Source organism: Vigna umbellata, chromosome 4, assembly GCF_029865625.1.
Source record: "Vigna umbellata cultivar VRB3 chromosome 4, Vumbellata_1.0, whole genome shotgun sequence".
Classification (NCBI taxonomy): Eukaryota; Viridiplantae; Streptophyta; class Magnoliopsida; order Fabales; family Fabaceae; genus Vigna; species Vigna umbellata.
This window is the reverse complement of record NC_142168.1, coordinates 10417449-10703489: the sequence shown is the minus strand read 5'-3', so window position 1 is coordinate 10703489 and position 286041 is coordinate 10417449. Positions and strand designations below refer to the sequence as shown.

Genomic DNA, 286041 nt, shown 5'->3' with positions numbered 1-286041 from the left:
CGAGCGTTCCAAGGAGAAACTATTCTTACATCTATTGAATATTAAATTTGGTAAAGTATGACTGTGGATAAGTTAAGACACTCGCTGTCCATCCTGATGTTCCGTGAGTACTCATTCTCATGTAGAGGGAGTATGTCATGTGTGGGAACGGCAGGAGGTCCTTAGTCCATAAGTTAACATGGGTGACGTAAGAACGGACTAACCTCGAGTGGCAGCTGTTTGGTGTATCCCAGTTACTACATCACTCGGGTGCAAGGACGCTTGTAACTACACAGATTCATACAGTCCGGACGGTCGTCTTATATATATATATATATATATATATACATATAGAATTTGGATGATGTTATATGTTAAATTCTGTGCTTGTGTGAAATGAAATGTTTATTGTATGTTTGATGTATAAATTAAAGTACCTAAGCTTACCCTTTCGTTTTTCCTTGTGTTGTCTGTTGTCTCTGTACGTTCGTCCTGTATTGCAATGATCATCCATGTGGATGTGAGCAGAGGGTGAGGCAACCTTAGAAGATGTGATCGAAGAAGAAAATTTAGTCGAAGTTGAAGTGAAAGCGGAGCAGTAGGACGTCCGTCTTTCCTTTTTGTATTAGGCGATCGTGTTTGATTTTGGACGTTCGGTTATTAAGTTTTGTAAAACCGTTCGTCCTAACCTCTTGTAATCATGTACTTAAGCCGTTCGGCTTTTGATTCGTGTTTAATGTAAAGACTGTTTATTTTACTGTTAATTGTAATTAATTCTGAATTATGGTAATTACTGTATTTTGGGATGTTACGTTAGCTAACTATATATATATATAATTATCTATTTTCTTTTATATTTACAAAATTTTCTTGTCATTATCTTGATTGCATTTATTTTAGTCATGTTCATATCAATTTTAGTAAATAAAATATATTTCGAGTCCTACATGTTTTTAATATAATAATAATCTAATGGAAAAAACGTCACGACCAATATCAACACCTTATTTTTGAAAATTCTCCTACTAGTAAATAAATAAAACAAAAATAATCAAATATATCGTTTATATAATCACAATTGTTTCGGTTAAAAGAGGTTGAGAATAGATCGTCTTACCTTAAACAGCTTCATTTTTCGATTGTCTAAGTTTCTTCAAAAAATTAATCTGTTGACCTATATAATATATTATATAAAAGAGAATATAACGTTCAAGTCAAATATATTTTTCAATAAAATCTAAATTATATCACTCTCTTTTACTTGGTCTCATTTGAAAATTAAAAGGTTGTTTTTTTTTATAGATCCCATGCCTGTTCCTGCCAAAGGCCTCCCTGTTCGTCTTTATCCTCACCAACCTTAAATTCAAGGACTTATATTTCTATATTCTTCAACCAATCTCAATCCTTGTGCCCAAGTTATGTCCTAAAGTATGAATAATGTCTCTTCTTATAAATACGTTGTGTTTATGGGACTTAAAAATAATCTCTCTTTCTTTCCATTCTTTTATATATATTACTATCACAAATATCCCTCTACATTGAAAAAAATTTAGATTATAAATGCTTTTTGAGAACCTTGATTTTCGCTACAATTATACACTTATTTCTTTATTTCTATTTATCTCCTTTTATTACATTACATAATCTATACACATCAATCATTTTTCACTACATAATTTTTTTATTTACCAATAAATTATTATTTGGTAGTAAGGAATCTATTAATAAACTCAAATTTATTGAAAAAACATTTCACAATTTCACAATTTAATTTATAAATTAGTATTCTTCGAGGTTGGAGATTGGAATCCATTGGTTTTCGTTTGGAATCCTCTAGTTTAGGATTGATAGAGTTCAATATTAGAGTGGGTTTTAGCAAGGTTTATTATATGATGTTGTCGTGAAATTAGAGTTCAACCATACATTTCGTGCAGAAAGTTTCGGTGTGGTTGTTTCATTTCCAAATTTGAATTGTTACCATTTCTCTCTGATTCAAGAGTGAAGAATGACATGTTATTATCTCTCCGATGATTTGAAGCTTTATAGGGTTCGTTGGCTCTTTTCTTTAAAAGGGGTGGGTGCCTGAAAAGAAAAATCATCACATCGTAGTCCCAAAATGGAAGACTGATAGAGACTTTTTATATTACCGATCGTCCTTAACGCTCGTCATCACTGATCGGCTCTACTCTCGGACGATCGGTTTGATAGTAATCCTTTTCATTACCGATCGTCCTTACCGATCGTCACCACTGATTGGTAAGGACTCTCGGACGATCGACTGTACCGTTCGTCAGGTTCTGTTAACTTCTCGCTACTGTTCCTGTTGTCTTCTCACTACCGATCGTCTCTACTCTCAGACGATCGGTCGTACCGATCGACAGGTTCTGTTGTCTTCTCACTACCGATCGTTTTCACTCTAGGACGATCGGTCTAGGAAGCTGCTCGGTCTGCGTTTTACTTTTCTTAGTTGTTTCTTTATTTTTTTGTATAAATACTTTGTTTTGTTGTATGTTGTGTAACTTTTTAATACAATTCATTTTCAGTTTGTTTTTCTCTTTCTCGTTTCTCTCATCTCTTACAAAGACATTTGAATTACAAAAATGGTCGCTTGTCATTAGTCATATCAGATTGAGTAGGTGTTATTTATGATTCTGCTAGACACCATGGGAGGAAACTACTAACCACTGATAATGGCGGAAGTGATGTTGTTAGTGACACAGTGGTTGTTAGTCAAGATGGAAATGTTGTCGTTGTTTTGTAAAACTGCAATGTCTATCCAAATTTGAATTTAGTTAATAAAATGATTTATTTCTAATCAATGCAATGTGTATATAATTCTAATTCAATTATTAATATCAATTGATGTTTTTAATCAATGCAAATTATTTCTAATATCAATTTGATTGGCTATAAGTGGAAAACTGATATTGTCTTTTTATTTTAACCTAGATGAACTGTTATAATTATAATTTAACATTGTATCCGGCTGTAATTTATATGTCAATTTTTCTTATTAGTATTTGATATGAATGTATTTTTCGATATGATTTTGAAGCATGTAAAAATATAGTTAAATTTGAGAACTTTAAATTTGTTATTCCGTAAATCAAAATTACAAAGCATAGCATTTACAGGAACACTCAACAATGTTAGATCTAGCCACTAAACTACTACCACCACCATTTTCACCCACCAATTCATCCATTTCCTCCTCTGATCTTGACACCGAGGTAATAATTTTACCCTCAACAAAATCAAACTCAACTCTCATAATTTCTAAAGTTTCGTTATTTCCACCTATTGATTTCATTTTATTTCTGGGTTTTCCATTTTCATAGTCTACGGGATCCTGCTTCCATGACAGGAGCACACACTGGGCACTTTTATGGGTATCAGCTTCCCGGTTATTACCTTCAGAGCCTCTGACAGCCATCCACATTCAACCATCTTCGTACCACTGTCGTGGGTGGCCTCAGACGACTGTAGAGTCTAAGAAGAAGAAGGTCATCGTGGCTGCGGAGCGCCGGCGAAAGTGGTGGTGCCTGTGCAGGGATGGTGTCTCAAACTCCAACACGAACACTGTTTTTCCCAATTTGGATTTCATTAATCCTAATTTTGTCACGTTTTGATTTTAGATTTGAGAATTTTTTTAATGTTTTAATCAAACATTTTTCATTTAATATGCAAATATCATGTCTATAAATGATTGCAGCACACGCCCACAAGTCAATTGAAAGTTAGTTCGTTAATCCAATTTGAGTCAATTGCTTTAATTTATAACTTTTAAAGACTTCGATAAAAAATAAGAAATAAATTTATTTGAGAAAATCCAACAAAAATAACAACTACGATTTTTTTATTAATTAAAATCATTTATAATTATTAATATTTTTAAATGTATTTAAAAGAATGTGAATTATACGTAATTGATTTGATTAATTCTAATTGTTTTATTTCATTTCGGATATTAAACTTAATTTGAAAACAACAAAATTTTATATAATAGTTATTACATAACAACAAAATTTTAAATAATAGTTATTACATTTACTATAAAGGTGCAAATGTCTATGCATGGTCTTTTCATTGCTGAAATTTGTCCAGGCTATAGTGTCATTTAATTGCATGCTCCAATATCTTGATGGAAATGCATGGTCCTCTAATCAAGAATTACATGTGCAGATTGAGATTCCTAACTAGAATGACACACATATATATATATAGGAAGTCTTTGTGTTGTCTTCAAATTGCAACACCAAAAATTTCATACTTCTTTACAACTTCTCGTTGCAATTGTAAGTATCTTTCACAAACTCTCGTCAACTTCCTCTCTCAAACACAAATTCATAATGACATCCTAGAACTTAGAAGCATCGTCATCATCAGATAAGCTGAATTTCTAGGATGTGATTAGGAATTTGGGTTTGATATTAGATAATGTTGATGAATGTAGTTCAGATGATGAGTTGGATAACTTTCACGATGAACACAATGATGACCAACACATCACACAGTCATCTCAACATGTCATTGCAGAGCTGTAGGAGTGTGTACAATTCTAATCCAATGAGGAGACAATTTTTACAATTAAACAATATCACATCAACAACGGATATAAATTTAGCGTTGTTAAATCAAAGCCTAAAATATACGTTGTACGTTGTCTCGAATATCATAATGGTTGCCAATGGCGTTTGCGAGTAGGCTATAGTAAAATCTGTCAACATTAGAAAATCAAGAAGATTGACAGACCACATACGTGTTTCTCAATCATACTCTCTCAAGATGATACAAATCTTGATAGTAATCACATTGTCGGCATTGTATCAAATTTTGTGAGGACAAACTCTTCCATTCCTATCAAGAGTTTGATTCTAGACATTAAAAATCGGTTTGGATATTCTATGTCATACAGAAAAGCTTGGATGGCCAAACAAAAGGCTCTTGTTATGGAGTTTGGTGACTGGGAATATTCTTATAACCATCTCTCCATATGGTTACATGTCGTCAAAGATGCAAATCCTGGTACAATTTTTCAATGCACTGGTTCTCCAGTGGAGATTGATGGAGAACCTGACAGTGATTGCTATGTTACTGAAAGAGTTTTCTGGTCTTTCGATCCTTGCATAGAAGGATTCAAATATTGTAAACCCATTTCCAAGTAGATGGAACATTTCTAACGGGCAAATATTATAAAACTTTGCTCACTACGATCGCTCAAGATGGCAACAGAAATCTTTTTTCATTGCATTTTCCATTGTACAAGGTGACACAAAGGAGACATTGATATGGTTCTTTCAACTACTTCGGAAACATGTTACCCCTCAATAAAATATTTGCATCATCACTGATAGAGGGAAGGGTATCCTATCAGCCTTAAGATCAGAAGAAGTTAGTTAGGAAGAGGATGGTTTGAACTCTGTTTATTACATATGTCTTCTAACCTCCAACTTCAACAACAAATTCAAGATTTAGGAACTGAAACGACAAAAGTGTTCAAATTTTAATTTTATTACATGCTTAAAGCTTACGAGGTAAAGCAACCCACTGTGACAAAAAAACTTACTACAATTAGAGACCAATTCCCCCAACAAGTAGCTTGGATAGATAAAATTCCATTAAAAATGGGTCTCGGGCTTTTGATGGAGGCACAAGGTATGAACATATGACCACTAATCTTGTTGAGTACACGAAATCCGTTCTAAAGGGAGCATGTTCATTACCAATTTGTGCTCTAATCAAAACAACATTTGAGAGGACACAATCATGGTTTGTTGAACGATGCTTAAAAGCACAGTACATGCTACAAGCAGCCCACCAATATCCAGAAGAAATCACTGACATTATTAACAAAAATCAACAACAATTTGCATTTTGTCATATTCATCGGTACGATCTTGAAAATTCAGAATTTGATGTTAAGAAAATTTCAACACCCTACCAATATTGCCCACATCCAATTTCGTTTAATGTCAGGCTAAATAATGGTGGTATGACTGTGGTCACTTCCAAGCTATTCGTCTCTCATGTCATCATGTCATTACAGTTTGTGCATATTCCCATATATCACTAACCCAATATATTGATCCAGTATACACTCTTAACAATATTTACAAAGCATACGAAGTACAATTTCACCCCATCCGAAATGAAGATTATTGGTCTGCGTATACTAGTCCAAACTTCATACAAGACCCTTAAATGTGACGCAAGGCATCCGAAATACCAACTACCAATAGAATCCGTAACGAGATGAATAAATCCACCTCTGATCAACAAAAAAAAATGCTCTTACTGATGCAAAAAGATCATCATAAGAGAACATGCCCATATCATCAATAGTTTTTTGTTCAATCTTACCTTTTTGTAATCCCTTCATTAATTGATAAAATAGTATCATTATAGTTTATAAAATTTCTTTTAAGGATTTAATTTGTTTTTACACTAAATTAATGATCATTTAAATTTGTTTTCTCTCTAAAACAATCATGTAATCAACATTGTCAAACATATGGTAAATATGCCAATGTAATCAACAAACATAATTTACATTAATGGTGAAGAACCAAAAAAACTTTTTGTTTTAACACCAAAATCCTTTGTAATCGATTACCAGTGAGTTTTTTCTTATACAAGGTGAAGTAGTGCATCTCCTACACGACTTCAGTGTAATCGATTACCCGACCATAAAAATCGTTTTTGGAGTGCACGACTTCATCTCTAACCACTGTGTGAAGGTGAAGTCGTGCATAGAGACACGACTTCTTCATTTGAAGTCATTTGAGCCCCACGACTTGCCAAAAATCGTAATTTTTAAAATTTTTATCTACTTACATAAAATGTTTATCATTTTTGTCCAACGTGATGAACAGTTGGCAAGTGTACCAATCGTTATTGTAGTAAAAAAATATTGTCCTCTCGGATTGAATGAGTTGAGTACTATATTACTAATTCACGTAATTTTGAGCAACAAAAATATCAAATTAAATGATGAACATAAACAAGTGATGGGAATTCAAATAATATAAACAATGTTAGAGAATTGATTTCATGTTTTCATACAAATTCCTCCCCTTTCCAATTGATGTGGGAATTGTAATTATCCACTTGAGTTTATTAAGAGCTTGTTTACCCCTAATTCCTTAGATAGGTAAACTTATCTATTGAAGTCGAATCCCCAATCCCTTAGGTCAGTTACAAAATTCAGTAAAATCATGAAGAACAATTATTATCCCAATTGCAAACTAATTAGTTGTGCCCAATTTTCCAATTGTGAAACTGCTCATAGAATAAACATTAGAACATAAATAAAACACTAAGATAATTAAAATTAACAAAACATCAATTGAAAAAGTTCAGAAATTATAATCAAAAGTATTACATCAATACTCTAACAAAAGGAAATTAGTTTTGCATAATGTAAAATTTCCAAAAGAAAACCAAAAGAAGAAGAATAAGAAGTGTAGCAGCTCCCTAGTGCGTTGATGTACGCCTCCCCTCTCTCCAAAATCACCTCCCAAAATCTTTATCTCAATTTTCCACTCATTCCCTTTTTAGGAGAGTGGTTACTCCCTCTAAGTAATTGTCTTTCATTTCTCTATTTCTTTAATCTCTTTAAATCCACATAATAGGAAAGGTTAGTAACTGAAAATTTTCACGGCTCATGGAAAAATCCACAATATGCTTGTGTTCTTCTCTGGTTTCAATTTTGCACTTCCTGAAGTAAATTCACAAGTTGTGGTAAAAGCCACAACTCAGTTATGGAACTCACTGTTTTGCTTTCTATTTCTCTTAGATAAATCCACGGGTTGTGGAAACTTTCACGATTTCGCTCTTCATTTATGATGCCAAAAGCAATAACAACTTGGTTTCGTATGGTGCTCTGCAAAATATTTAAGTCAATGCAAGATAATCAACTACACAGATGTCTACCAAATTATAATTATAAATCATGTATCGCATAACAAAACTATTCAAATGCATATCATATCTACACTCGCTTGCACTTATTAATTTCAGGCACTTATAACCAAACACGATACCAACACAAACCTCAGAAGAGGAAAACCATGGAGCAGTACTATCTCTCCCTTCTGCTCCTGTTTGTGTCTCTCATATCTCTCTCCTTTTTCTTCCTTTTCTACACGCACAATGCTAAGTCCTCCGTCCACGCCGAAAATAGGGACCTACCGAGACATTAAACCTTTTATAAAATATCTATCGTTATTTTTCGTTTATGTACTCGTTTTCCACGAGGCAGAAGTATCCTACAGGGGCTTCTCAGAAAATTTCTAATAACCGAAATTACTGCGTCATGAAAATCCAGTCCAAACGTATGCATGAAAAATGAGCTACCTAAATTTTTCCAACGCCTATTTATTGCGTGCATCAGAAACATCGTTTAGTAAAGAAAGTAAAACCATGGAACAGTTCTATCTCTCCCTTCTGCTCCTGTTTGTGTCTATCATCCCTCTCTCATTTCTCTTCCTTTTCTACAGGCATAATGCTCAGTCCTCCGTCCCTAACTTGCCACCGGGAAATATGGGGTTTCCGGTGGTCGGCGAGAGCATTGAGTTTCTATCATTATGGTGGAAAGGGAATCCAGAGAAGTTCATATACGAACGCATGGCAAAGTACTCTTCCAAAGTGTTCAAGACCTCTATCTTTGGCGAGAATACAGTCATGGTCTGTGGAGCCGCATGCAACAAGTTCTTGTTCTCTAACGAAAACAAACTGGTCATGTCTTGGTGGCCAGACAACGTCAACAAGATATTCCCAGCGGCGCTGGAAAACTCTAAGCTGGAAGCCAAGAAACTGAGGAACATACTCCCTCAGTTCCTCAGCGCCCAAGCCCTCCAACGTTACATTAGCGTCATGGACACCGTTGCCCAAAGACACTTTGCTTTGGATTGGGAGAACAACACCTGTGTTACCGTGTTCCCCTTGGCCAAAAGGTCATTATTCATTGCTAACATTTTTCTTTCTCGAGACACTGATGGAGTTGGCTAGTTCGATAAGTTCCATTTTCAGTGAACTTGTTAACTTAGGAAACGTAGATGGTTTCCTTACTTGCATGCGACGAGCTTTACATAATTCAAAACTTAGATAACAAGACAAAATGGACTAAGGTTTCATTCTAATTAACAACAAAGAATTGCAAATGAAGTTGACTGAAAACCTAGTAATTAAAATAATATTATAAACGGAACCTCGGATCTTAGATCGTTTATTTGACGTTGTTTTTTTTCATCTGGTGTTTTGTTTACCTTTTCGTGTTGACCAACATATCACAGGTATACCTTCTGGGTGGCTTGCCGTCTGTTCGTGAACGTTGAAGATCCTATCCATGTGACAAAATTGTTGGAGTCTTTCAGTAGAATAGCCCCAGGAATCATGTCGGTGCCCATTGACTTGCCTGGAACTCCGTTCAACAAAGCCATCAAGGCCTCCGAGTTCGTTAGGGAGAAGCTATTGAAGATCATCATACAGAGGAGAAAGGACCTGGCTAATGGAACAGCCTCACTAAATCAAGACATTTTGTCACACATGTTATCATCATGCGATGAGAATGGACAATATTTGAATGACCAATTTATTGCTAACAAGATCCTTGGCCTGTTGGTAGGAGGCCACGACACTGCAAGTTCTGTGTGCACTTTTGTCGTCAAATACCTTGCTGAGCTCCCTCCCAATATTTATGAAAATGTCTATCAGGGTATATCACTTTCTTACTTGGTCTCATTTGAAAATTAAAAGGTTGTCTTTTTTACAAAGTTCTAACCATAAACTATCATAGATATAAATATTATTATTTTCTTAAAAGTTATATATAGAAGTATGATTTTTAGTATTAGCGATGTAAAGAATACATTCCTAATATTAAAGTCTTGCATGATGATCTGTTTCATTTGTCTCGTAATTTGGTCAGAACAAATGGAGATAGCAAAAGGGAAAGCTGCGGGAGAATTGTTGAATTGGGATGACATCCAGAAGATGAAATATTCGTGGAATGTTGCTTGTGAAGTAATGAGACTGGCGCCTCCACTCCAGGGTGCTTTCAGGGAAGCCATGGATGACTTTGTGTTAAATGGATTCTCAATTCCAAAAGGCTGGAAGGTATTTGTAGAACTCTGGCATAAACTACAATTAGTGCATAAAAGTATGGTCCTATAAATAGAAGAGTAAAGATTTAATTTCGAGTGTTTTGTTGGTGATGCAGTTGTATTGGACAGCAAGTTCAACACACAAGAATCCAGAGTGCTTCGCAGAACCAGAGAAGTTTGATCCGAGTAGATTTGAAGGAACAGGACCAGCTCCTTATACTTATGTACCATTTGGAGGAGGGCCAAGGATGTGCCCTGGAAAAGAGTATGCTCGAATGGAAATATTGGTGTTCATGCACAACTTGGTCAAAAGGTTCAAATGGGAAGCCATTTATCCTCATGAGAAAATTTTTATTGATCCCATGCCCGTTCCTGCAAAAGGCCTTCCTGTTCGTCTTTATCCTCACCAACCTTGAATTCAAGGACATCTATTTCTATATTTTTCAACCAATCTCAATCCTTGTGCCCCAAGTTATACCTAAAGTATGAATAATGTCTCTATCTTATAAATACGTTGTGTTTATGGGACTTAAAAATATCCTTCTACACTGTAAACAAATTTAAATTATAAATGCATTTTCAGAACCTTGATTTGGCTACACCTATTATACACTCTTTTTTTTATTTCTTTTTATCTCCTTTTATTACTTTACATAATGTATATATCAATCATTTTTCACTACATATTTTTTTTAATTACCAATAAATTATTATTTGATAGTAACGATTCTATTAATAAACTCAAATTTATCGAAAAAACTTTTCACAATTTCAAAATTTAATGAAATTAATATTTTGGTTGATAATAATTTAAAATAAAATAATTCGCCAATAAATTATAATTAGTATTACCGATGAATATTTTTAATAATTTATAATTATAATTATTGATAATAAAAATTATTAACAAATTTTTTTATTAAATTATAATTATATTATCAATAAATACTTTTTGTTAATAATTATTCATAAAATTATTGATGGTATTATTTTTATAAATTTGTCATAAATATGCTCAACAAATTTCTCAATCAGATAGAGAATTTTTTAATACTAAGGAGAAATTGATGAAAAGAATAGGAGAAGAAGAGCTCCTGAGTCACTGCTTTACCAAATTCATCTTTAAAGACAAATACAAAATAAGATATTTCGTTCTAGTAATATAATGACAATGACAGTGACAAAGTCGTGGTGACAGAGAAAGAAGTTGATGACACTGCTTCCAAAGGGAACATGACAAATAAAATATAAAATAAACCTAAAAATCAAATATGTGAAATAGATCAAACAACTTAAAGAAATTTAGATTAAAATGTATAACTTATTCTTATTACATTATTATTATTATTATTATTATTATTATTATTATTATTATTATTATTATTATTATTGTTATTGCTTCTTCGTCGATTTTCTTAACGAATCTATTAATAAAATCAAATTTAATGATGAATATTTTGACAATTTCACAATTTAATTTATAGATTAATACACTCATTAATAAAATCTATTAAAAATATTCGTCAATAAATTATAATTAGTATTATTGAAGTATATTGTTTTAGATAATTTATAATTACAAAACCACTAACAAATTTTGTTGTTAAATTATAATTATATTACCAATAAATATTTTTGTTAATAATTATTTATATAATTATCGATGATAATTTTTTTAGAAATTTGTCACAAATTTGGTTGACAAGTTTCTCATTCAGACAGAAGGATTTTTTAATATTAAAGAGAAATTGATGAAAAGAATAGGAAAAGAAGGGGACTTAGTCACTGTTTTACTACATGTTGGCTATCTGAGTCCAAGTCTTATATTGGATAAAAATGAAAAAGCAGAGCATCTTATAAGGATGAAAGATCCATTAATCCATTATCTTGATGTTTTGGATAAAAAGTGGTGTCAATCCCTTATATAGTTGGTTCATGTTATTGATAGAGACTGAGTGGATGAATTTTGGAGTTGTAAAAGTTTGTGTAGAATTTAATTAATAAAAAAATATTTTAATTAATAAAAATTTAAGATTATCAAAATGTATTTAGTGATGAAATTAATATAATTAAAATGGTATTTATTAATAACATATTCATTGATTATTGCTTGTTAATAATCACGGAAATAGATTGTGTTTCTAGGATAATTATGGGAACTAAAAGCAAATTAGTTGGATGCAACTGATGAAATTAATCATTGCACTCCTGTCACCTCGAATTGCATATACAATCATAATCAAATTATCAGCGCCATTAATCCCATTAATTGCATTCAACTAATTTGCTCACTAATCCTTGTGTCATTATTTGCTCTAGAATAATTTAGTTTTATTAATAAAAAATAATGACATGTTTCCCTGCAAATAATCTATTGACTTTTTCTAGTTTTCTTATTACAAAATAATTATATTTATTTCTCTTTTATAAAACATTTAATAAAATGTATTTTATATACTATCTTTTTTATCATCTGTTAATTTAAAAGCTATAATGTACGGATATGTACAGGACACGATACGTATTCAATATCTTGATATATTTATTTTAAAAATAAAAAAATATAATAAATTGTATGTGTATATTAAAAAATATATAATAATTTTTAAAATAAATATATAATTGATATTATGTAAATATAAATTAAAATCATATATATTAAATGTCATTAGTATAAAAAAATTATACATTATTTTTATCATAAAAGTATTATTCTTTTATATATTAAATACTTTATTAATTAGTATTAGTAAAATATCTTAAAATATTAAACATAAATATGTGTCGAACACAAACAAGTGACTCAAATTAAAATAAAGGTGCATCATAATTTAAGAGTAAATGAAAATTTGGAATTATTTTTTATATCATTACTTTTCTTTTGTATATAATAAAAGAATGATAATTCGAGATATAATTATTATCTCTTTTCTGTCACATTTTTAATATATATATATATATATATATATATATATATATATATATATATGTATATATATGTATATACATATGGATATACATATGTATATACATATATGTATATACATGTATATATATGTATATACATGTATATATATATATTTTGTTATAGTTAGTTTTTAGAACATTTGGTTGTGACACTCATGAAGCAAAGGTCTATTCGTAATAGTAAAAAATTAAAATTATTTCAAAAAAATAAAGTTATTAAAAATAATATTTTATAAAAATAAAAATTACACATCAATATTGAATTCTAATAGAAATATTTTTTAATATTAAAATATATAGATATGTATAATTTGGAATTACAAAAATATTAAATATACTCAATAAAATTTTATAAAAAGGAAATTAACTGTTTATATAAAAAAGAGAACACAATTTACAAGTTAAAAAATGTTAATATATACTATACTAAATTGAAATGTGAGACTAAAAAAATAGATATTAATAATAAGATACCTTTTTGTTTTATATTTAATTTGAAGAATTGTAATATAATTTCAAAGTATTTGCTAACCTAAATTTTAAGAGTAAAGAAAATGTCGGAGCAGTCTATGGAGTCAATTCGTGTAACCATAAATTAAAAAAAAAATGTTACTGTCTATGTAAGTTTAAGAAATAGAGAAATAAATTTGATTCTTTCCGATTCTGAAATATGTTTCAAATTTCAAGATTTTTTGTCATGACAATTTATAATAACCAAAGTCAATTACCTCCGCTTACAATTTTCACTTGTCGTAAAAAAAAACAATAAAGAATTGAAAATATTTATTTGGATGAAAATGTAATTTATATAACATTAAAATATGATATAGAAAAAATATTTGAAAATATGTAAAACTAAAGATATATAATATATGATAACACATTTAACATCCAAAAATATAGTATAAAACTATATAAAAGAGTCATCACAATTTTGACATGGTACAACAGTTAAAACTATAATATAAAGTTTAATTTACATTTATCCAAAGCAACTATAAATTTCAACTTTATGTAGAAACTAGTCAAACCAAAAGTATATATACCTAACTAGCTAAAGAACTACATGTTTGTTGGTTCCTCCTCTAAGGTCTGTTTCACAGACATCTCTTCGTCCTCTGCTCACACCCACCAAATGATCATAGCCAAGAAAATAGTACAAGAACATATAATTGAAACAACACAAAAGAAAGGTAAGCTAGATAAACAAGAAAGATTCATATTTATACAATTATTTAACACTTCAACCCTAATTCAAGAAAATATAATGCGCACCAATCATTCCATACATCTCATACTCAACATGACTCATCCGGATTAGGTATGAATGTCGAACTATTGGTAGTCTGTGCACTTGTATGGTTCTGCTGGCACTCTCCAACACCATACAAGGTTAGTCCATTCCAGTTGTCTAGACTAAATTCAAAGCATATAGACAAGAATCTCTTGCTACTCTCACCAAATGCATCATTCCTCTCTATTTGAGAATAAATTATCAGTGTCAGAATAGACTACCATTTCGAAGCTCCATACATTCATACAACAACAACCTTATCAAACAAAGTACTACCATAAATCTCACCTTGAGTCATGGAGTTAAGTTCACTAATCATAATTCATGTGTAAGGACATATCAATTCACAAGAATTCTTCATACATCATTCTCAACTAAATAAAAAATTCCACTTGCATCACTTAGAAAATCAAAGAAGAAAAAAATAACATCCCCACCAGGACAAGTCGCTCAGCGAATCCCCTCGCTGATCAACCCCAAGATTTTCTCGCTCAGCACCCCTACTCGCTATGCGAATAAAACTCCCAATGGTATCAGACCCCAACCTCTCGCTCAGGGACTCAACTCGTTGTGCGAATAAAATGACAGTGGTCCAAACTCCCAACTCTCTCGCTCAACGACTTCATTTGTTGGTCGAGACCTGAGACAGTGGTTCAGGCTCTCCAGACACTCGCTTAGCGACCCATCTAGACCTCACTCTCTCGCTCAGCGACTCGCTCACTGTGCGAATATCAGAACAGTGTGTCAGACTCTATAGCCACTCGCTGAGCGACTCCTCTCACTCAGCGAGTCTGCATAATTCTACAGCACAAATCTGTAGAATTACCCAACCTACACCAAAATTACCAATTCCAAATATTTTCTCCAACTTCTAATCCTCATAGATTGTGTTATAGACTTAATTAAACTTGGTCTAGTGTTTCTAAACCTTACTAACATCAATCTAAAGTGTTTCCTAAACACATTCCACTCCAAAATCTACAAAAATTCAACTTATGAACCCCATTTGCATTCTACCACTTTTGTCACTATTTGGAGCAACTTAGGGACTCAAGCAAGTCTCATTTGACTTACCAAAGCTATCATAACATACCAGAAGAACATATAACCCCTAATTCACGTTTTTACTACTCAACTTCCTCAAAACTAGTCTTAAAACATGACAAAGTGCCTCTACTCATAAGCCATCAGCCTTATTACTGATTTCACTTATTTCATGCATTCAATTACAATCAACACATCATTCCACACAGTTGATCATCATAATTCATCTATTTCACATTCAAAATAATCAAATTGCACATTTTCTATCTACCCAAAAAAAATCATGAATTCAGCTCAACTAATTCAAGAATCTCATACTACCAAACATACACAAGTAATTACTAATTAAAAGCAAATTCTAGCTTTCCTTACCTCAACCAAAATTTGCACAGCTCACAGAAATCCCGATATTTTGCTTGCACTGCAAGAAAATTCTATAAACACCTACAAACACCAATTGGTGATAGGAAACAACTCTTAGAACCTAAATTAAACTAAGAATTTAAAAGAGGAACTCTTGATCCATGCAAATAGAATTTCTTCACAGGATCAAAACCCCTAAACACCAAAGAAATGGGGATTTACCACTTACCTGCTCGATTCTAAAATTGATCGGTTAGATTAATAGTTCCTGACCCAAGGATCGCCTAGACACCTCTTGATCGTCGAACAGAGGATCCAAGCGTGAGAAAAGTTAGAGAGATGTGAGAGAGAAAAGAGAATAATGTTTTAGAGAGATAGAAGTATCTTAAATAATGAACCGAACTTTAGAAAATTCTATTCATACTATAAAATTATTTTATAATAAAATATTCGGTCTCATTATTTTAATACACTTATCTACTTTAACTCTCTATTTTCAAGGTTCTTACAACACATATCAGTATAATTATTATTTTATTTGTAATGTATTTATTATTTATCTTTTCTGAAATTTAAATTTACAATTACTTATTAAATGGAATACAAATTCATAATTTGATAAATATTTACAAATTATTCATAAGTATTAGTTGTACAATAGTAAATTCAAATAAAATATTGCAAATTTTATTACATATTATAATAAAATTTATTAATTATCTTTTGTATTATTTTTAATAATTAAATTCATTTTAAAAGTTAAATTATATATTATAAATAATATATAATAATATTTTTATACAAAATCTTATTAAATCTATTTTGAACTTAAAATTTATTCTATATCAAACAATTGTAAGAAACATTTAATAATATATCGATCGAACAAATATAAACAAAATTCATTTAGCACTTTTACTTAATATTATAAAATATATTTGTTGCTATAAATATTTATATATTAAATAATATTTTTATTCTTTTATAATTTTTTATTTATTATTATTATAATTTAAAAGACAATATATCAATTTTACAGAATTTATTTTTATTATTTAAAATAATGCCCGTGCGTTCCACGGGTGCACGACAATTGTGGGATACATAAATATACTTCATTAACTAATCCATCCCGTGGCCCTGGATCGTTGTCCTGTTTCTGATGGGTTGACCCAGTAAATAATTCCACTTTACAATGAAGATTGTTGTACTAGGTGTCAGTCTCTGACTCCTATGTCTCTCTCTCTTCACATACTTTAAAAGAAAATAAAAAAAAAGTTTAAAGTTTTACTAAAAAATATTTTATTTACTTTTTAAACATAATTTTAATGTCAATGTTCCTAATTTTATTATTTTAATTTAATTAATTTTCATTTCTTAAATGAAATAATTTTACTTATTTTCAAATTAAAATCAAATTTAATTTTATATAAATATTATACTATATTTTTATTACAATTTAAATTATTATTAAATATTTTAACAAGGTTAAAGTTATTTAAAGTTATATTTTACATTAAATTTTCTTTAAAATTATTTTAAAGATGTTAATATAAATTTATATTTTTATATAAATTTACTTCTAACTAATTTGTATCAATTTTTTTATTTAAACATCATGATATAAAATAGATGAAAAACATTAAAGTATAAAAAGTAGTTCTTATGAAAATTCTTTTATTTCAATTATTTCCGTGAAGATATAAGCGTTTAAAAATTTTATAAAAAAAGCATTTTTATTTAAGAGATAAAGAAAAAACTGAAAACCGAAACACTACCCTTTGATTTTGAAAACAAAAATATTTTTCAATCAAATATAAAATTAAGATATTTCTCTTGTAAAGTCGAGGTTATCGGTGAAAAAACATAAGTGAATTAATCCAATTGATAATAATAATGTTTTAACTTAAATTATTATTATTAATATATTTTAATAAACACAAATTTTTTATATTTATTTGATATTATTTTTTTTTATTTTTATTTTTTTTAAAGATTAAAAAATTCACTTTTTGATACTCCTTTTATTTTTATAAAGGTTTAATGTCTCGGTAGGTCCCTATTTTCGTTCAGAATCTCAAATAGGTCCCAAACTTATTCGGCGTCTCAATTGCATCCTTATTTTTGTAAAATTGAATCAAAGAAAGGCTTGCCGCCGTTAAATTGATCAAACGCCGTTAAGGAAAGTATTATGTGGCATGCTGACTGTGTAGTTTTAATTTACGTGGCATTAAAAACGTGTGTCAATTATATATTTTTAATTTTTGAATAAAAAAATTAAATGTACACAGTGGAAATATAATTTAAGCAAGGGCAAAGTTGGAAAATCAAAGTGCTGAAAGCCTATTCTCCTGTGCAATTCCAAAATCGAAATCAAATTGGGGAAGGTGAGTTTCAGGGTTCTGGACGTTTGTTTCTTTTGCTTGAATCAAGAATTTCAGCGTTGGAAGCGCTTTCTTTTTCTATTCTTTTGCTTTAACCGCAACGTAGAGAGATTTCTTCCTTTCTCTTACTCCGGGGTATGGCTGGGTATCGCAGGAACGAGAGATGACTCCGGCAGTGATGACGCGACGACGGTGTGGAGATGGCGCGACCAAGCGGCTTTTGTGGTGGTTTGCGACAGCGCGTTGGACATTCTTCTTCTTTTTCCCTTTCCCTCTTTTCTTGCGCTGATTCGCGTCGTAAGGGAGGGAGTTTCTTCCGTTTTCTTTTTCTGGTTTAGTTCTGGTTGCAGGGAGGAGGATGCGAAACCGGCGGATCACACGCAACGTTCATCACTCGCGACGGCGATGCCTCTACGGTTACGAGGGTTTCTGTGTTTCGTGGCAAGGGTTTTCATTTGGGGTTTTTGAGTTCTCTGTTCTCGCGTGTGGCCCGCGAATTGGGGGTGGTGGTTTTTTATTCCCTTTCTGCAAATTGTAAAATGATTTGGAATAAAACTGTTGCAATTTTGGGGTTAGGTTATGAAATTGGATTTGGAAATTTCTTTGAAGGGCTTGAATTGGGGAATTATTGGGTTTCTTTTTCTCTTCCACGAACCCTAATTTGGAGTCCAATTTTTTTCCCCAATCTGATTTCGATTTCTTAGTTGCAGGGCTGCACATAATTTTTTTTCCCAGTTTGTCCTTAATTTACATGATTTAACATATGTGCAATCCATTTTTTAATAAGAAAATCAATTCAGACTCGTTTTTAATGTCACGTGTGATTAGTCAGTACAGTCATCATGCCACCAAACCCAAACTTAAACGGCCGTTTGTTCAATTTGACGACAGACCTCCAATTGCTACAATTTTACACAAAAAAAAAAACCAATTGAGACGTCGAAAAGAAAAGGAACCTATTTGAGATTCACGCCGAAAATAGGGACCTACCGAGACATTAAACCTTTTATAAAATATCTATCGTTATTTTTCGTTTATGTACTCGTTTTCCACGAGGCAGAAGTATCCTACAGGGGCTTCTCAGAAAATTTCTAATAACCGAAATTACTGCGTCATGAAAATCCAGTCCAAACGTATGCATGAAAAATGAGCTACCTAAATTTTTCCAACGCCTATTTATTGCGTGCATCAGAAACATCGTTTAGTAAAGAAAGTAAAACCATGGAACAGTTCTATCTCTCCCTTCTGCTCCTGTTTGTGTCTATCATCCCTCTCTCATTTCTCTTCCTTTTCTACAGGCATAATGCTCAGTCCCTCGTCCCCAACTTGCCACCGGGAAATATGGGGTTTCCGGTGGTCGGCGAGAGCATTGAGTTTCTATCATTATGGTGGAAAGGGAATCCAGAGAAGTTCATATACGAACGCATGGCAAAGTACTCTTCCAAAGTGTTCAAGACCTCTATCTTTGGCGAGAATACAGTCATGGTCTGTGGAGCCGCATGCAACAAGTTCTTGTTCTCTAACGAAAACAAACTGGTCATGTCTTGGTGGCCAGACAACGTCAACAAGATATTCCCAGCGGCGCTGGAAAACTCTAAGCTGGAAGCCAAGAAACTGAGGAACATACTCCCTCAGTTCCTCAGCGCCCAAGCCCTCCAACGTTACATTAGCGTCATGGACACCGTTGCCCAAAGACACTTTGCTTTGGATTGGGAGAACAACACCTGTGTTACCGTGTTCCCCTTGGCCAAAAGGTCATTATTCATTGCTAACATTTTTCTTTCTCGAGACACTGATGGAGTTGGCTAGTTCGATAAGTTCCATTTTCAGTGAACTTGTTAACTTAGGAAACGTAGATGGTTTCCTTACTTGCATGCGACGAGCTTTACATAATTCAAAACTTAGATAACAAGACAAAATGGACTAAGGTTTCATTCTAATTAACAACAAAGAATTGCAAATGAAGTTGACTGAAAACCTAGTAATTAAAATAATATTATAAACGGAACCTCGGATCTTAGATCGTTTATTTGACGTTGTTTTTTTTCATCTGGTGTTTTGTTTACCTTTTCGTGTTGACCAACATATCACAGGTATACCTTCTGGGTGGCTTGCCGTCTGTTCGTGAACGTTGAAGATCCTATCCATGTGACAAAATTGTTGGAGTCTTTCAGTAGAATAGCCCCAGGAATCATGTCGGTGCCCATTGACTTGCCTGGAACTCCGTTCAACAAAGCCATCAAGGCCTCCGAGTTCGTTAGGGAGAAGCTATTGAAGATCATCATACAGAGGAGAAAGGACCTGGCTAATGGAACAGCCTCACTAAATCAAGACATTTTGTCACACATGTTATCATCATGCGATGAGAATGGACAATATTTGAATGACCAATTTATTGCTAACAAGATCCTTGGCCTGTTGGTAGGAGGCCACGACACTGCAAGTTCTGTGTGCACTTTTGTCGTCAAATACCTTGCTGAGCTCCCTCCCAATATTTATGAAAATGTCTATCAGGGTATATCACTTTCTTACTTGGTCTCATTTGAAAATTAAAAGGTTGTCTTTTTTACAAAGTTCTAACCATAAACTATCATAGATATAAATATTATTATTTTCTTAAAAGTTATATATAGAAGTATGATTTTTAGTATTAGCGATGTAAAGAATACATTCCTAATATTAAAGTCTTGCATGATGATCTGTTTCATTTGTCTCGTAATTTGGTCAGAACAAATGGAGATAGCAAAAGGGAAAGCTGCGGGAGAATTGTTGAATTGGGATGACATCCAGAAGATGAAATATTCGTGGAATGTTGCTTGTGAAGTAATGAGACTGGCGCCTCCACTCCAGGGTGCTTTCAGGGAAGCCATGGATGACTTTGTGTTAAATGGATTCTCAATTCCAAAAGGCTGGAAGGTATTTGTAGAACTCTGGCATAAACTACAATTAGTGCATAAAAGTATGGTCCTATAAATAGAAGAGTAAAGATTTAATTTCGAGTGTTTTGTTGGTGATGCAGTTGTATTGGACAGCAAGTTCAACACACAAGAATCCAGAGTGCTTCGCAGAACCAGAGAAGTTTGATCCGAGTAGATTTGAAGGAACAGGACCAGCTCCTTATACTTATGTACCATTTGGAGGAGGGCCAAGGATGTGCCCTGGAAAAGAGTATGCTCGAATGGAAATATTGGTGTTCATGCACAACTTGGTCAAAAGGTTCAAATGGGAAGCCATTTATCCTCATGAGAAAATTTTTATTGATCCCATGCCCGTTCCTGCAAAAGGCCTTCCTGTTCGTCTTTATCCTCACCAACCTTGAATTCAAGGACATCTATTTCTATATTTTTCAACCAATCTCAATCCTTGTAAGTTATAACGTATGAATAATGTCTCTTCTTATATATACATATACGATGTGATATGTTATAGGCTTTTATGTCCGACCTAAGTTGATGTAATGTTCGGAGAAGTAATTTTATTTATGCTAAAATATCATACTTAAATTTACGTCTCACGCATATATAACTGACGTAAACTTACGTCTGATGTATATATTGCCGACGTAATGATTTAGCTTATTTTTCTTTATTTTAAGTCAAAATTTATGTCCTATGAATGTTTAATGCAAGCCAAATGAATATATATACAAAAAAAAATTATAGAACACAAACAAATGAATAATCTAAAAGTTGTATACATATCTAAGGTGTGAAAGCATGAATAATTTGTTAAAAAGTGGACTTTAAGCTTAACTCAACCTCACAAAATCGACTTGTAAGATGAGGTTTGTACCCACTTATATACTATAAATTAGTTTTATTTCTAGTCGATTTGGGACTTTCAAAATACAAGAAAACACCACTAAAACTTTCAAAATTTTTTAAGCAGTACGAGTATCTTAAATAAATCTCTAAAGTATAGAAAAATGGTAAAAAGTACTACAAAAATAAAAACATATATAAATGATAGAACTTTTTAAATTTCAGACCTTCAATCCCCATCAGGTATTACCCATTGTATTCCTCGTTCATTTTCAATAACTTTTCTTTTTGGAATATCTCCATATGATGCTCATAAACAAAAATTCTGACTATTTAAAGTTTTTAACCACTAAATCTTAACAACTCTAAATCTATGATTAATATGTGAGATGCAACACTTTACATTTGAATAAAACATAATAAAACTTATCACAAAAAATAAATTTTGTCAAAAATAATTTTCTACCTAATTTTAGTGAGTTTTACGTGATAATGATCATATTGCTAATTAGGGGTGGGCAAACTGCACTATTTGCACTGCACTATAAATCCATTACAATTAACTATAAAATAGTTTAAAAAAACTGAACTGAACTAAAAAATAGTTCAAAAATACTGAAATAAACTATTTTTTAGTTCAGTTAACTACAATAAAGATCAATAAACTGTTTTGTAAAAACAGTTCAGAATTAAAGCTAAATGATACAGAATTAAAGCCATCATAAATCATTGTCAAAGATTTATTAGATGTAAAAAGGAAACAAGCATAATCCGTAATTCAAAACAAACAGCTTGAGTAACAAACTCCACGACTGAATTAATGAGTCAACACAGTAATAGTATACGAGTCAAAGTACACAGAAAAAAAGAAGAACCAAGACCTAATTGCTACCTCTGGCCACCACTGCCTTGACCCCCTCGACGGCGACGACCATTGCGCCGGCGACCTCTGCCACCACCTTGACCACCGCCCATGCCTCTTCCCTCTGCAGCAACATTGTCGCTGTCAGGATGTCCTGGAGTAACAAGATGAGGAGATCCAACGGGAAGTCGAGTCTCAAGGGGAAGTTCAATCGCTAAAGTGTTAAGTCCCGTTTCTTGAATTGTCATCAACGATTCAAGATCAGAAACCGTGGCATCTTCACGTGCATGAATGATCGCTCGCAAAGATTCATACTTTTCCGGTGTTCCCATCCCATCACAAAAGAACACATGAATTCAGATAAAGATGATAACAGCCAAATGCGCACCATTTGATCTTGAACAACCCACTGCCGATACTCCTTTCCGTGCATGAATTAAAGCAATTATTGTGGAAAGGGGAGAGAGATAGAAAAGCAAGGCAAGGTCACGTTTCAGAAATAATTGAAAAGGAGAGAGGAATACAGTTCTCCTATAGTTAACTGAACTAAAAATGTGATCAGTTCAGTTTTAAAAATTAAACTATAAAACAGTATATTTAAGTTTTTAGTAAAAATGGATTAGTATTTTTTAGTATTATACAGTACAGTTAATTATAGTTAAGTACATATTAATTTATTTTGTCCAACCCTGTTGCTAATACACAAACCAATTAGAAAAGAGTGATGATGAGAAAAACCAACCTCAATTCCAAAATATTATGAGGGAAAGAAGTTTTCTAGTGAACCACACACAATAATTGTAGAAAATGCAACCTTTAGCATCAAAAGAACGCTACCACGCACATCCTCACCGACGTCGTGGGTTCTCTTCACAAGGTGAAGAAAGTAAAATAAAATTGAGTGTTAGAGTTTTCTTAAACAATTTACATCCAAGCATAAAAATTGATTTTTACGTCTTATCTTTATAGGTAAGACATAAATTTATTAATTAAAAAAATGGTATCGTACATTTTTTGTTTGATTTATATAGGTCATATATAAATGGAATGATATAATAAGCATATATCAAGAAAAGACAAAAGTTAATTTTAGCATAAAAAAAAAAATTAAACCGACAAAAATGCAAAAACCTAGGACATCTTTCTCTAAAACTTAAAAAAAGAAAATAATAATTAAGTTTCTTATAATTGTAGTTGGAGAGACTTTTTAATGATCTTTCTAAAAGTTATTGTCATTATGTTTGATTACGACAATGACTACTTTCAGAATCCATAGAAATCCTGTTTGTATTGAGTTATCATGTCATTTTCACCTTTTCTTTTGTAATTCTCTTCTCTTTGTACTGCCTTCGTATATATCCTACGTATCTCGTTGCGCATTCAAACTGTCCATTTCGTATCTTTATGTTTGTTCATTCCAAACTGTCAAACATCAAATTTGTTTTATTAAAAGCATCAGCCTCTAATAGAATGAACACTATTTGTTTAATAAAAATTTCATTAAAACAAATGCAGTAGTTGAACTTACAACAAGTTTACATAAAACGAGTTACAAACAACTTTTTGCGTTGAAAAATTAAAACTTGATTTCAGCGTAATAAAATGTATCCGTTAGAATCCAATTTCACCTATGAAACGTTCACCATGTACAAGGTTTAATCTTTTTCGACATCCCTATTTATGTACGAATGTCTCAATTGGGTCCTCATTTTTTAAAGTGTATCAAAATGGTCCCTAATTTTGAAAATTGATATCAATTAAGTCCTTTCCGTTAAGTTGGCTGGACGGCGTTAAAAAAATTGATGAGTGGATGCTGAGATGACGAACGAACGCTCGTCCACCAGCGAACGAACGCTCGTCCACCAGAGAACGAACGCTCGTCGACCTCTTACTGCTGGACGACCGTTCGTTCCACACTGGACGACCGTTCGTTCGGTGGTCGACGAGCGTTCGTTCGCTGATGGACGAGCGTTCGTTCGTTGGTGGACGAGCGTTCGTTCGTTGGTGGACGAGCGTTCGTTCGTCATCTCAGCATCCACTCATCAATTTTTTTAACGTCGTCCAGCCAACTTAACGGAAAGGACTCAATTGATATCAATTTTCAAAATTAAGGACCATTTTGATACACTTTAGAAAACGAGGACCCAATTGAGACATTCGTACATAAATAGGGATGTCGAAAAGGATTAAACCTATAAATAAGTATTAAAATGGTTGTTCTTAATATAAACATGTGCAGAGTCGAATTTCACCTATGAAACAGTATATACCTCCATAGTGTTCGCTTGAAAGGAAAATATTGTAGAAATGTATTTGCACATATGGATTGGACAATAAAATTATGTTCGCGTGGATTCGGAAGGGAGGAAAGACGATGATTGGTGAGATTAGATAGATTTTCATTTCTAGCAAAAGTGCTCGAATTTGAGGATATTGAAGTGCAAAATTCAATTTTGACCTCTAACAAAAGAAAAAGGGCATGAGAATCTCTGCATATGTGGACATGTAATTGATTCCAAAACAAAGGGAATCAATACTACTTATATGAAAGGATCTTCAACTTGAGGTTGAAGTTAAAGAGAAAAGGACGAACCCAAGACCTTGGTGAACCAGAAAGCCATAAAAATGAGAGGAAGAAGATGAACCACCAAGCTTGTAACTAATTCCAGGGTACAACTCAACTAAGTGGAATCGATTCTACAATGCTATAGATGGAGAGCATAATCGTTTGTAAGTGTAACCGATTCCAACTATTTGAAATGGAATACATGGTCTTATAACAGTTCCATGATTTTTGGAATCGTTTACATGGTCTTACCAATTCCACGATTTTTGGAATCGAGTACATGGTCTCCCTTCATCTCTATATAAGCATATTTTCTCCTTAATTACTAGTGTGTCTTGCATATTGTAATGCTCCCTACTCAATATTTTACGCGGTTGGACAAAGTAACTAGCTAAAACTCCAAATATTTTACATTAGTCATTAGGACGGGCGATGGTCGTCGGTAAGTCCTTCGAGTTTATGAAATCAGAAACTGATTTTCTTTCTCCCTCATTTTCGTTTTTCACAAATCCCCCCAACCTCTCAACCTCCCCCAATCCGAAACCCCCCATCACCCACCAGTTATGTGCGCTCACTACCGTCGTTGACCCCAACCGTTGTCAAGATGTCAACCGTCTCCCCTATTTTTGTTGGTCGTTCTCCCTTGCATGGTGCGGCGGTGCAACGTGCACGGCACTGATGGCGGAAGCGGTAACGAGACGCTGGTGACTAGTGGTGGTGGCGCGATGCTGGTGACGCAACTTTAGTGACTGGTGGCACGACGCTGGTGGCTAGTGGCACGTCACGGTGGCTACTTGGTGGTTCATCTTCTTCCTCTCATTAGATTCGCAAGGATTAATTTTGAAAAAAAAAATCATAATTATATACAATTTTTATATAGTATTAAGTATTGAATCCCTTAATATATAAATCAATACACTTGCCCTAAGCTTCTAGATTGATCATGATTTGTGCTTAAACTGACCTAATTATTTATCATAAGTTTCTTTAATATGGGTTTCTTTTTTGCTTTTCACTATCTATATGTGTAGTATATACATCATTTATTTTGCAATTGCAAGTAACAAATGGAAGGTGTCATACTACAAGTTTCTAAACTTAAATACCTTAGACCAGTATTACAAAATGATGAGGAGATTAATGAAGACATTACATATCAGATAAGTGTACTGAATTGCCCTATAGAAGTTCAATATTTTTATACTGAGATGTAAGAATTTGTAGTGTTGTGATAGAAGTATTATAGGGAAAAAACTATTTAGCAATAACATTTGATAAATGTCTTTCTTCATTAGAAATATTAATGGTTACTTTGACTTAATATATATTGTTTATTGTTGTACATAAATCAATGTCTAAGTGTGTATAATTGTGCAAAAAAAACTAATTTTGTCAATATTTATTATCGCATTACATACGGATTTATTTGTAAGTAATTACATACGGTCATAGGTAATTGTATACGGATTTATCTCTATATAACTATTTACAGTATTCATATATGATTACTTACGGATTTATTCGTACATAATTACTTATAGATTTATCTGGGTATTGATCAAAGTAACGTTATCTATGAAAAAATTCGTAAGTAACGTTATCTACAACCATTTTATCTACGAATTTTTGTTCATATGTAATCCATAAGTAACATTATATTACCTATAAATTTTAAAGCTTAGTTAGAAATTTTTTTTGTAAGAAATAACATTTTCTAGCTATAGGAAATAGTCTTTTTTGCTATCACTCAAAAACTTATTCGTGTATCACACTTGTTAGCTCTCTTTTTTAAGTACTTTCTTGCCTTTTTCACTCAAATCTTCTTTAGCCCTTGACAAAGAGTGACAAATCAATGTAAAAAACATTACAATATTTAAATTTTGAATAAGGGGTCAAAGGTAAAAACAAAACTCTACACATAAGTTTAAGGAATTTTAAAAAACACAAAATAATAAAATTAGAAAATAATATGATTACCAAAAAAGAGTTAATTGAAAGACATGGTGACTCTAATAAAAAAACTAATTTATCAATAAACTACAAACAAAAAAATGTAGAAAAAATTTGTGTGGAACTCTTCAATTTTAATTTTTTTGCCCCTTGGATCTTTACTTTTTATTTTTCTTTTCTTTCAATATATATTTGCTATTTTTTACTTGGATACACTTTTTTTTTCAATTTTGCAGTTCAACACACAAACAAAGAAAACTAAATAGATTTTCCTTCAAATACCAACATTCATGCAAAATCAAAGTAAAGCGTTAATTGGAATTATAATTAACATAAAAAAATAGATAATTTTCACATATCAAATGTAGAAATGCACAATTATGAACGAAAAACACAAAAAAAAAATAAAAACTCAAAGGAATGGATAAAACTTCATGGGTTTTATTCCTTACAAAAAATTTAAGAATAATGAACCAAATAAAATTCCAAACAAAGCACAAACACACACATTCAAAAAAATTAGGTTTTCTTTATATGATAGAAAAATTAAGACAAAAAAGAAAATTAAAATCAAAACCTTGTTCTAGATATCAAATGATACCATCTGGATACTAAATGATACTATTTGGATATAATATAATACAGTCGGGATACCATATCATACGCTTTGGTGTCAGATAATACAATCATATCCAACAAAGAATGTGATCGCTTCTGAATTTCAATTCTCAAGAGACACAAACAAAATAATCAAAGAATAATGTGAAACAAGATAGAGATGGAGAGACCACAATCTAGCAAATTGATAAGTCATAAAAGATTCACCATACAAATTACCATCTTTGATAAGAATTAGAGTTGAAAACGCCACAATATAACATATTGATAAGTCGAGGAAAATTCGCCACAAATGATTCAATCTTTTATAAGAACAATAGTTATAATCCAAGAACCAAGAGAATAATTTCTCAATTAAAAACCAATTTTTGTATAGTGATCATCCAAGGTGTTTACATATGTATTTGGTATTATATATGTATTCAAATGTTTAAGTCATCTAAAAAACCTTAAAAAAAAGCTCAAAGACCTCAGACCTAAAAATAGCTTCAAATTTTAAAAACAAAAACAAATTGTTCATCGAGTAAAACATTTTTCTCACCCAACGACTACTCGACATTCTCATCCAACAAAACAAAATAGGCAATTTGACCAGCAAGCTTTCAAAATTAAAATAAATTACAAATGCGGTAAATACTTAAAATTTATTTTATAATTATGTTTCATTATCTTCGTGTCTTCTAAATTCCAATCTTCATAAACTATATTGGACATGAACTATATATTGGATTGAAAGATAGTCATTTATCAAGAATAAGAACATAACTTTAGCCTTTTTGTTTGAAACATTTTGTAAGCATTAATTGTCAATGTTTTGAAAGGACTGACAATACTTATAAAAATCCTCATCGACCCTACGAGTGTTACACTAACTCATTTCTATATTAGTTTCTCTTTTCTTATAAAATTGAACTGTAACATAGTTTAGTCTAGTTATATTTAAATGGTTTTTAATAATTTAATTTAATTCAATTAACCATTTATAGTAGTTTTTTAACAGTCCTATCATACAACAGTTTAAAACAAAATATTTATAGTTATATCATAAATTTTTATATTATTTTTATTGATGAATAGAAATGATTTTGTCGTTATATCTTTTTTATTCAAAATAAAATGTCACATGTAAATAGTTATTATTAATTTTTGTTAATTTAAAAATTTTACTTTTACAAATTTTCAAGTAATTATGACATATCAATGTATAATGTAGTTATGATAATAATTTAAATTTTGATTAAACCATAACTAAATTATTCATCTACATGTTTATTAAGTTGAACTATTTGTAACATAACAAAGATTGTTAAACTAATTTATTTTGAAACTAAAAATTAGAAAAATATTACATTTTAAAACTGAAAACTCACTTTTCAAAAACTAAAAACCAGTTATAGGTTTAAAAACTTTAAAACTTAAAGTGATTCCTAATTTTTTGTTGCAAGCACTTGGAGTTGATTAAAAACCAAAATTGTTTGAGAGTTACTCCCTCCACCACCACCAACCGCTCCCTGCACCTTCCCATACCTTATTTGCCCTTCTATAAAACGGATGTCAACATTCCTTTCACCTTCAACGGATGTTGACATCCGTAACATCTATTTACATATTTTATAGTTTAGTTTATTATTTTTATTTAAAAAAAAAAAACTTCAACGGATGTGGCCACATCCGTTAACGGATGTGTCACATCCATTTAATAGATTTTTAAAAAGTTTTTTATTTATTATTTAAATAATAATATATAAATTAAATAATATAATTATTTTATTAAATAAAATAAAATTAATTTATAAATAATTAAATAATAATTTTTAAAAAATTAAATAATATTTATATATTAATTTAAAATATAAAAAATTAAAAAACTAAAAACTAAAATAAAAAAAAGGCAACGGATACGGATGTGGCACATCCGTTTTAATATATTTATAAAAGAAATTTAATTATTATTTAAATAATAATACATAAATTAAAATTAATAATAATTATTTTATTAAATAAAATAAAATTAATTTATAAATAATTAAATAATAATTTTAAAATAATTAAATTATATTTATATATTAATTTAAAACAAAAGAAAATAAAAAAACTAAACTAAAAAACAAAAAAAGCATGTCGCCACATCCGTTTTAATATATTATAATAAATTTTTTAATTATTATTTAAATAATAATACATAAATTAAAATTAATAATAATTATTTTATTAAATAAAATAAAATTAATTTATAAATAATTAAGTAATAATTTTAAAATAATTAAATGATATTTATATATTAACTTAAAACAAAAAAAATAAAAAAACTAAAAACTAAAAAACAAAAAAAGACAACGGATGTGGCATGTTCGTGGAAGAATTTTTTTTTCAACGAATGTTGACATCCGTTGAAGAGAAGAGGTGGGGTGTAGGATATTTTAAAATATAAAGGATAGTTTTGGAATTTTAAAAAAATGTAGTGGTGCAGGAAGCAAAGTGGGGTGGTGTAGGGAGTAACCCTCAAATTGTTTTTTCGTCCTTTAATCAATGTTTGGGCTAAGCCCAGTTTGAATGGATCAGGAGAATTTGGGCCTAACCCTCTATCATTTTCACACTTTCTCAAGTTCTCTATTTTTTTTCTTCTAACCTCTCGCTTTCCACTCCCCTCACCCTCTCTTCTCTTCGCTTTCCTTCTACCTTCGGGATCAGATCTATTTCCCTCACCACTCCTCCTCTGCGGTGCGCCACGCGCCACTATCTCTCTAACCTAACGCCGGTAACCCCCTCTTCTCGGTGTCATGCTTCTGTATTTGATGTTCAATTTTTAGGTTTTTCATCATCGTTTGCATGATTCTGCATTATTCTAATAGTTTCGTTATCAATCGGTTTTTCTTCATTTTTCCTTCTAGCTTGACAACTCATTGCTGGATGCATGCTTTGTAGAGTGACAGGGTTCTGTTATTTCGAATTTGTTAATTTTAACTATTTTATTTTATTTTTCATACGTGCGGTGTTAAACGATGTTATTGCAACTTTATTTCATTTTTTGGTTTATGACGAAGGAACCAAAATAAATAGGCAGTTCAGCACGTTTCATTTGTTACTAAGGCATTTCCCAACCTGTTTGGTCACTTCTAGTTATGTAGTTTTGTCCTTAGCTTCATTGTCTCCCTTCTTCCTGCACAATCATTGGTTTCATCTCTCTTAACAAAAATTTGGGGCTCTTCACATTTATGTTAGTTTCAGTTTGGGTTTTCTCTGTGTCATTCTCTTTCGTGACTTTGTCGTGATCATGAATCATGTCATGATGTTCATGCACCTTCCCCCACCCTGGCCCATCTCTTGTTATTGATGGTGTTGGTTGAAGTTATTGATATGGAGTGTAAAATGCTTTATCTTTCTTTGGTTCTTGTAAAACTAAGATATAGAAATGATTTATTTTTACATAACTATATCAAATGATTTTGAGGCAAGGTTATTGTTGTTGCATGTTGATGGATTTGAGTTTTAGGGTGTCTACTGGTGTGATCTGCTGATTATTTGTAAAGTGTTAAAGTGAAACATCAGCAACGAAAGTAAACTTTGCTACATTACCAAGTACGAAATGATCGAAGATACGTTCTGAGTAAATTGATGGTTCAGATGCTACTTGTTGCCATTTCACTCCTTTAAATGTATTGTTCAACAAGCTAGTCTCAAAGATATGAAATAGTAACCAAACTCATCCTTTTATTCTCTTTAGTTTTTCACGAGAATGAAGATGATGTTTTAGTTCTTTGAGACACAAATATGGCTGCAAAAGTCTGTGGACTAATGTAGTCCTTAGCAGCTTTTTGCCTGTATGATCAATTTAGAATTTTAATCTAAATTTACTTCACTCTGATTTTTGGTTGCAGATTATTTTTCGAAGATTAAGTAGCCGTCTTTTATTAGAATTTTATGATGGATGTTGCAAGGGCGGTGTAATTATTGTTTATCCTCTTGTATGCTTAAGCTAAAAGTTATGTATCTATTTCCTTGTTCATTTTATTCTTTCATTAACGTGAAGTTTGTGAGGATGGGGATAGCCAAAACATGAACATCTTTTTGTAATGCTGTTTGAGTCCTTAAATTTCCAATATACAGATTTTTCATCAAATATGGTGAAATGAGATTGTCAAACACTGTCGAGTTTGAAAATCCTATAACTTGCCTCATTATACTCAATTTTTTAAAAACTGTCACATGGTTTGTGTTTAAGTCGGGGACTTACGTTGTAGATTAGATGAACCAACTTCAAACAGTTCATAATTTCTTCTTTCTAATCTGGCAGACTCTTCCTTCGAAATTCTGAAAGAAAGAGGGCGATTCTTTTATGGATTGAATAATGTTTACTATGATTTTTGGTGCAGTGTGATGAAATGGAGCATGTTTAAAAATTGAAAATTTTAAATTTAAGTTGCATTAATGAAGAATTGTATCAACTATGTGTAGACATCACTGTTTTGGTGGAGGTTTGGTCCTTGCCACACCGTAATTTCCTTTTCAATGTTTAAGAATTTATCAAATGAATAATTTTCTGTTTATAGTAACTCTATTTGGAAGGCAACATGAATATTTTATGCATTTCAATGTGCTGTCAATCATTAATTATTACATTTTTTATTTGATGTGGGAATTATATGTTGAGTCTTGCTCTTGAAAGGCCTTGGATAATTTATTCTTCATATGTTCGCTTCCATTTTCTTGTAATCCTAGTGGTATTTACGTTTTGGTTTTTTTATTGCAGTGTATGATCAACAATGGCATCTGAAGAAGTTCTGAAGGTTGTTTTCCCTTTCCTGGAGGGTGTTGATCTTGCTTCTTGCATGGCTGTTTGTAAGCTGTGGAAAGACATAGCTAGAGATGATTTCTTTTGGAAATGTCTGTGTGCCAAGAGATGGCCTTCAATCTGCAAGCGACCTAATCCTTCTACTTTAACCTACTACAACTTGTACAGAACCTTTTATAAACGTCTGCATCGAAGAATTCTTCTCCCTCCAAGAATCTCATTTGATGATTTGGATTTTTTCATTGACATTTGGGCTGAAAACATATTAATCTTCTCAGAAGTGGTGCCTGGTTCTGTCCTTCAAGCAGGTTTTAGAATTCCTGCATCTGGGGTTTGTGAAATGCTCAAATATCACCTGGAAGGTTCGGAATACAAGATGACTTTTCCTGTGGAACCCAGGTTTACTATCCCTTCTGGACAAAATCAGAATGTTAGTGTCTCTGTCATGGTTGGGAAGAAGGATTCAAATAAGTTTGCTCGCATAATAAATAAATCCATGTTTGATTATATTGATCGCTCATCATATAGAGCGTTGGCTTTTGATTACCTAGACATAGCCCCTGACTACCCTTTTTTGACTGGCATCCGTGCGTGGATATCTTTGCTATTCATGGAAGATAAAAAAGAAGATCTTATGGATGTATTTGGGATCCAGATGGATTTCTGTGATGTTGCAAATTCCAAGGAAGAAGTCTTGTGGCTGTTGGACATGCTTGACTGGAAGTAAAAGAGAGATCTCCCATTGTTACAACAAAAATAATTGGACATTGTGATCTGATGTTAACTTGTTAGTTTATATGGGGGTGGTGCATTGCAAAGTTTATGTTAATGTCTTGAGTGTTTGGACTGTGTAAATACTCCGCAATCCTTTGTTATCAATAAATGTGTTTATTAAGCTCCTACTCTAACACGTGATAATGTTCTTTTTGTCAGCCCAACCTAGATTGGGTTACCTTTGATTGTGGCGGAGTGAAGAACAATTTCTGTACTAGTTTGGAGAAGTGTTGTCTTCTATAGTAAGTTGCATCATTATCTCTATCTTTTGTGCTTGTTTTAAAATGTTACGTTTCTATTCTATGATACTTGATGTGATTCATGGAGAGGTATAACTATTTATATAAATAGACGTCGTCTTGCAATTAAGTGTAGTGGTTACTTAACTGAGAAGGGTTGTTAAGTAAGTATTTACTGTTGATATGGAGAAACTTTTGATTTGAGGGAGAGGAACTTATTCTTAGTGAATTTGTTTGTAGATTTACTACAATGGATGAATTTTTAGTGTGATGGTTAAAGATACATGTTTCTTTTTCAACGAGGCATCCTGGAGATTTTAAAAAGTTGAATCTAAGTTTGACGTTTTCATTACTGAAAAGCATAAGAGAACGTTGTTAGAGAAAACTCAATGTACTTTGAACTCTAGTAAAAAAATGTTTCAGCAAGTTTAAAAAAAAGATTGTAGTATGACTATGAATGGAGTTTGAGAATTTCTACAATGCAAATTCCTTAGTCAATAACTTATATCTGAAATAGAGCACTCATACTAGATAAGTAATGAAAAAGTAATCAGACAAATCATATATGAGGATAATCATTGTTGTTATTCTCATTACCAAAATTGCATCACTATTTAAAGCAAATCTTGATGTATGGAATAGAGAACTCTCTTACCAAAAATAGGGTACAATATCTAAGAATGAGAACAAGAATAGGAAGAGATCTAAGTCTAGACAAAGTAATGGTGGAAGTAATGTTTTTAACATTATAAGTTATATTTTAAAAGGAATTATAGAAAGAAGGATACGTTGTAAAAGGAATGGTGGAGACAATAATAGGCAGAAGAAGGCTAATTACTTTGATAAATTGTGTGGGTCTGATTAAGTAACTTTAATCAAAGACGATTTTGAATCATCAATAATCTTAATGATGTCTAACATTGTTAATGTTACAGAGAAGATTATAAATTATAAATATTCATTCTCATGATATTTGACCGATTCCAAAATTTAGAAAAGTTCAATCCTTCTCATTAATGGAGAATATTACAAGGTACATTAGTTGTCCTGTGTCATAAAAGAGGTAGGTTAGGTTACAATCAACTAGTAATATTCTGTTCCACTCTTAAAGAAAAAAAAATTACGTCCTAAATATCAGCTATATTTTTTATCTAATAGTAAGTTCTCAATCTAATAATTGATATCAACAAGTACACTCTTAAATAATAAAAAAAAAAGTTACTTCATGAATATCAGTCATAAGGGTTCTCGTAGTGGTAACTGTTACCATAGTCGATATTGCAAGTTCAATTTCATCTTATAACTTATGGTATGCATTTAACTTTTTTGTAATTTTCAGAAGGGTCTAACTTACCAGAACATAAAGGTGTTGTGGCTTCCACAAATTTGTTAGAATTCAGTAGATGAATATAATGATAATTAAATAAGGATGTTTGCAATTTATTTTATAACGTTTGTCATTTAATTCTAATAAATAAAAAAACATAAAATTAAATAAGTTGAAGAAAGAGAACAGATGAAATATAGAGGAGTCTGATGTATACTACTACAGAAAAAGAAAATCAAACATATACTTATTCTTTTTACTCATATCTCTTTTGTTCTGTTCCAATTTTAAGTAAAAGAAGATAACTCTTTCACACTTCTTTGATATATTGATTTCATAATATAGTATTTCTAATACCTAAGTATTTACTGTTTCACGTGCAATTTTATTTTTCAATATGCAAATAATGAATGTTTAAAATATAAGAATTTGAATAGTTATATATTAATTTTTTTATGTTATTATACTCACTAAAGTTCTTAATGGAAATTATTTTTGAGAATATATAAGTTTTGAATATATTATTTTAGTTTTTCGAATTCCTTTCTTTATGTGTTTCTTATGTTGTTGTTTTTTTTTTTTTTTTTAGTAGTATTTTTCTAATTCCAATTATTATTTTAGGAATAAATATATTTTTGTCCTTAGATTATAAGTAAAAGTAGAATTAGTGTAAAACTTTCATTTCTGTTTGGTCTTTAACTTTGAAAAACAATTGACCTATGACCAATTAACACGTTTCTTAATATGTGTTGTCCACATTTTAATTAAATTATGCTTTGCTCAGTTTTAATTCTAATTTAATTTTACTTTATAGAAACTAGGAAATGCAATGAATTATTTAACTTCATTAAAAATATTAATAAGATTTTCCATTTCATTCTGTTTAATTTACATTATAATAAAGGTATATATAAAGTAATTTTAAATTTACGATTAATATATACGTAAAGTAATTAAAAATTTAGTTAATAATAAGAATATAAATGTCAAGGAAAATATTGAATCCTACTGGTGATTGTAAAATAGCAATTAGATTAAAGCAAAATATATATTTTAAAAATTTGGACACTTAAAAAGCAACAAATTACTTTTATTCATTCTCAATTATATTGTAATTAATAAGTTGAAATGTCAATAAATTTATTTTCTTTTTAATTAATATAATTTATTATATTTTAATTAATATTATTAATTTTCTTTTTATGTAACATCTCATTAATAATATAAAATTACTAAAAAAATATTATAAAATTAATGAAACAGATAGCTAGAAAAAATGAATTTCTAAAAGAAAGGAATTTCTATATAGAATAATCACTAGGAATCTACGAACTACTTCATCTTTGTTTTCATCATAGATGTATCACCACCTAACTCTTCGTCTGGTCACACCGTGAAATGATCATAGCAAGAGAAAAAAAAAACATAAAAAACACAAAAACACAGGATAAGCTTGCATACAAAAAAGTTATCCTAAAACAATTAAATCATGTTGAATACAACATGAATAATACAATGAATCATATACATGAACACAGACGGTTGACACCAAATTCAATTATCCGAATACATGTCCTTAACATCAAAATCCACTTGAGACGTTCCCTTGTGGTGGTCCTTATCATAGCCAAAAGGGTTATCATTAGAGTCGTAAAAATTGATTAAGACCCATGAGTCAACATGGCCTACCATGAGTTTGAATCAAGTTAGATTAAAAAAATTGTAAATTTCGTCACGGGCCAAAAATAAACTTGGTCCACTAAGAACACGGCTCACCTAGGTTGAACAGGTGATAAGCCAGGTTGGATCACCAACTCACCCATAAATTCTAAATATTATATTATATTAAAAAAATTGAAAATCCCAAATACTTTCATATTTCTAAATGTATTTGGATTGTATTGTATTTTTGTGATTTTAGATTGTATTTGGAGTTTAACATCATTTTATTTGGATTGAACTTTATTTAGATTTTAATAAAAAAAATTTGTAACTTTTTTGGGATTGAAGAAAAAAAAAATTATAATTAAGTGAGTCAATACATTTAACCCACCAAACTATAGTGAGTTAGGCCGAGTTTGAATTTTTTGAACTCGCTAATAAGTTATTCGGGTTGGGTTGGCTCACTAAGTGACCAATCCCGTGGTGGGCCAAGCCGAATGGCCGATTTTGACAGCTCTAGTTATCACCTTATCACACACGAGGTTAATCCCCTTCGCGCTAGGACCAAAAAAGTCAATTCACTAGGACCTTCTGCAACTCTCAGCACATAACTCATTCTACTTTATTTGAGTGTAAATGGTTATTAGAGTATCAGGATATCTCAATACTAAATATGATACATCAATGCATACACTAAAGTTACTACCACAAAGAATTTCTTCTCGAAATTCCTTAAACATCTTCGTCATCATACATTCTCACAACATTTTCATCTCAATTAAACACAATCAAAATCATCAACATGCATAAGGTCCATCACAGACATATCTCAAACAACCAAACGAGAAAAAAGAGCCAACATACAAACTGACACTCAATGACATTTTTGGCACTTAACGACATTCTTCTTGCAAAAAGTTGCGCTCAGCGGAACTTTCCGGCGCTCAGTGTCTTGAAGCTAAAATTCTCCAAACCTGTAATACATAGATGACGCTCAATGGTGTCCAACGGTTACTCAGTACCAAAACATGACACTCAGCAATACAAAGTAGCGCTCAACGACCTAGAGCTAAAATGCTCCTAGACCTACACAACGAGGTTGGCGCTCAGCGTTAGCCTACTACTACTAAACGTTGTACCAGATATCAGTAGATTAAATTTTGTAAGTCGGGAGAAATGAGACTTGTTCAATTGATCAATTTGGTATTTCCCTCTTAGTCTTTGCTAAAAAAACAATTTTTAAAAGTTAGAGCTCATATTAATTTGTTCAATTGAATCAACACAAACACTCACGCAGAAATAATCATCCAAATCATACAAATCAAACCAGTAATACACACCAAATCAAATTCATCAAAAACGGTTAATTTTCATTCCCAATATGCAATAAAGCAACAACATGCAAAACATTTAATTGATAAATCTCACACAACACAGATCAAGATCAGATTCTCTTACCTAGTAGAAACAACCCGAAAGCTTAAGACATCAAACACACCTCCAACTCACATGATGCTCTATCTATACATAGAAACATCATAAGTATAATAAAATCATACCATTATAATCACTTATCAACAGAGACTCATAAAAAAGCTTAAAACCTCACATGCAAGCCAAGACAAGGATTATTCATACAAAAAAAATGAGCAAAACTCGACTTACACAACTAAGAAAACTATGTAAGATGAAAACTATTACTTTAATTGTTTCTGATCGTTAAATTTGCTTTTTATTAAAAATGTTTGTTTAATAAAATAAGTAAGGTTATGTTTAGTAAAATTAACCTATAAGCTAAGTTATTGGAATATAAGTGCGTGGTAAACTAGTTAGTAAATATAAAATGACATAAAAGAATATAAATACGAAACTTTTATTATATAAATTAAATTGGTATATTTTTATACAAAAAATGTATTATTAATTTTAATTATTTTTAAATAATTATATTTTTATTTATCTTTGCACAACTTGTATTTTTTATTTTTTATTTTTTAAGTTTTATAGAGTGTTTTTATTTGAACTAGTGTTCAATCTATATAAATTTATGTAATGAGAATTAATTTTTCTTTTTAATTTTTTAATTTAAACTATTGTTATGTTGAATTTGAGTTTTACAATTTTTATTGTGTGTAATTCTCACATAATTATATATTGAAACATTAGTTATTTAAATTTTTAATTTAAATCTTTTCTAATTAAAACTACATACAAATTATAACCAATCCAATAAACATTAAAAATTAGATAAAAATTAATTATTTTTATAAAATTGGTGTAGTTATGGGTAGAGAGAAATTAAAAATAAATAAATAAACGTAATAAAATATATAATATTGTAGTGGAAGAAAAAATAAATAAATTATAAACAACAAGTTAAAATCTTACCAAATCTTAGATCAAATTATTAGCTTATAACTAATCAAATATAAACTACTAATTAATTTATTAATGTTATCAAACATAAAATTAAAAATAATGAGGATAATGGTTAAAAAATAATAACAATATATACAAGAATTGTATATGGTAGCTAATGTCTTAGTTATAAGGTTACCAGTTGAAAGATGAATAAATATATAAAATATTGTTAGAGTTGTATATGAAAGATACAACTTGTAATATTTTAAGAAATGGTATTTTACTCTTCAATTTTTACATTTTATAGATATAAAAGTTATTTTTTTAATGACCAAAAAACATCTTTAAGATATGTTGTTAACTGGTGTCAGTAATGTAAAAAAAAAACATTTTTCTTTTAAGGTAATTATATATTTTTAATTCAAGAACCAATGTTTTTTCGGTTGGATTTGTATTAAACAATAGTTAGCATTTTCTAAAATAATTATAATTAAGTGAATGAGACATTAATATTTTAACGCCTATTAATAAAAACATCCACTTCGAAATCAAATATATAAATAGTTTAACAGTACTATATTTTTAATTTTTAACTTAAAATAGTAATTAAAATATATATTATTAAAATGAAGTGAGAGTTTATTTTTGAAACATGTGAAAGTACACTTTTACAATGGAAACATCACAGTCTAAAAAGTGAGCAGGATGCAATGTGACGAAATCGAAGAACTACAAGAACAAATACATCTAAAAATTAGTGTGGGCCTCGTAGCTCTGTCCAAATTGCCAACCGGAAGGTGCGACCTCGTCGAACTCCACCACTTTTCCATCACTGGTAGTCACCTTAAAGGACAAAGATCGCCCCACCAAGTTCTCTCCGGTCAACCAATTCTGTCCCCAAACCCTAGACATGGATTTCCACTCACCATTCGATCCTTTGATGCTAACCTCGGAAACATCACCGGCATTGCCAACGTTGTACACCAAAACCAGAAGCCAATAAGGGTTCCCTGCTGTTTGGAATTTCACACCCCCACTTTTTCTGCATGCCACTCTACGATACTTCACTGGGATTATCCCAGCTCTGTACGCGGCAATGCTGGTGAACATTTTCATCGACAAGTCGAAGTGTTCCTGTGGAGGATTGCACCAGTGGTCTAAATTCGGTGGCGAGTAATTCGGCGGACAGAAATTTGTTGCAGTAACTTTGATCGAACCTGCATTCGGAATGCACCATTTAGGGTCGTCCACGCACTTTATCTCAAAACATGCACCACAGCTCAGGCCATTGTTGAACAGTGCTGTGCTTAAGGCGGCGGTTTCAAGCCCGTAACCTTGCTGGAACAGATCGCCATAACCACAAGCTCCCTCTGCATTTCATGCACCATTCAAATCAGTAAATAAAACCAATTTCTGCATGATTAACAGTGCTGTTTTGTTTTGTGGAATCCACGTTAATGTATGTGAAATATGTGACTAAAGGGAATTTCTGGTTTGGTTTTCACTTTCTTAGACTGTTTTGTCTTTATCTGATCTGTCATACGTGGCATTAAGCTTATGAGAGAAAACAAAGAGGAGCCAGAATATTTTCTTTTTAATGTCATTTATTCTTTTTGTATGTCACTGAATCAAAAGGGTCGTTAAAGTATATTTCTGTAGCAGAATGAATATGCAAATCAGGAAGAAAAGACAAATTTAAATTATTGAAGGAAAATAATTAATATATACATTCAATGCAGTACTGACAAAAATTGTAATTAATAATTAATGGTAAAGAAAAGTATCTCAAATTACCTTTTTGTCTCATTCAAAGACACAATTTGCTGATAAACTTTGTATAATCTTTTTCTATTTTTATTCTAATTTTAGGTAAGTTATCTGCTATACCTTTTTTAGTTTTCCTGTTTTAATCTATATTTATCTGCAGTTATAATTATTCTCTTCTGAAATCATAATGAGTTTGTTTTCTTTCTATATATATTATATAAAGAAAATAATTAAAAAGATTATCTTATATATGTTAAGTTTAAAAAATAACATATAAAGAAAACACATTTCATTAAAACCTACCGTTAAAGATAAAGAGGCGGAGCATATTACAAGGTAAAAAGAGTTTAATTGAGATAATAATGTTAATTCGAAACTACCAATAAAAAAACGTAGGTAATATAAACAATAATTAATTATATCATAAATATTTTATTAATATTCATACGTTGAATTGCAATAAATTAATAATAAATTATTAAAAAAACGTTAAAATGATAAAGTAGAATTATTATTTTAACTCTTGTTTTCTTTCTTTCCTTTCGTTTTGTAACTCCTAACATATCAAATATGCATTAATTATTTAAACTCTCGAGATAATTAAGGAATAAATGATTTTAAATAATAATTAATGCACTTCTTCAACTCCTCTATCTCAGAAAGCATTGATAGATGAAAACTGAATAGTTTACAAAGGAAAAAAATTAATCAAATTAAAAAAAAAAAGTAGACAGACTGAGAATTTGTCGATGATGAATAATGAAAATGAGGATGATAGAGTGATTTGACGTAAAAAGTTGCAGAGAAGAGTTTTACTTACGCATGGTTTCTCCACCTTGCATGTCACCGTAGAAAGTTGCATGGGCACTATGCCATGCACTGGCATATGAGAAAGCTGGTACAGAGAGAGCCATTAAAAGGACCAAAGGAACCAAACAGTTAGAGAAAGCCATCGCCATGAGAGTTTCAGAAGAAGAAAGGAAAGGAAGAAGATGAAGTGGAAGCTTAAGTTTGATGAATGCAAACAGTGGTATTTATAGATGAGAGAAGTGTTACATGGTAATGCAGGAAATGAAAACAATTTAAGAAAATAAAATTTAATTCTGCATATATGGTCAAAGTGACTTTAATACATATAAAATAACTCATATTTTGTTGCTATAAATAAATTATTCATAAATGGATGTTTTAAAGATAATAATAAATATAAATACGCGTTTACATATATAGATCAATGAATCATGATTATAAAGATTATTTCCTTGTTTCAATACTCTTTTAGATTGATATATATGCTTTGGAATCATTAAATTCTTGCATAATTGCTATTAATTAGTGTAAATGTATTTTTTTCTTTAAATTAAATACATTGCGAAAACTTTGTAATGGTTCAACTAAACAGAACCAAATTCTCAACTGGAAATTCACTTTTTATACCCAAAAAATTTTAAGTTTATAATTATTTTTGTATTTATCTCTTTCTTCAAATTTTAGCATTAATTATTTTCTTTTTTATATTCAAGTTTAAATCTTTCCAAATCTGAGTGCTGCTAATTGCTCATGCTTGATTTACCATGGTTATCTAAGGCTTTTTGTAATAAAAAATCAAAAATATTTTTTATTTACTTTTACATTTGGTATAATTTTGAGTGATTTATCATATCACTTTTAATTTTTTATTTCAATCAACAATTATGTATCATTATATTTTCTCCATATGTTTTTATCTATATCAATTAAATCAATTAGAGTATAATTATATATATATATATATATATATATATATGTATGCTGCTTGTTAGGCCTCGTTAAATGTACCAAAACCCCACCTCTTTAATCCCATTAAATGCACCCCAAAACCCTGCTCAGATGCATTAAAAACGCACTCAACTCTGACGCACTAACGCCAGGTGTCAATAATGGAAGATTCGGAAGTGAGTTAGTGGAGTGCAGGTGTCACCAGGAGAGTGCACGACCGTTTGGATGTGGGGTAAACGAAAAATGAATTTTTCTGAAAACCCTGCCCATTCTCTTCCGCACGCACCTTCTCCTTCCAAACTCTGACTTTCCATTTCTCCTTCTTCTCTCTAGAAATTTCCCTTCTCTCTACTGTAACTCACTCTTCTCTGCTCCGATCACCGTTCAAGCACCGTAGGAGCATTCTCGGCATCCCAAGCTTCCTCTTAAACCGAACAAGTTTCAAGTTTGAGCTGGTAAGTTTCTTCCCTTAGTCGTTCGTTCTTGGGTTACATGCAAAACTAAGTTCTGGTTGCATGCAGGGATATAGTCTAAGTTATTCTTGATTTTTTTTATGTGGTTAGATTTAGTTGCAAGAGTTAAGTGATCTTTGAGGGTAGAATGTAGACGGGCGAACTCAAAATCTTACGTTTAGGACGTTCACTCATTGGTCCAGGTAAGGGAAGCTTATTCAATTTAATTCGTATGTTTGTATTGTGCTGTATGGACGTTCTATAAGTTGTATGAAGCATGAATTTGTGATATTTGATTTTTGGTATATGGTTACGATTATGAGCTGATGTATGAGAATTATGAAATGTACTATGATATGAGTATTTGAAAATATGAAATTGTATGCTGAGAAATGAGTTTAATGTAAATGAAACTTTGAATATAAATTCCCTATGTTAATGAACGTTCGTCATTGAACGGTCCTTGACCGTTCGGTGATTACTAGTAAACTTCTTTGAAATTGAATTCTTTCATTTGGGAAGAATTTTAGTTGAGGACGAACGTCCTTGGATAATAGTTCTACGTTTGAGCGTTCGGCCAAGCGTAGATGGTCTGAGTGTTATGTGAGGAATTGAGAAACTTGTAAACATATATCTGGACACTTAGTCATTCTTAAACCTCTTTTCACCATCCCGTATTATATTTATTAATATTAATATTTCTATCACGAGTTCAAATCAGTGATGGGTTTCGACCCAAAGCGTTCATTATGAGTGACGCTCGGTCTTATACCGAACGCTCGTACTCGTCTTTAATTATTAAACTTGTGGAAATAGCGTTCGTCCAAATTCAGTAAATCCTTTTACTGTGTTCGGTCATTGACTGGCAGTCGGTTTCTGTAATTGAATTATTCTAAGTATGGTTCTTTAATCGTCTTGAAGGGCCTATATCCATTGGATCCGGCCTAGAACCTCTTTACTTAAAATATTCTCTGAGTATTGATCTGAACTTACGATAGTCAGTTCATTCAACTGATTCAAGTGGTAAATGACGTTCGTCATATACGGTGTTATTGTAGTCGGTTTTATTCTGTTCTGGAACGGGGGATTTCGCAGTCTCGTTCCTCACATTCTTCCTCGTTATGAAGAGGGCTGAACGTTCGTTATTTTATGCACTTGAAATGGATGACGAAAATGATATTAAATTGAAAGATTATAAATGATGAACAATATATGAGATGAATAAACGGTTGTGGATTTTGAACGAGCGTTCCAGGGAGGAACGACTCTTCGATGAAAGTTGGAATTTGTAAAGTATGAATGTGGACAAAGCTCAGTTGGCGATTCATCCTGTTGTTCCGTGAGTGCTTGTCGTCAAGTAGAAGGGAGTATGTCATGTGTGGGAACGGCAGGAGGTCCTAGTCCTTAGAGGTACTTTGGATGGAACGGACTAACCACGGGTGGCAGCTGATGAGAAATTCCAGTTACTACACCACCTGGGTGCACGAACGTCGTAGCTACACGGAATTCATACAGTCCGGACAGTCAGTCTAGTATCAGGAATTGATTGAATTGTATATTGGAATATATTTGATATGTTTGATATGTTGAGAAATGCATGTTATTACTTGAATTAAATTAAATAAGCTTACCCTGCGTTTTTCATTGTGTTGTCCTGTATCTGTACGTCCGTCTTGTCTTTGTAATGATCATCCGTGTGGATGTGAGCAGATGGTGATGCATTACTGGAGGAGACGCTGGAAGAAGGAATTTTGGAGGAAGAGAACCTCGTTGATGTAGAAGTGAAGGCCGAACAGTAGTCCGTTCGGTTAATTGTTTAGTTTAGTTATTTTAGCGAGTTGTCTTAGAACGACCACTTTCCCTTTTTTCTTGATTTAACCGTTCGGTATTTTTGCTTTGTAAACCGTTCGGTCAGGTTAGCTTATTGTACATCTCGTTATTTTGTAACTCGCTTCTTGTAAGGTCATTCGGCCACGAGCGTACTTTAACCTTAGTGTAAGACTGAATTGATATGTTAATTAATGTGATTATTCTATTTGTATGGTTTATTAGTGTATTTATGGGATGTTACACTGTCTTAAAATTTTAAAAAATTACAGATAAAAACACATTTTTGTTTGAAAAATCAAACAATTAGAAAGAGTAATATAACTATTCCCCCGTTACATTTTGAGTTAATTATTTCTAATATATATAAACTAATATTTCTCATACCAATACCCTTCCAAGTAAAACTAAGTTCAACTTTTTTTTTTATATATAAAAATCTTGTGTTCAGTTTTTTGTGCTTAAGAGAAGAATATCATTCATGTGATTAGCTTAATCTTTTAATTTTTTTTATTTTTGTATTTTATTTAATACATGTTGAACACAAATACATCTTGTATTTGAAAATAGTAAAGACAAACAGTTTTTTATGTATGTTATATAAATTTTATAAAAGATGCATAAATATAATAAATGAACCCATTAAACTCAAAAACTTTTATTTACTTAGTTTATTAATATTTTATGTTTATTAACATATATGCATCATTATCTTTGCTTAAATATCAATAGTAAATTAAACACTACCTACAAATTATTATATATATTTAAGTACTATTAAATAAATAAATAATTACCCACCGATTCGCACCCACGGGTAAATTAAAAAAAAAACCTTGTATTGTAGAAAAACTATTTCACGTCGAATTTAAATATTTTTAAAGTAAAATTAAAATATAGAAAAAAGTATTTAATTTTTTGCATCTATTTTTATTTAAGATTTAAATTTATATATAAAATAAATGAATGAAACAGTGGTAAATAAATTAATGCATGACTTCAGATACTTAATAGTCTATTGCGAAACCACTGAAAATAAAATCGATTACATTTCCAAATACCTAAAATGAAAAAAAACGAAAAATAGAATATTTTATAGAGGGTATAGACTGTAACGCTTATTTAATATATATAATAAAACTCATTGGAACTTGTGGTTTTTCAAAACTATATACACAAGCAGTTATACACCAAGCACCATTATGGTAATTTTTCATATATTTTTTTATTCAGGCAATTTGTTCGGTTTATGTCTTAAGTTATGTAATTATATTACAGTAAAACAAAAATATCTCTCATATTTCTTTTTTATAATAAATTTTATTTTATATTATGATATTTAGAGTTATAATATTTTTAGAAGCTCCTCATAATACAATAAATAAATGTTTCGCGGGGTCCTAGAGAATTATCATTTAAAATTTTATATTTATTCTTTAGGTAAATACACAGCCATGGTACAGGCTTTGTACCAAATTTTTTTATTCAGATAAATTAATATATAATTTAAATTAGTTTTCTTAAATTTAAAATACTTTTAATATATTTTTATATATTTAACATTTTTAATAAAATTTATATATCTATATAAAGATTTTTACATTCTAAAATATTTATTAAAGATTCGTCCTTATCTCATATATATATATTTTAACTGGTATATTTTAACAATCTGTACTGAGTTTTAGTAGACAAAAATACCTTACATATTATGGATTCTAAGTTTTAAGGGTATTTTTAATAATTTTTATTTTCAAAACTAAAAAAAAAAACTCTCAAACCCTTGTTCACCTCCCTCATTCCTCTCAATCCTTTCTCTTTCATCTCTCTCACTCCAACATTTTTTTTGTCATCCTATGACAGCCCAACTGAAAAAAGTCAGAAACATTGGCGGTTAAACAATCTTCCAATTTTCACAAGCATGAATTGGTAATTAACTTGGAAAAAATCAGAAATAATTGTTGTTAAACAATTTCTTACAAAAAATGATTTTATAATGAGTTTTCATTTTATAATTTTTGTATTATCTAATTTTCACAAGCATAATGACATCAAAGGAATTAGTAATTGGCCTGGAAAAAATCAGAAACACTCGTTGTTAAACAATTTCTTACAAAAAGATTTTATAATAAGTTTTCATTTTATAATTTTTGTCTTATATAATTTTATCTAATTTTCACAAGCATAATGACATCCAAAGGAATTGGTAATTGGCCTGGAGGATTTTTGTTTAGAGATGATGATTCAACATATGCAGATGATGAAATTAGATAGGTTAGTAAAGATGGTGAAATTGAAGAGATCTTGAATGAACATTTGCTTGAAGGTGCGTATGTCAATGAATCAACTCTTTACAGAGGCAAATTGTTTAACGACAGGTGTTTCTGATTTTTTCAATTGAGGGTACAGTAGGAATGATTTTTTCAATTGGGGGTACAATAGGAATGACACAGAAAATGTTGGAGTGAGAGAGATGAAAGAGAAAGGGTTGAGAAGAATGAGAGAGGTGACTAAGGGTTTCGGGGGTTTCTTTTTTTTCAGTTTTGAGAATGAAAATTATTAACTTAGAATCCATGATATACGAGGGTATTTTACTAAAACCCGGTACACATTGCTAAAATGTACCAACTGAAAAACAGACGTACGCGCGTTAGCAAACCCCATATATATATATATATATATATATATATATATATATATATATATATATATATATATATATATATATATATATATATAGATTATTCAAAATTGTATATCAAATTTTTTCTCTTTTTATATATATAGATTATTCAAAATTGTATATCAAATTTTTTCTCTTTTAAAATTATTTCAAGCTTTTCATTCTTTTAAAATGTTTAATTAAGATCCATTAGAAATGTTACAAGGCATTAACATATACATTTGTTCTTATATCTTCTTTTAATTATTTGTTTAAAATGATTGAAATAATTATTATTAGGCTTAAATGCTTATTTCGTCCTCATATTAAGAGGTGAATTTTTGTTTAATATCCGATTTTAAAAATGAAGACATTCGGTCCCTGTGTTATGAAAAATGTATGAATAAGGTCATGTCCGTTAAGTTGACAGCAACGGCGTTAAGTCCATGCTGATGGGGCCGTACTTTTTCTCTTTTCTCTTCTGCTGCCCAACTTTTTCTCTCTCTCTTGTTCAGCTTTTTCTTTGATGATTTGTTGAACTTGTTCTTTCTTTGTGGACGTTATTCTTATATTTTTCATAACATAGAGACCTAATGTCTTCATTTTTAAAACCGGGTACTAAACAGAAATTCACCTCTTAACATGAGGACGAAGTAAGTATTTAAGCCTTATTATTATTACAGTTATTTAGATGAAAAATAGGTTTCAGGATTTAATTCTTATTTTTTTGTGTTAATTTTTAAATTAACGAGTTAGCATGTATAACTATAAACAAATCTAATAAACATAGGAGTAATACCCTTTTTGGTTTTTTTGTGCTGAAAATTTTCAATATTCAAACTAGGGAAGATCATATAATTTCATTTATGGAAGTTGATGGCAATACTCTAGTTAGGACAAGCCAAATCTAGAAGTAACCAAGCCAAAAAGACCAAGGAGCTCAAAGTTTCATGTTTGCGAAATGTAATGGATGAAGGTAGAAGGTTCACGATTTTGGTGTATTGAATGGTGAATGATGAATTAGAGTTTTTTAAGAAAGGTTGGACCAACTTTTGAAGGAAGGTGGCTAGAGGACCACTTGGGTTGCTCTAGCCTAGGATGACCTTAGAAGAGGTTGTGTACACAAAATGTCAGCATAACTTTACTCTATTTCCAAAGGTGATTACATGATGGAGAGCACCTCTATTTATAGGCTAAGTGGTCTTAAAATGGGCAGAAACTAGGACTTAAAAGAGTCACCTTGGTTGGCATGGAGAGCAAGGAGAAATCTTCTCCAATAAAAGGGATACAAGTGACAAACATCCTCTCAAATGAGAAAGTGACATGTGGTCATTACCTATGGAAAAACGCTTCACTCCTAGAGTGACACATGGTCATTAACTAAGAGGAAAAGTCTCCAATGGGAAGCCTCCATATGCCTTGGACGAAATTTGCTCCCTGGTCCTCCAAGCTTAGCCAAAATGTTGACTCTTTGGTCAACACCCCCATTTTGGACGTCCAAACATCTTCCATAGATGTCTCCAACTCTTCATGAATGTGTTAGGCCATGACTAGGGGACATGCCATCAGAAGTAATATGGCAAGTTACATATGCAAATTAATTTAAGATGAATAGTGATGCTAGGAATTGTTTAAGTTTGGCTTCATGTACTAGTATTTTTAGAAGAATATGTGAGTAGTTTTTCAGCTTTTTGAAGGATACAAACTTCTATTTATGCTGAATTTATGAGGGGTCATCTATGCATTGGAGCATGCTTAGAGTGAGGGCTTTCAAAGACTTTGGTGGTTGGAGAGTGATTCTTTTGGTCTTTTGGATCAATAAGTGGTTTTGTGGTGTCTTATAAGAAAATGGTGTCAATACTTAAATTTTTTTAATTGTATGCAGTTTAATGTTTCTCATGTTTTTCGTTAAAAAAATAATTGTGCATATAATTTAGCTAATTTAACTTTAATTTCATAATATGTATAATTTATTTATGTTTCGTAAAGTATAATTTTGTCATGAATTTAACGGTATCTTTTCATGCTTTGTATTTTTTATTTTTTTTAATAAATTTGTATATAATAACAAATAATTAATAATTTTTCGGATATCAAAATAGCATAAATGTGAAAGTTCATAGAGATATCTAACCTAATCTTATTTGTAAAAGTGTCACAATACTATAAAAGTAGTAATAATATGTACATATAAATAGATCATGATATCATAAAGATGTGTAACATACAACATAATTTATGCATCTCGTTACTCTAATAATATATATGCATTTTCATTACTCGTGCATATAATTTTCTGTCACACATTACATTAACGATTATTCTCAACTTAAGTAATCTTACTTTCTTAAATAGAAGGAGATTCCATGATTTAAGTGATATTATATCACTTAAGCGATACTAAATAAAATAAATAAATAAAAAGAAAGAAAGAAAGACAAGAGATATAATTAATATGGTATCTCGTGTCCAAGCAATTCATTGCTTAAGTAACCAAACCATATTAAGAATAAAAAGTCTTGATTTTATCTTTTCATCTAATAATGCTATTTATTGTATAACCTAACAAGTTCTCTAAACACCAAACATGTTGCCTTCTCTATGTTTGAGCAACATTGTCATGTAATCAATATTATATGTTTACTTGATCTCACATATTCCAGAATCTCATGTACCACTAACACACTCCAACACTTTAATAACCCATTATCGTTTTAACACTATTTGTTTTATAAAAAAATTTGTCTTGATAAAATCTCGAGTTATAACTTGAACAATATATTATAATGCTTAAATACCTTATTGGTATTTGAGAAGCACTTAATAAAGTAACTCAATTTAAATATAAATATCACTTAACACATTTAGATGTAAATGTCACTTAACACATTTAAAAGTCAACGTTACACCAAGTCTTCAAGTTTTTTTCAATAAGATATTCTTGTAACCCAGCAACCACATGCATGAAACTTTTACACTACAAACACCAAAACTGTTTAGAACTACGAACTCAAATATTTCTTCTGTCTTAAATGTTTTGATTTAAGGAATCAGTTGAGATAATTTTAAAAAAAATTACATAATGAGATGAATTTTCAGAGATTTTGGGTAACTATAAGAATTTTTAAATATTTGTATAAAAGAGTGTTAAGATTAAGATTTTATAGATTTATAAAATGTTTCAAATATAGGATTGAGTATCTTTATAACACACTTGTTCACACTTTTCTCCAAATCAGCTTAGATAATTCTAACACTCTTAATCAAAATATTTCTCTGTTCACACTCCAGACCATTTGGACGTACCTGTTAAAGGCACTCTAACGCTGAAAGTAGTGATTAATATGATCGGAGGTCATAGTAAAATCTTAAATTCGTAATAAATGGAATCACCTACATTTTTACCTTTGACCTATATTTATAAGTTTCGATATAAGTTTGCGATTAGTGCAATCATGGTCCATTTACGACTAAATAATTCTTATCACTTGATGTGATGTTTAGGAGTTTCTATTGCTGAGACCATTCTGTCTTTTTGTCTTCCATTTCTATGGTCTGCGATTAATTAGTATTTAACGAATGATACCTAACAACGTTGACTCCAGTCAATTAAGGTATGTCGTCCCCTCTCGTAGTTATATCCGGTCGGTCACTCTATGAATCCGTATAGTCAGACAATACACTAAACTAGCATATTTTAAAAAGGATAAGGTGTATTATAATGCAAACATTTAAATTTCACATGTTTCATTTTATATCCATTCATTTCTCAATATTTTTCAAATTAAATATTTATCACCATTGACTCTCGTATGAGAGAGTGGTGTTTTATGAAAGTGTGGTGTTTTGAATATGCTTAGATTCTTTACATGTCTCACTCACACAGTGTCACAAATGGAAAACTAAGTTCTCCTCGTATAATAAAGAAATTATTTTTTACTATCTGGTTTTATTTTTTTGACATCCCAATTAAGATATAAGAACATAATTTTTTAAATTTAACATTTGTTGTCTTATCTCATAAAATAAGTCAGTAAAATGCAAGTCATGACTTTTAAAGTTTAATTAAAATATATGTACTCTATTAAAAAAGTGTCATTATTCAATATGGGTCAAATTATACCTTTTACAATAACTGTTTTAAGGTCAATATTTTAATTAATTAACAATGTGCAATAGTGAAAATTCCTCTTTTATTTATATTTTTTAAATCATGGCATTGTTCAATTTTTGTTATTTTTTTTTAAATCAAGATCAGCAAAAAAAAAAATATGATTATGGTTTTTATTTTTTTAATATTCATGCTCAATTGTCATAAGTGCATTTTGTAACGTTGTTGTCAGCAACTGTTAAAACTTTAATACCTACAAAAAAAATGAAAATGCTTTATTACTCAAATTTAAAAATATTTTACATGTGTGAAATATGTTTATTTTCTTTTATCGATTTTAGAAAAAATCTTTTCTCATTTTACTTTTTCTAAAATATATTAGGTATAATCACAGTAATTACTATACATATTAGTAATGTGTTTCATTATCCTTGTAGTTGCTAAGAAAAATGACAATGATCAAACTCATAGATCTTAGTTATGACGGGCCGATTCATGTCTTTGGCATGACTTGCAAAGTGGACATATCATGTGGACATATTTATGCATTTTTCGTTTTTTTACACCCCATTATATTTTTCAAACTGCATTCTAGAACCTTCTCTTCGTTTTTTTCCCCTATATCTCTGTAATTATTAACTGCACTTTAAAACACACAAGTTTTGATATTTTTTTTCAAACATTTTGTTCTGAAAAATCTGTTCAAGAAATTATGTTCTGAAATTCTAGAAAGCATTCTCTGGAAGATTTTCAGAGCAGGAAATATGAAAATCACATTTATGAAGGGTAAATAGATCATTTTCAAAATAATGGGGTGTGGGAAGAAATTATGGAAGTGCAAAAAGAAAAAACCACATTCCCAAAAATCCATGATATACAACTTGGGTTTGTAAAGGTAAATGTTTGGGCTTTGGTCTAATGATTAGTTCATGGGCACTTCTTCTTATACCTCATCGTTTCTTTCTACATCTTCTTCTTGTAATAGTTAACCATAAATCACTATGATTAAGTGTATTGTGTGATACTATGATGGTCAAATAAGAATGGCCCGAGTCCATATCAACATAGTAGTCCGACATTTATTTGGTCAGAGAAAAGTCTTATATTAGTATGGTTGAGAGGTACTCATATATAATACAGAAAGTATATAATATTTTAAAATTTCAAAATAAATAAAGAAAAATACTAATAAAATTGGTAATTAGGACGTCATATTAAGGTAGTATCATAACAACATTTGCAAGACCTATGAAATGTGTTTATCATCAGATTTTTTGTTCAAAAGTACTAACTTATATAGTTCGATATGGCAAACAATAAGAGGAATAATGAATTGACGGAAGTAATGCAAACTATTAAGGGCATAACTATTGTTCTATTAAGGAATCAATGACCTCAAGGAATCACTGAGGTATAAGGTTTAGCTAAATTTAGGAGAAACAAACCTCCACAGTTTTCTAAAGGACATGACCAAGAAAAAGTTAAATTATGGAATAGAGAAAATATTTTGAGTTACGAACTATGATAACAAACAAAAGGTGAATTTTTTTATGTTTATGTGAATAGGAGAAGCTAAATACTAATGGGATAGAAGACTACTCGAAGGAGGAAGAATAATCATTACCTGGGAAGTATTCATAATAAATTGTTTAGAAAAATATTTTTTAAATGATGTGAAGAGACCAAAAGAAATAAAGTTTATGCAATTGAAACAAGGAAGTATAACAATAGAAGAATATGCTTCCAAGTTTGAAGAATTAGTAAAATACTCTCCTTTCTTGTGTCACCTAGAGAAGGAGGTGATACATTGTATAAAGTTTGAAAATAAACTTGGGATTGAATTGGTCCCTAAACAAATGAAAAGAGAGATAATAAAAGAAAACATTATACTCCAAGAAAATCCCAACCCGATCAATCTTCTTTGAGAATTCTAGTAGACATATGAATCATCATATCATATGTTTTAAGTGTGAACAACATCATTATACTTAAAATTAACATATTAAAGAACATATTGATTTTAAGTTTGAAAAATCTGATTTGTGTACACATTAACGTTGTGTTCACTTCAGTGGATGTCACTGTTCAAGTGAAAATGCGAGGAATGATTTGCGATTAAAGAACATATTTAATTTTTTTACATTTTAAAATTTAATTTTAATAATTTTTTTTAATTTTTTTCTTTTTATAAATATTTTTACAATTAAATATGACATTAACAATTATTCTTTTATATTACTTTTATAACTAGAGACATTTTGGTAATCTTCAATTTTTATCATTTAAACAATTTTTTATCTGTCACATCATTCAAATCATACACTAATTTTCACAAACTTTACTTCCAAATTCATTTTCGATTACCTCGAAATTCACTCAAATAAACAACAAAAGATTCACCCTCAAATCCTCTCAAATCCATTCAGTCACTCCCCCACAAATCCTCTCCTCCAAAGTGAAGACACCCTAAGAGTCACATTTCAATCATCTTACACCTAAGAAAAGACCTACCACAATAGAAAGAATCTACACCAAGATTATGGTAAAATTGCTTAAAACCATGACTTGATTAAAAGTAAAACTTTAAATATATTGTATGACTTAAGTGTTATTATTCATTTATTCATATTAATTATCCTCAACACTTTGATTTGTCAATCTTTTTTTCTAAACACTTGATTGTAATTATCAATAAAGTTTATTTAAATTATTATATACTCATTAAAAATAGATTTTTTTTAATTTAGTTTGTTTATCATTATCTTAATTAGACGTAATATTAGGGATGTGCCTATAGTTCTTTTGAATTGTACATAAAATTCAGTAATATTTTGATATATTTTTTGTTATCAGAAAAAGAAAGTTGATTTGGAAAATAATGGTTCAAAATTTTCCTCATAAAATTTGTTATTACAGAACAATTTAAAATATATTTTATTTTCTTAAAACATAAAATCTAAATCTTTTTAAAAAACTTTAGATTTATTTTCCAAAAAGCACGTTTTTGGTGTGACAATGTTGGTGAAATTGGCATATAGTCTGGTAGGACAAGGTAAGGAATATAATAATAAAAAAATCTGATTATATTATTTTGCTACATTCTCTTAATTGGCAGACACGTGATCATCAAAAGAATTTAATTTTTTATAATTCAATATAAAAATTTGTTAATTTTTTGCTGTTTTATGTGTCTTCAATAGCACTCTATATATTTATTTATTTACTAACTTCTGAAGCAAAGCCCATACTTAGTTTTGAAGCTTGCTCCATCTGCTTCCATGAAAAAGCAGTATAATTATAGTGATTTGGTCAATTCATAAGTGCACCTAATCACTCTTAATGATCATATTATGAAAAACCTTGTTTCTAATAATAATGAAAATATTACACAGGACTTAAGAAAATAACTTGTTTCATAAATAAAAGAAAATAAAACTAATCCTTATTATATTCAAAACACAGTGGACAAATTTCACCCTTAGAAACAAGGAATAAAATTTCAATTATAAAATTAGACTCATGAATGTGACTCTTTAGATTTTTTGCTTCAATCAATTTTCAATTTATGCCTTATTTTGTAAGAAAATGTACTTGTACTTTATATTGTTAAATTAGACGTGAGAGAAAAGTTAGACGTTGTGGAATTTCTGGTAGATTACGTTAAAAGTAGGCAGAAAGACAAAATTAAGGGCATTGAAGAATTAATTGATTTAAACAATTCACCACTAAATCAATTAGATTATGGAAAATAAAATATTGAATTTTGACACACAATGCATGGCTTCATTTCATGTCAATTTGAATGGCAAACATATCAATTTTTATTTTAAAAATTATATTAACTTGTGATTCATAATCTTTTGCTGATTTTTTTTACAATAATATTTAATCTTTTTTCTGATTATTTGTTTAACGAGTCTTGTCTTAAATATGAAAATTAGGCTGTAGAAGAATTCAGTATTACTTAGTCAAAGACTAATGAATCCTTGAAAATCATCAATTCAAGCAAACTTAGACAATAATTAAATTATAAACACCCTTATATTTTTTTTATCCTTCAAAGTCAATCCAAATTAAATTGTAAACATCCTTTTATTTTTATTTTTGACGATTATTAGTAATACCTTTTACCTAAAGTTCTTATAATCAAATATATTCCAACGTCTTTACTTCAATCGCACATTATTTACGTCTAATGCATATTCTTTAATTCCCTTGCACGTGGTACAACTAATATGGGATTTCTTAATTAACAACTTAAACAATCAATTAAAGTTAGTTGCAAATCTAAGTTTGAACAAAAAAGACGAAAACAAAGGAAAATGTAATGAAGAGAATATGTTGTTATTATTATTGATTATAGTGTTAATTATATTTTAATGAAAGTATATTTAAGTTGGAGGATGTTGTTGTGAGAATGCTCAGCTTGAAGTTGACTCGCTCCCAGAAAAATGAAAGGAAGCAAAACGCGTGGAACGCGCGAATAAGCTGTAAACCCATCTTTGCCAGTTGCGTTAGAATCAAAACCATCAACTCATGCCCATTTCTGTAAAATCACTTCAATTTCCACTTTTAACCCTTTCCATAACACAAATTCAAATATATATCTAGGGGTATAATAGAAAACTACACTCATTTTATAATAATCAAATAGTGATAGATAATATGAATGAAAAATTTGTGATTATCACACCATCCTTCAGTAAATTCTTTAATATATATATATATATATATATATATATATATATATATATATATATATAATAAAGTTGATGAATATTTTTAGTTAAACACGATAATATAAAAATAATTAACGCTAGTATATGTTTATCTTTTTTTTTTAAAACAAGTAGATTCATATTTGCTTCAAGATGCAAATTCAATTCATTCATGTGAGTGGTTTTATTTTTATATTATCTTATAAATAATAATGAAAACAAGGAATTATTTTTTAATAAATAAAATGATATATATATATATATATATATATATATATATATATATATATATATATATATATATATATATATATGATATTCAATTTGAAAAGAATAGAAAGATTTTTTACACCGACTGCAATGGTGTCCGTTTTGGTAATAACATGTTTGGCTGGTGGATTTTCGTTGCGTATATATAACCTTGGTCACGCTCGTTCTCAGCATAACATAATTTTCTTCTTTCTCTCTCCCTTAGTCAAAGGGATTCATCTTTCTTTTTCCGGAGGAGGTATGTTTCCGACACTCTCATTTTCTGTTTTTACTGCCTCTCATGTGAAATATTATGCTCTGTTTGTTTGATCAAACATTCGAGGTTTGAAAATTATGCTATGTTTGTGTGTGATCGTGCTGTTTTGCTTGTTTGCTGATATATTTTTTTATCTGTGATTGCTGGGTTTTGCTCTGGCTTGTGTGAAAGTGAGACAGATCTGTGGCAGTTTTCGCTTTCTTTTGTTGCTGTGTTGTTAAATTTCGATGCTTTAGTGGATTTTGTCGGTGGGTTTTGTTGTCACCTTGTTTTGAAGCAAAATTGACTGTGGATCTGCTGGGATTGGTGGCATTTGGCTATGAAACCACGTGCATTTAGTTCATGCTTCTGCTCTTGGTGCTAGATCTGCTTTGATATTACTGGTTGTCTAGTAGTCATACTGAAGATTGTCATCAAATCACATGTGTTTGCATGTGTGTTCTAGATCTGGTTTCATATAAGCTCGCATATTGGTTCCTACTTCATCGTTGGGTCATGTTCATCTGTTGACTTTCGACTCTTTTAATCAGATTTCTTGTTTTCTGATATGGAATTTTTACATGGTATTGATTCCAAGATGCTGGGTAGGAACTGTTCGAAAATAGAAACATGCAATTCTGTTGGCCATGATTGGCCAGGTCTTAGATCCTAAAGTCTAGGTAGAACAAAAGGATGATGCTTGATATGACTTCTCAAAAGTAAGAAACCTGGTAGATGTGGTGACCTGTTTCCTTTTTTTCCTAGATGATAATAGTTGCAATTTGCAGAATCTGATAGTGTATATCATAATGTTTTAATACTATTATGTAAAGTGATAGTTGTATAAGGCATGTAAGTGACTTATGTTGCAAGCTTGTGTTCTAACTCTGACCTGTTTAAAATCTGATTTCGATTGGTTATTTAGAAAAGCAAAATGGTGAAGATTTGCTGCATTGGCGCTGGTTATGTGGGGGGTCCTACAATGGCAGTTATTGCACTTAAGTGCCCATCCATTGAAGTGGCTGTTGTGGATATCTCTAAATCCCGCATTGCTGCCTGGAACAGTGACCAGCTTCCTATCTATGAACCTGGTCTTGATGGTGTTGTGAATCAATGCCGTGGCAAGAACCTCTTCTTTAGCACTGATGTTGAAAAGCATGTCTTCGAGGCTGACATAGTTTTTGTCTCTGTCAACACCCCAACTAAAACTCAGGGTCTTGGAGCTGGCAAAGCAGCAGATTTGACATATTGGGAGAGCGCAGCTCGCATGATTGCTGATGTCTCAAAGTCTGACAAGATTGTGGTAGAGAAATCCACAGTCCCAGTCAAAACTGCTGAGGCCATAGAGAAGATTCTAACCCACAACAGCAAGGGAATCAAATTCCAGATTCTATCAAACCCAGAATTCCTTGCTGAGGGAACTGCAATCCAGGATCTCTTTAAACCAGACCGTGTTCTTATTGGAGGCAGGGAGACCCCAGAGGGCCAAAAAGCTATTCAAGCTTTGAAGGATGTTTATTCTCAATGGGTTCCCGAAGAAAGAATACTCACCACAAATCTCTGGTCAGCAGAACTGTCTAAGCTTGCTGCCAATGCTTTCTTGGCCCAAAGGATTTCATCTGTTAATGCCATGTCAGCACTCTGTGAGGCTACGGGGGCAAATGTTCAACAGGTGTCCTATTCTGTTGGTACGGACTCAAGGATTGGACCCAAGTTCCTCAATGCTAGTGTTGGTTTTGGTGGATCATGCTTCCAGAAGGATATCTTGAACCTTGTTTACATCTGTGAGTGCAATGGCCTTCCAGAGGTGGCAGAGTATTGGAAACAAGTTATCAAGATCAATGACTATCAGAAGAGTCGGTTTGTGAACCGTGTAGTTTCATCAATGTTCAACACTGTTTCAAACAAAAAGATTGCTATTCTTGGATTTGCCTTCAAGAAAGACACTGGTGATACGAGGGAGACCCCTGCCATTGATGTATGCCAGGGACTACTTGGCGATAAGGCCAACCTGAGCATATATGATCCACAAGTAACTGAGGACCAAATCCAGAGGGATCTATCAATGAACAAGTTTGATTGGGATCATCCGATCCACCTGCAGCCCACAAGTCCCACTACTGTGAAGAAAGTCAGTGTGGTTTGGGATGCCTATGAAGCAACAAAGGATGCCCATGGTCTCTGCATTCTAACCGAGTGGGATGAGTTCAAGACTCTTGATTACCAGAAGATATTTGACAACATGCAAAAACCAGCATTTGTTTTTGATGGCAGAAACGTTGTGGATGCTGATAAGCTACGTGAGATTGGCTTCATAGTTTACTCAATTGGTAAGCCACTGGATCCATGGCTCAAAGACATGCCTGCTGTGGCATAAGATAGATCATTAATCAAGTATACTGCAATATCAGTCAAGTATTGAGGCAGTCAGTTTGATTCTTTATTATTTTTTAGTTTTTCTTTTCTTCCTTATCTTTCTCATAATAGTTGACATAAATGAGGTAAAAATTGTGGGGAAGTGGGAGGTTTTATGTTCTTCCTTGTTGCTTTACTCCAGTCTGTTATGAATGTACCAGAGAAACTTATTTTGTTTGATTAATCTTCTTTTAATATCACATAGTGAAAATTTATGTAATATTGAGAGTAATATTTGAGGTGGCAAGAAGGGCCTACAAGAAAAATTAGAGTGTATCAAAATTCATATAAATTTTAATGGTTGACGTTTCAATATACTTTAACTAAAATAATAATCAATGTACCTCTTATTCTGTATTCTAAAGAAAAATTTACTTTGAGAAAGTTACAATATTAAAAGGATCTTGTAGATGCCTTTTTATGCACGACATTTGAAGCACCGCTCTTAGACTCAAAGGTGTTTTTTTTTTCTTTTCTTTTTGTACGAGAAGAAATTTTATGGAATTAATGTTAGGCGAATTTATTCTTGCAAGTGTTATAAAATTCTTGCAAGTGTAATAAAGGATTAATCAAGGTGGTCATTCTTAGGGATTGATCATGAATAATAGAATAATAAATTTTCATTTGAAGCTTTTGTTAGTTTGAGAATTTTGTAGGTAGAATTTTCTATATTTACTTCATTAAGCAAGCAAACTAAATGAAAATTTGGAGTCTTGTTAATCTGTGCCTTAAAAATTTACATTATAGGTAAGAAATCAATAAATAGAAAGCTTGTATTAAAAAACTGGTAAATAGAAATGTTTTAGTAAAGATTGTAAGAGATGTAGCCATATTAAAAGATTTGAGGAAATGTACAAGCATTTATCTTGTTAATTATAACTTTGTCGTTGAAATGTTAAAACTAATATTACTAAATTATAATTGAGTATCAAACAAATTATAAAGGTTAAATCAATTCTAAGTCTTTTTTTAACATAATTGATTTTTAAAATATTTAACATAATTGATTTTTAAAATATAAAATAACCAAATTGAACTACTTTTAAAATATAAAATAACTATCTATGATTAAAAAAAATATTTACAAAATAAATAAAAATTATGGATAAACTTAAAAGAAAATGTATAGGAACAAAAATTATTTTTTATATAGAAGTATAAATAATTACTAAAAAAATAAATATTATTTTATAATTTAACAAAATTTTTGCAATAGTAAAACAAAAGTGTTAAAGACTATTAGTTTTATTATTTGATATTTATTTTTTTACATACGACCGTTCTGTTTATTAATTAAATTATTTTATTTTCTAATTTCATAATTATTTTATAAAAATATATTTTATACAATTTAATAATATTTTTATTTTAGTAATAATTCGAATAATTAATGTTTATCTGTTATTATTATTATAAGGTAAATATGGAGATACATGCGTGTAAATAAAAAAGAAAATTGTTATTATCTTTTTGTATTTGTTAATTTTGGGTATCTTATTAAAAAAGAACAAATAATTTTCAGAAACTTTGTAGACAAGTAGTTTTGTTTGAATTAGTGTAATCATATAGCATCTTCTCTTTCTTTTTCATCTTCTTCATCATCTTCAATTCAATTCTTCATGCTACTCAAACTCATTTAGTCATGGAGTACGGCAATTGGGCTGAATCGCTGCAAACAGAAACCCCACTCCTCTCTTTCCCCCAACCTTCCTCATCATCTTATGCTCCTGCACCATCTCAGACCACCCATTATCCCTCTTACCCTCAAAACCCTAACCCCTCTTCTTCTCTTCCCCTCAAACCTCCTGGGGTTGATTCCCTTCCGCCCTCCAACCCTATTATGTATTCGAATCATGAATCTGTTCCCATTCCCAGTTTGATCTATCCCCAGACCCATGTTGGGACTGGTTCTGATTCTGGGTACTATGTAAACCAGAACTGGGCTGCCAGAGAAGCTGTTAGGCAATTTGGTTCTGACCCAACTGTCTATGCGCCTGTAAGTGTCTGTTTCTTTCTCAGTTTTTGGCTAAAGTTTTGATTTTTTTAAGGGAAAAAGGCGGATTTGGATAATGTGTATGCATGAGTTTGATTCCTTTTATACTTGTGACTGGTTTATAATGACTGATTTGAATAATTTTATACTGTTTTGTGGTTGCATGTGTAGAGAGTAGAGCATAGAGCTATGTTTATAATGTTGGTCAACAATTATTGGTCTCTTTTAAACAGGGTTTTAAGTTGCAGTCTAGGTCCTAGTTTTGTTGAGATCCTTGATACTGTAGGAAATTGTGGTCAAATACGGACTACTGTCGAGGACGCCCCTGTATCCTTGTGTTGTGTTCAAATTGTTCTGACACAGTTTTTAAATCTTTGCTTGTGTACATTTCAATTACTTTCATGAAGTAGTTGAAAATTAAAATCGAAGTGAACATGTTCTTGTCCAGTGGCAGCTAGTTGAAGTGTTATAGGAAATTGATTTGTTGATAGTGATGATTGGATAACTATGCTTGTAGTGTCTACCAATGATGTATGACTGTTTTGTTTTTTATTTTGTTTCGATATAGGGAGGTAAAATCCATGTAGAAATCAGTGGATACCATGTTTGGACGCTTAGACATGCTCATTATATCTTTCATATTTTCATTCATTGACATTAGAATTTCATGTATTATTAGAATTTACGCTATTGGCTATAGCTAAATTGCAGATTATACAATGGTTTTGTATTTCAGTATTGAAATGACTCTGGACATATAGGGCCATGGATGGGTATGAGAGGAGTTAACATATTAGTCAATACTGTTTTACATAAACCTATTCTTCTGACCCATTATGTTCCTCTTGCTAATCTAAATACACATCCTCTATATCTGGGTAATGAAAGTTTTATGACTGCGACACTGTGTTATCTGATTGTTTGGGTTTCACATGAATCAATTTGACATTGTTTGTTATCTCGATATCAACTATCTTTCTGTCGTAGTTATCTGAAGTTAAGAATGTAACCAGAGGAATGTAAACATTTATTCTATTATATATTTCTGAAATAGAGTGGATTATGATTTTGAATTTATTTAAGTTGTCTATAGATTTCAAGTTACTATGAATTTTGTTTGGCAGCCATTGCCTTTGTGTCATTGACCGTGTTATTTTTGGTCTTCCATAAAAAATTGACCTAAACAATCTAAAAGGCAGAGAAAGTGAAAATGAAAGTGAACAAGTTTTACCTACTAATAGGATTGGAGTGGTAGCTCATGACATTGATTAAGTCATTCAGCCTATACTTTATGTTAGAAGTTCATTGTGTATTATCTTTTATAAATTACAGTCTCTGTAATTTTCTCTACATTCATAGTATTTGAAATCTGTTTTATAAAGAAGTGCTTAACAACCAACATGTTGGTTCGAGTAGAACTAAGTTTATAGAGACCTTAGTGGAGTAAAATGTATCTGGGAGGAGAGACCCGGCTAAGATGATCGGTTAGATTTTCATGAAATTAGTCAGGTTTTTGTGGGGAAGATTAGTCATTGTCAAATACGCTGCACAAATCACATGGTGACCCAAAAAGGCATACGCTGTGTTAAAAGAAAAATTCATTGAGTGACTCTGGGTTTTGATTGTATTGTTGTTTTTAAGATTGCTTGATTAAGGATTGGAATAGTATATTGAAGTTCGTTTGTTGGCTGTATGCAAGTCTGAGTTCTCCATTCATTTTTTTAAATTCCACTGTTATTATCTAGATTTGGAAATAAAAACATAAATACATGCAACCGTGCAGGGTATCTCTATACCATCCAATGGCTCAGAACAATCGGCTATGTGGTGGGCAAATACTGCAGCTCAACTTCATGGCAATGGAATACTGAATAAAAAACAAAAGAAAGCTAAAACTAAGGTTGTGCAACCTGCATATTGTGAAGTTTGCAAGATAGAATGCACTGGCAAGGAAGTGCTGGACCAACATAAATTAGGAAAGAAGCACAAAAGGAACTTGGAAAAACTAAGAGAGTCATTGAAATCAACCCAAGTTCAACCATCTGGGTCATCTAATCCCGTAATAGGACCCCAATTACCAGACAACAAGAGCAAATCAACCACCAGTGGGAACAAGATTAAGAGAAAAAAAGCTGAAACCCTTGAAGACTTGGAGAAAAAGAAAAAGAAGGTTCTTGATGGTGGGGCAGCAGCTGAAGCAGTTAAGATATGTGCTATATGTAACGTGGTGTGTAATAGTGAGACAGTCTATAATTTTCATCTTACCGGACAAAAGCATGCTGCTATGCTGAAGAAAGCATATGATCATACACAGTCCTATGCCAGTTGAAATCTCCCCTTATATTTAGGAACATAGCTTGTTTTGGCACCTTCATTCTGCATTGGAATAGAGTATCCAATTCTCAATTTTTAGTTTAGATATGAACTTGGGTGAGTATATACACTTTTAGATTGTTTTAGCAGATGAAAACTCGAGATGTATCATACCTTCGTCTCAGCAAGAACATATAATCTTGCATGCTCAAAGGTATTTTTTTAATGGATATTGTGATCTAAATTAGTAGCCTTTATCATATAAACTAGGCGAGACAAACAAACTCTTAGCAAAGGCTTTCCAATTTACTCTATGTAATCAAATTATTATTATTAGTCTAAATTTATGAATTACATTTAAAGTAAAAAGAAAAACTAATTTATAATTTTTTAGAGGAAATAATGTGGTGCCTACAAACTTTGCCACCATCTTAATAATACTTCTACATACCCCAAGCTCCTTTTTTTTGGGTCTTTTTTATGTTTTTAAGAATTATGTTTTCACAATATATAGGAACTTTCTATCATTACCGACACATTTTCTGATTCTCTATACATACACTCAGCTATTTCAAAAATAAGTTGAAGCTATGGTATTTATCAAAACTATACCTGAGTAAACTCACATTTAACTGTTAACCATCATAGTAAGTATGCAATTTTAGTTTAACTTATATTTTTTCCTAGTTAAAAATATTTGACAATTTTTAAATTAATTAACTAGTTTATATATTTAATATTTTTTACGTTCAGAGTTATATTAAATTATATTTTTTACATATGTAGATAGGTTATTTTGCCTTAGTAAGAATATAAAAGAAATTGATTATCTTTTTCTGTTATTTTATATTTTTCTCTTCTCTTTTTTTTTTCTTATTGAAGATAGTTTCATTTAACAAACTCTAATAGAAAATACAACTAACAACGTTTTTCAACGAGAATACAGTAGAGATTGGATATTTGGCTTAACTTTATTCAGTAATTAAGTTTCATTTTGCAAATCATCTAGTAATTATGTTTTACTATATTAATTCTTGTATTTTTTTTCCAACAATGACTCGTGTATGCACTTTAAATACAAAGGTTATTAAATTCTTAACGAATTGGAAATAAGTGAATATCGATAATAAAGTTATTATTGTTTAAGTTATCAAATGTAACACATCTAATCATTTATGATCAGATAGGGTTCAAATATTTACCAATAATTGCTTCTTTTTTTTACAAACTTCATTTTCAAATATATTTTGCATTTGTGTCTTTAAGAAAAAGTTATTAAATTAAATTTTCAGTTAGACAAAAATGTATGACTGATTTACCAATAGTGAAAATTCAAATGCAGAGATATTTTAACTTATAATTTTACGAATGTAATTTTCATTACACACGAAATATTTTTATTGGTGTGTCTATTCAATGTTGGAATAGAACCCTTTAGTAATGTTGGTATTTCAATTTCCAGAATTGGATTAACGGCTACAATAAAACTTAGAAAACAGTAGCTGGTACATTAAAATTGAAATTAGTACCATTGGCGTGAGTTCATGAGATTTATTTAGTATTTAAAATTTGTTATTGAATAACAAATTTTTTCATAAAAACAAAATCTCTTAAATTTTTTTTATAAAAACAAAATCTCTGAAAAAAAAATTAATTTTCAATTGAATAAACCTCTAACTATCTAACTGTACTAAATTGAGTCTTTATATTGATAAACCTATCTTCTTTTTTGGTGTTAGGTTTTGTTTTTTGGTGTTTTCTTTTTTTCAAATAGACATTAAGCCTGTATTAATAACTTCAATATATAAAAATAAAAATAGTTTTAAAACTACTTTCTTAATAATACATTGCTTAACCTCATATGAAAGGTACAATCAAAATGTCAACCAAATGCAAAAGGTAATTTATGTAATCAATTATTTCACCCAACAATGCTCTAATTGTTTTGTAGTTATAGAATTAGGAAAAGAAAGTTCACATGTGATAGAGTTGGTGTAGAGTAATATCTTGAGAGAAAAAGCTAATATCAGTGGAGGTGCAAAACAGAGAATGGAGAAACGATTATTTCTCATTAACGTAAAAACCAGTATATATACAGAGTAGTATAACTGTCATTTTGACAGTTACAGCAGTTACGTAGTTTAGGTTTACATTTTAACATTCCCCTTTAAAGCTAAACTACTAAAAGATCTAACTCCAAGTGAATCTCTCAGCCTCTCAAACCTGTTCTGACGCAGGGCTTTAGTGAAGATATCTGCTGTTTGTTCGTCAGTGCTGCAATATACCAATTCCAGTTTTCCTTTACTGACTTGATCTCTGAGATAATGAAACTTGGTCTCTATGTGCTTGCTTCTACCGTGTGAGATTGGATTCTTAGATAAGTTGATAGCAGATTTGTTGTCTATCATTAAGCGTGTTGGTTTGCGGTGCTCAATTCTTAACTCTTGTAGAATGGCTTCCAACCATGCACACTGGCAAGCAGTTTCAGCCGCAGATATGTATTCTGCTTCACAGGATGATAGCGCTACAACGTTCTGTTTCTTTGAACACCATGATATGGAAGCTCCCATTAGTTTAAACACATACCCAAAAGTGCTCTTTCTATCCACTTGATCGCCACTCCAGTCTGCATCACACCATGCTTCTAAAATATCATTCGTGCAGTCAACTTTCCTGGAAAAATAGAGACCATAATCTGTTGTTCCTTTCAAATAACGTAGAATGTGCTTGGCAGCCGTGAGATGAGAGTGTCTAGGATCGTGCATGTATCTGCTGAGGAGTCCGACTCCGAAACTGATATCTGGTCTGCTGTTGCATATGTACCGGAGGGTTCCTACTATTTGCTTGAACAATGTTGCATCAACTTTGGCTTCTTCTTGTTGACCAGAGAGTTTCAAATTTACCATGACAGGGATGGATGTGCAGTTACAGTTCTTCAAGTTAAATCTTTCCAGGGTCTCTAAAATGTACTTCTGTTGATGCATGAACATTCCATCTCTTGTTTGCATGAATTCCAGTCCGAGGAAGTAGCCTAAGGTGCCAAGATCTGTCATTTCGAATTCAGTCTTCATTTTTGCTTTGAATTCTTCAATCTCCTGTGTGGAGTTTCCTGTAACCAACAAGTCGTCCACGTACAAGCACACTACGAGGGTACCTAGCTGCTCAACAAATTTTATGTAAATTCCATATTCAACAGTACATTTTTTAAAGCCATACCTGATAAGCAGCGCATCAATGTGTTTGTTCCAAGCTCGTGGTGCTTGGCGAAGACCATATAGTGCTTTGTTCAGTCTGTACACTTTCAGCTCTTGTTCCCTTTTGACAAAGCCAGGTGGTTGATTTACGTACACTTCTTCTTCGAGAGGGCCATTCAGGAAAGCAGATTTGACATCCATTTGGTGAATGGTCCAACCATTGAAGTTGGCTATTGCAACAATGAGCCTCACAGTTTCTAATCTTGCAACAGGGGCATAGACATCAGTGAAATCTATCCCAGGTTTCTGCAGGAAACCTTTTGCAACCAACCTAGCTTTTAACTTTGCAATACTTCCATCCGGTTTGTATTTAGTTTTAAACACCCATTTTACCTCTATGGCTCTCTTGTGTTCAGGCAATTCAACCAACTCCCACGTTCTGTTTTTCTCAATAGCTGATAATTCTTCCAACATAGCTTCCCTCCATTGTTTAATCTCAATGGCTTGTTCCCATGTGAGTGTTTCTGCACCTGCCAATAAAGAACAATGGACTAAATCACCTGTATCTGTAACATCACTGTCATTAAACAGTTCATGATCTGCGAGTCTTGTGGAGGGGAATCGCGTTCTCTGTGATCTTCTGATCTCAGCAGTTTCATTAGTATCTGGCTGTTTGATCTCCTTGGTTCTATCTTCCTCGAGCCAGGTAGTCATCTCAGCACTAGATTGTTCCATATGATTATTCCTTGCATCATACCATCTTGGCACAGCTAACTCATCTACTATCACATCCCTGCTAATTGCGATTTGTTTCTTTACTGGATCATATAACCTGTATGCTCCAGTTGGATGATATCCAACGAGGATAAAGGCTTCACTTCTGTCGTCCAGCTTCTTTCTTTTCTCTTCTGGGATGTGTTTATAGCAAACTGAACCAAAAATTTTCAGGTGTTTCACATCAGGTTTCCTCCCTGACCAGGCCTCTTCTGGTGTGCATGTTGGTAGTGCCTTGGTGGGACTCCTATTCAGCAGGTAGGTAGCAGTCGAGACAGCTTCTCCCCATAGGTAGTTTGGTAGATTTTTCCCTTTGATCATACATCTGGTCATGTCCAAGAGCATGCGGTTTCTTCTTTCTGCTAATCCGTTGTGCTGAGGTGTGTAAGGTGCTGTAACCTCATGTACAATTCCTTTGTCATTGCAAAACTTGTTCATTTCTCCAGAGTTGAACTCGCCTCCACCATCAGTTCTGAGGATTCTAACTTGCTGACCCGATTGTCTCTCAGCCATGGAACAAAATTTAACAAAGTGTGTGTAAGTTTCTTTCTTTTCTCTTAGCAAGTATATCCAAATTTTTCTGGAAAATTCGTCTACAAAGAGTAAGAAATACTTGTTACCTCCTAGAGATGGTACGTCAAAAGGGCCACATACATCTGCATGTACCACACTCAACAGCTGTTTTGCTCTCTTGGGTGCGTAACTCTTGAACGATTTTCTTATTTGTTTTCCAGTAACACAACCTTCACATACTTTGTTTGGTATACCAAATGTAGGGATGCCTCTCACAAGATCTTTATCTCTCAGTTGACATAGACTTCTAAAATTGAGATGCCCATATCGAAAGTGCCACAACCATTCATTTTCTTTCTTGTCACTTGTTGCAGTCAAACATTGTATCTCTGTTGCATTCAGATTTACTCTGAATGTTCGATTTCGCGCAAGGGGAGCCTTGAGAACCATCCTCTGTCTTTCATCGAATACCTCAATGTGTTTCTGTTGCATTTTCATGGTATAACCCTTTTCAAGAAGTTGGCCGAGACTGAGGAGATTGCTCTTCATCGCTGGTACATATAGAACGTTGTGCATGAATACAGATCTTCCATCTTTGCGAGTGATTAACACTTTACCTGTGCCTTCAGCTTTAATTGTGCTATTATCTGCAAATCTTACTGTGCTCTTGACACTTGTGTCCAGATCAAGTAACCATTTTCTATTACCTGTCATGTGATTGGAGCAGCCCGTATCCAAATACCACAAGGTTTCTTCCTCTGCATGGTTTGTTTTCCCAGTGAGTGACACGTACTCTGTTTGGTCGGTCTCCTTTGCACTTTTGTCTGTTTTCCACATCTCATATTTTCTATCATGTGCACCAATACTCATCAACAAAACGTGATCTGAGTCTGTTTCCAGTTCTTCTTCTTTTACAAGATTTGCTTCATTGCTCTTTTCTTTCTTGTTGTTTTCATTGTGCCAACACTCAGATGAGTAATGACCATATTTACTGCACGTAAAGCATTGCACATTTCGTTTGTCAACACCTTTTCTGCCTCCTCTTCCTCTGAACCTTCCTCTAGCTTTATTTCCATCTCTGTATTCATTGCTGTTATCATCTTTGGATTGCTCAAAGGTATTCATGAATCTTCCTCCATTTCGGCCTCCACGTCCACCACGTGATCTTCCTCTTCCTCTGCCAGTTCCACGGTTCTTGTAATTTTGATTACTTCTAGCTTGAAGCGCTTGATTTGTGTTTTGTGTTGCATTCTGTTCTGATGTTCTTCTTTCTATCAATCGTTGTTCGTGTGCTTCAAGAGAGTTTTGGAGCTCTTCTACTTTCATTTGCTCCAGATCTTTGCTTTCTTCGATGGCTACGACAATATGATCGTACTGAGGCGTTAACGTTCTCAATATCTTTTCAACTATCTTCTTATCTTTTACTACTTTATCACACGCTCTCATTGCATTAACTACTACCTGTATTCTGCTGATATAATCTTCGATGGTTTCTTGTTCTCCCATACTCAAGAGTTCATATTGTCTCTGCAGTGATTGAAGTTTTACCTTCTTTACTCTCCCTGAGTTTCCATATCCATCTTGTAATATGTCCCAGGTTTCTTTGGCTGTTACTGCTTTAGACACCTTTTGAAATATCGTTGCAGAAATACACTGGTGTAGAAGCATCCGTGCCTTACAATCCAGTCTCTTGTTTTCTTTGTAAGCCTTCTTGACTTCTTCCGTGTCACCTTTTGTAGTTTCTTTAAACCCTTTCTTGACAATTTCATCAACTTCTTGAAATCCCAAGATAGCATCCATCTTTACACACCAATCATCATAATTCTTCCCGTCGAATACCGGCAAACTGCTCTGGATCATTCCTGCCATCACCTTTCAACGTGAGTCCTTCTTCACCAAACAGCTCTTTTTGTCTGTTCGACGCTTTCACCAGGTTCAACAACCTGTAGCTCTGAATACCACTGATAGAGTTGGTGTAGAGTAATATCTTGAGAGAAAAAGCTAATATCAGTGGAGGTGCAAAACAGAGAATGGAGAAACGATTATTTCTCATTAACGTAAAAACCAGTATATATACAGAGTAGTATAACTGTCATTTTGACAGTTACAGCAGTTACGTAGTTTAGGTTTACATTTTAACAACATGATACAATCAACTATAACAAATTTTGTTCTTAACCATACTTAACATGAAAAGCAAATCTCATCATAAAGTATATCAATACCATCATGTTCATCACACAATATTAATGGAGTAAGATTAAAAGTTTCTTGTGCAAGACAACCATTACTCTTAAATGTATTTGAAAATGAAAACACATAATTAATTAAGATTGCTTTTACTTTACCTTTTTAAAATAAATTTTTATTTTTATTCCCTCTCTTATATTTTATTGTTCCAACCAAATCACCTTAATTCTTATTCATTTCTCTCCTTTCACTCTCCTAATTTTTTCCGTCACATTAAAATACACAAATATAATATATGTACTGTAGGATCATTTATCCACTAAGAAAATGCTATTAATGGGCAATTAATCAAAATAATGATCATTAATTAACAATTAATATGAATAATGTCATTTATTCGTAATAAATGAGTCAGACCTGATGGTAAGAGAATTAATTTTGATTAATCATTTTTATTATAATATTATTAAGTAAAGTTAACTTGAGCATTGTCTTTAACATGTATTACTCGCATAGTTTAATCGAGAGAGAAGGAATAATATAACTGTTGGAGGATATGAATAAACTTATTAGTCTCCATGAGAACTTTAAATGAATAAGAGACATGGTAGGAAACAATACAATATGTAGAATTGAAAACCTAAAGTTCAACATTCAAGTTTACCATATAAAAATATAATCAAAATATGTTTTCATCGTAAACTCTTTTACCAAAGAAAGTAAAATATCTTATTACTTTTGCAAATGGTAAACCAATTCGTCAGAGTGTCTTAAATACCCTTTGAATTGACCAAGCACTCGCCAACAACACCAAAACCCTTCTTCCCTCGGAGTGTTTCTGATTCTCCCACACGCTGAATGGCCTCTCACTGCCACTGTCACCACCACCACCACCACCACCAAGCTCCTCCTCCTCCTCCAACCATCACCGCCACCACCCAATGCTGCTGCTACCACAACCCTCCTAATACCTGTTGCACAACCCCACCACCCCAACACCACCTTCTGCACCCCGTTGCATCACTCCTCTCTCAGCCCCAACCTCACCCTATTCTTCCCTCCCAACAAAACTACACCAAATCTCACATTCACCACAACCTTAACCTCCCCACCCAAAACCACCACCTTCAACACCAACACCAAACCCATTCAGCCATCTCGTCTCTCCTTCACCGCATCGAATCCCTCGAGTCCTCTCTCAACCACTACACCCGCCACTCCCTTCGCCACACCGCGGCCACCGTCATCCAAACCCATTTTCGCTCCTTCCTTGTTCGCAGATCAAGAACCCTAACCCAGCTCAAACACCTCGCATCCATCAAATCTACATTCAACGCTCTCAAATCCTCTTGTTCCAGCCATGGTCATGTCGATTTCGCAGCCCTTTCTCTCAAAGCCATGAACTTGCTCCTCGAACTCGATTCTATTGAGGTAATCTAGTCATGGGCATTTTCTTTTGAGTTTATTACTTTTCAATAAAAAGTAGGAAAAAAGAAACTGCTAATGTTAGTTATGTGGATGAGGATCAGAATCCTATCCGTGAAGGAAATGACTCGGAAATCCTCTAGGATTGTTAAGATTTTGTTGGTGTGCAATGTGTAAATACTTTAGAGAAAACTTTTCTAGTCTCTGAGATCTGTGCTTGTGCTTTTTAGCCTAATAGACTCTCCACCCACAACAAAACTCAAAAGTTTCAATTTTGATTCTAGGGTTGTGATCCGATGATTGTAGATGGGAAAAGGTCGATCAGCAGAGATTTGGTTCGGTTTTTGGACTCAATAGAAGAGGTTGCTTTGAGAAAGCACGTGCTTTATGTTAAAGAAGCAAGAAATGCGAGGTCTGGTAAGAAAGTTCAAACATCAAGAAATGCAGGTGATGACGAAAGGAGGAAGCTGCTGCATAATTTGAGGGATAGGGTTGAAAAACTTAGTAGACTATGTAAGATTTCTGCCAATGATGAAGAAGATTCTGAGTCTGAGGAGGGCATTCATGATGATGGGGTGACGAGTGTTTTGATTGGTGGAAGTAGGGACAAAAATGGCATTTTCCTTGGTAAGCAAGGAGTTCAACCTGGAGTGAAGAAGAGTGTGAGGTTTGCTGAGAATGGGAATATATATGAGGTTTATAGCAGGGATGTAAGATGTTCCGATGGAAGTTGTTCATCTAGTGATGAGCAAGGAGAGGTTTTGGATAATGTGAGCGGTGCAGTTGAAGATGATGGTGTAAATTCTTATCAGGGTGCTGATGAGGAGGAGGAAGTGTTGGTGTTGGAGAGTGGAGTAAGTGATAATGGTGAGAGGAGCAGTAGAAGGGTTGTAGAAAATGAAGGAAGAAATGCGGAAGAAGAGCAGCTTCATGCGCACCAAGAAAAGCTCCTGTTTTCTGCTCCTTTGCCACTTAAGATGGAAAACAGAAATGGTGTGAAGAAGAGTAAAGGTGTGAAAATTTTGACATGAAGGGCCATTACATGATCGTGTAAGACTGAGTATTCGCTCTGTTTGTATTGTTTGATTGTAATGTAGGAGTTTCTTTTTCATTGGATTTCAGATTGGAGGAGCTCATTTGTGTGTCTAACTGATCGCTGCTTCTGTAATGAACTTGAAATGTTCAACTTCATTTGTTGTTTAATGTAAGAATGATTAGCAGATTTTTGGATTTTTTATTACCATTCTTAGTTTCTCACCAAAATTATTCAAAGGACATGTTCTAAAATTTTTATGAGGTATTAGTGTGTCGCTTGGTATAAATGACTTCATATTACCAAAGTCGTGTTCACAAAACATAGCTTTAGTTTCAACATAAAGATTAACAAAGGAATTGTATACAGAAATTGTTCTCAGTAAGCACGACTTTGATTTTCTCTCCCAACTTCTGTTAATTAACATCCCTGATTAACAAAACAGAATCAAAATCTTGCTAGTTAAATATGACTTTTGTAATTTAGATTTTTGCAACAAAAATCTATTTGTGATTTCACTATTTCTTTATTAAATTTTAAGTTATGTTTTGTGACTTCCATAATATAAAGTCGTTCATGATAAACACAATTAACCAATTTTTTTTGGATGAACACAATTAACCTAGATTTTGGGAAACTTACTCATTATGGTAATTTTGGTAAAAGGCAAAAAAAACCCACATTTTGACAAGGGGGGCTCAAAGTTGAACTTATCCAAAATAATAATAATAATAATTGATCTAATCCAATTTTCTTTAAACTTTTTAAATTTAATATTTCTTAAGCCAAACAATTCGCTTAAACATAAAAATATAAAAAATCAAACCGATAAAAAAAATTATTGTATTAAAGTATAATGTTAATTAACAATTATGAAACATACATGGATATGTTACTTAAACATTGTGCTATACTTCAATATACTGTACTTTAAAAATAAATATGTATGTATATGTGTACATCAAAACAAAATAGCAAAAACTTGTATAATTTATTTATAAATATGAAAGAAAGTTATAAATTATAAATATAACACTAATCCTATAAAACCATTCACAACTTATTTCTCCATAATAATTTTATATGGTACAATGTTCTACCGTTTGTTTAACAAATTTATAATAACAAAAATAATTCACAGTATATCTCTTAATTTAATATTTCTTCATTGTAAAATATTTTACAATTCTTTTCTATTTTTTTTTTGTAATTTTGGTTTAATTGCTGAGTTAATTCTCATGTTTGTTCAAAAGTTTCAATTAAATAATCAAATTTTAATTAATTTCAATTTAATTCTTATTTTAAAAAATGTGATATAATTTAGTTCTTTGAACAATAATTCATCATGTGAACTTTTTAATTTTTAACATAAAAAAAATTTATTGTTACGTATCAAATAAGAATGTAATATTATTACTCTTAGAACAACCATAATATGAAAATTTTTAATTTAATTCTTTCATTTGTATTTTGTTTCTATTGAATCTCAGGCTTTTTTTTTTCACGATAAAACAATTTTATTCTTTTTTAAATTAAAACCAAAATTAACTTTCATGTAAATTTTATAATTATTAAAATATATTTTTAATAAAGTCAAATTTATTTAAATTAATATTTTACATTAAATTTATTTAAATTTTATTTTAAAAATTTAAAAATATTTATTTTAAATTGTTATAAAACTATTTTAAAATTTTACATTTAAATTTATAATATTGTTATTTTTAAATCAACACTAATATTTATATAAAAACTATTAAGATGTAAATATATAAAACAAAATTTAAATAAAATTTAACGTAAAATATAAATTTAAATAAACTTAATATTATTAAATATATTTAATAAAAATATCAATTTTAATAAATATATTATTATAATATTTATATAAAATTTATATTTAATCTCAATTTAGAAAACAATAAAATTATTATCGTTTAAAAATAAATTAAAATTAAATTAAGACAAAATATAAACAAACAAATTAAATTAAACTTTTTTACAATGAAATTACTTGTCCTAACATTAACATGAAATACTCTTATTATCTTTTATACATGACAGATCTTCATTTAACATATGATAATTTAAAAGAAAAATTGACACGTAACACTAATAAAAATAACTAACTTCCATCATATTTAAAAATAATAATAACCCAATCGAGATCAATTATAATTATAATCTGATAACTAATTAAAATTTTCTATCTATCAACCTTCCATCATATTTAAAAATAATAATAACCCAATCGAGATCAATTATAATTATAATCTGATAACTAATTAAAATTTTCTATCTATCAACCGATGGTTTATCCCTATAATTTCATGATATCAAAAACAGTCCAAACCAAGTTTCTTGTCCCAGTGTTATCATCCTCTATGTTTGGCCTTTGATTCCTCAACCTCTCCAACAATATCTTCCACAACACCTTCCTTTCTGAGCACTAAAGACACAACCACATCTCTATTTGATCATCTATTTAACTAATAATCAGACATTACAAATTTTCAGTTTAAACTTTTTTTTTTCTTAATTTGCAATTTGAGATTTATGAAATCCCAAAAAGAAAGGCCTGCAAAAATTACAGGAGTAGCCAATAATTAAGCAAAAGAAAACATTGCCCAGCTAACAATGAGGCATGACAATATTAACAATAGCTCAAAAAGCATTTCACCAAATTGATATCACCATCAAACAAAAAATTATCAAATTTAAACACTAAACCATCCCTTCTAAACCCTAGAAAACGGTTTTCCATTTATTATAGAAAAGCACCACTCAAATTTTAAAAAGTACGCATAAAGTTGTCCTAAAAAATGACTGCAGGATATTAAAGAGCAACTCTAGGTTGAGACCTGAAAAGATCTTCACTTCCTTACAGATTATGAAAACACAAGTCTCGAATTAGTTCTCAGAACCTGAATCAATACCAACACAAACTATCATCAATCAATACAGCAAGTAACAAATTAGCGTCACAAAGAGGCATAAACCCTAAACCCTGTGATGCCAGAGGTTACCGTTACTAGAAAGGAACTTGCTGGAGTTCCATGACGCTGCGGAGCGGAGAGGCGTAGAGAGAGTACACGACGGCCTGCCGTTTAACGACGGCGAGCTGAGACTTGCCGTGGGAATAGGCGGAGGAAATTGAAGATGGATCGGAGAGAGAGGCGTTTTGCCGAAACGCATCGATGGTGCGTCGTTTGGTGTACTCCCTGATGTTGTAATCGGGAAAGTCTCGTGCGACGCGTAGGAGGGAGCGGAAGAGAGAGAGGATTTGGGAGGGTGAAGGAGTAGAAGATGCACTCATGGCTGAGTTCAGATACAGAACACAGATTGAGAATAATACGAGAGAAAATTGAAGGGAATTTGAGTGACTGTGGGTTTATACCTATTGGGTCCAAAAACCTTGGCCCAAATCAATTCCAACTAAAACCTACTCTATTTTTTCTGCCTCTTTCTTTTTTAATATATTTACTTTTTTTTTCTATAATTGCACAGTTCATAATTTGATTCAATTTCTTTTTATTTTTATTTAATTGATTCTTATACCTAAAATATTTATCTAAGATGTTGTTAAAATTTAATGACTTAAAATATACGAATAAAAATATTAAAGAGTAAGTCAAAGTTATGACTTTTTAAAATTTGTAACCAACAATTATTAAGAATATCAAAATTTCAGATAAAAAATTAGAAGGGTACCGAAATTTAAATGTAGCCTACGAATTATCGAGATGATGGATGACTGATAAACTAAAGGAAATTATTTTTCATAGTTTAAAGTTAATGTATGTATTTTAATATTTAAAAAATTGTTAAAGTTTTTATAAGTTGCAAAATATTAATATTAATTTATAAATTGTATTGCAAAATAAATTAGTCTAAGTATCAAAGTGAAAACATACAATTTACTTTAAGAACGAATAATTGAATCATGCAGTAATTTATTGTTTTTGCTAGTTCAATAGATTTGTCGTTATATTGAATCATGCAGTTATATATTAACTTGATAGACTATTCTCAATCTAATTTCATAAATCTTGTTTAGGAAAAACTTTCCTTTTCTAGTTAATAACATTTTAGTGACGTGCAATAAAAAAACCAAGGCAAGATTTACTCTAAAAAAATTTATACTAATTTGCTTCTAAATAAAGATTGTATTGAGTTTTCTTTTATTAATGCAATTGAATTTATTTTCAAGATTAGGTGTTTTTGACGTCAACTACTTCTAATTGAGAAAATATATATTATTTGAATTATAACTTTATGACTAAATTGTATGAAACACAACAATTTATAAATAACACAAACAATCATTATTTAGATCTCAAACTTTTAGTTAAACTTAATTGTTTGAAGCACATTTACAAACAAAATTAGAGTGCAGTGGTATAATAGATCAACATATATACTTAATAAATATAATTAAATTTCTTAGATCATGCTATTATATATATATATATATATATATATATATATATATATATATATATATATATATATATATATATATATATAAATAGATATATTATCTTCATTATATAATGAAACACATGTTGAGATTATCTTTTTTTTCGCATGTTATTCTGAGTGTCTCTTTTATAAAAACATCGTCTATTTGCGTTTGATGTCATATACTCATTATTTTTTTCACACCTTTTCATACTTAAAAACTCTATTTCTTTGTCATCACTCCCAATCGTCGTCACACATTCCCTCTATTAACAATCCGTTTTCGTATTTTCATTCACTTCCTTCTCCACAAACTCTAATCTCAATTTTTTCTTTTTGAGTAAACTTAAATTTTATTCCACACTCTCGATCACTAATATTAGAAATTCTTTTAGATCATCTAATGAATACACATATTGTTGAAATTTCAAAAGTTATAGCTTAAGTTAAAGATTTCAAAAGTAGTATTAGTTTCATCATGGTCAACCTTCTTTATTATTTTAAAGTATCTTTAATTTATAAATTATTAGAAAAAAAAGTTGTTAAGAATCCTTTCTAATTGTCATATAATGTATTATTTTTTAAGTTGCACCTATCCACGTTCAAGTATAAAGATGTGTTAAGTGTTTTTCATGCAACACAATTTATAAAACGTAAGACAAATAACTTTTATCTAAATTTTAGTAAAATGTAAATTCGTACGAGATTGATGGTATTTGTAAAACATTAACTCTTTCTATGAAACATGATAACTGACATCAAACAACTTTAACATATTCTCAAAAAGAAAATAAATTTGTTGATGTAGAAAAGTCTTTGTGAGGAGATCCACTCGTGAGACATACAAAAGAAACATTATTTACAAAAAAATAAAACAAACATTTGACATATTTAAACTGTACCAGCTTAACATTAACCCATAAAATATGTACTCAATAATAGAAATTTGGAAAATTTTGAAACTTTGTCAATAAAATTTAATTGTGATAAATCTTTGCTTAAAAAGATTAATATATATATATATATATATATATATATATATATATATATATATATATATATAATACAATTTTATTTATATAAAACATGCTTCAATAATATCATTTTAGATTTAAATTTAACAACTTATTACTAGTCTCTAAATTCTAAACTGATTGTGCCAGACAAACTCTCTTAACAATATTGTAAGTTATAAATATATAGTTATCTTACATAAAAAGAAGTATTCACTTATAATATCTAATAAAATATATAGAGATTTTTTTTTTATAAATTTCGAATTCTTTTGACCTTTAATTGTATTTTAAAATCAAAAAGGAAAAAGTCATAACAATATACAAATATTTATCCATTTAGTATAAACATCTCGTATTCCATTTCTTGATCTCATTTTCAAATAAAACTTAAATCATTTAAACACTAAAACTATATGTATATTCATTTTAAGAGCACAACAAACAATAACGCTTTTTCAAAAAGGATATAAAATATCAGTTAAAGTTATAAGTTAATTATTCTCATCAAAAACAGGTTTCACAAAAATTAATTCCTAAGTATTATTCCAAATAATTATATATAATTGTAAGTAATTTCTAATTTACTATAATATTAAATTCCATAATTATATGCATTTTTCATAATTATCAATTTTGATATTTTACATAATTTCAAACAATTTATTATATTGAAAGTTGGAATAAAATTGCTAGCAAATAATTTTTTTTATAATAAATTATAAATAAAACAATGGTTGATAAGTATATACATGTTTTTGAATTTGGTTTCCTAATTTATTCCAAATAATTTATCACATTAAAAATCAGAACAATATTACAAGTGTAGGTCAAAAACACCAATAAAATAGGGTAATTCCCTCTCCACATGCCTTTGGCTACATTCTTTCATATTGTTAACATTTATGGAACCTATGTTCTTCCTTTTTGTGGAGCTAATTTATCAACACTCAAATGTGGCTACAAAGAGAGACCAAAATAAAGAAAGATTAGATGGTTTTTAAAAGTTGCTCCAATGTTTTTTTTTAATCTTTTTTTTACAAAAGATACATTCACTAATTTAAAATTTTTCTTCTTTAAATATTTTAGACCCAATTTTTCATCTTTAAAAGAAAAAAAATTGTATTATTCAATTTAATGAAAGAATATGATAATCCTTTAGCAATTTCCAAGTGTGGTGAAGGATAACGGAGAATGAATCACCCTGCACATGAAAGCATGTTACTTTCATTGATTCCACACATTTCATTTTCTCAGATTTTGACACCTGTCATTGTTAATATAAATCGTTTTGTATTCTTTAATCATATCCTCCAAATTCCAACTCAGCTTAAGATGCTACTCTATACTTTGGATTCAAGTTGATTTAAAAGTAAATATAATTACATAATTATTTATATTTTATTTTTTAAAATTGTATTACTTAAATTCGTACAGGGTTTATTTTTCATTTGCAATATTACAACTAAGATTACCTTATATTCTCAACAAATATCGCGGTTTTTCTTACCTTATATTCTTCTTAAATTTAATTGATTCCAACTAAGTATATTATTTAAATTGTAGTTAGAAGTTTCATCCTTAAATTAGTGTATTTAAGATAATACATATTAAGAGATTTCACATCTCATATTTCAGAAGAATTAGTCTGTAATTTCCTATCTCATAATCTAAACTAGTACTCTTCTTACATCCCAAGCTCTTAATAACCCTAATTTTCCCTAATCACCTTCCCTAACACAACCTCACACAAACGCAAAATCAAGAAACTTAAACCAAAACTAAGGACTAATTTCCACATAATGGTATTCACATAATGGTTTGAACATTGTCCATAAACATAGTAAACATCCAAATTTAGGTATTAAATCCCTAATCTCAAGGTCAAACACTCACCACATTTCTCTCTCTAAGCACAACACGCTTTTCAGATTTTGACTCATAATACAATTACAATGTTTTTTAATTTTTTTTCATATTTTTTTTGGGGAAAACGAAATTTTAGATCGGACCAATGAGAAGGCTCCGCACAAAGTGAGCAAAAAAATGAAAATAAAAATAAAAAAATAAAAAGAAAAGAGAAAAAAAGACCCAAAAATTTCTCTCTTCTCTTTCTCCATCTTTTGTCCCTCCCACACACACTCTCTCTCATTGTTGATCGATCCATGGGAGAGGAACTGGAAGCTTAGCCCGAACGTGAACCTCAACCTCGATCGATTATTTTTGACAATCTTGCGTGGGATTGACAGGGTTGGATAGGGCGTGTGGTTTTGAGATCGGAATGATGGGAATGTGATGGTGTGGGCATGGGGGTTGTCGTTGTCGTTTTGGGGTTGTGGTGGTGGTGGTAGGGTTGTTGCGGCGGTGGGGCTGCGCGAACGACGATGCAGCTTCACTTCTCGCCGAGCATGAGAAGCATCACGATATCGAGCAGCAACAACAATGGGTTTATTGACTTGATGAAGATCAAGGTCGCAGCTCGCCACATTTCCTATCGAACCCTCTTCCACACCATCCTCATCCTCGCTTTCTTGTTGCCTTTTGTCTTCATTCTCACCGCTCTCGTCACCCTCGAAGGTGTCAACAAGTGCTCCTCCTTTGGTACTCTTTCCCACTCCCTTTCATCTTTGCCCCTTCCGATTTTATTCTTCATTTCTTTTATAAGCTAGATCACGATTTGGACATTGTGTTTGTTGTTTGTATGCATGTGATGGGATTTCTAAGAAATGAAGATTTGGCGGTGGAATTGTTTTAGATTTACATAGCAATAATTGTGTATGACCGCCTGATCCGGTGACTGACCTCACCTGGTGGGATGCTTTGTTTTTGCAGTTGTTTGTTGTTAGTGATCTGTGTTTGGTGTTTAGGAGAATTGAGGGTGGCTTCTTATCCATGTAGTTGATTCTTAGTGAGATAGATAATAAAACTTTTGTTGAGGTAATGCAATTTCTGAAGGTGTTTTTCCTGTTGATAGTTTTGTAGCTGCTGGCTAGTGTTAATGTATTATGCGTCCTTATGTTTTAGGATCTAAATTTTGAAGTGTGACTGTGTTATTGAAGTGTTCTGTATGGGTGGTTCTTGATTTCATGTGAGCTTGAAAATTAGTGATGGGATGGAGATGCTTTTTGCGGCAAGTGTTTCTGAATTGTTTAGGCTGTTTAGTATTGCATTTGAGGAATGAAAAGTTTCCTCTTGTTCTTGACTGGATAACTATTTGTGCTGCTGTGACATGTCAGGGAAAAACATTATGGGCGATGTTTGATTTTTTAAGTTCCTGCCTAAGCATGCTTGGTTCGGCTGTTTTCAGTATGTTGTTGATGATAGAAGTTTTGCTCTATCTGTTTCTCTCTTACCAAAACATCAGCTGTATGTCACTTTTTTAAGATATCCGGAATAGGTTCTGGAAATTTATTATTTATGCTTTTCTTTATCTCTCACCCTCCCATTGTGCTTGTTTTAGAACATTAATTGATTTCTTATTCCGTGCTCCAGATTGCTTAGGTAGGCGGTTGGGGCCAAGGCTTCTTGGTAGGGTTGACGATTCAGGGGTAAACAATTTTTATTATCATATCCAATATAGTTTTGGTTTAAGTTGCTTTCTGAACCTGAGTGGTTATAATGCAATCAATGATGTTGCAGAGACTAGTTAGAGATTTTTACAAGATCCTTAACGAAGTGAAGGCTGGGGAAATTCCACCTGATCTAAAGCTGCCAGATTCTTTTGATCAACTGGTTTCTGATATGAAGAACAATCAGTATGATGCAAAAACTTTTGCAATCATGCTAAGGGGAATGGTAAGTTGCTTGAATCGTTCAAGACGAAGTGTTGTCTGTTTCTTGATTAATTGATATTGTGCAACGAATAGGTTGTCTCAAATTGAATTCTATCAACATTTTAAAATTTCATGTGTTATGGCTTACTAGGAAGATACGTTTTTTTTATTATTTTGTTGTGTGTTCTGAATGATTTGAATGTACGGGTCTTTGGCTTTGGATGGAAGTCTTGCTAGACCTGATTTTGTATTGTTTGGTAGAATGAGTACTGACTGTTTGAGATTTAGATTTTCAATTTTTACAATTAGATTGCTTTTTTTGGTTCATCTTTAAGTAATATTAGAAAAGGAAAAGAAAAATCTAAACACGGTTTCGTTTTATCTAGGGAGAGATTTGACAACACTTTTGAGTTATGTAGATGCTATGCTTCGATGTTAATTTACTTTTTGACTGGGGGGAAAGGGTTGTCTTGCTTTTGTTGATGTTGCTGCTAACTTGGTTGATTTGTTCTTGACCAATATTATTTTATTGCTTTTACTATAGATATACTGGCTTTTCATCTACCATGACTGCCATTTATCATTTTACTTGAATTTGGTATGATGCCGCTATTCCAAAAGATAGATAAAACCATGATTGTCCTTCCCTTCAGTTTTTCACCATGGGTTGTAAAGGAAACTGTAGAATGGAGAGGTTTCTTACATGTCTAGCACTAGTTAATCCTGCTGTCTATACTGGTAATGTGTCTTGTGTAGCTTATTGGAGACTTTTTGCAGGTGTTTTCCAAACAAATCATACTGCTATTAGATGGATAAAGTTCTCTGGTTGTTGCACTTTTCTTGTATATAGATAATAATAATAATAATATGTTGCACTTAGAAATACAATATTTTATCCTCAAGCTGCTTATATTATATCTGCGCATCTTTTAGCTTTTGTATATTTAATTTAACCTGTAACTGAAGCTGACGCCCTGTGTTTCATTTAAAAAGTAAATTAAGATGAATTGAAGAAATTACGATGAATTTGGTGGATTAGGAATTCTCCTTAACATAAGTGCAAAACACAAAAACAACAAAGAAAAACTTTACATTAATGGAGCCAAGATGCCCTATCGCTCAACATATCTCATGGACGAGTTCCATCAAAAAGGCTTTGTACTTCAGACTAAACGGAAGCCAATTGTCTAATATTATCCCAAATCAGTTGCTGTGCACAAAAACAAAAATATCCTTAGGTACTATAGTTATCCACCCGTATTCATTAAAATGTTGTGTATATTGCACATTATTACAATTTTAGCCTTGTTATTTCTTCCAAAACTGTTGAACTTGACCGTAAATAATTGTTCCAAGGATATATGCTAAAACTAGCTATGTAAGAATAGTTGTGGAACTGATTCTGAGCAAGCCCTGCAAATAACATTGACTTGGGGGAAAGAGTCTGATGTGTCCTTTGAACCTGCAACATTTTTATTAGTAATATTCTAGTAAACATCGTAGTTCAAGTGTAAATTAATCTGAAAATCTTTGTATTTTCCTTAAATCTTTAACTAGTTTATTGTACTTTAAAGACTAATTAAATCCTTATATATAGTTTTAAAATTCTATAATAAAATCCTCAAAATTGATGCTGTTGAAACACACATTAGATATTGCTATCGTGATATTTTTTACACGACAATCTCTCACCTATTTTCCTCCATTCCCATCCACCCTCCACACCCACCAATATGTGATTCAAGTGTCATGTTCGTTCAAGTATTTTTTTCTCTTTGTTATATCAGGGAGAAAGGCTCTTCCTTTTCATCTGTTATATATAACTGTAGTCTTTCAAAAAACAAATATTCATTAGTACTGTCATTATCATCAGTCTGCAACGTTAACTACTCAAACTATAACCATCGGTTTATGCATCCCCATCAAGACCCTGAGAAATTGTATGAGTAGAGTCAAGGTTGATGTGTGAAACTTTAGCACGAGTATATCCATATTTTTAATTCATATTGCAATAGCTTAGTTGCACTTTTCAGACTATACATTACCGTTGTTGTATTGAAATTTGTAATAAATGGTGATTTTTTATTGATCTTTGTTAAAGTGCCGTGTTTCTTGAGCAGATGGAAAAACTTGAGAGAGAAATCAGAGAGTCTAAATTTTCAGAGCTGATGAATAAACATTTTGCTGCAAGTTCTATCCCTAAAGGGATTCATTGTCTGTCTTTGCGTCTCACTGATGAATATTCATCAAATGCCCATGCACGCAAACAATTGCCTCCTCCAGAATTACTTCCTTTACTTTCTGACAACTCGCACCACCATTTTATTCTGTCAACTGATAACATCTTGGCTGCTTCAGTAGTTGTTACTTCAACTGTCCAATCATCTCTGAAACCTGAGAAAATAGTCTTCCATGTGATCACTGATAAAAAAACGTATGCGGGTATGCACTCATGGTTTGCACTGAATCCAGTCAACCCTGCTGTAATCGAAATCAAAGGAATTCACCAATTTGACTGGTTAACTAGAGAGAATGTCCCAGTACTTGAAGCTGTAGAAAATCAAAACGGGATCAGGAATTACTACCATGGGAATCATCTAGCAGGAGCCAATCTCAGTGATACTAGTCCACGTAAATTTGCATCTAAATTGCAGGCGAGAAGTCCGAAGTACATATCTTTACTCAACCACCTCCGTATATACTTACCAGAGGTAAATTGCATTGATTACGATGCGCTTTCTGATTTCTTCCTTCGTCTTTCTCGTACACTCACTATATACTGTTGATACTTTTCAAGCCATAATTTACCCTAATGCAATTCATTGGTTTTTGTTATTATTTTTGTATCTTATATTATATGTGATTTTGTATGTTAAATTGAACGTAACATTAAAAAATGGACAATTAATGTAACAAAATATATGAACAATTAACTGATACTGAAGCTGAACATTTTGGTGTAAATTACTGCGTTGTACTTTTATGTGTGCTTTTATAAACTGAATTTGTAATGGTAAAAGTTCCTATAGGCACTGAATGCCTCTGAACATTTTACAAACTACAGTGATTTAAGAGAACATAAAACCATGTTTTAAAACACAGAATATGTTGTGCAGACTTAATTCAAACCAAATATTTGCTATTTTGCCTAAGTTGCTTCTAGGAATTTATAGAACATGAAGCATGAAATATGATTGGAGATGAACAAAGAATAAAAGAAAGCCAACTGAAGTGATACAAAGCAATTATAAGGAATATGACAGTTAAAACTTTTTGGCGGTTAAATAGTTGAAAGGGGCAGTATCAAAGCCTTAGCTTCAATTGAGGGGAAAAGTGCGGAAGAGAGGGCAGTCTTAGTTGTTAGTATCGGAGATCTGAATATTGGATCAACTGTAAAAGGGAAACCCTTGGAAGTTGCGTTATGTCCCTTTTTATTTAAGATTAAAGATAATATCCTTGCAAATTGTACAATTTCTCTATTTTTCAGTGCTATGAATAGAGTGAAGAGCACATGAGGAACTCACCTCTAAAAGCTAATTGTTAAGGGGGAAAACCAAGCTCTTAAGTACTGTGCTGAACATCCCATAGTAATTTATGTAAGACTTAGACACCCATAATACCCAAGTCCCTATCATAGCATATTCTTTAAAAGTGGAAGTCTACAACAACACTTCATTCAACTTTTTCATATGTCAAAAAACCTTCCATGGATCGAAAGCCTTTGTCCATGGGTAGCCTTTTTTTAAGACATTAACAAGAGACATTAATAAGCACCCAAACACAAAGAACTCACCTTTAAAAGCTAAATGTCAGCTGTGGAATGCCAAACACTTAAATATTTCAGCAAGCATCCCATAATACTTGATATGAGACTTAGGCATCTTATAATTCCCAAGTCCCTATCATAGAGGAATGTTCCCCTCTCTCCCCTTCAGTTGTTTGTTTAATTAGATAATTATTAACTTTAGTTGTTTTTGCGTTGTGTTGCTTTCATCAGTCTTTACTTTTTAATAATACTAATATTGACAATAGGTAAATATTCTTGTTATTGCAGTAATTCTCTTTTGAACATAAATTGTATTCTGTTTGATATATTTGTGCTGATTGTGTTAGTCTTGTATGTCAAACAGCTTTTCCCAAACCTTGACAAGGTGGTGTTTTTGGATGATGATGTGGTAATTCAGCGTGACTTGTCTCCACTTTGGGAAATTGACCTGGAAGGAAAAGTTAATGGAGCTGTGGAAACTTGCAGAGGTGAGGACGACTGGGTCATGTCTAAGCATTTTAGGAACTACTTCAATTTTTCTCACCCCCTCATTGCAAGGAATTTGGACCCTGATGAGTGTGCATGGGCTTATGGAATGAATATCTTTGATCTTCGGGCATGGAGAAGAACTAATATAAGAGAAACATATCATTCTTGGCTGAAAGAGGTAAAATTCCAAATAGATTCTGACTAATATAATTTTGGTTTTTCAAAACATTAAATTATTCTTTGATTTTCTATAAGTTGAGGTTCATACAAAATCCACGCATTATTATAAATTAACCTTGTGTGGCAACTGATTGAATGGCTTAAAATATCTGCATGGTCACTAAGGTGACCTTTTGTTTCCTTCTGTTTTTGTTCTTCTTATCGAGCCCCCTGTGAAGCTGAAAGAGGGGGGCTGGGGATTGGGAATTTTTGGGCATTTAGTTCTTGGGCATTTGGTCTTGCAATGTTCCTGTTACCCAAGAATATATTTATTGACAACTTCACTATGGCAGAATCTGAAGTCAAACCTGTCAATGTGGAAGCTAGGAACGCTGCCTCCTGCTTTGATTGCATTTAAAGGTCTCGTTCACCCAATTGATCCCTCTTGGCACATGCTTGGATTGGGTTATCAGAACAATACCAATATTGAGAGTGTGAAAAAGGCTGCAGTTATTCACTACAATGGTCAATCAAAACCTTGGTTGCAAATTGGCTTTGAACATCTTCGTCCATTTTGGACCAAATATGTCAACTATTCTAATGATTTTTTGAGGAACTGTCATATCCTGGAATCATAGTCTGCCAGCAAGGAGCGCAATATTTTGTACAACAGTGAATATGAAAGGGACGAGTAATACAGGTTTCATCTAAAATTTTTCAGCTTGAAATTTTCTTCAAGATGAATTTGACAAGGCAAATATAAAATTGGTTGAGAGGGCCAATTGGTAAAAAACACTGGGTGGATTTGCTTCCATTCCCTACATTTTTACATACGACACCACCGTCACTGCACGGCCTTAAAGAATCATTTGGGTCCTTGAGTTTTGACATAGAAACACATCCTCTAATTTTGGTTTGTGAAAGGATATACTATTATTGGTCTTCTATGGGACAAATATAGCAAAGATTCCATAGTGGATTATTGGAGAATAAATTGGATGCTGGAGATAAAAAAATCAGGCATGTTTCATCAATCTAGTTGGTGTTGAGAACACAAGTGCTAGCTAGGGCAGTTAATTTGCGAGGTTCCCCCCTCTAGAGCAGCATTTTACCCTTCATTTTTTAGTTTCTTAATTTTTGTTAGTGCCAATTTTTACCTTCACCTGCTTTGATTTGATATCATGATGGTGAATTCTAGGAGTAGTTCATGAGATTGCTTCGTTACGGGTTCATTGAATTGGGGAACTGTTTGTAGGATATATAATATATATTGTTATTCGTTATGTACTATTACAAGACATTGCAAATGTGCAGAAAATTCATTTTTCTCTCTTCTCTATCCTTGCAATGCCGGGTCATAATTGTACTCAAATTTTGTGCCGCATGCTTTAACAACTTTGTTAGTGCACAATGTTCCCCATTTCCCCGCAGGAGAGTAATGAGCAAAATTAAAATGGAAATCTTTTGGAAGTCAAGTGCTACTTACATGGTAACAAAAGCTTGTCTTTTTTGGTAAGAAATATTGAAGACGCTTCAATCACATTCGTTAAGAAAATTAATGAGAAAAAGACGTTGTACTACTCCTTTTAACTCAAGTGGGGGGTCATTAGGGTGAAGTGGTAGATCACTCCAAGTAGAGCTAGTATAGATAGCTAAGTTATGTGGGGTTAAAAGGCACTATTGGTGAATTATTTGTCACATGCTGCGTGTTAATCTGTCGAATATTCATCAGTTTCCTTTTTACTTAGGATAATAATTCATCTAGTTTATAATCATATCCTTACTTTCTTCCCAACTTTGTTCCTCCTTCTCCATGAAAGATTTCCCTTTCCTTTTCATACAACTTTCTTGCTTCTTCTGCCATAATCCGCCAAATATTACATGTGATGTGAAGTCGCACAAGAAAGCTTTGTAAGTAGAAAAGACAGCTCTGATCAGAGTTACAAACAACAACTTTCTTCGCTTTTTGTTTCTCAATACAGAGTACCCTTCTTAATACAAACAGAACGGAAGTGAAAGAACCATCGTATAAAAGGCTTATCATTATTTCCCCCCCTTTAATTTACCAAACCATCTGGTGTTTTCTGTTAGGACAATATTTAATCATAGTACTTTGTTGTTTTTAATACTGATCGATCTGAAATTAAGATTTTACTTAAAAACATTGACCTTTAGTATTGACTTTTATAAACACTGATCATTTTAGACTCTTAACTTTTAATTTGCAAATTACGTAGGTAAAATTTTAGTTATATTATAAAATTAAAGAATATTTAAGTTTTGTGTCTAAATGTTTTACTCTTATCTAGTTATCACTTATTGTTTGTAGTTTTCTTTTTTAGGAAGCACTCTGTTTTTTATTTGTCGTAATCTCTTGTGTTTTTTAACTGACACTCGTACTAGAGTATTAATTTATTTTTAACAATTGTAACAATGCATTGATAAATGATGACATTACTCACATGTAACAGATTTTGGAGACAGAGTTACTCCATTAATAAACTTTGCTATCATGAAAGTAGTTGTGGTAAGAGAAATTTGTCAACCAGCTAAAGTATATTACATATCATTAAAATTATATATTTTTAGTCTTTGTTTGATTTAGAAAGTGTTTTATTTTTATAAAAGATATGGATATATAAAAAATCCTAAGTAAAAGCAACTAATCTTAATTAATATTTAAAATAAGAAAGAGGAGAATGATGTTGGAGGAGTTTGATAAGTCGATGATGACATGATTTCCAATTAGAAGTATTTTAACGTAAAGCCTTCTTCATCGCTCTCTCTACAAAATTTGGCCGTAGTGTGGTGGTGCCTTCAAATTGCATGCAAGATATTATCTTTTATGAGTTTTCCAACAAAATAGTATGGACCCACAAATAGGCCTCTTTCTGCGTTTTCTTTATCTAAGCTTTGTCAAATAATCGACAATTTTTGTGTGAATGATTGAAATTTAAGAGTTGTGTCTCTGTTTTTAACAAGTGTCAATTCACCCAAAATCTTACGTGAAACACTATCAAAGATTCTTTAGCCATGAAAGAGAAAGGAAATAACCATTATTATTACTATTACTACATATTACAACTTTATACCGTGTGCAAGAAATGGACCACAACTTTATCGATGTCTACCATATTATTTATACTCTTTTATCTATTTCTATACTTAAAAAGTTAAATAAAAATAACTCATAAATATGCTGTTTTAAAGATTTTGAATTTAAGATAATGTCAATTTTTTTTATTTCTTATTTGATACCAAATGTTTTTTATGATTTTTCTTTTAAAAAAACAACATAAAGTAAATAAAATATAAAAAAATAATACACTGTTATTATTATAAATTAAAATTATAGCCAAGACTATTAATTTAAAAGGTAAAATCATGAAACGAAAATAAAGATTTTTCATGACTTTCAGCAAACGAATTAAATGTGTTATTTTCTAACCATAAACTATTCTTCTTTTGAAAGAAATTGATTGTCCATAACAATGGATATTTTTCCTTTCCACACTTTATTTCATAATGTAGTATCACTACATTCAAATCCGATTCAATTGCTTAAAGATATAAACCACTTTTACGAATTTAAATATTAACATTTCTTTAGTTATAAAAAGTCCATAATAATATTTCTTTTATAGGAAGTGAAAGACCATTTATTATGTTGCTTTTTTATTTTATTTTGTCTGACCCCGTAATCAAAGGACTTGGTGTTTTAAAGTATAAGAATGGATTTGAACATAGTAAGACCTTTTACTATTAGCACTACTGTGTATAGGATTATATATATTTTTCCACTTCGATTTTTGTTTACCGCAGTCATAATTTTTGTGCGTATTATTTTATTTAATCACAATTTATAATATACGCACCTGACAAATTAAGTACTCATTATACAATGAGTAAAAATAGTATAAAAAACCGTTGTAATGTAAGAATATTTAAACTAAATTTTATATTTATACTAGTTTATGTTACTCTTAATCATTATTTTTGAAAATGTCTCTTGAAAGTACCTTGACTTGATTGTAATTTTTTTAATCTAAAAAAAAATAAATGAACCTTACATACACAAAGAGTACTTAATCAATGTTTGCATACAAACAACTTGCATGTGTATTATATATATATATATATATATATATAAAACAAGTATTGTAAGAAAATAATAATTTCATATGATGTGTTAAATCATGACCATTTCTGCATTTCCATTTTCCACAGCTTTGGGAGGCTATGAAGTGGGAAAAGCAAAGAAAGAAAGAAATGAGTGATTGACCAAACCAAAGATTTGCAATGACTTTGAAAATTCCGAAGAAGCCTCCTTCCTTGTTACCTTATTTAATTTATTTGTTTCTCTTTCACTATTTATTTATTATTATTTTTATTATTATTATTATTATTATTGTCTAAACCAACCAAAATAAAATAAAGCATCCACTTTCCCTTTTTCTTCTTGTTCTTCGTCTTCCATTTGGGTTTTCCCAAAAGTGAAAAGCCAATTCACCCCTCAGATCAGTGACGCACATACCCATCTAAGAAACCCCACATCAACAAAAACTCAGGTTTTTCCATAATCTGTTCTTTTTTTTTCTTCCTTTTCTCAATCCTTGCTTGTTTTGCAGGTGACCCAGTTGAAAATTCGAGATTTTTTTTTCTTGTTTGATGCGTACCCATTTCAAGATTGGATCTCTTCTTGATTTAGCTGTTTGAGATTCTCTCTCTATTTTTTGGCTGGCGACAGTGTGTTGAATTATGTTATGATGTTGGATTTCAACAATTTCATTACCCTTTTTTGTAAATTGTTTTTATTTTGTGAGAAGATGTATCCACCTCAGTTATTCACGATTTCTTCGTTCATATTCTTATTAAACAATTTTTTTCGTAAGAAGTTTTCAGACCTCTCCAAATTTTTCCTGATATAATAGATTCCCATATGTTTAGTGAGCATGGATGCGTGCATGAGAGGGCTCTAACTCAATCTTTTCTTTTGTGTCTGAACTTTGCAGAACTCACAAGATTGGCTTTGAATGAAATCCTGTTTTTCACTGATGAAACTTAGCTGAAGGAATTGATCAGTGGAAAACCTATTTTTCATAATATTTGACGTAAAACTGAAGCTGTAATATTTCTTTTAACTACACGAGTTCGTTGGATCTCTGAACATGGCTGGGAATCAAGATCAGTTTGAGATCAAGTTTCGGTTGACTGATGGCTCTGATATTGGCCCCAAAAGTTTTCCTGCAGCTACTAGTATTGCAACATTAAAGGAGAGTGTTCTCGCCCAGTGGCCAAAAGGTTACTTGTGTTACTGTTGTTTTTTTCTTTTTACTTCTCTTTTTGGTATTCTGGTTTAATTGCTAAATTTCCATGTTAGAACTGAGAAGATGTAGTATTGTTCTGGTGCTGTGAGGAACTCTGTGGTATAAATTAAGAGACTTCTGGTTTGGGTGGTTTGGAAAACATGGTGATTGAGGGTGCAGGAATATTTATGTTTGATTTATTATGTTGGTTGTAAAAAAGAGCTGGTATGGGCAAGCATAGTGGGCTGAATAAGGTACAAAGTGACCTTAGAAAGACTGTTAACAGGATGAAGTAGTCCCTTAAGGAACCTGATGTCACCTCAGTTGAGGCTCTTGGGCTGGACGAACTCTTATTTTAGAAGATTTACGCTGGCATGAATAATTTATAAATTCCTTTTAACATATAACTATTACTTCTTGAGTGAGTGCAGAAGTGGTCTCCGTTTCCCATTGCCAAAATGATGAAGAGCAATTGAAATAGTTCATTCTTTTGATGAGATAAGAAAATTAACTATATGAACAAAAATATTTTCCATTTAGTGTTATACAGTTACTTTTAATATTAGTCAAAGATATGCCGTCCAGCATATATGAATACTTATGTTTAATGCGTCAATGTTGGTCAATTCCTTGAGAAAACTTTACTAACATTAACAGAACGGCATTCCTTGAGAAAACTTTACTAACATTAACATTCGCTCCCAGCTTGAGTATAGATCCCTAGTTTAGTTGTTTATTTCTTAAACCTCAATTTCTTCTCCCATGTACCTGCTTTACTTGCTTAGGAGGATTGATGCCTACCAATTGTTAGCAGTGTAGTTACAAGGAGATATTATGTGTCTTATGATTTTACTATTTCTTTAAACTGAAACTTTCTAAATTTTGAGAGGATGTTTGTAGCTTAGAGTCCACGCAATTGTTCATTGTTTATGGATAGATGTGTGTAAACATAGTATTTATGTCCTTATATTGAGAATCAAGGTACCATTTTCTATGGTACGCTACAACTTTCTGGCATATTATAAGATATAACTAAAATGACATTTTCCAATAGTTGTATTTCACAAAGTTAGCAAGACTAAAACTGATATCTTTAATTAGATTCTGTGGTGAATTCTGATGTTGGTCATATTGTGAGCTTCTTGCTAAAAAATTTCCGTGGTGTTTTGTGATATATGAAATTTCTAAGTTTGTGTTTTTGTTTTGAAGACAAGGAGAATGGACCAAGGACCATAAAAGATGTGAAGTTGATCAGTGCAGGAAAAATATTGGAGAACAACAGAACAGTTGGGGAATGCCAGAGCCCATTATGTGATACTCCTGATACAGTTACGACAATGCATGTGGTTGTCCAACATCCTGCTACAGAGAAAGGTCTTTTATTTTTTGTTTATTTGATACATGCCCAAATCTAGTCTTAATAGCTTTTGTATTTCTTTTAGAAGCAATTTTTTTTTTTTAAGTTTTGCTTGGATAAGGTCAAGTTCTTTTTGCTCCTTTCAGCGAAAAATGCCTTCGTAATTACACTTTCTTAGTACAAGAAATAGTTAAATTCTTTTATGTCATCTTTTTATTTGGGATTGTCGTTTAATCACTTGAGGGTCAAATATCACTTACATTGTTGGCATAAATTTATTTTTTAAGAGTATTTGTAGAAATTATAGATTTTTAGGTATAGAGGGAAGAACAAAAGATCAAAGAAACTAAATTCACTAAAATATAGACCCTAAGCTTCTTTAGAAAAGTGATTTTATGATATAAGTTATATATATATATATATATATATATATATATATATATATATATATATATATATATATCTTTCTTGCTCGACAAATCCACTGAGGTTCTTTTTGCCTTAAAAAATGTTTTTCGTCGTGAGAGAGAAACAAACAAATGGGTCATTGATGTCTGTCAAATTACTATTTGTTCTAATCCATTTTTTAGACTTATCTTGTGTCGGACAAAACAGTAACCATCTTTTTGAAAAATTCAAATAAAAAGACAGTCTTTCCTGAAAATTATGGGAGAAATAGAAAACTGAAAGATAAAATTTGTAGTAGGTACTTAATAACTAGAAGAACTTCTTTGGGAACAATTTTTTTAATTGTCAGTTAGTAGCATTTCCAGAACTAAAATAACCACTCGCACCTAAATGAAAAAGTGGTGCTATTCTGTTTGACTGATTTTGTTTTCATTCAGTCTTGGTGCCTTATCCGGTAGTTGCTGATAATTTAATATTTTTGCCCGATACAGAGAAGAAAGCTGCAAGCCAAGCAACACAGAACAAATGTATGTGTATTATCTTATAGCATCCAGATTGAATAGCAGATGTCATCTATCTTAGAAGGTTAGGGACACTTCATTTTTACGTAACCTGCGGCGTTGAAGATTTCAACATACACAGATTATTTGGTTGCATGTGTCATTCATACTACAGGCAAAGAGTACTGGACTGTTTACCTAAAAAAACCACTTTACTTGGTGAAGATTGTGAAACTAGTAGTTCCCTGATTCCTCTGCGGCTCTATATTTCTTGCACAATTTGATAGGAGATGTTCTTCTGCTGGTCTCAACATGTATTAGGTGTTGCCTCATCAGGCACTTGTTATATTGAAATGAACAATACTAGTTTGCCATCTTGCACCTCATATATACTTTACAATTCCTCTCTTGCATCTGTCTGATACAACATGCTTTCAGACATGTATGTGTTGAACATTTGAATGCGTTTTAATTTGCTTGTTATTTATTTGGTACCCTTGCCACTCTTGTATAGCAGTTGTTGGAATAGTGGTTTGCCCACACACCTCTTACAAAATGGAGATTTGATGCTTGAATTAAATCTCCCTGGCCTTCATTTATTGTTTATATTTTAGAAAAAGAAAGTCTCATGTCTTACAATTCAAGTTTCATGCTAGAAGTCGCATACAAAATGATTTAATCCTCTTACACCATTACTATTTTACCACAAGATATGCAGTATGTCTTGCCAAGATTATAGGCCTACAAAAAAAAAAAAGATTCTTGTGGCATGCCCTATTTCTTGTCAGAAATATAATGAAATTACCTTTCCTATTATTTGTTCGTGTTCAACTATTGGGAGAGGTGTTCATTTCTTATAACATTCTAATTTCTTACTGCTTGAGGTTGTTATTATAACCTTATGCTGATTTTTGGGAGTAATATCTCATGCACTCTAAACAACAGCTGCAGTTCCAGTCGCAAACATGGTTCTACAGTAATTACATCCTTGTTTTTTCAAAGTAGGGATACCTTAGGGGCAAAAGACCTCAGGTTCCATCATGTTGGTTACCTTTTTCTAAATAATTTCTGAATTATTCTAGCCATACATTTTGTAGTCTTCAATATACGAAAACACAGAAGAATGAAATAAGCATAAGTTCATCTTACCAACATATTGTTTCTTATAGTTTTTCCTTTAATACCATTGTTTATATTTGTGTTCATTTAGGTTTTGATCCTCAGTGTTTAAATCAAGCGAAATTATAAGTACTAATTGCTTATTTCATGATGAAATAAACAATACTAAATAATAGTAATTATCGCAATGGTTTGGAAGAAAGACATATAATAAGAAAAGGAAGGAAAAGAAAAAAGAAAGAACATAAATTAGAAAGAGAAACGATTCTTCGATTATTTTGTCATAAAAAAAATGAAAGTGAAAGAGTTTATACTACTAATTATTATAATACTTTTATTAATACTATTGTAACCACGATTAAGTACTGAAACTTAAACTAGTCTCTTTACCAGTTTAATTTTCACTTGACAGCAATTACTTTTAGTTCTCAATTTTCAACTTCCAAAATTTAAATAAGTGCAACAGAGAAGGAAAAATTTATTGATGTCCACAACAGATTTGAAAGACGCATAACATCATATATTGTTGGACCGGTTCGATGAACAGCATTTCCGGTCTAAAGGATCTTATGGACCAGCCATTCTACAGGTTTTCATTCAGATGCAGGAAGATAATAATTTTTGTATAGGAATATAATAAATTATTTATTAACGAATCATTCTTTGTTAATTATAATTCAAGTTCAAATTACAATAATTCTTATATAATTCATTAAAACGATAGTAGTCCATTAACAAAATTCATGAAACTTTGAAATAAATCGTACAGGCAAAATATACTGAAATATTCTTATAATTACACTATTTCAAATTATCTGTCCTTTAAAGTTGTAAAACATTACCAGTAATAAATATATAACTTTTGCAGGATAAATTTCACGTGATGAAGGTAGACATTTTCACAGCAACTGCATAGTTCCAAAAGGAACAAGAACACGTGTTGAGTGGCTGCATATCGATACAAATCGTCATTTCAAGAACCTCCCAGAAAGCTCCACTCTCCACTCTATTCCATGTCCAAGTCTCTCAGTCTTTCATTCCAAGCTCTGTTTCAATTCAGTATCACGCTTTTCCCTTTCTCTCTGTTTCTCTTTTTCTTTTCTCAATACCCACGCAACACAAAGTTCCTTCTTCCTTCTTCCCTTCTTTAATTTTCCACTCTCATTCATACTTTCCACTCCCTCTTTCCTCAACGCTTTCTTCCTCCTCGCCAATGGCCTCTACGACGTCGTTTTCTCTCTCCCACGTCGCTGCCCCCTTCTCCTGCAACGCTAACCGTGCTCGCTTTTCTCACCGCCGTTGTGCCTCCTTCTCAAAACCCATTTCCCTTAAGCCACTCCAATCGCTCCCCGTCAACAAAAGACACCCTTTTGCAAATGGGTTTTTGACAATTCGGAGAAATTCCTCACCTTTCACCGTTCGCTGTGAAGCTTCAAGTGGAAGGGTAACACTTCCCAAATAATTAAATAAACGAATAGCGCATTTGCTTCTACTTTATTCTTTTTTCTTTCCTTTCCTTTCGAAACATGCAATCACCATGTTTGAGTTAGGTTCAGAATCGTTTTACTAGGTCCAGTTGGATGAATTGCTATCTAAGAACTCTTAGAAAAATGAAACAAGAAAGTAATTGAACTAAGCTAAGTTAAAATTCATTGACGAAAGTTTAGGTAATTGAGAGAACTGCTGTTTTTAAATTATGAGATATCTTAATTGATTTCATCTTTTTATTCCTTCATCTAAAAGTGTTTATGGAAAAATTTATCCCGAACTGGTTTAAGTTTTCTCTATTTTTAAATTGTCTTCATTGGAAAACATGGTGAAGAGGAGAGACAGTTGACAGAGAAAAAGAAAGGTTGAACGGAGAAAAGTGGTTCAAAATTGAACTTCTATTTAGTAGCAGAGAAGCACGCAGTTATCAACTAACTAACCAAACTCAACCAATTTAACTATGTTTGTCATTTTTGTCAGCTTATTTAGAATTTTGAACGTTTGTGAATTTGGGTTGTATGATGGCCTTAGAGCTTGTTAAGTAGGGTGAAGTGGTTGATGCTGAGGTTTTGATGCTATGGCAGATTACGCAGCAAGAGTTCACAGAGATGGCGTGGCAGGCGGTAGTTTCGTCGCCGGAAGTGGCCAAAGAGAACAAGCATCAGATTGTGGAGACAGAGCACTTGATGAAGGCTTTATTAGAGCAGAAGAATGGGCTTGCTCGTAGGATCTTTTCTAAGGTTGGGGTGGATAACACTCGTCTTCTAGAAGCTACTGATAAGTACATTCAGCGGCAACCCAAGGTTGAATTACATATTCAATTAAGATTGCAATTATTTTGTTGTCTGGTTGAGTTTAACTGCTAGTTATTCCTCCCGAGAACCCCAGACGTTTAATGCATGTTCAATTATGTTAGGTTCTAGGGGAATCGTCTGGTTCAATGTTGGGACGTGATTTGGAGGCATTGATTCAGAGAGCTAGGGACCACAAGAAAAAGTTCGGGGATTCATTTGTTTCAGTTGAGCACTTGGTTCTTGCTTTTACCCAAGATCAGCGATTTGGGAAGCAATTATTTAGAGATTTTCAAATATCTGAGCCCGCTTTAAAATCTGCAATAGAGTCCATTAGGGGACCTCAGTCAGTTATTGATCAAGGTAGTTATATTTTTCCATTTGTCTTCTTTTTATAACTTTTAGTATGTGATATGTAACCAGGTGTTGTCTTCTTTTTATCTTCATATCTCTTTTCTTTTTGGAGGAAGGTTAGTTAGAGATTTTCGATATATACATTTGTTGTTGTTGTCCTTCATTTTTTTTTCCTTGAGTTTGAACTGTATGCTTAAATGATTGGCAACTTTGCATTGCTTAAGCCTCATTTTAAGTTTCTATACAGATCCTGAAGGGAAATATGAAGCCTTGGAAAAATATGGAAAAGATTTAACTGCAATGGCAAAAGCTGGAAAACTTGATCCAGTCATAGGAAGAGATGATGAAATACGTAGATGCATCCAAATTCTCTCCAGGAGGACAAAGAACAATCCTGTGCTGATTGGTGAGCCTGGTGTTGGAAAGACTGCCATTTCTGAAGGGTAAGTGCGTAGACCTTTATCCTCCATTGCCTATGATTGATTACATTACCATTTGTTTAACATTATTGCTGTTAAGATCTTTTTAAATGGAATGGAAAATTAAGCTTAACTAGTTTATAGCAATATTGACTAGCCTTAATTTCAATGTCTAACCTGCTTCATAAATACCAGCAATGCCATCTGTTAAACAGGTTAAAGAGTAATAAAATCTTGTCTGAACATACGGAGTTATATTACGAAAAAAGGTAAATGAAATTTTAATGAAAATATGTAATATTGTAAAATTAAATTTTAAAGGTAAATTTTTGAATGGTCTTTTGGAGGTTGCCCAAGAGATATTTTAGATAACGATTTTTTCCACATAGTTGTATAAATTAGAATGGAAAAATAAATTTGTTTCATTTGCATACTCATTACTCAATACGTAGTGTGAACACAATCACCTTTGGAGCACACATTTAGCAAAATTTAGCAAGGCTTTTCTTAACCTTATTGGAAAACAATCGGGTTAACTAGTTTTTTCTTCTTGCTTGTATCTTATTTGATACTTTTGTTAATGTTCCTTTCGTTATTCTGTTTATTGATCTAATTCGTCCTTTGAAACAGACTAGCTCAGAGAATAGTGCAAGGTGATGTTCCTCAAGCTTTGATGAACCGTAGGGTATGTGCTTAATCCAAATGAATTGGCTATTTCTGATAGAGCTGTAAATGAATGGAACTTAATTTCAAGTGTCTATTCCCATTTTCAATTTTATATAATATTCTTTGACTTTATTCTATCCTCTGCCACCCTAGTTTTACTGTCATTTCTAAAGTAAAACGCCATATTTCCCTTTTCGGAAGTTTGTAGATTGCCTAGTAATTGTAAACTTAGTCTTTTTGCACTGGTTTCTCTTCAGCTTATATCGCTTGATATGGGTGCACTGATTGCTGGTGCAAAGTACCGTGGAGAATTTGAAGATAGGCTGAAAGCTGTGCTTAAAGAAGTAACAGAATCTGATGGTCAGACTATCCTTTTCATTGATGAGATTCATACTGTTGTTGGGGCAGGTAAGAAGCTTGAAACTCAACCATTTTGAACAGCTTATTTTGGGTATTGTTAAAGATGCTCAAAGGGTCAGACTACTACTTGATGCAAAGTTTTAAATATCAAGACCCTTGGGATCAGTTGGGATTCTTATCGTGGATGATGCATTTTAGTTCACATCATTTTCCTGGGATGTGTTTTTTTTTTTTTTGTATCTGATGCCATATAGAGATTTAAAATTAACATGTTGGGTGTTGAATTTGATTGCAATTATTATCTATTCCTGTTAGGAGCTACAAATGGTGCTATGGATGCTGGTAATCTCTTAAAGCCTATGCTTGGTCGAGGTGAGCTTCGATGTATTGGTGCAACAACATTGGACGAGTATAGGAAGTATATTGAGAAGGACCCAGCACTAGAGAGACGTTTCCAGCAAGTTTATGTTGACCAACCTACGGTTGAAGACACAATTTCAATACTAAGGGGACTGCGAGAAAGGTATGAGCTACATCATGGAGTTCGAATTTCTGACAGTGCACTTGTGGAAGCTGCAATTCTTTCAGATCGATATATCAGTGGGAGATTTTTGCCGGACAAAGGTGATAATACTTATTTTAAACTCTAAATATTGTGCATGAGGATTGAGAAGATTCTGGAGCATTGACATTCATGCTACTGATTAGTAATATAATGACACAAGTTTTACTTGAAAGAGATTTGAATTCCAAATTAGAATATTTTCTAAATGATGATAGCATGCTTTTGAGAATTTATTAATTCAGTTGAGTTTGATGGAAAACAATTAATTTACAGATGATTGTTAGAAAATTAATGGTTCTTGATACCCTTGAAATGACAATGCTTAGAGAATCTTTTGCTGCTACAAAGGGATTGATAATATTAAAGTTTAAAATCATTTGTAAAACCCTCAAGTCTTTAGCACTTAGCTGCTGTTAGTAACATACATAGACCACATTATTGGTTTCTGAAGGGTTTGGCCTTTAATGATCCTAATATAGTTCTGACTTGTGAGTGATTCATCTCTTTTTGTTACACATCTAAGTTAAACTTTCACTGGAATGGTATCAGCATCAACAATGCCCATGAAGCACTAATTGCTAGCTTCATCTAAATTGCAGCTATTGATCTGGTTGATGAGGCAGCTGCCAAACTGAAAATGGAAATCACTTCTAAACCAACTGCACTTGACGAGATCAACCGGTCAGTCCTAAAACTGGAGATGGAAAGACTCTCTCTCATGAATGATACAGATAAGGCTACTAAAGATAGGCTGAATCGTCTTGAGACTGAGCTCTCTCTCTTAAAAGAGAAACAGGCTGAACTGACTGAACAGTGGGAGCATGAAAAGTCTGTAATGACTCGTATTCAATCAATCAAGGAAGAGGTGTGTTGTTTATGTCTTTCCTGCTGGAGATTTTTTTTTTTCATTTTGAATTAAGCAATTGTTCAGAAGAGGGGTAGGATTAATTTTGCATTCTGAAGTATTTTCTGCACATATAACTGGTGCAACTATTTGGGTTGATTTGGCTATTATAATCTTATAATCTAAGATACCAATTCAATCAAGTAAAAGATCACTGTATTTTTAATATATGATTTACAGCTGATAGTCATGATTTCTGCATTTATGCAACAGATAGACAGGGTGAGTCTTGAGATCCAACAGGCTGAGCGGGAGTATGATCTTAATAGGGCTGCTGAATTAAAGTATGGCAGTCTAAACTCCTTGCAAAAACAGCTTGAAAGTGCAGAGAAGGAACTAGATGAGTATATGAATTCAGGGAAGTCTATGCTTAGAGAGGAAGTTTCAGGAAATGATATTGCTGAAATTGTAAGCAAGTGGACTGGGATCCCTGTTGCAAAGCTTCAACAATCAGAGAGGGAAAAGTTATTGTATTTGGAGGAAGTACTTCATAAGCGTGTTGTAGGTCAAGACCCTGCTGTTAAAGCAGTTGCTGAGGCTATCCAACGCTCAAGAGCAGGTCTTTCAGATCCCCATCGGCCAATTGCCAGCTTTATGTTTATGGGACCGACTGGTGTAGGAAAGACAGAGCTTGCTAAGGCACTTGCAGCCTACTTGTTCAACACAGAAGAAGCTCTTGTACGAATTGATATGAGTGAGTACATGGAAAAACATGCTGTTTCAAGATTGATTGGGGCTCCACCTGGATATGTTGGGTACGAAGAAGGAGGGCAACTTACTGAGATAGTTCGCCGCAGACCATATGCTGTTATTTTGTTTGATGAGATTGAGAAGGCACACTCGGATGTCTTCAATGTATTCCTTCAAATTTTGGATGATGGAAGAGTAACCGACTCGCAAGGTCGTACCGTGAGTTTTACCAACACTGTTATCATTATGACCTCTAATGTTGGATCGCAGTATATTCTGAACACGGAAGATGACACCGTGCCAAAAGAGTTGGCTTATGGAACCATAAAACAGAGAGTAATGGATGCTGCAAGATCCATCTTCCGCCCTGAGTTTATGAATAGAGTTGATGAATATATCGTTTTCCAGCCTCTAGACCGTGAACAAATAAGTAGCATTGTCAGGTTACAGGTAATATATTCTTGTTACCACATTCTCAATGAGTTCAAGCCTTCCCATTTCCTAAAATTGCTTGATTCATATGTTCATATTGATTGTCCATGCTTCTAAGGATGACAGTGGTTATTGCAAAGTGTCAACTTCATTAAACCATATTGAATTATTTTCATGGTGCTGTTACATGGTTTTAACATCCCTAATAACAAGTTCCCTTTGTGGTGTATTGCAGTTGGAGCGTGTGCAGAAGAGAATTGCAGACCGCAAGATGAAAATCCAAATGACAGATGCTGCTGTCCAACTTCTTGGAAGCTTGGGGTATGACCCTAATTATGGTGCTAGGCCAGTGAAGCGAGTGATTCAGCAGAATGTGGAGAATGAACTTGCCAAGGGTATTCTCAGAGGAGAATTTAAGGAAGAGGACGCAATTTTGATAGACACAGAACTCACTGCATTTACCAACGGCCAACTTCCCCAGCAAAAGCTTGTTTTTAAGAAGCTTGCAGCTGAATCAGAATCTACCACTCAAGAAGACTCTTCCTTGGAACCCTTTCCACAGGCTCCGTGAACTCCTACTACTCTTCCTTATTTTTTCCTTCACACAAATTTGAGTATACAGTTTCCTTATACTATTGAACAATGATCCTTCTGCACTTTGCATCTGATGTATATTTTCTATTACCAATACGAATAACATTTGTCACTCGATAGCAGTGTAATTGCCAGGTCACCCCATCATATAATGATATAATTGTGATAATGTACATGAGCTAGGCTGAGTTTTATTAAAGAATTAGTATGAGAAGCATCTAACTGTTCCTGATATAGGCTATAAGACTGGATTTAATTCAATGATTTAGTAAAGTACTTCTTTAAATAAATTTATATTTAAATTCTTATGTAAATTGAAAAGTTCATTTACAAGTTTGTTCTTTAGGAGTTTTTAATATTTGATAAACAACTACTTTATATGTAACAATGATTTTATAAATAGTTTTTAAAGAAAAATCCATTTCCGTATAAACTTTAGTTAGAAACTTATATCCTTCCAGGATCCATTTGAGTGTTTATTTAATTACTGATAAAATAAAATAAAAAAGGTATACGTTTCCTAAACTTCATGAATTTATGGAATAACTAGAGTCATCCTTTTATCCTTTTATAAATTGATACAAGTTGTACAGGAGTTCTAGTTATATCTCAAATACATTTGTATCCCTAATCTCACGCATTCTTATTTAGACCTATGAAGACCGAGAGAATATTTTTTCTCATTTAAATCCAATTTATTTTGTATTGTTCAGCTGGAGGGTTGGATAGAGGGATTCATTACATTGAACTAGTGCGAAGTATTGCAGAGACATCTCGTATCAATCAATATATTTGGGATATCACATATTTCACACTAAACCTTGTCTATTAATCATTCCAACAAATGCTTAATATCTCTGTATCGTTGGAAATATTGGCTTGGAGAGACTGAAGCAACAAGCTCGATGTAACAACCACGACTTTACCAACTCCGATTGGCTGAATTGACCCATGAATTTACCACCAAAGTTTTCAACCAACTTGTGAAGATTTTCTGCCAACCTGTCCAAGGATAATAAGATGTGTCATATTGCCAGTTCTTCAGAATAATTCTGTACTCTCGTTGTCGTAAGTAGAAGGGAAGAATTTCAAGAATGACAGCAAATAACACATCTTTAGAAGAGACAGATTATCATTATTAAGAGAATTATGTACCACACAATAATTATTTGGTTTTGGCTGTTCGTACCACTGGCCCCACCACCTCCCATCCAGGGGTCAATAAACATTCTACAAATATCCCTAGTATCAAATCTACCTGGAGGAACCCTATACCAATTTGATATTTTGAAAAGCGATTTAACTTGAAAACATTCAAACTACTGCCGATGATGAAATAACAATTTTTATTTTCAATGTTCAATTTTAAATATAATGTAAAGTTTCTTATTTGTAATCTTTGAATATTAACATAATCAAATTATATACTTTATAATCCCTTTTAGGAAATATTATTTCATTATTAAAAGAAAAGAATAAATATTAACTACAAGTAAAACATCCAATTAAATTCCACCTAATGGCATTCTAAGTGGGTTCAGTTCTCAATGAAATCCAATTGTTACAATTACTAATACACATTTCAAACCTTATTTCCTTTCCATATTGAAATGTGAACAGATAACATAAACATCAGAGTAAAATAAGTTATGATTTTACAGATAAACAAAAATACCTGAGAATTATTTTGGTGTTATCTCAATTCAGATGCCTCTTCTGAATCTGACAGTGGTAACAGAGTACATATCCCAAGCACATGGCCGTTGAGGCACACATAATACTCAATACAGTCATCATAAGAACCCAATCTGAGACTAGCACTTTGAGGTATCATTTCGGCTTGCAGCATGCTCCACAACTTTGCCTTACAATAAGGGCAGACTTCACTTGGATGGAGTTTGGCACCTTTATTGATAAGCATCTTTCTGACCTTTGAGGTAGCAAACGACTTAAAAATTCCACGGAAGAACCCTACATCCCCTTCTTCACCTTGGTCAAGATGCTCACAGGGATCAGACACATACAAAACATCAGTTCTGCATTGAGGCAAAAGAAAGCTCTTTCCTGATGTTCTAGAAAATCGGGTTTGATAAACAAAGTGACCAGGGATCTGAATGCTATTGAACAAGCCACCTTTTGTGCATCCTGAACAGTATATCAGCAACTTCCCTAAAGCTCTCCAGTTTCCATCAACGATGTGGCTCCCATTAGATTGCAGATCCTGCAGCATCTTTGGAGCTCTCGTTCGACAAAACTCTTTCCATAGAACTCGTTTGGCAAGATCATCAAACCATTTGCACACACAGGATAGAGTAGCAATCAGCCTGGGATTCCAGTTCAAATTATGAAATACTAAGAATATCACATCTTCACTTAAATACCCTTTGGTACATTGACAGCTAGCCGAGTGTATGCATCGGTACTGCTTTGTGAGAATCATTTTCTTCACCTAGAAAGACTAAAAAACTATCAGTTCATGACAACCCTTTATTGGAAAATACAAGGGTTTTCACATAAAGTTGACAAATTCTAAATACCAAATTTATTAATTGAATACTTCTTAGTGATGAGGAGAAATCAAACCAACAGATGAAGCCAATATTGAACAATTCAAACAACAAATTAACGATTATACATTTAAAGCAAATAACTTACAATAAAGAAATAACCTAAGCAAGTTCCTTTTTATGTTACGCCAAAGTTAGCTCAAGAAAAGAATACAAGAAATTCTCTTCTCCTTCCAATGCTTTGGTATGGAGTGTATTTCCAGTGAACAGTAACTTCGATTACTTCTAGTCATGCAATCCATAAAATACCTTGTCTGTCGCCAAACTGAAAATGAAGACTGCACATTAGAGTGTTTCTTTTGGCCATTTTCAGTTTATATGTTTTTATCATAATTACAAAATAACAGTGTTTTTATTTTTCTCACTACATGCTGAACAAGATGACTATAAGGGATTGGCCAGGTATCAAAAGGGCACTCGATCAATCATGAGGCTTTGGACCAAGGGTTAAACATATTTGGTAGTGTGGTGAGTCAAAGCACGAAACATAAGGTAAAGGTTAAAAGGGAGAGATATAAATCACAGTCCTTGTGTAAAAACCTGAAAATTGAATGCACACATACATATAAACGAAGTGTAGGTTACAGCACTTGACAGATTATACCAAATCCTAATGCTTCAAGAAAAGAAGTATATACTTGTTATAGGTATAAGAAAGAAAGACAAGAAAAAGAAGGTAAACTTGTACCGTTATAGTCATAGAAAAAGATACAAGGAAAGAAGCGTTACTTTGACAAGCCACTTAAAAAATGACAGAATTTTATTTCATCATGAGAGGCTAAACCAAACAGACACGAAGCATGACTAAAATTGTACTTCTTTTAGTAGAATATAGAAGTCTGAGGTGAAAAAAGCAAAGATGAGAATGAATAATGATAAAATAAAATAGTTAGATATCGTAATAACTATAACTATTGAGATACAAATGGGTTAAGGAGACAGACATAAAATTTACCATAAATATTTAACAAGATTGTAACTCTAAGATAACATCAGACAAGTTCGAGAGTAGTTATAACCCTATCTAAGAATAAGAGTGACTGGCAAAAATTGTACAAATCATAGAAAGATTAAGCTTATAGTCATACTAAGAAGTTATAGGAAAAGGGTAATAGAGCAAAGACTCAAATGATATTGACAGTATAGAAGATTAATTAGATTTTGTTATGGCGAGCTGATCAAGTATGAAATCAATACACTTGCTATGAATGTTGAAGAGTGGTAACAATGATTGATCGAAGGATATTATAGGAATAAAACTATAAAGGAGATATTAGACGAATAAAACTATAAAAGGACAAACATGGTCTCCACATTGATATGAAAAGTGTATAATAGGGTGCATAGGGAATTATCGTGGAATACGGGAAAAGAAAATTTTTTATATTGTATATATCAAGCAATCAAATATGCAAGGAGTTTGTGAGAACACAAGACCAAGTAATATATAATTGCAGAACTGAATCAAGGGCAACTGCAAGCCCTATCTTTTTAACCAGGTTTTGATGAGTTTACTGAATGTATACAAGTGCCAGGGCAATGATGCAAACTTTATGCAGATACTATGGTCCTAGAAGGGAGGTCCAGAAAAGAAATAAATTAGAGGTCAGAGCTGTGACGAAAAGCTATGGAAAGACAGATTTTGTAGAACTAGAACAGAAAATATGAAATAAGTTTATCAGAAGGCATAATAGTTCTAGCATAGACGTTATACCATACTATAAGTCACATGGTATAAGTATCTTGTGTCAACCATATTACATTGACAGGTATGTAGAGGAAATTATAAATCAAAAGATTCAAGTGGGTTCGATGAAGGTGAGGAGGACTTCAAGTGTTATTTGTTGCATAAGTAAAAAAGCACCACTCAAGCATAAAAGGAACATTTTATATATAACTATGCAGCCTACAATGTGAAGTAGAGCTGAATATTAATTTGTAAAAGGGCAACAAAAAAGGAAGCTCAGTGTTGCATAGATGAGAATGCAACGATGGATGAGGGGACACACGCTGAAATAGGATTTGAAATGAATGGATTAGAAAGAAGACTTAATTTCCATTGTGATTTGGGTATAATATTGTCCTATGTGATTTGGGTATGTTTGAAGAGTTAGAGAAGATCCAGTAAGAAAAGTAGATCAAATGGAGGGTGGTCCAATGGTTAAGAGGTGAGAAATCAAGAAAAACAGCAAGTCAAACCGATAAGAAGACTTAATTTAGCTCGTTAAAATAGCTATCTATTTATAGACATAACGTACACTAAAACGTAATGATATTGTCTAACCCACGTAGTTAGTGGGAAAAGGCATTTGGACATCATCGCTACCTCAAAATTTAGTTTCAAACTTTCTCTTACATCTAAGCTCCAAACCTAACAACGAAAACACCATGTCAATGGACATAAAATGGTGTTCAGTTGTTCAGTTCTCGGAGTGATGCACAATCTTACACCAAATGTTCAACATACTCATATTTGATACACCTACGAGTTCAAACTGCCCCAAATGCCTTGTGTCACACCAATATTTCATCCACGACATATAATATATCCAAACACCATAGGGGAAAGGCTAATCAGAGCTTCGGGCAACAGAGAAACATATTTTCAAATCTCCCAAAGTACCAGCCCCAAAATCTCAAATTCCAGACTCGCGTTAATAAAATGCTCCCTAAATCAATCACAATCCCTCGCAGACACAAATTCAAATCCACCCCCAAAGCAGAAATTCGCTCCCAAACTAGAAACTTCAAAAAGAAAAGAAAAACATACAAATAAAAAAAACCGAATTTGAGAATTACATGGCTGCTTACAAATTAAAAAACTAAAAATATATAAAGAAGGAGACATATTTTCCTTACCTAAGCTTATTTAACCCGCTTTCGGCATAGCCTCCAAACCCTAGAAAAACCCACTTCTGCATGCAAATTCCAAAACCCAGATAAGAAAAAAAAAGTTAGAAAAAATGAAGTAATTTCACTTCTGAGCAGGGGCAATTTGGTAAAGAGATGCATAGAATAGAACACAGTGAAAGTTGCACCAGTGGCAACAACAAGAGAGGAAGTTGCAAGTGTACAATTGCAAGATTGAACTGATAGATATGTAATGATTTATGGCAGCGTTTCTTATATATTTCAGGATAATCATTGATTCACAATATTGGTGCAATCCAAAATCAAGGTCCAATTATGTGATGAAACGTGTCATGTGACGTCATCAACACTTAGTTGTCACCAGATAGAGGCGGGAGGTGGGTCCACATGTAGTGAAATGCTATGAAGACAATGGAGGGTCTTTTTCGTAAAATGAGGTGTGCGAGAAGCACGCCACACACAACCTTATTTTCAACAATAAAAATACACAGATAGATTTCTTTGTCGGAAGAACACAGAACTTTTTTATGACCATTATGCCACGTGTTTGGTCAATGATTTTCTCTCGTTTTCTGGTCAAACTCAGCATTTTTAGTCAGAAGTTCTGTTATACGTGGCTGAATCAATAGGGAGATGCACAATTACAATTATTTTTTAGCCCTTTTGATTGAAACTCCTAATTCAATTTCTAATGTAACATGTGTATGTTTTTCATAGATGAAAAAATGTACTTGAAAATAAATGATTTTTTAGTGGTGTGATGTTTTAATAGAAATTAATTATTAATAAATTTGGAGAATAATTTACATTTATAATACTATAGAAAACACGCGTGTATTTTTTATATGATAATAAAAAAAATATAATTTTATTGTAAATATAAATATTTTTTAAAACTTTTATTGTAAATAGATTATTTAATTTTTAGATAATTTTATAATTAAAAAATGGTTTGTGTGTGACTTGTAGCTATCACATTCACAATATCTAACTTTGGATCACTCCTATCCTAATCAATCCAAATTCGCGAAGTGCTGGAAGCAATTGCCCTCCTTTAGTATGGCAAGAAAACAGCCACTTTGATTTGGGAAGATACACAATGTTTTTCCTAAACATATGCACAGTGCCAACAACTATTACTACACAGAATTGAAATTTTCACAAGTTCAGAGCACTTTTCATTTGCTGGCTAAATGAATTCCTAATCCATGCTATATTTTTTGAGTCAGATAAAATCAATAACAACAACAGATATGAATTTCAAGAACAGGATAAAGAGTGAACATAGTATTTTGAGCAATCTAATGAGTGGTGGTGAACAGAGATTCCTCTTTCAACTCTACACACCCAGGTCTTCTACAGGCAAGGCCAATCTATCTTTACTTCAGCTGAACCAACAGCTTGTTGGTTAACATTTACTGCAACAAGCTTGGATTTATTTTCCTATCATCTCTTTATAGAGTAAGAGAAATCTGGAAAATGTCTACCCAGATCAGTTGAAAATGTTTGCCAAAGTCCTTTTCTCTTCAAGAGATATTATATTTTCAAAGGCATCAATCAATGCTTTAACCTTGCCCTCTTCAACAAGCTTACTTGCTGCTGCTTCAATCACATTATCATACAATCCTTCTCCATCTTTCTTGTCCTTCACATCTTCAGGTCTCAAAACAACCTTCTCTGGACCAGTTCTAGCAGCAGACTTGGCATCAGTGCCGTTGTCCCTTGACACCTGTCCTCCCTCCATTTTAAGGATTTTCAGATTATCTTCATCAATTTGAGTTTCAGCCAATTCTCCACTCAACTTTTGCCCGTCCTTGTCTTCAGAAAAAGCAACCTCAACATCTTTTTGAGTCCTTCCATTCTCCTCAGTTTCCAGTGTATCCACATTAGCCTGGTATTCAAATTCATGATTTTGGGGAAGAACATCCTCTTCAGATTCAGTATTTGCACATTCAGAGTCCTCTTGGTCTTCTTGGGGTGAGGTTTGAGAAACTGAGGAGGGTGATAAGGAATTAGAACGGGGCAATTCAATTTCCTGGCTTTCGTTTTGATCAGATTGTGGACTTTGGTTTGCACTTTCTATCTTGATGACATACAAAGTCTTTTCCCGAGCCTCCTTATTGTGCTCTTCAGGTTCTACTCCTATAGCGGGTTGATTTATAAGATGAGGCACAATTTTCAGGCCTCTGTGCTTTCTTGCACTAACGCTTCCAATGCCTCCGGGTGAAGACCTTGGTGAGGTTTTTCTCTTTTTTAACTTAATCTTACTAATCCTTTGGCCACCAAGTCCCTCAGAAGAATTCATAGAAGATGTGATCTTCATTGAAGTAGCATGCTTTTCGGACAACTGCATTTCTTTATCTTCAAAAGAAGACACCTTTGGTGAAGCTTGCTTCATCGTAGACATAGATTTTGATGAAGCTTTGACTATTTTGGGAGTTAATTTGGGATGAGTTTGCACCCTCTCAGAAGTTGCTGCTGGTGAAGATTCCACCCTTTTGGAAGTTGGTTTTGATGGAATCTCCCCCTCAAAATTTGAAGATTTTTCCCCTCTCCTTGTTTCGATGATTGAAGAAATGTGTGATTTTGAAAGGAATGATGATTCGGCCCTGAGCAGTGATGCTTTGCCCGTGTTTTCCAGAACTTTATTCCCTGTCTGCTTTTGGCTGCCAGTTGATTTTGATTGGAGTTCCACCTTATTTGTTTCAGAGTCATCAGAAATCTGAATGACAGAATTAACTGAATCACTGCTTTTCACTGTTGAAATCTGTGTTGGCTTGGAATGAAGTGAAGCTTTCTGTTTGGCAACTGATATCGTTATCCCACCATTACTGTCCTCTGAACTTCTAGAAAGTGATTTTCTTCCAGCTCTCTTAAGCATGGAGAGTGTCTCCTTTGCTTCCTCCACATTCATCCTCCCATATTTACAAATATCATGACAGGAGCCAATAGATGCTCTGAGATAACGAGGAACAACAACTTTTCTTTCATTATTTCCAGAGCTTTCTATTCCAACTGAGTGCCTTCTTAATTCGGCACCACTTGACATTGTTACTTCTGAGATCAGAGATGAATCAACCCTTTGCTACGCAGAACAAGATCTGCGGCAAATATCCTTAAATAAAGAAACAAAGCTATTTTTAAATAAAACCAAAAACGAAGTAATGACTGATTAACAGCAAAAAGCAATATAATGATCAATATTCAAATTTGTTAAGATTAGAAGCAACAAAATTTATCAACCGTGCTTCAAAACTAAATACGAGATAATGTCAGATAACAAGAAAAGTACCGTTCTCAGCGCAATCTTTGGAAGCTAACAAAAACAGAATATGTTTAAAGCAAATCTCAATTTAGGCTAGAAAGTTCCATAGTGTTCAGAAAAAAAAAAATGATTTTATAATTTTTTATGATTTGAAACTCACTGAAAATGAACAAAAAATCTTTACTGCACAAAATGAATTTGATTCAAACATATCATTCAATAAATAATACTCTCACGTCTAACACTTTTTCTTATAATATAAGCGTCTCGACCATGCAGCTATAAACTGACCCTAATGAAAAAAGAAGAAGGCACGTATGAAGCACATCAATAACAAAAGTACCAACGCAATCAACTAAGAGGAAAAGAACTACAAGATTACATTACAAACAGGTACATTTTGATCGCGATCAACTTAAACTATACTTGAGATAGAGTCTAATAATATTCATCCAAACAAAATGATGCATGCATCACTGATCATCACCCATTTCACGCAAACGAAAAAACACACAATTGAAGAAATTCACATTTATATTCTAATTAAAGCATCACCTTAAGCCGATTCTTCAAGCTTCATAGCCCACAGCTAGAAACCGTAACGGCCAAGCAAACTTCTCAGCAAAACACACACCGAAACGAACCAATCCAAGACAAAGCAGCAGGGACAAATATCCAAGCATGCTCTTAAAATTCACCAATATCACATATTTTTCAGCAAATCCATTCGTTTTGGGGAGAAAACCTGCAAAACCCAGACGATGATATTTTCAAAATAAGGTACCTTTGTTTTATACGTTCACAGCGGAGCCTCGGAAGCAAAAGGGTGCTTCAACTGAAAAGCGAGGCAAAGGGAAACGGAACGTAACAAATAGAACACTGAGCCATTCCTTTTGAAGGGTTTTCTCTTTTGGGAAGAGAACGTGCGTGCAAGAAAGCAACAGTTTCTGGTTTTTGTTTCTTCTGCTTCGTTCGTTCAGCTTGTTACTTCACTACGCGTTTCTATTGTTATGTTATCTTATCATTTATCATCATTATATAATACAAAATAGAAAATATAACGAAAATAGAAAAATAAATAAATAAACTTTTTTATTTTTGGTGTCCCATTCGAAATCTAATATTTAATGCACTCATGAACTGGTTTAATGACTTTTTTTTTCAAACTTTGCAAGCATTAAAAGTAAAATGTGATAATCTTGTCAAAATGCGAAAATGTATTTTTAAAATTTGATGATATGGAAAATTAATTTTGGCTTTTAATTATTTTTTCAATTCAAATTTCAAATTGTTAATAAGAAATTGAAATTCCAACATTAATTATCTTTTTATTTTTTTTACTGAAAAAAAAGACTTAATTTACACACACAAAAATTAAAAAAAAATCCAATACATTCACTTTATTAAGACATTAAAATTCTTCAAAAATCACAGAAATTCAAAATTTGAACAAAAAAAAAATCAACAAACACATTCACTTCAACACATTTTTTATTATTAACCAAATTAAAATTTAGCAAGAATCATAAATACGTGGTCCACATCTTGTCATTTAATATTATCACACCAAATGAATGTTTTCATTTATTTTGATCATTTAATATTTTTTTCAGTTAAAATTTGAATGAACATAACGTTTGGTTAACGGCATATTGTTAAAGACGTCAAAAAAGTATATTTTAGGACATTAATACACAATTCTTTTGGTTTGAAATTCATTTACTAAACTCTTTTGGCAGTAGTTTTTAACGTTAAATAATTTATTATTAACAATACGTGATATTGCAGTAAATAAAATCAAATAGATGTGAAGTAAATTATTAAAACTAAGATACCTCATATTTATTAATATAACTATAATTCATTAAAATTTTGGTAATTCAAAATTCTAATTATCTGAAAAAACATTTCGTCAATTTGACTGTGTATTAGCAAAGGTATTTGAAATAGAAAAATACAAATAAAATTAAGCATTCAATGTAAGAAAAGGGTATAATAATATTACTATACAAGGATTTCCATGGATTCATTAATCATGCTATTAGGGTTTCTATATATTATTAATCAAAAACACTTTTTTAAGATATCAATTTCAATATAGGTCAATGTTTTATGTCACAAAAATAATCCTTTATAATATAAGAGGTTGAATTAACACTTAAAGTATGTAAAAAGCTAAAAAAAATTATATAATTTTTAAAAACAAAATAAATTGATTTTTGTATTAAAGTAAATTGACCCAATAATTTAATTTTAATGCACAAACAAAAATGTGTAATTTTTTATTTTATCATCAAATAGATTGTAGTATATTTGAAAATGACTTAATTTTTGTAACAATTACTTGAAAATTTATACATTAAATATTTTTTGGTGTAAAAAATTATATTTACAATATATTAAAATTATACTCTAAAAATGTAGTTCATTTTTCTTGAAAAAAATGCAGTTTAAATTGTGTTTGATTTCAACTCCAAGAGTATTAGGTATGATAGAAAGATAAGTCATATTCGAGGTTTAAATGGAATGTTCTTTTATCTCCAATTAATAACTTAAAAAATTAAATATTTCATTATTAATGTAAGAACGGAATTTTCTCTTATCGACCTCACGATGGGTGTGACCTTTTACCAAATGACAACATTTAATTGGATTGAAAGAATTTAAATATGTATTCCAGAAAATAAAAAAGTGATAGAAAATTCACCTTTATAATTAAATTTAATTGGGACAAATAAAATAGTATATTACACTTCAATCATACCCTTGTTACCATATTCTTTCATTTCAATAATATTTTTATCATTGAGGTGCTTGAACTTCAAAACCTTAAAAACAAAGGTTTAATGTCTCGGTAGGTCCCTATTTTCGGCGTGAATCTCAAATAGGTCCCTTTTCTTTTCGGCGTCTCAATTGGGTCCCCATTTTTGTAAAATTGTAACAATTAGGGGTCTGCCGTCAAATTGGACAAACGGCCGTTTAATTGTTTCTTACGTGACATGAACAGTGTTTTCAGTAATGACACGTGGCATGATTCCCATCTGACACGTAAGAAACAATTAAACGGCCGTTTATCCAATTTGACGGCAGACCCCTAATTGTTACAATTTTACAAAAATGGGGACCCAATTGAGACGCCGAAAAGAAAAGGGACCTATTTGAAATTCACGCCGAAAATAGGGACCTACCGAGACATTAAACCAAAAACAAACAAGTCTTCCACTATGATATATATATATATATATATATATATATATATATATATATATATATATATATATATATAGGTCTTCCTACCTTTAAATTTTGGTAAAAGTAAGAAAAAAAAAGAACTATGATTTTCTTAAACAAATAAGAACATTTTAAAAAAAAAATTAAAGTATGATTCCTTTTGATCTTTCACCAAAATTTATAACAAACAAAATAAGCTAAAATTTGTTGAATTTCAGCTGGTAAAATATAGGATTTAATACTTATAATACTTAAACTTCACTAGAATTTAGGCTTAATTTGTTTTACCGAAGCACTTAAGATTGCAACCTATATCCGATTGGCTTACCTAATTACCTAATAACATGTTTTATCATTTTCACAAAAGTCAATTAACTTTGACACCATACATGTTAAAAAACCCTAGTAACAATTAACTAAAAATATGTATTTTGTTTAAATGATAAATTATTTACTAAACTTGACAAAACAAAACGGCGAAAGAGAACACAAAAGGAATTTTCAAGGAAAAGGAAAGAATTGAGGTCGTGTTTGGTACTTTTTGGAAGCTGAGTGGTGCTTCCCTCCCCATAATCACCCATACTATGTCCAAACACTTTTCTTAATTTCTTACTATGTTCCAAAAATATCATTACCTGAATTTCTGTAACTTAGTTTGTAGTAATATTTAATCATTGATTGAACACACTTTATAATATAAAAACAACATATACTATGTTATATATAACATTTAAATAAAGGTTAAATTTCAAAATGTTAAAAAATTTACGTCGAGAATAAATCAGTTTAAAATATATAAATAATACAAACTTTATTTTATATAAAATTAAATTAAATTTAAAGTCTATTTTTTAACATCCCAAAAATACAATCTAAAACTATATAATAGAATAATCACATTAAATAATAATCCAGATCAGTCTTACACTAAAGTAGAGCGTACGCTTATGACCGAACGACCTTACAGAAAGAGTTACAAATTTAAACTGTACAGTGGTACAAATCTGACCGAACGGTTTACAAAATACTATACCGAACGATCATACAAAACAAAAGAGGAAGGTGGTCGAACGATCACCTTACTATCAGGCTATTGCTACTGACCGAACGGTTCTACGGTTCAGTCTTAACCTCTACCTCTACTAGGTTTTCTTCTTCCAACGCCTCTTCCAACGCCTCTTCCAACAGTTCGTCTCCTTCTGCTCACATCCACACGGATGATCACTGCAATGACAAAGACGAATGTACAAAACAGACAAGACAGGAAACACAAGGTAAGTTTATGTAATTTAATTCATGTATAAACATACATTTCACACAAACAAACACACAAGATAAATTTCATCATACGTTTCATGCAAAGCCTAATACTAGACTGACTGTCCGGACTGCATGAAATCTGTGTAGCTACGACGTTCATGCACCTGGGTGATGTAGTAACTGGGATACCCTCAACAACTGCCACCCGAGGTTAGTCCTATCTGTCCAAATTAACCATAAGGACTAGGACCTCCTGTCGTTCCCACACATGACCTACCCTCCTTTACGTGAGGACGAGTACTCACGGAACATCAGGATGAACCGCCAGCTTAGCATGCCCACATTCATACTTTACCAATTTCAATATTCATTCATGAGTCATTCCTCCCCGGAACGATCGTCCATAATCCAAAACATTTCATCCATATCATATTCTCTTCATCTTTCATTAATAATCATCTCACTTAAACATTTCGCACAAAGATTCGTAAGGATACCAATTACCGAACGTTCAACTTTCACCTTTAAATAGACCGCACACTTGGAGTGTGACCGAGAGGTCTCCTGTTCCAGAACAGACTAAGGCCGGTAGGTTTACTATCAGGTTGAGAAGGAAACCGAGTGCAATAGATATAGCAAGAAACGAATGGAGCGAACGTTAATTACAAAGTGGACCAATTAAATGAACTGACTCTTGAGAGCTCCAACCGAACACCGAAAAGACCATGCCAAGTACTAAGACTCTAGGCCGGAACCAATCGATACAGACACTTCAAGACATTCCAATAATAATACTTAGAAGAATTCACATGAAGAAACCGAACGCTTATGAATACTTAACTTATTTGAATTTACATCAAGAAATCCGAATGCTAGTCAATAATCGAGCACGGTAGAGAGAAAACTCTGTTGAAGTTGGACGAACACTATTTTCATCAAGATAGATTATAAAAGAAACGAGTACGAGCACTTGGTGTAAGACCGAACACTACTCAGTACGAGCGCTTGGTGTAAGACCGATCACTACTCAGTATGAGCGCTGGGTGTAAAACCGAGTACTACTAAACTTATATTAGAAGGTTTGATAAATATAATAAGATACCATTTGGAGTAGTGTTTAAGAACAAACGAAAATATACAAATACATACATATACATATATATATATATATATATACATACATATATATATATACATACATATATATATATATATATATATATATATATACATACATATATATATATATATATATATATATATATATATATATATACATACATATATATATATATATATATACATATATATACATACATATATATATATATATATATATATATACTTAAGTTTATAACCGAATACCAAGAAACAACTATGCCTGGCCGAACGCTCATGCATAGTATTACGAAATGAAGACGTTTGTCCTCAACTAGGATTCTTCCCAAATGAAAGAATCCAATCCCACCAAGTTCACTAGAAAAACCGAACGGTCAAGGATCATTCAGTGACGAGCGTACACTTTCATAGAGAAATTTCATATTAAAATTCTTTATATCAGTTCATTTCTCAACATCTATTTTCATAAGATCAAACTTCAATGTCATAGTAAATAATCATATTTCATATAAACAAGCATATCAACAATCATACTTCATATACATTCAACCACTCAACAACATGCATTCATTAACAACGAACGTACAAGCGAACATACAATTAAATTAGATAATCTTCCCTTACCTCTGAGCGTGACCGAACGTTCCCAGAGACAGAACTACAAGTACTTCTCCAAAACTAAACCAAACAAAAGACCAACAATGGCTCAGAACGAGATGAACTCAGGCAACCAGAATATTGGTTTACATGTGCCAGAAAACGAACGGCTAAACGAGAAGAAGAACTTACCAGTTCAGAACCCGAAACCTATCGGTTCAAATTGAAGCTCTTGATGCCGGAAGTGCTTCTACGGTGTCTGAATGGAGATCGGAGAAGAGAAAGGTTGAGATTTCGTAGAGAAGGAAAGGTTTTTAGAGAGAAGGAGGAGAAAATGAGATTCTCAGAATCTGGGGAAGAAGGGTGCATACAGAGAGAGTGGCGTGAATTTCTGAAAATCAAGTTTTCTTTCCCACGTCAAAACGAGCGTCCGCTCATCTGCCGACACCTGTCTTCCAGTATCTGATTTCCGGATCCTCTTCTCTTGACACCTGGCGTCCGTCATCTGAGTGTCGAGTCCCCTTCTTGACACGTGAACTCCACTAAAACGAATCATGAGTGCGTTTTAAATGGGCTCTGACAATTTTTCTTAAAAAAAAACCAACATATATTAAAAGATGTAAAAATTGTATGCTCGAAAGCATTCAAAGAGACAGGTAATGGATAAAATCCTTGCTAAATTTATATAAAAATATTTAAACACTTTACTTTCATGATCTTTTAACAAATAAATTTTTTCTTCCATATTTTTTATTTATAATCATCAAAAACACTAGTCCGTTGTATCCAAAACTTGCTAAATTCCTGAAATACGTTTGGGTTAGTTTGAAAATAAAAATATGGAAATTTAATTCAATTCAATGTTAACAATAAATATTTGGTCTTAAGTAACAGTTTAAAATTTAAATTCCTTACGAAATTTCTAGACAGCTTCCTATTGAGTTTTAGAGAAGGTGAATACGTATATGCAACCATTCACTTATGAAAAATACAATTTAAATCATCACAGAAAACAAATTTTTAAACCTCAAACAAACACAATAATTAAAATTAACTAACAGAAGGAATTTAAATAAAAATATAATTTTCAAAATATCACCAAATATGGTACACACCTTTCATTTGCGTCCCTATTGTTCTTCTGCAAAAAAAAAAAAGTTCTGATTATAACCCAAATGTAGAAAATCTGTTGACAGTCTTTTATTTCTCAGAATTCTATTTTTATGTTAATTTTGTTGGTTTATTTATAAATTGTGTAAAATTTGTCAAACATGTTTATCTTCAAATACTCAAAATAGTTTACGATTGAATAAAACATATTGAATTTCGTTTACCTATGAAAATGATTCCAAAGATGCACGAAGAAAAAAAAAGGTTTTGAAATTATTCAATTGTGCTAATTCTGGTTGAAATTTTTTCTTTAGACATTGATATAAATAATTCATTTAATTATTAATTATTATTTACAGGGTGAAGTGATATTGATTTATTGATTTAATGATTTACCATCTATTCATCTCTCTAATGAGATTAGATTTTCATAAAGTAATTCAAAAACACTTTATTACCAATTTAATCAGTTTACCAATTTTATTGATTCAATGGAAATGAAGATACAAAAAAAAACTAGAGACTAGAACCCCGTACAACAAATTTTAAAAAAATGAAATTTCATAAGTAAAAGTTTATATAATGGATAACAGACACCTAAAATCAATAAGAAAAAAAACATTTATTGTGTATCTTTGTTAATTCTCCTTATGTTAAATTTGTCATTCCAAAGTCAAATTTATTTTTAATATATTAATTAAAACAAATATAATTTGAATTAAAATAATTCCACCAAAACTTCTAACAAAAATTAGTTTCAGATTTTAAAATTTTCAAACATAAGCTTGAAAATTTGAAAATTTTAAGTGTGCCTTTTGAATTTAAATTTGAAAATTTTAAGTGTGCTTTTTGAATTTAAAGTGGAATAAATAGAAATGAATTACATGAATAACTTAATATTTTGAATAAAAAAAACAAAACATACAAAACATTTAAACGAAGATAATAATTATACATTTCAATATAAGTTAGTGAAACCACTTAAATGCTTATGTTTTCCATATTGTGTATCTATTAAAACATAATTTCTTCTTTTATAGATGAAATTATTTTAGTCTTAGGAAAATGTTATATGTGTGTTTCAATGCAATATATCATAACTAGGAAAAGTGAAAATAATGAATAAATAAATAAAATTCAAACTTTAACAAATGAAAAAAAATAAAAAAAATATATATATATAATTTACTATATAGATACAGTATTTATCAAACAAATCCTATTATATTATTATTTGTTTTCTATAAAATTATATATGAAATAAAATATGTCACTAAATGATATATATATATATATATATATATATATATATATATATATATATATATATATTTAATTTCATATATTTTAAAACTTTGATTAGATTTTACTTTATATTATTTATAGAAAAATTCTTTTACAAAATTCATATTAAATTTTTTTACTGCATAAATTAAATAGAGAAAAAAACTTAAGTTACATTTTTGTAACTATTTAAAAAAATCAATTTCAGTTTGAAATTTATGATAAGTAACAATTTAATTTCAATATTTTAAAAAAATAATATTCATATTTTAAATAATGTAGAAATTTTAAAATTTGAAATATATGATAAGAAAGTTTAATGTAGAAAATTTGAAATATATAATAATAAAATTTAAATATGAAATTTGAAATAGTAAAAAACTGTACAAAAAGTTGTAACAAAATTTGAATTTGAACTCAATTTTAAAAATTTACAGAAAATTTAAGTCTCTTTAATATCTCCAAACAATTTTCACATATTTATTAATTACAGAAAATAAATTACTAGACCACCAAAACCATAATTAAATTAAGATAATCTATTTATATTTCTTTTTTAGTGAAAGTAATTTTGAAATTACATATTAATTACTCTCTTGGTTGTTTATTTCATAACATCTCAATTTAATAATATGAAACTAATAAAATAAAGAAACTATGATACAATGATATAAAAGTTTTTCTTAAGATTATAGGATTGAAGAAAAACAACATAGTCACGAGATAAAGCAACACATATTCGTTCTGAGATAGGTTATCTCCAAAACTAACGTCAGTAAAAGTAATCATTAAAGAAAAAACACAAACCAAATAACATAAAAGAAATGGTAAGCTAGTGTGCAAAAAAGATTTCATACAACAATCACAAAATTATCATCATACATCATTCATTCACAAAAATAATCATATCATATATGATGGCTCATATTAGACTCAATTATTCAGATAACATATTGAAGCAAAATCTTAGAAGTTCTTACATTTGTGGTGGTGGAACAACTCGTCCACCCAATTATCACACACAAGGTTAGTATGTTAACATTTTTTTACCAAGGTAATGTTGTAGAAGCTAACAATAAAAGAAAAAAGATTACGAACAAATGATTTCCTGAGGCGTGTAGATCACTATCCTTAAGGACTTATCCACGATGTATTGCGCAAGCCTCCTAGAATACAATAGGAACTTCTCAGAATTTCTGAGGATCTCAGAACTAGCAAGGATCAAGAGAATAAAATAAACCCATAATATTTTTAAGGAAAGAAGAAAAGAGAAAGAATTGAACTAAGAGAAGAAAGAATGAGAGAAGAGTGATTTTTGATGATGAGTTTTGGAGTGAATTAAGTGCTCTATTTATAGAGCTGGGGAAGCAGGTCCATGATCCAAAAGATCCAAAATACCTGCTAGAGGAAATTATTTTTCAATAAAATAAAACGTTGCAAACTAAAAAGACGTTGGCAACCGTGTGAAGCATGAGAGTTGCGGTGAAATATCTCACAACTTTAAGATAATAACGTTCATCTGCAAAAAAGGCAAGATATTTTGCAATACCTTATCCTACGTGTACAACAGGTAAAACTCTTAGACTAAGACCTTTTGCACCTCTCACCACATACTCCATTCTAATTTACCTAAGTTTGAATGGTTATTAAAGCGATATAATAATCTCCAACATCCACGCTCCCTCATCAATACGTGCATTAATGAAACACCACTATAGAATATTCCCAAAAGAGATTCATGGAATTCTATCAAACATATATACAATGCTCATAACTAATAACAAACATACCATCGTCATAATATCATACATGAATACTCACCTTAAACTCATAGACATGCATAAAATACATTGCAAAATATATATTAAACAATTATGAAATAAGAAATTTTACAGCGAGAAATAACCCGGTGTTAGGCTTTAGTCTTGTCGTTCAGCGACAGACTCTTGCCACTCAACGTCATGGAACAAAATGCTTCAGACTTAAAGTGAGAGATGATACTCAGTAGTGTCTTGTTATCACTCTCAAAGCCAAATAATTTGCATTTGAGTACGTTCAACGGTAAAAAAACTAACTTCAAAAATAAACTAAATAATAAAATATGAAAATAACATTTCATTTAAAAATACAATCTACATTCTTTAAAATTAATGTTTCTCATTAAAGCGTGAACATTGTTAAATTAATGTCTCTTATTTTAAATCATATTTATCATTAGTAGTTAATGTATGATATTTATTTTTAATATACTTCTAATTGTAATAAAAACAGAATTAAATGGTCTTAAAAATAATCCCTTGCTAAATACTGGTAAAAGATACATTTCAAACTAGATTGCAAGGCCTTTTCCAGTATCAACCCTCGGGAATATCTCTATAAATAAAGCATACAATGTTATATATGGAACCCGGCAAACAACTCCACTAATAATAATATTACAAATTACAATTAGTAAAAATGACACTGTGAGCAATTTAATAAAAATAACTTCCTGTTATTGATCCACTTCATAACTACAATACATCAGGGAGTTCTTATGAAGTTCAAATACTGATAAAGCAACCATTTGCCACAGGAAATGGCAAAATCATTATTTACTACCTTATTCATTCCATGGCCTTGGTAGTCATCAAAATAGTTTGTGCCAGAAACTGATATCCCTCCTACCAACCAGCCAAGCTCAACCAGAGCTAAAAACCCAAAAACTGTACTGAGATTGACTGGGGCTATATATGATAAGATAAACTATACAGGTTATAAATGGCGTTGTTGACACTGGATGAAGGTGGCCACAAGTTGAAGCAAATTAACATTCATTATGCTTTCAAAGCATAAGACATACAACCTCAATCTCAATTGATAATTTCCCTGACAAGCCAATCCAAACTAGGATATGCAAAGTACAAGGTGAGAAACGACGGGAGAGCAAACAGAACGGTAATTAGAATATACAGAGCCAAAATGGCTGCACTGGCTGGTATTGCATATAAGACAATCAAAAGAAAAATAATTATCAGTGGGAACTTTGCAGTCAAGTGAATAAATAAAACCAGCGACTTCCGCAGAGATGTATGCAGGGTTTCTATACTAAGGTAATTACTGGTATTGCCATGATACTGATCGGAAATTGAAGACTCTGAGTGGCAAATTTGTTCTCTCTGAAGACTGCCATGGCTTACTGTTGTTAAGCTGTCTTTAATTGGCCAAACATGTTGATGATCCCCACACACAGTAGAATGTGACTTTACTCCATCACCGTTCATGCTCTCAACCATCCAAAGAAGGAAATAGTTCTTGCGAGGGAATTTCAAATTTCCCTGGTACACTAAACGGAGAGACAAAAGGTTACACCATGGGCAGGAGATAAACAGTGGAAGCTGAATTGGCAGTGTTGGAAATTTCACCACAGCCCATTGTAATCCAAGGATGCAATTTTTACAAAGAGTGTGACCACACCATAAGACATAAGGCACATTTTCAACAATGTTAAAGGATTCCCAGCATATTGGGCATTCCAGCCTTTCCTCTCTGCTCACCATAGAAGTCTCGTCATCAGAATATTCTGAAACAGGGTGATTAGGCTTTGGAGAATCATATTCATTTTTCAGACCCTGGCTTCCAGAAATGAGACTAGATGCAAAGTTCCACATTCTGAATCACGTTACAATACTACAGCAATAACCATGAATAAGACATCATTTGGTCCTTATCGATGACATCAAAGCATCAAAACAAGTGTCAGAACACACCCTGCAACACGTTCACATTATATTGAGAAGTGACGTATCAACAGAAATGAAACATTTCCTTAAAATAAAATATTATACACATACATCAGATCATAATACATGCACTTCTAGCAGATTCTATAAGCATTATCGACTATGATGCACAAATACGACACGTATCGGATTGAAGGGAAATATGACGCTTAAATACTAACATCCCCTTATCATCCATTTCCTTTCATTTTAATACGAATTGTTTGCCACAATTAGCTTCTTAAAGCATAATCGCATCAGAAAGAAACACTAACATTCAATCAACAAGTGAATACACACAATACACACACCTAGGGAAACTGAATCAGGTGATTAAAACGAAAATCAGTGTTTTGTTGTGAAGAAAAAAGAACCCTAATAGAAAGAGGTGAGAGAAAGAATGTGAAATGAGATGATAATAACCGCTGCAACAGGTGAGGAAATAGAAAAACGTACCGAAGACGGAAGCGATTGCAAGAAAAATTCATGATAGATTGGCACAACCAGAGATTGGAATTCCTTAACAAAAATGGAAAGGAAAAGAAGCTTAAGGGAGAACCGGTACCATGTGTTCGGTCACCATTTCTAGAAAATTAAAAAACATTTCCATTTTTTTCTATTTAAATCTATTTTCAAATACTATATTTGAATAAAATAATTTAAATAAAATAAAGTTTAATTTTTTGCATAGATAAAACATTTTAATTATTATTAAATAAATAAAAAAAATCTTTAATTGAATGAATATGACTCTTATATAAATATGCACTACAAAAGATACCTGATTTATAGGGGTAATTTTGGAGAGGTTATAAAAAAAACCCCTCAAATTAACATATTTTAAGATGTTTAATTTAAATGATCTAATTGACAAGATTTGTGGGGTTTTAATTCCTTTCAAGAGAGGTTTATAACCTCTTCAAATAAAAATATATTTTTATTCATCATTTTCTAATTCTTTTACATTTTTTCCTTTAAAAATTTTAGACTTAGTTTCATTTTAGCAATTCTAAAATTTTATTCCCTCCAGATCTAAAACCCATCTCTGCCTAAACCCATTATTTTTCTAAAAGTTAATTTTCCTCTAAAAATCTTCTGACAATTTCTCCCTTCATTTCACCACCTGAACCCTAGTTTCTCCTTTCATTCCATCCGCTCTCTCCCTCCTCTTTCATTTCTCCTTTAGATTGCCCAGTGTTTTCCTTTTTCTTTCAGATTCGTAGTCGGCAGACAGAGCTGCAACGGTGGTTTTGCAGACCGACAGACAGCAGAGCTCATAACGTCACGGTCGATAGGTACATCGTTCTACAACCCTTTGTGCTTTTATTTGGTGCAGCGTTTTAGTGAGATATCTTCTTCTCAGTCTCAATCATGTTTTTCATGAACGAGTAAATTGAGTTCTTGGTTAAGGAATTCGACTTCAGTTCCACATGGACCAACACATTTGGTTTTCCTTTTAGTTTTTGTACGTTCAAATGAATATTGACTTGAAAGTGTCTAATTCATCAAGTTTATGCATTTTATTGAGTGATGTATGTGTTTTATTGTGTGTGTGCGTGTATATATTACTTATTTTGTAAATAGCTTTCCTTCATCATGTAAGGGAACTTTACGGAGGAAATCCATTGTTCGGTTGTTGTTCTCTACATCATCATGTTACCGCTAGTTAAAACTTGGTGTTGAAATTTGAACCTTGAAATAATATTTGATTTACATTGTAATGTTAGTAATTTATGGTATGTTTTTCATCTAAAATATGGCAAATGATCTGCTTCATCTTACCTTAAACCTTATCGTTTTTGTAAATTCTGCATAATTTAGTTTTAAGTGGTAAAGACTTGTTACTTTTGTTACAAGAAGAGTTATATGAAAACGAACCATACCAAGATCAAGAGTTGGACAAATTTTATAGTAATGACAATGAATATGCTCAATTGGCTACAAACCATTTAGACGAGGATATCAATTAGTCAAATGTATAATTGACTCATGGTTGATTTCTTAAGGTGATGATATGTACCACATGCTTGATTTCTCAGTTTCAGGTTAAGAAGAAGTTACATTTTCTGAATTGTGACTCTTTATTAGCTTGTTCTCTCATTTGTAAAGGTAATAAGATCCTAACTCATTCATATGTGCGATGTATTTGGCTGGATGGCATAGATTATCATTCATATGTGCTATTGTTATTTCAGAATTGATTTTCTTGAATCTGATTGCATGAGATGAACTTGTAAATTTTACAAAGTTAATTATCAGTTATTAGATCATTGACAGATATGTGTTAGTGTAGTTTAGGTACTTACAAGACAATCATCTGATGGAAGTAACCTTTAGGAAGTTTATGATATTGTTTTAGGATAAAACTATACTTAGTTTATTATGAATTGGGTAACATTTCATTCTTTGTAACTATTTCTGTAATAGGATTACATTGACTTCTAGCCTATCCTTCTGTAACATACAATTGTTTCTCAATTTATTTTTCTAAATTTCTTCCTACTCAGGGGTTTTTGTTCTATGGTATCAATTTTTTATTCAGAGAAATCATATTTGTTTGGTATTTAATAATTTAAAAAAAAATAAATTTACTTAATTTTGAAATTAAAAAAAAGAAGAAAAGAAAGAAATTGGTGAAAATAGGTAGTTATTATATATTTTAATAATCATTAAACAAAAAACGATATTATATATTTTAATAATCATCAAATAAAAAAATTGACAAAAATATAGAAAACTTTTGTGATTAAATAGTTGAAAATAAAGGAGGTTCAAAACCCCCATAAAATAATAGTCAGTAATAGAGGAGGTTTTTACCTCTGTAGAAAAACCTCCGCAAATTGAACGCGATACCAGGGGTCGCAAAAAACCCCGCAGATAGTTTGTGACGACTCAAACTGCGACGGCTTGAAAAACTCCCGGAATTTATTTTACGAGGGTGAAAACCCCTGCAAATCGAAAAAAAACCTCCTCTAAATAACATTTTATTTTGTAGTGATGTAAATAGGATATTGAATTGTATATGTAATTGATTTAATTTTATTCTTTGACTTATTTATGTTATATAAAAAAATAGTGTTGATATTGACAAGAAATGTATGAATATAAAGATATAATATAGAATAATATGAGGACCATTTTTTCATTTTGTATATTAAGTAAAAATGCTTATATTATAAAATATATTTTCTTGTTTCTCTAACTGTATTCTAAGTCACATACATTTTAAGATATTAAGATGTGAAAGGTAAGAGGAATTCTTGTACATTATTACTTATATGAATATACAATTTGAATTGTAATGAACTTCTCTTTGTCGATTAATTTTAGGTTTGCTCGTTAATATAAATCAGAAATGAGTCCATATAAAAAAAGATATTCAAACACAGAGAATATTAACTAATGTTTTTTTAGAAAATGATAAATTAATTTACAAACTTATAATAGAAAAAAAAATCGATAGAAAGGATTGAGAAGATAACCAAAGTAGATTAAAGTATAAAAATAGGGTTTAGGGTTTAGGCATTGCAATTTTATTTAGATAAGAGGGTGTATTTAGTAATAACAGAAGTTAAATGAAGGTGGAATGCAATAAAAATTTAGGGAAGTGTAAATAGTAAACCAGATTGAGATTTCTGAGAGGGAGGCCCAACCTAGATACTGTGTTCTAATAGATTGAGTCGGAGTGTCGAATGCACAGTAACACTGGAATATATTCCCTGCATTGCATATATATATATTATAATTAATCTTCTCTCACTTTATTTTCTTTTATCATTTATACTTTTTTTTTTCTGAAAAAAGATAAAAACTGCAACTTAGTCTCGGTGGTGATCATGAAAATTGAACCAATCTTAAAATCATGATTTGGTTACAATTATTGGGTGGATTATCTTAGAATAATCAATTAGTTAAAATAATCACGTGGAGTGGGGTCAAAGTTCATATAATTATTTATTATCAAATTTTTCTTCTTTTTTCAATTACGAATTACTCAATTTAAAATATCACTTCTTCCGTTATTTTTTTCATTTATATTTGTAAATGTATATAAATAACTATAATATGAAATATTTAAAACCTTTCTATGGGAATTCGAGGACGTTATTCAAGCCAAGTTTCATTGCAATTTGCATATCTAATACTCAATATTCAGTAACACAATTCAAATGAAAAAAATATTTTCTGTATCCATTATGCTAAAAGGATTTATGCATAAAAGATGTTGAAGAAAATATTAACTCACACTTAAGTTAATGTTTTAAAATCACATTAGGCCCCGATAATAGTTAACCTACTTACATTCATTGAAATAGAAAAAAAAGTTTAATTCTTATGTTGATATATATTTCCTTCATTATTTAATTAAATTAATTAGTATTATTATATAGCTTAATTGTAATACTTCTACACTGTCCAACAATTAATTGGAATTTATATTACTCTGTATGTAATAATTGATGAAACATGATTTAGGCATAACAAAAGATATTGAAAAAATAACTTAAAGAACTATTTTTGGTTCTATTTTCTAGCACTATTTTAGTCCAACTATATGAACTATTTTTTAATAAATACTATGATAAGTTTACATATATTGTAATTATAATGTATAGTTTTGTTCATTTAGTTAATTTTAAATATGGGTTTCATAGTATAAGTGATTATATTACATAACATATAAGTAAAGAAAATACTAAACTTATATTAAATAACATATAATTAATAAAAATACTAAATTTTTGTTTGAAACTCACATATTTCTCGTATTATATTTATAATTTCATTACAGGATACTTATAATGTTATATATTATTGGAAATATAAATATGAATCCAAGTCATACATTTATTTAAAATAAAAAAACTTAAACAATATATAAAAAAAATTATAAATTTATTGTCTTAAAATTTTGCATATCTTTATATGAGTTGAGTTTATTTTTTATAAGTATTATCTCTTCTCAGTTAATCTTTTCTCGAAAGATGTATTAACTAAGATACATCTTTGCATCAAGCTTTTATTTTTTTTTAAAAAAAAGTTAATAGTTAATTTTGATAACTAAGAGAAGTATCTCTTTTATGACGAGCAACTGTGCAAATAAAAAATATTCTTAATTTGAATCATTTATGCTCATATCAATAAATTCATTGTGAAATCTTTATATATAAGTTGGAATCGTGTATCCTTAATATTGTTTGTTTTTAACAAATGATTCCTCGAAAGAAACATGATTCTTATCTAGTGGTTTGTTTCATTATACATTATTCTAAGAATGTTACGTAAATTATGTATATGGCCACTTTGGATGAATGAAATGTATGGCATGATATGACGGGGGAAATAGCGAACAATAACATGTCGGGTAAATAAGCAAACATGTAAATGAATCAAGAAAAGACAAGTTAAAATTTCAAGGTGGCACAAGTTTTCAGAGATCAATATCTTTCAGTGGGCTCTACATTTTAGCATATTAAAGTGATATTAGAAAATTTTCACATCATAATAATATAATATAGTATGACTCTAAAACAAAATTAAAGACATGAAATATATAGAGAGTGCATCATGTTCATGTAACCAAATTAATAGTTAAGAGATAGGAACTCTTGTCGTGTCTAAAAAATTCAATGATTACTTTGTACTAGAAGAAGCTTCATTGCGTTGTTGGTTACGTAGGAGTAAAACAAGCTCCACAAATCACGACAAGAACAAACACTGCATACCAATTAAGAACTCGCCAATTTCACGTTTTCTACATTTTTTTTGTTGGGTCACAAAAGTTTCTTTAACTTGCCATAATTTTAATTAGAAATTCTTGTAATCGAGTAAATATTATAATTTCTAATTCCTTTAAAATTATAGACTGACAGAACACGGTCTGATCAAACCGTCATATGTACAATACATTAATATAATGGTTTTACTTTGCATGATTACAAACTGTCATTGTAACACGACCACCTCTGATCGTCGTCAGAGGTTGAATTTTATAATTTTAGTGTAAAATTGAGCGAATAAAACTTAGCCACGTGTGTTCGTACTACGACCGTACTACCGGAAAAAATAACAGTAAAACTTATACCAAATAATTGAAGCCTTGCCAGAAAAACTACTCCATGGAAAGTGATGTTTAGAAGCTGAAGGAATCAAACTACTACCATTTTTATGGTTTCATTACTCTCCACAGAGTCCTCTCGAATTTGTCTTTCTATCATCGATACATTACAAGATAAGCATTGTTTAGGCATTTATTTCTGCAACACTAACACATCAATCACACTTCATTCAATCTCATCACGTCAAAATCTGGCCTAACACCCATGTTTTTTATTTCTTTGGTTGAATTTTCCTTCTAATAAAAAGTTAAACACAAAAATTATTAATATACTAAATTAAAGTTACATCAGTACAAGAAAAATTAATAAAAAATGTAAAAAAAAGTGCTTTTGTTTGTCGTAAGTAATAGGAAGCAAGAATTGCTTGCTTCGATTTTACTTCAAGAATGGAGAAGAGAAAAGTACGATATTTAATTTGTACCATGTTTGAAAAGGACAGCGGCATTATTTGATGGTCCCACGAAAGATAAGGGTTTTGTTGTTTTGTAATTATTGACGGAATTTAGACATATGCATGTGTCTGTTATTTTCCACTTAAAAAAATAATAATGTGGTTGTGGCCATGGATGTTCATCAACTCTTTCAAAACTTCTTTCTTCGTCTCTCAAACTTCCAACGGAGATAATACATATCATTTTCCGAAGACCTGAATGATACGAATTTGTACTACGAATGCTATTTTAGAAACTTTGATGCATACTTTCACAATTTAACCTGTATGTCGTTCGTGGGATAGTGATAACTTATATATATCTCAATGGAAAAATTGTATTGAGGAAGAATGGTTTGATGAAAATAATAATAAGCATATGATGATGATACAAAGGTGATCAGGAGTGAATTTACGTTACTGTTTTAATTTATGTCTAATTTTTCTTTCTTTACCCACAAATTTCAAATTAAAAACAAATGATGACATAAATATTAAAATAATGATTATTGAAGTATCAAAAAATTATAAAAATTAATAAATAATTACATATACTTCAAATTTTATGGCAACTCAATATTTTTTTTCTGATGAGAGGAAAAACATTTAATAAACTTAAAAGAATTTTTTGGACATCAAACTAGTCAAATTGTTGAAAAGGTCAATAAAAGATATTGTGTAATCAAAGAATATATTTTGAAAAGAAATGAAGTTACAAAAATCATTTTTAAATTATTTGATAATTTAAAGATTTAAACCAATAAACACTTAAAATTGATAATCAAACTTTTTCAAGTGAAAAAACTAAATAAAACATAAATAATCAAATGATAACTCGAATAATAACCATTTAATTTAATAAAATTAATATTTATACTTTTATGAAATGTAATATATAGTATGAACGATCCAAACAATTTAGAGAGATTAAAAGAATGTAAACTGGAAGAAAATATTCTTTAGATGAAATGAAATAAAAAATAGTTATATATTACTAAATAAATTAATATTGCTTTAATAATTTTAAAAGAAGACAGATATGAAACAAGATGTGCATATCTTCATTACAAGTTTTAAAAATTGAATATTTCTCATATTTCTTTTGTCCACATCTTATTGGAGTGTTTCATTGGTGCATGCATGGTGATAGCCATCACCCTATAATTAATGCTTTTAACTTTTTTTTATCTAACAACACAAATTTTATAAATATAAATACTTACATAATTACAAACGGAGACATAGAGTTAAAATTATAAAAATGTTTTTTTAACAATTTTTTACAACAACTTACGTGATAGGTTGTGATTGGTCTGTTTTAAACATATGAACCAATAAAATAGAATAGTGACACATAATCTATTATCGAAAAGTTGTTAAAAAAATTTGTTAAAAAAATTTGTTAACATATCATGGTCCTTAAAATTAACCTACCTTCATCTGAGATCCAGATTTGTCTTTTGTGTCTTAGTCAATAGTATGACAGTCCATTCTTTTCTTGTGTGTAATGTGTTCCTCCTTTTGGTTTCTAGCATTTCGAAATCAAGTAACTCATAAACAAGTTTATATGTGATTTTAACCCACTACGTTAGCTTTTAAACGGACTTGATTATCTCACTATTAAATATATGGATTAAGAGTGAAATTTGAATATAATTTAATTTCATAAAATTATTTTGAAAGACTTTCACATATTTTAAATTGAATTTATTTCTAGTTATTGTAATATTTTCAATACACTTCTTTATAGCGTGGTATATACATATCATACCTGAGACTAGACATTAATGAAAGAATCGATTCGATAATAATTTGATATATATGAGATAAAATGATATGTTCAATAAACATAAAATTTATTAAGACAAACTCTAATTCATGATGTGATAGCATATTAAAAAGTAAATTTTAATTCTAATTCATAAAAATAGCTTGAAATTTGAGATTTGTACTATGTATCAAACTTGAAAGTATAATATTGTAAATATTAATTTTTATTTAACAAATATTATTGTTCTTTTAATCTAATATCTTCCCAATCTCAAAGCTTACTTAAAACTTTGAAATTTAGGTTCATTCTATCCATGACAGTGATACCATTATAATAATAAAATGTCGTATCAAATTTTCACCAACATTAAAATACATAAATTTATTAAATATGTTATCTGTGTGCACGTTTCAATAATATTGAAGATTTGTAAGGTGAAAATAACAGTTGAATGATAAATGGGGCAATAACTTTAGGGTTTCGCTTTCAGGTTTGAGTTTGATGAAAAACTTTGATTTGAAGAAAAAACATGATCTGTTCCTTTTGATATCCTTCTAGCTTTTACCCTCGATGTCTGAAATCGTGCACCACGTTTCACTTTAAGAGGATTTAAAGGTCGAAAAAGACAAATTTTGATTCATCCTTTTTTTACAAAGATTCTTCATTCTTTATTACAATCTAATTCATTAACAAATCACAAAAAGATTCTGCAACGGCAAAGGCACCTTCTTGCTTTCCCATTCGAAAATGACTTACGATATCTTCTGTCTTCCAAAACAAAACGATTCCTTCATAAATTATAATCCTCATTACACAAACAAAATGTTACATCCAATTACAGTGTCTTTTGATTATATTTGTAGTACTTTCTCCTAAATAAACTACCTTTTCAGGAAGGAGAAAGAATATTTATAAAAAAAATATATATTTGTGTCTATCTCTACATAGTTCTTGCTATTTATAAAGGTCGATGAAAGAAACATTATCCAAATCCAACCCTTTAAGAATCACGTGTATCACTAACATTATTTAGTCTTTTGTTCTAAAGTTTCAATAAGTTATCATTAAAGTTCTTTTTGACTAGCATGTAACAACCCTTTTATTTCATGTCTTATTTTCTATATTCAAATTAAAATTTGACATCTTATATTTAGAATAATCCATATTTTAGTTGTTATAGTTTATGTTACATTAATAAATTTATATTAAATATTTTTTAATTCAATTTGACGTATATAATGATGATGCGTGAACTAGATGAATTAAAACCAAAGGTTACCAGAGTGGAAAATAATGTATTTGTAAATTTTAATATCGGAGAAAAATATTTTGACATTAGTAGAGAATGGGACCGATACTGAATTATGGATAAGAAAGGACAAAATGGAATGAAAAGTTTTATATATATTTAAAATTTTCAAGCTATTTATTTATTTGCATAAATCCCCACCATATACACACACATATATATATATATATATATGCAAATATTTTGTCTATTATATAGTTTTAAAAAATGTGATTTACCTACTTAATTTTACGTATAGATTTGAATTTATAGGTAAAACATAACTTATTTACGAAATTTACATATGAATTATTATTTAAGTTATCATACATACAAATTTATTTGTAGATAACACGCAAAATATTTTGTAGAAACTATTCGTAAATATAATCTTCTACATAAACTTAAAGTTAAGGCGGGAAAATACTTAACACCAAAATATGTATGTAAATATAATTAGATCCGTAAGTATATAAAAACATCATTAACATATAGATTGTTTCTTACATACTTTAAAAAGTAATTATTAAAAAATAAATGAGATTAATGAAATTAACATATTTTTTCTTCCAATTTGTCTTAATTGGTCATGACCATACTAGTTTGTATGACATCTTTAATATATTTTTGTGTTGATTTATGATGTAATATCAATTGCTTACTTTATAAAAAAAAATGTTTGCAAATAGAGAAGTTTGGTGCGTTCAGTCTATGTTGATAAAGTCTTTTAACAAACACATATATGTTAGTTTCTTCCATGTTTATTATAGTTTGACACATAAATTATTTATTTATTATTTTAATACAAACATGTCTTATTTCAATTGAAAGATTTTCAAAGTAGATTTTCTCAAGCATTACTTGAGACTAGTTTTATCAGTGTCTCACAATGCACTCCCTTATGCTGAGGAGGAGAGATTAAAAAACAAATGTTAGTTACCACCAACAAGTGGAAGGTACAAAGAACGAATAGATGAGGTTGGACATGTCATTCTTGAGATAACATATTCACATTTACTTATACTTATAATAGGCACATACATATTTTAGCCAACAAGTTCCTTTTGGAGGGATTAATAAAACTTCGACAATGACTATTAATTATTGAGAATCAAATGTTCGAGCAATGATATCAAATGAGTTTCCAATTTTAAAACCAAATGCAAACCCAATTTCAAACCTTCACTAGTACAAAAACAGCGTACAACGTCGAATATTTTGGGTCTTTTACGTCGAATTCGAGAACGACGTCATATCGAAAGACGTTAAATTGACGTCGAATTTTATCAATAAACGATGTTAAATATATTTTTTTATTTTTTTTAATTAATTGTGATCTTTTTTTACAACTCTACTAAGCTGAAAAGCAGAAAAACAACAAATTTCAGTTTTTGGTATTTTGTAAAGCATGAATTATGAACGTGCAATATAATATCAACAACAAACAACAATGACAAACAACAAACAAGTTCAATCAAACAACAACAACAAACAAGTTCAACCAAACAACAACAACAAACAAGTTTAACCAAACAACAACAACAAACAAGTTCAACAAAAAATAACAACAAACAAGTTCAACAAATAAGTTCTTCAAAACGAAAACGAAAACTAACATTGATTCATCGGAATAAAGTGTTGCCACAAGTGAGAGAGAAAGAAGAATGAGCCTATGAAGGACAAGAACACGAAAATAATCGGTCAAAATAAACGAAAATCATACCTAAAATAGTAAATTAACATGCATTTGTATCAAATGAAAGAAAGATTACATGTGATGGTCGTCAAACATCGTTCGAGAAAAGTTTGAGCATAAAAGAGGGTCTCACGCGCTAAGATAAAGTGAATGGATTTTCAATCTCCCGCTCAAATTTTTATTAAATTCACTAACCTTTTGACGTCTAACGTTGGGGCATTCGACGTTTTATATCCTTTTACGCCGAATTACAATTCTAAATGACGGTTAATAATTGCATTTATTTACAAAAATGTCACCGGTTATTTTTAACGTTGGCTATTAAGTGGTTCGACATTAAACGCATGACGTTATACGTTGTTTTTGCACTAGTGCTTATAGAATTTTATTGGTACAATCATCCAATATATCCTGTCTCTAGTAGTAGCAACTGCACAAAATATTTGTCAACCACCAAAAACTCAACAACAACGAAATCAAGTGCAGGATAATCGACAGCTGCAACAACACGATGAAGAAAAGCTAATTCACCTCGTGCTTATACTGATTATTACCATATGTGAGGAGCTTTTTCTATATTATGGCTGCATTTTTTTTATTAAGATGTTTCAATTTTATAATGTTTGTATTGTTTACAATGTTAACTTTGATAAAGAATAATGTATGTTTAAATATTTTCTACTCTTAATAATATATTATAAATTCTCTACATTTTTTTAGTGCAATAATTATTTTAAACTTTATGAGAAATTTCAAATGTCTAGGATTGCAAAACTAATGCAAGAAAAAACCAATATGATAAAAACTGTAGCAAAAATTACTTACGAATTTACTAGTATAGAAAAGTCTTTTTATACCGGTTAAAAGAGGTTTTATATGCCAATTCTAGAGCCAGTATAAACATAGGCGATATAAACAAGTGATAACTTTCTATATCGATTCCAAATCCTGTATAGAAAGTGTCACTTTTTATACTAGTTAAAGGCCTAATCGGTATAGAAAGCATAATGGTCATCATTGAATCTACATCGGAGTTGGTGAGGAAAAATTGTTTCCTATTTGAACTACTTTTTCAATGATGTTGTGGTGATTAGAGTTCGCATGGTAGTCAAATATGCTCATTTGGTGCTCACCACTAGATGTTTCATCCTTCCTTTCTCCTCAAAATATAGATTTACAATACTAAATAAGTTGAATGATAAAGTTAAATTGAAAATTAATTGAGAAAGACAGAAGAGAGGTTTTAATAAAAATGGTAGTTTTAAGGGCATGAGGATCTTAGATCTTGATTTGGGGTTTTCACATGCTAAAGTATCGCACTCTAAAAGGAGAATGAAGAGAGATGTGTTGTGTCAATGCCAATGATGACTCTGGTTGAAATTGAAGTTGCAGGCAACTACCATAGTTGGGTGGAGGAGTGATGTAGTGACAAGAGAGTAAAGAAGAGAGATGAGAGGAAAAACCTTGTCACATGAAGGGAAACAATTAAATGAGAAGAAGAAGAACTTACTTCAATGAAGACATTCTTTAGTGTCAGCGTCACGATGGCAACCTCTTAATGGCGTGGTGTCGTGATGAATCACGATTAAAGTGTGTGTGGTTCTACCACAAGCATTTAGAAAGTTGGAGGGTTTAAACATAGGTTTGTGTTTACAAATAAAAAAAGAACTATTTTTTATGTTTATTATAACTAAAATCAATATAGAATTTTTTTTTATTTATTACAAAAATTTCATTTTGTATATTTTCTATACTAGTTATAACTAGAACTAGTATAGAAAATTAATGTCATCATATTCAATTTCTATATCAATTATAACTATAACAAGTATAAAAAGCATTATCTTATTCACTCTTATATCACTACATCACTTTTTATACCAAATGAGTTACAACACATAAAAAAAATCGCTATAAAAAATATCTTTTTACATTAATAGTATATCAATAAGTAATTAATTTTGAACTTTGTAATACATAGTAGTCATTAATTATGACCGATTTACCTTTTGTCTAAATGTAATTTGTTGGTAAATCAGTCTTACGAATTTTATGTGTTAGCTACAACTTTTTACCATAGTTATAATACCATCTTTATAAAATGTAAAAAATGCAGTCATGAATGGTTACAGCTTAGATAAAGCACTATCGTATATTTAATATAAATTGTTATATTCGATTTGTTTCTTTTACAAAAACGTGTATTTTAAAATTTATAAATTATGTTTTTTTTTTTTATGTTTTGAGGGTTTAAAGATATTATTTTATGAATTCTAATATTGCTATTATTTTATTAATATAATTTTAGATGGTTAAGTTATAATCAAATTAGTAAATACTTAACCGATCAATTTTTTAAACATTACTATTTATAAATCTCAAACATAAGAGTTGTTTGAATTAATTAATTCATTCACTCTTTTAGTTCTATAAACAATGATAAAATGGAATTGTGAAAACGCTTTCTGTTATTTTGAGAAAGAATTTTCTCCCATAATATTTTTACTATATAAAATTTTGATCTTTGAATATTTTTCTGTGAATAAATTTATTTTAGTATGGAATGAAAGTTTTATTAAATTAACGGTAAAATTATGTTTTTTTATCAAAATGGTAAAATCGTTTTTCGTTATTTTATGCAATATTTTATTATTTCGAAAATGTTTACTTATAAATAAACAATGAATTTTTTTAAAATATTTTTTAGAAACTAAGCACGATAACCTAATCAATTTATATATATATATATATATATATATATATATATATATATATATATATATATATATATATATATATATATATATAATTACTTATATTCTTTCTAAAAACAACCACGATTTATGAACTAAGTGATATCAATAAAAATTCTGGGAACAAATTCTTTTTACTTTTACTCTTTCAGAAATGATATCTTTCTGATTTACTTCTTCGTTTTGAGTTTTACACCTAGACATATTCATTGTACGTAGTTGTAATAAGTTGCTACACTTGCTTTTTTTCTTTCTTAATTAGAGTTCATAAAATTTTATTTTCTTGTGTGGGTTACATATTGTTGGTAATAGTGTGTCTGTAGTTTTTTTTTCCAAAAAACAGTGAAAATAATTTATTTAGGATGACTAAATTGAAATTGAATGTACATTGTGTATAAAAAAATATATTCTTTATTTGTTTTCTTCATATTTCTTTTACATTTTACACTTAGTATTGTTCAGCCTTTTGATTATTACAGAAGTGTTCAATACAAAGATTTCAAAGTTCTAAGAACTCACGTGAAGATTGTACTGTTATGTAATCATAAAATCAAGACCTTAATATATCTATATTTTTCACTGTAAATGTGAAAGAACTTATATTCAAATATAAAATGATTATGAAGCCCTCTTGATTCGGAATATTCAATTGCACGTGTGGTGACATATCTTCCACAAAGCAAATTTTAGAGGAGAAAAGTACACTTGCTAATTGCTCCATTCTTTCTATAATTAAAATAAAACACTACAATTAACAAAAATAAACATACTTAAATAACACAGAAAACTTTTTTTGAGATAAAACCTAATGACTTTTTGTTTGCATATATTCATTATAATCTTCAACACCAAGTGAATTTCATGAATGGATTGACACTAAATTCTGTTTTGAGTTTGAGGTCTAGGATCACTACAAAAATAATACAGTTTAGGAGAGGTTATTTTTCGACGGTTTTTGAAACCCCGAAAAATTTTCGGCGGTTTAAAACCCAAAATCGTCCCAAATATTTAAATTTTTTTATTTTTAAAATAGTTTTTCTGCACCTCCATTCCTTCTACGTTTTTCTCGAAACCTTAATCCCTCCCTGTTGCCTACATTTCCCCCCAAACCACTATCTTCATTTTCCTACTCCCTTCATTTTCTCCCAAACCATAATCTTCATTTCGTTGTACTACAAACACCATCTCAATCTCTCCTTTCTCCGCCACCGCTGTTGGAAGCTTAATTCCACTCTTCGCTGCTCTTCCTCCTCCGAGAAGCACCACACGAACTCCCCTAACTCCGATGACGTCATCGAGCTTCCTCTCTTCCCTCTCCCTCTGGTGCTCTTCCCCAGCGCCATCCTCCTCTTGCAGATCTTCGAGTTCCGCTACCGCATCATGATGCACACACTCCTTCAAACAGACCTCTGCTTCCGCGTCATCTACACAAATGTCGTCTCTAGAACCGCTGCCGTTGGCTGCGTCGACGAAGTCATAAAGCATGAGAGCCTCGTGGATGAACGCTTTTTCCTCATCTATAAGGGTCAGGAACGGTTTCGAGTGAACAATGTGGTGCGCACGAAACCCTACCTGGTCACGCAGGTGACGTGGCTCGAGGACCGACCATCTCCCTCCACCGATCTCGATCTGAACAGGCTAGCCACCGAGGTGCAGACCTACATGAAGGACGTTATCCGGTTATCCAACTATTATTTTCAATCATACTTTCTTGGCTATTTGTTCTTGTATTCTAACTACTTGTTTATGTGCTCATGGATATCACTTATTTATGTATAGGGTTTGTCTTCTTTTCATAAGCATCCACGCATTGTAAAGAAATCATTCACATTGTTTAAATTCTTTATCACGTGGTGTAGCAGTTGAGATAATAGGTGAGAATTTTTGGGACAACAAAGAAAAGTATTGAAAAACAATGTTTTCGTTAATTTCATGGATACCAAAAGGAGTATCAAAACCAGTTCTCCACATAACACAAGCCTTGAAGGACCTCCACATGGAACATTATGATGATGAGGATGAAACCAATGATCTATACTATCTAGACAACAACATGGATCCATATCTCAAAGATCAAAATGTTAGAGAAAAGAAGTTATGATAGAGACATTATTAGACTTATGATTAATTTTCTTATGCTCTTTCAGGTTTGGACAATTGATGATAGAGAAAAGAAGTTGCATTATCACCATTTCATTGTTATTTCAGCATTTCTGCTTTGCGCAGCTTGGCTTGATTCTCTCCTTCAAGGAGGAGAGAGAGAGAGGTAAAAGAACTATGGTTTCTTTGCTTGATATTTGTCATGTATTAACTGTTTGATTTTGGCAATTTGTTTAACTTGATAAGCACTTGATGCTTTTGTATAATATTTTTATCTTATGTATTTTCCTTATGACTACAAGGAACTTCTTAGTTGTTGGTTCAATGGATAACCTAATATTGAAGTTTTTAACCTTGACGTTGTTAGTGAATTTAGTGCTCACTGATTGTTTATACTATAATTTATACTATTTAGTTAAAAGTTTAAATCTCAAGCATACTGCTATTTAATTAAATATTAAAAGTGATTTTTTAAGATAATCTCCTCTCCTTTTTGTCATGCTAGTGGATTAGGAACCCTACGTGTTCATTAATACCTTCGTGTATTTTCTCATATGTATTTTATTATTTTATGGAGGATCAATTGTTTTCAAATCCTTCATTAGGTGGTATGCTCTGTTATGTCATTGTAAGTTCTTGCCTCAGGGCCTTAGAATGAATAGAGCCTTCCTTCACTAGAAATTCTATGTACCAACCTACCAAAAATGTTTGAGAATTTAAGTCCAGTCATTATTATTCATTATTTGTACAGATGATGAGTTCTTCAGTCAAATCAAAGCTGATGAACTTAAATGTTGCACACTTATATAGGCAGTACAGAAAAGGTTACAAAGTAATGAGTCAATAGTCATTTTTTATTGTTTTGCTACGGAGTAATTATTGTTTTTGTGACCAAACAAATATGTTAGAAGAATCGTTTTTGAGGGAGGACATATTGTTGACCCATATCAGGTTTAAGTCTTTTTAAATACCGATTTTCATTTTGTTATGACGCCTCTACAATCTTTTCACTCTGCATTTTGAAATGTTCATTCTTTTTTTCAAGGGAGAGTTTTTGTGCCTTGTTTGCCGCAGACATGCAAATTGTGTCTTGCCAACTTTACCTGGAGAAATAAAGAGGCCTTTGAAGCAATCTATCATCTTGAGTACTGGTTCAATAAATACTGCACCCCCTTAGCTGAATCAAGTGCATTGACTTATTCACTTCGCCTGTAGTCTGGCTTAAAACTTAATTAACAAATATCGGTCAAACCAATGGAACCTAATTCCAATACATCACTTAATAATTCATATATTTTTCTCTGTTTTATGTTCTAATGGGATTTTCTTAAAAACAATATCGTAAGTGGTTCTTTTTAATATTTGTGGAATCCAAATCAGGCTTATTATGAATAATGTGTTCATTATTGTCATTTCTATTTGAATAATGTATTCATTAAACGTCCCAATTAACCAATGTTGATATAAGACCTATGAAAAATATTTACCTTAATAGTAACAATTTTATTACTAATAGTAATAAATTTCTTTGTGAATGGAAAATATAACTAATAAGCTTATATAAATTAAACGTGATAAGTTAAACAAAAATTTACAGTAGCTCAGATGGTAAACACCTTCTAACACTTAGAACATAGGTTCAAACCTAGTAAAATACATTTATCCAAAAATATATTTTTTTATAAAATAAATAAATTAAAAAATAATAATAAATAAACAAATAAGGGGAATTGGAAATAAGAATGGACAAGAGACTTTCGGTTATAGGACCAGAATTTTGGCCTATAAATACCAAGTAGGAGGGGATTTTGCACCAAGAAGTAGAGAGAAACCATAAGAAAGAAAGATTAGGAAGAATTTAGAGTAGGAAGTATTGTTTTATTACTATTCATGTCTTGAAATTCTGTGTGAATACTATTAATGAAAAACATATGTGCTTGTTGTATATTTATCTATATTGAATTTCAATGTTAATATTATATGTTGTTGTTTTGAATCTGTAAATAAGAAATTTGTTAAAAACTAGTTGAGGAACACTTTGGCTAAGGAAAGACTTGGTACTTAAGTTGTCCATTGTGACACACCTCTCTTTCCTGGAAGTTTACTCCATAGGTTTTTAACTTAAATCTTATTGAACAGAATAAGTATTGTTAAACTATCATTCAATATACTCGATTGATATAAAATATGTGATAAATTCATTTTTTTGGAAGGATAAGAAGATGTCTAACCGGCTATGCCAGATTCAACTTCTTAGTTCCCCAGAACGTTTATATTAAGGTTATATTTGTGATGGTAGGATAGAGGAATCTTAAAAATCGGAGTTGGTACATCCCTGATCATAGAGCAACCTTGGTCAAATCCAGTAAGTTGTGACTAGTCATATGTACTTGCGTTTATGGTGAGTTTGATTCATCAAACATTTGATTCTTCTCCGGTGACCATTTATAGTGATATTTTATTATTGTTAATTTATTTTGTGATATATTCATTTTGTATGATTTCTGTTATGATTGTATTTTATTATATTGGATTGAATTTATGCATCTGAATATGATATGAGTATTATGGGGAGATTTTGTAATGGTATAGTATGAGTTGAGGAATATGAGCGTGATATGAGTCTCGTGGATTCTGTAATAACATGGTATTATTGTATATGTTGATGTTGAGGGTCCTGTTGTTGGAGGTTATCCTAATACTCTAATGTGCCGATTTTGGACATAGTGTTGAGGACTAACCTTGTGGATGATATGGAGTATTTTGAAAGTGTATTTGTAAGGAGGAGTAGAGGTCAACACAAGTGCATAACCTCCCGTGACCGCTCATCAACATATCATCTGGATGAGTGTCTATTAGGGATTGTGGTATGATGGGATGAGTGTCTATGGTGCGATTGTTGTATGATGGTATAAGGGTGTCTGACATAATTATTATATGATGTTTGTTGAGTGTATCAAAGTAATTATGCATGTTTTATAAATGATTTGTTGCATGTTAGCTCACCCTACTTGTTTCTGTTTGTGTTTGTGCGATGATCGTATAATTCGTTATACGGGAGCAGATGAAGGAATGTCGTCCGATTCAGTGCCAATGAAGAAAGAGATAGAAGAATAAATTAGAAGAGTTTTGAGTTATATCTATGAGTTTGTAGTTGAAATATGAGTTTAAACACACACACACACACACACACACACACACACACACACACACACACACACACACACACACACACACACACACACACACACACACACAAAATGATTTTTCGGCGGTTTTGGAAAACCCCTGGTAATTACCGGCGGTTTTTCAAAAACCCCTGGAAATATGGGCGGTTCCACATAACCCCGGTTAATTCCGACGGTTCAGAAACCCCTGGAAATAGGGGCGGTTTCGCAGAAAACTATCGGTAATTTTGTGACGCTGATTTTCTTAATAATTTTTGTAACTGCGAAAAATGTATTTTTCGGGAGTTAAAACCCTCGGTAACGTAAAAAATAACCCCTACTAAAATCACAGATTTTTGTAGTGGATCACAGTCAAAATACTCATTTACATTTTTTTTTTCAAATTTCTTAAAATTTTCACAGATTTAGTTACAAAGTTTTTTTAATTCGTTCACTTTTTTTCAAATCGTACCAAATGTATATAGGAAAGGTATTCTAACACTTAAATCAATAATAGACAGTTTAATTAACAAAATCAAATATTAAATTTACAATAAATATAATTACATTTCTTCTTATCTTATAATTGTATTTATAAATTCAACTTATAATTAATATATATTTAATAATGATATCATATTTTACCTGTAAACTTAATTATTAATTATTAGTGATACTTAAAATGTTTAAAAGTTTATAACCGACTATCCCATATATATGACGAGTAGTTCTAATGCATTATTGTCATAATTTCCTGCTAATCTTCGTACTCACGGTTCAAATACCTGACATCGTAAAATCTCTTAAACTGTTAAAGTTACAACATACTTTTGATCTCTTGGAGTTTTCATAATCGTTAACAAATACATAGGAGAAATAAAACAAAACATTGATGAAAACGTGGAAGTGGTTTGGTTTTCTGGTAGGAAGAGGAAAACAAATGAGTACTCTTAGGGAATCTTGTAAGAGTGTCATTACCATGTTTATTATTACAGTAGCAACATTTTGGAATATAGTTCATATCATACTGGTCACTCTCCGAAACCTAAAAGGATACAATAATGGAGAATATCGTGTTACAAACGGGACCCATATTATGTTTTTCCACTTTAATTCAAATATACTTTTCTTTTCTTTTTCAAAAAAATATTTTTTTATCGTAAATCCATGTAAAATAAATCTTAATATACTCTATATAACCTTTGATTTTTATGTAACTTAAAAACACTAAATATTATTCAAAATTTCACGTTAGATAGAAGTAAGCTTGATTTTTAATATATAAGTGGAACAAATCATTTTTTTTATTATACTAATTTAATGAAATTGAGTAAACTACGATTTAAATTATATAAAAATTATTTAAAGTTTATTATAATCTATCATATCTTCTACTATTAAACCTTTTCATTTCTGATATTTAATATTCTCATATAGATTTAAATAATGATCTTGCATAAGTTAATATAGTGAGCTGGTTTAAAAGTTGCCCAATTATTGTGTATTGAAAAGATGTGAGAATACGTGTGCGTCAGTTTATGATGGCATGCAATTCATATATACGTCGAAATTTGATGTGTAATAATTCAGCACTACGAACCTTCCACCTGCAGAAAGTTGTTCCCTACCACTTCGCACACTCACTCAACCCCGACACGCAAAATCTACATTAGATTATAGTAATATTTTATTATTATAATAATAATAATTTAAGATTATACAAATTTGTTAATTGTATATATAATATTTTAGCATTGTTAAGCTTAATACGACAAGATAAAACTAATTATATTATGCGATAAAAATACTGGTTCATCACAAACACCAAAGCAAATGAGGGGCCATTGCTTCTTGCGTCGCAATGAAGCTTCATCTCTTAATTATATATATATATATATATATATATATATATATATATATATATATATATATATATATATATATATATATATATATATATATTATATATATATATATATTAAAGAATTCATATTTATTTTGTTTTATGAATTTATTATTTTATTATCGTTATTCATTTTTTCACATTTTTTCTTTGGTTTCAATGATAGTGTCATTTTTCTCCTTTTCACATGATCTAAAACTATATTTGATTATGGAGTAATGGTATTATAACACACTTTTACATTTATTTGACACTTTGACACAGAGTATAAGAATAAAATGGTTATAAAAATATAATTTTTTGTATTTTTTAAGAAAGAAAAAAGTAAAAAATAAAAAAAAGTAGTGTCGAATGAATACAAAAAAATTTAGGTGAGTCAAAAAATCATTTTTCTTGATTATACAACATACATTTTCACTTAGGTGAGTCAAACAATAGTTGGAAGGTAATAGCACAAAAATGGAAAATGTTGGCTAATAACTAAATGTCCATCATAGTGAAAGTGAAATGCTAAAAAGGTTGTATATTTTAGTTGTAACAAGCACGTGGTGATGTCCTTCTACAACAAATCTTATTTTCTTAATTAATTTTAACACTTCCACTTTCCCATTTTGTCTTTCATTCTCAAATATATTATAGTTTCCATCGGAGTGCTGCTTCCATCATGATTCAATTCTAAGTAACCTAGTTTAAGTTCGTGCTCATGAAAAATAACTAATTAAATCAACCACTCAATTTTTTAGCCCCTTTATTAATTTCCCGGCACGTCAATTTGAAAGCAACTATAGCTTATAAGAGAGAAAGGGAGAATCAACTTATTTTCTCAAAAACGTTAAAACTAATTGGATTTTGCTATTATTAGTCTTGTTTTATTATATTGATATTTTAAATATTCTTTTGGTAACTAAGTTAAATAGGAGAGTTGATCATTTTGATCTAATTAACCGTCCAATTGATTAATTATTTCGATTCAATTAATTGACGGATCGATCAATTTTGATTACAAAATAAATTATTAACAAAACTTAGTCATTGATAACCACGAATAATTAATTAATATTAATTAAAATATGATTAAACCATTAAAAAGATAAAACTCATAACAATTATTATAAATAAAAGTTTAAAAGTTTAAAATATGATTATTCACACATACAAGATATATTTAATACTTTTGCGATCCATCACTACTGACTTAAACATTTAAAAAACGATTTTAGAGGAATAAAAGACTTTAGAGAATACTAAACAAACAAGAAATAAGATCAATCAAGAAAAACTATTTAAAAATTAAGAGATTCGTTGAATTATGTAGAAACATTATCTTTTATTAAAAAAAATTTATAAATCACAGAACACACAATTATATAGATCACACGATTTATTTAATAAATATCTTCTATGGTTTCATAATTATGAATAAGCCATTTGCTCCACTGTGGATTGAAAAAGAAAGGACCGTGCTCCGATTGACAATAGCTTGGATTAGTTTGTATTTATTTTATTCATATTAATTTATTTTTTAAAAAAAGTTGTAACTTAATTGCTCCGATACAGTCATTATCTTACTGCCAAATTACATCATGTAATACTTCAATTTTGTCCTACGTTTTTTCTTTCAGGAAATTATCACTTGAAAAAAAGTCTAGAAAAATACAGAGTATTTATCATGTATTTTTTCAACTACAAATATTTTTTACAAAAGACAGTTTTCTAGGAGTATATGTAGAACTATTGTAAAACAAACATCTATTTCTGGTATTATATATAAAGAGAGAGGAATTTTATGGTATTATGACAAACACAATATATAAGATAAAAATGTTGAAATTTATGCTTTTAATTAATTCAGTAAAAATTAATCTATGACTGTATTGATATGTATAATTCTTGAAAATTAAATATTTAGTTTTACATTTTACATGATGAAGATTCACATATATATTATACAACTAGAAAGAGTTGTTAAGTGGTTAACATATAAACAACAACATACATTCATAAATACCTTTTTAAGAGAAATAAATTGTACTTTTACTATATTTAAGATAATCATGAATGTAAGAAAAATATATTATACTAAAAGTATATATGCATATGTAATTATGTATACTAAAAGTATATGTTACTATCAAGGCCATAATACGCTACTCTATTAGTATAAATTAAAAAAAAAATCTTTAACACTATTCCTTCAATGTAATATGAAAAGATTTTAATTATTTCAGTAGCATCTTATCAAAATTGTAATCAATGAAAATAAGTTATAATTTCTAAAATTAAAATAGTTAATTAGATTCTTTTTGCGGAAACAAATTATTAAAAATATAAATGAAACGTAGTAGGAATAGAAATAGTACGTAGCCAGTAACTCAAAACTAGTCTTATTCATTTTCAAACAAAAAATGTTCTTTTTTTACTTATTAACCTATTTCATCAATATTTGAAAGTTTGATCTTATGTCAATTTAATTGAATCGAAAATAAACCCAAAATGTCAATTACTATGACATTTTGGGTTAAAGATCGTTGAGAGAGAATAAAAAATAAATTTTTCAACGAACATGATAATACTCAAAATAAAATAAAACAAAACAATACATATATTAATTAATAGTATCCTTCTACAGTGCATATAAAACATGTGATAGCAGAAATATTTGGATTTAAATATTATGTGTCATTTAATGTGGTTTGTTTTTATTGATCGAGCAGAAAAACGGCCAGCTGTGGGGAGATTGGTAGAATGTTTTCTTGTTTAATCATTGAACATTTGGCAGTCTGAAAATATAAAATATTTAATTTATTTTTTGGACATGAGCTCTCATACCATTGGTAGAATACACATAAATACTTCTAAAATAATAAAATATTGTTTGTTTTGGACTAAATCTTTAAGAATTTATTTTTGGTATCACTTCAAAATATTTTAAGATATGTTATAAATATATAAATACATGTTCATATATTATTTTATCCTAGGTTGGAACTTTGTAACCAAAGCATATGAGTATTTGCAATGTAAAAGAAAAAAAGAAGTATTATCTGAATTTGTATGTTTGAGATACATAGATCAAGGTTTGAGATACATAGATCAAGGTCGCTGAACGGGAAGAGATAAGAAGAAGGTGAGAGTGTATAGGAGGGAATGGCAAAGGGAAGAGAAGGAAGAAACAAAGAAGGTGGTCCCAAAGGTGTGAGAAAAGGGCAAAAGACCAAACAGAGGGTAGAGTAGAACCACGTAATGACATTCACACAGAGAGAGAAGAGAGAGAGAGAGAGAAAGAGAGTAGTACCAACCAACCCCACCATCACTTCATCAACGTTGCGTAACCGTAAGCTCCATTTCCCTACACTCCTTACTTCACATGCAAAATCATCATCTTCTTCCAATGCTCTTTGTTATATACTCTTCTTCCATGTGATTCCCCTGACACACTTCAACCCCACTTCAACTTTTCTCCTTCTAACTCCCCCTCCTCCCATGGTTTCTCTCCATCGTCAACCATGCCCAACACCTTCTCCTCTCTCTTCTGGTAATCTCACACTCATACCATCTTTCGTTCGTTTCATGCTTTCACTTTCTATGCCCAAAATGTCATTTCTTCACCCTCAACCAATTTTCCAAAATGGGCACCTATCTAAATGAAAAAGATTCAAATTATTTTTGGCAGTGTCTCAAAACTAATCATGGGTTCCAGACAGACATTCCAAAACATTCTGTGTTTATAAATTATATCACATGTTCAAACGAGTTCTTATATATATAAGGTTTGTTTTGGCGTGATTTTATTGTTGTTCGTCTTGGCAGGTGGATTGGTAAAAAGTTGCGAGGAAGGAACACGGTTAGTAATGGAGAGAGTGGGAACAACGACAACGTTGTCGCTGCCGTTGTCGTGGATGATAATCCGTTTGGCAGCACGGTAGAGTGTTACGCTTGCACGCAGGTTGGCGTGCCGGCGTTTCACTCAACCAGCTGCGACAGTTTTAACCAGCCGGAATGGGAGGCTTCGGCCGGGTCTTCCCTCGTTCCGATTCAGAATCGGCCCAATAAGGTTCTCGGGTTTCGGGCCGCGTCCGGTTCGAATATTGGACCGTTTGGGCGGGTTTTGGATCCACGGAGCAAGCGCGTCCAAAAGTGGAATCGTGCGCTGCTGCTGGCGCGTGGTGTGGCGTTGGCGATTGATCCGCTGTTCTTCTACTCGCTTTCGATCGGGAGGGAGGGGTCGCCGTGCCTGTACATGGACGGAGGGCTGGCGGCGATGGTGACGGTGGCGCGGACTTGCGTGGACGCGGTGCACCTCTTGCACGTGTGGCTGCAATTCAGGCTGGCGTACGTATCGCGCGAGTCGCTGGTAGTTGGGTGCGGGAAACTTGTGTGGGACGCGCGTGAGATTGCGTCGCATTACCTGCGATCGTTGAAGGGGTTCTGGTTCGACGCATTCGTGATCCTCCCAGTTCCCCAGGTGAGAGGATTTTTCGTAATTTTTTCTCCTTGCTCACGCGCATACACACTAACAATAACGTCTTCGCTTCTATCTAGGCTTTGGGTGAGTGAGTGTAAGAAAAATTCACACAAAATAAAATAATATCAATCGGGATTGTTTTTTTATTTACTTGAAAAGAAAATATAAGAAAATTAATTTTCCTAATTAAGTGAATTGATTTTTTTCTCTCTTATTTGCTTTCTATCCACACTTGCAAACATATAGTTTGGCTATAGATTCTGTAATGATAAGAGAATTAAAAAAACTATGGGAAACACATTCCTACCCTCATCCGTATTTTAAATTTAAATAATACAATTAAAAAATATAGAATGCTAACATAATTTAAAAATTTAAAATGTATGTTTATATTATTTTAAACAGAAAAGTTAGACAGTTATATTTGGTAAAAAAGTTAAATAGCATATATAGAAGCATTAGAAGTAGTTAAGAAAAATATATCTCTCTTTTCATTAAAGGATAAAATTGTTAAATAAAAAAAAATAACATTAAAGGAAGGTAAAAAAACCCATCTCCTTTCTATCATGATAATGATGATTAGAGGAAACATATTTACTTTTAAGATGTATATTTGTATTTTTTTTTAATTTGAATAATACAATTTAAAATAGTATATAATTTTAAAAGAAATTATTTATAAAAAACATTTATGTTATTTGAAGTGGGAAAAAATTAGATATATATATAAGGACAGTAGAGATAGTTGAAAAATATATATTTCCTTTTCTTAAAAGAATAAAATCATCTTATAAAATAATATATCCACTTTATATAAAATATAGGCGATGATATAGATGAAAAAACTTCTTTAAAATTAAGGAGAATTTCAAATCCAAATTATAATGAAAATAATGGTAAGGAATGTCATATGCACTCTTTAAAAAATATTGAAGTTTAAATATTTAACTAGTAATTTGGATAAATTTGTTAATTTTTTACTATTATAAAACAATTTCTAACTTTAGAAGTTATAAATTTCTCGTGAAAAATTAATAAAATTTGCAGGATTTTGTAGGATGTGAAATTAGGGTTTATAGATGGAAAATTTATTAATTTTTGGGTGGAAAAAGGTTAAAGACAATTCGATCGATTCCATCTGTGAAAGCGTAGGAATGTAAAAATGAGAATTTAGGGATTTCAGATAGCACAAAACCTCTACAGGAACCAAATATGCTTAGTTTTAAACACGGAATGTACCAGAAAAAGGATATTGGAAGAGCAAACTGTTCATAATCTAAATAAAAGTAAACAAAAGTGTATATATGCATTTTTCTCTGTAATCTTCTTTATCCATTTTCTGTGTAGCATATAACATGTGTTATCTTAATATATCACTCATTATTTTATAATAGTTTTATACATAATAATTGAAGTGACCAAATTGGAATTTTTCCTGAAGTGAAAACAGTAGTTATTGAATATTGTGTTAACATCTTTGACAATTTTTGAGATACAGTTAAAACTAAAATTCATTTCAAATTTTTTCCAACTCCTATTAAATTCAACTCAAGTTAATTTTTAAGTAAAATCTAAGCATACACTTAGTAATCAAACAGTCTGCACATACAGTATTGAAAGTTTGATTTAACTGTCTGCTACATTGCATCGAGTGTTACTGGAAATATATTTAACAGTGTGACAATGTTTCACATGGTTAGTAGCACAGTGAAATATATTTAACAGTGTGACAATGTTTCACAGTCACAAACACAATTGTCTTCATCCAAATGCTGTCACCTTCTTAATAGAATATACTTGAAAAGGCCAATAAAATAAACATATACCCTATTGCATGCTGTGTCTCTTCCTGTTTAAAGGATGTCAACTCCCTTTTGATTACATTCTCCTTCTGTTTGCAGGCTGTGTTTTGGTTGATAGTGCCAAAATTGATAAGAGAAGAGCGAATTAAAATCATTATGACCATAATGCTATTGATTTTTTTGTTCCAATTTCTCCCCAAAGTTTACCACAGCATCTGCATGATGAGAAGAATGCAAAAAGTCACGGGCTACATCTTTGGTACCATTTGGTGGGGCTTTGGTCTCAATCTCATAGCTTATTTTATTGCTTCCCATGTAAGTAAACCCCCTCTAACTAAAGTTTGAACCTTTCTATGATCAAGTTGTCACTAAATTCATTGCTAAAAAAGTGAACATTCTTTATAGGTTGCTGGAGGGTGCTGGTATGTCCTTGCAATTCAACGAGTTGCGTCGTGCCTTCGGCAGCAGTGTCAGAGAACTAATGGATGCAACCTTTCTGTGTCGTGCTCAGAGGAGATATGCTACCAGTCTTTGTCAGGCGCAATAGGAGATTCTTGTGGTGGAAACTCAACAGTAGTGTTAAAAAAGCCTTATTGCTTAGACGTTGAAGGACCTTTCAAATATGGGATCTACCAATGGGCACTTCCAGTCATATCAAGCAACTCTTTGGCTGTAAAGATTCTTTATCCCATTTTTTGGGGTTTGATGACCCTCAGGTAATTTGGTTAATTACCAGACTTTATGCTAATATTTCTCAAGTTAAGAAGTTCGTGCTTGTTCATGTTAGAATATGTATAAATCCATGCATCTGAACTCAATGAACATTTATTATGCCTATGGGTTTGGCTCATGATGCTTCTCTCTCAAACCTGTATAGACATTTCGTTTGAATAACTCCTTTTCTATCCACCAGAACACATTCAATTTGGTGAAAACTAACAGTGCGTTTTGATAATTGTACTTGTGAAGTTTTTTTAGTGCAATTCTTTTAACAGTGTGTTTGATATATATTTTGTATTTTCGGTTTCATCTTATTTGATATTGCTTTCTTAGTTTCAATTTGTGATTTTCCAGTGATCATTTTATATCTAAATACCGTATAGTTAATCAGTTAAACAGAAACATGTAGCATTGTTTTATCTAGTTGGTAGTTTTTTAATGAATTAAGATAATAGAATGGATTTGGGTTCATACAAAAAAATGTTTCCTAAATGCGTTTGATTGAGATGTATCCAAATGTCATAAAGCTTCTCGCTTGTTTGACTGAACATCTGTGTTTGAATAATACCTACTGTTCTTGCAGCACTTTCGGAAATGATCTTGAACCCACAAGCAACTGGCTGGAAGTAATTTTCAGCATATGCATCGTACTCAGTGGACTATTGCTTTTCACATTATTGATTGGTAACATTCAGGTATGCAAAAACCATTATTATTATAAGTATGAAAAGGTGCTCGTACTCAAACATGTTGTAACAAATGGGGTCATTCCCAGGTATTCTTACATGCTGTCATGGCAAAGAAGAGAAAGATGCAGCTTAGATGTCGAGATATGGAATGGTGGATGAGGAGGAGGCAGCTGCCATCACGATTAAGACAAAGAGTTCGCCATTTTGAACGTCAGAGATGGGCTGCGATGGGAGGAGAAGATGAGATGGAAATGATCAAAGACTTGCCTGAGGGGCTGAGGAGGGACATCAAGCGCCATCTTTGCCTCGACCTCATTAGAAAGGTAAGTAGTATTCACTCCCGAAAAGTAAAACATGTTGGATAGTATAATGCCTATAATAGTTGGTTAGTATCCTTAGATGTTAAATCAAGAAAAACAAACGAAAGAAGCTCGTATGTAAAACATTAGTTAATTTAACATTTTGTTATTAATAACAATGCTGTTGAAGCATTGACTACATCAGAAATCATAACAGAACTTTTAATCACTTTCCCAAGAGAAATTATTTTCTTGTGCAGCTGCTACATGTGTTTCTCAATGTTTGCATTCTATGCAATTCATAATTTCTTCTGGGTTTTTTCGCCACTTCTATAACCTTCTAATCTAAAACGTTTAGATAATCAATTTATGGATTTTTCTTCTTACAGTCACTTCAGTGGTAACTCAATAAAGTTTTTATTGGGCTACCACCACTTAACCGACAACCTACAGATATTTAATGTTGCAAACTTCATGCTTTAAGATGCTTACTTGTTTGTAAAAAGCAATATTACAGCAGAGGGAAATTTACATCATCACTTTGTGATGTGCAAAATAATAAGAGCAATGTGCAAATACCCTTTTGATATGGCTATTTAATCAACCATAACTAAAAAGTAGTTATTTCTGTTTGACAGGTTCCTTTGTTCCACAACTTGGATGAACTTATTCTTGACAACATCTGTGATAGGGTGAGGCCCTTAGTGTTCTCTAAAGATGAAAAGGTATTAATCACGTAAACAATTTACATCACCCTTTGCCAAATCTTCTTCCAAGCATTCCATGTGCAAAAGACTTATCATTTTGTTAATGCCCTTGTGAAACAGATAATAAGAGAAGGTGATCCTGTACCAAGGATGGTGTTCATTGTCCGAGGACGCATGAAACGCAGCCAAAGTCTGAGCAAAGGCATGGTAGCCTCAAGCATTCTTGAGCCAGGAGGGTTTTTGGGTGACGAGCTACTTTCATGGTGCCTTCGCCGGCCGTTTATAGATAGACTTCCGGCCTCCTCAGCCACATTTGTGTGTCTTGAATCAGTAGAAGCCTTTGGCCTTGATGCAGAGCACTTGAGGTACATCACTGATCACTTCAGGTACAAGTTTGCCAACGAGAGGCTGAAGAGAACAGCAAGATATTACTCATCCAATTGGAGAACCTGGGCTGCTGTCAACATTCAATTTGCTTGGAGACGTTACAGGCAGAGGACTAGAGGTCCGGTGACGCCTGTAAGGGAGAGTGGAGGCACTGAGCGCAGGCTCTTGCAATATGCTGCAATGTTCATGTCAATAAGGCCACATGACCATCTTGAATAAAGGCTGCTGTCCATGTTCTTCAAATTGTTGTTGCTTCCTGATCCTCAATAAAACTGTCTCAAGTCCATTAAACCTTATGATTTTTGAAGTTGTGGAAGCCATGGAATCATTCATGAAATGTATACTAGAAAGCAAGAAAGTGTGAGTAATTGCAAAATCATTTATTCCCTGTTTGTTCATTTTATTGTAAGTTTGACAGTGATTTTTTTCATGGGATTTGCATCTTGAGCAATCTCCTGTCGAGGCTTCTAGTGTTTAATATAATAACTGATTGAGAAGAACTAGTCAGATTTAGTTACATTATTGTACGAGAATTTACCCTGCTATACGAAAGGGTGACATAGGTTCAATTCTTACGGAATTCATGTTTAGAGAGAGACACAATGAACTTTAGATGGGACCAAGTCTCACACTTGATCCAATATTTATGGAATACTTTAAGATCTAACCAAGAAGTCCAAAACTCTAAATATGAGATTACATAAGAAAAAAAAAGAGAAGGAAAATGAATTTTAGTGAGTAAACTATGTTCGAGTAATTATTTGATTTCAGAATATATACAGACTAAATTGAGGTCATACCATACAGTAATTTAAATGTGAATTTAGTTTATACATACAATTTGCCTAAATTTAATACTTATGATTTCTAATTGTTTGAGAATAGCATTAAATTATTTAAATAATTGAAATTTAAGTGAAAAACATCAGAGACACATCGATTTTTAATTTAATGCATGTCTCTCACATGACTAGTAAGATCTTAATCTATAAAAATTGGCAATTTTGGAAACCAGGAAATTTTACGAACAGAAAAAATTGTAAAATCATGAGTGAAGTGAATGAAGAGCATAGAGTGGTTTGCTTCCTTGTGAAATTCCTTATAACAGAAGAGAAAAACTAGTGGGGAAGAACAGAGTTAAGACAGGACAGAACAGAACAAAACAGAGCCTTTCCTATGTTTTCGGCTGTGTTGTGTCCAAATTTGGTGATATTGTGATGAAATGAGGTCATCATTACCTCTAAATATGGCAAATCATTTCTGCCAATCCCATTCCCAAATTTTTCTCTCTTTTTGTTACCAACCTAACCTATCACAACATGGGTCACGAAGGTCCTCATCATCTCACCTCCTCATCAGCATCTCTAGGGTCTCCTACATTCCTTTGGAGCCCTAGGTTTTGCTGTTTTATGCTATTCCAATTTCAGAGCCCCGATCTGCAGCTACATGTTCCGCTTAATTAAGTATCATCATTGATCACAACCAATTTCTCTCTCTCTCCCTCTCTGTCTTTTGTTTTCGTTTTTTCGTTGTTGGATAATGTGGCTGTGAAAAATCACATATTTGTTTGACGGTAGTAATCTGGGAAGGAAAATTTATGCCCAAATGTTTTATCTTTTTGAAAAGGGAATCTTAGAACAAAAAATATACAAAATTTGATAACTTTAGCCCCACCGTTTGTTCATCTTCTACCGATCATAAATGCAATTTATGATTGATACTTTTGGAGGATGTACTCTCTTGCTTATTTCTGTGATATTGTGTCGCAATTATCAACATTATGGAAAATTGCGGACAAATATGGTCCCGTTGCGTTGTGGAGACCTCAAAAACCATAATATCAAAGACTATGGTTTAAAACCTTTAACAGCCTGATGTTGCTTAAAACCTATATTTTTTGTTAAATGATTAGTATAATGGCACTTCTATATAATGTTGTTTGAATTCTATTTAATTCTTAGTATAATATGAAAAAAAGAACCGACAAATACTTGTAATGCTTCCTTGTTTTCTGAGTTAGTTGAGAATGAATATTATTTTCCTATAAGGTTTTGTTGCTTCCATGAATACTTGTAATATATAGAGTAGAATATGTTCCATAAAGCTTCATGAATGAATGATCAATAATGGCTTAAAATAAGTCAAGTTTCTCAACATTTTTGTTTTATGTTTGTCTTTCCCATCAACTATGATAAGAATAGTGTCTCCTTTGAACCAAATCTCATCTCTCTTAATATTTATTGTTGACATTATCTCACTTCCCTTTTAGACAGTTCACTGTTTTGCTTTTCTTTTTCTTTTTGATTGTGATTCTAACCCTTATCACTATATTTTACAACCTTTTGTCATAGGTTCCTTGTCAGTGTGGAACCTGGCATATCAACCTAATGGGATTGAAACTTACAAAGCAGGAACCACCCAAAGCTGAGGACCTAAGTATACATCATCACATGATTAATTACCTAACCAAGAATTTTATTCGTAACTTGGTATCTAAGCAACGTAGAAGAATGCTTATAGCTGGTTATGATCTTGACATGTCATATATCACCGATAGAGTATTAGCAATGTCATTTCCTTCTCAACGAATGCGAGCAATGTATCGAAATCCTCTCTGGCAGGTTAAATCTGTGTTGGACATGAGACATTATGAGCATTATAAGGTGCACCTCAACTCATAGTCATGTATAGTGCATATCTTTTTTCTTGTCTACAATGTATTGGAAATTCATCATGATTATCCATACTTGTATAGCGGTACTCTAATTTGTATGTCTATTAAACTATATTGTTCATTTGCATTTTTTGGATATCAATCATTGGTTTTGTTCTATAAATTCAGAATTTCTTTTAGTGTGTCTTTGTCATTTAATCTAGGCTTGGGCATTGGCAGTGTTAGTTTCTTGTACCAATCTTTCAAATGGAACTGATGTGATGTTTATTTGATGAAAAAGACCAGATTTGTCCCCTTGAATTCAGACCAATTATTTGTGTACTTGTGATACATAGAGGTCGCTTGTGGGTTATTATGATTTTCGTTTTTCATTTCTTGTTACTGATATTTACTTTTCTTCATTTGTCTGATATAACTTAAATCTTCATGAAAGTGGATGAAACTATCATTACCTATTTTTTCATGTTTACTGTGAAGACTAATCAATAATCTTTTTCTTGTTCAATCTTCTGACTAGGTATCAATGACAAATGACAGTTGTAGAGGCTGTTGTTTGTACTTATCATTCTACTTGTTTCCTATCCCACTATCACTCATTGTTATAGCTAATGAATACCACTTCTAAAATTTTCAGATCTACAATCTCTGTATAGAAGAAAGTTATGATCCTGCTCACTTTTATGGACGTGTGGAAGCATACCCCTTTGATGATAACCATGTGCCATCTCTTGAAATGGTTAGAGATTTCTGTGAAAGTGTGGATTCATGGCTGTCAAGTGACCCAAAAAATATTGCTGTTATTCATTGCATGGTATGAGAGGTCACACTTCCTGTTAGAATCATTAGCAAATTTCAAATAAGATTTAGAATTCATCACATTAAATTTTGGGGAAATAAATAACTCAATAAATATCACAATATGCTACAAATGGGCTTATGTTGTTATGGACTTCACTTCATCTTCAGAATTAAGCCTTCACTTATCTAAATTAGTTTTAAAGTTGTTTGAAAGTTTGCAACAAATGGCCTTAAGTTCTTATGGACTTATGGCTAGCACTCTTGATGATCCTAGAAGCTTGTATTTGATATTTGATAAAGATTGTGCCGATTTGTTCCACTTTAAACTACGTATAAATCAGAGCCCTCTTAAATATAAATGTCATTTAAAAGTAAGCGAAATTTTGGTTGGATGCTTCCAAGATTAATTAGTTTGCTACAAAGCAGAAAATTATTTAGATGTTAAGTTTACAAGCAAAATACTTTCTCCTCTAGCACATCAAACTACAACTAGCTACATTTTTTCTTATTTGTATTCTTTTACATTATGCAGGCAGGAAAAGGTAGAACAGGATTAATGGTGTGTGCATACTTAACTTATTGCGGCATGTCAGCAGATGAGGCTCTTCAACTGTATGCAGACAGACGAACAACCAATAATGAAGGAGTAAGTTAAATTAGGTATAGTTCCAACAATTTTAAAAGTAAATCTATCTTCACTAACAAAAGTTTTTGCTAATGTTTATCATTTTCAAGAAAGCAATGACTATACACTAATGGTAAACTGATAAGAAATGGTTCTGAATGTGAAAATAATATGTACTTTCTTTCAAATCAAGGAAGTTAATCAAAGAATTTAGTTCACTTAATGTTATTGCCTATGTGGGATCAGGTATCAATACCAAGTCAAAGACGATATGTGGCATATTGGGACAGTCTACTTTCAAATTGTGTCCCAAGACAAACTGGAAATGGAACACTAAAAGTGAAGTTGCCTCCACCGTCTAGCAGAGAATTACGGCGTATCCGGCTTTATGATACAGTCAACATTGACACTATATTCTTTGTCATCTCAGAGCTACAAGAGGCTAGTTCACCACTATTTATGATACAACAATGTTTTTAATACTGCATTATCTTTCTGGAATGGTTTATAAAAGCCACGTTATATTTATTTTCTTGTTGGCATGCTAATTTTCACTTACTGAGGGCATGCTAATTTGGATTGTTTACATGTTAATAGTCTCATTTAGGTTGGAATACTTGTACAAAACTAGTAATTGAGCTAATTATTACTATTATGAACATCCCTAAATAATGAATTAGATATAAAAGTTGGTTTTTATTCTCATCAAGATGGGTTTTGTTCACAGATTCCTAATCAGGTGTATCGTCCACCAGTGGAAGCTTACCGTAGCAGCTGTAGACAGATTAAGAAAGGGTATCAGAGAAACAACAGCCCTCGCTATTATATATCTGTTCTTGAAGATGATAGTGATGGAAAGCAATCAGAAACAGAAGAACCTCGTATTGTAGTTCAAATGGACACAGAGAGTCCTGTTATATACCAGAAGTCATGTTTGGACCATTACTTTGATAAACCTATACAAGTAAGTAATCAATGACCAAGAATTTAGTCTTTTTGTAATCAGTTTCTCTCCTAGCACCCTTGTATTGGTTTTGCTCATTTATGTTTTACAAATTGTGAAAAAATAATATGAAACTGCACAACATCAAGAAGTATTGGTTTTTTGTCATGGAATTCTTTTACTAATATCCATTTTCACTTCTACCAGCAAATGTTCTGATTTCACTTTAAATATTTGGACAGGTAAGTGGAGATGTACGTGTCATATTCTATGAGAAAATGATAGGTGGTCGCCTTTTCTACTGCTGTTTTAATACAGCTTTTATTAAGAACAGCTTGCTTCAGGTAATCTCATCGCATCCTTTATTCTTGGTATTTTTTGTATGCTGATATATTTAGATGGAAGGGAATTATAGCTTCAAATTTGATCAAAACCAAAATAGCAAGAGTATGTCCTTTGTCATGCAAAATCTTTTCAAGGTGAGGCTTATAAAACACTGGTATTATGTTAGTAAGCAAGGAAATGTAAGTGAGTAGACAAAACAAACTAGGTTATCATGATTTAACTACAGGATATTATTTTAGCAATACAGCTTTGAATATGAAATGAACTTCATATGGCATGTCATGTACAGTTAAGTAGAAAATCTAGGGTGTTGACAGTGTTCCCTTTTGAAATTTGTAGCTCACAGTACAAGAGTTGGACAAAGTTGGGAAGAAGGGAAGCTCAATATGTGGTCCTGACTTCTGCCTAGAATTATTGTTTGGTCCTGCTAACACAGGATATTCGTCATCAAATATATCCAATGATGAACACTCTAGTGATGATTCTTTATAATACTATTTCTAAAAATCTTTACATAATATGAAAAGTCCATATCAAATTAACTTGTGTAACGTATTCCTGCAAAATGATCCCAACCATGAGTCCCTCACAGTGCCATGTAGCAAGTGCATTCATTCCTCCAACCGTCTTGCTGTATATGTTTTCATTGGCGAAAGGCATGGGGAGTAAGTGTAATTTTTTGTATTATGTTAGTCATTGAGTAGCATTTGGCTGAAGATGAGGTTGAGAGCCTTTTAATGCAAAATTTCACCAATTTTCTTGTTGGATTTAGTTTCAATGTTTAAACAAATTAAAGAATCATCCATTCGTGTAAAAATACATCAAGGGTTTGATGACAACAGTTTAAAAATTAGCATTCTTATAATGGTTTAGCAACCTTTTAATGATAGTGTAAAGTTCTTTTTACTGAGGGTGGACCAAAAGTAAACACTTTCAGTACAGTTTAGTCCAACATGGAAATATTTTCAGTGCAATTCTATCAAGATTTAGACACTTAATAAAAAAATTAGCAGTTTAGTGATTTTCTGGTACATCTGTTTCGTCCTCGTGGGGCGATTCTCTTATGGTAAAACAAATATCCAGTGCGTTCAAAAAAGGATGTTTGATTAACATTTCTCAGCATTATTATTATGGTCAACACGCCCACCACCTTCGTTTCTTTAGTTAATCAAAAGTCTGAGAAAACAGCTATGCCAATTCAAAGTCATGGTAAATGCAAATTGTTTTCAATGATCCTTTCAAATTTGTTATAATAGAGAATCAGAAGAGATAGATGGAGTTTTGGCACACTTAACATAAATAGTTAGTAGTGATTTATAGAAAGTAATAGGAACCATAAGTTATGGAATGTCATAAGTTGGAAGCGAAAAGAGTTGAAAGGAAATAAAAATGGGTGAGAAGAATGCAAAGATTTTACTCAGGCAAATAAAAAAAAATTAACTTTTCATTTTCTACTCTCATCCAAATAATACATTAGACATGGTAAATGCCCAGAAAAATCCACATAAAGAAAATACCATTACAATTTGGATGGAATCATTCCCCGTTTCTAAGTACATTGGTTAAGGAAATAATCTATACTCTTAAACAAGCGGGTGGTTGGTAAGGTCCCCATTGGAATCTGCGAGCCTTGCCCACCATGTTTCAGCTTAAGCTACTTTGTCGGAATCAATCAGAACAATCTAGTATCTGGTTTGTCTCCTTGTCGAGGACAAACAAGCACACAATCAGAAGAATTTTGACTTCCTCTTGTTGCTGTTAGGTCAATGTTGCTGCTTTACGCGTTGCATAATCCTCCACAATACTGATCGAACTCTTGCTATGGCGGAGTGAAAACTCTGCAAGTAGAATCTGGCATTCTTCTACAGTCAGATCACCATGATGGCCCTGCATATGTTGCAGAAAATTCAGCCCCTAAGATGTCACAAGGCATGCAGCAAACTTTGATGATGGCATAAAAAATTGATTGAACAATAAATCTTTTTTATATCTTTATTTACATGAAAAATCTATTGCGATTGTGTGCTATGCTCACAAATATTTCCAAAAAGTTTCCATTTCCTATTTGTATATGCAGGGATTAAACAGCTCTGATGTGATTTTATGATCCTTTTTGGCTCACTGTTGTTTTCTTTTGGTTCAGGAAACCTGGTTTCCCCTCAACCCCATTTGTACAATTGTATCTTTTATCGGTTCTATCAATTCCTTCTTTGAAACAAGAAAATTCTATGATAAACTTAAATAATTTAATCTATGGGTTTTCACGATTAATCAAATTTAGAAGTACAAAACTGAGAAGCAGCTTTTTCAATTTCCTTGAATTCAGACTAAATGAAATATGCTCTTTAATTCATCAGATGGAGACAGTAAAGAATAAAGATTTGCTAGAATCACTATTAAAATGACAAAATCCAGATATAAGATTCAAATATACGAGTCTTCATTGATCACCTCATAAAGTACATAACTAAAATCATTACCATGCGAGATATTCTATTACAAACAGCATGATGCATGAGGATTCCTGCAGCGACTGAAACATTGAAAGAGTCCACCATTCCTGCCATTGGAATACTGCAGTGCAAATCTGACAACTCCAATGCCTCATCACTAATACCCCTGAAACGTGAACATAATCATTGTTAAATACATACGAAACCTGAACAAAAGTAGAACCTAAGTCACGGGATATATAACAACTATTTAACATTTTCTTTAAAAGTATAGACTGTTGGTGATTCCCTGACCACTTCAGTTAATATTCAGTAAACATGAACAAATGACAGTTCATTGGGCTCACATTTGCGTTGTCTAAAGTATTACACGGAATTTTCTTTATCCAATGGTTTATAAAATTAAGTATAGCACATCAAGAAAAGGCAGGAATTAACCTATTTTCATTTCCGACCACGATTGCAGTTGGGTGCGACCAGTCTAAGTCATGAATAGAAACCTATACACAACAAGAAAAATGTTAATAACATAAACTAACATATCAATTGAAAATTTTCAACATTTAGCTTTACAATTTATGATAATGAAAATCAACAATGAATATAAGGCACTAGTATATACTATGATTACAGGCTGCACAAAATATCTCTAGAAATACGCATGTTAGAGATTCAACAAAGTTTTAACTTTTACTTAACACAATACGCACCTTTAACCAGACTTGGGATCATATATGTAAGTATCTGAAACAAAGCACAATAGGCAAAGAAATATAGTATAAACAAATCATACCGCATCCATTCCCACATGAGTAGTGGCAATTCGATAACCACGTGATTTTAACATTTTAAAGCACTCCTTCGTAGAATCCCACAGCTCAATGTCCAACCATTTCTCTGCACCCATGCTTACATGTCGATTATCCTTATACCTGCAACAAGGAAGCCAGACAAAACATTTCAACCAAAAGAGTCTCCTAACTTCAGTTACACTTGATAATAACGAAATCATAACCTAAGACCCATCCCATAATCACCAGAGATAACACTAGCAGTTTCAATAATGCCTAAACAACACAATTCAGAACTCATAATAATAATGCCTTAACATATTTCCGAAACTTAATGCAAATTGACATCAGTTTTCTAATATCTAACAGCACCAGGGACAAAAAAAAATGAAGTCCCAAAAAGGGTATAGTGTCATGACATTAGTTACTAATCCTAAGAAAACTCCAAGGAAGTCTGAAATTTCAAGTTGCTTAATCCCTAAACATACCTTAATATTATTACATAATCAATTTATTTTTTAATTTTGGATTAATGCTATTGATAGATTACACTTATTGATGGATTGATGTTATTTAAAAATGTAACAGTCATATATCCTTTCGGGAACTAAAATGATGTTTTACTCTCTCTAAACTCGAAGCTAACATATCGACATTACTGATTTAAATCACGGCTACTTACTATGAATTATAATACTCTCTGATACGTCAAATCTGAGTAGAAAAACTAAACCTATGAGAGCGAAACGAGAGTGCTCCTAAAATTTCACCTCTACAATGTCAACAACACCTTTTGTTGGTGTCACACGACACGACGTGGACGGACTGAACGCCAAGCGCGTCGGCGGACCGGAAAGCAGCAGAGACGTTGCCAAAGTCGCAGAGCCCTTCGACGACAAGGCAGACGGAATAGCTCCGGTTTCGAACCACGCTCCCAAACCTCCGCCACCGGTCCTCCGATATGCAGGGCGCGAGGACCTCGACGACCTCGGCGCTGGTCAAAACGGTGCCGTTTTGACAGCGAAAGGCATCGAGGTAGGGGAACCAGCGAGGCACATGAGATTGGTGAGGGAGAAGAGGCTTGCGGTCCATCTTCATGAGCGTGGAGACACCGTCGGGGCTGGTGAGGAGGTGTTGGACGGTCAGAGATTGGAGTTCGGATTCTTCCGCGGTTAGGGCTGACGTGGAACATTTCCGAGTGAGGGTTAGACGTTGATGTGGGACGATAAAGGTTCGTTTGAAGAAGGAAGAAGAAGAAGAAGCGAGTGGAAAACACGTGAGGGTTTTGCAAGCACTCATTTGCAGTTGCAGAGTTCAACCACACGATTCTCGTTTTCCGTTGATAACAAAAATAGTAGGAGACAGAGGCAACAAATTTAAAATTAGGGCTAAATATGATTTTTGGTAGTATTCATAGGGTAAAACATGATTGCAATTTAAAAATCATTATTTTATTTAATTAACAACAATTTGGAAATATCACAGTAGCGAAGGGCTGAAAGCAAAACCATACGTTACCCCACAACTGTTAAAGTGGCTATAAAAACAGCACGTAAATAAGGAAACCAAAACAGAGAAAAAAAAACATATACAGAACTGCATTAACCGAAATTAACATGGGATTGTGTTTCTCAGAGAAGGAGAACCATGTTGTGGTGGAAAGAGCCGACACTGAGACCACCCTCCGTGCCATGGTGCTGGGTTCCAACGTGGTGTTTCCCGCGGCTCTAAACGCTGCAATTGAGCTCAACGTGTTTGACATAATTGCGAAGGAAGGTTCAGTGGAGAGTGGTGGGTTCATGTCACCCTCTGAAATCGCTTCCAAGTTATTGATACCAACACAGCAACAACACCGCCGTGATTTGGCCAATAGACTGGAGCGTTTGTTGCGATTGCTTGCTAGCTACTCTCTTCTCACTGTTTCTTCTCGCAGCGACGGAGATGGTGGCAGCGTGAGAGTATATGGAGTTTCCGCATCGGGTAAATACTTCGTGCGTGATGAAAATGGTGATGGTTACCTCGCCTCTTTCACTTCGTTTCTGTGTCACCCTGCATTATCAGGGGTGTGGTAAGTGTTTTCATTGGTAAATTAGTATGTCATTATTTGCAAGATATATTTGTATAAATTGAACTGCACGAAATTTATTATAATATCAGATAAGTATAAATTAACCATTATTTTTACTGTTTAAGTTAATAGCTATGATTTAAAGAAAACTCCTATTAGTAGAGCACCCTGACCAGAAGTGTTTGGAAATAAGAATTGGCTCTTACAGTAATTTGATTCAAGTTGCTCAAGTGCATTGTTTAAATTAAGAGACTGATCTGTTTTTTCATTTGAGATTAAGTAGGTGAAAGAGCGAGGTGATTAAGTTTATATACACGTCCGTTTGTTTATTAAGTTTATATACACGTCCGTTTGTTTAGAGGTTTTTAAACTAGGAATTTGTTTTTATGACAGGGAGATTAATTTAATGAATTTTAATAGAGTTGTCAAAACAAGTTATCTGACGGACCTAGTATGATTCACCACATGTTAGTTACTTAGTGAACTAATCCAATCCAATTCACACTGAGTCAAAATAATTCGAACTCGATTTGGTCTACCTCAAGTTGATGAATTAAATAGATGGGTTCACGCTCACTCAATTGTAAGTTTTTTTAAATTAAAAAAAATATAATTTAAATTTAATTAAATTTTACTTTAAGATGATGTTAAACTCTAAATACAACTCAAAATAAAAAAAATAACATACAATTCAAATGTAATCTAAAAACAAACTCAAAAAGTGAATAAATAAGCTTTTTATATTAATTACTTTTATCTCACTTAAGTTTTGAATGCATAAATTTATAATATTTTGTTCTTTTGAAATATCTTCTTCTTTATCTTCATCTACAATACTATAAGAACATGTTAACTAATAAAAAATCAAAATACAAAATAATAAATAAATAAATTAAACTAAATGGATTGATGTGAACCGAGTTCTAAGTAGATCAGATTGAAAATTGACTCTTATAAAAAAATAACATTTTTTTCAAATCCAACCTCGTCCAAACCTATGGAAGATCGGATTGACCTGCAAATTCTAGCCCATTTTGACCGTGTGAAATCTTAACAATGTAATCTAGATTTAACAACATCAATGTTTTTAAGAATGAAAAAGTAACTTTTTGTTATAAAATCAATATTTTAAGGTAAAAACAGATTATCTATTGATAAAAATAAATAAAACTTACGTTACTTAGACATTACATTATTAGAGTGGATTGTGTAAATGTGAGATGAATTAGTGAGACTCATCCTGAATTCTCTGAATGGGTACTACGGAAAATGCTCTGATTTAAAAGATCATTGTGATGAATTGATTTAACACTCATAATGTAAGCATGAATCTTATCAATGGAGTGATCTATAAGCTTTTGCAATATTTTCTTATTAAAATAAGAAGAAATATGATGTAGAAATTCTGACTTTGTCGTAATGTAGGCTGAATTTTAAGGAGGTGGTTATTGATCCTGAGATTGACCTATTCAAGAAGGTTCATGGAATGTCCAAGTTCGAATACTTTGGGAAATATCCTGAAATAAACCACGTATTTAACACAGCAATGTATGACATTTGCACCACCCACATGAAAAAAATACTCGAAGTATACACAGGATACGAGGGCATATCAATTTTGGTTGATGTAGGAGGTGGAACTGGACAGTGCCTCAAAATGATCATCTCCAAATACCCTTCAATTAAGGGAATTAATTTTGACCTCCCACATGTAATTGAAAACTCATCACCCATTCCAGGTAAATCAATATAAAACTTAATTGTTTCTGGGCATGTAATTGATCAATCAATCACCTTTACCATAACTATGACGGCTTGTTCATTTAGGGGTTGAGCATGTTGGGGGGAATATGTTTGAAGGTGTTCCACAGGGTGACGCAATTATGCTTAAGGTTAACATATTACCTAAACTTCAATGATCTTTTTCTATCAGATGTCTAATGAAGATCCAACCAATTTTTATTTTCTGTGCGTTTGTACTTGGCTAACATTGTTCCAGGCTATAACCCATAATTGGTCCGATGAAAAAGTCATAGAACTTTTGAGCAATTGTCACAAAGCTTTGCCACCAAAGGGAAAGGTCATTGTTGGGGATTTCATACTGCCAGAAGATCCAGAACCCACAAATGAACATAAAATGATTTCAATTCTTGATAACATCATGTTTATTACTCCTGGTGGAAGGGAAAGAACTGAGAAAGAATTTGATAGTCTGGGCAAGAGTTCTGGATTTTCTAGGTTTGAAGTTGTCTGTCGAGCTTTCTCTACAATGGCGCTGATGGAATTTTACAAATAAGTAAACCATGTCAGTAATAATTTGGCAGTTTAAATTCGAATAAAGGGAACATGAATTTCCTTATGCCAATATTGTACCAAATAGTGAGTAAAAAAAATATCTTTTGATACATATGTTTTTATATTCTGCTTAACGTGATTCTGCCATTGTTTGAACTATCACTAGACAAAAGTAAATGAGTAGGTATAAGATATAACAGATGACGAATGAATGACTGAAAGCATATCAAGCCAAATCTTAGTATAAAAGTTCGTTTTAAGGAGTACATTTCTATGAAACAGAAAAAGAGTCAAGAAGAAATATTGCTTTTTGAGATGACATCAAAGGATATTCCATTTTGTTGAAGTCTTTCCTGGAGATCAGTTGGACCAAAGATAATCCCAGGAGGGTAAACTCCTCCTTTTGGAAGGTTCTCGCGTTGGCTGAGAAGAATGAGAGCACACTGAATAAGAATTATTGGTGTAGTTAAATATCCAACTTCAGGTCCCATTACCCTTGTTACAATCTCCATGTTAGGTTTTGTGTTTCCCTGAGCAGCAATAGTCCTATCAGTAAAACCATGTCCAACAAACCACATCTTGAAGGAAGCACTTGCCACCTCCTCTTCAGAGGGGCCCTTCTTCCTGAACCAACCAAGGCTGAATATTTCAGGAAATTTCAAAAGAAGCCCCCTTCCAAAACTAGTGCTTCCTAAAAGACCAATGAAAACTCCAACCATGATGATTCGGAGAATGCCCAACAAAGATTTTGTGCCTATTTTCACACCAAAATGAGCTGGCTTCACAGTTGACCAGAAGGCTTCTCTTTTCTCAACCATTTCAGCACTCTCACTCAGCCCAGGGAGACCCTGGGGGTTTTCTGTCAGAGTTGACAGAGTTCTCCGAACTACAATTGAATCTGCTGAAGGTAGCTTCACTGCCCAAAGGCCAATTTTCCTCTGGTTCTCTATAGTTTCTCCTTTTGAAGGAGGAGGTCCAGGGATCTACAACCATGAAAATGTAAGTTCTTAAATGAAACAATTTTAACGAGTTAGTAGTCAACACTATAAACAATAACTTAAGTTAATCTCCGTCAAAGACATGGTCATTAAATTAGAAAAAAAAAAGCAAGAAAGAAGGGAAAAAGGATGATAGTGTGCTCAAGTAATTATAGATCTTACGAAAAAATATGACAATAATCCACTATGAAAGTAAGAACTAAGAAGCATACTTTTACACGACAGCATATTTTCCGTTAACAAGAATTTGCACAGATAACAATAATCGAAAACAACATTTACACATAATACCTGTCCAATTCTCATTCATATATACCTTGTACAACTCTAGGAGACACCTTCTAAAATCAGATTTCTATAATAACTAAATGAACTTCTATTTTTCTGACAATGTATATCTATAATTGTTATTTCCATAGCCATCATTTACAGATACCGGTAGGCAGCAGGTGAATCCAAAACACTGTAGTGGGATAGCATCCAGCAAGAATGCTACTATTTTAAATTTGTTTACATATTCAATAATTATTACTAGACACCTATAGATGCTGAAGAATTGAAAAAGAAAAAGAAAAATCCATGAAGTATTTATTATCAACAATAAAAAGTTAAACATCTCAAGCAACACATACAAGTATAGCAACAAAATCAAGGAAATAAACGTGTCTTGAAGTAACCCAACATTAAAATTCAAATAAAAGTTTTTTAATATCACTTTCGTTACTGCTAAAGTTCTATAGATCTTTTCTTATCCCTCGTTTTCAGTTTCATAACATCCATGACCTTCTGTGGTTATGTTGATTTTGAATCCAAGAAAAAAAAAATAGTGGGAAAAAAAAAAGAACAAGAAATGGTAGTGTCACCTGAGGCCTAGGTTTTCTAGGCCGCGACCTTCTGAGTTGCTGCAACTTGTGCGCATTGGCGACGCCGAGAACCGCGGATTCGTAAGTGGCAAAGTTTCCCACAATCCTCTTCTCCGATTCCAGCGCCACGTAAGCCTCCACGCGGTTCGGCGCCGCGGGCTCCACCCACTGCCTCGAGTTGAACATCACGCCGAGCTCCGCGGGCACGGAGTCGAAGCCGCAAGCCGAGATCACAAGCGCCCCGCTCTCCTTCGCGTGGTCGTGGTACGCGGCCTCGACGCGCTCCATGAACTCGGGCTCGCCGGAGATGTCAAGGTAGTCGCAGCCGGCGGCCGCGCAGGCAGCGACGACAGGCTCGCCGTGGAGGCGGAAGGGACCGACACAGTTGAGGAGGAGGCGCGTGCGGGCGCAGAGGGCGCGGAGGGAGGAAGGGTCGGAGGTGTCGGCGGTGAGGATGGGGAGCGAGAGTTGAGCGTTGGGCCGGGAGGCCCATTCCAGGGCCTGGGAAAGCTTTCGTGGGCTTCGGCCCGCTATGGCGATGGACTTGAGCGGCGAGGATGGGGTGTTAAGGAATTTGATGGCTTCTCGGAGAACGTATTTGCCTGTGAATCCCGACGCCCCAAGTATTACAACATCGAAACGGCCACCGTTTTGTTCTTCTTCCATTTCTGCAACAAGTAAGTAACCCAACCACACCACACTCTTCTTCTCCTCGACTTTCGGTGGTTCCCCCAATAAATATGTATTTATGTGTGATTATTCTTCGATAATTGTTTTATAATATGCAATATTTGCCCTTTTACATGTTTATTATGGTGATGGTAATCTAAATCCCAAGTCCTTTTTGAACGAGCTACAGATTTAGGAATTGTGTAAATTGAGTAGATGTTTGGTAGCTGAGTTAGATTAAGTTCAATTGAAATCCGTTAATTAGGACAATAATATTCATTACTTTTAAGGCAAAAAATTTGGACAGTTAAACATACCAAAAGACAATAATTAGGAAAATAATTATAATTTACAACGCTGACAGATAGTAACTGTCACATTTGAGTGCTTCATCCTACACCTCCAACATCTCATCCTGCACCTCCAAAAATTCCATTTTTAACCTTCTGACATCCTGCACCTCCAATTTTTAACTTTTTTCTCTTTCTTATTAAAGATATTTTAATAACTATATTTTTATTTTCTTCTCTTTTTTATTAAAGACACTCTGCACCACCTTAAAATTAATTCTAATTTAATTTAAAATTTAAATATTATTTAATATAATTTTATATTTTAATAATTATTAAAATATTATTTATATTATAATAATAGCTATATTAAAAAAATAAAAATAAAATAATTAAAATAAAAATAAAAATAAAATAATAATAATAATATAAAATTTCACTTAATATATTCAAATATATTAAATTATATTAAAATATTAAAATAAAGTAAATAATTATTAAATTGTAAATAAAAACAAAAATTTTTAAAAATTTGTTATCAAAAATCAGTTTTGTTTTTTATTTAAAATTTAATCAATATTTAATTTAATTAAAGTTATAGCATTATTTATTATATTTTTATATTTTAATAATTATTAAAATATGATTTATATTTTTATAATAGTTTTATTAAAAAATAAAAATAATAATAACTAAAATAAGAGTAAAAGTAATAAAAATAAAAATTATATTAAAAATCACATTTAATATATTTAAATATATTAAATTATATCAAAATATTAAATAAATTAAATAATTATTAAAATATAAAAATATAATAAATAATGCTATAATATTTAGTTAAAATAAATATTGATTAAATTTTAAATAAAAAACAAAACTGATTCTCGATAACAAGTTTTTAAAATTTTTTGTTTTTATTTACAATTTAATAATTGTTTAATTTATTTTAATATTTTAATATAATTTAATATATTTGAATATATTAAGTCAAATTTTATATTATTATTATTATTTTATTTTTATTTTTATTTTAATTATTTTATTTTTATTTTTTTAATATAGTTATTATTATAATATAAATCATATTTTAATAATTATTACAATATAAAATTATATTAAATAATATTTAAATTTTAAATTAAATTAGAATTATCATTAAGGTGATGTAGAGTGTCTTTAAAAGAAAAAGAGAAGAAAATAAAATGTCTTTAATTAGAAAGAGAAGAAAGTTAAAAATGAAATTTTTAAAAAGGTTGGAGGTGCAGAATGTCAGAAGGTTAAAAATGGAATTTTTGGAGGTGCAGGATGAGATGTTGGAGGTGTAGGATGAAACACTCGTCACATTTCGATTCACATCACCTTTCTTCTGGACATAAGCCCAAGAACTTCATCCCAAAGACCAACACTTCCGACTCTCCCAAGCCCAACAACACTTGGGCTACAGGCAGCCACGGTCCAATAGCCAGCCCTTATCTCATCTCTGAGTTGCTCTCTCTCCCAGCCACAGTAGCCATCAAAGAACCTAAACTCCCCAAGCCCAACGACATTTCTCTTGACCATTTCCGCAGCACAACCCACACTCTCTTTTGCCCCATAATACAAGCCCTTCATCACTTCCTCAAACACCCCACTCTTCCCCACCCCGTCATCACCACCCTCACCCTCACCCTCACCCTCTTTTGGACTCAATAGAAACAGCCCTTCCTCCAAGGGTCCCCCAAAGAACAAGGGACTGTTGGAAAACGTCCCCTCCACATCTAGCGCCGTTGATCTCGTCTCTTTGATGGACATCAGGGACGGTCTATTCAGGATGATCCCTGATGGCCCTATGGGCCCGGTTGACAGCAGAAGGATCACCGTCCGCTCGAAGATGTGGACCCCATCCAGCTTTTCGGTCGCAATTAGCAAGCACCCCTTTTCCGGCTCGTGGATTACGTGGGCCCATTTATCGGCAATGGTGATGGCTGGAGGATGATCCACCACAGTGTCTGGATCATTCACCTTAGAAACCTCCTCCGGCCTTTGCAACTGCTCTCCTGCCACCAGTTTTGCACGGAAAGATCGCCAATCACCACTCAGTCTGGGCTTCTCATCATCATACAACGGTGACGATGATGACATGTGGCAACCTATCATGAGATTTCAAGCTTTTTTAAGATTAAAAACATTGTATTAAGAGGAAGATGTTAGTGTGAGGAACTTACATGATATGGGAAATGGGGTTCTAACTTTTGTAGAGTGGAAAGGTTGAGAAGATCGCTTGGAGTTTGATAGAGAGGCGTTTCTGGTAGTGGGGATGAGTTGATCTGTGGATATGGCGAAGGAATTGTGGGAGAGAAAACATGCTTCCATGTTTGTTGAGTTGTTTGTTTTTGAACAGATAATAAGAGTGAAATGAAATGAAGTGATGAGAATTTGGTGGAATGTGTATAAATGTAGAATGAGGCTTAATGTGAACCACAAAATTTTTTTGTACGGCATCTACATCCTTTTTGTTTTGTTTTTTTGACAGTGGCATCTAATCCAAGTTGGGTGTCTCTGAAGTATGGGCCATTGGATAGAGTTTGATAAACACGTAGGGTTCTCCAGAGCTTTATTTGGTAGTGTTGGATGGATCAAACCCTTTTTCGGCTATGTGTCAACTTCTTTGCCACTAACTTGTTTCTACACCAACTTCCAACTTTGAAATTGTTCACAACTTGTAGACGTTGGAAACTGTCATAGAGAAGTACACGTAGGATTCAAAAGATAAAAAGAGAGTAGGATATTAGTCTTGTATTACTATTAGACTCAAATTTATCTCTTATCATGCTCAAGTACCCAAGACCACCCAATGGGTCAGTTTCACAACATTAATGTCCATGGATGATGAGAAAGTTTATCATTTGATTAGCTGTTTATTTTGATTTATCATTCAAAACAATCCAGTTGCATGATAAGATTATTATGATCCCAATATAGAAAATGGTGCTTGCATTTATTCATGAGAGGATTGGTATACTTTAAATTGGATTAAACTATTATAGCAAGATGAATCTTGAAGATCCGAAATACTAGCTTATATCTCATGACCAAAACTAATCCTTCTTTCAGATCCTCACATAACATATGTAGAGTCTACCCACCTACTGGCCCAACATGAAATTAAAATAAAGAGCTAGGTTGATTAATTTTGTTTATATCACCTTATATAAATAAATGATTATTTAAAACATATTAGTATTTAATAAATTAACAGTATTCAACTTTTCTATTGACACGGTCTTTTGATTCTCGAAGCCGTGACTCAATTACGTGTTATCTATTCAGCAAACCCAAATTGAAATTCACCGAACCTTCACTTTTTTTTAAGAAATTAAGCTGAAACTTTCTGAGGATTCGTCAAAATTACCATGACACTCCTTTTATCCATAATCCAATATATTTATTTGTTTGAAAAACAATGGACACCCCTTAATTGTTTGACAAATATTACGTTATGTATTCCTTGAGGTTCCTTCAGACTTTTGAAAAAAAAAATTAAGTGATTTATTTTTATTTTTTTCATGTCATTGTTGGAAGCAAAGATAATATATTAAGTAATTTGTTGAACAGACGTAATCTAACCTTATAGAGTAATTAGAATGAAAGCTACTTAATAAATTTACTATAAAAATAATTGTAAGATTTATATGGGGTAACAAATTGTCATAATATCATAACTATATTATCTATTTTTACAAAATAAGGTACTTAATTTTTCTAGAGCTTTTATATAAGGAATATTTGGCACAGGTTTTCCTTTAATTGAAAAGAAAACAAAAAGCTAGAAATAAGCCAGGCCAAACATACCTAGTACACTACCCAGAGAAAATAATTCAGAATCAAAAGTCTTAGTCGGATCAGCCACCAAATGTATCGAATAACATTTAATGCAGAAAATGAAAGGGGTTTCAAGCTACTTACTGTTCAGAGTGTCATCATGAGATCTTTTGGCCATCATGAGAAATTAACAGGGATGGATAAACATAAAAAGCATACGCTGAGAGAGAAGTTAACACAGAAAAACACATGTTAAATGTAGAGCAGCGTGCATATTAAAGATAGCAAGTGGCTCTGGAAATAACCCCACTGAAGTAAAGTTTAATAAAAAAAGGCTGAATTGGTTCCGTGCTATTGCCAACAGCCAGCACACACAAATATAGGTAGAGTCCAGAGAATTGCCACCCAATATACATATGTTAAGTGTAGCTTCTTTTTACAAGTTGTAGACAGGAAGATCGGAGCATTTTCTCTTTGCAACTTTCCCTTACATTACCTTTACTAAAAGATCTCCTGCAGCATTAGTAGGAATGCAGATGATGCTTGCACCATAAGCATTGGTTCTTCCATTTATACAACTTTGTTGCCGAACAAGTGGTTGCGACCAATAACATGATTTGTATACTCGTTTTTCGCAAAACAAGCAATGCGCTGAGCATAGCACATAATCACAATTGATTTTTCGTGTAAATAAAGATATAAACAAGATTTATTGTTCAATCAATTTTTTATGCCATGATCCAAGTTTGCTGCATGCCTTGTGACATCTCAGGGACTGAATTTTCTGCAACATATGCAGGGCCATCATGGTGATCTGACTGTAGAAGAATGCCAGATTCTACTTGCAGAGTTTTCACTCCGCCATAGCAAGAGTTCGATCAGTATTGTGGAGGATTATGCAACGCGTAAAGCAGCAACATTGACCTAACAGCAACAACAGGAAGCCAAACTTCTGATTGTGTGCTTGGCTGCTTGTTTGCCCTCGACAAGGAGACAAACCAGATACTAGATTGTTCTGATTGATTCCACAAAGTAGCTTAAGCTGAAACATGGTGTGCAAGGCTCGCAGATTACAATGGGGACCTTACCAACCACCGGCTTGTTTAAGAGTATAGATTATTTCCTTAACCAATGTACTTAGAAACGGGGAATGATTCCATCCAAATTGTAATGGTATTTTCTTTATGTGGATTTTTCTGGGCATTACCATGTCTAATGTATTATTTGGATGAGAGTAGAAAATGAAAAGTTAATTTTTTTTATTTGCCTGAGTAAAATCTTTGCATTCTTCTCACCCATTTTTATTTCCTTTCAACTCTTTTCGCTTCAAACTTATGACATTCCATAACTTATGGTTCCTATTACTTTCTTTAAATCACTACTAACTATTTATGTTAAGTGTGCCAAAACTCCATCTATCTCTTCTGATTCTCTATTATAACAAATTTGAAAGGATCATTGAAAACAATTTGCATTTACCACCATGACTTTGAATTGGCATAGCTGTTTTCTCAGACTTTTGATTAACTAAAGAAACGAAGGTGGGGGGCGTGTTGACCATAATAATAATGCTGAGAAATGTCAATCAAACATCCTTTTTTGAACGCACTGGATATTTGTTTTACCATAAGAGAATCGCCCCACGAGGAAGAAACAGATGTACCAGAAAATCACTAAACTGCTAATTTTTTTATTAAGTGTCTAAAACTTGATAGAATTGCACTGAAAATATTTCCATGTTGGACTAAACTGTACTGAAAGTGTTTACTTTTGGTCCACCATCAGTAAAAAGAACTTTACACTATCATTAAAAGGTTGCTAAACCGTTATAAGAATGCTAATTTTTAAACTGTTGTCATCAAACCCTTGATGTATTTTTACACGAATGGATGATTCTTTAATTAGTTTAAACATTGAAACTAAATCCAACAAGAAAATTGGTGAAATTTTGCATTAAAAGGCTCTCAACCTCATCTTCAGCCAAATGCTACTCAATGACTAACATAATACAAAAATTACACTTACTCCCCATGCCTTTCGCCAATGAAAACATATACAGCAAGACAGTTGGAGGAATGAATGCACTTGCTACATGGCACTGTGAGGGACTCATGGTTGGGATCATTTTGCAGGAATACGTTACACAAGTTAATTGGATATGGACTTTCCATATTATGTAAAGATTTTTAGAAATAGTATTATAAAGAATCATCACTAGAGTGTTCATCATTGGATATATTTGATGACGAATATCCTGTATTAGCAGGACCAAACAATAATTCTATGCAGAAGTCAGGACCACATATTGAGCTTCCCTTCTTCCCAACTTTGTCCAACTCTTGTACTGTGAGCTACAAAAATACAAAAGGGAACACTGTCAACACCCTAGATTTTCTACTCAAGTGTACATGACATGCCGTATGAAGTTCATTTCATATTCACAGTTGTATTTCTAAAATAATATCCTGTAGTTAAAATCATGATAACCTAGTTCGTTTTGTCTACTCACTTATATTTCCTTGTTTACTAGCATAATACCAGTGTTTTATAGGCCTCACCTTGAAAAGATTTTGCATGACAAAGGACTTATTCTTGCTATTTTGGTTTTAATCAAATTTGAAGCTATAATTCCCTTCCATCTAAATATATCAGCATACAAAAAATACCAAGAATAAAGGATGCGATGAGATTACCTGTAGCAAGCTGTTCTTAATAAAAGCTGTATTAAAACAGCAGTAGAAAAGGCGACCACCTATCATTTTCTCATAGAATATGACACGTACATCTCCCCTTACCTGTCCAAATATTTAAAGTGAAATCAGAACATTTGCTGGTAGAAGTGAAAAGGGATATTAGTAAAAGAATTCCATTAGCAAAAACCAATACTTCTTGATGTTGTGCAGTTTCCTATTCTTTTTTCACAATTTGTAAAACATAAATGAGCAAAACCAATACAAGGGTGCTAGGAAAGAAACTGATTACAAAAGGACTAAATTCTTGGTCATTGATTACTTACTTGTATAGGTTTATCAAAGTAATGGTCCAAACATGACTTCTGGTATATAACAGGACTCTCTGTGTCCATTTGAACTACAATGCGAGGTTCTTCTGTTTCTGATTGCTTTCCATCACTATCATCTTCAAGAACAGATATATAATAGCGAGGGCTGTTGTTTCTCTGATACCCTTTCTTAATCTGTCTACAGCTGCTACGGTAAGCTTCCACTGGTGGACGATACACCTGATTAGGAATCTGTGAACAAAACCCATCTTGATGAGAATAAAAAACAACTCTTATATCTAATTCATTATTTAGGGATGTTCATACATCCTACAGATGTGTTGGGGAATAGTAATAATTAGCTCAATTACCAGTTTTACACAAGTATTCCAACCTAAATAATCATATACATGTCTTGAAGCATCAAATCAGCTGTGCTGTGCATGCTAATGCAACCAATGATTTCATTCGCCTCTATTGCTGTATCATTGGAACAGATCCAACCTGTTGGAGGTCTTCTACCAATCTGTCAATCATCCGATATATATAATCTGATTTAGGGTGTGACCGATCAAATACAGTAAATTCATGCACTTCTTCCTCTACCTCTATGAAACTAGCCCCTGAAGGCTTTTGACTTCCTGTATTCTTCATTTGTAACCTTACATTGGCCACATTCATCCAATCTCCTGCTTGAGCATAAATATTTGACAGAAGGGAGTAATTCCCAGCATCTGATGGCTCCAACTTAAACAGTTGTTCACACACGGCTCTTGCAAGATCTACATCATTATGCATACGACAAGCATTTAGAAGAGTGCCCAATATAATGGCATTTGGTTCCATAGGCATGCTGTGCAGAAGTGTGAAAGCTTCTTCTAGGTGTCCCCCACGTCCAAGAAGGTCCACCATGCAACCATAATGCTCAATTTCAGGAACGATCCCGTACATTTTCTCCATTGAATAAAAGCATTTGCGCCCTTCGTTAACAAGTCCTGCATGGGTGCAAGCACACAAGAGGCCAATAAATGTACATCTATCTGGCTCAAAACCTTCGTCTACCATCCTAGAGAAAAGCTCAAGCGCTTTCTTGCCATGTCCATGCAGGGCAAACCCCTGGATCATGGAATTCCAAGACACCAGATCTCTCTTCGCCATCATTCCACTAAAGACTTCAGACGCAGCATCCAAACAACCACACTTCGCGTACATATCAATAAACGCATTCAACACCTTACTGCTACATCTAAACCTCCACTTCTTCACAGACGCGTGAATTCTACTCCCCAACTCAAGCATTCCAGATTCAGCACAGGCAGCCAAAATACTAAACAAAAACCCATCATCAGGCCTCAACCCAGCCTCCTCCATTTTCCCATATAACTCGGTCGCCTCCCTCGCATTCCCCTTCTCAGCATACCCCGCTATTATCGTCGTCCAAAGCACCACATTCTTCCCCGGACACCTATCAAACAGCACCCTCGCCATATCCATGTCACCTGCCTTACTATACCCACAAACCATAGTCGACCATGAAACAACATTCCTCTCAGGCATTCTCTCAAACAGCTCAAACGCCTTCTCCATCTCCCCAGCCTTGGTGTACCCATCCAACATCGTGTTCCAACTAACCGTATCCCTTTCAGGCATTTCATCAAACAGCTTGCACGCACACTCCAATTCTCCAAATCGGACCAACCCACCAATCATGGAGTTCCAAGTGACCACATCCCTGTCCTCCATGACCAAAAACAAGCTCATGGCCGCATCAAGCCCGGAACTCCCGCACCTGGAATACGAATCAATGAGTGAATTGGGCACGAAAATATCTCCGTAGAGACCAAATTTTTCAACATGGGCATGAATCATTCGGACCAAGGGAAGCGAGGAAGAGTCGATACAAGCCTTAAGGAGAGAAGGGTAGGTAAAGTTATCAGGAAAGAGACCGCTTTTCTGCATTTGGAGGAAAGCGTTGAATGGTAGAGATGGGTGTGAGTGGTTATTGGCGTGAGCTCTGATGATGGAATTGTAGAGGTGGACATTGGGGTGGGGAAGCTGGTTGAAGACGTTGACGGCGGAAGTGAGGTGGCGGCAGAGGGAGAAGGCGGCGATGAGTTTGGGAGCGACGAAGAGGTCATGGTGTAGATTGGCTTTGAGAATTTGAGCAAAGATTTGGTTGACATGGTTGAGGTTGGTGCACTTGTGGAGGTGGCAGAGCTTCTCTTCCAGTAATCTCCGACGAGAAAACCATGTGGGCACTCTCCCTCCCATCGGAACTTGCATTTGCATAACCACTCAAGCACCGGAACTTGTGATCTCGGCTTGCGGCTTCGACTCCCCGCGGAGCTCGGCCTGATGTTCAACTGGAGGCAGTGGAGGATAATCAATATAAGAGTAGAAGAAAAGGTTAGATCTTTTGGGCATAAAGTGTTCTGGAATTAATATAAGGACCAATTGAATCGAGATGTTTATAAATTGCTGAAGAGCGTAGCTCCCTCCACGGCCTTCTCACGTTCTTTTATTTTCAAAACTATATTTCGGTTAAAAAGTTAAAAAAAAATTACTTTCAAAAATAGATAAAACTATTATATATTCGATTATACCTACTAATTATTATTCAAATTTAGTTCATTAATCTTTTAAATTTAAATGATAAAAATTCTTAAAGTAAGTAGAAGAAGATTGAATTGACATGAGATGGAATACAACTGCTGCGTCTAGAAAATATAAATGAGATGAAACTAGGTTTGAAAAATAAATTAAAAATTTATAATAAAAGAAAAAAATTTAACCTTTAATTTTTGGAAATAAAAAAATTTAAGAAGGTGTAAGGAGCACTGAAATGATTTAGATAGGCCCATTTGTGTTGACAAAGTCCACTTCCCAAATTCTTTTTGGACTTTCATTATGAATTCTAGTACATTTCAGAAATACAATTTTACCTTATAATTTAAAATTTTTATTTTAAATTCTAGACAATCCAGAAATGTTTTGACTGCACAATATAAAATAAACAATTTAGATTTTAGATTTTACTTTCAAAATACAAAATTATATTTTAGATTGTATGTTTCAAAATATAAAATAAAAAATACATTGTGGAATGTACAACCTAATGTGTATATACATTCTATAAACGAAATATAATTTGTTTTTATTTTAGAATATAAACTTCTGTTTTAGAATATACAACCCAATGTATCAATTTATATTTTAAAATATACAACCTAATATGTATAAATTTATATTTTTGACTAAATATTTAAAACACAAAATTAAATTTCTAATTATACATTATAAATAAATAAATAAAATACATTTTAAATTATATAATACGAATTACATGCAAAATTTAAAAATAAATTATTAATTATAGAATTCAAATATCTTTTGAAATAAACGTATACAATAATAAACACAGAAATAGTTAACCCCTTCATCCCACATTGTGTCAGAAACAAAATTCAAGGAAGAATGAAAGAAATGTGTGCATAGGAAGAAGGAAAAAAATAAAGTCAAAATGGGTCATTTTACCATCCCACCTCACGGATACAGATTGGAATTACATGGTACAGAAATAAATGACCTTCAGTTACTCATTACAGTGTGCAGAAAAATAAACAAATGACAAAATAGCATGCTAATGCAGTGATAGGATTAAAAAATTTATGTCATTTTTTATTTAGTCGTTTTTTTAGTACGATCATTTGTTTTAAATGTTTACTTTTATTTGAAACATTTTGTTTATATGTTCTCAGTTTTGCTTGCTATTTATTGATAAAAGTAGTATTTCTTTTTCTTACTTCATACTTCTAATAGTTTGATAATTATCAGTCTTAATGGATACTCTTAAGAAAACCATGTTTTTTTACTTTGCTTAATTTTCTACTCACAATAATTTATAGTTTTATTATTATTGTACCATACAGTCTAAGTATTAGATTTTCGATTTAGACTATCTATAAAGGTCGTCCACACAAATCGACTATCTAAGTCGTTCGTCTAGGTCGTGCTAGTATGATATAATAATATAGTCAAATTATTAGTGGTAATGACTCATTAAGTTCCTAATGCAGATTACTATATGATTGGACAATCATTAGACCAACAAAAGATAAAAACTCATTACACCTTACTGACTTAGCATCGAAGTGTCTTTGACAGAACCCACGCGGCTTGGACAAAAAAAAAAAAGAGCAAACAATATAACTTGAATGATGGAGGATCATTAGAGAGTTCATTCTGCCTTTATGAAAACTTTGAGTGGTTTAAGTAAAGAATCTCAATTTCATATCCAAAATAAATATTTATCGATCTTAATCCTAACTTATTAGTTAATTAAATGTTTGACTTAAGCCTTATTAATTTTTAAACCATATAGTATATTGATTTCTCTGAAATACGACGAGTTTTGAGAAAAAAATATTTTTTTGCATAATTATCATTAGGTATAAAATCTGTTATTATTTATTTCTTTTATTTTTAATAATAAAATAGTAATTTATTTAACCAATAATTGTCTTACACAAAATAAATAAATATATATATATATATATATATATATATATATATTATCTTAAATTATAAATAATTTAAAATGGATAGAACACGTTTTTTAAACGTCGAAATATTACTTGAGAGAAACAACTAAGTTTCGTAACTGTCAATTCTCATAAATCACTTTCATGTAGAAGGAAAGAAAAACGTTAATTAGTTAACTTTGTATAGGCATAATATATTAATACTATTGATGACTATTAGATAATAATATATCATCAGAGGAATAATTTACACAACACAATTTTAATTGTGTATGGATTTCTATATCTCAATGAAATCTTATGAAATTTTTGATTAACCAAGTTTGTTTTAAGAACAAATTTTGTTATGAATGTCAAAATATAATTTCATCACAAAATTATATATATATATATATATATATATATATATATATATATATATAAAAGTTTATGAAAACAAATTCGTCTAATATTTAATGTTATTTTTATTTAACTAGCAGTATATAGAATACTTATCTAATATATATATATATATATATATATATATATATATATATATATATATATATATATATATATATATATATATATATATATATAAAAGTTTATGAAAACAAATTCGTCTAATATTTAATGTTATTTTTATTTAACTAGCAGTATATAGAATACTTATCTAATATATATATTGTTATGCTTATATAATGTTTATGGATGATAATGTTCATTTCTGTTTATTTTATGTTTTTATTGTTATGAATAAATGAACTATTTTTTAATTTTTGTGGAAGTTTTTATGTGGAAAATTTTAATTTGTTTTATCAGTGATATATTGTGTGAAGGTTTGAAACAAAATGATCTTAAGGGGATAAATCTCTATCTATAGAATAAAATGTGCTCATGTTAGGAAACAAAAGACACAACCATTACTGCACACATTTTCTACTAATGAGAAACACATAATATCTATTCCTCCTAATCAGATCAAGGGAGTGCTCAGAAGAACTTTCACCAAACTTATTTCAACTTATCTTCTCATATTATAACAACTTAAAGCTGAAAATCCCTAACATCTACTGTACAACCAATACTATTTATGTTTAACTCAGCAGTCTTTTCAGTCAATATGCAGTATTAATAGTAAATAAGCTCACTGCCCTAAGTAAAAAAAAAGTAGATGAAAAGATAAAATAACTTCTATACAAAAAATAATAATAATTTGTATACACATATAACAACAAAATAAATATAACAACAAAATAAATATAAATACAAAATAAATTAAAAATATCAATAACTAAAAGCCTAATTTTATAGATATTTATCAAAATAATAATAAAAAATATTAAAATAAATTTATTAGTATCTTCGTTTCTTATATTATAATAAATAATTATAAATTCAGCATTTTAAATTCAATCCTTTTACTTTTAACGAGTTCTTAAAGACGAAAAGAACTTACAATTTTTCCGTCCAAAAACTACTTAAAAAAATGAAATGTAATAAAATTTTAAGATTAACGGTGTCTCCAGTTGAGAGGTAGGAGATGATGAATTTAATATAAATTACTGACAGAAGAAAAACAAATCACTTTATATATTCAAACAAATACATTTAAATTTTATTATATTTCTTATCTCTTTTATTTTCGTCCAATTTATCTTCACATTTCCTTCACACAAACAAATGAACAGTTTAATCTATCATTTAATGATATTTTAGTGTATGTTTTACAAACCAATTAAATTCACTACTGATATAAACCCAATATTAGATCAACCAACCATTTGAATCTGTTTTAAACAAATAAAAATAAAAAATATTTAAAAGTTAAATCTCATCAATAAAATCAATTTTCTCTTTTTTTATTAAATTATTTTAATAAAACAGTATCAGTCCTATTTTTCAATTATATAATTATTAGTTGAGAAAAACGAGACTGACCCACGAGTCTACGAAGTAGACCAACCTAGACTTATATAACCTAAACGTCTTAAGACAAAAAAAAAAAATAATATGTTGACAGTGAAAGTGTGGCATTTGGCAAGTTGGTTGGAAGCACGTTTTGCCAAATACATGTATTAGCAAGTGGCAGTGTCATGCCATTTCACCAACTAACCAAACTCAACTTGCTTTATACCAAACTATCTCACACTTTCATATTCATATACCTCAAACTACAACATTCTATAAAAACATTCTTAATCCACTCACTTCACTTCTCTACTTTTTATCAAACTCATTCTAAAAAAACTCTCAACTCTACTTTATTATTTTATTATTATAATGCATATAAGGATAACTAAAGTATGTGTAGATTAATACAAGTGATTTTCTATTTTAAAGGTAATTAATACCCACATTGAACACAACTCATCATCCAAATTTCAAGTATTCACATTAAGATTGGAAAAGAAAATTCACTAGAAAAGACTTTAGACGTATGTTATTTTGGATTTTTAACGTCTCATCTCTGTCCATCGTCTATATAGGTCAGACGTTTATATAGACGTCGAGCCTATATAGGTCAGACGTCTATATATATGTCGGGTCTGTATAGATTAGACATCTATATAGACGTCCGATCCATATAGGCCAGGCAATATGAGGTTGCTCCTGACTCTTGGTGATTTGAGTTTACAACTTTATATTTTAGTTGAAGAGAATGTATTGTACATTTTTTGTTGTATTAGATGATTTTAAATTGGAAGAGTGCAAAACACGAGAAATCGCCGCCGAAAAATGCCGCCTAAGGACACGAAAATAACTGCACCAAAACCCAACGAAAACGCATTTTAATCGGTTCAAATGAAAGATAATGCATCAAAGAGTGATGTAATCCGAGTAAAATTAATTTAAAACGGTGCAAAAGTGAGAAAACGAACTTGAAAAGCGTAACCCATAGAGAGAAAACGCGATAAAGATAATGAACAATGAGTGCGCGTAACGGTTGTCTCGCGTTTGCGGTGTTTTAATGCCGACATTTAGAAGTCCGTTCCCCCATAACAGACGTCTAAAGGACTCTAGAAGTCGGTTTCCCCCATAACATACGTCTAAATGGAGTCAAAAAGTGACTTTTTAAATTTCTGGACTGCGTATTTAGTCGTCGGTTCTCCCATAAAAGACGTCTAAATGGCTTTAGAAGTCAGAGTTGCGTGATCAAACGTCTCGATGGAGTCAAAAAATGACTTTTTAAATTTTCAGGCTGCGTATTTAGATGTCGGTTCCCACCATAACAGACATCGAAATGGCTTTAGAAATCGGAGTGGCAGAATCAGACGTCTAAATAGAGTCAAAAAGTGACTTTTTAAATTTCTAGGCTGAATATTTAGACGTCGGTTCCCCCAATAATAGATGTATAAAGGGCTTTAGAAGTCAGTTCCCCCATAACATACGTCTAAATAGAATAAAAAATATTTTTTTTTACTTTTTCGTTTAGTTTTGGCGTCTATTTGGGGAGCCGACGTATATGAGTATTTAGACGTCGGGACCCTCCATAGCCGACGTCTAAATAGTTGTTTAATTACGAAAAATGTCACCGATCATTTTTTACGTTGGATATTGGAGGGTCAGACGTTTAAAGGGTGACGTTAAAAGTCTTTTTGTGTACTAGTGATTTAAGTGCGAGTTTGAGTTTCATACAATATAAAAATATAAAGTTAAATAATATATAAAAAAGAATATTTATAAACTTAAATGTCTTGCATATTTAGATTGGATTTATGTGTGTTGTAAAATGTTAACAAAAATTACAAATAAAATATTTCAAAACATATAAATATATTGTTTTTAAAGATTTATTGTATGTTATGCAAACTTCCTAAAATATAATAGGAATTTCTAAAAAAAAAAGTAAGATATTAAAACTAGCAAAAACTTTAAAAATAATAAAAACATAAATCCAAAATATTATAAAAAATAAATAAAAACAAGAAGAGAATAAGCGAACTATTGATAGATTAAAAAGGTCAACTAGAATGTAAAATGAGTGACTTGCTAAGGAGCACTTTGTCCTCCCATTCATAGTGCATGATAATGAACTCAAATTTAATGTACCTTTAAAATTTAGGCCACTTGCTCCTTTATTCAGGACCCACTCTACTTCTTCCCTTTAGCTGGCATTGCTATTTATTGCTACTTTAGTTAGATTACTTCTTTATTGCCACTTTAGTTTATTGAATTCATATTTTATAGTTAAAGAAATGTAATTAATTTTACATGATAAAATTTGTGAACTATAGAAGTATATAACTTCCATTTTATATATAAATAGCACATTTCTTTTTCAGATAAAATACTTCCTTTTTAGCATGGGTTTGTTCTTCAACTTGATTTCATTTATTTATTTGATTTTGATTTGTGAATTTAAAGCAGACAATAATTTTGCAGAGCGTTGAATTGATGCATGGTTTACCATGCTCCACGTGCACATATCTATCAAACTAAACTATATTCCAGGTGCTTAGAACATTACTTCTTCTGCAAATTAAATTAATTGATTTTTATCCAAAATTAAGATATTCATTTAGTTTTACATTTTTAATCCGATTTAGTGAAAACAAATTAATTCAATCGTTTTGGGTGAAAAAACTATTTTAAAATATCTTTATACTGCATCAAACAGTGTTTCACCCAACATATATGTAAAAGACAATGATTTTATAAATATAGTTAAAAATTTCCAAAGACCATATGTTTCGACTGGATCCGGGTGGACCCTGTTAAAACATACGAAAGATCACGAACGGTGAAGGCTGTCGAACGAACGACACAGCTGCTACGGATTTGGCGGACGCCTTTTCTCCAGGACGCTTTCTCTCCAGCTGGTGCAGACCGGGCGGACGGTACAATGACGGACGAACGCTGTTGAAGACCGGACGGTCGAACGCGAACAATACCGGCTGGTGAACGCTTTCTCCGTCAATGCGGAGCGAGAGGCTGCTAACGGACGTCCTCCTTCTCCTGGCGCTGCTCCACGCTCTAAGTTGGACGGGCGTCCTTCCTCTACTGGCGCTGCTCCACACTCCTAGTTGGGGAGGGGCCGGATACCTGCTAAAGGCACTCCGACGCTCAAGTCAGTAATATGACAGAGCGTTATATAATGCATGCATGTGTTGCGTTCTAAGCAATCTGGCCAGAACTCATACCTGAGACCTTTATTTATACTGATTGTAATGGGCTTTTACCTTTTGGAGGCCTGGAAACGGCCCAATAATACCTTAATCTTCATTAAGGACTTTAATGTGCCATTTAGCTTTTAACAATGTTATCAACTGAGTGCGGATCGTTTGGGAAGGCGTTCAGTCTAGGGATGATTGGACGCTCGATCCTAATTGGTGGGCGGACGTCCAATCTTGGGTGGACGTCCGGTTCCCGAATGGGTGGACGCTCGTTAGACGCTCGGTCCGGACTCTTGGGCGGACGAGCCACCTTGGGTGGACGTCCTTGGACGGACGTCCGGTTCTTGAGGACGTTCGGTCCAGATTGTTTGGCGGACGTGCCACCTTGGGCGGACGTCCGGTTCTGGAATGTCTGGACGCTCGATCCAGATTATTGGGCGGACATGCCAACCTTGGGCGGACGTCCTAAATGATTGGTCGCTCGTTCGGTCCAGATTCTTGGGCGGACGTGCAACCTTTGGCGGTCGTCCGGTTTTGAGCGGACGACATTATATCAACCGTTCGCTCGGTCTATGCTGGGAGGACCTATCAGTACACCATACTTTTTATAGATGTATTTTAAAAATTACCACATTTTTTTTAAAACAATGATTATTTATAGCACACTTTTGAAAATGTTGCCTTCAAAGTATGTAACCAAAACAATAAAAATGTTGCCTCATATTTACACATAACATTTAATTAAGATAACATTACATAAAAATAGTTATAATTTTTTTACATGTATTTGTAAAAAGAATAGTATGTTAGGAGACACATATCATAATCAGTTATAAAAAGAAAGTAAATACATAATAAATAATTTATCAGGATTACTCTGGTATATCTTTGTTGACATTAATAAAAGTATTAAGAAAACTTTCTTATGCTACAATTTAAACCATTTAGGTAAAAATTTCAAGTTGTTTTGTTAAAGAGAACAAAATAAATTGAATTTAATAGATATATAGTTCAGTTGACAGTACCATATCATGTGGGGAATACCTAAACCTAGAGGAACAATGAACTTCAAATATCACCAAGTCCTGAATAGTAAATTTAAATCTAAGTTGAGAAATTCATTATTAAAAGTTATTTTAATATTAAGAATGTAATCCTAATAAATTAAACCTAAAAATATATTTCAATTTAAAAAAATCACTATAACATATAATATATATATTCGATGAGTCACGTATCAAACTATCAGTTATAATTTAGATTATCTAACAAATTATCAATGAACCTATTTGACTAGTGAGTGTCATAAATTAAGATTAATATTATCAATTTAAAAATAAAATATAATTACATACAATTAAGTCATAATTATGTCAATATTAATAAAAACTTATTTAAAATTTTTAAATAAAGATTTTAGATAAAATAACAAATTATGTATATTTACTGTCCCATTTATTACTAATTATAAAAAATTAAGGTAATTTTGACATTGAAATATTTTTTGCAAATATCCTTCCATAAGTTTGGATGAACGGTAACACTTAAACTTACAAAAAATATTTGAACTTTTGACAATACAATTAACATGACTATCTAACAGAAAGAGATATCATTTGCAGCAACCAAGTTACTAAATTCAGATTAATTAATAATAAAATTTAATTAAAATATTTGAATAGATAATATCAAACAAGTGGAATATTCTATTTGTACGTCGTGGAAAAAAGTGTGGAAAACTAAATTACTTTGAAGATTTTAACAAGATCTTTATGTAGAAGTGAAATAATATCTTTAGAAAGGGTTCATTTTGTCTGTGTTAAATGGGACCCTTCAATGAAGTTATGAATTTTATAGTTGAATATGTTGAAGGAAGGGTAACAGCATAAAGCAATATCTGTTTCAGAAATGTGAAAGCATGGTGTCCCACTCTGTTCATCATGCTCACACGTTAATATAACCAAAATTATTATCTGTTTTGTTCATTAAGAAAGAAAGAAAAATAATAATAAAAAAAGGTTTTTATTTTACTTTTTTTAAGGTCATGGTAAAAGATTAATCTCTTCTTCAGTGTTATTCAATCTTCATTTACAAAACTTGTTCTTTGAATAGTTTCTTTTACTATTCACCTTAGAAATTTCTGCAAGGTAACACATTTCTGGGTTTTTTCAAGGTTTACAAATATGAATAACAAAGAAGAATATTAATAAAAGTAATTAAAAGGCTTAAATGATTACTTCGTTCTTATGTTAAGAGGTGAATTTCTGTTTAGTATCCGGTTTTAAAAATGAAGACATTGAGTCTCTATGTTATGAAAAGTGTATGAATAATGTTCTTTTCTCAGTTTTTTCAATCTTATGTTCAGCTTTTTCTTTGATGATTTCTTGAACTTGTTCTTTTCTTGTGAACCTTATTCATATATTTTTTATAACATAGAGACTTAATGTCTTCGTTTTTAAAACCAGACAGAAAAATGAAAACGAAATAAGCATTTAAGTCTAATTGAAAATTTGTATATTTCAAAATTTCATGAATTGACTACCTTCTGAATAATTAAATATTATTAAAATTATATGTATACTACCTCCATTCCTATCTTTAAAGTATCTATTTATAGTAAAATATTTGCTAAACCTATTAATCTCTTTATATAATTTATTTTTATATAATTTATTTTGATCTGTCTTTCATATTAATAGTTTTTGACTGTTCTTTTTTCTTGTAGTCAACAAACTATAAATTTTAATTAACAAGGTAAACCCAATTTCTCTTATAATTAGAAAGAAATAGAAAACCATTAATTAATTGAATGGAAAATAATTATTCAAACAGTCTCTTATATTAATTACATTTACCAAAATATTTTTAAACGTTTAGAATTTGTATAGTCAATAGACAAAAAAATAAATATAATTAATAAGATAAACTCCACATTCCTTTTAAGAAAAAGAAAACCACCTACACTAATTAATGAATTGAAAGAGAAAATTGTAAATTATATAGATTATTAATAAATTTAATATTACTGACAATATTAATCAAACTATTAATTTTATAAATCCTATATCAGTAACAAGAGCTGCAAGATGGGTGAAAATAAATGTGAACTCAGTAAAACAAACAAAAAGAAGAGAAAGCAAACACAAAAACCAGTAATTTATATCATGCTATAGATATTATTATATGAAAGCATATATATTAACTATATTTAGTATATATTTTTATTATTTTATCTTTTAATAAACAATAAATGTATTTTTTATAACTAATATCTAATTAAATAGTTTTGTTTTTTAATAAGTTATTTTATTTAATAAAATAGATAATTTTTATCCAATAATAATAATAATAATATTATTGAGTTTTGCACGACACCAATTGGACTTTGCGCTGAGAGTGTTGAAGATAACAACACAAAACGAAAATAAACGAAACCCATAGTTTCGTGCCTTTCTCGCGCTATCTATCCATTTTATTTTCTCTTCCATAATTTTCTCACCCACCACCCATGTCCACTCCCAACGCCGACTCCGGCACGGCGCCGCATCCGCGCCCCACCATCACACTTCCTCCTCGTCCCTCCGCGGAGGCCTTTTTCTCCGCCGCTGGCGGCGCTAGCCCCGGTCCCATGACCCTCGTCTCCAGCTTCTTCGGTTCTGATGCCGCCGCCGACTGTCGCTCCTTCTCCCAGCTTCTTGCTGGCGCCATGGCCTCCCCGATGGCCTTCTCTGCCACCTTGGCCGACAACTCCGGCAACGACGATGATGGGCCCCACAAGGGCTTCAAGCAGAGCAGACCCATGAATTTGGTCATTGCTCGTTCCCCTGTCTTCACTGTTCCACCCGGGTTGAGCCCTTCTGGGTTTCTTAACTCTCCTGGCTTCTTTTCCCCTCAGGTGATTAATTTCATTCGTGATAGCGCTTCCTGAAGGTGGTTGTGAGGATGAATTTCAGAAGGGTTGTGGTGTTTTTGTGAAGATGTGGTTTTTTTGAAAGAAGGGTGTGGGATCGGTTGATGGGTATGGGGTATTGGAGTTTGGTGTTTTTGGGGTTATCAGTGTCTTTGTGGGGAGGTGCTTGTGGACTGTGATTGTAGTATAGTACTCTCCACAGTTCAGATTTGATCTGGATTTTATTACAATTGTATTGTGCCGTGTGTTATGTTTTCAGTGGACTACTTCACTAGTGTCGAAGGATTTCTGGGTTGTGGAGTTGTATGTGTGGATTTTCAGACAAGGGGTGGATTTTTTAGCGCATTCAACTGCGTGAAAAATATTGATTTGGAGTAATACGATTACGAAGTTGGTGTTGTTGGATGGGTTGCTCTAGTGAAGCCAGTGGGATTTAGATCACACTTTTTCAAAATGTCAAAAGTTTTAGAGGTATTGTGTCAAAGTAAAATGGTTTTTGGTTGCATTACCCTGATTCGTCAGTGATAATTCTGATATGGTTTTTTTGGCAATAACCGAAAATGAAGACAAAATTCGTGGCTGAAAAATGCGATCTCCGTGAGTCACTCGACAGTGAAAATAATCGAGATATTTTCGTTGTCCATGTCTATGTTGACTAAGAAACTCAATGATTGGATACATTTGTCTTCTATTAAGGACTGTTTTAGCTTTGCATTCTACTTGTTCATTACTACATGGTAAAGATGTCATAAATGTTGTTGAAGATTCGTTTTTCCCTAAAAAACTTGTCTCTTTTATTTCTGGAATACTGTGCATGGTTATGTATGCATTCTATTACACATTTTGCTGGTCCTGCTGTTGGGATGTTTATTCATCATCATCATCATTATTATTATTTAATGTGATATTTTTGCCTTGGGATGGTGGATATAATACTTGTCGGAGGTTCTCACCATCTCTTCAATTTGATGTATACAGAGCCCCTTTGGGATGTCTCACCAACAGGCTTTAGCACAGGTTACAGCTCAAGCTGTCCTAGCGCAATCTCATATGCACATGCAAGCTGATTACCAGATGCATCCAGTAACTGCCCCTACTGAACCACCTGTACAACAGCCATCTTTTGCTCTAAATGAAGCTTCAGAGCAGAAAATAGTACCATCTGTATCAGAAGCTAAAAATGCTCAACTGGAAACGTCGGATATCTCACAGGCTGATAAGAAATATCAGCTGGCTTCTCAGGCCGTTGACAAGCCTGCAGATGATGGCTACAATTGGCGCAAGTATGGGCAGAAGCAGGTTAAAGGCAGCGAGTATCCAAGGAGCTACTACAAATGTACACATCTGAATTGCCTAGTGAAGAAAAAAGTTGAGCGTGCCCCTGATGGACACATAACTGAAATTATATATAAAGGTCAGCATAACCATGAAAAGCCTCAGGCAAATAGACGTGTCAAGGATAATAGTGATTCAAATGGAAGTGCAATTGTTCAGCCTAAGTCTGAGTCAAACTCACAAGGTTGGGTTGGACAACAAGTAAACAAGTTTAGTGAAAACATTCCTGATTGTTCAGTTCCTGAACGTGACCAGATCTCCAATCAAGGGGCACCTAGGCAACTACTACCTGGGTCAAGTGGGAGCGAGGAAGTGGGTGATGTAGATAATAGGGAAGAGGCGGATGACATTGAGCCAAACCCTAAGAGAAGGCAAGTTTAGTCATGTTGATCCTTTATCATAGAGCTATGCACCTCTATAATTCTTCTCAATATAGGCTAAATTTCTACTTTTCAGGAATACTGATGTTGCGGTTTCTGAAGTACCTCTTTCTCAGAAGACTGTCACAGAACCCAAAATTATTGTGCAAACAAGAAGCGAAGTTGATCTTTTGGATGATGGTTACAGGTGGAGAAAGTATGGTCAGAAAGTGGTGAAGGGAAATCCTCATCCGAGGTGATTCTTTAACTCTTTGCTACAATATATCTTCTAAAAGACTTGTATGTCCATATTTCTCAAAACTTCAGAATGTGTTTAATTCTCAACAGTATATCACATTGGAATTATGTAACTAATTGTATAAAGTTTGATTACCTTAATAGATATGATATTAATCATAGATACAAGAATCCTTGATTAGGTTTTCTGTTTCTTTTGAATTCTACTATAAAAATATCGAAGTCAAATTAATTAGCAAGCAGCGAATTTTTATGGTATAAGGTGAATAAGTGCAACCCGGTTTTAAGAAGTTTAGGTTTGCTTTTGCTTATATGAAATCCAGTCTGTGCTAAGTGTGTATAATGTGTGGTAACTTGTACTGTGAAATGACTTTCTCTATTTGTATATTATGCATTCACTTTAGTTGTTTTTAAATGGGTACTATGTTCCTAAACAAATATAACACAATAGGTATGTCTTTGCAAAACTTCTAAATTTTATGCTAGGGTTATTCGTCTAATATAACAACTTGACTATCAGTGTAATTTCTGAAACTTAATAGGGAGTTTGCATGTGTTTCTCATACCTCAAGGAGGTTAATGTAAAATATATTCACAGACAAATCTGTGTTGATTGATACTACCTCTTTCAAAAATATCATTTTGTTTTGGATTATGAACATCTTAAATAAAGTGTATTTGATAATTTGACAATATTTCCCTTGTACTTCTTGATGTTTTGCTATCATTTCATTCATTGGGAGATCTCAAGAAATAAGGATGAAGTTAGAGAAATTAATAGATATCTTCGTAGTTTCCTAAAGTAACAGATAAAATGAAACGAAATTTCTTCTGTAAGACTACTATTATTTTGAGAAGGAGTATTATCTTTCCGTCTTACTGCTAAATTAACTTCACGTGCTTTTAGTTTTCTTCATATTGTGTACTATAAGTATTCGCTTAGAAATTTGCTTTCGCCTATTCTTGATTTCTGGCTTTTCATTTCTCTGTACAAATGATTTTCTGTGTCGGAATGTCTGCTTCTGCTTCCAGATTTGATTATAGAATTTTATCTGTCAGCTTCTATAAGTAATGTGATTAGGGACTATAACCCCAAATGTTGCGCTTGACAAATTTTTACTGGAAAATTGGGAGAAGCTTGACATTTTATCTCGAGGGTGGCCACTAATAGCCACCAGGAATAAGTATATTATGTTTGTCACTTTTCATATTATTTTCAAGTCTTTCTTTAAATGAATCTAGTTAGTGGTACATTTGATGGGAAATTTGGAATGCAATATGCAACGTATTTTAGTTGTTAATTCAGTTTCTATCCAATTTTTTAAATTTAAAATTAGAGAACTTTGTTGTTTCATCTTATAATTTAATTAAAAAAAAAACTAAATTATCTTGTTACACAAAGAGTTCTATTTATTTTCACATTGTGTGCTCCTTTGATTCTAAAGTGTGTTCACTTTTTTTTTTCTGTACTGTTGTATTTATATTCTTACCTGGGAGAATCTGCTGTGTTTCCCCACCTACATGGATGTTATTGAAACTTTTGCTGTTGTTTCTCTTAGCATTAGTCAGCGATCTGATTATCAGCACCACTTCAACTGTGTGATTAGTCTCTGAATTTCTGTATTCATTATAGCAGTTTTTTTTTACCATGAGATAAATGTAACATCAAGATTCAAGTTTTGTTCCTGTGCCCTCAACCCTCACTGAAATGTATGATGGTCGATAGAAAATGTTTCTTTCTCTTGTTTCCTTGAAGCTAGTGTGTTCTCATCTTTTGATGCATAACTGTTACCCTAGATATACACACTTACTTTTGTCAATATATATGAGGAGACAGTCACTCATTCTTTCAATCTGAATACAATTCGATAACCAGTGTTGTTTATAAGCCTTGAATGTATTATGTTTTGTAGTACTTTTAACTTGTCTGGTACTGAATTTGTATGGGCAGGAGTTATTACAAATGCACAAGTGCAGGATGCAACGTGCGTAAGCATGTTGAGAGAGCTTCAACCGACCCCAAAGCTGTCATAACCACGTACGAGGGTAAGCATAATCATGATGTGCCTGCTGCTAGAAATAGCAGCCACAACACAGCTAATACAAATTCAATGCCATTAAAACCGCACAATGTCGTACCGGAGAAGCACCCTTTGCTTAAAGACATGGATTTTGGAAGCAATGACCAAAGGCCTGTACATTTGCGCTTAAAAGAAGAGCAAATCATAGTATAAAAGTGTGGCGTCATGATTACTCATTCCACCTAAAGTACAGAATGAAGTTGTCTAGAAGATGAAATGGATAATACAAAGGTGTAGTCACTAGTCAGAGTTGGCAATGGTCAGTGCATGTTTATTGTTTTCTATTTTCACTGTATGTAACACCTTTTGTACATCTAAATTATGGAATTGGTTGTATAAGATATCGTTTACAGGTATGAAGATCATTTAAACTAATGTACGAACATTATTATATAATTTATAAAATACTCCTTGTAAGCTGTAAGGCAGTTCTAGAGAGTACAAATAATTGGAATGCTTGTACTGAATTCCTTTTTATATGTTATGGAAGTTTAAAGAATGACTTCGATAACTCCAATCATCTTGAATGGATTTATCTTATTTAGTCGTCCCCACTAAGTGGGACAGTGCTTAGATTTTTTTATTACAACCATGTAAACTGGTTTTGTTAAGATTCCAGCAATGTGGAGTTGTTGAATAATGTTTAACTCATTATTGTTCACAAGAGATAAGTTAAGTTAAATCTAACAAATTTTGTCACTACTTTCAGCTGTCTTGTACTTGATAACACACTGAACTTGTATCTAGGATCTCTGTGACGAAGTCTAGAGAAATTGATGGGATGAAAATAAAAAATTGAATGAAAATAGATGGGACATAAAGTAGAAATTAATGCATATTTGGTAGGTAGGAGATGGAGATAGATGAAAAGAAGTTTGTGTTTGTAAGAAAAGAAAAAATACGGAATATATTGTATTATCTTTCACACACATATTTCTATTTTCTTATTTATATATACACACACGTATTGAATCTCTCTTTCCTCAAGCAGGTTCTTCCTTTTCCTTCCATCGAACATGTTTAACTTATTTTATAAAATTGCCACAATTTAAACTCTTTATGATTATATTCTTATGTAAAATTTTGCATTTTCTCTGAGGGATGTTTTAGCAGGATGAGATTTAGGTTGGAGTGGATAATGTGTAATAGAGAAAGCATAGCTCCAGTTACTACTTTTATTCTGTCTACTTTAGTGTCAGACTTTGCTCCTTGGTGTTACACCTCAAACAATTGTGGATATTGATTTTGTTTTTAAGAGTTAAAAAATTCTTTTCAAACCCATTTTAAATATGGAATTGTTTGATTTTCTTTTAAAGAAAAGTATATCAGTTCTACATAAAAGTGGTTTAATTTAAAGACTTGACTTTAATGATTAATTAATTAAAAAACTAAATTGGAATAAAAATGATTGAAAGGTTGAAATTATATGTTAATCGTAATAAAAGAATGTAAAAAATAATTTGATCTTGAAAAAGAAACAAATTCTTTAGTAGTTTGTTTATTTATATGTAGATATGGCCTCTACATGTTCTTGATAATCTGACAAAAAAGTGTAGAAAGGAAGGGAAGCCCCCATCTGCTGCTACCTTTATTATTTTCTAAAGATGGTCAAAACATTAAAGTTTAGACTTATTTAATTTAACCCATCTTTTTTTTTCTGCTCACTTTACCCGTGTCAAGGAATCTTAGCAACAAGAAATTATTTTAACCACTGAGTAACTTTTAGTAGTTTTTGAACAACAAATAACTTGTATCACTCTGCCAGAATAATATAAATTATATATTCTTCTTTTATCAGCAATTTCTCTCTCTCTCTCTCTCTCTCTCTCTCTCTCTCTATATATATATATATATATATATATATATATATATATATATATATAATAACTAGAAATAACAATTATTACGTGTCAACATCATAAAAGAATTTATTACAGTATTTTTTGAGTGTTTGAGCATGACATTAAATCATTTTCCGAGTACAAGATGTGAGCATTACACAACAATTATTAAGTGATGCTTAAATTATAAGTTTCTCTCATTTTTTTTTCAGATACTCTTTTGGAAGAGAACATTATTAAAAAATGGTTCAACATTAAACATAAACACTCATTTTAATGAAAATTAAACCTTGACTCCCCGTGAGGGGTTAATTATTTTATTAAACTAAGATTTATCACAATCTTTTATAACTAATACCGTGTAACTGATACATGCAAACTACTGTGAAACTTTTTGCACTGTCTCTGATAATTAAACGTGTACATATAAAAAACATGTATCCTTGCATTCTTTTAACAGAGAAACAAAATCATACAATGATGCACCAAAAAGCCCCAAAACATGTACTACATAACTTTAGTCACATAATCAAAATACAATCAAAACCAGAAACAATCATGACCCACGTAGTCATGAACAGTTTGAAAGGAAAGAACATCATAACCACGATCACTCACTGAACATGTAAATTATCCAATCAAGTCCAAGAGAGGTGTCAGGTCACAATTGGACAGCAACTCAAAACTACAAGAACTGTCGGATTGCAACTGTATACAACTGACACTTGAACAACAAAAAAAGAAGTAAATTTTATTGCTATTATAACGTGATGATAGAAAAAAAGATAAGTGTAGATATATGATTGCTGATAAAATTATTATTCCAACCAAAATCAACTAATTCCATCATGCGTTTGAATGGTGCTGTAAGGAGTTGGCATGTAGCCATCGTGCACCATGCCATTACAGCACACTCTCTTTTTCTCTTTCTCTTTGTACTTCTCTGTGTATCCAAACAAAGCGACAAACAAACAGAAAACAATAAGACATTATTCGAACCGTTACATTACACCTTTCTTTCTCTCTCTCTTTTCTTTCTTTCTCTTACATTTAGAACACCAAAAAGAGATATGCACCCTTGGGACCCGCGAATGTCTCACGACCGTTCGCGACATCCTCGAAAATCCTCCGCAGATCTCGCGACATACGGAGAGAAAGACGAGGGTTGGATATTGATTACTGGATTGTGTCATTTTCGGAAGAGAGAAAAAACCAAGCCCAAGGAGCGAGGTAGGAGCAACAAACCATCCGTTTTTCCTCCTCTCCCAATGCTTTTCTTTCTGGGTTTCTCTCCGTTTTCTCTCTGATCGTTTCGTTTTTCTCCGGAGGCGTTTTCGCGACCCGTTTCCTAGCCGGGTCGGAGCCCCGGAAAATGGGTTGCGCGAGCTCGAGGCGGGCTCTTGCCGGAAGCGATTTCACGCCGCCGGGACTGCTATCGTTGCGATCGAGCTCGCGGAAAAGGTGCAATGGGAAGAGGCGAAACGGCGTCGTGGAGGCGCGTGAGGTAGACGCGGGAATGGAGGAGGAGAAGGAGTGGAAGAAGGGGAGCTTGAGAGGTCCGGTGTCGTTGAGGTTGTCGTGTAGGTTTGTGGAGGCTGAGCAGAATGCCGCTGGGTGGCCATCTTGGCTTACCTCTGTTGCAGGGGAAGCTATTCAAGGGTGGGTCCCTCTCAAAACCGATTCTTTTGAGAGATTGGATAAGGTACTCAACTCATTTATACATTGATATTCAAGTTGAAAAATGATTGATGACATCTCAAACACTAAATTATTCGAAAGGAAATTTGACAGTAAGATACAATACAATATAAAGAAATTATAGACATTGTTGTGGATGTTTCATGCTTAGAAGTTATTAGAGGTTTGTGCATTCAATTTTATCTTGTATATTCTTTAATATTCTATTAAATATTATCGCGTATAATGAAAATCAAACAATTTTAATAGTAGTTGTTTCAAAGTGTTGTAATTTAATGCAGAAAAGGATAAAACTTACTAGCAATAGAGTTTCACCCATGGTAATATTTAATAAACATTTATCAATCATGTTGTTGCGATGAATTATTAGAAAATAGTATCAAAAGTATGCGAGGAATTAAATCTAACTTTTTCAATAAGAATTTGACTTTTAACTTGGTAGTTCACATAATTAATAGAGCATGTGTTGAAAGTTAACCAATATTATTGGGATGAAACTCCAATTTGGATTAGAACAATCTTACTTTTTTGTTCTTGAAAAAATGAATGCTTTGTGGCGATTAATTAAGTGTACATGATGGTTGGGCCAAGTTCATGGAGGCTTTAATTTTTGCAATGATGATTTTGTTTAAAGATGACAATAAGCTTCGTAATGTGATGAGTTGTATAGTTTGAGATGGAGGCAGTTTTTTGACTTTTTATAATTTGGTGGGAAATAAATGATGGGATTGGTGAACCATTTGTTTTCTTAAACTTTGAGTTTTCAATTTTGGATGTAACTTCAGTTGTGTTCAAGAATCCTCCTAATGTAGAACAAGGCTAAACAACAATTCTTCTAACCAAACATAATGATATTAAATGTTGAAGTTTTTGCATTTAACTATTAGAGAAAAAAAACAAAAAAAAAAATTCATGTTGCTAAGGTTCGATGAAAATTTGATGTTAGATTCTCACGAACTAGCAACTAGCTTGTAAAGAGCAGAGACAATTTCTTGGCCTTATTATGGCTTCTTAATGTCATTATGTTCTTAACATTTATCTATTTACAGCGTTTTCTTTTCTGTAGATTGGACAAGGTACATATAGCAATGTATTCCAAGCACGTGAAATTGAAACTGGGAGGATGGTTGCCCTGAAGAAGGTACGATTTGACAAACTTAAAGATGATAGCATTAGGTTCATGGCAAGAGAAATAGCGATTCTTCGCTCACTTGACCACCCAAACATCATGAAATTGGATGGTATAATTACTTCACAACAATCAAACAACATATACCTTGTATTTGAATACATGGAGCATGACCTTGCTGGCCTAGTGGCTTCTCCTGATATAAAGTTCACTGAATCACAGGTTTGTCTGCATTTTATTACACAATTTTGTGACTCACTAGGTTGGTTACTTTAGCTTAGTGCATTAGATGTTACCATAACTGTTGTTTCATATTTTACTCAACAGATTAAGTGTTACATGAGACAGTTATTAAGTGGAATCGAGCATTGTCACCTTCGAGGTATCATGCATCGAGACATTAAAGTATCTAATATACTAGTGAACAATGAAGGTGTTCTCAAGATAGGAGATTTTGGATTAGCAAATACCCTTAGTCCTAATAGCAAGCAACCCTTAACAAGTCGAGTGGTGACTCTATGGTATCGTCCTCCTGAACTTTTAATGGGATCAACAGACTATGGTGTTTCGGTGGATCTATGGAGTGTTGGCTGTGTATTTGCTGAACTTTTTCTGGGGAAGCCCATCCTTAAGGGGAGAACTGAGGTAATCCTCATTTTCAACAACACACTATAACATTGTTCCAACGAGAATTTACCTTATCACCACATCACATTAATGCATAGGATCCTGAAATTGCCATGTTGTTTTTCCTTCAGGGAGATAAAATTCAAGGCTTTATTCATCCTTACAAGGATAATTAATGCATCATTTCATTTGTGAGGTTAACACTAAGTCTTTGTAGGCTTAATTTGTTGTGTGTTCTTATTTAATCTACAGGTGGAACAATTACACAGAATTTTCAAGCTTTGCGGGTCTCCACCTGAGGAATACTGGAAAAAGAGTAAGCTTCCTCTGGCCACAATGTTTAAGCCTCAGACTAATTACGAAGCCTCTCTTCAAGAGAGGTGTAAAGGTTTTCCTGTAACTGCTGTAAAACTACTTGAGACTTTACTTTCCATTGATCCCTCCAAGCGTGGGACTGCCTCCTCTGCACTCACGTCTGAGGTGAATCTTTATTCATTTTGTTCTTCTTCCTTTTTCAATAAGATTTATCTTTACCATAAAGAATGAATCTTCACTAGTTAACTATGAGGATGGTGTTCCATGAGTATTTTTCATAGTTGTTATTCTGAAACTGCTGTTTTATTAGGACGCATACTGGCTTTTGGCTATTGCACGTAAGTACGTTTTTGATTCTATGTTTCATGTTGGACATTTTGTAGTATTTCAGCACCAAGCCATATGCCTGTGATCCATCACTCATGCCAAAGTATCCACCAAGCAAAGAAATGGATGCTAGAAATCGGGAAGAAGCGAGCAGGTATATATAATTTCTCAGTTTTCTTCTATACATTATGGCAAAGCTATATTACACTTGGCTTTTTCTCCTGCTTTGACTCTTATTTATAAATTTAGTTATTATTAGTACTACTATAGGGAATGTAAATTAAAGGTTGCTTCATCTTCGAAAAGGCCAAGGCCTAAATTTTGGTCACATTCGCGTATATCAAAACCTTATACTGGAGAATTAGCATTCATTATTCATTTAAATCATTCACCAGGTCCAAACTTGAGTATCTTAACCACCGAATTATTTAAAATGGATACTCTTCCTAATCATGGTTTCTATTGAAACAACATGCTTAATTTATTTCCAATTTGTGTGACTGAATTCTGTCTTGTACACAGGAAAAAGACTTTAGGTAAAGGGAGAGAGGCTGTGACTTCAAAAAGGAATAGACGAGTCCACAAAGTTTCCCATGACCATATAAATTTCAACAAACCAGCTTGGAAAGAGGTGCTCTTGCTTTCAGTAACAGTGCCACGCTTCTTGAAGAAAATAACTATTTTTTATTCACTTCTCTTTCTTGTCTGTGAAGGAAATGCAGAATAGTTCTCAAAATATTGGCACAGGGGATGATGGTTGGGCACATGTTGCAAAAGTTAAAATAGGAGCTTTGCATAAAGAGCAACCAAAGGCTTCATGTGATGGAAAGTCTGAGGCTGCCCAAGTGGTGGATGGTTGCAATGGAAACAGTGTATACTCTGGACCAGCACCAGTCTCAGCATCCAGTGGTTTTACATGGGCTAAAAGGAGAAAACCAGAAGCTTCATCCATATTGTCTGATGGTTCAAGAAGCAAAATCAGTGCTCTGGATCCAATCTTTGTAAAAGGCAAATGTGATTTAACAAAACATGAGATAGAAGTTTCAGAAAGGAAACATGGTTTCAACACAAGACATCAGGACAGGATTTTCAGCCATGTATTACCAATATACCAGGCTCCTCGCTTTCAACAAAAATCATTCGATTTAGCTGATAAATACAACTCAAATTATTTCATGGAATTTGATTTCACAGATAAATTGGATACTCTGTTTGATCAGGTAAGTTTGAAATCCTCAGTCGAATTATGATCAAACAAAACCATAGGTTATCATTGTTGATCATGGACAATGTATATGCCACTTTTTATAACATTAACTGATCTGTCAGGTTTGGTAACTAATACTTCATATGTGTTTTTTCATTAATAGGTGGACATAATCATTTCTAATGGATTTACTTTTTTTTTTACTAATTAGTGGTTCAAAAACTTCCCTTGCTATAGTATAACTTAATTCTCCAAATATCAGTAACATCACAATGATTTCCAAATGATAATTTTAGTCCTTAAACTATTAATTTGGTCCTAGCGAATAGTAGCTTTGAACTATTTTGATGTCTACAAATTAACACCAGAGAAGCAATTTGGTCTAATAATCTTTGGTAAACTAAATTATTGTTCTTTTTTTAATTTACTTACTGTTCATAGAAATTCTTGTTTAGTAGTGTTGTTTTCACCGAGTGTTGGTTATATATGAAATCTTGATATGAATCAAAATACGTATGTACTGCTCTATTTTAATCAGGTTGCATCTTATTTTATGTGCCAAATATTTACAGGACCACAGAAAATATGGTGAGGCTGTGAAGTTATCAGCGGCAAAAATGATTTCATCAAATAAAAAGGACGAGTTGTTGCAGCGGAATGATATGCGTCAATCTCTTCGTATGTCAACATCGGGAAGAGGTAAAGAGACTACTTTTATCTAGGGTGATGTTACACAAGAAACAAACATATTTCACCTCCATGCATGCTCAACATAATGTTGCAGTAGACATTTTTCTTTGGTCTGTAACTGCAGTTTTAAGGGTAAATCAGAAGTTGTTTAAAACAAAATTTCAATATAGCTCGTTATGAATACCAGCATATGAATTTGTGTATTACAGACCAATGACACAAGGATCGATGGAGAGGATTAATCCCACATCTTCAAGGGCTGCATGGCTAAGAAAACATTGTGGCCATTGATGATATCCTTAATGGATATCTGAACCATTATAACTTGTACTTCAGCTCTCTTGATTTGTTCTTTACAGAGTAAAGTGTACATATAGGACTAACTCTGAATTATACATAGGATTTCAGTAACAAATTGCAGCTCCCAAGTGTTGGGTGATATGCTTAATGAAAAGTTAACTTTTCTAAGAATTCTTTTACCTTGGTGGCCATCTACTACATGTGTTCATTTATTTATTTCATCATGTTCTTTCAACCCTTGTATATGCTGCATTACAGATATTGAAAACTTGAAAAGAGAGAAATATAAAAGTATTATTCTAAAAATACTCTTGCAAATAGGCAATACAAAGTACTCCAATGAAGTTATACCAAAGCAATATTCTATATTTCTGCTTTGTTGATTTAAAAGTACTTAAGGATGAGATAAACCACAATTTCCTTTTTTATTGTCTTTGTGGTTCTAACACTTACATATATTGTAGGAGATTACTTCGTGCATTCTTTATGAAATCGAAAATGTATTAAAAAATTTCTGGATTACAGTTTCCAGAAATATTCTAAAAGAAAATATTTTAACTATTCAGGATTATTCATTCTATAACAACTTCATTTACCATGTCCTCTTGGCTACAAAAAACACATTAACGGTGTGGCCATGCTTGTTGGAATTTGTCTTCACTGACGACATCATTGTTGGCACGAAGCACATTGGCGTGGCGTATGTACAAAGGTTTCGTAGGAAATTGCTTCGGTCACCATTGCAGTTTTGATATAACTTAAACTCAAAATATCAGTAGGTTATTGACCATGTAGATGATGTTCTCAATCGCAATGCCAAGAAAATTATTCAGGAAACTAAAACTGAATGTTTTCTCTGACATGCGTGAGCCGACATATCTTTTTGCAGAACGTGTAACCCATGTACTTATTTGAAACATTCTAGATTTATATTCTAGAAGATGTACAGATTTTACAAGGTTATTTTTATTATGAAATTGCAAGCCTCAACAGTAATGTCATCAGTTTATGGTCATCTCAATAAGCTTGGAATTGGGTCAATGAACATGTGGTGAAAGTAAAATATTTTTATTGTAAAAGAAAACATTTATCATATAAAAAGCATAGAAGTTATTGAATGTTAATTTGTTTACTAATTTAAAACATTTAATGGTATAAATTTACTGCTTGCACTCTCTGTTTATGATTACAAGTTTTAAAAGGTTATGAATTCGTAGAAAAATGTCACTAAAAAAATACTGTAGAAACAGGACCGTGTCACTATCGAAGATTGAAGTTATTTTATATGAACATTGGTAATGACTATGTATTATGAAAAATGTTGTTTCACTGTTTGCTGAATAATATTATCAGTGTGTGTTTCACTATCAACTGAGACAGTAACTTGACATCAAGCTCCAATATCTTTCTTTTCTGACCCTTTCACTCATACTCCAATTATATCAGTAATTGCAAAAACTTATGTGTCACTACTAACACATCCTATATCTATCCTCATCAATAATAATCCAAAGAAAGTGGACAATTACTACAATTTCTGGGGTCAGAAAAGAAATCACCTATATGCCTTTATCTGTTTTTAATTATCACTCAGTATAATTTAATTAATAAAATAAAGAATTTAATATGCTCGCTGTTTAAATTCTCTTTTGCTGTCAGAATTGTGCTATCCAAAATCCTAGTTGATGGCCTCTTACAGTCTAAATTTGGAGGAACTTTCAAAAAAGTTCAGATCATAAAATACAAGTTTTCACCTTATAATATCTTAACTAATAGCAGTGACAAGTTGCATTATAAAGAAAAATATTCTATTTTATCATGTGTAAAGGCTATATAAAACTAAGGAAATGAAATAACAAAAAACCACTAAAACAGTCAAGACAAAACAAAATTTAATGCCAGTGATAGATTGTCTAGTTAATCTTAACCCTACCAGACGCTTTCTAGTATACACTGTGTTTTTATGTTTTTCACCAAATGATCATGATTTTAGGTCGAATACACCACTCTAAAAGAATAATTGTGTTTGAGAAAATAGATTATACTAGTATATCAATATTCTGTATCTAACTATGCACCTGAATTGCCAGCATTTTTTTGTCAGTCACAGTGTTATATTTGTTTCCGTATACATTTTATTTTAAATCTGTGTCAACACTAAAACCAATGGTAGAGCTCTGCTCACCATCCTCGTATTATTGATATTGTAGAATATAAGAGAATATTGCTGCACTAGCACATGCACCCACTTGAAGAGACAGAGAGAGAGAGGAATATTTCACTTAACTTTATTCAATTGATGCTATATTATGACTCTTACAAGTGGTGGCATATTTGTAGGCATAATTTTCTTATAAAATAATGAGAAAATAATCCAGACAATATAAAATAACATTGTAAATCAATTTGTTAACTTTTGTAATAAGTACTTAATAAAGTATTACCCTACTATGCTTTCTTATTGATTTCCGTGAAGAAATTAAACTCAAATAATGTAAAACATATATAAGAACTTAGTAATGAAGTAAATTTAGTTTCCAATAATGAGAAAAATTATGCAATAAGGACAATGAAATATGAGACAATAATATAGGTGAGACAGCTACGAGAATCTTTACCGAAACTCTTGAATGCATATTTGTGATATTTAAAGAACACGTCAATATTAAATGCTGCCGTACATAAAGCAAATGTTTTGCATCGATTTAAGATTAGACATTAATGGTGGTCTGAGTTTGATACTAATCTGATGATAGTCTTGATGATAGTATGATAATAGAAAAGATCCAATAAATAACAAATTTTGTTATAATAGATTTTTTAATGATTCTGATATTATTTTTAAAAATGAATCTAATCTAATTTTATAAAATTAACTTAAAATGCAAAATTAACTTGAAAAATGAAGTTTATATTATTATATATTATAAATTTATCTTATTTAAGTTGAAGTAGAATTTTCAACATATAACACATAGGAGAAACATCTATTTGAAACATTTGTACTTTTCATAATGCAACGACTTTCACTTGTGTACAGGTTACATTACAATAGTTAATCAAGAAACACTTCTACCTTTCATTCATGTGGCAAAACATGTTAATCATCCTCTAAATTTCTTTTCCTGGAATGTACATTTGAACAAAAAACATAACCGCAGGAGTTGCATCCGACTTAAACAAGTTGACTCCCACTTTTCCTAGACCGAGCAATTATACAAAAGTAGCTAATACATACATATGTTTATTTATACTGTTGAATGCTATTCCCTCCAATCAACTGAAAACCCTTAGCATTCACCGTCAATAGTCATTAGCATGGGTATTTGACCACTGTCATTGAGATCAATCTTGTTCAATCTAAGGCAGCACAATACTTTCTCTGGAAGCTCTTCTTGTTTCTGTGCCTGTATTAGGAATTTAGAGATTGTCAATCTTAGTCGAAGGCTAACTCTATATAATGCTGCTGAAAAAAGGGTTGCACTTCTCATAATAGAATATTCAAATTCAATTTGACCTTCATGCATTTTGATTATTAAATGTTACTAAAATAATTCTCCCTAGAATGGATGAGAAACGAGTCCAGATTCTCTGCTGAGTTTTATTACCGTCTCTCTGCTTGAGTCTTCAAAATACACTGATGTTGGTATATTAAAAAAGTTTTCAATATATCTTAAAAGATCAAAATCAGTGTCCATCATTATATTTTGAAGACTTAGATAGCACAAAAATCTCAGCAGGGTATCCAGGTTCGTGAGAAACAACAAATATTGTTAAGCATAGGAATTTATATGCATGTCATACCAGAGGCTAGGAAGGGTTGATCTGTTTTTGAATTGAAAACTGGTGAGGGAAATGTTGGCTGGTTATTTGTAGTCATAGAAAGTTTAAAAGTTAAATCTTTTATTTTGATGATGATGGATGCCAAATATTATATCTAAGAATGCCAGAGTATGCAAACATGATACAATACCTGAATGGTTAGGCCTAAATCAAGAATACCCTCTTTCAAACGACCCCTAAATGCATCAAGTCCTTTCCTTGATATGTAGCTAAATCGATGAATGTCCAGATCAATCTCAAAGTAATTAGGACCCTGTTAGGATACCCAAACGTCTCATAAGTCATGACAAAAAAAGAACAGAAACTTTGGAAAAAAGGGATCAAATTAGTTAAAACATCATAAATTTGTATGTTTTGATACTTTTTTGTATAATATGGTAGAAATATGATTATTTTTAAACTTTGCTGTACCTTGTAAAAGTTGTGCTGTGGGCGTGAGAGTACAGGTTTTCCGTTATAAGCATTTACTAGTTTCTTTTCAGCAGAACTCAAATCCATATCCTCTGAATTGACGAGTCCTACCATGATCTTTAGCCTTTCTCTAAAAGCAACACTACTTTCTTTTGCAAATCCTTTTACCTTTTCTGTCTCATCCTCAACTAATTTCTACAGCATAAACAAAAAACATGAACCATGTTAGTAATATGGATTGTTACGTATTAAAATATAGTATGTTGTGTCGGACTCAGTTTAAATATGTAACCCAAATGAACAGAGAGAAACAATATTTTAACAACACTTCCATATAGTGTCTTGAAGAACTGCTGGCACAAAGTATGTGCAGCAATTAGCAGCAATGCTTAAGAATGGGTTAACAGGGGAGCAACTGTACAGAAGCATTAAAAAAACTGGTGTAATCACATCACAATGACTCAAGCAGTCCAATATTTAAAAACTGTAGGAGTTAAAATAAACCTTTCAAATTCTAAAATCTAGATCCTCCAGAATTTCTTATTTGATCAATTAAATGATTTAAATATGGACATCTTAGAACAATAACCTAACCTACAACATGTGACCCTTAATGATGTCTAAGAGTCAAAAGTATAGGAAACAATATTGTAAATCCAACTGAAACAAAATGACGTGAAAAGGAGAACTATATACTTAGGTTACTTGGTAACATAAATTGACTAAAATGAAAATGATTTAGAATGGGATAATAGCAGTGAACAATATATTTACCATAATGCTTTCCTGAAACTGGGAAGAAATCTGTTCATCAAGAGTCTCAGAAGCTTTGAAATACAATACAAGACTCATCCCTTCTCCATCACTATCACCAAGGAACATTGCAGCTGGATATGTAGGCAACTGCCACAAAGCGCAGAAGATTGTATGATGTATGTGAAACCAATTGTTAAAAAGTGAATTTAAACCTAACTCATTGTGATGTATTATTTTAGATATTAGTGTACTATATATATATATATATATATATATATATATATAAAGGTCTTATGACTCCTCGTATATTGAAGGAATGATATCTGCACAAATTATAATAGAATATTTGAAGTATCTTAACACCAATCAACATGCATATGCCAACACTAGTACTGAATTTTCTTAATGTTGTTGAACTAAACACCAAAAAACTATACCTGGATATTTACGACAAGGAGTTGAGGAAAATTTCCTTTGGTCTTCACATTGGGAAGCTCAAGATGTCGAGCAATATGATGTATTTTTCTTCGACAGACAAATAGATCAACGCCAATAGGAGTATAAGGACTGTGATTCGGTGCAGGGGACTTTTGCTTATCTCTACAAAGAGAATGGTCAGACAATTATATTTTCACGGAACTAAAACTGGTTATATCTGCATATAATGGAAACAAGATGCAAGGAAGTTTAACAGCATACTTGAAATAGTTTTCACTTCGAAGATGAAATGTTGAGGGCGGAATTTCTGACCAACAACCAGGAGATGGCTTTTCTCCATTCTGGCATGGAATTGTGTGCCCTGCTCTCGGTCGCACAAAGTATCTTTTTGAACGACCTTACATTCAAATACAATATTAAGGAGCTTAATTAGCATAATCCCAAAGGAACCAATGCAGTGTTAGAAAAGGACCATTGTTCTGTTAAATTTGATCACTTACTGATATATTCATTTGCATCGTCCACATCACAGGACCTTCGTTTGAAAGAAAGCTTGAAGATATGTGACAGTCGTTTGCTTTGCCGATTCAGTGTTTTGTCATTGAAACTGTATGAGGGTGTCATCCGAAGAAGGCCTGATTTCCGTGCACTCTCTGGAGTTTTCTCTTCCAAACCATGTTTGTATTCCTTTATACCTTTGAAGCTTCCCTGAGTCTTGCTTAAGCGAGACATTCCACGACCTGGTGTACTCACAAGGCCAAAACCACTTTCATCTCTTCCCTTTAATTTGTCTTGATTGCTTCCATCAACTTTAAGATAGCTTTCATGATATTCTTCATACTGACACCTGGAATCTGTAAAACGTGATGATCTTCCATACTTGAGCACTTGACCACATGGGATGTTTCCAACTGTGCCGGATACTATTGGAAAACCATCTGCATAGAAATCTGCAACCCAAGGTAAGAAAAGTAAAGAAAGAAACAACAATCTATACGGCGCAAACATAATGACATAATAATAATATCCTTTCTTAGAGGCTTGAATTTCTGTTTACGTGGTTCAGTAATTGCTTATGTATGTTAACAGGTAATACATATTACCTCCATGAACACTATTGAAGTCTTCATCTGAATCAGATTCCAGAATGCTGAGTGAATCAAAATATGTTTCTTCTTGACTCACTACTGCAAGCAAGACATAACAAATTCATTACAACTCCCAAAATATAAAAATTGAAAATAGTAAAGTCAAAAGAATATACAGTTTGCATCGTTGTCATACTGACTGAGTTGCCATTGAAGCTGAGTAAGATGGAATACTGAATTAGAAACTTCTGAGCGCCTGCAAGCAGTAGTTGCACCATTTTCAAAGTCCATATGAACAAATTCACTTACAGAATAATCTGTCACACGCCCCCCTGCGCTGCCACTCCTTTGCAGGATGATATCATCTGGAATAGGAATGGGCATAGAACTTGAGATCTTTTGACGCCGTCTTGTTATCCGTCTACGGAGATTCCTTGGTCCTTTTATTGCATTAGAAGGTACTGATACGCAACCCCCCATGGTATATTGTTAGGAATACCAGTTTCAAAGCCTCAGAACTGTCTTTCAACGAATGACAAAACTCAAAACCTGCATAATATACGAAAGGAAATTCTAGAAAAAGTAAATCAAAGCAATGGAAAACAACATGTGGATAAATGAGATCATCTATATTCATATAACACAAATCAAGCTTTCATAACTACCTTTGGGCTCGGTGTGGAGGAAATGAAGGAAAAGGTGGAATTCAACACTTTGAAAAAAGGAAGGCTGATAAACCAATGGAGATAGCGACAACAAAAACAAACTTATAGCACATATACAGTCATGGAAAACGCAGAGAGGTTTTCCTTTTGAGGTTGTTTCAAGGAAGCTACTGTTGTCTCCTTAAACGGAGAGCAAATGCACTTACATATATATGGAAAAGGCTGAAGAAAAGCAAAAGGATCCTCATGTGATACATCAGACAAACGAAAAGCATGTAAAGAATGGTAAAGAGAAATGACATTATAACAACCTTAAGAGAAAAGCTATTATCATTTTTGTGTACAATGCATCTATACAGAAAAAAATAATTAAATGTTATCGTATAGATATAAAAGATAAATGTTTATTGTTGTATAGGTAAAAGGTTGTTTGTATAACGTGAAAAATATCGTGTGAAAAGAAAAAAGATACTATAAAAAAGTGGAACACAAGATAATGGCACAGGCAAAAGAACATGCAGATTTCACAAACAACAAAGAAGAAGACAACAACGCATAGAAATCTGAATCATACTGGAATTCCTTCCTTCAAATGTTTTCTGATTAAAGAAAACACTTTCTGGAATCCCTTTTTTAATCACTTTTAAAGGAGGAAATATAAAACAAGAATATCTATAATCATGGCTGACACTCATACCAGAAAAGTTATATAGAACTGTAGCAGAGAAGATATGCGACCGGTCAATTCAACATAAAAAACGAAAAAAAAAAAAACAACATGAATGGTGCCAACAAACTTGTAACTCGATTGACACCGGCCTATGTAAGAATTGGAGTGAGACATTGGTGTTTTTTTAGCATGTCATGCGAATAGAAAAAGTATCATCTTTGCTTATAGATAGTCTCTGTCAAAAAATCTGGTTAATAACTTTTAGTGAAGTATTTCCTTTCTCCATTATGTGTTGCATCAGACTTTAACTTAAAACTTTGATTTAACAGATCTATACCTACTTTTATTCAGACCAACCTAACGTTGATATCAATTGAATATTCATAGTTGGATACGTCCAATAATAATAAGAAAGAATTACCTGTTCTATGAGAGATCTGTTGGGTGGGATATGATCTTCCTCTCCATGCAACAAGGAAAAAATATGAAGACTCAAAATAGAGGGAGAAGGAAGAACATGTGGAGGTGGGTCCGACAATGGCTATGTCGGATCCAGAACGTTGCAAAAACACAACACCTTCTATGTGTCTTCCTGTGCAATAATTGCTCCGTTACAAACCACCTAATCAATCATTGATAACGTTTAAAGAATCAAAAGGAGAGATGAAGGGGTTTGAACAAACTTTGGTGCGGATAATAATAGCTACATATAAATAATATCAGAAAAGTGGAAGGTTCCGTGAGATGATGATAATGAGAAGTGGGAATGGTGTTGATGTTTGTTTGGTCGTGGTGTTCCCCTTGAGTTTAGCTCTTCATCCACGAGATTTAGCTGCCTTTATCCAATGAAACATCAGCAACAACAAGAGTTCCCACGTTAGCAGCCATGTTGTACACTTTTTCCTTTTAAGATGAAGTTGACCAAATTTAGAAACTCATTATTATCATCATAAGAGTAACAAGTTCATATACTAAATTCATGTACTATTTTTTCCTGTTATTTGCCACCTTTTTAATAACAACCTTAAATATAAGCTTTTAGAGATCAAACACTATAGAAACCCGTCATTTTGCATATTTAACAAGGTAGTCTTCATAATGACACTATTTCTTTAATTCGAACCTTTCTGAAAACCTGTGTTTGTTACATTAACTATATTAAGCTTCTGCATTACCCATACAGAAAGAAATGCATAGAACCGTTGAAGATGAAAGCAAAGAACGAGGCAAAACACATGAGATAATAAATTACTACATAGAATAGAGTAGCTTGTTAAACTTTCAAGGGCATCGTAATAAATATGTAATGGCAGAAGGATCTGTCTTCACATGCAAGTGCAGTGATGCACGTGCAGCAGCACGTACGTTCATGTAAAAGAGAATTTATTTGGACCAATGCAACCGCCCTAGCCACGGTGCACACTATCTGCATAATATCACCACTGCACGTGTCAACAAATTTTAGAAACCAAAGTAGAAAATTCTCAGGTAACGATTCACCTTCATCACCCTCAATTATTGTACTTGTCGTCTTGTTTCTTATTCAGAGATTCTCTGTATCTTTTGACTATACTGCTATTAACTTCTGATTGGACTTTTCAATTACTGCTCCGATACCAATCTTTTGGATGCATTTATTTTATTATTTTTCAGATTGTTTATTCCAATAATATATGTTCATATTTTATTCTGGTTATTGTTATTTAGTTATAAATTAAAGAAAATGATGCTTAGAAGTTTCGTAACAGACAAAATTATAGCTGATAATATATATATATATATATATATATATATATATATATATATATATATATATATATATATATATATAAATAAGATTATCCAATTCGAAAGTTTATGTAAACGTGAGTCTCGTAAACTCGTAATTGAGATAAAAAGTAATTATATAAATAATATCTTAATTTAAATAAGTTTATAAAATTATATAATTTTAAATAAATAAAATTTATATGTTTATAATAATAAATATTATAAAACGTAAATACTTGAATTGTTGTCATTAATTTTGATATATTTCATTATATATATAACTTTTAAATTCGGAGAATCGCTCCAAACTTATGAATTTACACAATCTTACTAATTTCACAATCGATTCTATAGAATTTATGTAGAAAACGAGTTTATTTTTGAGTTAACTCGAAAGCCAAGTATGGAAATGTAAACTCGTAAGAATTTACGAGTTAATTCGAGAGTTTAATAAATATATATAAGATCATATAGATTTTAATAATTGTATTGTAAAAGAAATGAAGAGAAATTTTTTTAGTTAACTTTTTCTTCCGATTTATACGATTGAATAATATAGTTCACGTCATCCTCATATACACAGTTTTAATTTTAATTAATTTTATTACTTTTAGTTGTAAGAAATTAAGATAGAGTAAGAATATCTCTTAAGGCATCGTAGTAACAAAAAACAAATAATAACAATATTAAATTTAATTAAAATATCAAGAAAAATTATATACAACAAACGAGAAAAAGTAAACTTACAAATAAAAAATAATAAAAGGAGGTTAATTATTACAAATTAATCAACTTTAAACCTTTATATTAAGTGAATCAAGTCATATTTAGTCATTCATAAAAAGAAATGAATCAATATTTGTATAGGGTTACATTATTTATAATCAGCCTTGCCATATATTTCTCCACTATTTTGATAAGTATGTTTTTATGTGCGATTTTCATTGTGTATTGAACAAAAACTAGTATTTTTTATTTATTTTAAAATTCCTTGAATATATGAGACAATTTCAGAGAATTTTTTAACTGTTTTATATCTCATCCTTCGTAACCATTACATTGTTTGGATGTATCTAACTTCAGTTGTATGATTTTATATCAATGTAAGTTTGTTGATTTATTTTAATTTTCTAATATTTTCGCCTTGTATTTTATCTAATAAACAATTTATTAAATTATTGAATAAATTAAAAATAAATATAAATATAAATCCAAGAGTAACTAAATTACATACATGAATATATTTGCTTAGTATGTTATCCATTTCATAATATTTATTAAACTATTTAATCAAAATATATAAATTTAAAACATGCATTTAATAAATTAATTACATTATAAATTTGGTTTTAGTAATGTTTCTCGAAGTAAAGGAGGAACAAATGTGCTAGTGGAATGAAAATTAGTTTTCGTAGAACATTTTCATAGAAAACAATAAAATAAACAAGATAGGTAGGACGAAGAATAGAATCAAGGATACAAATATTTATAACTTGTTTCAACATGATACCGAGAATCATACTTTAATATCACCTATATTAAATTATGATTACCCTAATTATATAATTAATTTTTATTAGCATAAGATTTAAGAATTTAAGTATTGTATTAAGTTATATAAATACTTAAATTTGTATGTTAATAAAATTAAGAGAAAAAGAACTAAAAGATTAAACAATTTCGCCTTAATTACACCGTCAGAAATACTGTTATTAGTATACTGTAATATTAGGTAAACATCATAGGAAACTGCCATGATGTGTTTTGATTGCTTTAAATAGTTTACACATTAATTCGAAAAAAAAATACATTAAATAGTTTATAAAAACAATACAAACTTTCAAATCAATATTTGTTTCCGTGTACCTATGACCTTAATCTTAGGTACGTCATTTCCAAAGTTCCAACCTCCATTAAAACCCTGGTCAGAGTTTCTTTTCCATTTTCAATTCTTTCTCTTTTTACGATTCTTATTACAAACCATCATAATATATATATATATATATATATATATATATATATATAGATACCCTAAACCCACTCTTTTATATTTTTAATATTTGAGGGAGGTGTTTTCTTCTTCTTGACAATAAGTATAAGAGTATCATCAGGTGGAGATTTGTCAAAAATAAAGAATTTTTTTTTTCAAAATTTATTTATTGGTCTCTCTCTTGGTGGAATCACTGTAAGTGAATGTTAATTTTTCTTCTAAATTAAGGATGTTTAAAGAGTTTCTATGTGAAAATAGATATTATATAGATGCCTAATTTTACTTTGTTTCTTCAATATTTTTGCTTCTAGATTTCAAAAATGGATGGAGGAACCGAAGAAGGCAGTGTCGCAGGCATGGACATGTTTTTGAAAAATTATAAATTTGAAAAAACAGATGGCTTTGTATCCATGTTGGGCAAGATAAAAATTGCAGAACATGTATTGACTGGGAAGAAGGTCATCATCCAGATCCTTAAACGTGGCAAGATGAACAACATGAAAATGGAAGAACAAGGTTTATATTGTTTTTTTTTTAATTTATTAATATATTATTAATTAAACGCCTTTAGATTTTTTTCTCTTTTTTTTCTGAAATTTTGTTTCGTGAAATTTATTGATGTATAAATTTAGGTACAATATATAACACATGTACATCCCAAAATATATAACATAAACCATATAAAGAATTATCATATAATAATGTTGTAAGAAAGTTAAAAATGTTATAATAAGGTTACAGTTATCCTAAAATAATCTTAAAATTTAAAGTTTTACTCAAGTTCTACACAATCCCAAAACTATAAACTTAACCGATCGGTAATTCAGTATTACCAAAAATTTAACCGAACGGTTCAACTAAAAAACTAAAAACAGTAATAAGACCGAACGATCATATTTTATACTGCAGCATTCTTGCTCTCCAACTCCTGCTCCAGCGTACACTCCACATCGCAAGGGAAAAATCGAACAGGAACATGGACAAAACAGGAAATAAGGGTAAGCTAATGTAATTTAGTTATGCAAACATACATATAATTCGTACAAGTACAACCAATGCAGAACCGAATACTCCAACATACCAACACAAATACAAATATGCATTTACAAATAAACACTATACTTCATGCATAAATCGTACACCTGACTTGACCATCCGGATTGTATGATATGTAGCTTGAGGCCGTTCATGCACTCAGGTGCTGTAGTAACTGGAAAACCATCAGTTGTCACCCGAGTTTAGTCTATTATAACTCACCCAAGAACCTATGGACTAGGACCTCCTGCCATTCTCACACAATGTCTTACCCATCTCTACTTGAGAATTGGTAATCATCAGAATATCATGATGAACTCCGTGAATTTCACTATCCATATTCATACTATAACACCACTTTGATACACTTTTCACTGAGACATTTACCACTTCAATACACTTTTCACTGAGACATTTCTCCTTGGAATTCTCTTCCACATTACTTGAAACATATGCCTTGTTTGAAATATCAATACAATTTCCCATACTCAGTAGATCAATACAACTATATCAACCCATCAAAGTCAAACAGTGATAATAGTAGTTAAAGACCAAATATTCATTCATAGCAAAAAACCGAACGCCAACAACACAAACTTCGAGTATGACTGAACGGAAAGATCAACAAATCTTATGAACAAGACCGGACGAAAGAATACTCCCCATATGTGAACATGACCAAATGGTCATGTAAAGAGTAAAACTCAAGCATGAGTCGAACGTCTTTGAAGTTGAACGCCAAAACAACCAAATTCTAAAGCTAAAACCGAACACTTGATATTTAAAACGAACACTATTGTTTTAGACCGAACGCCATTGGCTTAGGCCGAACACTATTGGCTAAAACAGAACACTATTGAAATAAGATACAAGAATAAGACTGAGTACTACGAAGAGACCGAGTGCTAGTACAAGAACGAACACTTCTGATACCGAGTGTTGGTAACTGACCGAACACTACCAAGACAGTACATGACCGAGCGGCAATAACAGTTAAAGCCTATGATAGACCGAACGCTGTTTACAATCAAATGTTATGTCTAGACTGACTGTTATATTCTCTTGAATATCAACCCAAGACCGATCGGTCATTAACTAAGGATCCACAAAAGTAGAACTTAGTTAAGACCGAGTACCAATACAAACCGAGTACTGCCAAAAACGAGCACTAACACATAGTACTATAAATAACAAACGCTAAACCTATTACGACTAATAACACACAATAATACCCACCCTGAGACTGTCAATATAAAAAACAATACTTTTAAATTGAACGTCAATATTAAACCGAACGACACTTAATCAGATTATCCCTACGAAACCGAATGCCACTAAGCTCGATTCCATGACCAGACCGAGTCGTTCTATACCGATCGCTCGATTTTCTACAAAACTTTCAGAACCTCTCAACCACTTCACAGATTTCATCCAACCACATAATATTGCATATAATTCAATCAAACATACAATTGTTCATACATGCATGCAAACGTTCAAACAGAGATTCCAAACACAAACACAGGAAAACATAATTAAACTACTAGCTTCCCTTACCTCTTAATTGGACAAAGAACTTTCAGTGCAGAAACTTGCTCACCACCAAAAGTCTTAGAAATATAAGATTCATTTATTTGTGAAAATAGACCAACCATAAGACCAGAAATGTGATCAGAATTTAATAGAAGAGGTAATAAACTCATGCAACCAGAAACTTGGTTTGCATGTGCCGGAAAACAAACGTTCTAAGAAGAGGATGAACTTACCAGCTCAAAACAACAACTTGATCGGTGCAAAGTGAAGCCTTTGACACCAGGAAGACTCAGGCGTTGCCTGATTGATGATCGGAATAAAAAGAAAGTGAGAATTTGTAGGAAGAAGGAAGAGAATTGTAGAGAGAAGGAAGAGAATATAAACTCAGAAACTTTGAGAGAAGAAGTGCATGCAGAGTAAAGTGACACGAAAGTTTGAAAATTTTCCTTATATACTACCGTCAAAACCGATCGGCCACTCAGCTACACACACCTAGCTTGCACTTTCTGAATTTCTAAATTCTTACACCTACACCCGGCTTCCACTCACTGCTGAATTTAATGGTTCTTACAACACACAATTGATTCATAATTTTTTTTAAATAAAGTTGTTAATAAACATTTTTAATAACAATGGTTAACTGTGAGGCTTGAAATCAAGATATTATATAGATTATATAAACATAATTTGTGAGAACCTGGAAATTTGGATTTAAAAGATTGGATTTAAGTATTAGACTAATATAACCAGATATTTTTTTTAATATAAATAGACTTTTTTGGAAACAAATATGGTTCATTAGTCTAATTCCATTCTCTCTCCAGAACCAAGTTCTTCCTTTTTCTCTGTCTTCTCTCTACCACAACTCTGTCTTCTCTCTTCCATTTTTCCTCTCTAAACCATTGAATTTCCGATCAGGTGGCGCCAAAACGTCCGCAAAGTAGTGGGCTTCGAAACTAATCGATTCATTTCAGGTTCTAAGCTGGTAAGTTCCTCCATGCAACCTTTTATCTGTCCTTGAACTAGCATATGCAATCTTTGTTAGTTGCATGTGTCTTGTGCTTTCATCTTCTTCAATTTTTCCACTTCATTCTAGCTCTTAGAGTTGTTTCTGTCTTCAATGTGGTGTTATGTAGGGTTTTGTTGAGTTCTCACAACTCAAGGTTCGGTTTAAGGGTTCTTGTGAGTTGTTCAGTCAACTTACTCTAAGATAAGGGGAGCTAGGATACATTTTTATATTGATTGCATGTGATGTATGCTGAGTTTTGTACTGTTGTACTGTTGGTATTGTGTTTTGACTTGGAAAGATTTAGTTGCATGTGTTGAACTTTGGGACAGTGGAACTGAAGTGTGATGTTTGTATACTGTTTGGATGTATTTAATTTCTTTAATGACTATGTTGAAGTGCTTGTGGTGAGAGACCTATTGTATCAGTGAATAAGTAGAAAACTTGGTGTTCTATTAGGGTTTTAAGTCACTTTAAGAGGAAGTGAGGTAGTGATTTTGGGCATTGGAGGTCTTGAGTGCAATTGGGTTGTTTGGGTAGCTCAGATAGGTCAATTTTGACTTGTTAGGAATCTCAAACTGGTCTAAAATGAGTTACAAGTATTAGAATTGGATTTGGGTCCCTAAGTTGTTGATTTTGGTGTTCTAGAGTAGAAATTGATTCTAAATCACTTTAGAATTGTAGTAGGAACGTTTATAATCATCTAGACAAGTCTAATTAGGTGTAAAACAAGAATTAGGGGTGTTAGAAATTGGAGAAAAGGCCTGGAAGTGGTAAGGCCTGTTGTGAGTGCATGATTCTGCAGAATTTGCGTTCTGCAGATGATGTAGAGTCGCTATGCGAGTTGTCTCGCATAGCGAGTCCCTGTAGAGAGTGCTTATTGTCTGGGTCATTCGTTGTGCAAGCTGGTGCGTTGTGCGAATGACTGGAGAATACTACTCTCTGTCTAGAGATTCACATAGCGAATCTAGTCGCCATGCGACTGGGGGTGGTCTGGAGTCACTGCCATTTTAATTCGAAGAGCGAGATGGGCGCAAAGCGAGAGGATTTGGGGGTGTGCTCTCTGTCTGAGCTTTCGCATAACGACTTGGGTTTGCTATGCGAGAAGACCTGAGGCTTGTAGCCTCAGTGAGTTAATTCGCATAGCGAATTAAGTGGGTGCACTATGCGAGGGACGTGAGGTACAACACCTCAGCGAGTTAATTCGCCTTGCGAGTGAGGGTGCACTGTGTGAATCCTTTGAGTCTAGTCTTTCCTTTTACTCTCTTTTTGGTTAAATTAAGTGTGTGGAATGTTTGGAATGCATAGTATGAGGGTGGTAATGTGATTATATTGAAAGTATGCGAGTGTATGAAACATGTTTGGTGATTGAAAGTATGTGGTTTTAAAAGTATGGTTGATGGACGTAATTCCATGAATCTCAAAGGGAGGTTACATGGTGGTGCCCTATATTATTGGACGTAATTCCATGATCTTCAAGGAGAAGATTCATGGTAGTGCCCTTAGTGTTTAGAATGATTTGCATGGTAGCTCAGTCTTGGGGGTTATCCTAAAACTACAATGGTCAATCATTTTAAAGTAGAGAGGATTGAATCATGTTGTGAGTAGTAGCAGGAGGTCCTAGTCTTGGGTGCTTCCAGTATGGCCCAAGGTGAGTGATAACGGACTAACCTCGTGAGTGTGGTAGGGTGAAACCCATTGGCAATGGCTTTACAAAGCAGTAGAGGCCACCATGAGTGCATGACTCGCCATAGCTCGACAAACATTCTAAGTCCGAACGAGTCAAATTTAAGTGCAACAAGTCATGTTTGTATAATGTAGTGTATCTGTCCTTACTTGCATGTTGCCTATGACTGTTATAACATGATTTTTGTATATCTAGCTCACCCTTGCTTCTGTGTTTGTGTTTTGCTATGGTATGCTTTTTTTTTTTGCAATGATCATCCACTTGGATGTGAGTAGAGGTGGATGAGGTGCCTCTGGAGCAAGCTTTGGAGGAAGATGATGCTACAACTTAGTCTAGTTAGGACTCTTAGTTGTTCCTTATGATTTTGAAATACTCTACTGTGTTTAAGTTTTAAATTAGGACTTATTTTGGGGTGACTGTAACTTTAATACTTTACTTACAGTCTACTTCTAACTGTTCTCGTATATTAAAATGTGAACTTACTATATTATATGTTTCTATATAATCTTGGATGTTACATAATTTGTAAAAATTCTTCTTAAAAAAATTTACATAGATAAATCTTAATTTACAAAAAAATATTTATTTATTTTTATCTAAAAGTGTTTGCATATTACTATCTAAACACTAGAGAATTTTTATTTTATGTTTTTATATACAAACAACTTTAGAATTGTGTTCACTCTCGAATAATTTGCCAAATGTTTGTTTAATATATATTTATTGTCATATAGATAGTATGATGAATATGATTAAAAGTAATAGCAACAATTGATGATATTAAGACAGATTAATAATAACATATTAATTATTTTATTCTTTTAATAGAGATCTTATGATATTTTTAGAAATTCTGATAAATTCCTGTTATATGCTTTTTTAAACAACATGGTGATTACTTTCCTGAGGTTTTTAATTTTATGATCTCATGGTTTCTGCATAAAACACCCTTTTCAACACACTTTACTATTAATTCAAATTTAATATTAAAAAATAAAAATTTGTCAATAACAAGACTGCTGAATTAAGTATGAGTAATTAAGATGAATTTAGTAAATAATAGGCTGTGCTATTTATTGGTTAATTGTTGTTGGTTGAAATTTCACAGGTTATATATGGAAAATTATATGTTGGACCAGAAGTTGATGTATGGAGTTGTGGTTTAGTTCTGCCTTTTGATGACGATGAAAACATTTCAAATCTCTTCAACAAAATGAAGGTATCTCTAATTTTATGGTTATTGATTGATATAAACTTTTAAATAAACACTAATTTTGAAGATTAAATATGATTTTGATATCTTGATTTTGAATGAAAATGAAAATTATCTTTTTTAATTTTAATTCAATTTAATTCTTTAATTTTAAAAATGTATGAAATTTCATTTTCTTAATTAAATTTTATTAATTTTATTAAACATAAGATAAGTTTTTTATAATATTTGACATATTTTTTTAATATTAATTCAGAAACATATTTAAAACCTAAAATGAAATCAATAAAATTTGATTAAAACACATTTTAAAAATAAAGAATGAAATTAGTTTAAATTTTAAAAAAATCTAATTTTTATTAAAAATTAAATATATAAAAGTATATTTAACTCTGATTTGAATTATGTTAGTTTAAAGAAGATTTAATAATTAACTCTTCTTATACACAGGAAGTGCTTTTCACTCTTCCATGTTACCTATCTCCTGAAGCTAGAGATTTGATATCAAAGATGCTTAATGAACCTATGAAAAGGATAACAATATCTCAGATCCAACAACACCCATGGTTGCAACTTCATCTTTAACCTGACACAATAGATACAATGTAATATTGTAGCCCTTTTCTACAAAGGGTAGATTATGTTAAGTAAATTGGTTTAAGTGGGTTCTTTTATGCTAATAAATCTTGATCTGGATGTGGACAAAAATCATGCATTTATATTTATGTAAGATTCTAGTAGGTGTCATGTTTATTAACAGTTTAAGAATACAAAGTTATACCATAGTAATTACTACTATACATTTTGTCCTATGTTTAAAGTTCTTAGATGAATTTAAAATGTAATCATAATAATATATACTTTTTTTTTCTGTAGTGAGTACATTTTCTTTTGTTTTTTTCATTCCACAGGTAAATAGGTACTCAACTTATCTCGTAAACTTAGTATTTCCAAATACTCCAACAAGAAATCATAAACAACTTAGCCTCCTAATCTTCACATTATTTGAATCATAGTGGTGGTTCTAAGAAACTCTAGTTATGTAATGCATAGTTTAATAAAGGTTATTGGTAGAACATCCTAACAAGTAATTATATTTACAATGATACTCAGAAATTTTATTGAAATTCCAAAAGAGTCAGTCAGCTAGTTGAACGATCGAGTTAAACTAATACTAATAAAATTAAGCAATATTATTACAAGTTAGGTTAAGTCATAATTAAGGTAATGTTAACCTGAAATCTATTACAAAATCTATAGATAAAAATTTAGGAATTGTGATTGTTTTGTTATATTTAATACATATTTTTGTAGGCATCTTTCTAATTTAGTCAAACATCAGAAAACACATAATAGAAGAGATATTGACTTAAGTTTGGAGTTACAAAAACATATCAAAGAAAAAGAGTTGATCTTGACTCACCAATGGAAACAATACTGAATAATAATTTTCTTTTTATAAATTTATTATTTTAAAGTTTTAGATAAAATATAATATTTGTAAATAAATTAAATTGATATTTTATTTATATGGTGATTTTTCTTAAAAAAGAAAAAAATACATTTTTAACTACAAAAACTTTACATATTTAAGGTTTTGACAACACATCCCATCAAAATTATATCAACAGGTTAATATTGAAAAAAATTTATATTTGAAAATTTTTGTAGTTGTTATAATTCAATCAGCATGCAGTATAAAAGAGATAACTTTAATTGTAAAAGATTCTCTTGTTAGAAAAAATCAACTTGCTCACTTATTTCTTCGTTAGCATGGGTAATATGGTAATAACGCTTAAAAATAGATGTTTTAGAATTAGAATCCAACGATTAACCAAAGCATCTGAGATTGAAACGCACCGTCTTTTGTCGCGTAATAGCATCGCTGACGCAGATGCAAACATCGAAGGAGAACGCGATGCTTTGTTCCTCTTTTGTTCTTCCTCTTTCCAATCTTCAACTTTAGGGTTCCTTTAATCTCAACGTTTCTCCTCAATCTCAAGCTCCGTTCACTCCAACACTACTAGGGTGAGCCTTTTCCCTTCTCAATCCTCAAACAATTCTCTCTCTCTCTCTCTCTCTCTCTCTCTCTCTTGCTCTCTCCGTTAATCTCGCTTTTCTTTTCGTGCTAAGATTATTCTTCTCTTTACTGTTGGGAACATAAACAAGCGCTTTCGATCGGAAGTTTGCCAATTTCCAGATTTGAGATTCTGGATTGCGTTGCGTGTGGATAACAAATAGCTACCATTGCTTAGATTTTTTCTCTCGTTGAATTGTTCAGAGATTATTATATAAATTAAAATTTTTGTTTTAATATTATGTTGATTTGCTTATTCTTTTTATATTTGAATGAATTATAATATTGTTTTCTTCATGATGTATTATTGTTATTGTTGTAACGTCTATCAATTTTCAGCTTCCGTTTTCTGTGATTACCGTTACTATTATGATATGTACATCCATTACTTTTGGAGCAGTAGATGCCTTGTACACTTCCAACAAAGTGGAACATTAGCTGGTGTTTAGTGGTGATGTCAACGTTTGAAAAAATCTGTTGTTGTTAAGCTTGTAGTAGCTTATTCGTAGTTGGAAAGATTGAAAAACAGTCAAGTTAAAGGTGCACCTAAGGTAAGGCAGCATAATGGGTCAATGAGGCACATAGGGTGCCTTTTATGCTTCGTGTCTGTTGCTACTTTTGGTAATTGTAGAATACCATAGGAGGCCGCTGATACAAGTTGCTAACTGTGATACTTAAACACGTTAAAATTGTATGAATGGAAGAAAATAATTCCTCAGTTTCAAAATATTTGTCAGTTCAGAAGTATAGTTCGTTTCTAATTGTTTGTCTCCGTAAAAAATCAGCGTAGCGCTATTTATTGTTAATCTGGATTTTATTATTATCAATTTGTATCCCCAATTAGTGGAACGAGAGGTTTTTATCAAAGAAAAAGTTAGTTTAGAGAATTTAGGAATGATCCCTCAAATTAAGGATAATTAATGACACTATTACTTCTATAGTTTGACCCCGGTGGAGTATCTTGATTGTCGACTTAAGTATTTCATAATGATATTCAATGTATATATATATATATATATATATATATATTGTTGTGTCCTTCCTTTTGGAGATTAGAAGTGTGACAGTTTCCATGTCTATGTCAGGTGCTTCATATCTGATCTACAATACATTAATGATAGTATACGATTCTAGGCCTTGGCCATAATAATTGTGTTGAGATTTTGTTCTTGAAATGTTAATGAATCACACAAATCTTACATGAATTGTGCCATCCAGGCAGAACTGGTTGTGCCCCTAGTAATGTCTTTTTTGTTGAAAAATTGGGTAAAATGAGAGGGAACAGACTGAATTTAATCCCCAATTCGAACCAGGGTGGTCTTCTGTAACTGTTCGTGTTTTCTCTCATTCTTGGGGTCTCTTCTTCATTACTTCACCTGTTGTTTGTTACTCCAGAAGAAACAGAGTAAACCACTCTTTTTTTCCACCATTTCTTTGTATTTTATTGTGGTGCCTCAGCTCTTCTGCTTTGTACCAGCAGCCACTTTTTTTCTGCCATGCTTTTATGATTTGGATCTTTGTTTGTTTTGGTGCTTTATATGTTGTTTTGTTAGCTATTTGAGTTTGAAATGCCAATAGATGTGTGGGCATGTTTTGATGTTTTATGCATTTCTTTATTTAAATTGCTACTAGTGTTATATTTTTTGGTATGAATTTGTTTTTTAAATGTGTTAGTTTTACACACTATGTTTTATTATTGTTCATGAATCTTACTGTTTATGATATGGGTTGATATTTATTTCAGAAAATAGACCTCCCAAATCATGATTTAAATCCCAACTCTACTACCATGTTAATCCCTGTTGTGCAAAACCTTAGATGCCAATTATTTGAAATGGTGGAAATAACTAGTTATCCACCTTTGGACTTCTACCAGTGAAAGTATTTGACAGGTTTTAGAAATTGAACAATTAATATTTCCTTTTCAGTTTGTACCACAAATTGTGTTGTTTGAGTAGTTGATTTGAGTGAAAATTAATGCAAAATACAAAACAGTCAAATCTTTTATTGGTTTCTTTCTTTTCTATTGTTAATGTTTGCCTTTAAGGTCAATATTGGAGCTTGAGACCCTCACTAGCTGGGTGTGGGACATGAAGCTCCTATTTAAAATTGATGCTCTATTCCCTTAACATCCTCTCTTTTGAAACTGGATCTTCCTCTACAATAACTGATATCATAGCCAGTTTTTCTATTCCCGGAATGTGGATGGTTTGTTAAACGCAGGGGAGTGGGTCATGAATTGATTTGGTTCTAGACAGGGAACCCTATTTGAGTTGGATGCTCTGCTTCATTCAGCAAGGTGTCTGTATTTTGTCACTTGCTGACTCAAGGAGTTTTGATCCCCTATCACCTTTAGGATACCTTTCACCTTTTGGGAAAAAAGTGAAATCTTTCCTGAGCTGTCCATCAAACACCAGATTAATTTTGCATTAATCTGTGGATTCTCACAAATTATAACTTATCTGACTGCCTACACTGCTACATTATCTCTCAAATCTGACATAACAGATAAGCGTTCACATCCTAGTTCATCTGGCTTCCATCATTGGTGGAGTCTGACAGGTTTGATGTATGCAATGCAGCCATCGTCGTGTGAGCTTAGAGGAACCGTTTTCATGTTACTTGAAATAACAATTATGAATCACCTGTCTGTAACCTTTGCCTTTGAGCCATGTGCCACCTCTTTTGACTGCAATAACAATAAAAGAACATGAAAGATGATGTGGTGCTACTATATTGTTATATATATTTTTTAGTTGTTTCTGTTCACTCCTGCTAAATTGTTAAGTAGCTCATTCTTTTCCTGTATAAAAATTTTACTTTATAATTAATGCTTATTAATACTGCACAACAGTGCTGTTGCTGCCTTCTTAAATATTTCAGCTATTGTGCTGAGATTCCTAGAAACCCTCTTTATTCGGATGTCAAGGCTATTTGTTGTGGATAGGGGTATTATAGGGTTCTCAGGGAAAAAGCAGTTAAAAGGGTGACACCTACTGCCATTGATAAATCTTCTCTCTCAACTCTCTTCTCTCTGGCAACAAGACCTGTAGTCTGTTTCTCCACTCTTCAGTGACCTGCTAACTTGTCTTGTATCATATCTGGTGATCTTCTGCCATTGACTTTCTATTGTTGATTATTAATGTCATGAATTGAGTAATTTATCATTTTCTGACAGTTATGTGTATATCCTATACATCTTATAAACCTGCATACAGAATAGTGGCCATCCTATTATCACACCGTGTCGAGGTCAGCTGGTTTGTGCCTCAATCCGGAATTGATAACTGTGTTTGTGACTAGATATGTCCACTTGAATCCGGTCTCTGTTTTCTTTTTTATTTACAGCATATTGTGTTGAGTTTCTCAGTTATTGTTTTTTTTGTTCTGTTTTATGTTCAAAGTATCAGTGATGCCTGAATTCAAGTGTTCTGTACACTTCAAAGTTCTAATTCTGATTCCCATTTCTTGCTAGACTTTTATTGTCAACTTGTGTGTTTAACTTAAAATTATGACTTTATTGGTTATAAGTGTGCTCAATGTGTGGTACTTTTTTTGGCATGTATGTGTGGATTTAAGGGATTCACCTCTCCTCGTGGGATGAGGATTTTGTTGTTTGTTTTGTTTATACACATGAAAGATAAATTATTTAGCATTGTATTTATAATCTTCAAAAGTATCAGTCATTCTGCTTTCCGCTATCCTGCCACAGCAGTTTTGGGGATAGTTGCTCCATGCTGCTATATGGGATCATTAACTATGTTATAATATAAAACTGTCAATTTTTTCATATAATACAATTAATCAGGATCTCATTTTTTTTTATTGCAACAGTTATTGAGGCAATTGTTCTCAATTACAATGATCTGGATCCTTTTTTCCCAAGCAATGTTGCCTTCATGTGAAGTATATCAGTCTTGGTGTACCCTTTTGCTGGTATTTTAGTTAACAGTACCTAAAAGTTTTAGCTGCTGCTGAGACTTTATATTCCGGAGTTGTTGATTTTTTGATAGGTACCCAGATTTATTTAAAACTGTAAAGACTTCCAAGACAGGTTTTTGGATGTTCATCCAGAAAAAAACCAGACAGCTTTATTAACAATGAAACAAGCACAGTAATCTAAACTGTTACACTAGCCCTGGTCTTTCGAGAGGACCAGACTCTCCCTAGTCTTCCCTTTACAAAACTTCCTAAAAAACTGCTAAAAACAACTGCCCACACAAAGTTTATAAAAGTACGAGACAACAAAACCTACCCATAAACTGTTACCTGTCTGTGCCTTTTATTTATCCTAATATAAACATTTCCCTTGAACCTATCATTTTTCTTCAGTGTTTTAGTGTAGGTTTTCACAATGGGAGCCATCCCTGTTTATTCTCTGAACCCCTTCTTCATTTTAAAGGTTGGTTTGGATTGGATGATGAATCCCTTGCCCTCAGAAAAGTGCAGCTGGGGTGACAATTGGATTTGTACTTGAGCTGTAAACCCTTGTAACTGCTCATGGATGATTTTGCTTGTTCCTCCCTTCATTCTACTATTCTTTTTTATGTTTGCATCTGAAGTAGATTTCAATATACTTTCCATTTTATGCTTGAATATACTTTTAGGGGCTGATTTTTATGTCGTGTCTTCCACAAATTTGCCTATAGATTTAGAAATGGATGGACCAGCTGGCCGAGGTGGTGCTGGCCTCGACATGTTTCTACCAAATTATAAATTGGGAAAAACTCTTGGGATTGGATCTTTTGGCAAGGTGAAAATTGCAGAACATGTATTGACTGGTCATAAGGTTGCAATCAAAATCCTAAATCGGCGCAAGATAAAGAGCATGGAAATGGAAGAAAAAGGTTTGTTATTTCTTATCAATAAATTTCAATCATCATCTAATTGTGATTTTGGTGTTAGATTTTCCAATATTTGCAGCATTTTGCTTTGTTTTGTGAGTATTGAGCGGTAAGATTCAAGGAATTTTGCATTTTCTAATCCTGTTACCCTTATATTCTTACGGTGTGGAGTTTGAGGACAAATATTACTGTTTTCCTGATGCTTGTGTATACAAAATTTATGCTTTCTACTTCTCAGTCATTTATTAATCAAATATACTTATCATTTCTTTTCCCCTTTTCTTTTCCCAAAACTTGTTGCAGTGAGGAGAGAAATCAAAATTTTAAGATTATTCATGCATCCTCACATTATACGACTTTATGAAGTCATAGAAACTCCATCTGACATATATGTTGTTATGGAGTATGTGAAATCTGGAGAGCTCTTTGATTACATAGTAGAGAAGGGTAGGTTGCAGGAAGATGAAGCTCGTAATTTTTTTCAACAGGTAGGATTGTTTACTATTTTGTGCAGTTGAGAAGACAACTTTGTCACACATTATTCAAGCTAATTTCTGATTTTGGAAGCAGATAATCTCTGGTGTGGAGTACTGTCACAGGAATATGGTGGTTCATAGAGATTTGAAGCCTGAGAATTTACTTTTGGACTCCAAATGTAATGTCAAGATTGCTGATTTTGGCTTGAGCAACATCATGCGTGATGGTCACTTTCTCAAAACCAGTTGTGGAAGCCCTAACTATGCAGCTCCTGAGGTTTGAAATTCTTTTTGTAATGAAATACACAATGATGATGATTATTGTTTTTATTGTTGTTGAGGAATGTGTGCATGTGTGGTGTGTTTATATTGTATCTTGTGATTTGTATTTCTTGGTTGCTAACTTGGTGATTTTTCATAGGTTATCTCCGGGAAATTGTATGCTGGACCTGAAGTGGATGTCTGGAGCTGTGGTGTAATTTTATATGCTCTTCTTTGTGGCACTCTTCCTTTTGATGATGAAAACATTCCAAATCTCTTCAAGAAAATAAAGGTATTATTGATATTAATTTTATTTAGTTAATCAATATTATTGATTAATATTAAATAAATAGGTGTTTCCTGCTTTCTCTTCCTTATTTTTGTTTTTAGTGTGAAAACTACCCAGGCCTTGGATATGTGGCTAACATTCTATGTGTTCAGTTCCTGCTTCTTTTCATGTTTATTTCTGCTATGTGCATTTTCTTTGTCCTTTGCCCATTTTTTAATCATTTTAATCTTCTGAAACTTTGCAAATGCAAAGGTTGTATTTTTGAGTTATTTATGTTAATGCAACCGTAGGAGTGTTTGAATTAAACATTGGTTGTTTTTAATTCATATTAGTATAATTTATATAGTAATTGATCTTTTAGAATCAGATAATCCAAAGCAAATTTATTCTTTAAAAGATATCATAACCCGAGATTTTTGACCTCATATTGTTTCATGTAGGGTGGGATATACACCCTTCCCAGTCATCTATCACCTAGTGCTAGGGATTTGATACCAGGGATGCTTGTGGTTGATCCTATGAGGAGAATGACCATACCTGAGATACGTCAACACCCATGGTTCCAAGCTCGTCTTCCACGTTATTTGGCCGTGCCCCCACCAGATACACTGCAACAGGCCAAAAAGGTTTATTTTTATATCTTTATTTGTCATTCTCTTTCCATCTCCATTCTCTTTATATAGTTGAGAATACTACTTTTGAAGTGAAAATGACTGGTTGGAAACCTTGAGTGACTTCACAAGTCTTAAGGGTTTTGGTATCTTTTCAGCTACTTTCTGTTTTCAAACTTTTGCACTTCACATTCATACACATTGGAAATTCTCGTGTGTGTATTAGTTGATGTATTATAATTGGTCCAAATGATATCATGGTTTTGTAGATTGATGAGGAGATTCTTCAGGAAGTGGTGAAGATGGGATTTGACAGGAATCAATTGATTGAATCCCTTCGGAACAGGATACAAAATGAGGTTTGTGCCCATGTCTTTCTCCTTCTACGTTTGCCAGATTATCTCTTACTACCATCCATATATTTCAGGGTACTGTAGCATACTATTTGTTATTGGACAATCGATTCCGTGTTTCCAGTGGTTATCTTGGAGCTGAGTTTCAGGAGTCCATGGTGGGTTTCTTTAAGCTCCCGCCCTCTTTTTAATATTTCATAAGTAGTTGGTCTCTATTTTCTGATTAAGTCATTTAGCTTGATAATGATTCAGAAACAAGATATTATCCCTATGCAAACTGGGCTATATGCTTGCTTGTGATATGTATTAGTATATGTTTGGCACCTGTGTTATGTTGGTGCAAGCCAAGATGAAGGGAATGGACAGCAGAAAATTGGGTAATTGGATACTCCAACCGAAGGTTGCATTGGAAATGTGAGGAAAGGGGTGAAGTGAAGGGGGAGAGCTTTGTAAAGAGCTTTTTAACAAGGTGGGAAAGGGGGAGGGAAGAGTTGGGATTTTATAAAATGTAAAGGGTGTAGCGGAAGGGGAGGGGCAGGGTGAACTTAGGGTGGGAAACCAGCTCCTCAGTGAGCTACTCTGGTCCTGGGTTTGGTTCCTGTAATACGATTTTCATGACACTGATCTCAGCGTTTTCTGTAATTTAAGTGAGGTTTCTATCATTTTAACCTTGACATTAACTATGTCTTTCTAGCCTGAGTTTGGTTCTTTGTGGATTTATAATAATGGAACCGTACGTTACTTGATATTATATTTTTTAGTTGTTTCCATTTAAAAGTGAATCCTATGCAAAGCTCATTAGTTTTGGGTTTATATTGTTTTTTGCTAGGATTCCAGTTTTAACCAAATGCATTCCAGTGAAGTTGCTTCTTCAGTTGTTGGACAACGCTTTCCAGGCTATATGGATTATCCAGGAGTAGGATCGAGGCCACAGTTCCCTGTTGAAAGGAAATGGGCCCTTGGTCTTCAGGTACGACAGTATCACCCATGGTGATGTTGCTGTTTGAGAGGAATTTGTTGGATGTCACTGTTTAACTTGTCTGTGTTGTATTTTATACAATTTATTTCCTCTCTGGATATATTGCAGTTGTGAAGAACTAACAAGTGTTTATAATTTATATCTAACGGTGTCTGATTTTTTGTAGTAGTTGCCATCTTAAAAAATGTAGTTTGATGTCGTGTTGGTAGTTACTTTTGTTCATTATCTTGTGACAGTCTCGCGCCCATCCTCGAGAAATAATGACAGAGGTCCTTAAAGCTTTGCAAGAGTTAAATGTTTGTTGGAAGAAAATTGGACACTACAACATGAAGTGCAGGTGGGTTGCTGCCATTCCTGGTCATCAAGATGGAATGGTTAACAGTAATGTGCACAGTAACAACCATTACTTTGGAGATGATTCCAACATTATTGAGAACGATGCTGTTTCTACCGCAAACGTGGTCAAATTTGAAGTTCAGGTAATTTAGCTTAGAACCATAATGTTTCACATAATGTGATTTAAAAAAAAAATCTTCTATGGCATCTGTAATGACGGATTTGCTCTGATAGTCGGATGATTAGTCTCCCTTGCTAAATTAAGGCCAAAGATGAACCGCAAAAATAGAAAAACCGAAAGAGTCATCTTTTTATTTTCCTTCCCTCGATGTTTAAATCATTGCTGTTTTTTGGCAGTGTTATACTCATTGGGGACGGAGATTGTCTTTTTAATTACAACTAATTCATCTCTTGTATTATTCCAGAGTATTCTCTAATTCTTACGTTCACTTTCACAGCTTTACAAAACTCGGGAAGAAAAGTATCTGCTTGATCTTCAAAGGGTGCAGGGTCCACAGTTTCTTTTCTTGGATCTGTGTGCTGCCTTCCTTGCACAGCTTCGCGTCCTCTAGAACAAAGAGCTTAGGATCACAAGAGACTTAAATAAGCCTTGTGTTTTATGTGAATAAGCTTTCATTGTACATATAAGTATCTTTTCTGTCCGAGCGTATCCTCTGATACCCGTTTTTCTATGGGTAAACATTATAAGGAGTCAATCCTAAATATGGGATTTGCTTCGTTAACAATGGTGTTCGACTAGTTGTTCCTATCTCTTGGTCATTTAATTTCATGGGAAAAGCTAAATAGCCCCTGACTGACACTATGTGTATGGTTTTCAACCAAGTGCTGTAAATGACTGTTGCTATCTGGAAGGGATGCCTAGGCTGCCTATAACTTTTGCAGATTAGCCTTGTTTTCTTATAAATCTAATTTCACATTACACCCTTGTATGAATGCAACCTCCTATCAGACTGGTACTGAGAATTTAAATTTTCCATTATCACTGTGCGCTAGCATTTTGAAGGATTTTACTTGTCCGAGATCTTTTGGATTGATTGATTCATAATATTTTCAGATTTTATAATTTTGGATAATATTGTGGATCACGATATCTGAAGTAAAAGAATTGGGTATTGTGTAATTTAGAACTTTTTTTATTCAGATAATTAGGAAAAGACTTGGTTATGCAATTCGCAATTACTTTTTATATTTTAGTTCCACAATTTAGATTGGTTAAAAATTCGAAAATGGATTCGGGATCTTACAAACGTTGGAACCTTAGCTATACTTAATTTTATATAACATGCCTGGTAAGAAGAATATATTCATCCAAAAAGAAATGAAACAGTAGTATTAGGAGGAGGATGAATGCCTTCGTGGCAAATTAATTTTTAATTTATATCACTCAGGGTCATAAGCTTCATATTATGTTACAAGTTTCTATAAAATTCAAAATTTAAATTTATTACCCTAAAATTATATAAGTCGAACTGAAAACACTAGAAGACATGTCTCTCTTACACCACATGCATGCAACTTCCTTCAAGTTAAAAATCAAATAGCCGATTAGCCAATCCGAAAGTAAAAATTTGATTTAAAAAATGGTTTACAGATTACTCAATATAAAAATATTATTAAGTTACATAATTTGAAATTCTTTTGATCAGATTGTGCAATTTACAACATATCCTCTTCTAGCCATAGATTATACCATCTTAAAGGCTCGACATCTCTACTTTCATGGTTCTTATAAAATGGAAAGGGCACACTATTCATTTTCTAAAATTGATCAAGTGCAGGAAAAAAATCATAAATAATGGGATGCAGGAAGAAAACACCATTTTGAAAGATATGTAGCCCACTTGTTTGCTATAAAATATTTTCATTTCATAAATCCGATTTTACCGTACATGTTACATAGCATATTTCATTGTTACATAAATGAATGGTAGCTAGTTAACACCACAAACAGTAGGAAGATCAAGTGCATTCCATAGTAACAGTTCATCATCAATACTGGATGAAAAAGAGGGTGAAGAGCAATCCATGCCAACTGATGTTTGTGGCTCTTTCCCATCCATCGCTTCTATGTGTTCTTCATTCTTCTCAATAGCCTCAATTTTGTTTTTGCTGCAAGCCATCTTGAGGTTGGTTAGTTCATTAGAAATACAAACCCCACTTCTATTTTTGTTTACTGATTCAACTTTCAACTTCAAGCATTCAGGTATTCCATTGAAGGCATAGAGGGAAGCTGAAAACTTCCTCTCATATTTCATTCTCTTCAAGACTTCTCTAAACATTGAAGGCTCATCACCACAGTTTTCAGCCTCCAGCTGCTCCTCAATCTCTTCAGTGATCTCAAAAAGTGAATAATGATAACTAGATGGAACAACATTGTCCAGGAACTGAAAATCCTGACCACTCAAATCAGTTCCTTCTTCACTGTCTTCCTCTCTTTCCCCTCCTGAATTTACATCAGCACTTGATGTTTGTGTCACACTGTTGAAGTCAAATTCCATTACCATTTCTTTTTCGTTTTCCCTGCAATCATCATTCTCATTCAAACATGATTCAAGACTATTTGTGATGCAATCCGTTTGTGCACTGTCATTACTAAACTCATTGTTGTTTGTGCTGTAATCTTCAGGGTCATTAAGGAAATCTGAGAATTGGTCCAATGTGAAATATGTTGACTCAGTTCCACGTACATCTTCTTGTTGGCTTTGTTGCTGGTTGATTAAAAGAGATGTGGAGGAGGAAGATGAAGAAACAGTGCAAGGCTTTGTGCTAGTGTCATTCCTTGCTTTGAGCCTTTGAAGGAGGAGATTGGTAATCTTTGAGGGAAGAGCAGGAGTTGAGGAAGATTGATAACTGGGCCAGAAGTTTGTTCTAGTGTTGGCACCTCGAAGAAGACATGCAGCCTCATCATAGGCTCTTGCAGCTTCCTCAGCTGTATCAAAGGTTCCTAACCACACTCTTATCTTCTGAATTGTATCCTTTATCTCAGCCACCCATCTTCCTGAAGGCCTTTGTCTCACACCAACAAATCTCTTCCTCAATTTCCAGCCACTTCCTAGTGCAGCAGCTTCCTTCATCACCTCATCCCATGCCATGGTTTCATCAGATAAATTTCTCTCTTTAACTTCTTCAGAAGCCTTTCTCTTCCTTGCCATTTTCCTGACAAGTTAAACTGCTTGCCTCCTTGGTTTTCTTATGCTTCTAAGTGGTTCTTTTAAGGTACCGAGCTTGGTTTTGCTGAGAATTTTTGGTGCTTGTTTAGGCTTTTATAAGGAGGGGTAGTGTGGTGAGTGAAACTTTGGAATAGTTCAGTTTTTAGAGGGGAACAGGTCACACACTGATATTGGTTCCATTTGTTTGTTTCTTTATAATTTAGGCTTTATACTGAACATTTGGCAGCTTCTCAGACTTTTTAACTGGTGCAAGCTGGTTGGATATGGATAAAGGGTATTTAGATTTCACTTTCTCTGAACATATATAAGAATTCAAATATGCTATAATGCTAGCTTGAACTGGTCAACACTACATATTAAAACAATATTTGATTTAGTATCTATTTTAAGATTATGATTTTCACGCTGTTCATTTGCTCTTTCTGGCAAACTTTTTAGACATAAAGGAGATTTGAGACATAACTACGCGGCATTTTGTCAAGAAAAGACAGAACAGAAAAGAAAAATCCCAGTGTAGCCAAAATCTATGAACTGAGATGCAGAAACCGTAGGTAGTTGCAGTTGGCGTTCGGATTATATATAGCTTGGAATCAGTTTAGTTATTCAAATGATTTTACATTGTTGTGTCATCAAATTTTGATTGATCAATAATTGTGTCATCTTCTGATGTTATCTGCAAACTTCTTACAAATACATTTATTTTTTTCTTAGTCACTAAACAAATATTCAGGAAGCTGGGTCCCAAAACTTGTCTTAAATTTGATCACAAGATCATTAAACATTATAATGTGTCTTAACAAATATTCATGGTTTGTCTGTCTTAAACAGTTGTAAGGAACAGAATAAATTTAGGAAAAAGTTTGGCCCATTTGGACTTATTTTATGTGTCTTGACTCAGCAAGAATAATAATGGTCTTAACAGAAACTGGCAACAAATATGAAAGTTGACAAGAAAACAAACACAAACACATTAAAATGAATAATGCTTTCGTGAGGCACATTTGGAGGGTATTGTTCTCTACATACATATCAGAGAAAGTTGTCACTGTCATGTTTTTATAAATATAAATATCATGATATTTTGTACTGAAATATATTTATGCCATTCTTCTCATGTTTTATATTTAAAATGTTGATGTGTCACAATTGAGTCTCAACGTAAGTGGATAGTAGTATTGCTTAGCATTTTTTTCAGATATTGAATGTGAAGTTAATATAGGAGTAAAAATTGTATAATTAAAATGGTCGATAAAAAAAGTGTTGTTTAATATTATTATTATTCAAGACTTGAATAAGCTCTTAAGGTGAATTTTGCATTCAATACATAGGATTATTAAGAGATATCTCAAACAATGAATGACACTATGTATAAACAATTTTCGAACACCATATTATTAATTTTAGAATTAAATAATCATAGACAATGGAAAAGAGTTGTTTCCTTACATTATGCAATCGCAAATCACAAACTTATCATGGTGGTTTGCAATTGATTAATGGCATATATAATACTATTCCTGATAATATTTTATACGAAACAACAACAAAAATAGACTAAATTATGTTTTTCAAACCTATAATTATTTTATGCATAAATTAATTTACAAAAACTCTCTCATACTAGTTTTTTCAAAAGTTAATATTTAACTTACACGATAACGAAGAGAGGAAAAAAAATATGCAAAAACTAATATTAGTTAATGAGCAACATTTTTTTTGTTTCCAAGTATTATGTACAAATAAGTTTATCCAAAACGGGTGGCAACAATATTTCATGCAAACAAGAGAACATATGAAACTTACAAAAGGATAATCAAATATAAAATCAAAGTCAGAAGATGAAGGTACATTGTCTTAGCATAACAAACAATCTGTTAAACTCTACAATGTTACTTACAAGTGAAGCCATAAGAAGCTAATTATGAACTTAAACTTTTGAGTTAAGTAGAGGAAGCCAGGGGCTATTACAACACCTTCCTGAATATTTGATTGGCATCAAAGCTGGATCATTATATGCACTGGCCAACTTATCATAAAATTCAGACATGTTAGGGTCATTTTGATCTTCTCTGTCCTTCTTGATCAAACACTGCATGCAGGACACTTAGCTTCATCAGATTGGAAAAAGGCCAAAAGAAAAAAAGGAAACACAACTCACAATTAAAAAAGGATAATCAGCTGTAAGTTACTTCAAAGCAGAAGGAAATGCTATAGTCATATTAGCAACATGTGTTTCTCTACACTGGAAACAGCTCCTCATTGAATAGAAGAGTGAGAATAGGAAGAGGCAGAATCAAAGCAGATGCAGCCCAAATATCCCAATTATAACAAGTCTTTCTGAAAATACACTCTTCATAATGACTTGTTGTGTCTTTACATTGAGTAGTACATGGACTATATATAGGCTCTTTGACATGGCCCATGGCCCTTCAACTACATGCATTAATTATAACTACAACAATTAATTAACTCTATTGCATGCCTTAATCATTACTAAAGCACTCCTAACCTTTGCAATCTCCTAAGACAATTAATATAACAACTTGCAACTACCCATATTTAAGTTTACTTAACAAAATCTCCCTGTAAACTTAAATGTTTCTTTTGTCTTTCATCCTTCTTTCCTACATCCAGACTTTGCCACCTGCATCCCACACCTAGTTTGCACCTTTCCTTAATAGTTGGGTTCTTCATTGTAACCGACTTGTACTAAAGCACTCCTAACCTTTGCAATATCCTAAGACAACTAATATAACAATTTGCAACTACCCACATTTAAGTTTACCCAACAAAATCCCTCGTAAACTTAAATGTTTCTTTTGTCTTTCATCATTCTTTCCTACATCCTAACTTTGCCACGTGCATCCCACACCGAGCTTGCTCCTTTCATTAATAGTTGGGTTCTTCATTGTAACCGACTTGTACTTTGTTTTCATTGTGGCCGACTAGTTCTTTGATTTGATTGACTTCTTCTTAACCTTAGCCAACTTGTCTCTAACTGGGTTCTTTATCGTTTTTGTGGTTGACTCATCATTAACCAAGTTCCTCTCAATAGGTTGAGCTCTTTTTAAGAGATTGAACAATTCCCACACCTTTTTTACACCAAACTCATCATCCATTTCAAGTCACCACTTCTCATCTTGCAGCTCTAAGATCCTTCTTGGCGTGCAACTGCTCTTGCAAACTTAACTTCTTGTTCGAGTTCCAAGTGCCGCTTATGCAAAACCTTCTTTGTTCTCTCTAAGCTTGCCTATAACTCTGCATTGCCTCTAACTTCCTAATTAATTCTTTGTTGCAAAATGCATCTTGCAAGCTTTAACATTTGGACAATGAGCTTATCTTCGTACATGTTCAAGCTATTCGAGCTATACAAATGCACCATTGAGCTATCCAAGCTTCCCACTTGCTCTACCAACTTATCTGAGCTATTTACATGCTCTACCAAACTACCTAGGCACCCCTCTAAGCTTTCTAAGACGTTCACTTGTGCCACCGAACAATCTGGGCACTCCACTTGCTCCACCGACTTAATCAAGCTATGTAGACGCCTCACTAAGTTACCCAAGCTCACCTCATGCTCCATCGAGCTAACCTCATGCTTCACCGAGCTTTCCACATGCTCCACTATGCTCTCCATGACCCTTTTTGGGCTATCTGAGATTTCAACACTCTTTGCCAAGCTTCTAAGCTATCTAGGTATCCCATTAAACTGATCGGGCCATCCGCACATCTCATCGACCTATTCATGCACTAACTTATGATACTTGGTTTTCTTGTTGAATTCTCCACTTGTTTGTGCTTGGCCCCCCAAGCTACATCCCATCATCAACAACACCCACCGGTTCTTCTTCAACTTCTTCGACGAGATTGATTGTCTCTTCTCTTTCATTTTTAGATAGGCAATCTTTTGCAAAATGCCCAACCTAAACTGATTTGCACTCCTTTGCATGATGACCATACTTGTCACACTTGAAACACTCAACCCCTGAGTTGCTTGGCCGACCTCATCTCCATTGACCTTGACCTCGGCCAACCAATTTTGTTGGATGGACTTTTCTTTCTCTTCTTCCTTTCCACAGCTCCTACCACCAGGATCGCTTCTTATACCTCTTTAGTATAGACCTCTCTACCTTAAGTGTTCTGAGCTTCTCCCTTTATTATTGCCTTTGCTTGAAGTACTTGATCGAGAGACTCCTCCGTCTTCTTCCTTCTCTGCAGCTCATATGCCTCAAGCGACCCAACAAGCTCTCCAACCGAGAGCGTTAACAAGTCCTTGGACTTCTCAATAACGTATACAATATTCTCAAAGTTGTCGGTTAACAACCTTAAGATTATCTCTAGCACTCGACAAGTGGGTTTTCCATTCCTTCCAAGATGGTTTACCACGGTCTCAACACGAGAGATGCACTCAGTAACTTCTTTAGCCTCTTTCATCCTCATGCTTTCAAGCTCGCCTATGAGAGTTTGAAGCCTAACCTACTTTACACGATTATCCCCTTTATAAGCCTTCTCCAATATATCCAACACTGCTTTTGAAGATTTAGAATTTGCTATCTTCTCAAAGCCGGACTCATCGACAACTTGGTACAACACGTACATGGCTGCTTTGTTCTTCACTCACGATTCTCTCAATGCAGTAAGTTGGGCAATCGTCTGTTCTTCGATGTCTACCGATTCTTGGTGGCCATTTTCAACTACTTCTCATACTTCCTGAGAACATAGGAGGAACTTCATCTGCAAAATCCAGTTTTCATAGTTGACGCCTTTTGTTAACTTAGGTAGAGGCATACCGTTTGCAAGGTTGGCCATTTTCCAAGCACTTTCTGGTTCTCTTTTTTTTTAACACTCATACACTGAAGCTCTTTAGCTCTGATGCCAATTTGTTGACAACAAGTCTTTCTGAAGATACCCTTTGTATTATGACTTACTATGTCTTTACAATGAGTAGTACATTGACCATTTGTAGGCTCTTTGACATAGCCCTTCAACTTCATACAATAATTATAACTACCACAATTAATGAACTCTATTGCATGCCTTAATCATTACTAGAAGTACTCCTAACCTTTGCAATCTCCTAAGACAATTAATATAACAACTTGCAATTATCCACATTTAAGTTTACCCAGTATGAACTACAAAAGACATTATATGGTGACTTTTATGATGCAAGTGAACAATTAGCAGACAGGTTTTCTGAGTGAATAGAGCGAAGACAATGTTAACAAGGAGAAGCTAAATGCTTATCAGGGCATGCAAAAACTGCAGTAGCAATACTCATAACTTTGTAACTAAACAAGAAAAATGTATAGTAGACAAAGTAATCAACAAAAAAAAGTTAAAATAAATTAGAATGAGTTTTCAACCACCATACTTCCATAGGATAAGACTTGAAAATAGGCAAGAAGCGTTTCCGGCAATACTCATTGAATAGAAGAGTAAAAATAGGAAGAGGCAGAATTAAAGCAGATGCAAGTGGAAGCTGCTTCTGCCCAAATATCCCAATTACTATAATATGCATCAGTATCAATGAAAAAATTGTGTAGTTGTGCACTGTAGGCCAAAACTCTCCTCCAGTATGGTACTTTGCCACATAAACATTTAAGAGCTGTCACAGAAACAAAATTTAAGACATCATTAGAACTTTAGTAATCACATGGGAAACAAATGATTGGCCCTATTTTGCCTCAGGAATCATATCAAGTGAGAGAGAACCAAAACAAAAAGAAGTTAATTTAAGTTAATTGAAGCAAGTATGAGCATTAGATGAAAACATGATCACAATTTTTTTCCAGCCTTTATGCAGTGGTGAATGAAAGGCTTGCTTGATAACACACGCATAGCACCCATAAAATCATTTTCTCATTGAAGAGTCTCTCAATAGAATTCCTTTCTTTTTTATTAATGAACTCAAATAATTAAGAAGTGTTCAAAAAATAATAATTTTAGATAGTTCTATTATAAAATATCTCCTTTTCTCTATTTTGCATTACGACAAAACAAAATGAGCCTTTCATATTGATCTGCTGTGTAGTGTTCACAATGAAGAAGGTAAAATAGAATAGTGTACAGTGACCAAGAATGAAAAAGACCAAAAGACAATCCAGAAACTGTCTAACAATTAAAGCTCAAAAACATCGTGTTCAAAATTGCCAGAGTTAGACCAATTGTGACAAGCTTTTATTGTGACAATTTGATAACACTTATATTTGCATCTCAAATCATTTGCAAAGTGATCACTTTTAATAAGGTAATATGCTAGCCATGCTATATTATACAAGAAATAAGGAAGAGAAGAGTATATATGGAAAGAGGAAAACAAAAACAATTTGCAAACCTGGTTGCGATAAATGATGTATCCCAAACAAAAGTAGACTAAGAGAAATGGAAGTATTAGAGGAGCAAGGATGAAATATGTAACACCAAGAAGATCAAAGAAAAGAATCCTGGGAATTTCACTGTGGTAAGGAATTGATGGTGCCTCAAAATCATCTGTGTCGCCATCTCCATAAAAAATTACTTTAATATAGTTGTAAAGAAGTGGAATCAATTGAAAGAGTTCTGATGCTATGTTAGTCCATCCGAATGTCACAACATATGCTATGAAGAATGAGGCCTGCACCAGACATGAAGTATAAATCATGAACATCTTATGCACAACATATGAAGCAGTTTCCTCACAGCATCAACAAATAATCATAAATTTTCATTTGAAGGAAATGTATTCCCTCGATATGGTGAGATCTATAGAAAATATTGCAGAATTTTGTGAGTTGTGAAACAAGTAATTGTTCTGACCTGTGCTGGTACAGCTTCAGCTAGTACTCTGGGAAACTCTTTGGGCTCAAGAAAAACCGTCAATCGATAGAAAGCTGACCCTGATAATACATTTGCAAAGAAAATGTTCCATATAGTAAACCATAATACTTTAGTGCATGCACTTTTTTGTATTTGACTCCATGATATGTATCCTTGCAAAGATGAAAGCATAATCATAATAGGTGGCACAACAGACAGAAACATCTGAAGAATCAGAATGGGAAGGTATCCTGTTATAACTTGGCTGACAACTGCCCTGCAACAAGCAAACACAGGAAGCTCTACTTTAGTTGCCATTCCACACTGTTACTGTTTCTCATCCAAAAGTATAACATTGCTGCAACTTACAAGCCGTCAAAGTGGATTCAAAATTCTTAAAATTACATAATACATCTAATTCTGCAACTCGGTACACCCACCAATACTGGTTCACCAAATCTACCTATCTAATCCAATTAGCCTGCATATGTTCTATATTCTATCTCATAAAAACTGCACAAGTAGGAGAAATTAGAAGTACACAGCACAAAAATGAAAATAAGAAATGTATCATTTTCATTTTCCTGTATAAAACAAGAAAATATAGTTGATGGAAAAAGAAAAAGAATCAAAGAGAGGGAGAGGAATTAGATAACTTCCTTTCCAAGTCAGAGAAAATAATGAAAAACAAAAAAAAAACGCAATAACTCAATACTAGTCAAGCCAACTAACAAAATGCAACCAAAAGCTATGAACAAAATGTAACCCTTCTGAGTATCATTTGAAGACCCTCAATTGAAAAACACACAGAAAAGAATCAAGAGGATAGAAAATCAAGTCTTTCCCAAAGATGTGTTCTTAAATTGGGCCAAAAATAATTCCCATTTCTCATGTAATGCAATGCACAAACGTTTATAGATTTGATCTGATTATCTAGTGAGCGTAAGTAGGGAAAGGAAAAGTTTAATGGGTAACATTTCCTACTTACATTCTCAATATGTTTTTCAGAGCAGGGAACATGGTTTCCAACTGATCAAGATGGGTAAGACCTTGTACTAGAGCAACTGGGATTAAAAATAGCATTGTAAGAACATTGCAGGCAACAAAAGCCACCAGCTTGCTGATCCATCTTCTAATGAATGTGACAGAAAAGAAAGGCCAATAAACATCTTGAGGCTCTGGAGCTTGCTCAGTAATCCAGTGTGTGGGGTTGACACTTTCTTGAATGTTTAGAGCTATTGCAGCACCAAATCGTGACTTAAATGTGACAAAGGCAGCTGGAACTTCCTTTTAAATTGAAAATAGTTGTTAAACAAGTGCATATATTATATATTCAATTTAACCATGAAACACTATATCTACTGCTGGATAGAATATTCATATACAAAAGCTTTTCACAAAGGATATCTACTACTCAACCAATAAGTTAAGGAGAAATCCAAGGTTAATCAAAATCAAAACAAAACCTGATTACATGAATCACATGACTGATCTATTTTTACAGGTCTGAGCTTGGCGTTGAGTAATAAATGGGTACATTAAGTCTTATTTGCAATAAAACAAAGAAAAATTCAGTTCGGCATGTGGTTGAGAGTATTGGAATACATTGTTCCATGCCCAAAACAAATGCATCTTTAATTCTTCTCTTTGGTTTTCTACTTTCTTCTAGAAAACTTTGTGCTAAATGATTTATTTACTCAGTTGACTCAACTTCTCCCTATATGATGCTAGTTTCTCACACTCCTTTGATTTTCATTCCGTCCACATTACTTTTTTTTTTGAGATTTTACTAGTTAAGAGAGACTAAATCTTAAGGTAGATATTAAACAACCCTTGTGGAAAAAGATTATCACTTTAGTCCTGAAGGTTATTAGTAGACGTGATAGATAAATTTACCTTTCCTGCCAACGAACACTGTTCTATTCTCACATTATCCGCAATGTCTCCTAATGTCTTTTCATAATGATCTAACATATCAACTTTATGGCCAAAAAGTCCCAAACATCCATCACGCCTTTGCCGTTGAGGAGTGTTGTCTTTATTCTTCAGGTGGGTAAGCCTTTTGTACAGTCTCTCTGCATCTGTCTGTGAGGAATATAGTTTAATCAGAAGAGTATAATACAGACCTATAGGCAATATTAAAAAAAATAATTGAAGTTAGATACAACTATACATTTCTAAGAGCATACACACTTTGGTTGCCTATTCCAATTGAAGATCTCTAAGAAGTTCAAAACTTTACAGTAAAAAATATTTAAATCCAAACCCACCACCATCCCTCTGCCTCCAAAAAGAGAGAATTTTTGGCCTATATGTGGCTTTGAACTCATTGGTGTTCACAAGAAGTTTAAAATGGTATGAACTCACTAGCTGTTCTTTTTATCTGTTTTTTCTGTTCTATTGTTTTATTTTAGTAGGAACGTTCCTTATTTCCTACCATCATATTTCTTTTCTCTTAACGGATTGTAGATATTGAGAATACATATATAGGATCAAGAATTTGAGGCACTATAACCTATGTAGTACGGATACTAACATGGACATTGGACACAGACACTTTGACATAACACGCCGATATGTGTCGGACACGGGGTGGTGCATCCGAGCTTCATCGACTATAACAGAAAACTAAAAAAAGGAAAAATTCAGCAAATGTCAAGAGAAAATATTTAAACCAACTAAAACTCGATGAAACTGCTTACAATTAGAATTTGAAGTTTACTGCTTCTACGAACAACCTCATGTGAATGATAAGTAGAAGGATGATATTCCTGGAAGAACTGCTCAACAATATCGGTGCAATTGCTTCCAACTGGAACAGGAATACCTCTTACTAATATAGTAAAGTGATGAGGCTCATGCTTGGATGAATAGAAACAAGCAATTCTTTTTGATGAAATATACTCATACTCCTGAATATGGGAAAAGCATCAAACACGAAATTCAATCACTATCTTTTGTCATTTAGCGAAACTGGAAAAATCTTGTGAATTTACAAAACAATTTGAACAAAAACTACTTACATAATAGAGAAGAATGCAGACAACTCCAGTGAAGACATATGCGGCACAAAAGTGGATCCATAACCTTGCGAAAGGCCAAATCTAGCGATCAGAGTTACCATGTTATGATATAGATAAAAAGTCATTAACACTCGTGAGGAAATCTTTTCATTCTCACAAATGGTGTAATTACAACAAACAAATAGATTTTTGTCCTAAGTGCTAGGATGGACTTGCATATTTTGGGAAGAAAAATGGTAATTAAAATCCAAAACTAGCCAATATAAATGCATGACAGTTTGTAAATCAGTCGTGATCAGAACTTCCTCTTCCATTCATACAAGGAACATAGTAATAAGATAGAGATTTGAAACCACAATGGTATACCTTTAATGAAGAAATGAAAAAGGGAATGAGAGGCTAACTACTGAATGCAGCCAGCAATGTCGTTCAATAACATAAAAATATGCACAGAAATGGAGAGGTGAACCATCTAGTAATATGTCATAATACTACATGATAAAAGCTTTAAAATGTAATAAGGATGACACTGACATACCTAGAAGTTTTCCCCTTCCAGCGTTTAGTCATAATATGAATGGATCAATCCCAATTTCTTATAAAGATTTCTTTCTAACACTTTATAGCTAAAACAAATTTAATAAATAAATAATCAAGGCCCAAATTAGAGGAGAAAAGCATCTTGATCAATAATATTCACCTGTTTGAACCATTGTTAACATTAGAAATGCTGAAGGAATCCAAAGACTTGTTTTGAAAATCAGAGTTATCACGAAGCTGACTCCCCATACAATTAATTGGCAGAAGAATGAGTAGCCCCACAATTCCACCAAAAGTAAATATTTTAAAACTGCACAATATACGAAGAGGAAAAACATTAGTAAGCAAAAAAAAGTGATCCCTTGAAAAAAAAAACAGCATGGTGACAGAAAATTGAAACACCAATATATATTTTAAGGAAATGTTGATATAAAAGTAGTCAGAGACACAATGATCACTAATAAAATTTAGTCTGAGTTAACTAATGAATACACATTTGAATCAAATTTACTACAACAATGGGAATCCAGTTCAGATGCAGAAACCACATATACATATTTTTACCTTTATGTATAATCATAGATAAGTTACACTCATGATGTAGGAATGTCCATCAAAATTAGTGAAAGAGGCTTCATTAGCCAATATAATGAGTTTTAACACAATGACATGATAGTTCTTTAAATCTAGAATCCATTGAATAATTTAAATCACCTGAAGACAAATATGCGCATAAAGACAAAAGCGTTTAAGCCTGCAGTTGATAAAAATTCTTCTTCAGAGGTCTCCCAGGCATTTCTCACCCAATCAGTAGAAGCTAATAAACGTTCCAAGTTAGATTGACCACCCTCTTCACGTTTTCTTTCAGAAACTAAGCGTGGAGCATAGACGATAAGATTACAAGGTTGTTTTCTCAATATAGAGTAGAGGGTGAAAAATATAAAACATAGCCCAAGGTTAATTCCAACTGAAGTTAGAAGAGCAGAAAGAATCATTATTGAAATCTGCTTCAAAACCAGCAGATCAACTCTGTGCAACTGACAACACAACAGCAGTCCTGACTCCTGAAATCAAATAAATGGAACTCTCAATAGTCTCTTTGAACAAATCCAATCTGGCAAAGTGAAATACAGGAGGACAAAATCACCTCAAAAAATAAGCACAAAAGAAAAACTTTCACTTAGAAAAAAATTTAAGAAAATTGGCCATTCAAATGCACTATGAACTGGAGGATATTGAGCTTTCCACACAAAACTCGGTGATCGGAAATATTCTTAGCACAATGTATATAATTTTGCCTTTCAGTAAATCTAGAATGGCTGTCGTTAAGAAGCTGACATTCTCAGTCTTCGTATGTTATACATTGAGGATAAATAAAGTGCATTTTCTTTCTGCTGTCAACACTTAGATAGTGGAAAACGTTATGATGGTATAGCTGAAGTTTTGGACTTTCAAAAGTTAAGTATTATATAGCCTTGATGTTTATACTAATGTTTGGTGATCTCATGTAAGCTAATTATGCAAGGTCAAAATAGAGTGTATAAGTGGAGGGAAACCTTCTCCTCTACTCAAATTCAACTAATATTCTTATATTGTTTCAGCCAGTAAAAACAACATCACAATAACACAACCATAACAACAACAATATTAACATAAACTCAATGTCTCAAGGTTTTGGATCACACACACACACACATATATATATATATATATATATACACACCGCCAATGCAATGGACTGGTTAATAAACTTTACTGGTATCTTGCACACAATCGTAAGTTGAAAATCTAGAAACAAAAACTTGAGACATTCTAAGTCTACGCAAACACAGTGAGCATTATAGGTTACCTTGCCCCAAGAAGAAAGTTTATCATTTCACAAACCCCAAGCGCTCCATTAAGGCTAGAAATCTTTGTCAAATGCAGTCTTAAAAACTTTCTATCAGTTTACGCGTCAATTAATTCAACATGAAGGTAGAACAGTATGTGGTTGATACAAGATAGGGGCTTCAGATTTCAAAGGGTCTGTTAGATATATTAAAGTATTACAAAACAGATCTACATCAAAAACATCTTTTTGTACAATTTCTAACAGGACTTCCTATAACGATACATCATGCAAGGATATGTTGCTTTACAAATTTTTGTTAGATATGATAACCAATTAGGTAAATTTCACAATAAAACAAAGATATTATATAATATATAGCCCAAATGATAGAAATTAAAGAGTTTGTGGAAAGAGAGAAACCTGGCTAGGAAGCAAAAAGAGAGAAGCATCACTGAGTACAGTTGCGGGAAAGATTCATGATAAAAAAATTCATGATACAAATGCAAGGAAGGAATTTGTGTGTATGTGAATATGAACAACAACAGCAACAATATGGTACCCAAAGAAAAACAAAATAAACTACCGATCAAGTTTGTTCTCCCGCCTTTTTTGGTGGCCAACATGAAACTCTACGTACATCCACGTGTCAATGCCTGGTTTGTTTGTTTCTGTTGGTTTCATGTATTTTTCTTGAACCCAAATGAGCATTGTTTCGATGCCTTTGAGATTGCGTGTTCACGAGGAAATGCGAAAGTTCCTTAAAGCCATGTTAGTGGACAATAGTGTTTTTGGAATAAGTTTAATATAAATTTTAATTATCTTGTTTTTAGTACATTTTAAATGCCAATTTAGACTAAATCTACTAGTTACATCTTGCACTCTTTGGGACCTCAATGGATATAATGCTATGATAATCTATAATGTCATATGGAATGCATATGTTAATCCTAAAGCAAGTTTATATTACTCCAAAAATATATTCTTTTGAAAATATGTGGATTTAAAAAAAATAGTAATAAATGAGATTTAAAATACATGAAATATACATAGATTCATACTTTGAGAAATTATTCTAGGAACAAGTTGAATGTGATATTTAAGATTATACCGTCACTTCCTACAAATTTGTATGTATAATATTCAAAGAAGCCAGTTGAAGTGTAAAATTAATTTACCATAATATCCAGTTGATAAATAACTAAGTTTCTTCAAAATAGTTTGATTATTATTAGCTACGTGCATTTAAGGATTTTTGCTAAGACAAAAAATATATTTTAATTTGTTACATATTTAAAGAAATTAACCTTTAATTATATTTTTTTTTCTTAATTAACATTTTGGTCCTATTTGTGAGGTTTATTAAATGTGATTTGTTTTTTCAATTCAGTTCTTATTTTATTTTAAAGAATTTAAGGTGGTTCTTCTATTTTTTTTTCTTTTTTTTTTCTTCTTTCAGTTTTCTCCATCATTCACCTCTCTTTTCTTCTTTCTCCTTCTCTTAAGGTTTCTTTAAGATTTTTCTCTTCTCCTTTCTCTCTATCGGGCAAGTGTATGTTTGTTTGTAAATAAAATAGAAATAGAGTTAAAAAAATAATAATTAAGAGTCATAATAATAAAAAATATTAATTATGCTTAATCCTTTTATGAAAAAAGAAAACATGTAAATTGATTCTAGGACGATAATGTAGGAACAACTCCCACGATTGATTATTATAAATATCAGTTGTTTATTTAAAGTTTTACAAAAGATGACATGAAAATTCTCTCCAAAGCATAACCACTCTCTTTAAGTCAAGATATGGTTGAAATAATAATACTTTAATATTCAACAACAACAGTAATAATTTAACAATAAATATGAATAATAAACCCATCAACTTGGTGTCACACAGATGTCATACCATGACACATGTTATCTACACAAGTGTCCACGTAAACAATCCACGTCAGCCCCCACACAAAATACATGCAGAGCTGCCACGTCATCATCGTCCTCTTCCCCTACATAAATAACCTTCTTCTTTTGTCATAAACCAAGACTCTGTTCCTTATTTTTGCGACATTTTCGACACAAATTTCAGTTAACCTCTGCATGCATCCTCAATATCTTGTTCAGTCTAGTTAAGTAATTATTAGTTTTTTTTTTTTACAGGAGGGTATCAGAAGGTTCTGAATTCTGCTTTTGTTTTCCAAATTGGAAAATTTTGGATAACACTGAAATTTGATTGTTGTTGAAGACAATGAATGGTGAGTTTGAGGGGTACGAGCGCAAATACTGCCACCTTTCTGCAAAACTATCAAAAGCATGCGTTGAAGCTGCTGCTATTAATGGAGGTACTCAAGATTGCTTTTCATCTTTGCTACTTTGATTACGTATTGTCAAAGTACAATCTCTGTATCTGTCGGCATGATATTTTCAAATTCAACTCAAATTTAAGTAATTGACTTTAGAGAAAATTAAATTACAAATATATTTAATTTGTGGATCAGTTTTTGGTAAAGATTTCTATTAGTGTGCTTTAACTATTATGATGAGTAAAAAAAAGTGATTATTTAAGTATGATATCAATCTGAGTCTTGTAAGATGAAGAAAAAGAGATCTCCATTAAAGATCCACAGTTAATCTCTTTGATGGAAGAAGTTTCATTGAAAAATGAAACCACACTTCACTCACTTAAGAGATAATAAAAATCAAAGAAGGTTCCACATTCTAACATATGAAGTCTTAAAATTAATCATTTTGTCTCTTTCACTGCACTTATAATCTTGCTTTTGGATAATATATCTTCCTGCTGACTTGGATGGTAGCATTATCTTCAAGTCTTTCACCTTAGATTTGTTAAATGTTTATTTTCTTAAATTGGTGCTTATGATGTGTTAAAAAGTCATTCACGTTATATACACACACATATACATATTATATAATAGAGATTTTTTAAATTTGTATATTTCTGTTCAATTTGCAGAGCTAAAGAAACAAAAAGTTTCAGAAATAAAGGAGGGAATTGAGGAGGCAGAAGTTATGGTTGGTAAAGCTTTTTATTTTTTTGGTTGGTAAAGCTTCTTTTATTTCCTCTGTATTCTGGCTTTCTGATGTGTGGGTGCTTGTGAATTTGTAGATTCGAAAAATGGACCTTGAGGCAAGAAGTTTCCAGTCAGACTTTAAGGCTGTGCTTCTTCCTAAGGTGAGGGAGTACAAAGCAGATCTAAACTACATAAAAAGAGAAATGAAGAAAATTGTATCTGGTGTGATAAACCCTTCTGCACGGGATGAGTTGTTAGAATCGAACATGGCAAATGTTATGAAGGTATATTCTTAAGTTAACATCTTTTACTGATGTTAAAGGGCAATCCACTGTCCTGTTTAACCAAGGCAACAATTCGGTCCTCCTTATCCTTAGTGGTTACATCAATTTTTTTTTGTCATCTTTACAGAAAAAATGGTGATATTTTCAGTCCTTGAGTGGAACTGGAAAATAACATTTTAACTGGTTGATAAGTGATAGTAGATGTTGTGATTGATTAAAGGGATTCAATCTGGACACTCATGTTCATTGGAAAGACGCCGCGAATCTGATACTTATTGCTGCTATGATTACAATAGGCATCAGCTGATCATAGAGAAAGATTAATGACGTCAACAGAAAGGTTGAACAAGTCTAGTGACGGAATCAAGGACAGTGGAAGAACAATGTTGGAGACAGAAGATCTGGGAGTTATGATTCTTCAAGATCTGCATTCCCAGAGACAAGCTCTGCTGCATGCACATGACACGGTAACTCTCTCCTGCTTTAACTTTTTTTGTGTTTTCTTTTAGTTACAAGATGCTTTTCAATATTAACTTTCATGTAGTGGTAAATTCCTTTGGTATGCAGCATTTATTTCGGTTGTACCCTTTAGACTTTTGAGTATTGCGAGACATCGCTTGTCAGAATTTACATACTTGCCAGCTCTAATGTACACATATGTAGACTGCGTTTCAGGTCTTTTATTAACTTTCTGCACAGAGGTTTTATATTTGCACGTTAGCTACTGATGGCTATTTTCCCTCATGCAGCTTCATGGAGTGGATGATAACGTAGGCAAGAGCAAGAAAATATTGTCTAACATATCAACAATGATGAACAGGAACAAGTGGATTTTCATCACCGTTGTTGTGGTCCTGATAGTTGTTATCACCTTGATTCTGTATTTCAAGCTTTCTTAATAGCCACTACCAGACCATTACTCTTTTGATCATAGACAAAATGCATTCTCAATTTTCTATTACAAGTATATTGACACTGGTAACGTAATGAACCTAACATTAGTTGTAGAATGACACCTTTAGGAAATGAGAAACTCCACGAAAGGTGTTTCCCTTTGCTTCCTCGATTAATAAATGTGTTCTACTCCAGCTTTTTGTTTGTTACCAACAGAATTGTGAAAAATAATGAAGTTATTTCCACCAACTTTCCTATTTTACAGCTTAATAATACAACTAGACATTATTACTTTGTGCTATTTAATTTGAGCCGAACAAGTAAAATAAGATAGAACAAATTAAAAAACTATCATGTATCAACTGATTAAAACTAACTGCAAATCAAGTTAAACCTTGCTAACTCAAATAGTACTTCATCCACCCAATGTACTGACCAGATAATCTTCCGAACTCAAATAACCGTTATGTGTGCTTATTTTGAATTGATTTTGCAAAATATTTAAAAATCAACTCAATTTTAGTCCCAAGAACGAATTTCTACAATGGCAGCCACTAAATCACATCTATATTTTGGATATGTAGGACTATTCTATTTATTACACATTCATAAAAAGTTTTAATGAAGGAAATATAACCTCGTGGGAGATTTCATACGGAAAACGCATCATCTATCACGTCACAGGGATGCAAACAAGGCATATTTTCTTAAGCGAACAAACACAATATTTTATGCTTGTAAACTATGTATGGCTGTTTGGAACATTCTCATCAAGGGTTCTCACTAATGTTCATGCAGAATACGGAATTCTGAGGGCCATCCTTTGAGCAAGCCAAGGTTTCTCTGGTTCTGGATCGATGAAAGGATGAGTGACGAACTGCATAGCTTCTTCATCCAACAATTCTCTACACCATGTTACTCGCTTCGATGGACAGCAACCAGGTCCAAAACACCTACAGTTATGATAAAATTACTTCAGACTTCAACTCAGCAAGCACATTTTGCATTTAAGGCAAGTAAAAAATGTTTCCATCAGCATATTCATGGTGTCAGCATAACACATCATAATCTTTATTCAAATCAAACTCCTTAACATGAACAGTTCAGTAGCTCAGTAGGAGATTTCTACTTTATAACTGTTGCAGAATTCTAGAGCTGTTTGATACGCTGCAAAGCATAAACAATGTAAAATGGAATGTGACATGAGCTACCTGTATTCATAAAAGCAAGCACTTCTCTCGTTCTCCATGTTCCCCCAGTTATCCCAGCCAACATGTCTTATACACTGATCCATGTAAGTGTATGCAAAGACCACCCTTCCAAAAGGGCCCCACGGTCGTCCAAGATATGCATACGATTTTCCTCCATTACCCGTGATAATGCATCTGCAATGGCACCAAAGACCACTCGGGTAAAATACTTAGGAACCAAATTTTACTTGTGTGTGGGTGTGTATGTTTGAACAGTAACCAATAATTTTAGAAGGCTTAAAAGTGAATGCACAAGTTAGTATTGTTTGATCGTGAAGAATTTGTCAAATGGTGACTAACAAGACATCAATGACCTGTCTTTCACAAGGGTCTATCTCCTTAGGTTTAAGATTTTAAAAGGAATGGTTTAACTCATAAGGTTTAAGTTGTCCTTTTAAGCATTTTAACTCATAAGTCAGTATCATTTCTGCCTTGTTGTTTCTATAAATCTACGTAACTGCGTTCTGCTGTTAAAGGTTGGAAGTCCTTTGAGACTTGGAACTTTACTCTATGAATACTTATTATGAACTATGATATTAATATATTTCGTGTTCCCATATTTCTTTTACAATGGGTTTACAAATAAAATCATGCATGGCCAGTACTTTTTGTAAATCATTGGTTGTAGATATATGACCCTAATCCCATCACCAGATTTACCATTTCCAAAACTATTTCCCTGAGAGTAGAGCCCAGGGTCAGTGTTGTTAGTGATTAAGGATGATACAATCGTTTCATATCATTTATTCACACGTGCAAGGTAAAGATAGTACAATAAGAGAAACTCGTTCATGCTAGCTTGCCATGGGTAGAGAATGAATTCTAGTAGTTTTGTATGGAGATTAGATATTAAAATTACACTTAGATAAGAACTAACTCCTTCCTCAGTGGACAACTTAAGAACTTCAAGAGACTAAAGCACAGTGATAGGGCGTATATAAGATTGTTGAAACTGGAAAGTAATCAGTTACACACCTTAAGAATACATAACCAGTTGTTTCCTGTGATGATTTTCTGCTCTGTGCAGTTATGAAGCCCTCAGACTTGCAGTGGATATGACAATGCTCCAAAAGTGCAGTGCCATTGCCAAAGATGAAGTCCACACTTCCTTCAATGTAACAATCTTTCAAATATTGTTTACCGTAATGTAAGTACAATGTGTCCTGCACCGTAATCATTGAAGAAATTTATCCACTTGTAACTTTGATAAAATGTCACTACTAGTGAAACAGAATCGGGGGACTGAACCTAAGACCAGATAGTCTACTGATAATAGTTCCAAGTTAATTTAACATGCCTCTCTTTTCAAGACAATGAGCCAGAAAAGTAACAATCATAACTCATCCATCAAAGAAATCATTACTATAGGGTATTCAAATGTTTTTAAGAAATTCAAGATACGTGAATCACCAACACACAATGATGATATGCAGCCCGAAAACTATATAAAATGACATCAAGATATTGAAGCTACCTGCCATCCAAGGAACCTACAATTGTAGAAGGCACATCGATCCGCTGTTACTCTAATTGCAACTGCTTGACCTGAACCCTATCAAAAAGAGAAGAAAAAGGAAGGAGCACTATATAAGGTCTAGCATAGTTTCTACCTAAAAATATGTATTGTCTCCATTAAACTTGTGAAGAAACAAATTGGGATATATCATATAGGTGTATAAAGCAATAATACCAGATCATCTAAAGAATCTACAACCAGATAATTGCCTACCAAAACAACTAATGTCAAAGGATCTCAATTCTCTATCTTCAGCAATAAGTAGATCCAAAAATGAAAAGCGTCAATTTACCGGTATTCTTTCTATTAAATAAAGATTATGACAGGCCATTTACATGTGTCAACATGTCAAAAATTGACAAAGGGCAGAGTGGTACAATGAAAAACCTTGAAACCAGTGAAATTTTACAATAAAAGCAATGCCATTACCTGAGGGGCAGAATTCTCAAAAGTAATATTCTCGGCAATAAAGTCCTCCCCTTCCACAATGGTACTTCCACAACCGAAGGTCCCAGTCCCTATTATCCTCGCAGGCTGCAAAAATGCCAACAGAAAAATCTGACACACACCCACTAATTCAAATGATAAAAAAAACAAAATGAACAATTTTGACTAACCCATTAGAATTGAGAAATGATCAAAACAAATTAACAATTTTGACAAACACCCAATAACCCAAACCAATGACAATATCATAAATATGAACAATTTTGACACATGCCCACAAACCCATCTGAGGAAAAAGTCGAAGAGAAGAAAAGATGCGTACTTGATGGTGATTGATTCCGGAGACAGTGTTGTTCCAGGTAAGCACAGTGTCCTCAGGGGACAGAGCAGCGAGAGTGATGAAATTCTTGGTCTTGGGGATGTACACCGGCTGCCGGTAGATTCCCGGCGAGACCCGAATCACCGTCCGGCGAATGTTGCCAAGCGGCACGGCGTCGATCGCCGCCTGCACCGTTAGGAAATCAGCGGTTCCGTCCTGTGAAACCGTGATTATGCACGCTGCCATTCTGTAGAGAGAGGGAAGAGAGATTTTTGTGACAAAGAAAACGCACGAAAGGTATCACTCACAACATCTCTCAAGATGGAATAAGAATATTGTAATGCTTCGTGTTATGTAACTGAGAAAACAAATGGAATGGTGAGTCAAAAACGAGTGAGTGAGTCAGTGAGGTGGCAACAGTTAACTCAGTTGCTGACATACTCTTATTTCATCTAATCTTTTGTCCATAGATTCCTTCCTGATTCACTTCTGGGAAGGGAACACCATTCAAGAATTAAAAATATACATACATTTTTTGTTTTCAGTTAGTCATTTTAATTTTTCAAATTAATCATTTTCCACTTTCAAATTTTCCTCACATATATTTTTTAAATTTGTTTATTTATATCCACATCTAAATTATCGTCTCCTTATTTTTCAATTTTGTTCTTTAAATATTTTTTAATTCAAATAATTATTTTATCAATTTTTTAAAGATAATTTTTGAAATTTATTACTTTTTTTAATTTATGATCTTTCAAACTTAACTATTTTTTCAATTATAAAATTACTTTCAAAAATAAATAAAAATTATAAAAATATATTTATATTAAATAGTAATAATAATAGTTTTATTTTATTATTATTAAAAAATAATACACGAATGTATTTTTACTAGTATTTATAACTGAAAACTCTTATAGAAATTTTATTATATTAATGGATTAAAATTTAATACTTATATTAGTTTCAAAATTTATACTTATCTAAATAATAGTATATGTATTATTACCATTATTACTATTTTTTTATGTGATATGTGATTTATAATTTAAGTGAAGAGAATGTTGGAAAAATAGTAGGAATAGTAGATTTTCAAGAAATGTATATATATCATGGAATAGGAATTTATATGACATTATATAGCATGGAATACGAATTTTTGTGATTTGAATCATTTAACATCTTATGGCATTGCACTGTCAATTCGATTAAGAAGCAAATGAAGAAAATACTGTGATCTATCTACCATGGCTAGAATGGTTATCATGGAGAGAGTGAGAAAGGTACAAGGATTACAGAAGTTGTATAATAATTACCCTTATTTTCTCATAAAAAACCTAACACTAAAATTTGAGTTTAATTACTCACATAGTTGAAACATATTTTACTCTTTAATTTTGAAACACACTTTACTTTTTAACATAATTTTTAATGTATCATTTACATTCTATTATACTTGATATAATCTAGATCTATAAGATAAATTTATACATAAAAATTTAAATGATAAATTTTACAAAATTATACATTCTAAATGCATAATTATAATTTAGTAGAAAAAAAAGTCTCCATTATAAAGATAAAATAGGTAAAAAAAAAACATTTACAACTTTTTTCCACTATTAATTTTGATAGAAGACTAAAATAGACTAAAATTTCTTAAATAAAATTAACAATTCAATAAATTACCCACAAACAACTAGTGTTGTTATGGAGTAACCATTTTTAATTGATGTGAGTAAATAAAGCAAATAAATTTTAACATATAACTTTTGAAAGAAAATACTAAGTACACTTAATATCGAAGTATTTAATATAAACATGGGAGGATTGTCATTGTTTAATGAATGATTGTAATTGCAATTGTTGACCTAAATTTACTTGTAAAGAAAAAATAAATACTTCTTCATTGATTTTACTCTTACCGAACTCAGAATAATACTATTGAATAACCATTTAATATAATTATATTAAGATTAATGCACACAAATTAAATAGATGGGTTTCATTTGAAAAGATGTAAAAACATTTTGAAAAGAAAAATGCTGAAGTTTTGAAACAGCAAATACATTAAAACGAAAATAGGGTGAAGTCGCAGCAGTCTTTTTTCAGTATCGTCAAAGGTTCGTTACTACTACTGTTTAAGGGTAGCCGCCCTTACGGCTTATCGCCGTTGAAGGCTCGTTGTTGTCGAAAGCTTTGTCGCATTGTACCGTCGTCGAACTGTCGGAGGCTCTACCACCATGTCGAAGGTTCGGAGTACACTTTTCCTTTAGCGAGAAGCAAAGCATATCACTCTGCCCTACGAAATTTTTCCCTTTCTCTTTCAAAAGGGATAAATAAAATTGGAAAGTACGGCTGTATTCATCTGGATAAACCGAGTGGGGTAATAATTGATTTTGTTTATAATTTTGTGGATGTTTTAATGGTTTAGGAAGATTTGATTTGATTTGCTTTTTTTATAAGGGTAAGTTGTCTAACGGATAGAGTTCTGATTGATAAAAGAGAGAGAGGTTACTTACATAAGAACATTGACGGCAACGCATGGTGGTATAGGCGGCGACGATTTAGGTTTTCTTTCAAATACTTCTTCTCGTGCTTTTAGTTTCACCGTGATGTTCTGAGAACAGTTTACTCGGGTTCCCAAATGAACACATCTTTCATCTATCATAAACTTATTCTCTACATTTCTCAATCTGGGTTAATCATCTCTCCATTACTTTTCAACCTTTTCTATATCTTTCTCTCTCTAAAAGCAATGCATTTTTTCTGATTACTTAAACATGTGGGGTTTTATTCTTGCCCCCTTATCAAGGTCTCTCCGGATTTTTTTTTTCTTTTTTCTTGAGTGATTTATTTGTAATGTTACTAATTTTAAGTATTTATAGTTCTTCAATGTTGAGTGAGTTCATGGGAGAGTGGGTATGATGAGTTGACTCAATTTATCTCCTTCTAATTTAGAAACACTTTTAAAAATCTAATTATAATCCAAAAGAAATTGGATCTGAAAACGAAACATGCTTTAACAAATTCTAGAACTTTAAATTGAAAACCATCTTTGGAAGAACCAAACTGTACCTTCTTCTTCGCAGCTTCCTTAATACCAAGAACATACATAACGCTCTCATCATGTTTGCTTATCCCTTAAAAATACACCCAAAAGTATAATTCTTAAAAATATCACATAGGGTTGTTTTTACTATAAAGTTGGATAAGACCGCAAAATATTTGCTTCAACATGCAACTTTTCCCACTTTTTTTGTAACTTTTTTTCTCAATTGCTGTTGTTGGGGAATTGTAATATGCAATTTTTTGTGTGCAGAGCTTTGAAATTAAGGAAGCACTACCGGAGACAGTTGCAAGTCATGAAGGCATGTACTATAATTACTTCAGCATAGGTACTTCAATCTGTACATTAGTAGTGCTATGCAGGTGCCTTTAATGAAAATGTCTGGAGATGGTATCATGTCTATTTTAGATTTTTAATGTCTTTAGTAGTAGTTGAGATTAATCATTGAGAAAGATGTTGTATATGTTGTGTTATTTTAAAACCAAATTGCTCCTTGAATGGTATTGAATGGTATTGATGCATCTTAGGGAATATTGCAAGAACTGTGGAATCTTCCTGTTTCTTATCAAGTGTAGAATATACTTTTCTGTTTCTTATCAAATTACTAATCACTAAATTTTTCTGTATTGAATTTTGTGGAAAGTTCTTCTGCTTGATATGGTTCTTGTAAGTCTGTTGTCGTCTACAGTATGGATAGTTCTTTATAGGTTGTTTAATGTACTTGAGAGGAAGTAAAATGAGATTGATGCGATTTTTTTTTATGTTTAGGATGAGTTTTTGAGTATGTAAAGAAGTGATGTTATTCAGTGTTAGATCTGTTTTATCACTTCTGCTATGCTTTTAATTATTTTGTGTCTTTCATTGGCTTTGTTAATCTTCTTTATGAAGAAATTGGTGTTCTGATTTTGAAAGTTTTTTTGGAATGTGTGATTACAGGATTTTTATATTAGTGAAATTCATTTCAGAGATGATGAATGGGATGCCAACAAATGGGCATGGGAAGGGATACTGAAAGTTACTAGCAAGGGAGAAGAATTGGTGGGATGTTGTATTGGAGTTTTTAGTTCAATTCAGTTACTCTGAACTAGAAAATAGTTCAGTTCAGGGCAGAACTATTTTTTAGTTTAGGGTAGTTTTTTTAAACTAGTTTATAGTTAACTATAAACTTTTATAGTGGAGTGCACTATAAGGCAGTTTGCCCACCCCTACCACCACCACATGTTGTTCTTCTTTCCATGTCCATGTGGCTTCGTGTTTTCAACCTTGTCTTCAAAACCATTGACAAACCCAACCTAAGACCCTTTTCACAGCCATTTGCATCCACTGCACTCGCTCACTCCACCCCACCCTCTTTCTCCGACACCACCCCTTCCACGCCCCTTTCACACCCAACCACCCTCCAAGTCCTTCAAACCCTCCAATGTCTCCACCACCACCCCTCCCTTGCCCTCTCCTTCCTCAACCACCTCCACCGCACCGGTTTCCTGCACACCCTCTCAACCTATGCTGCCATCACCAAAATGTTCGCTTTTTGGAACCTGCCCAGAAAACTAGACTCCCTCTTTCTCCACCTCATTACCCTCTCGAAACACCACCATCTTTCCTTTCACCTCCTTCAACTCTTTGAAATACTCTTCCAGGACTTCGACCACCATAACCAGTACTTGCTGAGAGCTTTTGGTGGCTTTGTCAAAACCTGTGTCAGCCTCAACATGTTTGATGAGGCCATTGATTTTTTGTTCCAAACTCGGCGTCGCGGAATTGTCCCTGATGTTCTTACTTGCAACTTCCTCTTCAACAGGTTGGTGGAACAGGGCGAGGTCGATAAAGCACTGGCTATTTTTGAGCAACTCAAGAGGTTTGGTTTCAGACCCAATTGTTATTCCTATGCAATTGTCATCAAGGCGTTGTGTAAAAAGGGTGACTTGAGGCAAGCTTTCTGTGTTTTTGAGGAAATGGAGAGAGTCGGGATCACCCCTCATTCGTATTGCTATGCTGCTTACATTGAAGGGTTTTGTAATAAACATAGGTCTGATTTGGGGTATGAGGTGCTGCAAGCATTTAGAAAGAGTAATGCCCCTTTGGAGGTTTATGCATACACTGCGGTTGTTCGCGGGTTTTGTAATGAGATGAAGTTGGATGAGGCTCAGGGTGTGTTTGATGACATGGAGAGGCAAGGGTTGGTTCCTGATGTGTTTGTTTATTCTGCGTTGATTCAAGGGTATTGTAAGGGTCATAATCTGCTCAAGGCTTTGGCTTTGCATGATGAGATGATTTCGAGGGGTGTGAAGACGAATTGTGTTATTGTTAGTTACATTCTGCATTGTTTGGGAAAGATGGGCATGACTTTGGAGGTGGTGGATCAGTTTAAGGAACTAAAGGAGTCCGGGATGTTTCTTGATGGGGTTGCCTACAACATTGTTTTTGATGCTTTGTTTAAGTTAGGGAAGGTGGAGGATGCGATAGAGATGTCGGAAGACATGAAGAGAAGGGGTGTGGCTTTAGATCTTAAGCACTACACAACGTTTATCAAGGGATACTGTCTTCAGGGTGATCTCGTTAGTGGGTATAGGGTGTTTAAGGAAATGAGTGATGAGGGTTTCAAACCTGATATTATAACATATAATGTACTGGCAACTGGGCTGCTTAAAAATGGTCGTGCTTGTGAGGCATTAAAGCTTTTGGATTGTTTGGAGAGTCAAGGCGTGAAGCCAAACTCTACTACACATAAGTTAATCATTGAAATTTTGTGTTCAGTGGGAAAGGTTTTGGAAGCCGAGGTGTATTTTAACAGTCTAGAAGATAAGAGTATTGAAATCTATTCTGCCATGGTTAATGGCTATTGTGAAGCGGACATTGTAAAAAAAGCCTATGAAATTTTCCTTAAGCTGTCAAACCAAGGAGATATGGCTAACAATGCCTCCTGTTCTAAGCTAATTACTAAACTCTGTATGACAGGTGACATTAAGAAAGCTAAGATGTTACTGGAGAGAATGTTGTTGTCAAATGCTGAACCTAGCATGATAATGTATTCAAAAGTTATAGCTTCACTGTGCCAGACCGGGGATATGAAGAATGCCCGCTCTCTTTTTGATTTTTTAGTAAATAGAGGACTCACCCCTGATGTTATAATTTACACAATTATGATAAATAGCTATTGTAGGATGAACTTCTTGCAAGAGGCCCATGACCTCTTGCAGGATATGAAGAGGAGAGGAATCAAACCTGATGTCATTACCTACACAGTTTTACTTGATGGAAACTTTAAAGCAAATTTAAGGTGTGTCTCTCGTCATGGAGAAGGAAATAAGACATCATTGAAAGTTTCTTCCATCTTGAGAGATATGGAGCAAATGGAAATAAATCCGGATGTTGTTTGTTACACTGTGTTGATTGATGGACACATGAAGACGGAGAACTTTCAAGAAGCAGTAAGCCTATTTGATAAAATGATTGACAGTGGACTAAAACCAGATACTGTAACATACACTGCTCTGGTCTCTGGCTTATGTACGAGAGGGCACATGGAAAAGGCCATTATACTGCTTAATGAAATGTATTCCAAGGGAATGACACCAGATGCGTGTGTCATCTCAGCTTTAAAACGTGGTATTGTAAAAGCTAGAAGGGTGCATTTTCATTAGAAGTTTATCAATTAGACGGTTTGCACTTGGATTTATTCTGATTTCTAAAGTTTATCCAGTCAAAACCTAAAGGTAAAGCAAAATCACATATGCTATTGGCTTATTTGCTAAGACGTATGACTGAAACATGGTCTTTTAATTACTGAGCTGAAGGATTGTGTTTCTTTCTACAGGTTGAAAAGAGAAGGACTGTGCTGAAATTGCATATTGGTTACCAGGTCATTGCAGGTAGGTATGGATATGCTTTATACAAAATTAAAATGATACTAATTACGACAATTAAGGAGTGTAGTTAAGCAATGTTTAAGAAAGTTTTCTTGTTTCTAATTGTTTAGCTTAATATAAGATGCATATTGTGTTTTAACTGGATTAAATTTGAGTTTGTTTCAATTTATATTTGAATTGAGGTCTTTCTTCTATATCTAATGAGGTATTTGTTCTGCATTGTATAGAAACAGAAAAGTATATTTCCTTACCTACCAGTGGCATCTTCCTGGCTTTTCTTGTCTTGGGGTGACCCAGTCTTTACCATGTGATCTAAACATTGATTTACCTTCTCTCAGAGTATGTCAAAGGTTTGTAACCAAACCCATATCAACCATCCTGTGAATATCAAATAACTGTGCTCTGTTATGAAAACCATCCCTACACTTGATGAAATAAAGATTTGTTGAATATGATTTTCTTGCTCATGATCACAGTTTGTTTTCCATTAAAAGTAACACATTGCAGTTTAGTGAATATGCTGATGAAAATAAACCTTGACAAACCAACAATCCAATGATGGTCCACACATCTTAAATCTCCCACTACATCTCTTGCATTAATTAAAGCATTGCAATTGGCGTTTAGTTTAATAAAGACAAGATATGCAGGAGTAATCTCCCATTGTATCTACACACTTGGTTGGTTCCAGTGAATTAGGACACAATTTTTGTTATTTTTCAATAAAATGAAATGATTTGTCTTTGGATGCCTTGTTATTTTGTAACTAAAAGAAGACAGTTAAAGAAGAAAATTGGAATATAAAAGAAGAGTGATGAAACCCTTCTACAAAATTCAATAAATAAGCCTTCCACCAAACAGACAAAAGGTAACCACCGACGAAATTTAATTATAAATCTACAATGAGGACTATCTGTTCTATAAAAAAAATGTCAGAATGCATAGTATATAAGCTGAATAGAAGATCTTATTTTCAGGAATCTGTTAGGGTCCTGAAGAACCTCTGGCCTTTGGGAGAACAGTCCTGGAGACTCAACCATGTGACAGTTCTAGCAAGTGGAGAGCTCAACATAAAAAGTATTTTTTTCCCATCTATGATTTTCACTCTTCCAGTTATTAATTGTCATGGTCGATTATTTTATTTATCTAAAACAATATGCAATAAATTAATCCCTCAATCCAGGTTTGGTAAAATAGTCAGTGTGACAAGATTACTTTTGGGTGATCTTTAAGACTTTTCAAAATTGGATCCTGGTGGTAACGTATTTTCTGGTTCTGTGATTTATGAAATATGCGGATGATATCATAAACGTAGCTATCCCTTTTAGTCCTCTTGTATATCCTTTTTCTCTTTCATTAGTCTAGACACTTCACTTAATCTTTTTGGAAATGTTTCTGTTAGGTTCTTTTTTCTGAAGAAAGTTAAGAATCACCCTAGAACCAAGGTTTACGTGTATGCCCCCAAAGGAGCTTTCTCCTTTTCAAACTGGAATAAGACCAGTACACTGAAAATTAAAAAAAAGAGATCCCCCTTTACACATAAGAGAACCTATTTAGAGGAATTATGGTAAACCGGATAATAGTTAGGTCATGCTTTATAGAATATGGAAAGATGCTTTGCTGTTTTTACTAGTTAAGTTTATTGGCCTTAAATGTTGGGGAATGCTTAGTTTAATTATTCTCATGAGAAGTTATTCTGATTTCAAGTGATTTTCAAGTACCTTTTACTGGACACATGGTATGTGGCCATACCTTGTAAGTAAATACTAAATTGCCTCTTTATATACTTCTTTCCCGATCAATGTTCTAGTTGAGTATTGATATGAAAACATATAATCCTTCTCGTCTTTTTGTTAGGTTGCGATTCAATATTGATCTTCAGTTTCATTCTCTCTGCAGCTTCTTTTCGGCATTATTATTTTTGCAATGCCTCTATCCATGTATTTTCCCTCAACAAATATGCTTGAAGATCTTCTGTTAACAGTGAAATCAGATAAAGAATAACTCTGTACAGTATCCGTTGATGGAAGAACACAATCATGATGTTATACTGCTATCGGAATACAATTATTTGGTAAGTCGGCTTGTCACATCTAACTAACTGCATGAAGATGATCTTGTGTCCTGTGATTGAATTTTCTAATAAAAATACGTGCAGGTTCATATGGATTTTTCAGTGTTCCATGTCTAGCTAAATCCCGTGACTACAATTTTGGCTGTGATGAAAGAGGGAAGTGGAGATGAAACGAAACAACACGCTCAAATATTAACTTGGTCGTAGTTTTCCCTTGTTTTATTGACGCACTATAAACCTATCCTGTTTGCCTAGCTTTGGCTGTGACATGGAAGTGGAATTTAATAATGTCATAATGATTGCTTGCCAAGTACTAGGTTAGGATATGGTTTACCAAATCATTGTTTCTATTGGCCTGATTATACCTCACTTCTACAACAATAGTTGTATTGGAAACTAGTACCTGGTGTACTTATAAGTTGCACCTACTTCTGTATCTAGGTTTCTACTTTAGACATTTTATCTTTTCTCTTCTCATTGTGTAAAAAATTTATCATTATAAATGAGATCATAAGAGAGGTGTATCCAAGTCATCTGGAATATATTTTCTCTATTATTAATCTTAAGTATTTCATGAGTGAATAAAAAGAATTATTTGTTGATTATATTTGGTAATCGCTCTGTATTTCTTGCACTTGTAGTATTAACTTGCACTTACAAAGAAAACTATCTATATTTCTTATGTTGACAAGGTTTGGTATGTATGGTACAACTTATCCTGTAGTTTTATAAGATTTGACTGATGCTGGTTTTTATAGATGTTTTCCATTCATTAATTAGTCCTTTTGTTAGTCACTTTATGACAACTAGAGTTAAAATTACTTAGGAACGACGTATCTATGCATGCACCTTCTCACGGCATTCCTATATTCTCAGCAACGATTATTTAAAATAGTGTTTTACTACCATTTTTCTGGCTGTTTCTTTTGTAGGTGCTCAATATTTTTTCATTCCTTATCATTTAATAATAGGTCAGTGATGAGAAGCTTGGAATGAATGCACCTTTTATCGTTTTCATGCACGATGACCTATATTCGACCAATCGAAATGGAATGCTAAAAGACACCAGTTCGGAAAAGAAGCTTAAATAGAAATACAAAGTTGAAACGAAATTTTTATTTATTTATTAAGGAATCCAACTATACAGAACTTTAAAATTCATAAATAGAACTAGACAAAAACTATAATACAGAACCATTAAAAATATTCATAACAAGGGCTTCACCACAAGAAGTTGTGAGAGCTAAATATAAGGTAAAAAATTATTTAGTATTTACCGCAATCAAACGGGACAAACGAACTACCACTCCCGCTGGTTTCAATTGGAGCCTTGGGCCTCAACTTCTCTTCTGCTAATATAGGTTTGTAATAAATGTAGTTAGAAAGTAATGTATATTAAATAAGTGTTACTACAGTGTTTCATCTGGTGAGCATAGGATCGTAATTGCCTCGGTAAATCTTCAAGCTAAAGAACAAATCTGATCAATCATATACATGCCCGTATGCCATATGATTGAATACTTTATTGATAGCACTAGGGTTTATAATCCTTCAACAATCAGCAGCACGATACTGTCATCTGATCATTATTTCAACTAGTTATGGTATCTATGGTTAGACCTGGTTCCACGAAAGAAAAAATATCCACACTGTAATGACCCAAACTTTGAAGCAAACACCGAGTAACTGTAGATGGGCATTATTTTAGAGTCAGATCCAGCTCCTGCTTGTTTAATCCATCATAGAACAAAATCATCAACTTTTATTTTCAAGAATAACTTCAAACTTGCTGCTTCATGACATATATACAGAAACAGTAGTTTCCTAAAAATCTTCATCAGTACCAATGGCTCAACAGAAAATTGAAGAGCGAGACTTCAAGAAATCATGGGCTGATTCAAATTTGAAGTACAACAATGAATGGAAACCGTTATCTGGTCATCTAACAAAACTTTCAACCATTCTACTTGCCGATTTGCTGCCTTGAATCAATAACATACTGGCTTATGGAGATTCCGTGCAAACAAATCTACATCCTGCACTGCACAGAGGCTATTACCTTTGCCTTGCATGAAGCTTTGGATGCACACCTAAACTTCATCCTTCCACCCAACTACAACCAGGATTTTTCCTTGCTCCACTAGCTAACATGGCTTGCCTCATCTCATTGGCTTCAACAGTCCGGCCTGCAGCAACATAGATATCACGCAGGAGAATATAGTATCCACCTTCATCTGGTTTCAACTCCAACAACTTCTTTATAATCTTTTCCCCCATGTCAACATCACCATGAATCCTGCAAGCTCCAAGCAGAGCTCCCCAAACAACATCATTGCATGGAATAGAAATATTTGCAAGCAGATCATAAGCCTCCTGTATTCGCCCTGCACGCCCCAACATATCTACCACTGCTCCATAATGCTCAATCCTAGGTTCAACTCCGTAGTCCCTTTCCATTCTCTCAAACAATCTAATTCCATCATCCACCAACCCCTTATGAGCAAACGCAACCAGAAGCGCCAGAAGTGTCACTGAATCAGGCACAACCTCCGAACGAACCATCCATTCAAACAACCTGAAAGCATCATCAGCATTCCCATGGTTCGCACATACGGTCATCATTGAGTTCCATGTGATCAAGCTCCTTCTCGTCATCCCATGAAACACGTACCATGCCTCCTCCAAGCATCCACACTTCCCATACATATCAATGAGCGCATTGCAAAGAGCAACCATCCACCCAAACCCATTCTCTTCCACGAAATGGTGAACCATCCTCCCTGTCTCTACATCTCCCAAAGTTGCACAAGCTGAGATCACACTCACCATGGTAACCTCGTCTGGCCACACCCCTGCATGCCTCATCTCCCTGAACAACTCCAGAGCATCTCCAGGTCGCCTAGCCCGGGAATACCCCGATAACATGGCAGTCCACGCAACCACATCCCTCTGGGGCATTTCATCAAACACCCTCCTCGCAACGTCCAATTCACCAGCCTTTACGTGCGCCACAAGCAACCCAGACCAGGACACAACATCAACCTCCAAACCCAGGTACAAAACATCCTCAAATGCCCTTCTTGCCAAAAGGGTCATCCCCCTATGGGCATACAAGTGTATCAGCCCGTTCTGAACGTGCAAGTGGCTGCAAAACCCGAACTTCAAAACAGCGCCATGTATGTCGTTGTGGTGGGTCAAAGGGATGGTTCTTGAGCGGGACTTGAGCAAGAAGGTGAAGGAAAACTGATCTGGGGCGACGTCGTTTTGCATCATGAGGTTGAAGAAGAGGGAAGAGAGAGAAGGGGAGGTGGAATGGGAGTGGGCGCGTATGAGGGTGTTGTAGAAGAAGGTGGTTCGGTGGGGCATTATATCGAACATGCGGTGAGCGTACCTCAAGTCTCCCAACGGCGACACCGCAGCGAACCGGAAGAGCTTGCCGAGGACCACCACGTGGTCGTCGAGGTGGGTACGGAAGGCGTGCGCGTGGAGGAGCTTGAGGTCGCGCATGCACGTGCACCTCTGGGCCATTTGGACGAGGGTTGACGCAACAGTGGCGCTTCCCATTGTTGTTGCAATGCAAGACGAACACTGTTCCTCAGATACCAAACGTTGGGAACGAATGAGACGAGGGTATTATAGTAACCTTTGTTTTCTGTTCCCTTAGAAGGAAGAAGGAAGAGTCTAACTGTAACAGCACAATGTCAAATGTGACGAAGCATGTATGTGATGTCATGATGATACAATTTAAAAATAAAGTAAAAAAAAAAACTATTTGTTCAATACTTTTTTTCCCAATCCAATTATAAGAGAGGATAAAGCAATCTGAAATCATACATATGCAACCATTTTACTTGTGTTTTTTTTTCTGTATACAGCAACACGGGATTAACTATCATATCTTTCATAAAAAAGATATATTAAAATTTTAAATTAGAAGATAAATATAATAAAAAAAATATGTAATAGTTAATTTTTTTATAGATGGGTGTTAAATATCGAAATTCTAACTCCTCGTCACTTTTTTTTTATAAATGTTCCGTCACTGGTACCATTGTCTTGGTGACATGCTTACCTTGTATCAACAGGATAGTGGGAAAAAAAATCAGGAATAGGGAAGATTTTACACAAATTTTTAAATTTGAAAAGATAATACAATATACAAAATCATTGTTTTAAGGCTTTGTGATTAAATTATGGTTAAATTTCTATTGGTAAAATAATTAAATAATATTAAAAACATAATGTAATGACTATGTAAAACAAATTTTAAAAAAAATATGCATATATTCCCAATTCAGATACACGTAACAATCTAAATTATATATATTAACACGTCTCAATTTCAATAATAAATAATAATTTCTATTAACAATAACAAGTTTATTATGTAAAATTAATTTTTTTTTCTATTTTTTAAAGAAAACTATCAAAATAACATCGATTAAACATTTTATTGACAGATATAAATTGGTTTTCGGTCATTATTTTCAGTTTTTTATTATTATTTTTTTCTATTTACTTTTTTCTAATTTTAGTCTATATAGTTTGTTTGAACTGAACATCAAAATCTTAATAGGCCTTCGTATCTGACCAACTGTTCAGTCAGTTTTTCAAAGCAATGAATTAAAACAACTGTATACATTTTATAAACCTTAAAAAGATCTGAAATTTACTAATCCAGTGTTACATTCCATCAGTATAATAAACAATTGGAAGTAACAAGTTGTAGTCATTATAAACGAAACACAATCTAAATACGTATATATTCAATAACCTGTCAAGTGCCAAAATGAACAAATCCAAATGAGTAAAACCCATCTTAGAGGAGCTTCTTCCTCTCAAAGAATGTCTTCAAATGCCATAGTTGCAAACCAGCCACAGACAAGCAAACTAAAATTGAAAGAAAACTGTAGTTGAACATCTTGCTGTTAGTCTCGTCCGTAAGAAATTGCCTCTCTGTCTCCCTGTATCAGCCATGAAATAAATGCCATCAAAATTGAGCAAAACCTCTGTCCTTGTAATGAATAAAAAGATCAATCTCCAATAGAGAGTGTGTGATCATACTAAGTCAAACCTTACAAAGTTTAAACATAAAATAGGAATCTCATTCGTCAGTTTCATCACACCTTTCTCTCCTTGGTTTGTTGTCATATTTATGAGGCTCAAACAATATGTAATCAAAGAATTTGATCACAAAAGGTGGAAAACAGGAGAGAAGGATATTGGTAGCATTAAAAGGGCAAATTTTCTGATGAGCACCAACCCATTGAATGACCAGGGTTATGTCAGATTTAGTTTTAAACCTTCTTTATTTCTGTTTTGGTGGTGTGAGAAGGTTAATCGTCTAGTGATTTCATCCATATCGCTCTTTTGGGTGTAATAAGACAAATTAATAGAATTTAATTCTGCATGACAACATGGACCAAATCACTCTTGAATAGTACAAACACTTGGTAGTATGTAGTTAACACTAGGCATACAGAGAGAGATCCATCTCTGAAACATATTCAAATTTTCTTAGCCAACAACAATACGTTTCATACATTTTTTATTAAGAGACTTTGAATGAGTGAAGCAGAACCCAATAACCATCAGATCACATGGAGAAACATTGTTTACTGAATCAAAGAGACCAATAGCACCGGTAAACTTGTAAGCAGAAACTATGAATTTGTACCTTTCGCGAAGATAAAACATCTCGTCGTGGATAGATGTGACAGCGTCATTCAACTTCTTTAACTCCATTTCCATTTCCTAAGATGTCAAGAAATAACACTTTAGAAAACACACAAGTACTTAAATCTATAAATCAGACACCCCTTTACCTGACAAAGATAAGTTGGTGTTTTAGAATTAGCTTATTCATATGTATTAACTTCATTCATGAAACATCTTTCAGGTGTTGTATTAGCCACTACAATGACTAGCTTTTGTGATGTGATTCTCTCAATATTCTTATCAATTGATATTAAGTGGAGTCTTTCACCGTGCCTCTTATAGCTGCAAATAAGTGGTAACGCTAGTAAGACATTATATATACCCCTTCACACTACCAATGCAAAATATCAATTCGAAATTCTAGGCAACTCCGTGCTTAGGAAATATTAATTTATTATAGCTCATAGTAAGTCTCCCCACATCCTCAAACTAGGATGAAGCAATTCTTTGTATACGCATTCCTGATAGAAGAATGTAATGGATAGAAAAGTTCGGTATAAAAGGCCTAGTAAACCGCATTTAGCATAATCAATCATAAATATTACGGAGAACTAAGTATGGCGAATTGGTAAGACTCCAAACTACTCCAACGAATTCTATGAGAGGGAACATGGTAAGACTTACATCAATGTGGTTTTTCCTGCCACCATTATTCCAGTCCTTTGCAGCAACCCCAGTTTTCCAAACAAAATCAATGGTAACAGTGTCCGTGGTATGCGCTACCACCGAAAAACAAGCACTGTAATCACCAGACTCAGCTGCAGTAAATGCAAACTCACCATACAGCACATTATCCCCAATGTGATAACCATTTCCATTAGGCGAATGCACCTGGCAACAAACCACGTTATGCAAGCCGATATGAATAAATAAAACATTGCATAAAATAATTACGAAACCTTTTAACAAGTAGACACTAACTAACTATTGGAGATTCAATCATTCTTGTTGCATTTTATAGGGGAGGAAAGCACACTTCCAGGTTATTGCAGAAGAAATTTAAATATATTTTTAATTTCTAAAAAATGGACAAGTTTCGAGTTTAATTTCCGTGAAAAATAATTGTTTCCTTTTTCCACCAAAACTGAAATAATTTAATTGTTATGCATCGATAACGTTACATTGCAAATCAATAAAGTATTTATGATTGATACAACAGATGTAAAAATAAACAAATTTAATGATTTGTGATCGGATGATTTAGACAATGCGTAGTCATCTTTTCAAACATTTTCTTGATTATTTTCCTTCCAAAATCTTAGTTTCTATGCTGATTCTAGAATAGATAAAATAATTAAACGGGTAAATAATATGTATTCTAGGAATCTTCAGTTTTCTTTAAAAGTGTTTGATGCAAATGCGTAGTCATCTTTTCAAACATTTTCTTGATTATTTTCCTTCCAAAATCTTAGTTTCTATGCTGATTCTAGAATAGATAAAATAATTAAACGGGTAAATAATATGTATTCTAGGAATCTTCAGTTTTCTTTAAAAGTGTTTGATGCAATGAGGTAAGGACACAGATCATAGGAAATGTCATGATGTATCGACAGAATAACACAAAAAATTTCATATTATTTTAAAGACGAGAATCAAACATTAAAATCAAAACTCACGAATTAAAAGTGAATGAGTACGATCGAAAAGGATCGAATCCCATACCCTAACAGTGATCTTGTGATGATCAGGAACGGTGCCGACGCTGTTGGGGTTAATGACGTGGTAATTGCCGGAGGAGAAGGTGTTGGCCTTCATGTCCTCGGAAATGCACTTCGTGTGAGTGGATTTCAGCTCGAACATCATTGACTCCACAATGCTACACATCAATGCAGGGGCCAGAAGAAAAACCATAAGAAGAGGAAGATTGGACATTATGGCAATCGAATGTTCTCAATTTGGGATTTGAGAGGGTAATGAAAATCGCATTTGTTTTTCTATGGAAATGAAGAAGCAATCAAAACGACAATCGACAAGAACACGCCCAACTCAAAGGCTGATATGCACAACGAACTTAACTACCTCCTCTTTCAGAATTTTTCTTTTTCCATTTTTGTGAAAGGTCATTTTGATCCCCAAAATATATGAAGTTAGTCTTTGAAATCTCTAAAGTGCAATATGTGAATCAAATTAATTCAACTGTAACGTACAACGTCGGTTTAAATAATAATATTAATATGTACATATTAAACTAATAATAAATTTAAGAACTTAAAGAAAGCAATGAAAAATATCATTTGATATTCTTTGGTTTCGAGAGCGCTGTCACCAAAGCTTTGGTTAATAGTGATATACATTAATTATTTGGTTTAGGGTTTACAAAGCCAAATACTTTGACCTTGGCTGCATAAGCAAAGAATCAAGTTTTCTTAGTTGGTCAAACATTGTTGGAAGTCTTAACTCCTAAATAATTTTCTAGCTCAATATTGTAGAATTGAAAATAAAATAATGTTTTTAACCTGATACGAAATTTATTATTAGAATTTATCTTAGTTAAATTTATAATTTTTGGGTTTATTGTTTCAGTGGTTATTGAACCTCTCGTTAATGTCTAGTCTAAGGTTAAATATGTATTATCTTGGTACGAGGAATTTGTGTTGAAAGTCCTATTATTGACTAATGATAAAATCAGTTTACACTATACAAATGAGTGTAAATCTTATCTTACAAACCAATTTTATAAAATTGAATTAAGTTTAAAATTCACTTCTTAACATGATATCAAGAATATTATTTAAAACCTATTCTGGTGAAATTTGTTGTCTATTACACCTATAATCTCATTCGCTTTTAGAGCACACTATCAGACAATTTATTAATGTCTAGTATAATGCTTGGTGTGAGGAAAATGTGTAAGGTTGAGTTAAACTTAAATCTACTTCTTAATACATGTCAAGAGTAAAATGAATTGTGTAAAATTGAGTTAAACTTAAAATTTACTTCTTAATATATGTTGAATTAGAACTTATAGAATAATATAAAAGATGGCACTTATACCCATTGAAACATTTATTAAACGAAAAAAAAATAAAGAAAAAAAATTATCAATACTATAATGGTAACACTACATGAACTTAAAGGATTATTATGTTTATGTTCGAGAACACGTTAAATACATTCATAAATTACAAAGAAATCTACCTAATTAACTTAGTTAAAGATGAAGTTTACTCCATAGAAAAATGAAAATTAATTATAAACGTATGTATATGTCCTCGAAGAGAAGAAAATTTCCACCCTATGCTCCATATGTCCATAGGTGGGCCAAATATATAACACACCGAGACTCTAAAGAAAATATCTTTAGATTACATTTTTGTCTTTTCGTTTTCTTAATTTATTAGTTATAAAATCTTCCTTCTTGTACCCAAACAACTATAATAAAATAAATAGAAATATTGAACAAAATTAGAAAAAAAAAAACTCATAACATGTGCTGTTCTAACATTAAAAAAATTAATTACTTTTGAAAATCAACTAAAAATAATTTATAAAATTATCTTATGATTATTTTTTTTTTCTTTATTTTTATATTCGTTACTAATTGATGAATATTTTCCATAAAGAATTAGTAAAATACATAATATCAAATATAAGTCAAACTCGCATATAATGAATTATCATTATTTTTAATTTAAAATTTTAAGATAATGATTTGATTTTATTCTCTTAATTTTTATTTAATGGAAGATTTATATTTAAATTTTTAATAATTATCAGAAAAAGAATTTTATAGCCAAATAGATTTGTTGAGCACACATGCATGATTGAATTGAAGAAATGGACAAAATATAATAATTAGTAGGGTCTGATATTGTCTACGTAATTGACAGAAAGTGGGGTTTCTTGCATGTTATGTCTAGTGAAGACTCTAGTTTCTATGATCTATCACTTGACTTATGTATATGTCGTTAAATTAAAATATTCCAGTCACTATCTATTTTGTTTTAATTGTTATGATAATGAATTACGATAGAATGACAAAGATAGAATTAGAAACTTTCATCATAATAATAAACAAACATCAAAGCATCAACATCAATTAAGACTTATCGCCATAAAATATCAGGTCAATCGCATTTCACAATTAATGTAAATCTATATACGCATCTATTATAAATTATATATGTATATATGTAAGTAAGAGATAGGAATTTAATTAAAATAGGTAAGTGTATCTTTTAATAACATCTTGTTTCTATTTTAACATAACATTTTTGCCGTCCTCGTTTTCATTTTCTTAAATGTGCTTGTCTACTTCCTAAGTGTTCATTTTATTTATACACGTATATTATGTGTAATGTATATATGGACCAAAGTTTTACACCAATGCTATAATGTCAAATAATTCACAAATACATGAAAATAAAAAACTCAAATTAATATATTGTTTGTATATGTTTTTGAAATCTGGATCTTCTTTAGCCACGCCTCTTTCCATCCAAATCGGTATTGTCCACTACATCCAAATCATAAGTTTATTCACTTTTTGAAGCTTGGTTCTTTTAAATTCCTATACACAACTTTAAAACATTTTTTCTTTAATAAATGATAACATATAAAAAACAATAGTAATAAAATAATTACGTATATATCACTACTTTAAATAAAAGTTACGGTAAACAAAATAAAATATTTTAAGCACTAAATGATCTTTACAAATTTTGAATAAAAAACCATAATAAAATTTAAAAAAAAACTGTTGAAAATATTTTTAAGTAAATGATGATTTTCTTAAAAAGAAAAACATTCTATAATTTAGTTCTAATAATATATAATGTCTCAATTTACATCATTTGCGAGTTAGAATCAAGGTAGAATGTTATATTCTAAATCAGTTAGAAATATAACCTGTGTATAAAATGACGTATTCTTTATTTGTTTAAAACTTCTCATTGCGCACACAAATGACAAGAACTAGCATCTTTATAATTAATATACACTTGAAAACCAATCATAATAACTCACATGACACAATAGCACACGTAAACTCATTAACACAAATAATTCAAATAAAAAAGAATAATGATAAACACACTTTTAAATACATAATACAAAAATAAAAATAATTATAAAAAACAAACTTATATATATATATATATATATATATATATATATATATATATATATTAAAAAAGTAAAAAATAATAAAAAGTAATATGAAATAAATATAAAAATTTTATGTGTCAAATAATCACGATTGAATAACAAATAATCATCAGACAACGTATCATCACTGTTACACATATATATATACCTCTTTTTATACAGTACACACAAGGTTTATACATGATCAATAAGCACCAATATAAATAATAATCATGACCTCTTTTATGTTTTGGGTGTTGTCTCAGTTATTTTTTATTATACTTATCTGATCTTTGTAGAGTTTAAAAATATTGTCTAAAGTTATATACATATTAATTCTATCAAGTTGGTGATTATTTTGTTTGAAAAGATAATATAATATTCTACAACTTTTGTATTGACTTTAAGCTCTAATCTAATTGTTCACCATGTCTAAAATTACAAAGAAAAACTTTTATAACTTGAGTTGTTGATATCTTTTATTTTTTCAACTAGTCTTACAACTATGAAAATCATTATTTTTTCAATTAAGTCCATACTTAGCAATGTCATTATTTCTAAAATTGAAATACACTCTCTAACGTATTTGCCACACTTTTATATGTTCGTAGTTATACTTTTGACACTATTACAAGGATTATGGCTCAATTTTTCTCCTGTATTCATCCTATATATATATATATATATATATATATATATATATATATATATATATATATATATATATATATATATATATATATATATATAGGTGAACCTTTAATGTAATTTTTACCTTAATAAATCTCTCACCACACTTTTGTAGCACACATAACAACTATTATTAATAATTTTTTTACCTTTATTTTCAATTTAATATTATTCTCATGTACAAAAATGAATTTAAATTTCCAAACCCAAAACTTCAAATATTTCAAATATATTAATAAATCAACTTGCATATTATTTTATTAATTGATCTAAATATCCCATTATTGGTCTATAAATATAAAATCTTATTAGACCTTAATCACGAATCATTAATCCTAATTCATCAATTAAAACCTATTAAATTCTTAAATCCTAATTGACACATTTTAGGATAGTTTAATATATAATATATCAACATAACATTCGAAAATTTTGTTGTGAGTGTTTACTAAAAGACACTTAAATGTATATATGAGATAGATATTCCTATCTTCACTGGTCTAGGACCTATTCCTCACATGTCATATCTTATAATTAAAGTTTCTCTTAAAAGTAGAAAATTAAATAAGTGTAACTTGAAATTATTGGATAAATTTTAACCCTAGTTTATTGCCATACGTTCAGTTTATAAACACAACCAAACTTTATTTTACTTTTATAAAATATTTATTTAAAGTACAATTAAATAATTTAATTAAATCAAATAAAGAAAAATATTATATGTTATTTTATTTTATTTTTAAAAAAAACATGAAGTTACACTAACAGCCTGCTAATTCCAAATTCAGTAACATATTATTGACAAAATAAATTTATGTGTAACATTAAATATAATGTACACCTTATTTATTTTTCAGGGTAATGCATTATGAGAATAACTTCATTTTTTTCATATATATACTTTGTGTCAGTGGCTTATTACTTTTTAAGTCTAAGTGGTATATTTATATATACTCTCAAGTATATACAGAGATATAAAAACAATGATAAGCGAGTTTAAATATATAAGATTAGTGCTTAAGTAACAATTTTATCAAAATAAAGAGGTGCACATGGACACTCTCCTGTGTTTGTGTATATATACATATATGTCCGTCGGTGCTTTGAGAAAAACGTTTTCTCACCATGTATCAAGTTATGGCTAGTGTGAAAGCAGCTTGTGTGATGATGGAAGGAAGAGTATCAGGTGTGAGGAAAGGAGCATGGAGTCAAACTGAAGATGAGCTTCTCAGAGAATGCGTGCAACTCTATGGCGAAGGAAAGTGGCATCTTGTTCCTCAAAGAGCAGGTTTTTATCTTATCCCATTCCTCTTTTCTTTACATAACATCCTCCTAAGTTGTCATATATAATAAACATTTTTATGAGTCATATGTTGTTATGTTTTGTACACACGTAGGGTTGAACAGATGCAGGAAGAGTTGTCGACTGAGATGGTTGAACTATTTGAAACCAAATATCAAGAGAGGGGATTTCAGTGAAGATGAGGTCGATTTGATGATCAGATTGCATAAGCTTTTGGGGAACAGGTTTCTGTCTGCTCTATAACATTTATTCAAACACATCAAAATAAACAATACTTTCATATTATCAGTATTATATAGAATACCTTTAGTTTTCATACACAGTTATGCCATGCATTGATAATATATGATGTTAACTTTTGCATGGAAAAATAATAGCAACCATGAAACGAAAACTTTGTCGGATGCAGATGGTCTCTGATTGCAGGAAGACTTCCGGGAAGAACTTCAAACGATGTGAAGAATTACTGGAACACCAACATGCGCCGGAAAGTACAATCTCACAACAGAGATGAGGAGAACAACAACAACAATGTGAAAGAATCCGAAAGAACTTGGAAACCCCACAAAGTGATAAAGCCTGTGCCTCGAGCTTTGGCAAAAGCATCGGCCATGGTGCATGGGAAATTGATGAGTAGTTCGAAAGTTGGTGTTAGTGAAGCCGTTTCGGCAGGGTCTGAGAATTGGTGGGAAACTCTGTTAGATGATAAGGAAGATAACATTAACAACAGCACGTGCTTCCCTGTTGCGAAAAATGGATCATTTGAGCTTTGGAATGAAGAACTTGACTCCATTCCTTCTGAGTTTTTTGCAGAAGCTGAAACATGGAACGATTTTCTTCTTAACTAAGCTACCATATTCGCCATCTTTCTTCTCTTTCCTTCTACAAGATGGAATTTCAATTCATTAAAGTTCTCAAACTTAGGATTTTGTTTACTTTAGAAAATAAGTTCTTGCCAAACGCACGGGTTAAGAAATAAAAAAGAAGAAATAATTTTTTTAGAAATTATGGAAGAATGATGCATAAATGCAGTTTTATGAATATAAAAAATATTTTCTTTTTTAATTCTTTAACCAGTGCTTTATTCTATTAGAATAAAAATATATAATTTGCACTTATTAGTAGTAGTGGATATTGTCTGTAGTTGGAATCCTTATTATTTATTTATTTGAATTTTCCTATTAGTACAGTGGTGTCTCTAAACATTTATTATGTCATTCTATTTTTCAGATGTTTCTTGTTTTTAAATACCTACCTAGGAAATGCATAATATGACCTGTTTTATATTTTCTGTACAAATAATTCAAAAGAAACAAAAATAAAAATAAGTTAACATTTTTTAATCCAAAAGTAAAATAAAGAATAAATGGACAAATAATAAACATCACCTAAACTTTTTACATTTATGTTTTAATAACCTTTTATAAAATGTGAAATTAAAAATTCTACTGTTGAACAATTTTTTTTATTCAAAAGGAAAAAATAATTAAATCAAGACTACCTTTTTAAAGAAACAATAAGGTATGGAGTTGGAGGATGACAACATTATTATATGAACGTGATATTTTACATGAACATTCTTAAGTATCGTCTTTTATATATTTTAAGAAAATATATACAATAGCCTAAATTGTAACTTTATGCCATTGATTTCTTACATGTGACTTTGGTTTAGGATTTTACTCCATGATTTTAGTCTACAGATAGAAAATTTACAATTTTGATTGAATACATATGATTACCTGTATTAATTTCTTTTATTTTGTTTCAACTGAACTTTTAACATGTTATCTAAAATACTATTAAGAAATAATTTTACTGATTAAAATAGAAAACTTAAAAATATAGAAATTGATATTTAAGTAAAATTATGAACAATAAACTTTAATTTATATAAAACCTTTTACTACAAAAAAAAATCATGAAAAAAGTTCTCAATAAATCCCTCGCTAAGGATAAAAACCGATGCTTATGTGTCATATTAGAGTGGGATTAGACTCATTCTACCTATTTAATTAAGTAATTTTTAATATATGATTTACATTTAAGTTCTTGTTTAACTCTCACTTTATATTCATCCGGAATATTTAAAAAAAAATTAATATGATATATAGTGCCTTACCCTTTCTTGTCTCTTGCAATTTAAGATATATTGTTACTAGCGTGTGTTAGACCCTTGTTATACCTTTAATAATTTTTTTGATTAGGTTTTATATTGTATGTTGGTTTAATCAAATTATGATATAATTTATTTTTTATTTTAAAAATTGTTCATGTGCCATTAGAGTGAGTGAGCTTAACCAACTCTAAAGTTATTATTATTTTAATATTGGATTTGAATTGGCCAAACGGACTACTATAGCATTCCATATTTGATCCAAGCTTTTTTTATGGAAGCTAATGTGCCGCATTTCTGCAGTTGTTTATTTACTTTATTTAATTGAAGCTCTAAAATCGGTTCATTAATGAAAATTAACTCCTAAAAAATATTAATTGGATTGATTTTCTTACGTTTATTCTTTTTAGTTTTACTTTGGATAAATAAATATTTATAAGTACGTAATTTTGTGCCCAAACATTTATTTATATTTTAAAAAATGTCATATATATATATATATATATATATATATATATATATATATATTTCTAAGAAATTTTAAATTCTTTCATATTCTAAGAATATATATCAGAAACCTTCGCGAAAAAAATAACAATTTTAAACGTTTGAACAAAATGATATAAAGTATTAATCTAAAAAAGAATTGGAAGAAAAAATTACTTGGGTTCTCCAATCATTGTTGTTATCAAAAAGACTTGGTTGGTAGTTGTTCTAACAAATATTGGGTTCCAGAGCCAATGTACGTGTGTACTAGTCATTAAGATGGAAAAATAAATTTGTATTAATGTATATATTTACACATAAAATAGCCGACAATTAAATACGTACTTTAATAGATACAAATATGTAATAAATATGTTTGTATTACGTAAGTATACATTGCTATTTAGATTTTTTTTTAAATTAAGTAATAAAACTAAAATTCTTAGTAAGAAAATGATTTATAATTTGATTTTGTGAATTTATGAAATTTAAGTGTTTTAAAGAGGGTTTGAACCTATGAGAGACAACGTATGAACCCTCGATGCCAATGAAAACAAAAACAAATTGATGCCCTAGTTCACCGCAATGAGAAAAACAAGATGGATAAAATATAAAACAATTTATCAAAATTCCTAAATGTATATTTATTTAGCTAATTTAATTATGGTATATAATGGCATTTCAATATCAAGAGTCTAATTCAAATATTTATTCATTATATTATATGTATAAATTATTATAAAGATCAAATATGCTTTCCGTCTTAAATTATTATAAAAAATTATATATATTTCATCTCTTGTTTGAATATTTCATAAAAATAATGTAAAACATGATCTTTAACAAACAATGTATGAAGATTTTTCATGTAATAAACAGTATGTATTTCTGATTGGAAAAATCTTCACATGATTTTCATAAAATCTACCTAAAAATTATTTAAAAAAAATCCAAGGAAAGTTCTACAGGGACAGAACTGAATGAGACATAAACAAAAAGTATAATGGATACAGCTATACAAGTATACTTGAATCCAAAATATAATTAAAAGAAAGGTACATGTGGATACTTCAAATCAGTATGTACATGCAATTAATCGGGTCAATGAGGAGTATATTTTGGAATCACTTGATTTAAATGAAGTTAGGTATAAAAGAAAATAACATGGCAACAATAAAGAAGAAATTTTTTTTGTTAAAAATAAAAAAAATATTAAAAGTAATGAGTTATAATTTATTAATAAAAATATTTTTTTTCTCGTTTTGGTTTTACTTATTCTATTTAGCATTTTCTTTTTATTTCTTTTCTTTCTAGAAAAGAGGGCATAAAATTAGTGCGTGTGGAATTGCATGTCCACGGAATCTGAGAATCCATGATACGTGCACAACACATACACACATATGTTGGGGTCTTTTCTCATCAATGATATGAATTATAAAAGTGGGGCCATGCCTACTATGTCGACACACGTCACTGTTTTATCAATATTTTTCTCTGTAATTTCATTTTCGTTAAAATTAAGTTATCCCCACCCAGCATGGCACATGGCATGTTCCAGTTTCATATGTGTGAAGTTGGTAATTATAATAGGAAAATTATTACAATTTTAATGCCATTATAATTCACTCAGTTATAAAATAGAATATTTTTAGTTTATTTCTTCACTTAGTATAGTTTGTTAGGTACCCTTCTTTAGTTGTATTAATGAGTGCAACTACCTTAAATGCCCCTTTTATTATACTTTTTTAGAATAAAAAGCTATATTTTATTTCTAATTTAATTCGTTCTTTTTATAAATTTTTTATGATATGTAAAGTAAACTATCAATAGTTTTACTTTTTTTTTCCTATTCTTTTTCTTTTATGATAAATTTGTTTATAATTTTTCGCACTTTAATTATTTATTAATTTTATCATTAATAATTTGATTATTTAAAATATCTTTATTTGATAACAAATTAAACTAATGATTAAATAAAATAAATTTGAGAGATTTATTATTAATTAATTTATCATTTCTTGATGTCTTATTAATATGGATAATGTTAATTTATTGGTAATTTATCTCATCCTTATCCAAGAAATTACTAATAAATTTAATTCAAAATTTGTTAGAAAGAGGGGAGAAAGGTTGTGAATTCTAACTTTCTCTGTTAACAAGAGATATAAGGTTGGTTTGATGAATTTGAAAACGATGGTGAGAAAGATTGTAATTTCAACTCTCTTTAGTGACAAATACTATCAACTAAAATTGTTGATAAAAAAAAAGTTTAACTCAATTTTTTCTCAATAAGATAAATCATTTAAACTTGTTTTTAAGTACTTAGATAAAAAATATATCATGTAAAAGGTCTCTTTTATGATTTAAAGCAAATACACACATGTTATCTTCACAAGGCTTGAAATAATTTTTGTAGTTAACAACATTTTATAGTCATCACAAGTTTGTTATACTCTTACAAAGAGGCTAATGACATACTCGCTACCATGGCCCAAGTACTTCAAGAAGAGCTAGAGTTATTTATGCAAAGTAAAACAAAGTTCTTTCTCTTAGGCTATTATGGAGAACCTATAGTAGATTAGGAGTATTTAGACCTTATATTAAGGGTCAAGTAGTGTAGGTTTCTTTAGGTCATGTAATTCGGCCAACTAGTGTAGGTTTCTTAGGCTTGTATTAAGGCCTAATTAGTATAGAGTTTCTTAAGCTAGTTATCCAAACTATATTGAAAGTATGTGACGTGTGTTATACTTCCATTTAAGAGGATTTAGCTTTAATAGTGGCCACATGACACTTTAGGAATGAAGATGATTCTAAAAGTTAGTGGCCACATGTCCTTCCTTTATTGGAGAGGATTTGTGGGCACTTGTCCACTCCTTAGAGGGTCACTAGGGTAGGCATGCAATGTTTTGGTTTTTAGGAACACCATTAGCCTATAATAGAGGTGTCTCCTCTCCTGTATTCATCTTGGATGTTATGTAATGTTATGTTACCCATTTTTGGCCATAATACTTCTCTTAGTTCAAGACTAGAGCAACCCATGAGGCCCCTCTAGTCACCTTCCTCTTTGAGTTGGCCTAACCTCTCTTAGAGCCTTCAAACACCATACCACCACCTCTCCACTACATATGGCCGTGAGCTTCTAGCCTCACAACACCATAGCTTCTGCATTTTCCAGCCTTTATCCTTGATTATCATTTTCCATTTTTGCACCATATATCTTCAAGGGACCATCTCCATTGCATCCTTCTAGTTTTAACCCAACCTAACCAAGAAGGTTGCCATCAGGGGCTATCAAAATTCTGAGGGATCTTGGAAATTGTCTCTCTTAGTCTTCACATGTAACCAATTATTACTAGAGGACCTTTAACAATCACAATATGTGTGATATTGAATATGGATAAAAAAAATATCTACTTTTGATCCTTCAACTATTTTGACATCTCCCAAGGATCTGGATTGGATGTTGAATGTCGAAAATAAAACACGTCAAAGCCTTTTTTGTAGTAGTGCTAAAGACTAGTCCAAGTCCATCTAAAGTTGCGTTGATTATTGCAACATCACTATTAGAACCATCAACAAATAAGAGAAGTTGCTCAAGTTATTCTAGGTACACTATGTTTACATTCCCAAGCTATCTTCCAACTCAACCTCATTGGACAGTTGTTGCAATATGTTAACATTAAAAAAAATTGGAAGTTGTGCCAAATTGCTTAGCTGAGCAGTGTGGAATAATTGTTGCAAAATGACATCAAAGTTTTTCACCACAATTAATTGTCCATTTTCGTTGAAGAAGATATATGTTCCAAAGGTCTTTATAATGACTCGAGTCAAAAAAATAAAGTAAGACATTTGTGTTGCTCTCGAGAAAACACATAACATGTATGAGAGAAGGTATCAGAGTAAGATCTATCTTAGTTCCTTTAAAGGATTTTTAACAAACCATTCAATGGCATTTCAAGATTATGAGAAGATGAAAACATGGTAAGTTTTCAAAGAAATTTGAACCTTTTCATAAAAGTAGAGCTTGTCTTATGGCTTGTGCTTATGAGCTTTGAAGGCTAAACCACAAACCCTCTTGATGACATCTTTTGCAAGACCTTTCAGTCATGTTGTCCTCATTTACAAGACCTTACGCGATTTTAGAAATTTCTCTTCTTGATTGTTTTCTTATTTTTTATTAATTTAATATACCTTACACTAAGTATACACTCTTCGCACTTTTTGTCAAAAGTTAATGCTCCTACAATTGTTTCTATTTACACCTTATCGAACAATATAATATGAAAATGTATGTCCTTGTATTATTTTTTTTATATATGTATACATATACTTACATTAACATATACATGTGATAAAAAAATCACCTAATTTATCTTATATACATACACACAAATTATATATATGTATATATATATATATATATATATATGTGTGTGTGTGTGTGTGTGTGTGTATGTATGTATATGTGCGTGTATGTATATGTATATGTGTGTATATGTGTAGGTGTGTGTTTGCACCCGCACGTGCGCTTACATGCGTGTCTAAGCATATATATGTATGTGTACATATATTTATGTATACATACATATATATATTTATACATGCATGCTATCATCCATTTCTCTTCAACCATCATCATCTCTTCACCACCTAACATTATGGCAGAGCAAAATCACCTTTCTGCCACATTGATTTTGGCATTTACCCCTCCATCATCTTCTCCTCGACATACACATAAACACATACTCATCATCAGAACCCCCACTCCCAATTTAACCCTCAGCACCTCCAAGATAATATCCAATTCCCTTTATATCATTTTTCATTCCTTGATTATAATCCAATCACAAAACGCAATAGCTACAAAACAAAACTCATTCTCCATCATCTCACATTCAATAATCTTCTTCACAATGCAACCCAACCATTCACACACACAGACATGTACATATATGCACGTAATAATAAAAAATGTCTTATAAAAAATTTTCCTATGCTTAAGCTACCAGAGTTTATATGAACACTAATAATCAATTTTCTATCTCATTTTCTTTCCTTATGTCTAGTTAAATCAGTTTATTTTTCTTTTCACTTAGAATCACCCTTTATTTATAAAAAGCAACTTCCCTTATATCACATCACTCAGGCAGTTACGTAGCCTATTATCATTCCATCACAACTATTACCTCCGCATTATGCAACACCAATATAGGAAGTGGTGCAAAAACTATTTGACATGGCAAGTCCCAAAATAAAATATTTTTTTGAGGTGTTCTAGTCGGTTAGGGATACATTGCCCATTAACGAAAGATTTATAGACAACAGGGTTGGATGTTGGAATAAAGACCGTTACATTAAACGTTAACACTCATTAATCCATGATCAAGACAAATATACATACCACCACAACACCCTAAGGTCAAACTTGCATTAGTGATGAAAGTGAATAATCGATGAGCCTTAAATTGCTAACGTTGCCTCTTGATCAATATACAAACCATAACCTCCTAGGCTTAAACTTGCATTAATGATGAAAGTGAAGAGTCGAAAAGCCTTGCATTGTTGACATCACCTCAAAATTATATATGGACCATAACCCCACAAGCTCAAATTTACATCTCTTCACCACCTGACATACAAAATATACAATAATTCAATCAACTAAATTAATTGTAAAAATATAAGATGAAATATATGTGTTTGTGTATGTACACACAACTATACATATGTACATACATATAAACATGCACAATGCACATACGTACACGTGTGTACATACATATACAAGTGTGCTTGCGTGTGTGTGTATATATATATATATATATATATATATATATATATATATATATATATATATATATATATATATATATATATATATATATATGTGTGTGTGTGAACGCACTGTAACTATTTTATTATTAGAAAAATAAAAAATAAAAAATATTTTAAATAAGTAGTTTCGTGAATATATATATATAAAATGTGATATATTTTTGTTATTAAACTTAAAATAACCGTGTTTCATGATGTATGTAACTAATTAATAATGTGTTTGCATGTTAATTTATAATATTAAATTTTGTATTGGTATAAGAAGTTTTAAAATTTTGTGGAAAAATGTCCCTAGAAATTGTTACAATTTGTTTATTTATTAGACATGTTTGAATTGGTGGTTTGGACAATAAACATTAAATCTATGTCTGATATTTATTTTATTATTAAATTGTTAGATACATGTGTCTCAGTAATATGCTAAGGATGACATATGTTACTCATCTGCATTATAACGTACAACATTTTATATTTTTTTGTTTTATAATTTATTTTTATTTTTGTAAAAGTGGATATGAAATTATATGATTATAAATCATTTTAATATTTAATTCTCGATTTGGATCTATCTTTGTTTTGTCCTTAAATGGTTAGATACGAAATATTGATTTATATAATAGAGATTACATGGATATTAATTTATAAAATATTTTTTGTATTTTTTAATTTAAGATATTTTCTAATTATTTTTTATTCTAGTTTTATAAAAATATAAATTATTATATTAGGGTTGAAGAATATTACAATTTTATTATATATATTTATTAGTGATTTTTGTAAAGAAAGAGTTCATATTCAATGGTTAAACATGTGTGTCTTATATGTGTGTATGTGTGCACATGCACGTGCGCTTGCGTGCGTGTCTAAGCATATATATATGTATGTGTACATTTATTTATTTATATATGTACACATGCATGCTATCATCCATTTCTCTTCAACAATCATCATCTCTTCCTCACCTAATGTTATGACAAAGCAAAATCACCTTTCTGCCACATTGATTTTGGCATTTCTCCCTCCATCATCTTCTCCTCGACATACATATAAACACAAACTCATCATCAGAAATCTCACTCCCAATTTAACCCTCAACACCTCCAAGATAATATCCAATTCTCTTTATATAATTTTTCATTCCTTAATTGTAATCCAATCACAAAACGCTATAGCTACAAAACAGAACACACAAATGAATAGACGAAAGAGAATGATGGAAAGCTCCTAGACTTGGAACTTTAATTCCAAATGTTGGAAGCCATAGATGTAGCAGGATAAATGATGTTTGAAAGAAGAAGAAGGAGAACAAGGAAGAAGATGAACCAGATTGCAATATTCACCAACATATTTTACCGACAAATTTTTCTATCGATAATTACCAATGAATTTACCGATTGATAAAAAAAATTCGAAAAAATTTACTAATAACGTTTTTATCGATGAATTTTTTACCATTGGTAAGATGTCGATAATTTTAATTTACTAACAGATTATACATTATTGACATATTTTGATCGTCGGTAATATCAATTTTTCTTGATGCACATGTATTTTATTATTTCTAGTTAATGTATTTTATAATTATTTTCTTTAAAGAAATATGTCACGAGAGAAACTAGGAGTATAATTTTAATAATAAGGGTTGGAATGGTGAAGATAAATTTTGAATGATAAATGGTTGATGTGTGTATTAGATAAACATGAAATATGTGGTTGTTATATGAATATACATTTTCGAAAGTACTATACCATTTAATTAGTGAACTACTACGTCCACGGAAATGAAAAAAAAGTTATTGAAAAAAAAATCACTAATAAACTAAACTTATTAATTGCTAAAAATTTATTAATAAAATATTTGTTAATAAATTCTATTGATGAAAATAAGTTTTTTATAATTATCAATTGTCAAAATTTATTGATAACTACTTGTCAATAAAAATCACGATTTGAGTTTTCTTTTTTGTCTCTTCCTCTATTGTTGGTGTCTTCATCTACTGTTGGTGTCTTCAGTTCCTTCATCTTTTTCGTATGCTCTTTTGACTTTATTGCTACTATTGCCTTCTTCCTCCACTTTTTGTTTTTATGTTCATTAATTTCAATTAACTTATAACAAATATTTTGTCTGATTTGACAAGAAAATTGGATGTCCATCTTACTAAATCATAATTTTAAAAAATTCAACTACTAACAAATTTTAAAAAAAAAAATCAATTACTAACAATTACCAACAAATTTTCAAATTTTTTTGTTAGTGACATATTTACCTAAAAATTTAAGAAAATTTGTTATCAACATATTTAAAAAAAGTTGAATTATTGGTGGATTTTATTATAAAATGG

General features: G+C 32.2%; 34 protein-coding genes, 1 long non-coding RNA gene and 3 pseudogenes across 63 annotated transcripts; 22 read left to right on the top strand and 16 right to left on the bottom strand.

Moving 5' to 3' along the window:
* The first annotated feature begins 3125 nt into the window (after positions 1 to 3125).
* LOC124820836 (uncharacterized protein At3g17950 pseudogene) lies at positions 3126 to 3582 on the top strand (annotated as a pseudogene).
* Positions 3583 to 4666: 1084 nt separating this feature from the next.
* On the top strand, positions 4667 to 5310 carry LOC148199217 (uncharacterized; annotated as a pseudogene).
* Positions 5311 to 8385: 3075 nt separating this feature from the next.
* LOC148199216 (beta-amyrin 28-monooxygenase-like) lies at positions 8386 to 10590 on the top strand. The gene is made up of 4 exons (XM_088113800.1): positions 8386 to 8933; positions 9273 to 9694; positions 9908 to 10095; positions 10199 to 10590. Exons 1-4 carry the CDS (start codon positions 8401 to 8403, stop codon positions 10496 to 10498), a joined length of 1443 nt encoding a protein of 480 aa, XP_087969926.1. The 5' UTR covers positions 8386 to 8400; the 3' UTR covers positions 10499 to 10590.
* An 8737-nt stretch (positions 10591 to 19327) lies between these two features.
* On the top strand, positions 19328 to 21575 carry LOC124820552 (beta-amyrin 28-monooxygenase-like). Its single transcript, XM_047292265.2, has 4 exons — positions 19328 to 19888; positions 20228 to 20649; positions 20863 to 21050; positions 21154 to 21575. Exons 1-4 carry the CDS (start codon positions 19356 to 19358, stop codon positions 21451 to 21453), a joined length of 1443 nt encoding a protein of 480 aa, XP_047148221.2. The 5' UTR covers positions 19328 to 19355; the 3' UTR covers positions 21454 to 21575.
* Positions 21576 to 30511: 8936 nt separating this feature from the next.
* Positions 30512 to 33721, top strand: LOC124820554 (F-box family protein). 4 transcript variants are annotated; one of them, XM_088111711.1, is made up of 3 exons: positions 30512 to 30649; positions 31770 to 31873; positions 32642 to 33721. In XM_088111711.1, exon 3 carries the CDS (start codon positions 32655 to 32657, stop codon positions 33408 to 33410), a length of 756 nt encoding a protein of 251 aa, XP_087967837.1. In that variant the 5' UTR covers positions 30512 to 30649; positions 31770 to 31873; positions 32642 to 32654; the 3' UTR covers positions 33411 to 33721. The 4 variants fall into 4 exon arrangements, with proteins under 4 accessions (XP_087967837.1, XP_047148223.1, XP_087967839.1 ...); XM_088111713.1 differs by lacking the exon at positions 31770 to 31873 and adding an exon at positions 31385 to 31470 and having other exon boundaries at positions 30529 to 30649; XM_047292267.2 differs by lacking the exon at positions 31770 to 31873.
* A 5925-nt stretch (positions 33722 to 39646) lies between these two features.
* LOC124820553 (expansin-A23-like) lies at positions 39647 to 41805 on the bottom strand. The gene is made up of 2 exons (XM_047292266.2): positions 41634 to 41805; positions 39647 to 40416 (listed from the first exon to the last, which is right to left on the bottom strand). The coding sequence occupies exons 1-2, from the start codon at positions 41770 to 41772 to the stop codon at positions 39794 to 39796; spliced, it is 762 nt and encodes a 253-aa protein (XP_047148222.1). The 5' UTR covers positions 41773 to 41805; the 3' UTR covers positions 39647 to 39793.
* A 14894-nt stretch (positions 41806 to 56699) lies between these two features.
* On the top strand, positions 56700 to 59481 carry LOC124835046 (UDP-glucose 6-dehydrogenase 1). Its single transcript, XM_047309911.2, has 2 exons — positions 56700 to 56849; positions 57772 to 59481. The coding sequence occupies exon 2, from the start codon at positions 57781 to 57783 to the stop codon at positions 59221 to 59223; it is 1443 nt and encodes a 480-aa protein (XP_047165867.1). The 5' UTR covers positions 56700 to 56849; positions 57772 to 57780; the 3' UTR covers positions 59224 to 59481.
* Positions 59482 to 60798: 1317 nt separating this feature from the next.
* On the top strand, positions 60799 to 63862 carry LOC124835048 (uncharacterized). Its single transcript, XM_047309914.2, has 2 exons — positions 60799 to 61257; positions 63038 to 63862. The coding sequence occupies exons 1-2, from the start codon at positions 60904 to 60906 to the stop codon at positions 63581 to 63583; spliced, it is 900 nt and encodes a 299-aa protein (XP_047165870.1). The 5' UTR covers positions 60799 to 60903; the 3' UTR covers positions 63584 to 63862.
* A 7098-nt stretch (positions 63863 to 70960) lies between these two features.
* Positions 70961 to 72885, top strand: LOC124835047 (uncharacterized). Its single transcript, XM_088111874.1, has 2 exons — positions 70961 to 71669; positions 71948 to 72885. The coding sequence occupies exons 1-2, from the start codon at positions 71097 to 71099 to the stop codon at positions 72692 to 72694; spliced, it is 1320 nt and encodes a 439-aa protein (XP_087968000.1). The 5' UTR covers positions 70961 to 71096; the 3' UTR covers positions 72695 to 72885.
* A 2464-nt stretch (positions 72886 to 75349) lies between these two features.
* LOC148199215 (LYR family of Fe/S cluster biogenesis protein) lies at positions 75350 to 76073 on the bottom strand. Its single transcript, XM_088112115.1, has 2 exons — positions 75723 to 76073; positions 75350 to 75620 (listed from the first exon to the last, which is right to left on the bottom strand). The coding sequence occupies exon 1, from the start codon at positions 76010 to 76012 to the stop codon at positions 75728 to 75730; it is 285 nt and encodes a 94-aa protein (XP_087968241.1). The 5' UTR covers positions 76013 to 76073; the 3' UTR covers positions 75350 to 75620; positions 75723 to 75727.
* Positions 76074 to 80422: 4349 nt separating this feature from the next.
* Positions 80423 to 87692, top strand: GAUT14 (galacturonosyltransferase 14). The gene is made up of 6 exons (XM_047311301.2): positions 80423 to 80771; positions 81663 to 81718; positions 81810 to 81965; positions 84064 to 84654; positions 86074 to 86376; positions 86711 to 87692. The coding sequence occupies exons 1-6, from the start codon at positions 80555 to 80557 to the stop codon at positions 86993 to 86995; spliced, it is 1608 nt and encodes a 535-aa protein (XP_047167257.2). The 5' UTR covers positions 80423 to 80554; the 3' UTR covers positions 86996 to 87692.
* Positions 87693 to 90764: 3072 nt separating this feature from the next.
* Positions 90765 to 94424, top strand: MUB2 (membrane-anchored ubiquitin-fold protein 2). Its single transcript, XM_047311299.2, has 4 exons — positions 90765 to 90925; positions 91370 to 91658; positions 92873 to 93037; positions 93920 to 94424. Exons 2-4 carry the CDS (start codon positions 91526 to 91528, stop codon positions 93973 to 93975), a joined length of 354 nt encoding a protein of 117 aa, XP_047167255.1. The 5' UTR covers positions 90765 to 90925; positions 91370 to 91525; the 3' UTR covers positions 93976 to 94424.
* A 1684-nt stretch (positions 94425 to 96108) lies between these two features.
* CLPB3 (casein lytic proteinase B3) lies at positions 96109 to 102483 on the top strand. Its single transcript, XM_047311291.2, has 10 exons — positions 96109 to 96491; positions 97120 to 97338; positions 97452 to 97689; positions 97928 to 98123; positions 98730 to 98784; positions 99023 to 99173; positions 99441 to 99749; positions 100290 to 100555; positions 100808 to 101734; positions 101952 to 102483. The coding sequence occupies exons 1-10, from the start codon at positions 96261 to 96263 to the stop codon at positions 102285 to 102287; spliced, it is 2928 nt and encodes a 975-aa protein (XP_047167247.2). The 5' UTR covers positions 96109 to 96260; the 3' UTR covers positions 102288 to 102483.
* Positions 102484 to 102968: 485 nt separating this feature from the next.
* EDL1 (EID1-like 1) lies at positions 102969 to 107980 on the bottom strand. Of its 5 annotated transcripts, XM_088114112.1 has the most exons (5): positions 107916 to 107975; positions 107737 to 107792; positions 104966 to 105142; positions 103986 to 104768; positions 102969 to 103312 (listed from the first exon to the last, which is right to left on the bottom strand). In XM_088114112.1, the coding sequence occupies exon 4, from the start codon at positions 104748 to 104750 to the stop codon at positions 104004 to 104006; it is 747 nt and encodes a 248-aa protein (XP_087970238.1). In that variant the 5' UTR covers positions 104751 to 104768; positions 104966 to 105142; positions 107737 to 107792; positions 107916 to 107975; the 3' UTR covers positions 102969 to 103312; positions 103986 to 104003. The 5 variants fall into 5 exon arrangements, with proteins under 5 accessions (XP_087970238.1, XP_047167248.1, XP_047167249.1 ...); XM_047311292.2 differs by having other exon boundaries at positions 107737 to 107979; XM_047311293.2 differs by having other exon boundaries at positions 103986 to 104759; positions 107737 to 107979.
* A 1003-nt stretch (positions 107981 to 108983) lies between these two features.
* Positions 108984 to 112006, bottom strand: LOC124836191 (Plant calmodulin-binding protein-like protein). The gene is made up of 2 exons (XM_088112146.1): positions 111569 to 112006; positions 108984 to 110863 (listed from the first exon to the last, which is right to left on the bottom strand). The coding sequence occupies exon 2, from the start codon at positions 110795 to 110797 to the stop codon at positions 109241 to 109243; it is 1557 nt and encodes a 518-aa protein (XP_087968272.1). The 5' UTR covers positions 110798 to 110863; positions 111569 to 112006; the 3' UTR covers positions 108984 to 109240.
* Positions 112007 to 122038: 10032 nt separating this feature from the next.
* Positions 122039 to 123962, bottom strand: LOC124825551 (uncharacterized). The gene is made up of 2 exons (XM_047298185.2): positions 123832 to 123962; positions 122039 to 123364 (listed from the first exon to the last, which is right to left on the bottom strand). The coding sequence occupies exon 2, from the start codon at positions 123262 to 123264 to the stop codon at positions 122467 to 122469; it is 798 nt and encodes a 265-aa protein (XP_047154141.1). The 5' UTR covers positions 123265 to 123364; positions 123832 to 123962; the 3' UTR covers positions 122039 to 122466.
* Positions 123963 to 136043: 12081 nt separating this feature from the next.
* On the top strand, positions 136044 to 139702 carry LOC124825550 (uncharacterized). The gene is made up of 3 exons (XM_047298184.1): positions 136044 to 136071; positions 138466 to 139205; positions 139580 to 139702. Exons 1-3 carry the CDS (start codon positions 136044 to 136046, stop codon positions 139700 to 139702), a joined length of 891 nt encoding a protein of 296 aa, XP_047154140.1.
* Positions 139703 to 147893: 8191 nt separating this feature from the next.
* On the top strand, positions 147894 to 154171 carry DND1 (Cyclic nucleotide-regulated ion channel family protein). The gene is made up of 8 exons (XM_047298186.2): positions 147894 to 148137; positions 148413 to 149067; positions 150969 to 151184; positions 151275 to 151585; positions 152173 to 152284; positions 152365 to 152601; positions 153216 to 153302; positions 153405 to 154171. Exons 1-8 carry the CDS (start codon positions 148109 to 148111, stop codon positions 153888 to 153890), a joined length of 2133 nt encoding a protein of 710 aa, XP_047154142.1. The 5' UTR covers positions 147894 to 148108; the 3' UTR covers positions 153891 to 154171.
* Positions 154172 to 154313: 142 nt separating this feature from the next.
* PTEN1 (Calcium/lipid-binding (CaLB) phosphatase) lies at positions 154314 to 159980 on the top strand. Its single transcript, XM_047298188.2, has 8 exons — positions 154314 to 155134; positions 156023 to 156334; positions 156980 to 157156; positions 157676 to 157789; positions 158015 to 158209; positions 158496 to 158732; positions 158954 to 159055; positions 159396 to 159980. Exons 2-8 carry the CDS (start codon positions 156059 to 156061, stop codon positions 159546 to 159548), a joined length of 1254 nt encoding a protein of 417 aa, XP_047154144.1. The 5' UTR covers positions 154314 to 155134; positions 156023 to 156058; the 3' UTR covers positions 159549 to 159980.
* A 502-nt stretch (positions 159981 to 160482) lies between these two features.
* LOC124825558 (tRNA/rRNA methyltransferase (SpoU) family protein) lies at positions 160483 to 163739 on the bottom strand. Its single transcript, XM_047298192.2, has 5 exons — positions 163091 to 163739; positions 162303 to 162441; positions 161948 to 162009; positions 161537 to 161675; positions 160483 to 160943 (listed from the first exon to the last, which is right to left on the bottom strand). Exons 1-5 carry the CDS (start codon positions 163597 to 163599, stop codon positions 160815 to 160817), a joined length of 978 nt encoding a protein of 325 aa, XP_047154148.2. The 5' UTR covers positions 163600 to 163739; the 3' UTR covers positions 160483 to 160814.
* A 153-nt stretch (positions 163740 to 163892) lies between these two features.
* On the top strand, positions 163893 to 166773 carry LOC124825555 (isoliquiritigenin 2'-O-methyltransferase-like). The gene is made up of 4 exons (XM_047298190.2): positions 163893 to 164368; positions 165794 to 166107; positions 166196 to 166260; positions 166368 to 166773. Exons 1-4 carry the CDS (start codon positions 163917 to 163919, stop codon positions 166662 to 166664), a joined length of 1128 nt encoding a protein of 375 aa, XP_047154146.1. The 5' UTR covers positions 163893 to 163916; the 3' UTR covers positions 166665 to 166773.
* A 98-nt stretch (positions 166774 to 166871) lies between these two features.
* LOC124825554 (Saccharopine dehydrogenase) lies at positions 166872 to 169842 on the bottom strand. Its single transcript, XM_047298189.2, has 2 exons — positions 168525 to 169842; positions 166872 to 167646 (listed from the first exon to the last, which is right to left on the bottom strand). The coding sequence occupies exons 1-2, from the start codon at positions 169188 to 169190 to the stop codon at positions 166954 to 166956; spliced, it is 1359 nt and encodes a 452-aa protein (XP_047154145.1). The 5' UTR covers positions 169191 to 169842; the 3' UTR covers positions 166872 to 166953.
* Positions 169068 to 174552, top strand: LOC148199214 (uncharacterized). The gene is made up of 2 exons (XR_015785596.1): positions 169068 to 169201; positions 174087 to 174552. It is a non-coding gene; the product is annotated as an uncharacterized LOC148199214 (long non-coding RNA).
* LOC124825556 (PPR containing protein (DUF179)) lies at positions 170676 to 171904 on the bottom strand. Its single transcript, XM_047298191.2, has 2 exons — positions 171691 to 171904; positions 170676 to 171615 (listed from the first exon to the last, which is right to left on the bottom strand). The coding sequence occupies exons 1-2, from the start codon at positions 171836 to 171838 to the stop codon at positions 170837 to 170839; spliced, it is 927 nt and encodes a 308-aa protein (XP_047154147.1). The 5' UTR covers positions 171839 to 171904; the 3' UTR covers positions 170676 to 170836.
* A 655-nt stretch (positions 174553 to 175207) lies between the features above and the next one.
* On the bottom strand, positions 175208 to 176376 carry LOC124825559 (phosphatidylinositol 3,4,5-trisphosphate 3-phosphatase and protein-tyrosine-phosphatase PTEN1). The gene is made up of 3 exons (XM_047298194.2): positions 176304 to 176376; positions 175981 to 176082; positions 175208 to 175638 (listed from the first exon to the last, which is right to left on the bottom strand). The coding sequence occupies exons 1-3, from the start codon at positions 176370 to 176372 to the stop codon at positions 175486 to 175488; spliced, it is 324 nt and encodes a 107-aa protein (XP_047154150.2). The 5' UTR covers positions 176373 to 176376; the 3' UTR covers positions 175208 to 175485.
* LOC148199213 (Tetratricopeptide repeat (TPR)-like superfamily protein) lies at positions 176372 to 178755 on the bottom strand. Of its 3 annotated transcripts, none has more exons than XM_088111456.1 (3): positions 176895 to 178755; positions 176660 to 176814; positions 176372 to 176540 (listed from the first exon to the last, which is right to left on the bottom strand). In XM_088111456.1, exons 1-2 carry the CDS (start codon positions 178575 to 178577, stop codon positions 176683 to 176685), a joined length of 1815 nt encoding a protein of 604 aa, XP_087967582.1. In that variant the 5' UTR covers positions 178578 to 178755; the 3' UTR covers positions 176372 to 176540; positions 176660 to 176682. The 3 variants fall into 3 exon arrangements, with proteins under 3 accessions (XP_087967582.1, XP_087967583.1, XP_087967581.1); XM_088111457.1 differs by having other exon boundaries at positions 176683 to 176814; XM_088111455.1 differs by having other exon boundaries at positions 176660 to 178755.
* A 10575-nt stretch (positions 178756 to 189330) lies between these two features.
* Positions 189331 to 194292, top strand: LOC124825560 (putative WRKY transcription factor 3). 2 transcript variants are annotated; one of them, XM_047298196.2, is made up of 4 exons: positions 189331 to 189820; positions 190814 to 191541; positions 191627 to 191785; positions 193739 to 194292. In XM_047298196.2, the coding sequence occupies exons 1-4, from the start codon at positions 189434 to 189436 to the stop codon at positions 194019 to 194021; spliced, it is 1557 nt and encodes a 518-aa protein (XP_047154152.1). In that variant the 5' UTR covers positions 189331 to 189433; the 3' UTR covers positions 194022 to 194292. The 2 variants fall into 2 exon arrangements, with proteins under 2 accessions (XP_047154152.1, XP_047154153.1); XM_047298197.2 differs by lacking the exon at positions 189331 to 189820 and adding an exon at positions 189841 to 190306.
* A 2064-nt stretch (positions 194293 to 196356) lies between these two features.
* On the top strand, positions 196357 to 202979 carry LOC124825561 (cyclin-dependent kinase C-2 C-like). Of its 4 annotated transcripts, none has more exons than XM_088111196.1 (9): positions 196358 to 197411; positions 198474 to 198758; positions 198864 to 199181; positions 199416 to 199643; positions 199862 to 199959; positions 200328 to 200436; positions 200519 to 201025; positions 201585 to 201711; positions 202569 to 202979. In XM_088111196.1, exons 1-9 carry the CDS (start codon positions 197082 to 197084, stop codon positions 202583 to 202585), a joined length of 2019 nt encoding a protein of 672 aa, XP_087967322.1. In that variant the 5' UTR covers positions 196358 to 197081; the 3' UTR covers positions 202586 to 202979. The 4 variants fall into 4 exon arrangements, with proteins under 4 accessions (XP_087967323.1, XP_087967322.1, XP_087967321.1 ...); XM_088111198.1 differs by lacking the exon at positions 202569 to 202979 and adding an exon at positions 201912 to 202481 and having other exon boundaries at positions 196364 to 197411; XM_088111197.1 differs by lacking the exon at positions 202569 to 202979 and having other exon boundaries at positions 196357 to 197411; positions 200528 to 201025; positions 201585 to 202489.
* A 2033-nt stretch (positions 202980 to 205012) lies between these two features.
* On the bottom strand, positions 205013 to 210824 carry LOC124825562 (DUF1336 family protein (DUF1336)). Of its 7 annotated transcripts, none has more exons than XM_088111202.1 (11): positions 210295 to 210824; positions 208848 to 209087; positions 208715 to 208754; positions 208554 to 208637; positions 207951 to 208400; positions 207712 to 207847; positions 207450 to 207612; positions 207031 to 207159; positions 206257 to 206451; positions 205976 to 206098; positions 205013 to 205409 (listed from the first exon to the last, which is right to left on the bottom strand). In XM_088111202.1, the coding sequence occupies exons 2-11, from the start codon at positions 209016 to 209018 to the stop codon at positions 205293 to 205295; spliced, it is 1608 nt and encodes a 535-aa protein (XP_087967328.1). In that variant the 5' UTR covers positions 209019 to 209087; positions 210295 to 210824; the 3' UTR covers positions 205013 to 205292. The 7 variants fall into 7 exon arrangements, with proteins under 7 accessions (XP_087967328.1, XP_087967330.1, XP_047154159.1 ...); XM_088111204.1 differs by having other exon boundaries at positions 208554 to 208634; XM_047298203.2 differs by having other exon boundaries at positions 208715 to 209087.
* Positions 210825 to 221948: 11124 nt separating this feature from the next.
* On the top strand, positions 221949 to 231273 carry LOC124825565 (SNF1-related protein kinase catalytic subunit alpha KIN10-like). The gene is made up of 11 exons (XM_047298211.2): positions 221949 to 222135; positions 226834 to 227031; positions 227332 to 227516; positions 227599 to 227781; positions 227926 to 228057; positions 228495 to 228680; positions 228935 to 229024; positions 229093 to 229176; positions 229848 to 229988; positions 230234 to 230476; positions 230792 to 231273. Exons 2-11 carry the CDS (start codon positions 226842 to 226844, stop codon positions 230903 to 230905), a joined length of 1548 nt encoding a protein of 515 aa, XP_047154167.1. The 5' UTR covers positions 221949 to 222135; positions 226834 to 226841; the 3' UTR covers positions 230906 to 231273.
* A 933-nt stretch (positions 231274 to 232206) lies between these two features.
* LOC124825566 (ethylene-responsive transcription factor ERN1-like) lies at positions 232207 to 233818 on the bottom strand. Its single transcript, XM_047298212.2, has one exon. It carries the CDS (start codon positions 233504 to 233506, stop codon positions 232286 to 232288), a length of 1221 nt encoding a protein of 406 aa, XP_047154168.1. The 5' UTR covers positions 233507 to 233818; the 3' UTR covers positions 232207 to 232285.
* A 1445-nt stretch (positions 233819 to 235263) lies between these two features.
* On the bottom strand, positions 235264 to 246459 carry LOC124825564 (hyperosmolality-gated Ca2+ permeable channel 2.3). Its single transcript, XM_088111269.1, has 11 exons — positions 246137 to 246459; positions 244600 to 244949; positions 244046 to 244195; positions 243346 to 243409; positions 243025 to 243234; positions 242219 to 242407; positions 241311 to 241609; positions 240323 to 240599; positions 239862 to 240140; positions 238899 to 239132; positions 235264 to 235613 (listed from the first exon to the last, which is right to left on the bottom strand). The coding sequence occupies exons 2-11, from the start codon at positions 244878 to 244880 to the stop codon at positions 235452 to 235454; spliced, it is 2145 nt and encodes a 714-aa protein (XP_087967395.1). The 5' UTR covers positions 244881 to 244949; positions 246137 to 246459; the 3' UTR covers positions 235264 to 235451.
* Positions 246460 to 247746: 1287 nt separating this feature from the next.
* Positions 247747 to 250112, top strand: LOC124825569 (vesicle transport v-SNARE 11-like). Its single transcript, XM_047298215.2, has 5 exons — positions 247747 to 248050; positions 248683 to 248741; positions 248836 to 249024; positions 249321 to 249491; positions 249774 to 250112. Exons 1-5 carry the CDS (start codon positions 247957 to 247959, stop codon positions 249921 to 249923), a joined length of 663 nt encoding a protein of 220 aa, XP_047154171.1. The 5' UTR covers positions 247747 to 247956; the 3' UTR covers positions 249924 to 250112.
* Positions 250113 to 250363: 251 nt separating this feature from the next.
* On the bottom strand, positions 250364 to 253920 carry PME31 (pectin methylesterase 31). Its single transcript, XM_047298213.2, has 6 exons — positions 253454 to 253920; positions 253114 to 253218; positions 252643 to 252720; positions 252144 to 252331; positions 251130 to 251303; positions 250364 to 250871 (listed from the first exon to the last, which is right to left on the bottom strand). Exons 1-6 carry the CDS (start codon positions 253694 to 253696, stop codon positions 250709 to 250711), a joined length of 951 nt encoding a protein of 316 aa, XP_047154169.2. The 5' UTR covers positions 253697 to 253920; the 3' UTR covers positions 250364 to 250708.
* Positions 253921 to 255504: 1584 nt separating this feature from the next.
* On the top strand, positions 255505 to 263071 carry LOC124840656 (uncharacterized). 10 transcript variants are annotated; one of them, XM_088113328.1, is made up of 9 exons: positions 255505 to 255839; positions 255920 to 256024; positions 256776 to 256824; positions 257460 to 260239; positions 260341 to 260395; positions 260620 to 260742; positions 261370 to 261469; positions 262292 to 262466; positions 262551 to 263071. In XM_088113328.1, exon 4 carries the CDS (start codon positions 257759 to 257761, stop codon positions 260165 to 260167), a length of 2409 nt encoding a protein of 802 aa, XP_087969454.1. In that variant the 5' UTR covers positions 255505 to 255839; positions 255920 to 256024; positions 256776 to 256824; positions 257460 to 257758; the 3' UTR covers positions 260168 to 260239; positions 260341 to 260395; positions 260620 to 260742; positions 261370 to 261469; positions 262292 to 262466; positions 262551 to 263071. The 10 variants fall into 10 exon arrangements, with proteins under 10 accessions (XP_087969454.1, XP_087969455.1, XP_087969450.1 ...); XM_088113329.1 differs by having other exon boundaries at positions 256776 to 256851; positions 257489 to 260239; XM_088113324.1 differs by having other exon boundaries at positions 256776 to 256851.
* Positions 263072 to 263932: 861 nt separating this feature from the next.
* LOC124840661 (pentatricopeptide repeat-containing protein At5g48910 pseudogene) lies at positions 263933 to 266300 on the bottom strand (annotated as a pseudogene).
* A 785-nt stretch (positions 266301 to 267085) lies between these two features.
* LOC124840660 (transmembrane emp24 domain-containing protein p24delta7-like) lies at positions 267086 to 270270 on the bottom strand. Its single transcript, XM_047316750.2, has 4 exons — positions 269847 to 270270; positions 268809 to 269015; positions 268144 to 268220; positions 267086 to 267430 (listed from the first exon to the last, which is right to left on the bottom strand). Exons 1-4 carry the CDS (start codon positions 270054 to 270056, stop codon positions 267286 to 267288), a joined length of 639 nt encoding a protein of 212 aa, XP_047172706.1. The 5' UTR covers positions 270057 to 270270; the 3' UTR covers positions 267086 to 267285.
* A 4749-nt stretch (positions 270271 to 275019) lies between these two features.
* Positions 275020 to 276388, top strand: LOC124840658 (transcription factor MYB123-like). Its single transcript, XM_047316748.2, has 3 exons — positions 275020 to 275247; positions 275357 to 275486; positions 275672 to 276388. Exons 1-3 carry the CDS (start codon positions 275085 to 275087, stop codon positions 276108 to 276110), a joined length of 732 nt encoding a protein of 243 aa, XP_047172704.2. The 5' UTR covers positions 275020 to 275084; the 3' UTR covers positions 276111 to 276388.
* Positions 276389 to 286041: the final 9653 nt, after the last annotated feature.

Excerpts from the sequence above, each read along its gene's own strand:
- LOC148199216 (XM_088113800.1), top strand. The coding sequence starts at position 8,401 with ATGGAACAGTTCTATCTCTCCCTTCTGCTCCTGTTTGTGTCTATCATC. Across the intron at positions 8,934-9,272 it reads GTGTTCCCCTTGGCCAAAAG|GTATACCTTCTGGGTGGCTT; the intron begins GTCATTATTCAT and ends AACATATCACAG. Across the intron at positions 9,695-9,907 it reads TTATGAAAATGTCTATCAGG|AACAAATGGAGATAGCAAAA; the intron begins GTATATCACTTT and ends TAATTTGGTCAG.
- LOC124820552 (XM_047292265.2), top strand. The coding sequence starts at position 19,356 with ATGGAACAGTTCTATCTCTCCCTTCTGCTCCTGTTTGTGTCTATCATC. Across the intron at positions 19,889-20,227 it reads GTGTTCCCCTTGGCCAAAAG|GTATACCTTCTGGGTGGCTT; the intron begins GTCATTATTCAT and ends AACATATCACAG. Across the intron at positions 20,650-20,862 it reads TTATGAAAATGTCTATCAGG|AACAAATGGAGATAGCAAAA; the intron begins GTATATCACTTT and ends TAATTTGGTCAG.
- LOC124820554 (XM_047292267.2), top strand. The coding sequence starts at position 32,655 with ATGGCATCTGAAGAAGTTCTGAAGGTTGTTTTCCCTTTCCTGGAGGGT.
- LOC124820553 (XM_047292266.2), bottom strand. The coding sequence starts at position 41,772 with ATGGCGATGGCTTTCTCTAACTGTTTGGTTCCTTTGGTCCTTTTAATG. Across the intron at positions 40,417-41,633 it reads GCAAGGTGGAGAAACCATGC|AGGGAGCTTGTGGTTATGGC; the intron begins GTAAGTAAAACT and ends CATGAAATGCAG.
- LOC124835046 (XM_047309911.2), top strand. The coding sequence starts at position 57,781 with ATGGTGAAGATTTGCTGCATTGGCGCTGGTTATGTGGGGGGTCCTACA.
- LOC124835048 (XM_047309914.2), top strand. The coding sequence starts at position 60,904 with ATGGAGTACGGCAATTGGGCTGAATCGCTGCAAACAGAAACCCCACTC. Across the intron at positions 61,258-63,037 it reads ACCCAACTGTCTATGCGCCT|GGTATCTCTATACCATCCAA; the intron begins GTAAGTGTCTGT and ends GCAACCGTGCAG.
- LOC124835047 (XM_088111874.1), top strand. The coding sequence starts at position 71,097 with ATGGCCTCTCACTGCCACTGTCACCACCACCACCACCACCACCAAGCT. Across the intron at positions 71,670-71,947 it reads TCGAACTCGATTCTATTGAG|GGTTGTGATCCGATGATTGT; the intron begins GTAATCTAGTCA and ends TTTTGATTCTAG.
- LOC148199215 (XM_088112115.1), bottom strand. The coding sequence starts at position 76,012 with ATGAGTGCATCTTCTACTCCTTCACCCTCCCAAATCCTCTCTCTCTTC.
- GAUT14 (XM_047311301.2), top strand. The coding sequence starts at position 80,555 with ATGCAGCTTCACTTCTCGCCGAGCATGAGAAGCATCACGATATCGAGC. Across the intron at positions 81,966-84,063 it reads CAATCATGCTAAGGGGAATG|ATGGAAAAACTTGAGAGAGA; the intron begins GTAAGTTGCTTG and ends TTTCTTGAGCAG. Across the intron at positions 84,655-86,073 it reads TCCGTATATACTTACCAGAG|CTTTTCCCAAACCTTGACAA; the intron begins GTAAATTGCATT and ends TATGTCAAACAG.
- MUB2 (XM_047311299.2), top strand. The coding sequence starts at position 91,526 with ATGGCTGGGAATCAAGATCAGTTTGAGATCAAGTTTCGGTTGACTGAT. Across the intron at positions 91,659-92,872 it reads TCTCGCCCAGTGGCCAAAAG|ACAAGGAGAATGGACCAAGG; the intron begins GTTACTTGTGTT and ends TTTGTTTTGAAG. Across the intron at positions 93,038-93,919 it reads ACATCCTGCTACAGAGAAAG|AGAAGAAAGCTGCAAGCCAA; the intron begins GTCTTTTATTTT and ends TGCCCGATACAG.
- CLPB3 (XM_047311291.2), top strand. The coding sequence starts at position 96,261 with ATGGCCTCTACGACGTCGTTTTCTCTCTCCCACGTCGCTGCCCCCTTC. Across the intron at positions 98,124-98,729 it reads AAGACTGCCATTTCTGAAGG|ACTAGCTCAGAGAATAGTGC; the intron begins GTAAGTGCGTAG and ends CCTTTGAAACAG. Across the intron at positions 101,735-101,951 it reads GTAGCATTGTCAGGTTACAG|TTGGAGCGTGTGCAGAAGAG; the intron begins GTAATATATTCT and ends GGTGTATTGCAG.
- EDL1 (XM_047311296.2), bottom strand. The coding sequence starts at position 104,750 with ATGATTCTCACAAAGCAGTACCGATGCATACACTCGGCTAGCTGTCAA.
- LOC124836191 (XM_088112146.1), bottom strand. The coding sequence starts at position 110,797 with ATGTCAAGTGGTGCCGAATTAAGAAGGCACTCAGTTGGAATAGAAAGC.
- LOC124825551 (XM_047298185.2), bottom strand. The coding sequence starts at position 123,264 with ATGTGGAACTTTGCATCTAGTCTCATTTCTGGAAGCCAGGGTCTGAAA.
- LOC124825550 (XM_047298184.1), top strand. The coding sequence starts at position 136,044 with ATGACTCTGGTTGAAATTGAAGTTGCAG. Across the intron at positions 136,072-138,465 it reads GGTTGAAATTGAAGTTGCAG|TTTTTCTGCACCTCCATTCC; the intron begins GCAACTACCATA and ends TTTTTAAAATAG. Across the intron at positions 139,206-139,579 it reads CATGGATATCACTTATTTAT|GTTTGGACAATTGATGATAG; the intron begins GTATAGGGTTTG and ends ATGCTCTTTCAG.
- DND1 (XM_047298186.2), top strand. The coding sequence starts at position 148,109 with ATGCCCAACACCTTCTCCTCTCTCTTCTG. Across the intron at positions 151,586-152,172 it reads TGGGGTTTGATGACCCTCAG|CACTTTCGGAAATGATCTTG; the intron begins GTAATTTGGTTA and ends CTGTTCTTGCAG. Across the intron at positions 152,285-152,364 it reads TATTGATTGGTAACATTCAG|GTATTCTTACATGCTGTCAT; the intron begins GTATGCAAAAAC and ends GGTCATTCCCAG.
- PTEN1 (XM_047298188.2), top strand. The coding sequence starts at position 156,059 with ATGGGATTGAAACTTACAAAGCAGGAACCACCCAAAGCTGAGGACCTA. Across the intron at positions 157,157-157,675 it reads TTGCTGTTATTCATTGCATG|GCAGGAAAAGGTAGAACAGG; the intron begins GTATGAGAGGTC and ends TACATTATGCAG. Across the intron at positions 159,056-159,395 it reads TTAAGAACAGCTTGCTTCAG|CTCACAGTACAAGAGTTGGA; the intron begins GTAATCTCATCG and ends TGAAATTTGTAG.
- LOC124825558 (XM_047298192.2), bottom strand. The coding sequence starts at position 163,599 with ATGAGTGCTTGCAAAACCCTCACGTGTTTTCCACTCGCTTCTTCTTCT. Across the intron at positions 162,010-162,302 it reads CTCATGTGGGAATGGATGCG|GTTTCTATTCATGACTTAGA; the intron begins GTATGATTTGTT and ends TGTTGTGTATAG. Across the intron at positions 160,944-161,536 it reads GTAATAGAATATCTCGCATG|GGCCATCATGGTGATCTGAC; the intron begins GTAATGATTTTA and ends CAACATATGCAG.
- LOC124825555 (XM_047298190.2), top strand. The coding sequence starts at position 163,917 with ATGGGATTGTGTTTCTCAGAGAAGGAGAACCATGTTGTGGTGGAAAGA. Across the intron at positions 164,369-165,793 it reads CCTGCATTATCAGGGGTGTG|GCTGAATTTTAAGGAGGTGG; the intron begins GTAAGTGTTTTC and ends GTCGTAATGTAG. Across the intron at positions 166,261-166,367 it reads GTGACGCAATTATGCTTAAG|GCTATAACCCATAATTGGTC; the intron begins GTTAACATATTA and ends ACATTGTTCCAG.
- LOC124825554 (XM_047298189.2), bottom strand. The coding sequence starts at position 169,190 with ATGGAAGAAGAACAAAACGGTGGCCGTTTCGATGTTGTAATACTTGGG. Across the intron at positions 167,647-168,524 it reads CTAGAAAACCTAGGCCTCAG|ATCCCTGGACCTCCTCCTTC; the intron begins GTGACACTACCA and ends TCATGGTTGTAG.
- LOC124825556 (XM_047298191.2), bottom strand. The coding sequence starts at position 171,838 with ATGGAAGCATGTTTTCTCTCCCACAATTCCTTCGCCATATCCACAGAT. Across the intron at positions 171,616-171,690 it reads AACCCCATTTCCCATATCAT|GTTGCCACATGTCATCATCG; the intron begins GTAAGTTCCTCA and ends ATCTCATGATAG.
- LOC124825559 (XM_047298194.2), bottom strand. The coding sequence starts at position 176,372 with ATGGACACAGAGAGTCCTGTTATATACCAGAAGTCATGTTTGGACCAT. Across the intron at positions 176,083-176,303 it reads ACTTTGATAAACCTATACAA|GTAAGGGGAGATGTACGTGT; the intron begins GTAAGTAATCAA and ends ATATTTGGACAG. Across the intron at positions 175,639-175,980 it reads TTAAGAACAGCTTGCTACAG|CTCACAGTACAAGAGTTGGA; the intron begins GTAATCTCATCG and ends GTATTTTTGTAG.
- LOC148199213 (XM_088111455.1), bottom strand. The coding sequence starts at position 178,577 with ATGCAAATGCAAGTTCCGATGGGAGGGAGAGTGCCCACATGGTTTTCT.
- LOC124825560 (XM_047298196.2), top strand. The coding sequence starts at position 189,434 with ATGTCCACTCCCAACGCCGACTCCGGCACGGCGCCGCATCCGCGCCCC. Across the intron at positions 189,821-190,813 it reads CTGGCTTCTTTTCCCCTCAG|AGCCCCTTTGGGATGTCTCA; the intron begins GTGATTAATTTC and ends TGATGTATACAG. Across the intron at positions 191,786-193,738 it reads AAGGGAAATCCTCATCCGAG|GAGTTATTACAAATGCACAA; the intron begins GTGATTCTTTAA and ends TTGTATGGGCAG.
- LOC124825561 (XM_088111195.1), top strand. The coding sequence starts at position 197,082 with ATGGGTTGCGCGAGCTCGAGGCGGGCTCTTGCCGGAAGCGATTTCACG. Across the intron at positions 198,759-198,863 it reads TAAAGTTCACTGAATCACAG|ATTAAGTGTTACATGAGACA; the intron begins GTTTGTCTGCAT and ends TTTACTCAACAG. Across the intron at positions 199,644-199,861 it reads CCTCTGCACTCACGTCTGAG|TATTTCAGCACCAAGCCATA; the intron begins GTGAATCTTTAT and ends GACATTTTGTAG.
- LOC124825562 (XM_047298203.2), bottom strand. The coding sequence starts at position 209,018 with ATGGGGGGTTGCGTATCAGTACCTTCTAATGCAATAAAAGGACCAAGG. Across the intron at positions 206,452-207,030 it reads AGTTTCAGGAAAGCATTATG|AAATTAGTTGAGGATGAGAC; the intron begins GTAAATATATTG and ends TTTATGCTGTAG. Across the intron at positions 205,410-205,975 it reads ATTTAGGCCTAACCATTCAG|GCACAGAAACAAGAAGAGCT; the intron begins GTATTGTATCAT and ends TTCCTAATACAG.
- LOC124825565 (XM_047298211.2), top strand. The coding sequence starts at position 226,842 with ATGGATGGACCAGCTGGCCGAGGTGGTGCTGGCCTCGACATGTTTCTA. Across the intron at positions 228,681-228,934 it reads CACTGCAACAGGCCAAAAAG|ATTGATGAGGAGATTCTTCA; the intron begins GTTTATTTTTAT and ends ATGGTTTTGTAG. Across the intron at positions 230,477-230,791 it reads TGGTCAAATTTGAAGTTCAG|CTTTACAAAACTCGGGAAGA; the intron begins GTAATTTAGCTT and ends TCACTTTCACAG.
- LOC124825566 (XM_047298212.2), bottom strand. The coding sequence starts at position 233,506 with ATGGCAAGGAAGAGAAAGGCTTCTGAAGAAGTTAAAGAGAGAAATTTA.
- LOC124825564 (XM_088111269.1), bottom strand. The coding sequence starts at position 244,880 with ATGATTCTTTCTGCTCTTCTAACTTCAGTTGGAATTAACCTTGGGCTA. Across the intron at positions 240,600-241,310 it reads CTGAAAAACATATTGAGAAT|GGCAGTTGTCAGCCAAGTTA; the intron begins GTAAGTAGGAAA and ends TGCTTGTTGCAG. Across the intron at positions 239,133-239,861 it reads ACATCATTTATCGCAACCAG|CTCTTAAATGTTTATGTGGC; the intron begins GTTTGCAAATTG and ends TTTCTGTGACAG.
- LOC124825569 (XM_047298215.2), top strand. The coding sequence starts at position 247,957 with ATGAATGGTGAGTTTGAGGGGTACGAGCGCAAATACTGCCACCTTTCT. Across the intron at positions 249,025-249,320 it reads ACATGGCAAATGTTATGAAG|GCATCAGCTGATCATAGAGA; the intron begins GTATATTCTTAA and ends TGATTACAATAG. Across the intron at positions 249,492-249,773 it reads TGCTGCATGCACATGACACG|CTTCATGGAGTGGATGATAA; the intron begins GTAACTCTCTCC and ends TCCCTCATGCAG.
- PME31 (XM_047298213.2), bottom strand. The coding sequence starts at position 253,696 with ATGGCAGCGTGCATAATCACGGTTTCACAGGACGGAACCGCTGATTTC. Across the intron at positions 252,721-253,113 it reads TTGAGAATTCTGCCCCTCAG|GGTTCAGGTCAAGCAGTTGC; the intron begins GTAATGGCATTG and ends TCTTTTTGATAG. Across the intron at positions 250,872-251,129 it reads GCTTGCTTTTATGAATACAG|GTGTTTTGGACCTGGTTGCT; the intron begins GTAGCTCATGTC and ends TCATAACTGTAG.
- LOC124840656 (XM_088113330.1), top strand. The coding sequence starts at position 257,759 with ATGTCCATGTGGCTTCGTGTTTTCAACCTTGTCTTCAAAACCATTGAC.
- LOC124840660 (XM_047316750.2), bottom strand. The coding sequence starts at position 270,056 with ATGTCCAATCTTCCTCTTCTTATGGTTTTTCTTCTGGCCCCTGCATTG. Across the intron at positions 269,016-269,846 it reads ATCACAAGATCACTGTTAGG|GTGCATTCGCCTAATGGAAA; the intron begins GTATGGGATTCG and ends GTTTGTTGCCAG. Across the intron at positions 267,431-268,143 it reads ATGTTTTATCTTCGCGAAAG|GGAGACAGAGAGGCAATTTC; the intron begins GTACAAATTCAT and ends TGGCTGATACAG.
- LOC124840658 (XM_047316748.2), top strand. The coding sequence starts at position 275,085 with ATGTATCAAGTTATGGCTAGTGTGAAAGCAGCTTGTGTGATGATGGAA. Across the intron at positions 275,248-275,356 it reads TCTTGTTCCTCAAAGAGCAG|GGTTGAACAGATGCAGGAAG; the intron begins GTTTTTATCTTA and ends GTACACACGTAG. Across the intron at positions 275,487-275,671 it reads CATAAGCTTTTGGGGAACAG|ATGGTCTCTGATTGCAGGAA; the intron begins GTTTCTGTCTGC and ends TGTCGGATGCAG.